The sequence below is a fragment of the Leopardus geoffroyi genome, chromosome D2, assembly GCF_018350155.1.
Source record: "Leopardus geoffroyi isolate Oge1 chromosome D2, O.geoffroyi_Oge1_pat1.0, whole genome shotgun sequence".
Taxonomy (NCBI): domain Eukaryota; kingdom Metazoa; phylum Chordata; class Mammalia; order Carnivora; family Felidae; genus Leopardus; species Leopardus geoffroyi.
In genome coordinates this window covers 1980382-2268739 of record NC_059334.1, presented here as the reverse complement: position 1 = coordinate 2268739, position 288358 = coordinate 1980382, and the positions used below count along the sequence as shown (strand labels likewise).

General features: G+C 41.1%; 1 pseudogene; it reads right to left on the bottom strand.

Moving 5' to 3' along the window:
• Positions 1-101999: 101999 nt before the first annotated feature.
• Positions 102000-102461, bottom strand: LOC123577472 (annotated as a pseudogene).
• Between the last annotated feature and the right edge of the window lie 185897 nt (positions 102462-288358).

The following is a 288358-nucleotide window of genomic DNA, read 5'->3' as shown; positions in this document are numbered from 1 at the left end:
AGAGAGAGAGAGAGAGAGAGAGACAAACCAGAAGAGACTCTTAATGATAGAGAACAAACTGAGGGTTGATGGAGGGAGGTGAGTGGGGGATGGGCTGGATGGTGATAGGCATTGAGGACTGTACTTGTTGGGATGAGCACTGGGTGTTCCATGGAAGTGATGAGTCACTGGGTTCTACTCCTGAAACCAATATTGCGCTGATGTTAACTGACTGGAATTTAAATAAAAATGTGAAAAGGAAAAAGAATTATTATTGGCAAAAAGAATAGTAAGGAGCAAGTCTTAACAGTAGAGCATATGTCAAGACATGATTGATACTGTTATTTGTGGAAACTTAGAGAAGCCGACAATCTACCTCCCGTAAAAATGTCCTAAGAAACAAATGAAACAAATACATAAGAAAGGGCTAATTTTGCTACAGCTAGTCTCTAACTCAGTGACGTCACTATATGCAGACTGTGCTTCTGTTTTATTTGTGACATGAAAACCTGACCCTCGAACTTGATTCTGTGAACAAAAAGTTAAACTTCTCTGCTTAAAACGTGACCTTGCTCATCCATCCAGTGTCCTCTTGAAACGTGACCTTGGTCATCCATCCAGCGTCCTCTAGTGTTGCTCATGCCTTGTTTTGCTTATACAACTTGGCTTTGCATGAAAGCTCATTGTTAGAATACCAGATCAAAGATAATTTAAAAAAATACAATAAACAAGTATCAGGAGTTTTGGGGAATAAACACACACAATTACATCCCAATTTATAAAAAGGAAAGACCGTTGGGGAAAAGCAAATGAGTTGTTTAATATTGGATCTTTGCATCTGATGGGATTTAATGGTGATAAGCATTCTCTATTACTGAATATATTAGAACAATTTAGAGATGCAGGAAGGGTAATAGTTATAAATCTTGGTATTTTTGACATCTCTATAGCAATATGCTTTTCGTATTTGCTCAAGCAGAGAAGACATTTAGACACTAATTATTACTCTATCTTGGTCCAAGACATGACTATTTTTGAGAATGCTTTATGTATAGGGATTCCCACTGAGAAGCTATCTTTTGAAGCCTACTCCCCATCTTCTACCCCAAATCCATTTTTTAAAAAGTGTGCCAAACATTGAAATATTTTCAAGTTCTCATCTCCGATGTAAAATTTTATCTTATATCCATTAAACCAAGGATTCTTAAAGGGCTGGTCTGGAGAGCGTTGGCATTCCTTGCCATCCTTTGGAGGGGACTTCAAGGGCAAAATAATTCCATACTATTAATAAGATGATATTTATTTTTCCCACATCCATTTGTTAAAGAGTATAGGGTGACACTTTCCTAAAGATCCACGATGTGTGATCATTTTGTGTAATGAAATATTTCAGTAAATGAAAGAACTCAGTGACTAATATTTTCCAAATGACTGATGCATGATGTTACAAGATCATGCAGGATAAAAAAATCCAATCAGATTACAAGATTGGCAACTGCATTTTAACAAAGTGCAACGTAAAATGTTTTTTGTTTGTTTGTTTTAATATGGTTACATATTTTCCATTGCAGTTACGTTTAAGAAACTGCCACTTGATAAATTTTGGTGCAGTATGTAAAAATAATATTCTCTATTACCCAGAAAGGCTACTAAATATCCCTTTGTCTTCCAATGGCAATCTATGGGTGGCAAAATTTAGCTCATGTATTTCCAGAAAAAGAACATATTGTAAAAGACTGCAGAAGCAGACATGATAATCTGGCTAAAGTAATAATATCTTACTGAACTATTTTACTTATATTAATAAATAACAGGTTTAGTATTATTATATTTAAGTTAATTATCAAACTATTGTAAAGTGTCACAATTAACATTTTTAATCTAGTTATCAATATGTTTAGCCCACATAAATAAAAGTTCCACGGGAGTCCCAATAACTTTTAGGAATGAAAAAGAGGTCCTGAGGCTGAAAAGTTTAAGCTACTACTTAAAAGAAACATAACTGTTATGAGAATCAAAGAATTTCACATGTATATATCAGCCTCATTATGTGGCTATTTCTCTTTTACTTAAAAGAGAATTGCCCAAAAGTTTGTGAATTAGTATTTTTTATGTGTTTGGGTCTGTCTCTCAAAAAGATCTTCAAAAATATACCTATATTCCTTATTTGCTTATATTGTAGAAATTCAGATTTGTAAACTATTAAGCCACATTCAATTTCAATTTTTTTTTTTGAGAGAGAGAGAGAGAATGCGCTGGGGAGGGGCAGAGGGGGAGAGAGAGGGACAGAGAGGAAGACAAAGAGAGAGAATCCCAAGCAGGCTCTGCACTCAGCACAGAGCCTGACACAGGGCTCGATCACAGGATCCTAGGATCATGACCTGAGCCAAAATCAAGAGTTGGGTGCTTAACAAACGGAGCCATCCAGGTGTCCCTCAATTTCAAATTTCACACAGATTTTTATCTCCCTGAGAAGTATGCTTTTTGCCCTTATACATCTGGATAATTATTTACTCTCCATACTAACTGGTTTCTGCAGGCCTCACTCTATGCACATTTCTTCAAACCCTCACCAGTCAAGACCTAAAGAACACGGTGGCAGGTCAAAAAAGTCAGAAACACAACCCACACGTCTGCAAATCATAGAGTTGTTAACTTTTTTACCACTCATTTCTTCTCTATAAATTTTAGAACCTACTAGAGAGAAGCAGCATCAGAGGTAGTAAGTTCTTTTATAGGAATATTTGACAAAATGTCTAGGGATTCATATTTGATATTTAGTGCTTTGTGACTGCAATTTAAGCCAAAATTTAATATAATCTGCTAGATCACCATTTAGGAGAATAATGACTTTAGATTGTGTGTGTGTGTGTGTGTGTGTGTGTGTGTGTGTGTGTGTGTGAATTTGATCACATGGACTGTGTATTTCGATAATGGCCCCCTTGTAATCTTAGGTCAGGTAATGGAGGCCTTATAGAAATTGCTACCAACTATAAATACTCAAGTTTAAAGCGACACTAAAAAGTTGATTGTTGTTCAATGAATATAGATGCACAAATCCGGTGAAGGCAAATTAAACTTCTAAAGAAATATTACACGAATAAAAGCTAAATTAACTAGCTAAGGAACTACTGAGAGTTCTTGAAGGATACAAAGGATATAAATAAAAAGGATGAATAAAAGTAGCTTAACATGATTTTAGAGGGAAGAAAGAGGTGAAAAATTCATGAAAATTGGACAAATTTAATAGCCAGAAGCAAGCTCCTTCAAGTAATATTACACTTGTGAATTGGTCAGATGCAAACCTTATAATTGTGGCTTGTTTTATCTCCAGGAGAAGCCGGGATACAAGTTAACAAAATGTTAAAGTTTGGAGCATTGACTCTTACTAGTATTCATTATCTTAGGATCCAAAACACTTGTGCTATATTTGACTGGGAGACTACCAGATACCTGAGAAAACTCAGATTTGGACCCCAAATTTCAGTGTCAGCCATTGAATGAGACTCTGTTAAGTCTCCTTAAAATTATGCCCACCTAGGAAAACTTTTATTAAGTGAGAAATAGATTGGTGGGAGAAATGAACGACCAAAAAAGGGCCAAATAAACAGAACAGAAATGATCGTTATGTGAGAGCGATCATGATGATTTTTTTAAGCCAAAGTTTCATGGTTCTGTACCAAACTGACAGAGATTTATTTGTGGAATTGATTTACCCACAAAACCTCTGCTTTACTATTATCAGTACTACAATACATAATAAATTTAATAAATCTTTGAAGATTTCCTAAATATCCTTTTGTGTAAATATGGTGTATCCAGAAAGATATCTCAAAAATCAACGGTAAAGATCAAAGTGAGCCAAAACCACAAGCAGGTGTTTCACCAGGAAGGATACATACGTGAGAAGAGGTCAATGCTGCTGGCCATTAGGGAAGGAAGAGTCACCGCCCATCTACTAGAGGTGTCACTGCCCATCCACTAGAAGGGCTGCAAGTAATGGAATAACAGCGACCCCTGCAAAGCCGAGGAGGCAGAGGAACATGTCCCTCACACACTGCCCGCGGCTGTGTCCCTCTGGAAAACACACCGGCAACATCTACCAAAGGAGACGTGTAACCTCCATGTCACCCAGGAACTGTGCTCTCCCGCAATCTCTCCCATACAGTGAAGACTTGCGTTCACACAAACACCTGCACACAGGTGTTCACGGAAGCTTTCCCCGCAACATTCAAAACGGATCACCACCCGGGTGCCCTCCCACAGGCAAATGGTTACATGAGCCGGGGCGAAGCCACACCGTGGAGTCTATCCCACAACAGAGAAGAACAGACCACTGATACCGGGAAAGACACCCCCCTTGACCGAACTGTAGACCCCCAAATTGTTTTCGCAATCTGTCTTCCACCACATCTATTTATCCCAAAGTTACTTTCTAAGCTTATTATATCTTATGTATATTTTATTTACTCTTTGATAGAGAGAAGTAAGATCTGCTCTCAGACCTGGAAGAGTGTATACATTTATACTATTTTCAATAGAAGGTGCTACTGTTAAGAAAGATAATTTAACAAAAGTCTTCTTGGAATTGTACATTTGACTCTACTGTAAAATGCTTATTCCTAAATATTTTATTCTTTTTGATGCTATCATAGATGAGACTGTGCCCCTAATTTCCATTTCCAATTGTTCGTTGTTGGTGTATAGAAATGCAACTGATTTGTGTATGTTGACTTGTATTCTGTATCTTGACTGAATTTATGTGTCTTCTAACCGGTTTTTTTTTTGGGAGGGGGTTCTAGAATTTTCTACATATAGGATATGCCATCTGCTAAGAGGTCATTTTACTCTCTTCCTGATTTGGATTCATTTTATCCCTGTTTTCTTGCCTCATTGTTCTGGCAAGGCCGTCCGGTACTACACTGACCAGAGGTAATGAGAGGGGTTATCCTCGTCTTGTTCTTCATACTAGAGGAAAAAGTTAAAGTGTTTACCATCAAATAGAATGGTAATTGTGGGCTTGTCACAAACAGCCTTTATTATTTTGCAGTACATTCCTTCTATACCCAGTTTGTAGACCGTTCTTCTCTCCTAAGTCAAATGCCTTTCCTACATCTATTGAGATGATCATGCGAAGTTGATCCTTTACGCTGTTTACTGTGGTCCATCACACTGATTTGTAATGTTAAAATGTCCTTGCATCCCAGGGACAACTTTCAGTCAGTTGTGGTGTTAGGATCCCGTCAACGTACTGTTAAATTCAGTTTGTTAATATTTTATTGAGGATTTTTGCATCTACGTTCATCAGGAATGTTGGAGTGTACTTTTCTTCTCTTGAAGTATTTTTCTAGTTTGGCATCAGGACAATGCTGGTCACGTAACATGAGTTTGGAAGTGCTCCTTTCTTTTCAATTCTTGGAAGTGTTTATTGAAAAACTGGATATCCATATGCAAAAAAAAAAAAAAAAAAAGGAAGAAAGAAATTGGGCACTTGCCTTACAACATGCACAAAAATCAACGCAAAATGGATTAAGGTCTTAAATATGACTCCAAACCATAAAACTCCTGGACGAAAACATAGGGGGGAATTTCTTGATATCGATCTTGGCAACTATTTCTTGGTTATGACACCAAAAGCATAGGCAACAAAAGCAATAGACAGGTGGGATTACATCGAACTGTAAAGTTTCTGCCCAGCAGAGGAAGCAGTCAACAGAATGAAAAATCAACCTATGAAATGGAGGAAAATATATGCAAATCATATCCCTGATGAGGGGTTAATTTCCAAAACATATAAAAAATTCCTACAACTCAACAGTAAAACAAACAAACAAAACAACACAAATAACTTCATTACAAAAATGTGCAAAAGACTTAGACATTTCTACAAATAAAATATACAAGTGGCCAACAGGTATATTAAAAGACACTCAACATCAGTAATTATCAGGGAAATGTAAATCAAAAACCACAATGAGATAACACCTCACACCTGTTAGGATGACTATTATATATTAAAAAAAAATGTGTTAATGAGGATAGGGAGGGGAGAAGTTGGAACCATTGTACATTGTTACTGGGAATGCAAAATGGTATAGTGGTTATTGAAAAGAGTATGGAGGTTCTCCAAAAATTAAAAATAGAAATGGTATATGATTCATTAATTCCACCTTTGGGAATATATGCAAAATAATGAAAATCAGGATCTTGAAGAGATATCTGTTCCCATGTTCACTGCAGCAATGTTTGCAATTGCCAAGACGTATAAACTTATATATAGTGATCATCTGTTACACTTTTAATACTTTGGATATTGGAATTATACGTATAAACAATTTCCACCTTATTGTAGGGTGGTGAGCTGCATGCGTATCTTCTAATACCTCACCAATCAATGGAGCTGTTGGAGTCACTGACCATGGCTTAACTATTATTCCTAAAGCAGCCGTATGCCTGGCTTATAGTGGAGACTCTGGAAAGGCTGGTGGAGTAGTTTCTCATTAACATCACTTTTAATATAACAAAATAAATGTAAACACCCATTAAAGCCAGGAGTTGAGTTCCACTGAACAACTTTTGTCATACCTTTGAGACGGTATCTTTAAACAAATTAAACTCAAAATTCATATTTAATTACAGATCTCCTTTAAGTATTTATGAAATGCCTCCACCTTTGCTGGATCGTGCACATTAACTCCTGCCGCCACATGGTTTTAATATATTTTAAATGTTGGGTCTAGATTTGGAGTAGCTGGCACCCAAGAGAAGAATAACGTAATGCAGGACTCTGAAAAGTATAGTAGATTGATTTTGGAGAAATATTTAGAATGAAATGGAAAGACAGAGGCAACAGTAAGACACATTTGATTTTGGTATTGTGAGTTTAAACAACAGAAACAAAATTAGAACGCGGATGGATATTGTACACATCTCAGAATTCTGATAGACAAATCACTTGTACGGAAACATTTGAATTAGAAACCTTGCAACCAATTACCGTAGCTACTAACACTATGTAAAGGTGTGTTTCCCTTCCTAGATATCTTACTATCATTCTAATTTTCATATCAGAAAAAAGTCACTGGGTAGATAAATGACAGTACATGTATTGAAGGGAAGCTTACATATATTAAAATGAAATTTCTCACTTCTTGTATTAAAACCATGTTATCAAAATACACATTGTAATATCACTCAAGTTAAATGTTTTGATTCATAAAACGCTGCCTTTAGTTTCTATACACTTCCTTTTCTAAGTTGTCTTTTTATTTACGGGGGTTATTAGGCAATGTCAAAACCTATCCAAGTTTCCGAAACCCCCCAACACACAAACTTTGCGATCTGGTGATTAATATAATTTTTATTGAAATGAAATACATTCAGAAACATAGCAGGTTCTTTTAAAGGACTTTCATAGGATGGGATCCAAGTAACTCCTAAATCTGTCTTTATAATTTCACTATTCGTCACCGCGGAAATAAGGTGGAATCAATACCGCGTGGCAGCGAGCAGCACAGGGAACCAGGCAAGAAAACAGGAGCTGAGACCTTCGCACTCGTGTGACTGACAGCGTCCTGCACAGCAGCTAATCATCCTGACAAGACTCCACTTCGTGAAAATGAGTCGTTAGATTGACAGCTGTCAGGACCGATAAATGTGCATTTTAAATATGCAGTCAACCTAATTTCGTGTGCAATTCGTTTAAAATTATTTCCTGCATTTTTATGTACTCAGTGTCCTTCAGTACTACCGGGTGATAATAAATGCTTCTGAGCTGGAATATGTTTGTGCTACTCATAGGCAAGACTATGGCTGTTCTCTAACAAATTAGCTGCTTCATCTTCCTACGCATTGACTTCTAAAAGATAATATAATTATAATCTAGTCATTTAGTGCTCTCAAAATCAGCATTATTAGGAAATTTAAGACACATTTATCTGTGTGTTTCCAATGTCTAGGAAACAGGATGTGCTCAATAAATCTTTGTGGATTTCATGGATGACAAACCTCAAAATAATCACTAGCGCCTTTAACCAAATACTTCCGCAGCCGTTTATCTCCACCTGGTATATACAGTGTGACTGGCCTTGGAATATGATAATTAACATTTACCTTTGCTTCCTTAATACCCGGCAAGGTACCCTGTCAATATTTTCTCCTTAGCATGGCACCTTATTGTGGGGCTCTCTCTAAAATACAAAATCGCTCTTACACAGAAGTGCTCTCCATTTAGCAGTGTTTTTCCATCTTGTCCTGAAACCTATCTTTCCACCACTCTGTTAATATTGATTCAGGGTCTTTGACAGACCAACACACTCAACCAACATAATCACGTTTGTAATCTATACTCCCTCCTGATTGTGTCATTAAGACCTGTCACTAGAGCGTTTCAAACTTACAATTTTCTAATTAAAGAGATTCATATAGTATACTCGTAGAATTAAAAACAAAGGACTATGAACTTCTCAAATTAGGTGTTAGGCGACAGAAGTCATCTAATTCAAAGGCACTGGGTATTGCTAAAAATCTTCAGTAGTGATTCCTAGGCTGTATTTCCATTGGCAGTGTCAGGGGGTAGGTAGCAGGACACATTTTTCACAATCGTCTGTACATTATCTCTCTAGTTTTATTTTATACAAAAAAGAAGGCTATCCCCTCACCCACAAGCACCATTTATATTACTATATGTATTTTCATATGTATATATGGTTTGGTCTTGATTTATTTTCACTTTGGTGGCGTCAAAGTGTGGTTGAGCTAGACAGCAACTTTTTTGAAGTTACAAATTGCAGCATCAGGCAATCGGAGACGGGATGGATGGATTTTAAAGATGGCACCGGTGTGTGGTGTACAGGTGTATGAGCTTTCTAGGGCTGAAATCACAAAGCGCACAGACAGGGTGGTTGAAGACCCACCTGGCTTCCCTACAGCTCTGGGGTCTAGAGTCCGCGATCAGATGTTGGGGCTGGCTCCTTCTGAGATCTGTGGTGGACTAGCTTCCGGTGCCCTGCTGACAGTCTTTGGCGTTCCTTGTCTCGTAGATGAGGCACCACACAGATCTCTGCCTTGACCTACACATGGCATTTTCCCGTGTATGGGTCTGGTTCCCCTTTGTGTGAGAACACCAGGCATTTGAGTCAGGAGCCTTGCCCACACCAGGAAGACCTCATCTGAACCAACTGCATCTGCAACAATCCTATTTCCAAATAAGGTCTGAGGTACTGGGGATCAGGGTGAATATGAATTTTTGAAGGATATGATTCATTCGTTAACAACATAAAATTCTGGACATATCTGCATGTGGTCTGCTTTATTTATTTAAATCCAATTAATTAGGAGAAAGAGGGGACGACAGCAGAAAAATCTGGCTTTGACATATGACTTGAATTCAGTGCTTTGTCACTCTAACAATCCTGTCTTCAAGTACTGTGAATGTATTTTTTAAATTGCAGCCTTCCATGGGGGAAAAAAACAAATAGAACGTTTGATATTCGAATAATAGATGTTTTTCTCTTCTGACAAGGAGATAGACAATTTTCTCTTTAGGCAAGCAAAACACTCTTCTGAGTGCTTAACACACAGGAGTTAATAGCATATTTTTGAGGATGGAGGAGAGAGAAAACATTGACACTGGTCTCAATGGGCAGCTCACTGGAGTGCTTCAGCTATTTTATTAAATGACAATTTACTCACAAATCCAGGTAAGAGATGTAGTGACAAATTTTACCTCGATAGATGCATTTGGGTTTTATCCTTTCTTTTTAGGATCACATCTGCTGAGAGTGATCTTGCAAGGTCTGCTGTTCTGCAGTGACTGACATATGTGACTAAGGGCTCCTCACTAGCAAGGTTCATCTTATCCACCTGTAACCCCTAGGCTTTTTTTTAATAATCACAGACCCTAAAAGAGTGCTGGGAGTACAGTATTCGTAAGTAAAGGGATCTGGGTTTTTGTTCATTGATGGACGTTAATGTCTCTTGTGGATTTATTTATATGACTGGTAAGTGTGAATGATTCAACTCTAAAACTGTCAAAAAGTATTATTGAGTATTTCAAAGCATGTCTTCCTTTTAAAGCAGGTTCCTCGACACAGTCACCATGAAGATTAAAAAGCAGCCAACTGGTCACTTCCCTGTAACCTCAAGGGACTCTGAGCAGGTGAAGTCACCTTTATTAAAATTTATTAAAATGAGCATGTCCCAGGATTTTTCAACTCTTTCAATCCAAGCCACCTTGCTCCCTTATGTGTTTGTGATGTATAATGAGACTGTATCTGTCTGTTTTATAACAAAGAGTGTGGCTCCATGTTTCTGATGCTTGATTGTCAGCATCGTTTCAACCTAAGCCTTCTTCACCTTCTGCCCCAGAGCTGGGGAAGTGGATAAAAGGCCCCCTGATTCGGCCCTGGCAGAAGTGGAGACCATGTGCCACGAAACCAGCCCTATTCTCCCAGCCAGCCCACGGACACAGAAATATGACAACAAAACAAAACCCAAGCAGCTTTCTTTCCTGGTTCTTTTAAGCTACTGCCGGCCATTCTGGACCAGACTGAGAGTCCTGCTATACTCTGCCGTGTGTGTGTGTGTGTGTGTGTGTGTGTGTGTGTGTCCATCACTAATGACGTCAGAACCAAATACTGAGTGGGAATCCACCTTGCCTTTGCAGCTATTAACAGTTTTGCTTTGTAGGGCTATGTTCTCTACATGATCAGACATCTACAGATGAATAACTATGCATTTTTGTCTTTGCCTTAAATCATGATACTCTAATAAAAAATAATCAACACAGGGTTTTGAATCAATACAGCAAAATGTTGGAAGGAAGGATACTTTTCCCTACGATGAATGAGATATTGTGTGTTTCCTTTGGTTTAATTTTCAGCTTTGTGGTGGCCTGAATCTCATCCAAATTTCCTTTGTAGTTGATCTTTGGAAAATTAATCACTTTAAGCTAGCCAAATATATTTAATTCAATTCCAGGCAAGGAAGAAGTAAACAGCATGTTTCTTTGCCCTGACAATTTTCCATTATGAGTAGTATGCTGGGGCTGTGGGGTCGTACCATCCCCAACAGTCTGTACACAGCTTTGCCCAACTACATGTTCATTGATGTCATGTGGGAGGTAGCTAGTTTTCAGCCGTACCGGAGCATTTGCATCATGAAATCAAATTCTCCAAAGCAGGGCATTTTTCCCTTTTAAAAGGGGAAATAAAGGCGGATGATTTGGTACTGGGTCTCAATAGCAGTGTGTGTCTAACAGCCAGTAGTTGAACAGCATCAGCCATTTTTAACCTACTAAGTTAAAATTCTGTCACAAATCTAGGTAAGATAAGAAACACATGGATGCGTTTACTTTCAATGTATGCATTTGGTTTTTATCCTCATGGTGTTAGCATTAAACTCCACTGATGCACAAGTAGAAAAAAAACAGAACAGGCAGGAGATACATTAGAACCAAATGTTATCTTCCTTACCTCAAATCGGCTTACTTGAGGTTATTGGCCGGGGAACAGTTTTTTTGGTCTTGTTTTGTTTTCTGGGTTTTTTTTGAAACATGTCATCTTTCTAAAAAAGATGAGCAGGTTGAGAGCTACGTAGCAATTACTCATGGCTACTCAATAGCCCAAAACTATTTACCAATGTGTGGGGCCCATGTCGGAAACATAAATCCTAATATCTGGGAATAGAGCCCGAAGAGATTCTATACTAGAAATGAATTCTGAACTCAAAAGATTTGTTTTTCCTATTAGCAGTATGACTAACCTTCATTTCTTACAACTCAACTCAAATTTTTAAATATCTCTCATTAAGAATATCCTCCTCTGGTGATCCCAGTCAAAATAACATCAGCATTCTTCACAGACCTAAAACAAACAAACTTAAAATCTGTATGGAACCAGAAGAGACCCCCAATACCCAAAACAATCCTGAGAAAGAAAACCAAAGCTAGAGGCATCACAATCCCAGACTTCAAGCTATATTACAAAGCTGTCAGCATCAAGACAGTATGGTACTGGCACAAAAACAAACACATATATCTGTGGAACAGAACAGAGAAACCAGAAATGGACCCACAAACATATGACCAACTAATCTTCAAAAAACAGGAAAGAATATCCAATGGAATAAAGACAGTCTCTTCAGCAATCAGTGTTGGGAAAACTGGACAGCGACATGCAGAAGAATGAACCTGGACCACTTTTTTACAACCGACACAAAAATAAACTAAAAATGGATGAAAGACCTAAAGTTGAGACAGGAAACCATCGGAATCTTAGAGAACATAGGCAACAATTTTTTTTTTTTTTACCTCGGCCACAGCAACTTCTTACTTGACACGTCTCTGGAGGCAAGGGAAACAAAAGCAAAAAATGAACTACTGGGACCTCGTCAAGATAAAAGCTTGTGCACAGTGAAGGAAACAATCAGCAAAACTAAAAGGCAACCAACGGAATGGGAGAAGATATTTGCAAACGACATATCAGATAAAGGGTTAGTATCCAAAATCTACAAAGAACTTGTCAAACTCAACACCCAAAAAACAAATAATCCAGTGAAGACATGGCCAAAAGACATGAATAGACACTTCTCCAAAGAAGACATCCAGATGGCAAACAGACACATGAAAAGATACTCAGCATCACGCATCATCAGGGAAATACAAATCAAAACCATGATGAAATACCACCTGACACCTGTCAAATGACTAAAATTAACAACTCAGGCAACAACAGAGGCTGGTGAGAACGCAGAGCTAAGGGAACCCTTTTGCACTGCTGGTGGGAATGCAAACTAGTGCAACTGCTCTGGAAAACAGTATGGAGGTTCCTCAAAAAATTAAAAATAGAACTACCCTACGACCCAGTAATTGCACTACTAGGTATTTTTCCAAAGGATACAGGAGTGCTGTTTTGAAGGGGCACATGCACCCCAATGTTAGCACTATCAACAACAGCCAAAGTATGGAAAGAGCCCAGATATCCATTGACTGATGAATGGATAAATAAGATGTGGCTTATATATGCAATGGAATACTATTCAGTGATCAAAAAGAATGAAATCTTGCTATTCGTAACAACATGGATGGAACTAGAAGGTATTATGCTAAGTGAAATAAGTCAGTCAGAGAAAGACAAACATCATATGACTTCACTCCTATGTGGAATTTAAGATATAAAACAGAGGAACATAGGGGAAGGGAGGCAAAAACAAAATAAAAACAGAGAGGGAGACAAGCCAGAAGAGACTCTTAAATACAGAGAACAAACTGAGGATTGCTGGAGGGGAGGTGGTGGGGGGATGGGTTACATGAGTGAGGGGCATTAGGAGGGCACCTTTGGGATGAGCCCTGGATGTTATATGTAAGTGATGAATCACTACATTCTATTCCTGAAATCATTATTACACTATATGTTAATAACCTGGATTTAAATTTAAAGAAATAAAAATAAAATAATTAAAATGAAAGTAGGATAAAAAAAGAAGATTGTCCTCTGGGGGAACCTGGGTGGCTCAGTTGGTTATGCATCTGTCAGTTGAGTTTGGCTCAGGTCATGATCTCAGGGTTTGTGGGATCAAGACCCGTGTTGGGCTCTGTGCTGACAATGCAGAACCTGCTTGGGACTCTCAATTTCCCTCTCTCTCTGCCCCTCCCCAGCTCATGATCTCCCTCTCTCTCTCTCTCAAAAAAATACATATTTATATTTTTATGTATTTATTACATATATTATATATTTTTATATATGTGCATAAATATAAAATATATATTTAGTTTATATTTTATATATTTGTGTGTGTGTGTGTGTATATATATATATACATATATATATATATATATATATATATATAAACTTAAAAAAAGATCCTCCTTGGGGTGCCTGGGTGGCGCAGTCGGTTAAGCGTCCGACTTCAGCCAGGTCACGATCTCGCGGTCCGTGAGTTTGAGCCCCGCGTCGGGCTCTGGGCTGATGGCTCAGAGCCTGGAGCCTGTTTCCAATTCTGTGTCTCCCTCTCTCTCTGCCCCTCCCCCGTTCATGCTCTGTCTCTCTCTGTCCCAAAAATAAATAAACGTTGAAAAAAAAAATTAAAAAAAAAAAAAGATCCTCCTCTGGTAAGAAAGGACAGACACACCTATGGTAGTGATTAACGTCACTGAAATCTATAGAATTATTCTGGCCAGTAATTGAGTAACAGATGTTATACCCAGATTGCCAGATCATTCTCACATCCATGTACATGAGAAACTACTAACACAAAGCATTATTTTGTAAAATATGACATCACCTGATTGATCTTATGTACGTTAATTAATAGAGTAAGTGATAGCAGTTCATAAAATGTTTATAATGAGCTCTGTGTAATAGACCCCTTAAAATGATGAGCATCATGACAGAAAGAAATGGTTACCTCTGACAGGAAAATCATTGGAGATAGTGAATATTAAGAAGTCAATAAGCACATACTATTTTTGATAAAATTAAAGACCTACACTATTGCAGTTGGAACTTTAGCAAGGGTATATAATAAAATTTAATGAATGATAAAATATCTAGAAGAGCGCGAATAACAGTTGTGGGTAGCTATTTATAATTTTCAAGTTTATCCTACAGCAGTTTGATGAAGGGAGAACTCACAGAGCGGCTACTATACGATTCAAGGACTGTGAGACACATAGCACACCTCAACCGGACACGGCAGCTCTTCCAGTCGCTGTGATCAGGAAACAGTCTTAGACGGGTTACCGCGGCTGCTCATGTTGACCCAGCCAGGGAAAGGCAGAACTGGATTTGAACTGAAATCTACCAACGGCAAAATCTCTGGCACTTTTTCTGCAGCTGAGTCCTCGATGAAATTAGCGCGCGGCCCCTGCCCCGCTCGGTGATTAGGGGCGGCCGCGCTCAGAGGCCCCATCAGGTCCAACTTCCTGCAGAACGTTCACTTGTGCGTTCCGTCACCAAGTATTCTCTGAGCGACTTCTGTAATCGATGCTGCCGGTTCAAAGCCGAACAAAACACAAGAGTTGCTCTCTTCATTGAAGTAGGACATCACTATTTTAGTGAAGCTAGTTTCCTAGTATCTTAAGGCAAAATTCAAAAAAAGAGTTCCGACCTTAAAAGTTGCAGCCCATGTGGGTTTGCTGAGGCGGCTTCATGTGTCCATCGATGCCTCCCCCTCTGTTGGGCCGCTCTGCTGGGGAAGAGAACAGCCGGATGCTGTCGCTCATGACGGGTCGACACAAAAATGAAGGAGGCGTAGGTGGGACTGGAGAATTCCAGGAATCTGCCAGCAGGTGAAGCGTCCCTGATGTAAACGCCCTCCCGGCACCCATCACCGCTGCTGTCCCCGTTAGCAGAATTCCAGTTCACATGTCCCTGTCATTACTCAACTTGTTTGCTCATGATTAATCTCCCGAGGCTTCAGGAAAATGGAACTAACCACCATCTTGGAAAGTTGACATTTCTTTATGGTTTCTCGGGACATTAATTTATCAATTCCTAAGCCTCTCCTTTCTCTGTCACGAGCCAAATGAATCCCGATCAAGGTAGATTTCCAAAAACTAAAAACACAATTCCCACTTACATGTAGAAAACACAAATGTCACATATTTATGATGACATTAATGACAGAAACAGGAAGATGGTAAAGACCTGTCTAATCACATTTGAGGAACTCAGTATTTATAGGCATTTGAAATATATATATTAGAGTAAGATCCCCAGGTTACAAACAGAACTGGATAGTGAACTATAGGGAGCCCAAATCATAACCTTCGGGATCAACTTTTCTACCAGAGGGAGATCTCCAAGCTAACATCTAACGTTATAATTTCTAGGGCATGATCATTTAGCAGAAAACAAAGTGAAAGCCAATAAATTACCCCAAAGAATTAAATAATATTTAGGTAGGCCTATTAAAATATGCCCCAAGGGGACAATGAAAGAACATGTACTTTCTTTGGTCTTATTTCCAAAATTTAGACAATTTTCCTTAATACTTCACATCAAGGTAGTGTCTATCCCTGATTTATTCAGGAACACCCCCCAATATTATGAACTGTCATCTTTAAAAGCAGTGACGTTAAAACTCCCCAGACCACCCACTGTTTATCAGGTGGATTGTGCTGAAGAGTCTCAGTGCATAAATCAGATATTTGGAATTACAACATTGTCCTTCGATTTGCAACATTATGCCCTCCTATAGCGTTAGATAAATGGAAAACACCTGAATTCATCTACATGTTCTAGGTGTAAAAAATGTATGCTAAAAATAGCTACACCCCATTTCAATTGATTGCTCTTTATCACCAATCTTTCCTGAGGCTTTTAAGATGCCTGATGGGTGCATTTATTTCATGAATTTTGAACTTTAAAACATCAAAATATGAAACTGATGAATGCTCTTTATACTCTAATTTCCTAACAGAGTTGTATTCCTGTATCATATAAATGAAATTTCACACACTTTCCTTTCACATGATTGCCAGTATATTTGCTGAGACACAACACATTATTCAAATTTTGCCAATGCCATTAAACACTTTCAATGTGCTTAATCGGTACTGCTGTTGTTCAAAGGACCCTTTCAAAAATACTTTGGAAGTATTTCTGTCTTTAGTTTTGGAGAAGCTCCTGATTTCCTCCACTTAAAAAACCAGAGGAGAAAATATGCAAATACCAGCATCATTTGCATATCTACTCTTTCCTGCATTTTCCTGACCAATGAGCAACTCCTCCCATCCACATAGGCTGCAGGCTCACAAGCATGTGAAAGAAACACCCCTCTTCCTTCCTTCCTCTTTTGCCTGGAGAGAAGAAGTGGCGAGGGAAGCTGATATTGGCAACCCCACATGTGTATATTTTAATGCTTTCTCTTACCTAAGCTTCGGGTTTGAGTCTCTAACTTTGTAGTCGAAATGCCATTTCTCACTCTTACAGTAGCTAAAGTCAACTCACCCAACACAAGATACGTCAGCTTTTCTCCGTAGTATTTTCCTTTACTGAAACTACAGTTTTAACATAACATCGCCTCTATCCCCCAACTACTCATCAGCACAGAGTCTAAATTAATTCTTTCTTCACGACATGAGCCATTGTTGACAATGTCTTCCCTCATTGTCATAAACTGGGCATTCTAAACTCACAGCTATTTTATTTGCTCATAAAACGTGATTTGTTTTGTTTTGTTTCCTCTGCTCTTCTATGAGCTGCTTACTATTCTTGTCACCTGACCCCAAACTCTCAGATGTTTCCCTTTGGGTGGTTCAGAATCTGCACCGTATTTTAAGTGAGGTCAACACAGACTAGGACTGCTTGTTAAAATGAATACCTGTGTCTGCTGTGAAGCCAGATGGAAAGATAGAACTAAAAACAAGAAGGACAGGAATATATCCCAAGGCATGTCAGATGCAAACAGAAATCCCTAATGTGTATTCACATTAAGAGAAATAACTGTGGGGGGATGATTTTATGATTAATCCTGCAGTTGTCATTCTGTGGTTGTCTTGCTTGAAGCGTGTGCACAATCATCTCTTTACTGCACGCTACCCCGTATCGGCCCACAGTGAGCACCTGCCATTTCTGACCACTAGGTGTTTCCGCTCTTATTAGCATCTCTCCTGACCCTGTAAGAAAATGATATAAAAATATGTCTTTCAGAGTTCCTATTCCTCTGGTATCAAAGCCCTGCACAGACCTGAACCCCCTACATTCATGTTTTCTATTTGCTCCTCCTTGAAAAGATAGGATTCTAGCCTTTTAAAAATTCTGATTTATTTATTTTAACTGAAGTACAGTTAAAATACATTGTGTGTCAGCTGTACATTATTTTCAGGTGCACAACACAGTGATTTGGCAAGTCTGTATGCCATATCAGCACAAGGGTATATCTTGTCATATCTATCAGACGAGGATCTAGTCTCAAATGCATGCTAAAACTATGTGATTTTGAGAAAATGACAAAATCACACTCGAATCAACTACCGCAATTGATTTTAAAATTAGAAACGCTAACCTGAGAGGCGCCTGGGTGGCTCAGTCGGTAAGCGTCCGACTTCAGCTCAGGTCATGATCTCGCAGTTGGTGAGTTCGAGCCCTGCGTCGGGCTCTGTGCTGACTGCTGGGAGCCTAGAGTCTGCTTCGGATTCCGTGTCTGCCTCTCTCTCTGCTCCTCCCCCACTCACATTCCGTCTCTCAAAAATAAATAAGTGTTGGAAAAAAAAGAAAGAAAGAAAGAAAGGAAAGAAAGGAAAGAAAGAAAGAAAGAAAGAAAGAAAGAAAGAAAGAAAGAAAGAAAGAAAAGAAAGAAAGAAAGAAAGAAAGAAAGAAAGAAAGAAAGAAAGAAAGAAAGAAAGAAAGAAAAGAAAGAAAGAAAGAAAAGAAAGAAAGAAAGAAAGAAAGAAAGAAAGAAAGGAAAGAAAGAAAGAAAGAAAGAAAGAAAGAAAGAAAGGAAAGAAAGAAAGGAAAGAAAGAAAGAAAGAAAGGAAAGAAAGAAAGCAAGAAAGAAAGAAAGGAAAGAAAGAAAGCAAGAAAGAAAGAAAGAAAGAAAGAAAGCAAGAAAGCAAGAAAGAAAGAAAGAAAGAAAGAAAGAAAGAAAGCAAGAAAGAAAGAAAGAAAGCAAGAAAGAAAGAAAGAAAGAAAGAAAGAAAGGAAAGAAAGAAAGAAAGAAAGAAAGAAAGCAAGAAAGAAAGAAAGAAAGAAAGCAAGAAAGAAAGAAAGAAAGAAAGGAAAGAAAGCAAGAAAGAAAGAAAGAAAGCAAGAAAGAAAGAAAGAAAGCAAGAAAGAAAGAAAGAAAGAAAGCAAGAAAGAAAGAAAGAAAGAAAGAAAGGAAAGAAAGAAAGAAAGCAAGAAAGAAAGAAAGAAAGAAAGAAAGAAAGAAAGAAAAGAAAGAAAGAAAGAAAGAAAGAGAGAAAGAGAGAAAGAAAGAAAGAAAGAAAGAGAGAAAGAGAGAAAGAAAGAAAGAAAGAAAGAAAAGAAAGAAAGAAAGAAAGAAAGAAAGAGAGAAAGAAAGAAAGAAAGAAAGCAAGAAAGAAAGAAAGAAAGAAAGAAAGAAAGGAAAGAAAGAAAGAAAGAAAGAAAGCAAGAAAGAAAGAAAGAAAGCAAGAAAGCAAGAAAGAAAGAAAGAAAGAAAGAAAGCAAGAAAGAAAGAAAGAAAGAAAGGAAAGAAAGAAAGAAAGAAAGAAAGAAAGAAAGAAAAGAAAGAAAGAAAGAAAGAAAGAAAGAAAGAGAGAAAGAAAGAAAGAAAGAAAGAAAGAAAGAAAGAGAGAAAGAGAGAAAGAAAGAAAGAAAGAAAGAAAGAAAGAAAGAAAGAAAAGAAAGAAAGAAAGAAAGAAAGAAAGGAAAGAAAGAAAGAAAGGAAAGAAAGAAAGAAAGAAAGAAAGAAAGAAAGAAAGAAAGAAAAGAAAGAAAGAAAGAAAGAAAGAAAGAAAGAAAGAAAGAAAGGAAAGAAAGAAAGAAAGAAAGAAAGAAAGAAAGAAAGGAAAGAAAGAAAGAAAGAAAGAAAGAAAGAAAGAAAGAAAGAAAGAAAGAAAAGAAAAGAAAAGAAAGAAAGAAAGAAAGAAAGAAAGAAAGAAAGAAAGAAAGAAAGAAAGAAAGAAAGAAAGAAAGAAAGAAAAGAAAAGAAAAGAAAAGAAAGAAAGAAAGAAAGGGTAACCTGAGAAATGCCTGATATCCGGGCTCGGTCTCATGCTCCCAGCTGGTGCACAATCCGTGCCCTGGGACCGGTCCACAGGACCACAGCTGGCCTCTGCCCCGCCTTCCAGCTCAGGAGGCAACTCACTGTCTAAACCTTCCAGGTCAATGCATTTCCCAGATTTATTTGAACACTTCATGGTGGAACTATTGTGCTTAAACAGTAAGTATCATTATGTATGTACAGATCTAACTAAATCACCCCATCCTCATCCAGGCCACAGAAAGCTTTTGTCTTCCCTCTTTCCTCCCTTTCTTCCTTCTTTTGATAAGATACTGTTTCCCTGCCTATTCATTTTGATATGTTTCCTTCAAAAACTATCCCACCATGTGGGGCGCCTGGGTGGCGCAGTCGGTTAAGCGTCCGACTTCAGCCAGGTCACGATCTCACGGTCCATGAGTTCGAGCCCCGCGTCAGGCTCTGGGCTGATGGCTCAGAGCCTGGAGCCTGTTTCCGATTCTGTGTCTCCCTCTCTCTCTGCTCCTCCCCCCGTTCATGCTCTGTCTCTCTCTGTCCCCCAAAAAATAAATAAACGTTGAAAAAAAAAAACTATCCCACCATGAACATTAACCAAAGGGTTTTGAAGAAATCACTAGATAGCTTTAATCAGAGCCACCCACAGTCACTCAACTAGAAACATGAGGAATCCTTTACTTCTTCTTAAGGTAAGTGGAAATAATAACGATGTTTGCATCCATATCATCATTATCATCATCACCATCATCTACATCACTTCTTGAACTTCTACGAAGTAATTATTTCAAGAGTACTGTATGCCCTAATATTTTTGTCTGAAGTATTAAGTTGATTAAATATTTCAAAAGCATACATAAACCACCTTTAGGCAGCACCTAGAAGAAATGATTTAATAAGATGCCTCCAAAAAAACCTGAAATTTTTCTGTTGTAATACCATACATCTAGAAGTATTATTTGCAAGTTCGTGTTCAATAATGTTTCTGGATAGCAACTGCTAAATAATATTCTATTTTCCAAAAGCTCATTTTCGTCTCTCTCAATTTTCAGAAGTTATCTCCCTTTCAAAAACTGAAGTTATTTAGAGCTCCCGTACTATACAACTTAACTTTTTTCTTCAACCCTATCTCCAGTAACTGAAGATGTTTTATTTCATATGTTGCCCCGTAAGAGCAAACACATACCGAGTGCCAAAATGGCCCAGGTACCGTGGCAGATGCTTCACAGATACTAACTTATTAAATCCTTACAACTCTGTGTTACGTACTAACATTTTACAGAACAGGAAACTGAGGCATGGAAAGGTTAACCACCCACCCAAGATTACACAACTAGGAAGTAGTACCTCTAGGATTCACACCCCACAGATGAACTGTACAACTGACCTTCTTAACCGAGCTGCTAAATGAGCATAGATTACAGTACGAAGAGATGGTGAGCTGAGGCAGCTTTTAGATCATAATCGAATTTAATTCTTTAATGCAGGGCCAGTCTGTGAGTTGGGGTAGATCACCTTCTCTGAGCTTCACTTTTTAAAAAATAAAGGCATATGCATTTTTAATTTTTAGGCTAACTTTTAACGGACTGAATTTCGATGACTCTAAAAATATAATGCAATGAGTCTATTAAAAGTTTCAAGAAGCAAGCTGCAGAGTGAATAGATTGGATTCCTGCTTCATAAAATACGATGCCTCTGTCTTTTCCCATCATTAAAATGAGATGGGCCTGAAGCAAATGGAGGAACCGAATGAAAACTGATGGGCTGAGAGAAGCCAGGGCTGGGCTGGCAATAGACAATGGCAAGGAGAAGGGAAGGATAGCATCCTTGTATCTCATAATATCCAGGGGCCATGTTCCGTGAGGAAGTGATTCGCTACGGGCTCTCAGGAGGCACGGGCCCAGACTGAGAACAAATATATTCAAATATCCAAGAGAAATAATTCTAGATTTATTCAAAACAGTACAAATGCAACCATCAAAGTCTTCTAAGAAAACATGATAGAGTATTTTTACAGGACAGGCTTTCCTGCATCACCTCGACCTGCAATTTTATCTCATAGATGAAAATCTAATGCTGCCCCAAATATTACTGAATGAGACAGCGTGTTATTTGAATGAAATTGTCTGATTACTGCAACTCATGAAATGGCATATATCATGCTTGCAACCGGTAGAGAAGTCGAAGAAGTCAGCAGTAAGCTGCACGTTCTTACGACGACACAGTGTCGTATTGTATTTAAGGTACTAAACACATCGTCTATGAAACTGCTGATGTTGTTACATAAAGCTTCTCTTTAAACTTTTCTGTGATCACATGTTAACGTCCAACTGTCTATATTAGAGCAAAAAACCTCATTAATTAAAAGGAATTTCTCTTACTTATTAATTTTTGTGTATATTTCCCTAGGATGTGGCATAGGACCTTACCCAGAACGGGTGTCTGGTAAATATCTGTTCATTAATAGGCAGTGAAAAGTTTAGAAATAGGTAACGTTGTAGCAACAAGATAAGAGGAATACATATTCATTATTTTGTTTTTGAAACAAATGTTTCAAGCAATCTAAATGTAGAATATGATTTATACTAATAAACTTTCAAACATTCTTCATGGGAACCCCTGCTGTTCTAATCAAGAAACCCAGCAGCATTAAGAAAGAAAAAAAAATACTTAAAGTTCTAGTGTAAACTTTACACTAGATGTAAAGTTTGTCCATGGTGTAAACTTTATCCCTGAGGATTTCTTCTGTCATTGAATCTAATTATACCCAGTAGTCTTAGGATCCTATTAAAAGTTTGACTAATGAAGAGAGGACAGTAATCTACATCCTCAAACTATTTTCCAAGCAAAAAACAGGGAGATGAAAAGAGATTAAGCTGAGCTAGGCTACTGGATACTAAGATATCTGATGAAGGGGTTCATCATTTTCATTTAACTCCCCTCTAATCACTGCATGTATCTGCCTATATGTCCTGTAGGTTTTCATTTCATTTCCATTTTTCTATATAAAAATATCTGATGTACCGAGAAAATTACCAAGCCACAGCTTTACTTTGAATCAATGTTGTTTTATTTTACAGTTTCTAAAGCTATTAAAAACCATCCACAGGCTTTTCAATAAAGCAAGACTGAAATAAAATGTTAAGACAGCAAAATTCCCCATTTATTTCGTATGCATGTATTTATTCATTCATTTTAACTGTATTTTCCTTTTCACCAAAAGATGTCCCAAGGAGACTTCAAGCATCTCAGAAAAAGTGTAGTGCCACAATCTACACTCGTGTTACAGTGACCTCCCTCAGAAGCTAGAATTAAAGAAAGTATTTGTCTGAACCACTGACAGGAAAAGCTGTAAGATCTTAAACGTCCTAAATGGATTAATCTATTGCTACTCTGCCACAATAGATAAGTGACATGAAAACAATATATAAATCTGAGGTGGTAAAATGGGACAAGCTTTGGAAAGGGACTCCAAGATTACCTCCAGGTCAATCTAGCAGGAAGAAGAGATATCTCTACCTTCCAACGACAGTTAGAATGCGAGGCATGAAATGTTCTGTCAGGTGCAAAACAAAAAATCTGTGCCACCTATGATCACAGATAAATCAGTGCATACATGTGAAGGTCATAGCTGTCCATAAAAAAGGGAAAAAGAAGGAATATGTAATGAGCTGAGCCACTTATTATGCTAAGACTGCTACCAGGACATAATTGTTAATGGCACTCTGGAAAAATAGTCAGGATATTTCATAGATAACAATGTTGGAGTTTGGAGAGATTAAATCACGCAGCTGATAAAGATATGGAATTTAAATTCAGGTCTATTTCACAAGTCTGCTTTTTCCTCTAAGCTAGCGGGCACCAGGATGTTGAGAATTCACACACGACTGAAATTGGGTCGGATACTATTCCCCAAAACAACATGGCCAATGTAAGACAGTGATAAGTTTTTTCCAAAAAAAAAAAAAAAAAAAAATAGGAATTAGCGATAATAAATACATGAGCTACCATCAAATATCATTGTATTTTAAGGTCTTTGTCCTTAAAATATATGTTGCCTTTTTCCTTCTTGCAATACTGAAGCTTCTGTTTTCCTTCTTACATTTGTTTTTGATACATTTCTCAAAAATACACCATTTACACACAAGAATTTGGAAATCCCTCTCATAACATAAATATATGAGAACTTTGCTCAAAAGAAAAGTAGTTCAGTACTTACAGGGATGACTTAATCAACCTTTCATTAAGCCATTTATCATAGAACCAGGTAAGATTGAGATAAGGTGAGTTCTAAAACTTTCCTCTAATTTTCTTCCAAATATCCGTGTGTGTGTGTATGTGTGTGTGTGTACTATACATAAACCCATACATGATAAGTGTGAACATGTAATTACATTAACTGTAAGCCATAACTCACTCTCTCTCTCTCTCTCTCTCTCTCTCTCACACACACATTATATATAAACATAATAAAGGAGAAAATGATTAAGACCCAAAAAATCTGCAAAACTACTGTTCAGTATTGGCTGGATGGACTACTCGTATCGCTTCTGTAAATATTTAAAAATAAAGGTAGCTGTAATACAAACCCTGAAAGACCCATACACCCAGTGAGACGAAGAATAGTTCCTGTGACATCCTACCTTCATCCGTTCAGTCCTTCCTGTAAACCCACCATCAAGCTCGGGGCCTTTACTCAACAAAGTCGTTAAGTGTTGTTATGTTTCCACGTGACATTCTCACACCAGCATGAACATCTCTGACCAGTTCGTCGGCTGCCTGTGGTTACAGCTACACCAGAATTCTAATAGCACTTGTTCTTTCCGTACCGCAAAGAAGTTTTGTAAATAAATCTTAACGTTGTAAAATATATATGCGAAATTACGCTTAGGCTTACTGTAGCTGGGTAAACATTTAAAGTTATCACACTTAATTTTTCCCAAATAACTTTAAATCATCTGAGACAAAACTGTTAGGCCATTTAATGACAGATGAAATATTAGATTTCTTTACAAACCGTATTTATGTTAAATGTGTGACAGTGGAAGAAATACAAAAGTAAAACACCTGATGCATGGTTTTCACTTAAAATTAAACTATTCATAATTTTTTACAATTTTTAACATTCATTTATTTTTGAGAGACAGAGAGAAACAGAGTGAGAGTGGGGGAGGGGCAGAGAGAGAGGGAGACCCAGAATCGGAAGCAGGCTCCAGGCTCAGAGCGGCCAGCACAGAGCCCGACGCGGGGCTTGATCTCATTAGCAGCGAGATCATGACCTGAGCCGCAGTCATGACCAACCGAGCCACCCAGGCGCCCCATGAACTATTCATATTTTTGAACAGACCTTCCTCTAAAATTTCCCCTAACATGAAATCAAACTAAGGACAGGATGATTATTGTTTTACCTGCCGCATTTAGAAATATTAAATTCTCTGAGTTTGCCTTACTCTTACAAAGAGTAAGTCATTGCCTTACTCTTAGGAGAAAGTCTTTCTTGGTAGTCATAAATGTCTTCCTCCTCTTCTTAAGCCTTCACATTCAATCCCAACGTACCCACAGGACACAGAAAACTCTCATAAATCCTGTGCAGAGAGCATCACAGATGTTGAACTTCTTATCTGGTTCTTTTTTTGTCATTCACACACACACGCGCTATGACTAACCTGCATAAAGCAGAGTGGACAGTACGAATACCACAGGTGAGGCCACCAGAGGCCACTTCCTGGCAGGGACAGATCACATATCCCCCATGTAGGAAGCAGATGACACTCGGGTGGCACAGGGCTGAGTCAAACCACAAAACTTACAGGGGAAGAGAGAAAATTCTACCTGAAACCCTATCAACGTACTACAGTCAGGAGGAAAGAAATATTATTTTCAAAGAAATGCCAGGGAGCTATCTCTAAATAGGTCCTACTCCAACTATTTTTCACCATTTCCACAAGAATTGTTCCATAGAAGTGTATTGTCATTTTTTCATGTTGGTCAAATTCATTTGGCAATTTTCTCTTAAGAATTCTAGACACCGATCACAAGCTGATAACACAAATACTTTTAGATATTTCAAAAACCACAGAGATTGCGTGGCAAAACTAAACGAAAATTAAAATGGTAGAAGAAATACAAGAGGAGGAAGAAAAAAACTAAAGACAATACGATGGTTGAAATAGGAATGCAGTATTTAGTATTTTAAACCGCTGAGCGTCAACCCTATTGACAACACAAATTGCATGCAATTATTTTTGTTTTCTCAAAATACATTTAATTTACTATTATTTATTTTTTTTTTAATTTTTAATGTTTGTTTATTTTTGAGACAGAAAGACAGAGTGAGTGGGGAGGGGCAGAGAGAGAGGGAGACACAGGATCCGAAGCAGGCTCCAGGCTCTGAGCTGCCAGCACAGAGCCCGATACGGGGCTCGAACTCACGGACCGCGAGATCATGACCTGAGCCGAAGTCGTACGCTTAACCGACTGAGCCACCCAGGCGCCCCATAACTGCCCTCCCTTTGAAGACAGACTCCCCTTCTGATTCCCTTGACCAAGAGAATGCAGCTGACGTGACGGCCGGGACGCTTGGGGTTAGGTCCCAAAGATCCCTGCAGATCTCCAGTCCTCCTGACATGTGCACTCGGGGGAGCCAGCACCTTGTGGGCGACCGGCCACCCTGGTATCCCCGTGCAACGAGGAAGCAGAGGCCACCAGGTGAGGCGACCCGGCCCCAGCCGTCCAGCCGTCCAGCCGTGTGTGTGGATGTGTCAGCTGGGAAGCCATCTGGTCATCCCAGCCCTAGGGTCATGACATGAGTGAGAAAGGGAAATCCAGACAAAAGCCAGACGGAGAACACAGCCTCACGCAAACCATTCCAGAGATTCCCAGCTGTCTCCGGCACCTTCCCTGAGACTCCAGTCGTCCCTGAGCAGAAACGGAACAAACCGTCCCTGCGAAGCCCTGCCCAATTCCTGACAAGGACAACTGTGGGTTTAATAAAGTGGATGTTATTTTATGCCACAAGCTCTGGGGTGGTTTGTGACACAGCAATTGGTAGCTGAAGCAGAGCTGGTCTGCGAGACGGCCGGGGGTCACAGTGTCATGGCCTCGTTCCCACCACCCTCCCCACCCCCCCACCGCCCAGGTGTCTGAGCTCATTCTCAGAGCAATGGGGGATTGAAAAGGAGCTCAGTCTTGAGAGGGAAAGAATGCAGGAGGCTGTCCACTGGACAGAGGCAGTGAGCTGGTGCCAGAGTGCACAATGCACATCAGCCGTACAAGTTTCCACCTTCGAAAGCTGACCCTTTGGGGATGACCCAGAGCGTCCTTCCTGCAGGGATGGGGGATGGGGAAGTTATAAGGGCTTTGAAAGCTGACCCTTTGGGGATGACCCAGAGCGTCCTTCCTGCAGGGATGGGGGATGGGGAAGTTATAAGGGCTTTGAAAGCTGACCTTTTGGGGATGACCCAGAGAGCCCTTCCTGCAGGGACAGGGGGCAGTGTAAGGGCTTCGAAAGCTGACCCTTTGGGGATGACCCAGAGAGTCCTTCCTGCAGGGATGGGGGGGCAGATATAAGGGCTTCGAAAGCTGACCCTTTGGGGATGACCAAGGAGTCCCCCCTGCAGGGACAGGGGGCGGTGTAAGGGCTTTGAAAGTTGACCCTTTGGGGATGACCAGAGAGTTCTCCCTGCAGGGATGGGGGGGGGGGGAGTCTTCCCTGCAGGGACGGTGGGAGGGGGAGGTGTAAAGGCAGATCCCAGCACAGGGAAGTGAGGGGAAGGAGGGAGAGGGGGACGGGGATGTCTTTGGAGGAGGCGGAATTTGTGAAGTCTGGCTCGGAGAGGGTGGGGGGGTGGCAGCAGGAGTTACAGACGGTAACAACAGAAGGAAGGATGCGTGAACGTGGGGGTGAACCGGTGAGATGAACGACACCTTTGGGAGACTCATGGTTAGAACACAAACCATTGCTGTCAGACATCTAACCTGTTGGGCACATTGATTAGAAAAGGATGAGAACCAGAAAAGCTGAAAGCATGAAACAAAATCAAATGACAGTAAAACACCACGGGGCCACACTCATTTCACCCACCCCACATCACGTGGAAGCCTCAATGACTACAGCTACAACCCGCCTGCTGAGGAAGCAATATCTCATCAGGGCAGGGCAGTACTGTTTTCTTCAGCACACGTCCAGATTACCCATACTACCGATTTCTGTCGTCTGAACTACTAACCAAAACATATTCTCTAATAAGACTGGCAAGAAACAGAAGTCTAATGTGTTCACAGATAGCAAGCAGTTTAAGTCAACTTTGTTTATGTCCATTTAAAAATACTTTAGGGGCGCCCGGGTGGCTCAGTCGGTTGAGCATCCGACTTCGTCTCAGGTCACGATCTCACAGTTCGTGAGTTCGAGCCCCAGGTCGGGCTCTGTGCTGACAGCTGGAGCCTGAAGCCTGCTTCAGATTCTGTGTCTCTCTCTCTCTGCCCCTCCCCAGTCATTCATTCATTCTCTCTCTCTCTGTCTCTCAAAAAGAAATAAACATTATTTTTTTTAATACTTTAAAATTGGGGCCGCTGGGTGGCTCAGTTGGTTAGGTGTTTGACTTTTGATTTGGCTAAGGTCAGTATCTCACGGGCGTGACCCCCACACGGGGCTCTGTGCTGACAGCGCAGAGCCTGCTTGGGGTCTCTCTCTCTCTCTCTCTCTCTCTCACTCTCTCACTCTCTCTCCCTCTCTCTCTCCCCGCTCCTCCCTCTCCTCTCAAAATAAATAAACATTTCAAAAATACTTTAAAATTATATGACAAAAACCATAAAATTTTGGCTTTAAGAAAATCAATATAGGGCACTTGGATGGCTCAGTAGGTTAAGCGTCCGACTTCCGCTCAGGTCATGATCTCACGATTTGTAGGTTCAAGCCCCACATCTGAAGCCTGCTTCCGATTCTGTGTCTCCCTCTCTCTCTGCCCCTCCCATGCTCATGCTCTGTCTCTCTGTGTCTCTCAATAATAAACATTAAAAAATTAAAAAAAAAAGAAAATCAATACAACATAACTAAAAATTAAAAATCAAGTATTTCTGAGATCAACTAAACATCATAGCACATTTTCCTTCTAATTGCTGTAGTTCTGGCTCTGTGTAAGAGACGTGTGCTTAGAAGAGAAGGAGTCTGTCTGAAGTAGTAGAAGCTGGATGTCAGGAACTACACCGGAGGGACAGTGAGGGGTGGGAGGGAAAGAGAAGTCCCTTTTCCCTTCCCTTCTCTCTTTTCTTTTCTTTTCTCTTTTCTTTGCTCTTTTCCTGCTTTCTTTTCTCTTTTCTTTTCCTCTCCTCTCTTCTCTTTATTTGCTTTGCTTTTCTTTCCTTTTCTCTGTTTTACTTTGCCTTTTAATTTAGCCAAGATGTCTGTCTGTCCCAGTCTGGATGCATTCACTGTCTTGGTGGAGTTTCCTTAGGATCTGAAACGATGTTGTTTCCGGCCTGAATAGGTGGACTAAGGGGTCTGGGTGCAAAATAACCACCTCTTTGATTATTAATGCTGCCATCGAGGGGACAAAGGGAAGACTTGGTTTAGAAGGGTCAGTTATTGGGTTGTCCTCATTGTCGATTGGTACAGTAGCGACAGAAGAGCATAGACAGCAGTTGATCAAGACTCTATTATTTGTGTCATTACTGGGGAAGGGGGGTCCGGAGGGAAAGGGACTGTATTATTTTAAGGGGTTCTGTACCTCCCTCAAAACCTCAATCATCTTGTTCTATTTGCCCTATGGTCTCTTTGAGTCCTGGCCCATTACATTGCTACATACAAATTTGTATCTATTTTCCCTTTCTTGTTTTATATATGTATCAAAACTTTTCTCAATTTCAATGCCTAGGGCAATTTCTGGAACGTATGAGAGAGAGAAAGAGAGAGGACGACCGAAGGAAGGAGTGAACTCCTAACATAGTCTCCCTACCATCATGTCGTATTTCTATCTTCCATTTTTGGGTTGTGAAAATGATGTGAGGTGCAGCTCAATTTGTCACTCCTCATCCAAGGATATGCTAGTGATACGTTTATAAAAAGCTAGGAGAATTGTTTTCTATGCATAAAATTTCTCACCATTGTAATTTGTGGCTGTGGATGTGTGGTTTCATTAGGAAGGCGCCACCTTCTGGGGGTGACAGTAAGCCCCCAGTCCTGTCAGCACAAAGGTCCTGGGCACAAAGGTCCCCGCCCCATTCTTGGAATGCTCCTGCAAGTAGTGATTATGTTGCCAAGTGTCTACATATAAGCATGTAAATTTTATACAGAATTACGATTATTTAACATTTTTAAACACGTCTTTGGCCCTGCTGTCTTTTAAACTGTTTCACTAAATCTGTTCTCAGTAAAAGAAGAAATGCATATCTAGTGTATACTCACATGGAGGAAAAAAAAAAGCTAAACAAAACAAACTAAAAAGAAAACAAAAATAACGTTTTCTTCAATTCCATGGAAATTCTTACTGTCTATATCACCTTATCTTCTTTTGTTTTCCATGTTTCAAGAATGAATGCCTCTCCTAAGATATACGCCTTGACATACAGGTTTGTAAATATAATAAAAAATGACATATGATCTTCCCTCCAATATTTGAGACAAAAGGTTTTATAATGAATCCTGTGTTCTCTGGAGGCCCAGTTACATTATAATGTCTTGGCACATTTTAAGACAAGGAAAATCCTGGCACAAATCTCATTTATAAAAGAGCCACAAAATAACAGACACCTGATTAATATTTGAGACACAACGGCTCACAACCTGCCAGTGGCTGTCAGCGTGCACAAACAACAGCGTCCCAGTCCCCTTCATGGTGCCATACTTCAAAACACCGAAATTCCTTTTTGCCTTTTATAGCCATTATGAAAATAGAAGCTATTTATAGCAAATTACTAGGACACTAGGTTTAGCCACAGACTCTTTCATCTGTAGGAATGAATCCCATTGCTAAATTCAATTCAGCTGCCCATTCCTTACTCTTTCGATTACTGTTGGCAACATCAATTTTGTGGTTCCCTGACGCTCCTTACAATCACGGGCATTATACGCTTTTTGCAAAGCCTCTACAGAATCCATCGTAATATTTCATGAAATGTGTAACTCGTCTTTGGGTCTCATGACAGATTAATTAATTCCACAAATGCTAATTTTACAATTTAAGAGAAAACACTACAGCCTTTACCATCACCTTGTAAAAAAGTATTTAGTGCGATGTTCTCAGAAAAAGTTAGCATTATTGAAAGTGAGACACTCAGATTATAACAGTATACTTTCCATCTGGGGAGATCATGAAAAGATATATGAATAAAAAAAAAGACTGGAAAATTAACCACCACCAACGTGGATTTCAAATGTTCAGTTTTCCGTGTTTTCTAATTTTCTATAACGAGGATGTGTTCCCTGTGAAATCAAAGAGAAACACTGCTATCCTTAAAAGATATTTACGAATGCTGACTTTTGGTTTTTCACATTAAATAACTTTATACCTGAAGCTCTCCTTAAAAACTCATGTAAAGGAAAAAAAAAGTAGTTACCCATATGTGTAAACACTAGATTTTAGAGCAAACACATTAAAAAAAAATACTTATTCTGTTTACCCCAAACTTCTTCAGAAGAGACTTAACTACTTTAGAGCAGCAAATAATTCTTTCTTAAGTTAACAGAGAAGATTTGGTAGATTTCAATCCTGAAATATATACATAAACAAGGAAAATGTTTACATACCCATTTTTAGGGGAAACCTAGTTTCAATTTTTTTCTAAAAACAGAACCTTAATCACTTAAATATCTGAAAAGTACAGCCAAAATTTGCATAATAATATTTTATGCACTTGGGGGTAAAAATAAAGCTGTGTTATTAGTATAAGCTCCACTATGTGGGGTTAAAAAGAGCTGATTATAAATATGAATATTTATTGTAATTGTGGGCTTAATTTCTTTGTGCTCCTAATCAAAGGCTAAGAACTGCTTAATTACATAAGCAGTAATTAGTACTTTATAACTTAAAAAAGGCATTTAACATGATTGTTACAGCCAACATTGTGTTGGTGGAAAGAAAGGTTACTGTGACTGATTGGATTATTTAAGAATTAGTCGGTGATGGGGCGCCTGGGTGGCGCAGTCGGTTAAGCGTCCGACTTCAGCCAGGTCACGATCTCGCGGTCCGTGAGTTCGAGCCCCGCGTCAGGCTCTGGGCTGGTGGCTCAGAGCCTGGAGCCTGTTTCCGATTCTGTGTCTCCCTCTCTCTCTGCCCCTCCCCCGTTCATTCTCTGTCTCTCTCTGTCCCAAAAATAAATAAAGCGTTGAAAAAAAAAAAAAAAAAAAAAAAAAGAATTAGTCGGTGAATCCCAATTCCAAATATCTTTGAAAATACAATGCCTGATGTACATAAGGAATATAATACAATAACCTTTATTTTAAACCATTATAAATTTAGAAACTCAAAGAGAAAAAACAACCAAATCTTTTTTTACACCTAAAAGGGATTTTTTTTTGGGAGGGGGGATTTTTTTTTTTAATTAAGAGAATGCTGAATAATGTTTATATCCTTACGAATGTTTTAAAATTAAATTTGCTGGGGTGCCTGGGTGGCTCAGTCGGTTGGGTGTCCGACTTCAGCTCAGGTCATGATCTCATGGTTTGTGGATTCGAGCCCCATGTCGGGCTCTGTGCTGACAGCTCAGAGCCCGGAGCCTGTTTCGGATTCTGTGTCTCCCTTTCTCTCTGACCCTCCCCCGTTCACGATCTGTCTCTCTCTGTCTCAGAAATAAAAATAAACACTAAAAAAAATTTTTTTAAATAAACATTAAAAAAATAATAGAAAACAAATTTGCTAGTGTGATCTCGTGAAGAATTATACCAATAACTTCAGTTTTTTTAATTATAAGAAAATCAATTATGGAAAGAAATGGACAAAAAATATAAATAACAGAAGGGTACTTTTTTTTTTAATTTATACACAGTGCATAAAAAAAGCTATAAAGTTCTGAATTATATGAACATGTCCCTAAAACTCCCTTAAATTGTCTCATAATTAAAGTAGGGACAATCCTTGATTACAATATAAGTTAGGGATTAGATTCCTAGCTTAGCTCTTTTCTACCACTAGGGTAATAATAAAACATCAATTCCAAAGTCATAGTGATTTGTGTGTTCATCCCTGGATATCTGATCCTAGAGCAATACCCAGCACATAAAAGATATTTCATAAATAGTTGTTGAATTATTAAATAAATGTAACCCCTAAAGTTTTGTAAAGCAAAAGTTTACACATAATCCACTAATTTAAATATACATTTTTCGGTTTATTTATTTTGAGAGAGAGAAAGAGGGAAACCAGGGGCGGGACAGAGAGAGAAAGAGAGATACAGAATCCCAAGCAGGCTCCACGCTGTCAGCTCAGAGCCCGATGCGGGGCTCGAGCCCACAAACTGTGAGATCATGACCTGAGCCGAAATCAAGAGTCAGTCGCTTAACTGACTGTGCCCCCCAGGTCCCTTATAATCCACGAATTTAAATAAATCATTACCACACACTGAAGGCTCGGAAGAAGTTGAACATGCCGCATAATTTTTTAAAGAAAGTGCTTTCGTTATAAAAATATTAAAATTCTATATTTGAATGAACATTGGCTGTCATTTGGGTGTGTTTCCTTCCAGTTTTGTCCCCTGGGCAGCCCATGGACACTAGGTCCTAGCATACGCCCAACGAGGCTCTCACCTTGGTGTCCTGGGCCTGCAGTGTGGTCCGGTCACCTGTTAGCTGTGAGAACAAGGGTAAGCGACCTCGAATGTCTTCATCTCCATCACAGAGATGAAACTCATCTACATCACAGGATCACTGTAAGACTAAGTGGGTTAATGCTTGTAATATGTGCAGTTGAGGGCCTAGTGAACACCAAGTCTTCAAGAAGGCTGCGGGCTCCACACACGGGAGATGGCGTGGGTCCACACCACCTCAATCCCACCCAAAGGCCTTTCTGAACACTCGGTGCACAGCCAGGGATCTGATGGGCAGGACGCAATCCTCACGAAGGCAGGTCTATCCTGCAGGGTCAACTCGGCAGTAACGGACTCTTTCTCTCGTCGCAATTCTCCAATCTTTCATTTGGGCATGGCTGCATTTCTTACGATTCTCTGCAAGTATGAAAGAATCCTCTAGGAACTTACTTTTCTATTAACTACTAGAATGTATTTGAGGAATGGTTTAGGTTCACAGAAACGCTGAGCAGACGGCACAGAGTTCCCATGCAATCCTCTGGCAGGCTTTCTATTATCAGCACCTCTCACCTTAGTGTGGTACCTGGGTTAGTGTGAACCGATATTGATACCTTATGACTAACCGAAGTCCGCAGTTAACTCAAATTTCCTTAGTTTTTACCCCATGTCCTTTTTCTGTTCTCAGATCCCATCCAGGATCCCACCTCACATTTAGTTCTACAGTCTGTAAAACACACATTACGTTTTGTCCCCTAAGTGACTCATGCTTGTGATAGTTTCCCAGATTATGTTTTTGGTGACCTTGACAGCCTTGAGGAGGACTGATGATGTACATCGTGTGCTGGCCCTCAACAGAATTTTTTGTTTGTTTGTTTGCTTTTTCATGACAAGACTGGAGTTATGGATTTGGTGGTCTCAAAAGCTTTTTAATTAACTCTTTCCTCAATACATCGACTACTCCTTCCCTGCTATTTTTAGGGAATCAGAATTTCCACGATTTATAAAGTAGTTTTAAAACTGTACATTTGGGGCGCCTGGGTGGCGCAGTCGGTTAAGCGTCCGACTTCAGCCAGGTCACGATCTCGCGGTCCGTGAGTTCGAGCCCCGCGTCGGGCTCTGGGCTGATGGCTCAGAGCCTGGAGCCTGTTTCCGATTCTGTGTCTCCCTCTCTCTCTGCCCCTCCCCCGTTCATGCTTTGTCTCTCTCTGTCCCAAAAATAAATAAACGTTGAAAAAAAAAATTAAAAAAAAAAAACTGTACATTAAAGCTACCTTTTGAGATGCAAAGGTATTTCTAAACTGATCTAAAATCAATACTAATTGCTACTAATTTTTAAAAATTGCTACATGCTGAAGTTTTTTCTAATATGTCGAATCCACAGTGACCAAAAGGTAGACCGGGTTATCTTTATTCTCAAAAACATGAAAATGGGTTCTGCAATTAAGTGATTTTCCCTGGTCACGCAGCCCATGAGCGGCACAACTGGGCCATAAACTTGCTTGGTTCCGTTTCCAAGCACTATATTGCACACCACTTTCCGTATAAGCGAGCATGTTTTTTTCTTTGAAATTTCTTCTGCTTCTCCAATATTTAAAGCTGATTCAACACTGAATTTAGAAACAGACAATGGTGATATGGTGTAGTTTCCCCCAAATAGCTGTTTTACTACTCCCTAGAGAATACCCCTTCCCGGTTTTTGACTTAAAGGAAGAAAAACAAGTAATTGAAGACCATTCATTTGACACACACTACACCCGAAATTAAATATTAAGGGGACACGGGGGCACTGAAATAGGAAATATCCTGCCTTCCAGTTTCTGCAAAATGTCTGAATGACAGGTTGGAAGTAATGAGCATGTCTGACAGTTCTTTTCCCGATTTGGATGATTTTAAAGAATGGGGTCTAACTACTGTGGATGTACATAAAAGGTATAAAAATTTAAAGAGTGCCGGAGTACCCACCATATAGCTGAAGAATAGAATTAATTTTGAAAATTATTACAGTCAGCAGCTCTCCTTAGTCCCAGTGTCGCCCTGCCCTACAGGTCACCTCCACCCGCGGTGATCAGTCCCCTCATTTTTAGCTGTCAGTCAGATCACTTTCTTAATTTGGGTTTGTACGTAGGCATCTAAGGCATTTATTTTTATACATTTTAGCTTTCTAGAACTTTAAACTTCTGTAAACATTCTTCTACATCTCTCTCTCTCTCTGTCTCTGTCTCTGTCTCTCTCTCTCTCCTCCCTCTGTGTAGCTGGTTCCTAGGTCTTCATTTATTTTATGATCATGTCACAATATATCCATGGTCTCACTGGATAGTTAGGTTTTTCCAGATTTTTGATATGACAAATGTGTCACAGTGAAAAGTATTGCACGTGTCATCTTGTTATCATATTGTCTAGCCATTTGGCAGGTGGGAGTTATCTTTACCTGAAGAAATTTTAGTTCTGGGTACATTCTGGACAAGAAATCACTGCACTTGCGTTATGTGCAAATCCCTTTCCACAATTTTCCTTTTTTTTTTTTTTTTAATTTTAGTGAAAGAGAAGGAGAGAGAGAGAGGGAGAAAGGGAGAGAGAGAGGGAGAAAGGGAGAGAGAGAATCCCAAGCAGGATCCACACTCAGTGTGCAGCCCAACACGGGACTTGATCTCATGACCCTGGGATCATGATCTGAGGCCAAAATCAAGAGTTGGACACTCAACCAAATGAGCCACCCGGGCACAACGTTCTTAAATCAGTTTTTTTTTTTTTTTTTTAAGTTTATTTATTTATTTTGAGAAAGAGAGAAAGTATAGTTCAGGGAAGAGCAGAGAGAGAGGGAGAGACAGACAGAATCCCAAGCAGGCTCCACGCTGTCAGCACAGAGCCCCATGCGGGGCTTGACACTATGAACTGTGAGATCATGACCGGAGCCGAAGTCAGATGCTTAACCGACTGAGCCACCCAGGGACCCCTTCTTAAATTGGTTTTAATAGAGCCAAATTCACCCATCTTTTTATGATTTATGCTCCCATTCTCCAACATTTGATACTAAGATAAAATCTGGCTATGATATGTTTTTATTAATACACCTTGAATTTAAGTTGCTAGATTGTCAACGTACTGAATCAAAATCCATTAAGTACATTAATCTGTAATTCTCCTGTGTTAGTATATTAATATAATGAGACAAGGTAGACTTACAAAATGAGTTTTAGAGTATTTACTAATTTTTGCTTTTCTGGCAAGTTTTCTGCCATCAGGCCCACGATCAGATCTGACCGTCAGCAGCAGGGTCTGGTCAGAGTCGGCGTGTCCCAGGAGGGCTGACCAAACAGGAACATGTGACACGTGGGAGGTGGGGCGCTGGGCACCAGGCGGAAGCCAGGGGCACAGATACGATGTCAGAAAGTGCAGAAGACTGGAGGTGGGAGGGCTGGGCACAAGTCGCCCTGATGAACTTAGAAAAGGAAGAATGTTTTGGGTGCAGGGCACAGCACACTGTCACAGATGACTACAGTTGTGTAAGGCACACGCTGGTGAAGAACTGGCATGTGGACACTCCTGCAGAAGCCCCCCCACGTCCCCCGCTGTGCCCACTCCCCACCCCTCACGCCCCCTGCCCTGCCCACTCCCCATCCATCTGAGACCAGAGAGTGCTGGAAGCATCCAGTGCAAGAGCTGCAGTTCGTCCTTGACAATGACCCCGTTCCCCCACACCACCCGTTACACAGCATGCCACAAGGCACATCACACATCTTCTAGAAGGACAAACACCTTGATGGAACTGAATCTAGGCCAAGGTCCCTCATGGCCCGTAACTATTCTCAGTTACTGATAAATATTTTCCTATCTTTATTCAAACATCACACTGAAAATTGAGTTTTAGGGGCGCCTGGGTGGCTCAGTCAGTTAAGTGTCCGACTTCAGCTCAGGTCATGATCTCACGTTCTGTGAGTTCGAGCCTCACGTTGGGCTCTGTGCTGACAGCTCAGAGCCTGAAGCTTGCTTCTGATTCTGTGTCTCCCTCCCTCTCTCTCTGCCCCTCCCCTGCTTGCTCTCTCTCTCTCTCTCTCTCTCTCTCTGTCAAAAATAAATAAACATTATGGGGCGCCTGGGTGGCTCAGTCGGTTAAGCGTCCGACTTCAGCTCAGGTCATGATCTCGTGGTCCATGAGTTTGAGCCCCGCATCGGGCTCTGTGCTGACAGCTCAGAGCCCGAAGCATGTTTCTGATTCTGTGTCTCCCTCTCTCTCTGCCCCTCTCTGGCTCACACTCTGTCTTTCTCAAAACATAAACATTAAAAAAAATTAAAAAAAAAAGAAAACTGAGTTTAAAATTTTACATTTAATTAATTTTAATTTAATTTTAATTGAGTTTTAACATTTTGTAAGGGAATGTTACATTAAAATGTTTTTACAATTACATAATGATGGGGGCGCCTGGGTGGCTCAGTCAGTTGAGCGGCCGACTTCGGCTCAGGTCATGATCTCGTGGTCCGTGAGTTCGAGCCCCGCGTCGGGCTCCATGCTGACAGCTCAGAGCCTGGAGCCCGTTTCAGATTCTGTGTCTCCCTCTCTCTCTGACCCTCCCCTGCTCATGCTCTGCCTGTGTCTCAAAAATAAATAAACGTTAAAAAAAAAATTTTAAAAATTACATAATGATGGTGCAAAGTGGTAGATTTCTAAAGAAGAAGGAAGAACTATGATAAGCTATTTTCAACAGCAAAATCATACACAGCCATTAGGAATGACAGGTGCCAGAAGGCTACATGCAGAATGCCATTATTTCCTAGACGAGACACGCACAAAAGCATGTGTTCTGGGAATAGTATCAGAATATTATGTGCTTTATCACAACAAGTAAAGGTAGCTAATAGACTTGTTTTTACTAGTTTTAAGGTAAACTACTGACATTAAAATTCAAAAATTGTACTGAATGTTAGCACAATACAATAGAATTCTCTGGGGTAAGAAGAAATTAGAGCTGGAATCCAGATATATGAATATGAAAATATGAAAGTGTGTACCTCCCCCCACACGTTTCTTCAGCAACTGTGTAATCTTCCCTGATAAGGAAAAATGTTTTCCAATATTTGTGCAGTTCTGTTTACATAATATTTTACACTCAGTGAATCTTGACGTGAACACACTACAGCTCTCAACGATCACTGAGGATGCTTCCATGTGGGACCACAAATGACCTATAAAAAAGCCCTAATTCTATCCCCAGACTCATAAAGTACTGCATACCATCAAGGTCAAACCATTCTCCAATGCACTGAAGAGGGAAATCCACAGACAGTCGGTGAACCTCCCACTCTCACCCTTCGAGTGCTTACACAGTAACACACACCACCATCGTTCAGACGGCCTGACGCTTTCCGAAACGTTAATTACGCTTCTATAATAATTTAGGCTATTTTGATAGATTCTTAAATATGGGCAAATTTCCCTAGTGCTTTTTTCCTCTCAGCCGTTAGAGAGAAACAAATGAAGGTTAAAAAAAACAAAAAACAAAACAAAAAAACAAGCAAACAAACAACGGAGAAGTGGCCAGAATACAGAGAAACGCAAGATATGCATGGGTTTTACAATCTAGTAATCCTCAGGCCAGCAGCCCTGATGTTTTCCCATCATTATCCCCTGATTTATCATGCAGAACAGCACTGGTAAGCGTGAGCATCTGAGGATTCATTCTTTTCTCCGTCTTGGTTGGCTGAGTGTCGGTGTCTTAACTAGTCGCGAAGTATAAGTAGTTGCGGGTCTTTTAAAAATATCCCCTTGAGGCGCCTGGGTGGCGCAGTCGGTTAAGCGTCCGACTTCAGCCAGGTCACGATCTCGTGGTCCTTGAGTTTGAGCCCCGTGTCGGGCTCTGGGCTGATGGCTCGGAGCCTGGAGCCTGTTTCCAATTCTGTGTCTCCCTCTCTCTCTGCCCCTCCCCCGTTCATGCTCTGTCTCTCTCTGTCCCCCAAAAAATAAATAAACGTTGAAAAAAAAATTTTTTTAAATATCCCCTTGAGAAATAACTCAGGAGTTTTGATCCACTGATCTCGGCTGGAGCTTGGGACCTCCCAGGTGATCAGGATTCGGTCTATTCTGGTGGAGGCATTTCGGGAGCACTAATCCCTCATCACTTAACAAAACGCGGTGATGAGGCAACTGTAAATCACTGCTGTGGTGAAAAAAATCATGTTACCAGACAATAGCAGTGGTCCTCAGGTTTTCCCTTTTTTGACAGCGTTTGTTGCTTGATTTCCCACTCTACGGCCTGGGACGTGTCTACCAATTGTAACACAAGGTCACATGCCTGTTCTGCCCAACAGGAACTCGAGGAGCCAGCAACTGCACTGATGAGGACAGGTTCAGGGAGCCACAAATGGCTGAGCTACAAATAAGAACATTTCTTATTTATTTCAACGTTTTTTTATTTTTTTTTTATTTTTTTTTTTTGGGGACAGAGAGAGACAGAGCATGAACGGGGGAGGGGCAGAGAGAGAGGGAGACACAGAATCGGAAACAGGCTCCAGGCCCTGAGCCATCAGCCCAGAGCCCGACACGGGGCTCGAACTCCCGGACCGTGAGATCGTGACCTGGCTGAAGTCGGACGCTTAACCGACTGCGCCACCCAGGCGCCCCAAGAATATTTCTTATTTATAGAAGATAAAGATAATTAAATGTGATACTAGCTTTTCTTCCCCACAAAAAATTTTTAAAACCTAAGTTCAACTTTCCTCATATTTTAAATAATAAGAAATCCATTTTTGTTGGTAAAACTTGCTAGTTTTTTTTAAAAAAAGTTCGACAGTTTTTTTGTTCTTGTTGTTGTTGTTGTTCAAGATACTCCAGATAGGTCATTTAGAAACAGTCTGAAAACAGGAGAGAATATGTATCTGAGAAAGAGCTCAGATCACTTAAGGAACAAGTTGAAGTTTGAGTAGAATACTTTCACAGAACAAAAGCTGAGAAATTAATCTTTAAGAAGGAAGCAAGGTAAAGGCTGAAATGACCTTTGAAAACTGTGAAGTTAACAATTCTCCACATCATTAAACATTTTATATAAAATTTATTTTACAGCCAAGTCAGGACGTACATGCTACACTTTAACAAAACCAGATTAATACGAAGCCCTTGGATTTTTAGAACCGGACTCGTTTTTTCCTTCATGACACCAACCAAATGTCACCCCCACACCTGCTTGACAATAACATGGAATCGCTAGAATATGTTTACGCGAAGCGGTCTGTATCTACACTTTTCAGCAGGACAAAACGACAGTCAGGTCCACGATGGGTAGTTCTGCGCTTCGTCTGTCCCCACATGTACCAAGTACCACCCTCTGAAAGACCACCTTCTGGAACAACGTGACATGAGGGCCGTAGATAGGACACTCCTGTCCCCAAACGTCCCCCTGAAGCTACTTACGATGTTGAGAAATCAAACGGCCTGAGCATCACTTGACTGCCACCTCACCGGAAAGATTCAGATCACTGGCCCCGTGGGAACACGAGGGGAAACCCACAGAAAGAGGGAGAGGCGGGGATGCCAACAGCTGCCACCTGTCTGTCTTCTTGCATCTAGGAGTCAGCTTGGGAGGACAAGAAAAAGGGAAGCGGGTAGTGGAGTCCATGAAACGAGAAATGACCTCCACTCTTGTTACAATCATCACATTTGCTAGTTACAGAGAGTGCCCTCGTTTATACTTAACTTTTCAATTAAGACACTAAATGTCATCTGTGATTGGTAATCAGGGGCGCATCTCAGAATACTTAGAATTAACCTTTTATTAAGTCATTAATGGACCGAACTTTTACCTTTGTGCTTTGTATTTAACAGTATAACACGTTTCCCCCACAGACTCCTTTGATTTTCTGTCATATTCTCACTGCTCTGGCCCTCCACACTTACAGCGTCAAGGTTAGTAACATCGGCGATGTCACTTAACAATACATCACTGCTTCGGCATTTTAGGGTTTGCTCTTCCAAGGAGGTATTATAACAAAACACCTAAGAACACAGAAATTTGACTCAGATGAAAATTTATATAACTAATGCCACTGTCACCCCTAATTTACTGGTTTATACACAGCTCATTAACAAAATGGAAATAATATTATCTATACAGTTGCTCTAAGGATTAAATCAAATATTTCTTTAAATAATGGAAATACATATGGTAGAAAAAAGTGTGAAAGAATGAGATGACCACGTGCATGTTAGTATAGTGACACGGAAAACTTGCTGGGACAAATTAGCAAAAAGCACACAAAAATCGTGCAGGCCTTGTAATTCTACAGGCTATCCTATAACCTTCCAATAAATTCCTTTTCCTCTTAAAAAAGGAAAAAAAAGATTTTACATGGTTTATGGGTCATGAAGAGAAGACCATCCTCTACGCAGTAAGAGGCTTTGATACCTTCAAAATTCCCATACAAGATGTGAGTTCTTCTACTGAAGATGGAAATGTCATGAGACAAGCCTGTGGCTCCCACATCAGAGGTGATGGTCCCCGTAAGCCAGCGACGCGTGCAGTCAGGCTCACCCACACTCTCACCAAGGCAGACAGCTGCCCAATTCTTCACTGGTGAAATTTAAGTTCTTTTTTTTAAAGCAAACAAACAAAAATTTCCAAGTTGTATGAAAGGCTTTTAAATTCATTTATCTTTGAATTTTCTTACAATTTTATCAGACACAAGTGTAACAGACACAGTGTCTTCGAATGAAACACTGCCGTGAGAATACCTCCAGATCATGTAACTCGGTTCCTGAGGACATATGGGCAAATTATCAAGTTCACTGCCAAAATCAGTCCTATTTCCCTCAAAATAATCTATTTTCAGAAATAAGAAAATACACACTTCAGAAAAGCACAGTAATAAAACTGTACACCCATCTGGAATAATCTACCAAGCATGAACCTATTTCTGTCAATGTCTATGAATGATCACCCTAATACTTACAAATGTTTTTTAAACTAAATATGACTCTTTTGAGGTAGGAGAGATGATGAGGATAATTATTCAGGGGAAAAAAAAGTTTACAAGCTGACACTGACATTGTTTACAATTAAAAATGCTATTTTTTTTTCCCTACAGAAAGAAAAGCTCAGAATAAAGCAAAGCAGATGTATGTGTTTTAAACTGGGAAAAATGGTTCTTTGCTCTCAAATATGAGATAATAAGAAGAAAATTTCTCATCAGAAATTTTGCAGATTGTTAACTGGTTATGGAAATGTTGCATTTATGAATCGTTTCTCTTGTTTCTTAAAAGTACTGGAATTTTCTTAAAAGTATTGGTACATGCATTTCTTTGAGAGCTTTTTCTGTAATCCCTACGTCTAGACTGAACAAACAGAGCCACTATGAAATAAACTAACACTAAAAGAGTTCTTAAGCAACTTTTAAGAATGAAGTAATTTTATGCGAGCTAAGGCCACTTTCTCCACAGTCTGAAACCAGTCTGCACAGGTTTCCAATTCTTTTTTTTTTTTTAATGAAATTTATTGTCAAATTGGTTTCCATACAACACCCAGTGCTCATCCCAACAGGTGCCCTCCTCAATGCCCATCACCCACTTTCCCCTCCCTCCCATCCCCCATCAACTCTCAGTTTGTTCTCAGTTTTTAAGAGTCTCTTATGATTTGCCTCCTTCCCTCTCTGTAACTTTTCCCCCCCCTTCCCTTCCATCCTGGTCTTCTGTTAAGTTTCTCAGAATCCACATATAAGGGAAAACATATGGTATCTGTCTTTCTCTGCCTGACTTATTTCACATAGCATAACACTCCAGTTCCATCCACGTTGCTACAAATGGCCAGATTTCATTCTTCCTCATTGCCACGTAGTATTCCATTGTGTATATAAACCACATCTTCTTTATCCATTCATCAGTTGACGGACATTTAGGCTCCTTCCATAATTTGTCTATGGTTGAAAGTGCTGCTGTAAACATTGGGGGTACGAGTGCCCCTATGCATCAGCACTTCTGTATCCCTTGGGTAAATTCCTAGCAGTGCTATTGCTGGGTCATAGGGTAGATCTATTTTTAATTTTTTCAGGAACCTCCACACTGTCTTCCAGAGCGGCTGCACCAGTTTGCATTCTCACCAATAGTGCAAGAGGGTTCCCATTTCTCCACATCCTCTCCAGCATCTATAGTCTCATGATTTGTTCATTTTAGCCACTCTGACCAGCATGAGGTAGTATCTCAGTGAGGTTTTGATTTGTATTTCCCTGATGAGGAGTGACGTTGAGCATCTTTTCCTATGCCTGTTGGCCACCTGGATGCCTTCTTTAGAAAAGTATCTATTCATGTTCAGATTACGCCAATTCTTTACGAGAGTGTAGGTGTGGTATCTGACCTAAATCGCACTGTATGTATTTTATTACAAAAATATTAATTTACTTTAAAATTTAAGATTGTAAGAGGTTTGATGAATTCTAACATGACATTTTAGGAGGCTCAGGGCCAATATTTTCTTCAGGAGCACATCTCTGAAATTACATTGTCAGTCACTGGGAAAATATGGCTTGATAGTCGAGAGCATAAAACCTGATTTATATATGACTTTTAAGAAAGCCTCTTTTGTATAAAGTAATATATATTTACTTATGCTGGGAATATAGTGAGTTATACTAGAGGGTGTAATTTACGATTATATATGTATGTATATACACATATATATGTATGTATGTACATATGTATGTATATGTATGTATTATATATGTACACATATATATGTATATATATACATACAATATGTGTGTGCATGCACGCACACACATACGCACACTAATAAACATGTGGGTGGAGCCAATGTCTTCCAATGCTATGGGTTTCCATTCAGACTTAACACAAAGCTTGACTTTCTAAAAACGTATTTAATTTTTGTCACCACTTCCTTATTATCTGATCTAAATTATTTATTTCAAAATGTCAGTATCTGTTCCCCTTGGCATTAACAAAGGCGATAATGATTAATTACAGCTGTTTCTTATCATTAAAAAAGTCTTGCGAAGGGCATTATTACAAAAGCAATACCCAACACAAAATCCTCTAAATGGTTTTCATTCAAATAAATGTGAATGGATTTGTACATTCCTAGTTTTCATAGAAGTACTACGTAGAGACCTTCAATATAAAAACAGGTAATGAGTAAATACCATGGCAGTACCACGTGACACTTTAGGAACTATGCAGGCAAGTATTTCCGCATAACCCAGCCCAGCGAATACGCCACAGAAGCCACTCACAAGATCCCAGATACAGCAATTGTCTTCACATTGGTTCCTGACCTCTCAAAGTAATTTATAAGGTAAACAATAACTATTTTCTGAGTACCCCCACGGCCTTTGTTTTAGGCTGAATTCACAGTACAGATGGGACGGCCGCACAGCCTGGAACAGAGTATGGACAGGACGCGGCACTGACTCATCAATGCGAGGACGATGAGGAAGACAGTCAGGAGCTGGACACAGGTACCCCGTCCCACGAGCCTGAGCTGAACCACCTGTGCCAACCTGCCCTACGGTCTTAGAATGCTTACTTTGTCATCATATGAACTCTAGTTCTGCAAAGCGAGAGAACTGACGGTAGAAAACCGAGTGTGGCACATGCCCACCGCCATATTCCACACCTGCTGCTTCCCTTGCTGTAAACCCCCTCCGAGAGGTTCATTCAAAATATCAGTTTTTTCAACATTGTATGAAGTTGCTGAAGAGTTTCAAGGAATGAATCGTAGAGGGTGGATGAGGAGAGATAAATAATAGACAAGCAAATATGGAATATGCCAGGGAGGGATTTCTGCTGCGATAAAACATAAAGCAGGTAAGGAACAAAGAGTGACGCGGGTGGCAAAAGGAGTATTTCAGATACTGTGAGCAGGTGATTCTCGCTGTGAAGGTGCCCTTTTAGCAGAGGGCTGAGTGAAGAAGGGAGAAAGCGTGCTATTAGGCAAAAGAGTGTTCACACAAGCGGCGGCGATGAAATTTAAAAGTTCCAGAAGGGCGGGTGTTCACCATCCTCGAAGAACAGGACATCGGTGTGGCTGAGCCAAGGAGCAACAAAGAGGAAATGACATCAGAGAGGGAGCTGGGGCGAGTGCACCGACCTTTCGTGTGCAGTACCTTGTCTCTGAAAATTTTGCTAATTATTAAATCGTGTTTTCTTTAGAATACAACGTGAGAAGAGGAATGCATCACTGACAGAGGCCGAAGAGGAAAATTCCTGTTCAGGGACAGGTGGCAGTACGACTTAGCACCAGGGGACGCACTTTGAAAGCATTAGTCTGCAGCTGTGGAGGTAATGATTTTCTCTATTATTGCCTCTCCATAAGTGAGGAAGAGCTGAGTAAAACGTAGGTGATAAAAATTCAAAAATTTTAAAGAAACAAACACAAAAGTAATGAAACGCCGGGAGGATTCAGCTGCCAGCCGGCGGTGTGGCTGAACTTGAAACGAATCGGGACGGCATCTATGAATTGCAGTCCCTTGCTTCCCAGCGGTGGCTGCATACTAAATGCTCGGGTGAAAATACAACAAGACACCTGGGTCTGGTTTCCAGATAAAAATTCTCAAACCCTCCGCTCTCCACACCATTCACTCAGACAGACCTTCCTCGGGCCCTTTGCCGTTTCCACGGAATTTTTTTTTTTTCTTTTTTCAACGTTTTTTTTGTTTTGTTTTGTTATTTTGGGGACAGAGAGAGACAGAGCACGAACGGGGGAGGGGCAGAGAGAGAGGGAGACACAGAATCGGAAACAGGCGCCAGGCTCTGAGCCATCAGCCCAGAGCCTGACGCGGGGCTCGAACTCCCGGACCGCGAGATCGTGACCTGGCTGAAGTCGGACGCTTAACCGACTGCGCCACCCAGGCGCCCCTCCACGGAATTTTATAACCTCACCAGAAAGCTGGGATATCTGAAAATAATGAAATGTAATGGTTTCTTTCAATGTTGTTAATGTTTTAACCACTTATACAAAATAAAACCACAATTAACAACATTTTTCCTGGGAAGCATCAAATTACGTGTTCACTGGAGAGGCACAGTTTTCAACACTAATGGTCAAAAGCTATGCTTACTCATTTGATAGGCTTTTATTTGATGCTATATCCTGATTGACCCATGATCTGTGCAAAGCAATACAGGTTCTGTGATGTTTCCTTTTCTTATCTGAAATCAATGATTTGAAATATTGTTTTAACTATTGTATATCGAGAAAACGTAATACATTTATTTAAATATATTAACATCATGAAATGAAAAACATGTTAGCATAGCACGGTATCCTTATCGATGTGACCTAACATTGCAGTGACATTTGAGATTTTTTTCCTTGGTGTTGTTGTTACGTACAAAAAAAAGTAAATTTTCTCCACTACAGAGGTAAAGAGACACAGGCAGATCTTGTTCCGAAACCTGACCTTTCCCCCTTACAGTCAGAATCCCGTGGTCACACTGGAAATGTGTTAAAATTCCAAAATGTGGAATCAAGCCACAGCGTGATTTTCATTGTGCTATTTATTACCGGTTGTAAGGCTCTATGGCTGTAGTGAGGAAAGAAAGAAAAATAAAACACAGTCATAATGGTTTTCCCAGCACCAGCGATCGCATGGGAAGTAAGAGGTTTATGTCCCAGGGTCAAATGCAGTGGCGGTGAGAGTACCGTGCACGCTCTCCTCTGGAGGCTCTAGGAGGTAGGCACCACGTGAACTTGGAGACCCGGGGGCGCCCCCTTGGTAGCACCCCCAGAAGAGCAAGCTGTTAGTAACATCTATCCACAAAATGACTGAACCTTGAAAATGTGTGGTAATTTACCAAGTAATTATTTTCTATCTATTTTTCCAATAAGAAGCTATGTAATGATAAAAGACAATTCCTCCAAGTTATACTCGACTCGGAGTTCTCGGCTCCTCCCGTGCTCTGCCCCTCACCCCGGCTGTCTGGACTGCGGTGGGAGAAACTCACCACCATTTATAAGGATGTGAACTAGTCCAGTAACACAGCGGATTCCCAGAGCAGCACAGCCCAGTGGTTTACAGGACAGTTGGAAACCTGCTGCTACTTGATTCCGCCAAAGCAAATGCTTTCAAATAGTTCACGATTAATACACTGAACTTCTAACTCTACAAGGACTTATAACCTATCCTTACCGCTGGAGGTAAAAGAAGACTGATGCGATTTTCATTTAAAAAAAAAAAAAATGCAGGCTCAGTCAGTGTTTTTTATTTATTTTTGGGACAGAGAGAGACAGAGCTTGAACGGGGGAGGGGCAGAGAGAGAGGGAGACACAGAATCGGAAACAGGCTCCAGGCTCTGAGCCATCAGCCCAGAGCCCGATGCGGGGCTCGAACTCACGGACCGCGAGATCGTGACCTGGCTGAAGTCGGAAGCTTAACCGACTGCGCCACCCAGGCGTCCCTCAATGCAGGCTCAGTCAGAAACTTCCCCAGGTAGAATCAGTTGTCAAAGTAAAGTGGAAATATGGGGTGAAAAAAACCTCTTATTTTGCATCATCTGAGGTGGTGGTGGCCAGGTGAGGCCATGAATTTCCTCCCAATGTGGAAGACAACACGAATCTCCAGGGAAAAATCACATCCATGGTCTGAAGTACAGCACCTATAAGAGTATTCTTTGGAAGGAGTTCTTTTCTAATCGCAGAGCTGAAACATCAATAAACGTTCACATTTTCGAAGCTAGAATTGCCATTTTCTGTTTGCTTGTCAAGTGCGCACTAACAGTACATTTCTCTTCAAGATTTTGTTTTTCCTTCCTGAAAGTATCAAAAACATATTGCACTTTAAAAGTGTCAGATGCTTGAAGAATCACATGTGACCAACTCCCTTTGTACCAGCAATAAAATATGATACTTGAATATCAGCCTTACTTCTTCAAGGAACTTAGAAAAGGTCGTACCTTCAGAAAGAACAGAACAAAATAGAACAGGTACCCTCTGAAGAGAGACTTTCTCTGCAAGGCTTACCATGTCTTCACCATTCAACACGCTTGAGAACGGGCACTCGCTCGTGGGTAGTGTGGCTCGGAGTGAACTGTCCACATTTACTCTGCTCGCCACCTACTGAGTCCTCTTGGTTTATCTGAATTGATTACCCTACACTTTGCGATAAGGATAATGTGTGTGTGCATGTTTGATGTCACACGCACATGAAGACTTCAAACTGTGTTTCACACTTAAACGCAGGAATGGTACAATTCTCTGTCATATTTATAATCATAACAACAAGTTCCATTCATCCACAAGAAGGTATTTTCATTTTCAAATCAATATAAACCATTTTTTTTTAAGACGATGAAATGATCTATGGCTGTGATGGACTGTTTGGGTTCTCTCAAAATCCCTATGGTGAAATCCCAGCCCCCAAGGTGATAGTGTTAGCAGGCGGGACCATGAGGGGTCCTGGGGGTGGAGCCCCCACACTGGGGTTAGTGCCCTCGAGAGGAGGGCCTCCCGAGCTAACCCTCCCACTCTGCTCTCTTCCGTTTGAGGACACAGAACATAATTGTGTGCTTCACACCAGACCCCACCATGTTCCACTCTGATCCTGGATTTCTAAGCCTCCAGAACTGTAGGAAATTATTTGGGATATTAATTTTTATTGCTTACATCACCTCGTCAATGATATCTTATTACAGCTCTGACCTAACCAGGGTAAAATGGATTTTGTCCCAGTCTATCATTTCTATACCAAAAACAAAATAACAGAAGCTTTAGAAAATGAATGTTTAAAAATGAAAATACAGAAACACAAAACAAAATTGGACAAAAAAAATTAGAAGAATTATCTGTTATCTGCTTTTATTAAAACTCTCTTAAAGTATGCCTCATTCTCATCACATCTCCAAGGAATCAGAATTTTTCAAATCTGTCATAAAGCAAATCTATTATTTACACACACACTCATACACATGTGTGTATTCAAACAGTTCTAGGTATATTTCAGACCAAAAATTTTAAAATTGTCTTGAAAATATTTGGAATAGTGTATTTAAACTTGGCTAAAATTTATTCTCCAGGTTTGATTTCCATATATACACATATATGAACATCTAGAAATATTTTTAGACCCTTAAATTTATGCAGTCAGTATATATTTAACATCAACTTAAATACTATATTATGCTAAATTCTATGCAGATACCTGAAAAAAAAAAGAATTATAATAAGTCAATCTTTACAGTATACCCTACAACTATTTATTGTAGCTGTACTCATAAGAACTTGTTATCTACTTAATACCATGTAAATTATTATTGTCTGTGTAGTAACTATTCTGAAGACTTTCTAACACATTGTTTTACATGTAGAAAAAACACCATTCTTCTGCGGAACCACCAAACTCACAGTGAAAGGCAAAACAGAATGGAATCTGATAATCAGGTTAGATGAGTCAATTATCAGGGGTTTAGATAAAAATTTATTTTTTAGGGGCGCCTGGGTGGCGCAGTCGGTTAAGCGTCCGACTTCAGCCAGGTCACGATCTCGCGGTCCGGGAGTTCGAGCCCCGCGTCAGGCTCTGGGCTGATGGCTCAGTGCCTGGAGCCTGTTTCCGATTCTGTGTCTCCCTCTCTCTCTGCACCTCCCCCGTTCATGCTCTGTCTCTCTCTGTCCCAAAAATAAATAAACGTTGAAAAAAAAAAATTAAAAAAAAAATTTATTTTTTAGGTAAGGATTAATGTTAAATTCACCTAGAAGATCAATCCACATAACCTCTGTCTAGCAATATTTTAAAATATGAATTGGCTTGTTAACTTGCTGATACTTTGTGCACGAAATTAAATCCAATGGAAGAGCCCTTTTCACGGCAATTCAGTAACTGTTCGATTTCTAAGCCCCTGAGAAAAAAGAAATGCTAGCCTTTTTTAAAAAGTCAATCTTATAATTAAAGCAGGGTTAAAAAATCTACGTGGGAGAGACTATGTGTCATTTTCTCCAGTCCCTAGCATTAAACCATAATGAGTTAGAAGTGAAAAGCCATCAAAATACGTTTAATAGTATAAATCTAAACAGGTAAGATTAGTATCCCCCATGATTTCAATAGATATGACAAGAAATTCAGGGTCTTTAAATTCCCCAAATTTATGGAATAAAGCAGCATTAAAAGCTCGAGGGACCTTGCACACAACATTCTCTAAGTGACAATTCCCAATGAGTCAATCATTACATGTGGTTCAAGTATGCCAACGGTGTTTTCACTGCTGCTGATTTTCACGTTTATCCACGTGAAAATAGAAAATGCGCTTTTTTCAAATTTCAGATTGTAACTCTAAAATATGTTCATTTTTCCAAGCTTTTGTGTTTTGGTAGCAAAAGAGAATCATCAATACTTTTTAATTAATTAATTTTCTTATATAGCAGGTGTCGACTATGAAGAGGTTTGCTTGTTTATTTATTCGTATCCAGTTACTAAATTTGGAATTTCGATACAGAGAATTACATAAACATTATTTTATTGCATTAGTATCATAAATATCTTTTTTGCATTTCACTGTTACTATGGAAACAATAATCATAAAACGCAACTATACACGGACTTCAGATTAATCAGTAGGCAGGTGGCATCATCACCACAAAAATACTTAAGATTTTAAATTACTGCAGAAGGGATCAAGAGTGAGACAGCAGCCCTGACCTCCTCCGGGAAGTCACTCTGGATTTGCCTCACACTCCCCTTGGGTCTTGCGGCCGTGGTCCTCGGTGCCCCTGTTCACCTCATCTCCACAACTGCCCTGAGCCTATGTTCCCATTTGACCCCTCAGGTGACTCTCTGATTCCCCAAGATTCTGAACAGATTCTCTGTCTTCTGCCTCTTTATCAGCAACTGTCAAAGGTGCCGTACAAACTGGCACAAAACAGGCTTTCAGTGACTGCTTCGAAAAGGGCATGAACATCTGTGTGGCTAAAACCAGCAAATGATTAACATGCCAAAAGTATCAATGATGAGGGCAGAGTCTATGAAGACTCTGTAATCAATGTGTGTGTGTGTGTGTGTGTGTGTGTGTGTGTGTGTGTGTGTTTTACTTTATTTTGTGTTACTGATCTTTGCACCCATCACGGGGCTCTAACTCAAGACCCCGAGTCAGGAGTCACATGTTCTTCCAGCTGAGCCAGCCAGGTGCCCCAATTATCAGTTAAGTTCTCAATCAATGTCCCTTTGTTTTTCTCTCCTACTCCTATTTCCTCTCCACTCACAGACCACGGTTCTTTAATATCAAATTTGTCTCTTTTTGTTTCTAGGTATTGTTGCAAAATATGTATTGTGGTTTCACAGGCACACATATTCCCCTTTATAAATTATGACTCCAGAAATGGTCTTTCCTGTGCAGGGGCTGGCGGGGCTGGCGTGGGTCCCCAGCGGATCCAGGGCCCCTGCACAGGCTACCAACTGGCATCCTCCCCTAGGCACTGCTCCCTCCAACTAGCCAGTGCCCCACAGGGCTCACTGCCCCGAGAACCTCACTGAGCCCCGGTGACAGTGGTTCCAAAGGTCTCGCCTTTGCTCTCTCGAATCCTAAGAGGGCTGGAAGAGAAGGCTTAGAGCCCCCCATCTGCCCTCCTGAGCACCCCACCCCAGTCGTCTTCTCACCATGGAAATGCTTTCTCCCTCAATTTACAAAAGAGGTTATCCTGCACATCCCCTGAGGCAACCAGACTCAGTTTTTAGTTTAAAAGAGTGAAGAGGAACCCAGTGTATCATGTGCCTTAATGAGGAGAGCCAAAAAAAAAAAAAAAAAAAAAAAAAATAGGGATTTATTTACACCAAAATGTAGGGATATATTTATACTAAAAAATATATGAATGTTTTATCTGAAATTAAATTTACTGGGCATCCTGTATTTTTAAAGGTAAATATGATAAAGCTAGCGTTAACAGTATCTGAGCCACAGGTCAACAAGGTAAAAATACACTTATTAAATGTTCCCTTATCGCTTGAAAATGAGGATTTGAAGAGTTAATATATTAAGAGGCAGCAGCTGTCCAGAATGGTGATTCCGATAATGTGATGTAAGAAGAAAGTCATTGATGGATGTTTCACTAATGGCTTAAAATCATATTTAAAATTGAATGCAGATTTAGATTTTGATAGTTTAAATATAATTGGCATTAATATATCCATGAAATATTATTAGGCATTTAAAATTATTTCTAATGAGTATCATGAGCAACCGACATAAATTAAGTCGATGGATAGCAAATTCTTTCTCCATAAATTTTACCATCAATGTTCATAATATCAAAATGTATTTACATTTTTCCTATAAATAATCAATATTCACTTTATTATGAAAAGAGGTACATTTCTAATAAAAATTATGAATCTCCGTGAATGATTAAAATGGAATTACAAAGAATTAACATTCATTCACTCTATTTTGCACATTAATCACACTGCAAATATAATGAGTGTAACAAACATTAAAACCAATCATATGCTTAGAGTAAAGTAGAAAGATTGAGACCAACGATTAAAGTTTTCACAGGAGAAATTATGCAAATGTAATGGGTTTGCATCTTTAACATATTCCACTAATCTAAATGGCTCTGATAGAATTCGTTCTGACCCCAAATGCTTCTCACCAACTCCTCGTTCCCCCAGTTAGTGTAGCCAATGTTCTGACTGAACATAACTCTACGTCATGACAGAGACAATCCCGTATCACCAGTTTCATAAACCCAATCTTCTTACCATTTTCAGAAAAAATTACCATAACAAAATTCGGAAATTATTTTATGAGCATCTTCTGAAAAGCAATGATATGTATGTCTATATATGTTTTCTTAATATAAACGCATCTTTTATTATTTTTAGAGGATGGAAATTATTTGATTTCCCAAGTTCTAGAGATCTTAAATGTCCGACCTCATCAAATGAACAGGAGAAAATCGTATTAAGGAAGACAATATAAATACCGTAAAAAGTGCCAAGTTGGAATTTTACTTCAGGCACTTTCCTTAGAAAAATCAATTAAAATTCCAAGACTTTAGCTTTCTAATCTGTAAAATAGGTGGAGAGATGCAGAAACAATGAAGATGTAAATACAGATACAAATGCCTGGTAATTGTCAGGATTTTGTTGAAGATGAGAGCTGCATGTATTTCAAATTTTATAAAATGTCAGCCTGCAAATATATGGGTGATTATTACATTAGCACATAATTATACATAAATAAATTATATTAGGTACTTGAAAATAATGTTTTGATTCATAAGCAGCGTTATTACGACCCCCGAAAAGTTCGTTTTCACACCCTTAATTTGTTAAAAGCTTATTGCTTAGCAAGATAAATCTGATCACAGTATATGCAGAGGACAGGAAGTACAAATTATCCACACCACCGGGACTATCTGTAAAGTAACCTCTGTGATCTGTTCCTACGGAACTTTCTCTTCCTTCCTAAGGCCAGCCAACCAGCAACTTGAGCAACGCTCTGGGAGAAACTGAGAAGTGGTCACCTTAACTACTGTTCTGTTTGTCAACTCCTGATCTTAGTCTGCTACTCCCACCCTCTGGGGTCTTTCTGTAGCACAGATCTCTGCATTTCGGTTTGCCTGAAAAGTATCCTATGCGCCTGACCTCCACCTCATCTGTCTGGTCACCGCCATCATCATCATCATCGTCGCCACCATCGTCAAAATAACAACACTCAACTTTACCAAATGCTTGCTGTATTCCGAGTCTTTAGAGAAGGTCATTTGATTCAGCATGTATATAAATCCCATGAGAGTAACTCACTCAAGAAGACATAACTAGTAAGGGACAGGGCTCGTCTTTGAACTCGTTTGGACTGCAGACCCCTGCATTTTAAAAGATTCGATCAAAACCCATACAGGTTTTTTTTGTTTGTTTGTTTTTTGCTTTCTTCTGTGATGAGTGCAGTCTACCAGCTCCTGGCACCACAGAGGGCCAGTCTTCCCACTGAAACCCCGTGGACTCAAAATCTATTCCAAGTACTTAACTTTCTTCTGCAAATTCCCTCATCTATAAAATTGAGAATAATGATAATTGCGGACATGCCAGGGAAATTTATAATCATTAATGAGCTAAGCCTTTTGAAAATATAAAGCAGCATTAAATGTTAATATTACTAATCTTCTTAATTAGAGGAAGTGGCAAATGTATCCAAAAAGTCTGTAACTAACTTCATTACTCTTTCATTTATGTGGCTAAGTTTAAGTCCTCCAAAATGTGTTTTATGTTGATTAAACATATGGCTGGCTGCATTTGTAAATGTCTATTACTAATATGCTGTACTATGGGAACCATATTTTTGCTGTTATGACTAGAGAGTGATGAACTTTGGTAAAAAATTTCACATCCCCATAATTATATGTTCCTCCTCTATTTTCATTTTATTTGCAATAAAGATGTATTTATTCATACATTAATATTCTTCTTGAGTTCAGGATATGAAGAAACTTACACTGGGAATACAGGCATCTAAAAAACACAGAAACTAAACTAAAGTTTAAGGCTCTAAACTGAAGTATGGTTAAAATCAGACAGAAATACAATGATAAAGCCTGGGGCACCTGGGTGGCTCAATCGGTTAAGCATTTGGCTCCTGATTTTGTCTCAGGTGGTGATCACAGGGTCCTGGGATCCATCCCTGAGTCAGGGTTTGCACTGACAGCATGGAACCTGTTTAACATTCTCTCTCTCTCTCTCTCTCTCTCTCTCCCTCTGCCCCTCCGCTACTTATGTGCACATGCACACACACGCGCTTTCTCTCTCTCTCAAAAATAAAATAAAATGAAGTAAAATAAAATAAAATAAAATAAAATAAAATAAAATAAAATAACAATGATAACAAAGGCCAATGCTTGGCCAGTATTAAAACCAGAATTTGTATCTAAGCTTTCTGGCTGTGCAAAGATAAAGTGTTAGGCACCTGCCCCTTTGTTGTACTGTTAACAGGGAGGAAACACAGTAAAACGAAAAGTGTCTCACACATTATACATTTCATGTTAAGAAAAAGATTATACAGTGAAGATAAGCATTTTTATAATCACAATTCTTCACTATAAATATTGTCACTTAGTAAAGACATAGGTTGTATAATTTATCAAGCAGACTCTTCAATTACTTATTTTTGTGTTCCCTTTCAAATTGGCAAAGTAATGAAGGGCTCGTGGGTGGCTCCTCGGGTGGCTCAGGTCATGATCTCAGGGTAGGGAGTTCAAGCCAGGCATCAGGCTCCCTGCCGTCAGCACAGAGCCTGCTTTGGATCCTCTGTCCCCCTCTTTGTGCCCCTCCCCCACTTGTGCTCTCATTAATGGGAACAATATTCTTATTTAAGGCCCTTAATTATTTAAATGAGTTCAAATTCACCACATTCAGTGTTGACAATGAGCAGCATGTTTTATTTTAAATACAAATTGATTTTGTCTTTTGATATGCATTACACAGTGAGAAGGCGTCTAAGTTGTGCTAGGCACTGTCAATCATATACGTATGTATGTAGAAATATACATACATATATCTCCTGAGCTGAAATCAAGAACTGGAGGCTTAACCGACTGAGCCACCCAGGTGCCCCAACAGCCACTTCCTTCTTAATTACTAAAACCTGACAGCAACTAGGATTCCCTCGTTAGGGGAGCAGGTAAATAAACTGTGGCACAACCAGACAATGGAATATGAGTGCGAAGAAGGAATGAGCTGTGAAGCCATGAAGAGTCACCACTAAGTAAAAGAAGCCAATATTGAACCATTAACGTACTGTAACTGTTCCTATCTATAGTTGGAATCTATAGGACACTCTGGAAAAAGCAAAAGTAGGGACCCAGTGAAAAGATCAGGGGGTGGGGGAGGGATAGACAGGCAGAGCACAGAGGGCTCTCATGGCAGTGAGACTATCCTGTAAGATACCATAACGATGGATACGCATCCTTACGAACATGTCTAAGCCCATAGAACGTGCAACAGAGGGAAGTCCTAACGTAAACTATGGACTCCGGTGATAATGGTGGGTCAACATAGGTTCACCAGCTGTAAATAATGTGCCACACTGGTGGGGATGTGGACAGTGGAGGGGGGGGGGGCTGTTGGGGGGCAGGGGTGTATAGGAACTCTCCATACCTCTCAGTTCTGTTGTGTACCCAAAACTGCTCTAAGTGTCATTTTTAGAAGTCTGTATGTACGATCCAGAGTACATCTTGCTCAGGTATCAAGGTTATATCTTAACAGTATGAACTTGTAAATATTAAACTATGTTTGGCCTAAAAATGGTGATTTCCAGTATGTTCACCACTGTGCAGTTTTGACAGTGGGGGGAATAACCCAGATGCCAGTCATGAGGGGAACAGTTTGGTAAAATGTAGTCGATAATACCTTGGTTTGAGAGCATAATTTGGTTTGAGAGCATAATTTGTTCCGGAAACATGTTTGTAATTCAAAGCACTTGTATACCAAAGTGAATCTCCCCAGAAGAAATAATGGAAGCTCAGATGATTCGTTCCACAACCCAAAAATATTCATATAAAAATGATTTCAATACTGTAATATAATACAAAATAATAAAGAAAATACAAAATATAAGAAAAAAAACAAATTAACCCACACTTACCTTTGAAAACCTTCATGACTGATATGAGGGAGACAAGAGAGAGGAGGGTTACTTTCACTACCCACTAACGGATGTTGACTCAGTATAGTATTAATAAACTCTTGTCATGTACTGTATTTCATGTAACCGGCAATAGGGCAGCAGAGGAACGGGTCTCTATCTGCAGGCAGCCTGACCAAGAATGAAGCAAAGCCTTCCTAAGCTCACTCTTGTCTGGAAAAGCAAAGGACCGTCCACAGGTGCTTTGAAGGGACAAAAATACACCAGTGCCAGTTGTGGGCACCTTCCAACATCCTGAAAAATCACTGATTTCTGCCAAACACCACAGCCTCAGACTGAGCATCTGAGCATGGGAGAAGATCACCTACAATCCCAGAGAGAGAGAGAGAGGGAGGGAGAGAGATTGTCTCAGTTGTGATCATGTGACAGTTGGGGTCACATACTATTCATATTGTAGACATTGCTCATTCATCAGGTTAAAATTTATTAGAAATGTTTGCTCATCTTGCAGAAAACTCACAGAACAAGTTACTTGCAATCCAAGGCTTTACTGTATATATACACATATACATATACATTTTTATTTATTTTCTGTTTTTATTTATTATCTGGGTTTTTTTGAGCAGTTGACACACAGTGTTGCGTTACTCTCAGGTGTACAACACAGTGAAACAACATCTTTGCGTGTCTGCGATGCTCCCAGCAAGTATAGTGTCTGCACCTGTCCACACACAACACAATCACAGTATCACTAACAGTATTCCTTTGCTGTGCCTTTCAGCCCCGTGACTTTGTCCTTCCACAACTGCAAGCCTGTACCTCCCTCCCCCACCACCCATTTTTCTCACCCTCTCATCCCCTTCCCCTCTGGCAGTCATCAGTCTGTTCTCTGTATCTGTGGGTCTGAATCTACCTGGTGGAAATGTACATTGATGCAGCCACTGTGGATAACAGTATGGAAGTTCCTTAAAAAAATCAAAAATTGAAATACCAGTATCATCCAATAATTTCACTGCTGGGTATTTACCCAAAGAAAACAAAATCACTAATTTGAAAAGATGCATGTATCCCTAGGTTTATTGCAGCGTGACTTACAGCAGCCAGGAGAAGGAACCAATCCAAGTGTCCATTGAGGATGAATAAAGAGAATGTGGTGTGTGTGTATACACACACACGCGTGTGCGTGCACAGTGTGGAATATTACACAGCCATATAAAGTATGAGACCTCGCCATTTGCAACAAGAGTGCACTTCAAGGGAATTATGCCAGGTGAAACAAATCAGACACAGAAAGACAAATACCATAAGGTTTCACTCACATGTGGAATGTAAAATACAAAACATATAAATAAATGATAGATTTCAATATCGTATTTGAGATCTGCTTATATATATTTTTTATATTTAAAAAATATACATTTTTAAATTAATGTATTATTTAAATCATGTATTTTTTAAATTAATGTTTGCAACCACACTGAGAGCTGAATGATCCATTATGTTATGTACCTACTGTGTGAAAGAATTGTCTGTGAAGTCACCTCCAATTACATTGATTTCAACGGTGGTCAAGGCTGTGGAATCTACGACCTGACCTGTATACGTCCAGAGTCTGGCTCTGCTACTGCGTGATCTGGACCAAGCTGCTGAAACTGTTGCTCAGCAACCTTGTTTCCAAAATGGGAATCATCAAGGCACTTACCTCAAAGGGTGCTAAGTGAATTGAATAAGGGGTACTGAAGGGGAAGTTGAAGGGACTCCATTTTACTTATTTTTTTAAGTTGATTTATTTATCTTGAGAGAGAGAGAGCACAAGTGAGGAAGGAGCAGAGAGAGAAAGAGAGAGAGAGAATTCCAGACTCCACACTATCACCGCAGAGCCCAACTGGGGCCTGGACTTACAAACCCTGAGATCGTGACCTGAGCCGAAGCTGGCCACTTACCCGACTGAGCAGGTGCCCCGAAGGAGCCACGTTAGTAAGAGTCCATCTCTGTTGTTTTTCTGGGTCCCATTTACCACGTTTCATATGTTGCCTCTGAAGAAGCCAAAGAAGCTATGTTCCCACTTCAAGGGGAAACAAGAAAGTTAAACATTCTTTGACTTTCGTCCCAGACCCCAAACACCTGAAAACACCTAAGAAGAGCCAGATCCCAAACATGTTTCAGGACATCGGCTTCAAACAAACCTCGACTGACATGGGCAACCATAGCCCCACCTTTGACGAGTTACAGAATAACACCCTCTGTTCACCTGACACTTGCCTTTGACTGGACCCTACCCTGGACTCCTGGATGAACATGTACCCCACGTGTCTTTCCACTATAAACCTCTAACCCCAGCAACGGCTAGACTCATTCTTCTCTCCTTCCCAAGTCTCTCAGACACTCCGTCTGCTATTCTCTTTCTGTCACTCACGCTATTCAAGAAACTTTGTTCTCATCACTTTCACCGGCTCACGTGTGATTTCTATCTTACGTGAAGCCAAGGACCCTCCTGGCTGGTCCTGTGGGAACTTTCCCTGGGTTCCCGGATCCAGCCTGCCTGCCCCATTACTACCTATGGCTGCACTGCACAGTGCCTGGCATGGATTAAATGTTAAATAAATGATGACTATTAGCATTCGTAGTAACTGGCCCTGGTGGTGGAGACACAATAACCAGGGCTTCCAGGAGAGGCTGTGGTTCCACAGATACACATGCCTGGCCACCGGCCACTGCTCCCGTGGTCCCACAGCCACCCGTGCCTGGCCACTGTCCACTGCTCCTAGTGTCCATAATATTTCATTAGTTATCACTCAGAAACAATCCTGGTTGTCCAATAACCAATACATCAAAATCTTCTAGAACTGACAAAAGAAAAAACATTTATGAAGATCGCACGTAAAAGGAGAGTTCTCAGTTTTAATAACTTTAAAGAAAAGATATTTCACTGTGGTGGTTTGGAGAAAATGACCAGTTAGAGCCACGTGCCTTGGAAAAAGCTTACTGAGATGTAAAGATTTATACGCTATTTGAAATGTTTTCCTCAAGATTTTATTTTTGGTTAGGGGGTCACTCGGTAGCTTTCGAGTTCCTTGAGGCCCGGATCTGCACGGCACTGACGCTCAGGTCACGTGTGCAGCCTACGCTGTCTGAACCGAACGGAAATTATCTGAGTCACGGCCAAAGAAGGTTAAAGAAAAGGTAAAGAAAAAAGGCAGAGCAGAAGACAGCTGCACTGCCGATGCTCGCACAAGTTCTGCATCCACAGTCTACGGCCAAGGCCTAAGCAATCATGTGAGAGGGAGCGAGAGATTAACCCGGGCTGACCTTTCCTCAGGGACAGAGCGAATGGGCCCTTGATACCCAAGCACTTCCTACTTCTGGTATAGGAGGTACTGTGCTGGTGGTGCCTTGCCTCAGGCCTCTGGCACCTTATTAGCAAAATGCAAGATTGCTTTTTTTTTTTTTACTTTCTGTGAAATATGTATGGCAAAGACAGCAAAAAGTTAGAATTTCATAACAAAAGTTGCTGACCTCTAAGACTGTTTTATTATCTAAATGATACAAAACACAAAAACTCCCGTATCTGTAAACTGCCTGTTTCTAATGATTTCCACTATAGAAAGGCCGTATTAATTTACAATAACTCTGTATTATGGCGGGCCCACCTAGCAACTCAATAGACGATGCTTTGTATTAAAATTAATTAATTAACTAGAAGAAGAAAGCCTACCCAAATGCCAGAAGCCCACGAGAATATGTGTCTTAGTTCTGATATTACAATAACAATTTAGTCAAATACCAACGTCCGGCTTCATTAGAATGAGAGTCATAATGATTATTGCCGTGTGAGAACATTTGAGGATCTCGGTGAAAGAAAGAAGAAAAGACCCCTAATGTTACCAGATATTTGCATTTAACACTTTCTAAAAAAATTGTGTAGAGTTAGGAGAAATTGGGATATTTTAAAAGGAAAAAAAATGGGGGAAGTGAACATTTGTTCTAATAGAATTATGAAATATTGTTAGTAACAAAAAGATAAAGTAACAAAACCTCACAAAGAGATTCCTTTTCCTCAGTTTACCCACTTAAATAATAACACCTAATTTCCCATTAAACATACAGAAGACAGTTTTCTTTTTAGAGACTGGTTTCTTTGGCATTCTACCCACGCTACTATGTAAAATCTTTAAAGTCATTATAGGTATTTCCATCATCGACATTTTATTTAGGAAAGGAAAAAGCAAGGGGACAACAATAAAACTTTAACCAATAGGTAAAACTTAACATTATTGATTAAAATGAAATAAAAGATTTTAAAAAATAACTTATTTTTAACCAGGAGCTCTTTGCTCTTTGAAAAGATCAACAAAATTGATACACATATAGCCATGCACAAAAAAAAAAAGACTCGAATAAATAAAATCAGAAAATAAATAGAAGAAACAACAACCAATACCAGAGAAATTCAAAGGACTGTAAGAGAATATTATGAAATATTATACGCCAACAAATTGGACAACCTAGAAGAAATGGACAGATTCCTAGAAACATATAACCTCCCAAAACTGGATCAGTAAGGAGCAGAGAATTTGAACACACCATTTACTAGCAACGAAATCGAATCAGTAATCAAAAAACTCCCAGCAAACAAAGTCCAGGACCAGATGGCTTCCCAGGTGAATTCTACCAAATAATTTATTTTTTTTTTATTATTTTTTTTTAATTTTTTTTTCAACGTTTATTTATTTTTGGGACAGAGAGAGACAGAGCATGAACGGGGGAGGGGCAGAGAGAGAGGGAGACACAGAATCGGAAACAGGCTCCAGGCTCCGAGCCATCAGCCCAGAGCCCGACACGGGGCTCAAACTCACGGACCGCGAGATCGTGACCTGGCTGAAGTCGGACGCTTAACCGACTGCGCCACCCAGGCGCCCCTCTACCAAATAATTTAAAGAAGAGTTAATACCTATTCTTCTCAAACTATTCCAAAAAAAAAAATAAAAAATAGAAGACAAAAGAAAACTTCCAAATTCATTCTCTGAGGCCAGCATTACTCTGATACCAAAATTAGATAAACAAAGACACTAAATAAAAGAGAACTACAGGCCAATATCTCTGATGAACACAGATGCAAAACTTCTCAACAAAATATTAGCAAACCGAATCCAAAAATGCATTAAAAATATCATTCACCACAATCAAATGGATTTATTCCTGGAACACGAGGCATGATTCAATATTTGCAAACCAATCAAATTGATACATCACATCAATAAGAGAAAGGGAAAAAATATGATCATTTCAACAGATGCAGAAAAAGTATAACATTCATTCATGATAAAAACCCTCAACAAAATACACCTCAACATAATAACGGCCAGCAATGAAAAACCCCCAGCTAGCATCCAACTCAATGGGGAATAAACTGAGAGCTTTTGCCACAGGATAAGGAACAAGACAAGGACGTCTGCTCTCACCCCTTTTTTTCAACATAGTCCTAGAAGTCCTAGCCACAGAAATCAGAAAATAAAACGAAATAAAAGGCATCCAAATTGGCAAGACAGAAATAAAAATTTCAGTAATTGAAGATGACATGATTCTATATATAAATAACCCTTCAGACTTCACCAAAAAACTACTCGAGCTGACAAATGAGCTCAGCGAAGTTGGACGATACTACATCAATATGCAGAAATATGTTGCATTTCTTTGTACTAATAATAAAGTAGCCAAAAGCAACTAAACATAATCTAATTTACAATTATACCAAAAAGAATACAAACTCCTAGAAATAAACTTAAGGAGGTGAGAGAGCATACTCTGAAAGACCAGACGATAAAAAATTGATAAAAGAAAATAAGATGACAAAAACAAATGGGAAGATATTCCATGCTCATCAATTGAGAGAACAAACATTGTTAAAATGTACATACTATCAAAAGTGATCTATAGATTCAGTGCAATCCCTATCAAAAAACGAATAGCATTTTTCAAAGAACTAGAACAAATAGTCCTAAAATGTGTATGGAAACACAAAAGACCCCTTACAAAAAGAAGAAAGGACAAATCTGGAGGTATCACAATTCCAGATTTCAAGATATACTACAAAGCTCTAGTAATCAAACAGTATAGTACGTGTACAAAAATAGACACACAGATCAAATAACTGAAAAGAGAGCCCAGAAATAAATGCATGATTATATGATCAATTAATCTTCAACAAAGGAAAAAAGAATATGCAATAGGGAAAAAAAAACAGTCTTTTAAATAAATGATTCTGGGAAAACTGGACAACTACATGGAAAATAATGAAACTGGACTATTTTCTTAACACCACACACAAAAATAAACTCAAAATAAAGATCTCACGTGAGACCCGAAACCATAACAATCCTAGAAGAGGCCACAGGTAGTAATTTCTTTGACATCAGCCATAGCAACATCTTTCTGGATATGTCTCCTGAGGCAAAGGAAACAAAAGCAGAAATAAACTATTGGGACTACATCAAAATAAAAACCTTCCGCACACACAAAAAAAGCAAACAAATAAACACCAAAAACAAATAAACAATCAAATAAATAACAAAAATCAACAGTACAAAAAGATAACCTATTGCATGGGAGAGGTGATTTGCATATCCAGTAAGGGGTTAGTATCAAAAATACGTAAAGAACTTACACAACTCAACACCAAGAAAACAATGCAATTAAAACTGAGCAGAAGACGTGAATAGACGTTTCTCCAAGGAAGACATACACGGCCGACAGGCATGTGAAAAGATGCTCAACATCACTCACCATCAGAGAAATCCAAGTCCAAATCACAGTGAGCTCACCTCACACCTGTCAGAATGGCTAACATCAAAAACACAAGCAACAACAAGTGTTGGCAAGGATGTGGAGAGACAGGTACACTCGTCCACTCCTGGTGGGAATGCAAACTGGTGCAGCCACTGTGGAAAACAGTGTGGAGGTTCCTCAAAAAACTAAAAATAGAACTACGGTATGAGCCAGTGATTGCACCACTGGGTATTTACACAAAGAATACAAAAACATTAACTCAAAAAGATATATGAACCCCTATGTTTACTGCAGCATTATTTACAACAGCCCAATTTTGGAAGCAGCCCACATGGCCATCAATAGACAAATGGATAAACAAGATACGGTACACACACAATGGATTATTACTCAGCTGTAAAAAGGAATGAAATCTTGGGCGCCTGGGTGGCTCAGTCGGTTAAGCGTCCGACTTCGGCCCAGGTCATGATCTCACGGTTCGTGAGTTCGAGCGCTGCATCGGGCTCTGTGCTGACAGCTTGGAGCCTGCTTCCGATTCTGTGTCTCCCTCTCTCTCTCGCTGCACCTCCCCAGCTCATGCTTGCACTCTGTCTCTGTCAAAAATAAATAAACTTAAAAAATTAAAAAAAAAAAAAAAGGGAATGAAATCTTGCCATTTGCAACAACATGGGTGGATCTAGAGGGTATTATGCTAAGTGAAGTAAGTCAGACAGAGAAAGACAAACACTGTATGATTTCACTCATGTGGAATTTAAGCAACAAATCAAATAGAAAAGAAAAATGACATAAAAAAGCAGTCTCTTAACTACAGAGAACAAGTTGATAGTTAGCAGAGGGGAGGTGAGTGAGGGGATGAGGGAAATAGGGATGGGGGTTAAGAGTGCACTTCTCACTATGAGTGTGGAGTAACGTATACAAATGTTGAATCACTGTGTTATACACATGAAGCTAATGTGACCCTGTATGCGAACTGTACTAAAAATGAGTGAATGAACCTATTTTTACCAACTTTGGCTTTCCTTTTCTGAAAAATTTCACCTGAAAATAACGTATGAGTTTGTGGGAAGGCACAAAGATGAATAGGTAGGTAGAGCTAGTAATTTATCTTGTTTTATGTATAAATATAATAATCTATTAGGGTATGGTGTTTAGTCTTCATCACCTAACAGAAATGGCCATCAAACCAAACTGTCTTTTTCTATTACAAAGAGTAACATAATACATAATACAGAATAACAAAAGTATTATGTGTCTATCCTTGGTTTATATATTGGTGTGGTATATTATCTAGGTTATAAAAATATCGAGAGCATACAATATATTAGCTACATAACACAAATATATTAATGTTAAACTCTTTTTATTATTAGTATTGAGTTCTACCTATGCAGATTCAAGTGATTAAGATTTTCATGATCTCACTACAATAACAGCTATGAGAGTGAACATTATATACAAATATATGTAAAGTATTTCAAGTAGGAACTTGAGCTTTCTTATCAGTCTAGAAGCAGTCATGAGAAAAGGAAAAAAAAAAAAAGGAAGAAAATATCTTCTGACAATTCTTACAGCACAAGACATGTCTCGGGTCTCCCAACCCCATTACTGCTTCCTTCGCACTCACTCAGGATCAGGAGGTTGAACACAGAGCAGATCACTTCTTGGGCTCCTCTGCTGGGTGACTTGGGTTCGGCACTAGCAGAAGGCTGAATGGAGAGAGGAGGACCCATGTGGCTTTCCTATAGGATGCCCATGTCCTTATATGTAATAAACATAGAGCTTCTCAAATTCCACATCTTATCATATCAACAGTTTTCCACTGGGAATCTGAATACGCAACTCCAGTATTTGTAAATTTAAATACTTTGTTTTCTGTACCTTTTAAAAAAAACTATACAAGGAACTGACTTGATAAAGGTTTACCATAGTATTTTTTTTAAAATATCCGTAAAACTGTATCCATCTGTTATGTAGTAGGTGTCATAGCTGTTGTTTTATCCACTTGTATTTGCATTTCTGGTTTATGGCATGCATATCAAGATATACTTGATGCAACTTGTAACAGAAGACACACAGGAAATTGATGTATTAAAGGAACAGACATTTTCTAAAGGGCATTTTAAAAGTGTAGGTCAAGTGCCTTAGTGTTTTAATACCCGTTCAAGAAGTAAAACCACTTCTGAAAATGTATTCTAAAGAAAGATTACTGGGTGTGTTATTGGATTTAGCTACCACAGGATATTCAATACAACCAGTCTTTAGAAGTGAATAATTAAAATCAATCCAAAGGTCCAACTTTATCACTGCTAGCTATGGAATACCAAGGAATAAAACCTATGCTTTTAAAATAAGTCTTAGTGCCCGCAAATATATGTTCAAAATACACAAAAAGGAAACAAAAGTATGTTCTTAAAGGAGATGGGATTTTTTTTTTTGAAAATGTATGTTAATATGAAAGTCATGACATTTAGGGAAAGTAAAAAACATTATTAGGTAATATTTTCATTAAAATTAAATTCTTCTTTCCTGCAATTATAAGGGGGGTTTTACTTTCGGGTAGAGGGAGGGGTTTTGTTTTTTGTTTTTGTTTCTTAACTTTTCCTACTGTTCACCTATACTATATACACTGAACATGTATAATTTATATATCAAGATAAGATCAGTAAGTTCAACTCTTAAAATCAAAATGAAAAGCCACATAATAGAGGAAAGGAGATAAAGATGAGTTTTGCTTTTCTCCTTATCTGATGAAACAGAATGCATGGTTTATAAAGAGAAACAATTTTCCCTCTGGTTTCAGCTCTAAGCTATAAAAGGAATTTATTCTGTAGATCTGGAAATAAGAGGTACTGAATACCTAACACGCATTAAGATAAATCACTGTGTTACTTTTTTTTGACAGGATAGAAGTATTGTGTTATCACTTACTGTATCAACCACTGGTAAAGAAAATTTCAAAAGAGAAAGCGAAGAGTTCTGTGATTTTTCACCAAATCACTGAAAACTATTATCTAAGATGAAGGAAACGGCTTTCTAGGGACCTTTGTATGGCGCCTACATCCACCTCATATGATGCGGTTAGGACAATCTAGAAGATCCAGATGGCCGGATTGCCCTTTGGGGACTGTCATCATCATGCAGCTCAATTGACGACAATTTTTGTTCACGTATTTAGTACCCACTGGAAGAAATACAAACACGTGAGATGTCAGATATGAAGATGATATGAAAATGGTCAGAGGGCCGCTGTCCTAGTCTGCAAGACATGTGTTCGGAGACTGGAAATTCACATCGCTTTTCTCTATTCTTGCCAAGTTCACGGTGTTATAGCTACCTCCTCAACTTGTACAATATAAATACAGATATTAATGAAAAAAATTTGAAACTATGCTTCCAGCTCATAAGTAACACCAAACACTCTTTTTAAAAAAAGATTGTGCGTGTGTGCGTGCGTGGCAATGTAAACCTCCTGACTGCTGCAATCATTAAGAGTCAATTCAGATTTGTTAACATTTTTCCTGACAGCATGCTAATAATGCATGTTCTGCTTAGAGTTGTTTAGTAGCAAATTAGTAAGAACCAATTCCATTTTTTTTAATTGAAGTTACATTCCAAAAACGATGAATGGAAAAATGAAGCCAGAAAATAAAATATAAATTAAAATATTTCACCGGAGGAAAAAGTTAAGCTATCTCAGACAATGTTGAAGGGGGGAGGGGTTGTATAATTATAATAGAAAAGCTGCTAATTCTCATAAATGGTAAATCAGAGACATAAATATTATACAGGTGTGACTGCAAGAAGCTGGAATTAATCAAAGCATAAGGCATTTTGCGTGCTGAAAAAATTACAACTGTAAACACTTTTTTCCATTCAGTCAAATGTTATGTGAATAGTAAATGATTCTGAATAAATGCTACTGTATCAAAACAGAGCTTTTACTCTGGCTCATGACTGCTGCCGAGGCCAGTAAGTAGTTCCCCTGTGGTGTGCCCTACCCCACTGGGCAGGTGACGTGAAAAGAAAGGTCTTCTGCTGGACTGAAAGGCCATGACACGGGGGTTACACACAGACCCCACGCATACCAACACTGCCTTTTGGAGTCCTTCTTCAGATGGTGGCAGTGACTTCCTGCTCTACTGGGAACTGGTTCTTTCACTTAATAAAACAGTCCTGGCAATGCAAAACTATATATATCATCCACGCGTTATTGATTTTTAGTCATTAAAATTGACTGAAATATGTTGGACATGAAAATTATGCAAATATAATTTTGCTTCACTAGAGTATTATTCATATCCTTCAGAATTTCATTTGAACCATCAACCAAGATCGTATAAGACTGAAAAGGTAGGGCACTTAACCATAGGTTCGATAATCTGAAAGGTTTATTTTTTCTTTACAATTATCTTAAAATGATCTTTCTTCTATAAAGTAATAGTATATCTGATAAGTGAGGGCCTATTTCTTTTAAAGCTATATCTGCATTAACCAGCTTTATGTGACCAAAACATCTCTCAAATGTAAAACAGTGCACATGGAGACCCTATGTTTACACCTGGTCTCATTATAAAAGACTGAATGTGTTCACACATTTAGCTTCACATTGGAATGAACTGGAAAACTTTTAATATTCTGATGAATGGGCAATATCTGAGACTAATTCACACTGAATCTTTGGTCCCACAACCCAAGCATCAGTGTTTTTTTAAAAATTCTAAAAATTTTTAATTTTTTAATTAATTTTCAAAAAATTCTAAAAGTTCAGGTATAGCCAAGGTTGAGAACCACTGCACAAAATAATAAATGCAACTTACGTGTAAGTGAGATAAAAAAAAAAACTCATTGAGTTGATATCAATGTTTGTACATCATAGTAACTAGAGGCCATGGCGATTCAATCACATGTCAAGAATGCACCTTGTAGCTGAGATTATAAAAGACCTGGAAACTGAGGTGTTTGTATCTACTTTTCCCCGTAATTATCAGTGAATGGTGATATCCATCTTTATTTTGATTCTAATATAAAATTTTTATATCTCATTCAAAAATTCTAAAATTATTTTAAACCTATAATTCTATTCTTTTAGCTCCTATTTATAAAACAGGTTTTCTGTTTTGAAGTCAGTAACTTCAATCAGGATTTAGAGTCTAGTGTCAGTATGAAATTCTCATAAAAATGCTTAATTGCTTACTACGAGGTTGAAAACATGTATGGTTATTGATCCTAACTGCATAATCAATAGCCTTCTAGAGAGGAAGGTGTCAGTATAGACCCCAGAACTGAGGAGTTTCAAGAACTGTTAAATTTAACTCCTGGTCAAAACTTACTCGAAAACCATGTTGGATGACTGTGATGAGGACATGTGTGGTTTTTGTCGATTACACCATCACACAGAAATACCAAAACTAACAGATTTAGAAATCATGGAAAGAAAGTGATGTGGCACTTTATGGCTATAGGGAATTTTTTTGAGAGCCTAAACCTACCAAAACATTCTGTCTTGCCTAATTTCATCCTGTTTGTGTGTTTGTTTTAACAACAACAACAAAAAGGAACCAATATGAACCAATACCTTGAGAAGTGTCCCAGGAAAGTTGAACACTGCACTCAGTCCCTTGGCCTCACTACACTTTAGAAAAAACGTGATGCACTGCAAATAATCAGTAAAGTTTTAGTTCTATGGTGCTGTGGCTCAGTAACACAGAGAAAATCATTTAATATATCATCATCACTTTCAGCCCACTTAAAACGAGGAACATCAAATCTACTTGCCCTATTCCCTAAGATTATTAGAAACTTTAATGAGAGATTTAAAAAAATCACCTCACAAAGTTCACAGTGTTGTCTGAAAAGTAAGGTATGATCACATTTGAATTTTTTATTGTAATGTTTATTTTTGAGAGAGAGACAGAGCGTGAGCAGGGGAGGAGCAGAGACAGGAGACACAGAATCTGAGGCAGGCTCCAGGCTCTGAGCTCTCAGCACAGAGCCCGATGCAGGGCTCGAACTCGGGAACAGCGAGATCGTGACCTAGGCCGAAGCCGGACACTTAACCAACTGAGCCCCCCAGGCGCCCCTGATTACATCTGATAGTAAAGGTACCTTGTAATTCATCAATGAATGTAGTTCATAAGCTCCTATAAGCCATGGCATGTTGTACTCACTTACCAATTCATGCCAGGAGAAAAGGCACAATTAAATTTAGGAACTTGAAAAAGTATTTTATCGAAGATATCAACTTGAAGCAAATTCCCATGCAAGATGACACAAATTTGCATTTTAAACAATTTACCCTTTTTTCTAAATGCATTGGGAAACTTGAATTAAATCTTTCTAACAGCCCTTAAATGCCATCGTGAAAACATTTACCATCTATCTCCTTCATTTGTAGGCGGCGATAGAGAAAGACAATGGAAGTCACTTGGCTAGTGGGTGATTCCGTGGAATCAGAGCCCAGGTCTCATGCATTCCCAGCTATTATGCTTCCAGGAAGGTACTGCCCTTATCCATTACTCTCAGCCCTAACTAGAGAGAGACTCATCCTGGGAGCTGTGATAAATTGAGGCCAGCACACTTTTATTTATATTCATGGCACCTTCCCACCTCTCCTGAGGTCTGTGAGTTATGAAAGTACAGAATTAGCTTCTTTTACCTTTTCCAGGACCCCTTATTGTTTCAGTAAACTCCGGAGGGGAACTTATAATGCCTTATGCTGGGCTGTGTGCAAGGACTTCACAGAAGAATCACACACTGTTCCTCCCCACAGACAGCTCTCAGTTAATGATGAGGGGGACCAAGTGGGCAAAGAGAATGTCAATAAAGTGCAGAAGGGCTGTGAGAAAGTTGTGAAGGGAATGATGTGACAACATATATACAGCATGCTGAATTCCACCTAGTGACGAGGAGAGAATTCCCATTAGACAAGCCAGGTGGATTGGACGTTTCGGGAAGACAAATTTGATAAGAGAATGAGGAGAGGATTCTATGGAAATGGGGTGAATAAAGTCACCTTCACGCATGTGATTTTGGGGGAAAGCCCCTGGTAGAAGGAGAGGCCACAGATGGAAATACTGAGAGAGATCTGAGCTGGGAGAAGTAGGTTGGGACTGGATTAGGCAGATTTATGCATAATACTAGGATTTCGACACAACGTGATGCTAAGAATGAGAAGCCAACGTTGTTAATCAAGTGGGCTGGAACAGTAATGATGGAAAGAGTAAATGAGTATCTAGATGACTGACTGACAGAATACGGCAACGACGTGGAGAATGAAGGGTTAACATGAGTGAGACAGGAGAGCAGGCCACACCAGCTGTCTTCTCCCCAGAAAACATCTAGACGCTTGTCTGGGACTGGAAGTCGCTCTGGGAAAGCTCGGTATTCTGACCAGGAAGATCCCACCCTGGGGTGGAACACAGCATGGAGACTTACTTACCTCCCGTACAAGACTGTCTAGTGTGTCAGCTTAGCTGAGGTGTCTGGGGGTGGCCGGGAGCAAAGGAGCAGGACAGGGGCTCTCAATGTCCGCCAGCGGCAGACGCCACTGCCCCAGTGGCCCACACTGCAGGACCCTCCAGCTCCTATGACACCACAGACGACCTACAGCTCTCACAGCGGAGGACCCCATAGTGTTGGCTGGCACGGACCCAGGAGGCCTGCTCTGTAGAGGACGTGGCAGCTTTAGCAACTGAGGGGGCCAACGCCATCGCCGCCCCTCATGCCCTAGGGAGAGAGATGCTACCACACCCTCCAAGAAGGAGCTGCCGCCCTGAGCCACACACACGTCCTGGACCCCCACCTGCACCTCCTCCGTGTGCACCAGGCTTCAGAGCCATGCCCCGTGGCCACGCTGCCATACTTTTGCGTCAAAACCCGGCCCCACGGGTGCTCCACGTACTCATGTCTCAGGCACTGGACCCACCATGGCCACGAGCTAAGTAAGCCCAGAGCCGCTGTCACTCCACGAGCACTCACCCTCTAGAGCCCATGGCTGCCCCATCGACATGCACACACCAGACATCAGTGTCATCTGTGAGGGTTCCCTGTGAGCCAACCTGGGGCCAAGGAGGACCCTCTTGCCGTGACATACCTCCTAGTCGAAAAAGAGATCAGCAGGGGCGCGTGGGTGGCTCAGTCGATTAAGCGGCCGACTTCGGCTCAGGTCATGATCTCGCGGTCCGTGAGTTCGAGCCCTGCATCGGGCTCTGTGCTGACAGCTCAGAGCCTGGAGCCTGTTTCAGATGCTGTGTCTCCCTCTCTCTGACCCTCCCCCATTCATGCTCTGTCTCTCTCTGTCTCAAAAATAAATAAACGTTAAAAAAAAAAAAAAGAAAAAAGAAAAAGAGATCAGCAGCCATCACCACTGAAAACCTCAACAGCCCCTGACACAGCTGTGGGCACACATAACCTTGGCACTGAGGATCCCCGCAAGCTTCACAGACTCTGACCTCAGCTGACCGAAACACTGCTGGTCCTTTCCTGGAGCAGCAGTCGTCACACTCTACCTAGCTGGCACCCTCACTCCCACCCACAGGTGAACGTCTTTCCCCATGAAACCAGTCTATAAAGTCAGCCAGAGGGGACCACTCCTTCAAATACGCAGACATCAATACAAGGCTGTAAGAAACATGAAAAATCAAGGAAATACGTCACCACCAAAGGAACCCAATAGTATTGCACTACCCAGACACAAAGAAATGGAGATCTACAAATTACTGGACAAAGAAATAATTCAAAACGATTGTTTTAAGGGAGCTCAGCAACCTACAACTAAACAAAATCAGGTAAACAGTACATGAAAAGTGGAGATACCTAAGAGAGATAGTGAAATGGTAAAAATAAATCAGCAGAAATTCTAGAGCTGGAATACAATCAATGAAATGAAACAAAATGCAATAAAAAGCATCAGTAACAGATTTGATCAGTCAAAAGAAAGTATCTGTGAACTTCAATACAAGTCACTTGAAATTATCCAAAGGGAAAAAAGATCACACACACACACACACACACACACACACACACAACAAAAAGAGAAAAGCAAGCAGAAAGGATCCGAGAATTATGGAACATCATCAGGTATAACAATATTGACATTGTGGGAGTCCCATGACAAGTAGAAGGGAGAGACAGAAAGCATATTTAAAGAAATAATTGCTGAAAACTACCCAAATCTGGGAGAGATATGGATATCCAGGTACTCAAAACTCATAGGTCCCCATACACTTCAACTAAAAGAGAACTTCATCTAGACACATTATTAAAGTAAAATAAATAAATAAATAAACCTGCCAAAAATCAAAGACAAAGAGAGAATTTTGAAAGCAAAAACAAAACAAATGAAGCAAAACAAAACAAAACAAAACCAACAACAACTCATCTCTTACAATGATATCCCCATAAGGCTATCAGCAGGTTTCTTAACAAAAAGCTTGCAATCAGGAGAGAACGGGATGGGATATTCAAAGCGTTGAAAGAAAAAAACTGCCAACCAACCATATTTTACTTGGCACAGCTCTCCTTCAGAAATGGAGAAGAACACATTTTCTCACATAAGTAAAAGCTGAGGGAGTTCATCATCACTAGAACTGCCTTATAAAAAAATGATAAAATGAGTTCTTTAAAAGGAAATTAAAGGTTGCTAACTAGTAACATGATAACATATGAAAGTGTAAAACTCTCTGGTAAAGCTAGGTATAGATTCAAATTCAGAATATTCTAGCCCTGTAATGCGAGTGTGTAAATCAGATCACTCTAGTATAAAGGTTAAATAACTGAAATATTAAAACTGTACAGACAATATTTTTAATGGATATACATGATAAAAAGATGTAAACTGTGACATCAAAAACATAGAGTGTGGAGGAATGAGTAAAATGATAGCTTTTGGATATGATCAAAGTTGTAAGCTTAAAAAAGTTAATATAAAATGTTTATATAAGCCTCATGGTAACCACAAAGCAAAAACCTATAGTAGATATACAAAAGAAAAAGAATAAATCAAAGCATACCACCATGGAAAATCATCAAATCAGAAAGACAGCAAGAGAGGAACAAAAGAATAAAAGAACTACAAAGTAGCCAAAAAATAATTAACAAGGTGGCAGTAGTAAGTCTTTCCTTATCAGTAATTAAATGAAAATGAACTAATGTCTCTAATTAAAAGACACAGAATGCATGGATGGACTGCAAAAAACAGCACCCAACCCTATGCTGCACATAGAGAATCACTTCAGCTTTAAAGACAAAGACACACATAGGCTGAAAGGATATGGATAAGATATTCCGTGCAAACCAAAAGCAAAACCAAAAGAGAGCAGGGGTAGCTATATTTGTACCAGACAACATACACTTTAAGTAAAAAACTGTTCCTGGGGTGCCCGGGTGGCTCAGTCGGTTGAGCGTCTGACTTTGGCTCAGGTCATGATCTCTCAGTTTGTGAGTTTGAGCCCCTCGTCGGGCTCTGTGCTGACAGCTCAGAGCCTGGAGCCTGCTTCTGATTCTGTGTCTCCCTCTCTCTCTGCCCCTCCCCTGCTCATGCTCTCTCTGTCAAAAACAAATAAACATTTAAAAAAAATTAAAAAAAACTGCTCCTAAAGACAAAAAAGTCATCATACCATGATAAAGGAGTCAATTCATACAGAGAATAAAATAACTGTAAATATATCTGCGCCCAACATCAGAGGCCCTAAATATATTAAGCATATATTAACAGATTTGAAGGCAGAAAGAGACAGCAATGCATTAACAGCACTGAACTTCAATATCCCACTTTCAACAAGGGATAGACCATCCAAACAGAAAATGTATACGGAAATATTGGATCTAAACTACATTTTAGACTAAATGGACCAAACAGACATATCCAGAACATCCCATCCTAAAGTAGCAGAACCCACTTTCTTCTCAAGTGCATACCAGGCATTCTCTAGTATATACCATATGTTAGGTCACAAAAAAAGTCTTAACAAATTTAAGAAGAATAAAATCCCATCAAGTGGCTTTTCCAACCTCAAGGGTATGAAATCGGAACTAAGTAACATGAGAAAATCTGGGAAATTAGCAAATGTGTGTAAATTAAATAACACTCCTGAATAATCAAAGAGGAAATTGAAAAATATGTTGAAACAAATGAGAACAAAAACAACACATGGAAACATACGAGATGAAGGAAAAGCAGTTCTAAAAGGGAAATTCATAGCAATGAATGTTTAAAGACAAAGGAAAGATCTCAAACAGCCTAACTTTTCACTTCAAAGAACTAGAAAAAGAACAAACCAAGTCCAAGATTATCACAAGAAGACAATAACAAAGAGCAGAGCAGAAAAATTAAATGAAATAGACTAGAAAAATAGAAAAGATCAATGTAACTAAGAACTTCTTCTCAAAAAGATCACAAGATTGATAAACCTTTAGTTAAGCTAAGAAAAAAGAGAAGACTGAAATAAAGGCAAATTAAACCAGGAGACATGTAGCTGGTATCTCAGAAACATAAAGGATTTTAAGAGACTATTAATGAATAATTTATACACCAACAAACTGGATAACATAGAAGAGATGGATAAATTTCCAGAAATATACAACCTACTAAGATTGAATCATGAAGAAATAAAAAAACTGAATATACCTACAACCAGTATGAATCAGTAATCAGAAGTCACCCCACAAAAAAGGCTCAGGACCAGATGGCTTCACGGGTGAATTCCACCAAGCATTTTAACAAAAACCGGTGTCAGTCCTTCTCAAACACGGAAGAGAAGGGAACATCCCCAAACTAAAGTGAACATGGGGATATGGATATCATTGTGAGATCCTGACTCCTGGGAGTCGAGAGACGAGAGACGGTTCTGTTCCCACCAACGCATTTCCAGTCTTTCACTGGCTAGTTAATATCAGATCCTTTCTAACATGAGCATATTTCAAACTTCGGATATTCATAACTAATTGATACATTACATATAATATATACATATACACATACATGTTACCCAGATGTTTTGTACATAGTTGTATATAATATTGTAATGCGCACAATATTTGGGTGACTTTCTTTTATGAACTTATGTTCATTTTCCAAATGCTTCATAATGGGCTATTCCCAAAGGTAAAAATTAAATCTTACCTGATTATAAACAGGGGCAATGCTCATATATGCAAAACAGGTGAGGGACATTTTGTACTTTTTCAGATGACCTTAACCAACCCAACTTTACTGCACTGTCACTGTATGAAAAGGACACTACACCGTTTGTCAAGAGATGTGCCGTGCAATGGCCGCTTTGAGATCACTGTGAACATGCATCTGCGCTAGGCTTTCGACCTTGGTCTTTCTGTCTGTAAGGAGGCGTCAACACACCTGCCCTAACATCCTCACGGCTCTCACAGTGATCGTGTGGGTGATGTAGGGAAAAGAGATTTATCGACTGTAAACTTCCGCTACGGAAAGTTGTACCCACTGTTCAGACATTTACATCTCCCCATATACCCAACCAATGGAATCTAAATCAAAAGCGTCTTCCTTTACGTACGTAAAGATATTGTATATTATCATCACATATTTAAGCCAGATGTTCAGTGTCCATAACATGATGTACACAAGATGAGTATGTATGAAATTCTTTAGACATTTAATCATGCTATCTCTAACAGTATGACAGTATGCTTATGCCCAAGCCTATGTGTGATATTGTAAACAATTCATGAAATAAACTAACATTTTGCACTGTAAATAATCTTGCTGTTCGGCACAGAGGCTTCTTGTGCAGGACCGCTCTGAGAAATCACGGCTCTGTAAAACTAAGACCTGCGAAATAAACGTCGATCATACTTTGTTAACTGATACAGAAGCAAGTTGGAATGCCTCTGTAAACAATATTTAACCTGTCCTAATGAGGTGCAAAAAAAGCTCAAACTAACTTTTTTTTTATTTTTTAAATGTTTTTTTATTCATTTTTGAGACAGAGAGAGGCAGAGCATGAACAGGGGAAGGGCAGATAGAGAGAGAGAGGGAGACACAGAATCCGAAGCAGGCTCCAGGCTCTGAGTCGTCAGCACAGAGCCTGACGGGGGCTCGAACTCACAGACCGTGAGGTCACGACCTGAGCCGAAGTCGGACTCTTAACCGATTGAGCCACCGAGACGCCCCTCAAACTATCTTTAAATAATAGGCCAAACAGAATAGACTCTTCAAGCATTGTGCACTTTATACTGAAAACCTCCAGAGGTATCTCTCAGGTGACCATAAACACCAAAAACAAACGAGCAAAATCCTTAGTCTGAACTTCTCACTTGGAGATGCCACGGCGAACTCTACATCAGAAGGGAGTTGCGAGCTCTAAACATAAACCCTGCAAGGGCACACGGTCAATTTCAGGGGCTCCCCAAAAGTGAAGGAAAAGCAGTGCAAGTGTGTTTAACAAACCCACGTTTTCCAGACAACTTTAAGGTATTCAAAAGAGGTCCATTACACTTGTTCTGTTTAAAAGGAAACTTCTTAATTGGAACCAAGTCATTCATTATTCACTGTGATACAGGTTTATACCCTTAGGGTCTATGTGATCATTCACATGTTCGGCTGACAGAAGGGGAAAAAGCTATTCTAATGGCTGCGCTTGGCTCTGACTCACTGGTTTTTATCTCCCTTAACTTCCAATCTCAGTTACAGACGGTGTTAAAGCTGGGGGAACAGCATTTTGGGAGATGGGTAGGGAGAAGTACAAGTCATTCTGAGTTGCTGAGGCTCTCATTAAATATGGCAAGCCACTTCCAATCCGAGAGCTACTGAAATGAAGGGCTGAGGCTTTTCTGTTGTATTTCCTTAAAAGCATAAAAGGCCCTGCTCAGAATCCAGCAGTCAACCTCCTGAATGGTGTGATTAGACATTTCTTTTGACAGTGCTCAATGACGACTCAATCATGCCCCCAGAGTGAGCCTTGCACATCATCAAAGTGTCTAATGATCTGAATGTTTTGGGGTAACAACAGCCCACATGCTAAATAGCTTGCCAGAATTCCATCATTACGACATCTAAATGGAGCACTTGGGTGTTTGTCTGACGTACACAAATCTACTATGGAGAAAGAAGTGAAATTATTCCTAAGAACTTCATGCAAGTTACCAGAAGAGAAGATATTCATGAATAATAAAATGCACATTTGTAGAATCAAGGAATGCCAGTGGTGGAGGAAATATTTTAGGTCATTTAAATGTCTTTGCATTTTTTGAATTTGCAACTGAAAGTTGGAAATTGTAAAAGGCTAATGCAAGATTAGACAGATAATAGAAGACGCGGCTGAGCATGAGTACAAACATCTTAATTCAGATTTTTAAAAAGTTTCTATCATGCCAAAGCGATTCCTGGAAATTAGAATTAAATACAGGATGTCCAAAAGAATGCATTCCCCAAAACGAGAATTTGAGGGTACGAATGCATGTAACGTTATATTGTTTAATCAGTTGTGTATGATACTATTAGAAGAAAATCAGATATTCCAAAAACGGTTCTCATCACCCCCTGGGATACTGAACCTCTGTGCTAACCTAAAACTTTCAAAACACGGAGTTTGACTTAAGGCGAATGACATACACAAAGGATTTTGTTGCGTTTCTGAAAATCTATCAAACCAGCCAAACATAAGTATGTGTCTCAGCTTCTAGTACAGTATACAAAATGGCAGATTTGTGCCAATGGCAAAATATTAAAATCAAAGTCAGAAATCTTGGTGTCTCATCCGAGTTCTGCCAGTCCATGTCTCTATAACCTACAGTAATTCACCTTAACTCTTTGAGCATCGCTTTTAATAAATCTGCATGGTTCCCATATGATTTCACGGAATTCAAGTATTCACACTTTACACTTTAAAACCACCACCTAAGTTGCATTTTTAAACAAGCTATGGGACGATGCCCTCATGCTATCGCATCACAGTAGTTTCTCTCTGAAGGGAAAGCCGACATTCTCCCACACTGACTACATTCCCCAGAATTTTCGTGGCTCCCCCACACAGGTCTTGTTTAAGCCGTGACAAGTTCTGCCTCATGTGGCCCAGCTGCCTTCCCCTTCCCCTCTAACCTGAGCTGCGGGTGAAGACAATTCAGGGCTCAATGGTCTGCATCCTCTGAAGGGAGTCGGTGGCCTCCAGCCTTTCTCTGGCCGCCACCGTTACCACCCAGGGTTCCCGTGAACCTTCTCACCAGATTTTGTGGGCACCACAGAGGCAGCACCAACAAAAAGCAGACTGGGATATACACTACTTCTATGCTTTGGATATGTGCCCCATCTTATAATGTGCGAGCCAACAGTTCAACCTCCAAACAGGTATGCTCTCTGCCAAACAAGCCCATCCCACCCGTTTGCCCACAGGATTTGGCGGAAAGCACACTGTAGCGCACGGCGAGCACAGAAGATGATCATTTGTGATAACTCTGACAAGGATCTCTCGTTCTCCTTCTGCTCTCCTGAACGTGCAGGTTCTCCAGACTACGTGTCGAAGAGTCTGCAAAACTTCTTCTTCTTAGTCCCTAAAATTATATTCTTCTTCCCGATCCTCTAGAAAGTCCTACTCAAGTAGCTCCAAGCTGAATGGGAAAGACACGCGTTACTCAAAAGACAAATGTTAACGCAGGTTTCAATCATTAAATGTATTTCCCGCCCGTTACTGACATAAGCGGTAAGTAACCAAGTCATGCTACGTATTTCTATTCCAATAGGAAAATAGAACAGAAAGAAAAAAGAAAAGTAATTTTAAAACTTTTTTTACCACTGAAGTTTTATTTTAATTTGAAATGCCGAAGGTGTATTATTTAACAGTCAAGAAGTGTATAGTAAACTTATCTCTGGGTAGATATTACCTAAAACAGGGATGTATGATTTCCTAAACTCATCTTGGAAAAGAGACCAGCAGACAGAAGGAGCCCATCTTTGCAGGGATCGTAATGAATTCAAACACACTCATTAATTTTATAGCAGTTCATTCGGTTTCACGGAGAAACATAAAAAGGTCTATCTTACGGGAAAGAACACCCAGGAGCTACCTGGATGCTTGAGGAGAAGGAATTTGTCCCAGTGTTTGAAACGCATGGGTGATAAGGCAAGGCGTGGAGATATTTTTGTTAGACAGTTCCGTTCTCATACATCTTCTGTAACAGAAATGACCTACAGTAAAGTAACTCACAATACCCTCTCTTCTGAAGGTGATTTCCACATAAAATTTGAACACAACTTTAAATAGCCACTACTAGGATATGAATTTGAATGACCTTTAAAGGAATAATATTTTCTGCTGATGTTAAAAGTTTGCTAATATCTATGTTGCTGAAAGTGGTTTGGTCACTGTTCCTGTGTGATCAACCCCAAACCATCACGTTTACATGAGCCAAAGTGCTTAATTTGTTTGTAATGATCATCCCTAGGGAATTCTATAGCTTTTCGTCAAGTTTGACTTAATAAGCAGCACTATATGAGTCATACCAAGAGACTGTGACAGCCAGGGCTTTCTTGGCAGGATGACATAATGTCCAATTAACAACATCTGATTACAACACACAAGATGTCTTATACAAATAAAAGCAGAGTATGCCTTTTTTTTTTTACATTTATTTATTTTTGAGAGACAGAGAAAGAGCACAAGTAGGGCAGGGGCAGAGAGATAAAGAGGCACAGAACGGGAAGCAGGCTCCAGGCTCTGAGCTGTCGGCACAGAGCCCGGTGTGGAGCTCGAACCCACAAACCACGAGATCGTGACCTGAGCTAAAGTCAAACGTTCAACCAACTGGGCCACCCAGGTGTGCCTTTTTTTAAATAAGTTTTTTACAGGGTATGCCTTTTAAAACAACATGAAATAATTTCCCTTTTATGGGAAGCCTTCACATTTAAAATGGAGCATAATATAATTTGAACTGTTCGACAGTCATTAGCTAATTGGTCAATTATTTGGAAAATTATTCAAAGATCATATATCTATAAATATCTTATATTACGATTAACTCAGGCTATAATGCAACATAAAACAAAACTTAAAAATAAAAGACATAGGGGCGCCTGGGTGGCGCAGTCGGTTAAGCGTCCGACTTCAGCCAGGTCACGATCTCACGGTCCGGGAGTTCGAGCCCCGCGTCGGGCTCTGGGCTGATGGCTCGGAGCCTGGAGCCTGTTTCCGATTCCGTGTCTCCCTCTCTCTCTGCCCCTCCCCCGTTCATGCTCTGTCTCTCTCTGTCCCAAAAATAAATAAACGTTGAAAAAAAAATTAAAATAAAATAAAATAAAATAAAAGACATAAATGTGAACATTCAAATACTTAAAAGAGTAAAAAAGCTCTTTAGGCAAATCATGAAAAGGCAAAAGTAATGGAAATACTGATAGATCAGACATAAAACTCTAAACAATAAATGCATTCAAATATACTATCAAAAGTTAAAGGTGTAAAATTGTGAAAAAGAACAATAAGCAATAACAAATCAATCATTAGGAAAACTTCAAAACTGCATGAAATCATTTCAAAAATAGAGGTATATAAATTAAAAATTGTCATATATTTGTTTTTTAATCTTTTAGCGTTTACTTTTGAGAGAGTGAGAGAGATGGAGGGCGAGTGAGGGCGGGGAAGAGAGAGACAGAGACACAGAATTCAAAACAGGCTCCAGGCTCTGAGCGCAAACCCAGGAACCAGTGAGATCATGACCTGAGCTGAAGTCGGATGCTTAACCCACTGACCCCCCCCCCCGCGGCCCCCTAATTATCATATTTTTAAAGTCAATCTCCCCACTAAAATGACAATGTAAAACAGCAAAAAAATCTGGAAAATATGTTCCTGAGTGAAAGCGCAAACTGCTTCCCTTCTTCGTATATCCTTTAAGCCAATACTTTTCTACCCCTGGAATTACAGAAGAACATATTTGAGGATATGCACAGAGACATGTGAGATTGTTCTAGAAGCAATCTTTATAGTGCTACGAAATGAACGCCCGTGAAGGGGATTAGTGAGGACGAAGGTGGGTGGTGACAGATGTAACATGGAGCCACCATGCGACAAGGGAGGGCTTCCCTCCCTGCAGCAAAGGCGTCCTACTCTTTCTGAATCTCCCATCCTTTCAAAAGAAGAAAATTCCAAAAATCCTCAACGTGCAAGCATTGACAGTAAAGTCAACTTTTAAAAAGCTGTGAACAGTAACAATAAACCACATCACCGGGTCTAACTCAGCCTGATTCTGGGTTGTGACCCTGGATGACGGAACCACACAATGTTGGTAAAACCACCGTGTGACAGGAAACTGTTGCCATAAAAATGTTCAGAGTAAACGTACAAATGACAAAAGCAGTCTATTCTATTTAAAGGAAAAATGAGGCTGACAAGGAACCCCAGGCCACTGGAAATTAGCAAGGACATCCTTCGGTGGTAGAATTGATGACGTCTTTTCCCTTCTGTAGTTTTCGAGATTTCATTATCGGGATGTACTATTCTGCAATTCGGGAGCGGGCGGAGAGAAAAGAGCATTCTGAGGGATACAGAAGTTTTCACTGAGGAGCCGAGGGTGTCCCAGTGAAACCCCACCTCGGCGTCAGCCGGTGAGCGGCAAGAAAGTGGTTGCTGGAGCCTGGGAAGGCGCCCCAGGAGCCCCGGCAGTGAGTCGCTGAGGACACAGCGGACTGAGGCAGCCCAGGACATAGAGCCCCACCTGGTAAAGGTCTCCTGCCAGAAAGCACAGGTGAGAATGCAGAACAGCAGTACCCTACGACAGCTGATGCCCGCACTGGGGAGGGGTGACAAGGAACAGGTGACCTTGGGAATGAGCCCCAGTCTGCAAGCAGCAGTGAGATGAAATACGTCCACAGAGATCACTGTCTGAGATGCACTCTCATTCTCTTCCCTCCCAAACAGGGGTGTTTCTTATCTTTACGTATTTGTCCCCGTGTCCTATCATACACTGAATGTGACGGAGAGCGGACAGACTTTAGCTGCAAGTTCTAGATCGAGAGGAGACCCCCATGCAGAGACTTAGACTAAGAAGACTCGCGTTACTAATACTTCTCCAGTCAAAAGGTGTAATCACTCCAATTGCCGGAAGCAATGAAAGACTCTAATGTAACAGGCAATGTGTTCACGAGAGCCCAACAACGTGCCCAGACTTTTGCTGTTGAGAAATCCAAAAAAAGCAAACTGCTATTCGGTAGATCAAGGAGTGTCAGCAGAATCACATCATCACACGCCTCGCCGGCACAATCAGAGGGTTCCAGGCAGGCAACCCCCCGCACTCACCATCCCTTTCCGACAATGACTGCGCGAACGTTCACAGAAATCGTACTGATCCCATATTGTTTTAGAGTGAAATTGTCCAAGAACTTCTCTGGTGCTCTCTTTTAATTCTTATCCTCCTAGTTATCTGATAACGACCATTTAAATTGGGAAAGCACCAACCGCATTACACCCTTCCGTTCGGAGTGAAGTGAGCAGGACACTTTGGCCACAGATCTAAGGCCAAAGACTTCACCTGAGACACAACTCTCTCTCTCTCTCTGAGTAATCAGCTTTTAGAACTGAACACAATTCTAAGACGTTGCTTTCCTTCTAAACTTTTAAGTTAATTCTATTCTAACTTTTAATCGATGCTACTGAGTAGTAAAGAAAGCCTGAAGGCCACGGTTTTGTTCTGAAAAACAAATGAAGAAAGAAAGGCGGGTAACCCTAATGAAATCAGGATAGAATGTAGAGTCTGAACAAAAAAAAATACAATGATTTCTAATAACTGTGCTTTCATTTCAGATCATTTTCAACAAGTGTAATAATACAGAATAAATACAATTCCAGGAGAAAGCCAGGTTGCTTTTTTAATTGAATTGCTTTTTATTTATTTATTTTTAATTGTAGGTGCTGAAAGAGATGTTGAATGCCCACAAACCTGCTGTTAATCTGTTTTGTTTTGTCCTGTCATTTAAAACCGAATTAGTCATTCACTATGAAAATTCTCTTAGGTAAAACTTTTTCAGGGACCTTTCACAAGAATTAGGTCAGGTGTTATTTGTAGCTTTTTGTCTGGGAATCTATTCTCCTAGAGCTGGAAAATGTAATTTTCCTAAGAGTGTCCAAATAGCAAAAACAAGTGAACAACTGTGACTGTATTTTCACTCAAGTATATAAAAAATACATGTTTTCCCTTTCGGGATCATGACAATCACTTTTATTCTAGAAGACAGTATCTGTATACACATAGACTATATATATATGTATATACATATATATATGTATATATACACTGATACATATCTGATATACTTTTTGATAAAGTGTATATATATCTGATAAACTATATATATATGTATATACATATACATATATATATATATATATATATATATATACTGATACATATCTGATATCCTTTCCTACTGTTTCCTCGCAAACACTAGTTGTACATGTTTGCCTTTCAGCAGCCCGAGCTGTGTGTCAAGCATGGCCATAAACGTGTTTCTTGAATCATCTCTTTAAAGCCTTGCAATACTCATGAGGTCCTAGCACTGAGGAAACTGGCATAAAAGCTTTAAGAAAAAATGTCCAGTTTCAAGAGCAACTAAACATCAGAGCCCAGGAGCCCAACCAACCTTCTACCATTAACCACTGTTGTTTGTACTGACGGAGAAAAAGTCCAGGGGAGATGATGCCCCCGGGGACCCCTGGTGTGCTGAACGATGTTCGCCCTCCAGTAGCCCCAGCTGGATGAACTCACATAAAAAGAACATGATTAACGTGATGACTGCAGAATCGGGAAAAAGACCTTGGAGTGCACTTCGTAAAACAGGAGCTCAACAGAGTTTGGAATTAAGGTAAAAATTAAATACGGTAGGGGCGCCTGGGTGGCGCAGTCGGTTAAGCGTCCGACTTCAGCCAGGTCACGATCTCGCGGTCCGTGAGTTCGAGCCCAGCGTCGGGCTCTGGGCTGATGGCTCGGAGCCTGGAGCCTGTTTCCGATTCTGTGTCTCCCTCTCTCTCTGCCCCTCCCCCGTTCATGCTCTGTCTCTCTCTGTCCCCAATAAATAAATAAATAAATAAATAAATAAACGTTGAAAAAGAAAATTAAATACGGGAAAACAATAAAGGATCGTAAACATACTCTGTTAACACGATGCAGGTAAAACTTTCTTTTTGGAAAAAGCTGTTTCTACCTTTCAAACAAGGCGCCCACATATGGTGATATTGAACCCAACATCCCATGTTCCTTAAATGCTGAAAATAAGAATATCCTTCATAAAGCACATGAAGGAAAAAAAAAAAAAGTAGTCATGCAATGTTAACTTCGAAAAACACAAAACACAGACTTGTAAGGAAGGGCAGCATTTTCTCGCTTGTTAACATAAGAAGTGTAAAAATGTATCCAAACAGAAAATTTTCAAAGGAAAACTGCTGCTGCCAATGAGCAGTCACAATCTGCTAGATGCGAACTTAGCAAAGTCCACCAGAAGCAGTAAAACTGTGGCTGGCCGTGTGTGGGAAAGCGTCAAGAGCCCTCAGAGCGCAGGATTCAAGAACATAGAACCTGGGGTCTTGATTCAAATTCTCTCTCTTCTTGGGTGTCTTTGGTCAAAGGTCTTCACTTTCCTGAGCATGCATTTTCTCATTGATAAATTGGGAAAACAATAAGATTATGAAGTCAGAAGCCTTAAAGGAGTTAGTAAATGTAAAGTTCTTGAAATAACAACAGGCACAAAATAAACTGCTACATAATTCATTGTTATTTTTGCTAATCTGTATTATTTATTTTTTTTAGTCTAAGCATGGTTATCTTATGAAGATAAAGATATTACATATTTTTTTAATTTCTAAAATGCTTTTTTGACTACTCATCATGCAGAAAAATATAGCTTTCTAGAAGAATAGTATTTAATGTAGAAGTTATACATAATATTTATTTTACAAATACTGGAATGCCATAATTTTTAATCAGTTTAAAGCTCCTAAGTCCTCATTGGCCAACTTTTTATTAATTTGTTAAATGTCTGCCTAGCGCAATTATTCTTTCATCGGACGTATTCCTAAGCATAGAGTCATTTTTTCCCCACTAGAAAGATGAGTCAAAGTGTTACTGCTCTCCTCCCCTCCACCATTTTTGCTAATTAATATGCTCCTTCCTAAGAATATGTTCACAATTAATGCAGACTCACTGCGCTTTTACCAAATTTAATCTGCTATTTTTGGAAACAGAATGTTTACAAGTGAATTTGTAATTCCTTCACACATGCCAAATATCATCAGGATGTCGTGGCCAGATGGGTTCTAAATGCCAACAGAAAACCAATTTCTCGAGCTAAGTACACACGATATGTTTTAGATTGTGAGTAACTGGGAAGTTTGGTGACTGTGGGCACTCTTTAGAAATTGTGTGTGTGTGTGTGTGTGTGTGTGTGTGTGTGTGTGTGTGTGTGTTGTACATATCTGCACAGGGTATTATTTTTATACCTCCAGATACTAAAATATAGAATCAAATTATATTCCCTCACATTGTCACACAGTGATCAAGAAGAATATAATTACTTGTGCCCTAAGAGTTTACCATAATATGCTCAAGGAGCCAGCATAATATTTCTTAGACGAAACAGTATAACACCTGAAAAAAATGGAGTATTACATCTCAGGTTTATTGTAAGTCACAGCTAATATATAAGTTAGTCATAGTATGATAATAAGTTATTTTTTCAATTGTATTAATTTTTCAGGATTCAGCATCTATAGCACTTTAAACTGTATAAAATATAATGCAAATAATGATATCAACTCAACTTTATAACACTTTCACATCTAAAAGACCCTTTTAGGGTCGCCTGGGTGGCTCAGTTGATTGAGAGGCCGACTCTTGGTTTCAGCCCAGGTCATGATCTCAAGGTTTCATGAGTTCAAGCCCCACGTCAGGCTCTGAGATGACAGCACGGAACCTGCTTGGGATTCTCTCTCTCTCTCTCTGCCCTTCCCCACTTGTGCTGTCTCTTTCAAAATAAATAAACTTAAAAAATATTTTAAAGACCTTTTTAATAATTTTAAATTTTGTTTAACATTTACAAACCCATGTGAAGGAACACAAACTGTTATGCAGATCTCAATGTAATACATATTGCATTACCTAAAAATTGTTCTGAATAATATATACTTTGTTAATATTACAAAATTATTTTTAAAATAGTAATACCGTTTCAAGCAGTAAAGAACTGTTTTAAAATACAGTAATTAGATTGCATTGTTCCATCAAGGGATTAAATCACAATACTGGTGAACACAAATAATCTTTACTCTTCTAAATATATTTAAAACTATCAGAAGGCACAGTACAAATAATAATTGAATAGATTTGGCCTCTGTGCATCAGCTGAGAGGGAAAATACGAACCAGGACCTTATGGACTTTTAACTTATACCTATCTAATTGTTAATTATCCTTTTAAAAATACTCTTAAAAAGGAATCTTGAATCAAACCATTAAATTAATTAATAATCAATTATTTCATTTCTCAGAAAAGTCTGTCCTTGGTAGTGGAGAAAGGACTTCAACGTGAAAAGGGAAAAATATGGCAATTGGAATGAAAAGTTCAATAGAAAAATTTTAATATGTATATATTCTGATATATACTATATATGTATTTCTTTTTTTATAGCTTTTTAACATTTATTTTTTTTTAATTTTTTTTTTAATGTTTTTTTTATTTTTGAGACAGGGAGAGACAGAACATGAACAGGGGAGGGTCAGAGAGAGGGAGACACAGAATCGGAAGCAGGCTCCAGGCTCCGAGCTGTCAGCACAGAGCCCGACGCGGGGCTCGAACTCACAGACCGCGAGATCATGACCTGAGCCGAAGTCGGCCACTTAACCGACTGAGCCACCCAGGCGCCCCTAACATTTATTTATTTTTGAGAGAGAGAGAGAGACAGAGAGAGATCGAGCATGAGCGGGGGTGGGGCAGAGAGAGAGGGAGACACAGAATCTGAAGCAGGCTCCAGGCTCTGAGCTGTCAGCACAGAGCCCGATGCAGGGCTTGAACCCATGAGCCGTGAGGTCGTGACCTGAGCCCAAGTCGAGTGCTTAACCGGCTGAGCCACCCAGGTGCCCCTATGCATGTATTTCTGAAACACATTACATATATAGGATTTGTTTATTGGTATCTGAAACATGTAAGAAGAAAAACAATACAAGAAAATAACTCTGAGAGCTTTTTTTTACATGATTCTTAGTTAATTATCTTAAGTCAAAACTGACAGTTTTAATTCCTTTCTCTTCCTACTCATGGAAAGAATTCAGCACTGAAAAGAGGTGGGGATTTAAGGACTAATTCACAAATAAAAACAGTAGGAAAGTTAGAAAACATCTAAGGTCACATAAATCATTTCTAATGTTTTATTCATCTTTAAAACGGAAGCCAGTTTTTCTGTTTCACCCTAGGATGCAGTCCAGAAAAACCTCACTGTTCTTACATAAGTTGTATGACATTTTAAAGAGTGTTGCTGACCAACCACAGCCATTTTGCTCTATACAGAACCAAGGAAATGTAATTCTTAGAAGACAATATGTTATGGTTTTAAGAATTAAAGAAAGAAATAAAGAATTTCTTTTCACCAGGAATCAAACGTTTAGTTGTCATCCTCTGAAACAATTTCTCAAATGTCTTGCAAAAGAAGAAATGCACGACATAGGCAAACGTCCTCCCTCTCCTTCCAAAGACCATATGACTGGGCCCCGGGCACTGGGACCTCTCTTGCGCCTTGGACTTGTTTTTTCTTCCACAGCTGTGTCTTCAGTTGTGACCCCTCTCACACACCTGGCCGATGGCAAACCAAGAAAGACAGGCACTGGTGTGCAGTCTACCTTTCTAACGTGCCCCTGATCCCGGGATTCAATCTCCTGTTCCCTGGAGTTATGAGTATAACATTTTATTCCCCTGTCCAGATCTCAGTCATGTACTGAGTACTCAGTCATGCACTCAGTCACATGCTCAGTCTTCCATGGGCCCTGGCACTCCAGACGTGAGATCACCGATACCCGCAGACCCCAACCAGGTGGCAGAGCTGGCCTCCTATACCCACGAATGCGGTTGGCAAAGCTGTAACTGGTGGGATTTTTTGTCTAAAGACCTGAAAACTCCCCCTGCAAACATGTGCTAGGATTTGGCTTCTTCTAGTGGTCCTCTATTAAAATGCAAGTGACTTGTTAAGGAGTCCATTACATCACTGACTGTGAATGGATTTTTTTCACATTAGCAGAGATGAATTTAAGGTAAACAGAGGTGGTATGTGTAGAAGACAAGCCATTCTCATTTTAGGAATGTAAAACAGAGATGAGAATATATAGAACATCGTAGTTGATGAAAAAATATATAGTATCTGTGAAATCACTTCAAGAGATAATATCTTCCATTATAGATAGATATGAAGTCATTTATACAAGAACACAGAGGACAGTGGAGAAAATATAGGAGTCATGGCTTCTAGGTTTTCTTGGAAACAGACTGAGAAATCTTTTTCTAAAAGGCTGTCCTTGGCGACAACGGGCACTAAGACCTAATAAATTGCATATTACTAGGAAAACAGTGTCAGAAAATTTATCGCTAGAGAAAAGTCCAATGTTTCCATTGGTACCTAAAGACGGTTCCAGGGTAGAATTAGGTAAAATATTATTCATCACAATAGCACCACCATGTGGGCAATTCTCTCTCTCACCCCATGGGGAGAGGGGCTATGTAATAGAAAAAGAAGCTTCCAGAACTTCTAAGTCAAATCCTACATTTTTTTTTTTTTAACGTAGAAATCAACTGTCTTTGCTCTCAGTGATGCCATTATTTTACAAAAATCTTTAACACGTGGCTGGAATCCTGGAACATGTGGAACTGCATTTCTACCAACCTCTACCAATCATAACATCTGTGATTTGGGGCTCATATGAAGCAACACATACCTCTCTTATGTTAAGGTTGTCTTGCTAAGATTAAACTAATTTTGTGATCTCCTTCCCAGGTTTCCCACTTCTTACGGTGTCATCAACCAAATATCTAAAGAGGCTGTTGGAGTTTCAACAAAAAACAAAAATATAACTCAACTCAAAAATTAACATGTAATTCAAATTAATCTGTGCCGTAAATCACTCGAGAGGACGTGTTTTATTAAACATGCAAGCCGTATTTTTAAAAACTTTCAACAGGCACATAATTTAAAGTAGTCGACAACCAACATACATACACAATTGAATGAAAGTGATTTTTTAAGGAAAATAAGCAAATACAATATCCTCTTCCTTTATCAATATGTGATGCTGTGCTTTTACGGTGCAAACTGTTCATAGAGAGAGCGCTAAATGCTCATTAATGGGAAAACATGTTCTGCACGGGCAACATTGTATAGAAAACACAATAAAAAAAAAGAAAAATAAATAAATAAAAACTGAGAATAAACTGAGGGTTGATGGGGGGTGGGAGGGAGGGGGGGTAGGTGAGGGGCATTGAGGAGGGCACCTGTTGGGATGAGCACTGGGTGTTGTATGGAAGCCAATTTGACAATAAATTTGATATTTAAAAAAAATTTTTTTAAGGAAAAAAAAAAAACCACAATAAAACACAGGAATGGGAACCTTGATACCAAAACACCAACGAACACCACACACATTGAAGACCATGCCAAAGAACGACCAGCTTGCTTTGTTTGGGAAGAGTGGGAAAAATGAAGAATTTCATGGAAATGCCACTTGCAAAAAAGATCTGAAAGAAATGGCCAATCTTTTCATGGGTTCAGTAGTTCACCAAACCTTTCCTTTGCTGTTACATCACCTTCGTGAGGTTTTATTAATGGAGATGGAGAGAGGAGACAAAACTGGCTGTAGGGATTTTTAAGTTTACTTTCTCTTTTTCTAATTTCATGTAAGCTACCTGAATTACTTTGCCCTATTAGCAAAAACATATCTGTAAATATATGAAATAAAAAGATTAACATTTTAATACGTGTCCTCCCTCCACCTCCAGTGACCAAGAGATAAAGTTTACTGAGCCAAACGATCAGCACACTGAGTTTTTTAAAACCATAAAATCTCAATAATCCTGAAGCATTTCTATCACCTCAGTGGTTTGAATCTCCAAGGGCCACCATCCATAATTTCAAATCTACAAATGACAGAAGTTTGGTCTTTGAGAATAGCCATCTCATCACAGGACAGACGTGACAATAATGGCATTGATCATGGAAAATAAGGAAACTTCAAGAAGATGACAAATACTAGGAAAAATTTTCAGTTTACCAGGCAGGTATGGTACCCTCCCTAAAAGCAAGTTCATGAACACTAAGCCTGTATATTTCACAAACTAATTCTTGAACTAGGAGAACTGGAATCACCCATGGTGTTAAACATGCAATTAACTGGATCCTCTTGAACAACTTTCTCATGTGTTTGGGGTCATAAATCTCCATTTTCATGCATTTAGGCACTAAAATTAGAGAAAAACTGTTTTAGACCCTGAGAGTGAAGAGTTTATTTGGAAGCCAGTAACCACAGTGGAGAGCTGTTTACGTTCTCGGGATTCCCAATTCTCTTTAAAGAATTTATCAAGTATCAAGCAAGGAGTCTGACCTTTGACATAAACCTGCTCGTGCAGATCTACAATAAGGCTGATTTGCTGATAACCCATCCTCTAATCACACACACACACACACACACACACACACACACACACACACACCTACCTCAGATTTAGCTTTATTCCTTCCCCTCTGCACTGCCCCATTCTACTCAAGTACAGCCCCTGTCCCCAGCTCAGTATTACCATCTCCCCACTGCCACCGTATTCTCCCCTACACACCTGGCTCAGCACAGAGGCTTGCTGAGTAACGAGTAACCAACACCTGCACAACATTTACTGCTAGGCATGAACATTCCGATTCAGCGCAACCCCAACTCAGCACCACCCTGTGAGAAAGAACACAGGAGTGACAGCCTAATGCACGGAGGAGGGTTAGGTTCCCATCGGAAGCTACAAGTGTACAGGAGCAGGAGAAAAAGGCCCTACCGGGAACAGCTTATAGCAGGGATAACTTGTAGGTGGGAGATGGCAGTGTGGACTGAGGCTGGACCCCGGACCCTGTAGATGGGAGATGGCGGTGTGGACTGAGGCTGGACCCCGGACCCTGTAGATGGGAGATGGCGGTGTGGACTGAGGCTGGACCCCGGACCCTGTAGATGGGAGATGGCGATGTGGACTGAGGCTGGACCCCGGACCTCGTAGATGGGAGATGGCGATGTGGACTGAGGCTGGACCCCGGACCTCGTAGATGGGAGATGGTGTGGACTGAGGCTGGACCCCGGACCCTGTAGATGGGAGATGGCGGTGTGGACTGAGGCTGGACCCTGGACCCTGTAGACGGGAGATGGCGGTGTGGACTGAGACTGGACCCCGGACCCTGTAGACGGGAGATGGCGGTGTGGACTGAGGCTGGACCCCGGACCCTGCAGATGGGAGATGGCGGTGTGGACTGAGGCTGGACCCCGGACCCTGCAGATGGGAGATGGCGGTGTGGACTGAGGCTGGACCCCGGACCCTGTAGATGGGAGATGGCGGTGTGGACTGAGGCTGGACCCTGGACCCTGTAGATGGGAGATGGCAGTGTGGACTGAGGCTGGACCCTGGACCTTGCCTCTTTCTGATTTACAGGGCATCCTGGAATATACAGCATCCATGTGTGAGGAAGTAAATATACCCACCCCACACCATTCTGTTCCCACAAACGAGATCAGAAAGGAAAGGCAACAACAGTCTTTCTACAGATGAGTATTGCAAGCTGGGAATACTGTTTCATTTATTTCACCGATTACCGTACGTCTACATGAAATCCCAGGCACTGATTTTCAATAAACCACCGTCTTAAAGTTAACTTACCTCTCTGGTTTCATCTGTGCATCCGAATTCTTGATGCACAAATTTTAATACAGACTTTTAAATTTCCCCACGGTCCAAAAATATTGTTTGCCAAAACATCAAGGGCTCTTTGTATCGTCTCGTGCAATCTCTATCATTAGTTAACATGCAACTGTAGGGATCGATTACACACACTATACACAAAATCGCACCACGCTGATTTGCACCCAAGATACTACTTCAGTCTTACCCCAAAATTACCTCTTTTAAGTAAAACAGATCAGTTCTTATTTAAATAAGAACTTCAGGCAAGGTTGGAAACAGCGTAATATTTCATCATTCCTGCGGATTGTAAAAGTGTTCTATTCTCTCTACACTCACAGGGCTTTGTTACATGGGCAGCATAGGGAAAGGGATGAAGGAAGGAAGGAAGGGAGGGAGGAAGGAAGGAAGGAAAAGGAAAGGAAACTACAATGTCCTTGACATCTTGCACTTTGAAAGCAGGAGAGCCCCCTTCCCAGTTTTTACATAATAACGCCAGCCTAGTCTCCATGCACTACATCTGGACATTAAGAAAACTTGCATGGGGAAAACTTTTGGGGGGAGGGGGGTATGAAGGTAATTTCTGAGCTGGATTGCAGTTGTCTATAACACTGACATTCATTTCCCATAATTCTTGCCCACAGGAAACACATCCTTTAAGAAGCTGAATAAAATCAAGTTGGACCTTTTCAAGATCTGCAAGCTACCAACTTCCCAGGGAGGCTCCCATACCCCCAGCATCAAAAGGAGGCAGCGAGGCATTCAAGCGAGGAGCCCCGGAAGGCACTGCACCTTGAGGGTGCCGTGACTCTGGTGGCTCCTGAGCCCGAATCCGAACCGGGGAGGGCGCGGTGGGAAAGGAGGGAGAGGGGGAAGCCTCGGCTGCATGAAGCCCGACACCCTCTCGAAACCCGGCTGAGCGCTGGAACCCGGATCCCACCCCCTCGCCTACCTCCGGGCTCCCGGGGCATCCGCCGGCTCCCTCGCCTCTGCTCCCTCCGCAGCAGCGGGCACCGGATCCCGAGCCGCCGGGAGCTCGGGTCCCGCAGAGCTCCCGTGCCAAGCGCTTCTCTCAATGAGTTTCCGCGGGAGAGGAGGAGATTAAATCCAGCGTTCAGGCAGCAGCGTCCCGGAAGGTTCCAGCTCCTCCGGAGCGCGCCCGACCAGCTCTGTGGCCCGGCCGAGGGTTCCCGAGCGCCGGCAGCAGCTCCGTGTCGCCGGCTCCGCCGCCGCCACACTGGGCGCCCCGCTCTTAGCTCACCGCGAGACGAGGAGGCCTGGCCGCGACCGCGCGGGGGCGGCGGAGGGGCTGGACCCACAGATTTTGTCGGGTACGGAACCGAAAACTTTGATGTTGGAACCGCACACGCAGGACTGCGAGGAAACCAAAACAAGTTGCAGGTGCCGGGCGGGGAGGACGTCTTCAGCAGCTCTGAGAAAACACCCCCGCCCTCTCCAAAATCTGGGCGAGGGCGCTCCCGGCTCCCAGAGCGATCCCCGCGCGCACCCAGCGAGCGGCGGTCTCGCAGTCCACCGGAAAAGCTCCGGGCTGGGGGAGCGCCGCCGCTTCCCTCCCCGAGCGCGAATCCCAAAGGCGCCTCCCGCTGGAGAGGCTGCCGCGCGCCGGGCGCAAAGAGCACGGAAAGCAGCGCAGATCCCGGCGGCGTGCGCGGGGCCGGGCCACCGACTCGACTGCCTCCAGGCAAAGTAACTGCTACAAAGTGCGTCCCCTCCGGCGCGCGGACGGACACACGGAAGGGCCGGGGCGGGCGTCAGCACCCGGCGAGCTCCGGGGAGAGCGGTGCTGCGCGCGGGGGGCGGCCGTCTCCGGGGCGGGGAGCGCGCCGGCGGCGCTGCGGGGCGTCCGGCCCCCGCGCCCCGCGTCAGAGCCCGCGCTCCGCCGGCCCGATCGAGCCGAGCCGGGGCTGCGCCGGGAGCTCCTGGCCGCTCTGCGCGCGCGCGCGCCCAGCGCTGGGTCACCGAGGCGCTCCGAACCCGGGCTTCAGCGAAACCACTCTCCTCTCGCTCCGGTCTGAGTCATCCTCCCGATTCATTTCGCAAAGTTCGTCGAAATCCACCGAGACGCCTGTTAGGTGAACGGGATTAGATTTCCCATCTCGAAACTGCAACCGCGACCATCTCAAATCTCCCCTTAACCCTACGTGCCGACTCCCTGATCCAGAGTCCAACCGGGTAGAACTGTTCCGTGCGTCCCAACTCTCCTCGCTCTTTCCGAGGTGATTTCTGGGCTTACACACCCACTAGGAGCCTCTGCACAAGGAGGCAGATGTAGAGCGATGCGCTACTCCAAGTGGCAGTTTCTAAGGTTTGGGTAACTATTTCCAGGTTGGTGGTCAAGAATTAAATGCAAACTCAGACATATCACGGGCGGGGGCGGGTGGGGGGGAAAGGAGTCTATAGCCTCATCCCGTGTTAAATAACTGATTCTGTCCCCAACTTAGTTTTCCATTTTTTGCCAGAACGATGATACATCAAGCATATTTTTCAGAGTATAGAGGAAGATTAAGCGGAGGTGGACAGAACATTCCGAACACGGGAAGCGGGTCTCGGCGGCCCCTTCCTAGACTGCCCTTCAGGAAGAGGAGAAATGAGCCGCTGCGCACACGGGCTGCCGGGCTCCGTCCCGGGCACCTGGGCACCTGGGCACCTGCAGGGTGCCGCGCACCAAAGAAGGGGGGACAGCAACAGGGGACCCGAGCCCAGAGAACCGCGGGCCGGAAGGGCCAGGAAGGCCCGCGCCCTCCGCCGCTCGTGCACTGCCAGCCTCACCGGGGCGGCTTCCCCTGAAAGCCGTGTGTGGAAGACGCACACCCCACCGGAGAGCAGCTCCATGGTGGCTCCATCTCGCGCGCCGGCCCGGCGGCCCTCCCTCTAGCGGCCGCGCCCGGGAAACACGCGGGGCGCGGGGGCGCGGGTGTGCGTGCTGCGCGCGCGCGTGCGTGTGTGTGCGTGCTGCGCGCGCGCGCGCCCGCGTGCGTGCAGTGGGGCCGGTCCGCGGGGGCGCTGGGAGACCCCAGCGGCTCCCCGACGCCGCCTCCTACCGGCCGGGAGCGCCCGGCGGGACACCTGCGGGGCCGCCGCGCGAGCCTCTTCCCCCGCGTCCGGCTGCGCCCCGAGCGCCCCGAGAGTCCGAGCGGACCGCGCGGAAAGACCTCTCCACAGAGGGATAGAAACTTTGGCAACTAACAACAGTGGCTGTGTGTGTGTTCTTTGTAGTGAATGAACCCGTTAAGATCGGGAAAGATCACGTCGGGAGGGGGGAGGGCAGCCGAGTGGGAAAGGGCTTTAGGAAAGCGTCGGTAACCGAGCGCCACTCGTGTTTTGTAAATAAACAGGCTTGCGGTGAAAATTCCCAAGAAGTCAGCGGCACAGTCATTTGTTTTGTTGCCACCTGCATCCTGCATTCCCCTTTGGTTCCGTGTCTTCCAAACTTAGCGCTCCCCCCAAATGCTTTGGGGGCCAGAGGAGGGCTTCATCCCCGAACGGGGAAGGCCGACGGTCCCATGGACCCGTCCATGATTTGGGTGGCTTTCCGAGCGGCCAGAGACTCGAGGAATCACCACTTGTGGCCAGGACAGGCTATCGGAGCCAGAGTCTCCCGGTCGCATCCCTGCTGCACAGTCGGAACGAGGGGAGGACAGGGACCCAGCGGGGGATGCCGACGCGCCCAGGCCTCTGGCTGGGCCCGAGGGGCCGGGGAAGACGCTGGGACCCCGCTTCCTGCGCGGAGGCTCGGGGTGCCCGGTGGGCTCTGACAAGGGAGGCGAGACCCGGGCCCTTTGGGAACCCGATCGTCGCAGGCCCCACGGCCGGACCCGGCGCCGCCCTCTACGAGGCGGGCGGAGAAGGGCGCCCTTGGCGGAGCGGAACCCCGTGCCCGACCCGCACGACCGGCCTCCGGAAACCAAACGCTGGCCACGCGGAGCCCGGCGTCCGCCGCTGCGAGCGAGGGGAGCCGAGCGCCCAAGGCCTCTGCGCGCCGGGTGCCCGCGGCGGCCTCCACGCGGTCTGCGGGGCAGAGACGAGAGAGGCCGGAGGCTGGGGCACAGGGGCTGTGGCCTGGGCGAGCGGGGTCCCCCCACGGGGGGGCGCATCCAGGGGCACCGAGGAAGCGGGCTCCTTCCAGGGGGGCGCATCCCGCGGCTCCGGGTGAGCAGAGATCCTCCCTGGCTGGGGGGGGGGGGGGGGGCTGGGGGGGTGCGCCTGCCGCGGCACCGGGGAAGCCGAGTCCTCCCAGGGGGCGCCTAGCGAGCGCAGCGGGCGGACGCCACCGGCAGCGGAAGGCGAGCGGGGTTGGCCCTTGGGGGCACGTGTCCAGCGTGCGCAGCTGGAGGGCTGCCACACCCGGGCGGAGGGCGCCTACCGCGGCGCCGGGCGAGGGGACAACTGCGGCCGGGGCGCCCCACCCACCGCGCGGGAGATCCTAAGGTCCCCAGCGGCCGGCGCGGAGGAAGAGTGCCAGGTGACCGCAGGAGGCTCGCAATTCCCTTCGGGGGAGACCGACTCCGTATCCCAATGAGCTTCCTGGCTCCTGCTCCTTCATTTGAATCTGACCCGGATTCACCTGCGCCCCCACTCTGGATAACGGGGAGACCTTAGAGAGGGTGGCACAGAAGGGCCGGCACTAATTTGTCAACGCAATTTCCAAAATCTCAAGGAAACAGACTTCCTGTTGCATATGCCCCCAAAGATCTCCGTTCTCCGAATGTGCCTGTCTTCAGAACAGCACTTCACTAACAGAAGCATGCGCTCACTGCCTTTTCCCCTCCTGCTTCCCCAAGTCAAAAGAAACATCTGTACAACTAGAGAGAGTAACAATTGTTTTCGCTTCTATAAGATTAATACATTTTATTTACTTTATCTCCTAAAAGAGTGAAAACATCTTGGTGTGATACATAGAAGCGTTACATACTAATAGTACTTAATTAGATTAAATTGGCCTGATTAAGTAAACGATATTGAATTTCCATTTATTACAACCTTTTGTTAAAATTTAAAAACAAAAATTTTAACTTAAAAATTTCCTTACATCTAGGAAAATCTCACTTATAACATTAAAATAGAAATGCTATTTAAAAATCATTCATTTAAAAATACATTTTGTATTAATATTCTTACAGATTATATAACTTAGTGATCCAGATAAAAATGCTAAAAATAAATCTCAAAAAGATTATCGGAAAAATGGCAAGGAATTTAGATGAAAACATTTGGGGAAATATTATGTAACTGAATATTTGCTTTGATTACTTATAGATATTTTTACTTAATACTTTATACAATTATCGTTTTTTTAATTTTTAATTATGGCATAGAACACATTGCATAAAAGTTATCATCTTAACCATTTCTAAGTGTATTGTTGATTCGCACTAAATTTATGTACATTATCGTGCAGCAGCTCTCCAGAACTTTTTCATCTTGCAAAACCATGTCTATACCCATTAAACAGCTTGCCCTCCCCAGTCTCTTTCTATCTCTTTGCACCAACACAGAAGAAAAGCCATTTAAGGATGTAGCAAGAAGGTAATCATCTGCAAGTCAGCTGGCCCCCCGATCTTGGGTTTCTGAGCCTCCAGATTTGTGTGAAAGATTTCTGTTAAGCTACCCAGTCTGTGGCATTTTGTTATGGCAGGTTGAACAGACCAATAAATATGCTAATTCTATTTTTAATTTTTTTAGCAACCTTCACACTGTTTTCCACAGCGGTTGCACAATTTTACATTCCCACCAACAGTGCATGAGTGTTCCAATTTCTCCACATCCTTGCCAATACTTATTATTTTCTATTTTACTGGTAATAGCCTTTCTATTGGGTCTGAGGTGACATCTCATTGTGGTTTTGATTTCTGTTTCCCTGATGATTAAGGACATTGAGCATCTTTTCATAAATCTATTGGCCATTTGTATATGAGCGTTGGATATATGTCTGTTCAAGTCGTTTGCTCATTTTTAAATTGGGTTACTTCTTTTTTGTTGATAGTGAGTTGAAGGAGTTCTCTATATTTTCTAGAGTCACCCCTTAGCAGATATGTGGTTTGCAAAACTTTTCTTCCATTATATAGGTTTCCTTTTAATTCTGTTGTGTCTTTTGAGTATAGTAATTTTTAAGTTTGACATGTGTGTGTCTTTGTATTAAACTGTATCTTGTCTCAATGATAGCTGTCATATCTTGGGAAATTAACATGTAACTTTGAAACCTCCTTAATGTATGATTTTTGCTGATAATTCAGGAGATCCTCTCTACTCCATATTAATCTGAAAATTACCCTCTTGATTAACTTGCTCTGTATTTCAAAATATTTGGTTGTGGCTTATTTTACTTATTATTGATTGTAATGATCTCATACTTGGTAAAATTTTTTGAAGGTTTAATGAACTTCACATATTAGGGCAAAGTGATATGTTGTATAATTAGACATCTAACTTTTTTTAAAGTTACCATAAATTATTCTGCATATAAAGTGAAATATTTGTATTCATTTTTACTGTAATGAAAATTTCAAGCAATCCAAACTTTTTTTAAAAAAAAGGAATGGGAAATTTAATAAAAAATAAAAATAATAATTACTATTTATGTGTGTTGAATTATATTATACCTCCAATAGAGCATCCTTTTACATACATATTTGTGCTGCATTCATATATAAGGTTCATATTTTAACCCTTCCAAATCCAAGTAGAACTAAGATATTCTTGACAGGACAATCTTGTGCTCTCTCTAAAGTAATTCTTTTAATCACTAATTTTATATTTTGTTTCAAAACTAGATAATCTGAATATATAAATGATTATATAAGACTTGAGGGCTCTAATTAATGGGTAAGCATATTTTCATATACTTTTATGTCTTTTATAATTCAATTGTGTCACATATATGTACATAATTCTAGGAGGAGGAAAAAGTGGAAGAATACATTTATCCATTCATATTAAATATGGAACAATTTGCTATTTTCTTTTTTTAATTTTTTTAACATATATTTATTTTTGAGAGACAGAGAGAGACAGAGTACAAGTGGGGGAGGGGCAGAGAGAGAAGGAGACACAGAATCCAAAGCGGGCACCAGGCTCTGAGTTGTCAGCACAGAGCCTGATGCGGGGCTCGAACTCACAAACTGTGAGATCGTGACCTGAGCCAAAGTCAGACACTTAACCGACTGAGCCACCCAGGTACCCCAATTTACTATTTTCTAAGTAAGAGTTCCAGCTGAGTTTTGATCGAAGTATTAAACTGTACTTATAGGTTTATATTTTTAAAATCAGTTTGGATTACATTTGTTTCAGACTTTGCATTGCAAATTTAAAAGAAAAAGAAAGAAAGAAAGAAAAAAGAGCTTTGCCTGCATGTTAATCTATGTGTTTAGTCTCCGAATTAATGTCATGTTTTTCAGGGACATCTTTAGACTGAACAGCACAGTCTGACTCTTCTGGTAAGAAGTGAAATGGGAAGATAGATCTGTGAGCAACCACAGGTTGCTGGAGGAAATTTAAAAAGTCTTCCACAGGAATTTACTTACATGTTATCTTTCTTTTTTCCCTGCTTAGAGATGTAAGCTATTTTCTGTTTGGGTAGCCATCATGGATTTACTATCTCCAGAGAAGCCCAGACTATTCTTAGAGAAACCAAAATGTTATGCAAACTGATGTAGATGCCATTACCAGAGCTAAATATAATCAAGAGGAATCATTCTTGCAAATCATATTGACAGCAATAGCCATCTTAAAGATGATTAAAAGGATATTGAATCAAACACGAGATGTAGAGACTGTTTTCAGTATGTATAATGTGCAGACAGAACGTTACAAGAAAGTTACCTTCTGGCATACACTGCATATTTAGGAGAGCTGGTTCAGTAGCGATGAGCTCCATCAAATTAAAAGGAAAATAATTGATTTTTCAACAAATGCCTCACAACAAAATCTGCTATACCCTCTTCATAGCTATTGTATAAAATTATGTTTAACTCAATTAAAAAGTTCTTACTCCATATGCAGCCATTTTCTTATCTGTTATTGTCATAATGCCCCAACATTAAAGGTGTCCTATGGTTATTTTTACATATAGAATAGCTGGATGGGGTGAAATTAAAAAAAAAAATTACTATTGCAGTCTAGCTTGTACCCAGGACTGATAAAAATCACTTAGGGAGAACCCCTGGGAAAATCAAACTTAGGGTTTTCTCAGATGCTTGAGAAGCAAACTATCTTTGATTTGACTTAAAAATTCCTAAAATCAACCAAAAACAAAAAAAAAAGGTGGTGGCCGGGGGGCTGGCTGGGTGGCTCAGTCAGTTAAGCATCTGACTTTTGATCTCAGCTCAGGTTGTGATGTCACGGTTCGTGGGTTCGGGCCCCGTGTCAGGCTCTGCGTTGATGGCGCAGAGCCTGCTTGGGATTCTCTCTCTCCTTCTCTCTCTGCCCCTCCCCCCACTTGTGCGCCCTCTCTCTAAATAAATAAATAAATAAATAAATAAAATAAAAATATTAACAAAAAAAAATTCCTATGGGGTTGGAGCTAAGTTACCAAGGCCATTAGGAAAAAAAAATTAACTTTAAAAATGAAAGGTACAATATTATTCTATGTAAACATATCTTACAGAAACTGATTTGCAAATACACAATAAATGGTAAATTTGGTCAATAACTCTAACGTGCGTTTTAAAGTGAAAGAACTATCATTTCCTTTCCCTTTTCCTTTTGCTCAAAAATACTGTCTTTTAGAATTCACTGAGAGCAAGTGATTACACAGGAGACGCAATATATGTATTCACAGGTAAATTCAGAAAAAGAACATATTTCTTGGTTGCTTAAAACTTGTGTTTCCTATAAATCTCCTCTCTTACAATAGTTTTTAAACAGCGGACTGACAAGCCAAATACGGTTTTGAATGTTTGAGCGGGCCTGTGTGAACTTTTTTTCTCTGACATCTTCAGGGACTGTCACAGGAAACAGATGCCACCGTGGCGTTGGCATCCTTGAAATGTCCACAGGGTCTGTCCGGACAGTGATTAGCATTCCATGGGCCCATCCACGCTGTTGAGCTATGCGGTAATAGAAATATCGCTAAATGCCCCAGTGTTTTTATCATTATCCATTTTATCTACGGGACTAAACTGCAAAACACATGCTCATCACATACCCCTCAAAATTACATTCAAGCATTCCCCAGATACCTTTACCCTATTTGTAGCTAATTAGAAAATTACAAAAATTTAAGAGAGATAGCTAAAAACGTGTATATCCTTAAGGATATTTTTCTTTTTCTTTTCTTTTCTTTTCTCTTCTCTTTTCTTTTCTTTGCTTTGCTTTTCTCTTCTCGTTTTTTTTTTTTTTTTTCTCTTCTATTCCCTTCCCTTCTCTTTTCCTTTTTTTTTCTTTTTTTTTTTTTTTTTTTTTTTTTTTTGGTATTTTTAATGATCAAAACAAGAGTCTAAAACCGCAGCTTCTGGAACCATCTGTCCTTGATGGTCTCGCATCTGTCCTTGAACTTGACCTTGGCCTCTCCTCACGCCGTGTGTTTAAGAACAGAGTCTCTGTTCTGTCCAACGGGATATACACAGAGCACCTTGTGGGCATGAAGTGACTGTAGTTATAAAATGTCACAAAAGACTTGATCTTTGACCTCTTGGCCATTTTCTTCTGGCCCAGGGCAGCTGTCACCTTTCAGGGAGAGTGGTTAATTCCAGCCACCAGAGCATGGCTGTAGGGACGGTCTGAGGTGCCATTATCAATGTTCATCATGATGTTTTTTGCAGCCGGAGTGGCATCTGGCCAGGACCAGGACCGCCTTCTTAGGCTTCCTGAACTTGCCCATCTCAACTGCAGAAAGTTAGGGATGCTTTTCTTGTATCTTCATCCTCTAGTTGTGTTTATTATCAATAACAGTGTGACGAATATTCATTGACTATCTTGCATGTTAAGTTCTACACTAAACACTTCACTTATATTACCCCATTACTTTCTGACAACAAATAAGCAAAGCTAGGGTGGTTATCCCCACATTAAAAGTAAGGAAACTGACGCTTTAAAAGGTATAATCCTTGGGACAAATTCTAAGAGCTGGAGCCAGGATGCTGATCCTAGTCTGAAGTCAGGATGTGACTGCAGCGGGTACAATAATCACCCCGCAAAGATGTCTACATCCTAAGATCTGGAACCTACGTATGGGAGATGGCATGGCAACGGGAATGGTCAGTGGAATTAAGGTTGGCAATCAGCTGACCTTAAAATAGGGAGATCATCCCGGACTACCAGAGTGATCCCGAAAAGGTATATTCAGAACAGGAAGTCAGAGTGACACTCTGTGGGAAGAACCCAACCTTCCCCTGTGGGCTGTGGAGGTGGGGGATGAGGGCGTACACCAGGGAGAGGTGTGGCCTCTAGAAGATGGAAAAGGCAAGGCAACAGCGTCTCCCTGAGATCCTCCAGAAATCAATGCACCCCGCCAAACTTCATTTCAGCCCAATGAGACCCATGTCACTGTTCCGGTCTACAGGATGTAAGATTTTTTAAAAAATGTGTTAAGCCACTAAGTTTGTGGTAATTTGCCACAGCGGCAACAGGAAAGCACTCTACGGACCCAGGTGCTTGTTCATCAGAACCCTCACTGTGAACATCCACACGTTTCTGTCAGTGACCATCTCCCTGGTGAGAAGAGGGTTATCTGTAAAGACCAAATAAGTTCTTGAGAGAGAAAGGAAAAGGATGGAGGGGAGCTTTGACACTGAATCCACTTCTCCTAAGCTAATGAATGTGCATTCATTTTACAGAGGATACAAGTCATTTCTACACGTCCTTTGTGGTCACCTCACACACGAAAAATCTCTTTATATAAAATCAAATGGGTTATTCAGCCATTGATCTAGTCAATTAGTTATAAAACTGTCTTGTTCCAAAAACAATACATATTTAAGCACAAAACCCAGCAAGGAAAACAAACTTACAAAGCCAGGGAGAGATCAAGGGGAACTAAGAATTCAAAATTAAGGAGTCCGTGGTGAAGTTAGTATGTAAAGTGCATAAATCATTAAAAAGAAAAACAATCACAAATCTTAAAAGGGGAAGAACTCCTTACGTTTCTTGTAAGAATTGCACCTTATATATAGGGACAATAAAAGGCTAAAAATAAACAAATAAATTATACTTCAGTCAGGACACAGAAAATCTCAAGAGACCACTGCACCACACCAACAAAGGGGGAAAGCTAGACAGCCTGCAAATTCATAATTTTGGGGACCCCATCAGAAGTGTGACGATGCAATGGATGTGAAAAAAACTAAATTTCAAAAAAGGATGGGCACTTCTTTTTATTTATTTATTTATGTATTTATGTATTTATGTATTTATTTATTTTTTCAATATATGAAGTTTATTGTCAAATTGGTTTCCACACAACACCCAGTGCTCATCCCAAAAGGTGCCCTCCTCAATACCCATCACCCACCCTCTCCTCCCTCCCACCCCCCATCAACCCTCAGTTTGTTCTCAGTTTTTAACAGTCTCTTAAGCTTTGGCTCTCTCTCCCACTCTAACTCTTTTTTTTTTTCCCTTCCCCTCCCCCATGGGATTCTGTTAAGATTCTCAGGATCCACATAAGAGTGAAAACATATGGCATCTGTCTTTCTCTGTATGGCTTATTTCACTTAGCATCACACTCTCCAGTTAAGGATGGGCACTTCTTGAGAGAAGCGAGTTCCACATGGGATGGCACAAGATTAGGAAAGGCAAATACACGATGGGGGCTGGGTGAGAAGAAATGCCTTCCGCTGTAGCAAGGTTTTAATGTGACATGAGTGAGCCTGGAGGATGAAAATCCAGAGAAGCCAAACATCTGATTTGAATGCACTTGCTAATTCCTTCTCAAAAGCCACTTATCCATGCACACAAGTGATGTGATGAAAGCTGGGGAAGAGCAAAAGGCCTGAGAAAGATATGCGCACAAGATGGAGGGTCGTCTTTGTTCTTTTGAGCCGCTATGACAAATGCCACACACTGAGTGGCTTATAAATGACAGAAATGCATTCCTCACAGTTGTGGAGGCCAGAAGTAGAAGCTCAATGTGCTGGCGTGGATGAAGGAGGTCACAGACTTTCCAAAGGAGATGGGATCTCACTGGGGTCTCTTTTACGGTGATGGTAGCCTCATCAGTGAGGGCTCAGCCCTCAGGACCTCATCTCATACCAAAGTCCCCACGAGCACGGGACCACTGGACCATCTCGCTGATGTCACTCCTTTCCACGTGCGCGTGACAGCGCGTGCCGGCCTCTCAGAGTGTGGCAGGAACCAGCACCCGTGTCTTCCAAGTGGAAAGTCAATTTCTGATGTAATCCCTAAAGCACTTAAACGGTATCTCACCTCAGCCCTGGGGGCTTATTTTGGTACTTCTTGGTCTCATAATTCTGTGTGTCAGCGTTTAACATATTAGACAGCTACACGCCTCAAACAATACTAATTTATTTGCTCACTCATTGAGTTGCTCTTAAAATATTTATCGATATCTTCGGTATCCCTGCCCTCATCCATCCCCCAAGCTTGGTGCCGCAAAGGGAAGGCGCTTCTGAACCACTTGGGCAGGCAAAGTCATGGAAGAGGAGCAAACAAGGAACGCCATTTGCCTAGTGCAGTGAGCTGTCCCGCAATATTATAACATACTCAGTATTTAACGACCTGCAACTCAAAACGAGTAAGATAAATACAAGTGCTATGATTTAAGTGCAAATTAAGCTCTCAGAAGTGTTAAAATACAGGCTTTGTATGTAATTAATGAAGCAGCGAGAGTGTAAATATTATGTAGTAATTAGATTCGTCAGTGGTAAAACTGAGGTAACCCGTGATTTATGTTCCTGCATCAGGAACAAATTTTAAAACAAATATAATAAACGGCGATTACCGTTTTGTGATTGTAAATAAAGTCATATATTTAAGACTTGAAGCCTCACTTACCATGTTCCTAAAAAACCATTACAAACCTTGAATCTCTCAGGAGTACTTCAGTCTGAATTATTAGAACTTTCCAGGGTAAGAACATCCCCCACTTACTCAGGTTTAATTGTCCCGGGACCTACTTTCTGCTTTATGTACAACTTACATGGGGACACACTATTGACTCATTGATAAGCTTATAAAATATAATTTTGACAAAAACAGGGCATATTATGATTATATGATTTTAAAAAGGTCAATTCCTTTTAAAATTATAATAAAGCAATCGATAAACTGAACATCAAAATCTGTAAAGAGTAGTTTCTGTTGGGGCGCCTGGGTGGCGCAGTCGGTTGAGCGTCCGACTTCAGCCAGGTCACCATCTCGCGGTCCGTGAGTTCGAGCCCCGCGTTGGGCTCTGGGCTGATGGCTCAGAGCCTGGAGCCTGCTTCCCATTCTGTGTCTCCCTCTCTCTCTGCCCCTCCCCGTTCATGCTCTGTCTCTCTCTGTCCCAAGGGTGAATAAACGTTGGAAAAAAAAAAAAAAAAAGAGTAGTTTCTGTGCTCTTTCGAGTGAATGGCCCATTCCTCACTAAAAGAAGTAGGAGGAGTGTTATTTTCAATTAGAAGTTCGGGATTCCCTGCTTTTCTTCTGGTTGTATTAGGAACCGGATAGGAGCAGATGTACGTGAATAAACACGGCAGAGCTTCGATCTGTTCCGTCCACATGTCATTTACAGCCTCTCCCTGGGCGCACGGGGTCCCCAGGTCACCCTGAGTCCGGGGTCTCTAGCACGTTCCCCATCACTTGCTCTCGAGGCTCTCTCCGCTGAAACAGCCCCCGCCCCTTCCTTCTTGGGTTTGCTGGTCTACCTTCTCCTCACCCTCCGGCCTCACCTAGGATGATGCCCTCCCCAGGGAGTGCGCACCTGCTGTCCTCGGGGCTCCCCCTGCATCTGTGCACAGTGGGTGCTACAGTCAGAATCAGGATGGACGGGGTCAGCGTAGCAGCTGGAGTCAGGGTTTGGTCTGCGCTACCAGGTGGTCTCAATTATCTGGCCCTGGCACATACTGGGCACCCAATGTACGCTGATGGGACATCTGGATAACTGAACCTACGGTCACCTTCCCACTACGGACCTTTGGTTTGCTTCTTAAAAGTCAGCTGCCCCGTCTTGTGCCACAGTTCTCCAGAGACCTTATGAAACATCCCTTGCTCTCATTTGTTAGTTTTTCTGGGGCTTTCTTAGGTCCTTAATATTTGAGAGACTCTAAAGGGATCCATTAACCTGATTATTAGAAAATGTCCATACCCAATATTTGCAGACTTTTTTTTTGCAAAATGAGGTTCTGTCCTTAATCATTATTTGTAGGTAACAGCGTAAGTCCTTGTATTACCAGTTATTCACCTTCAAAGGATCACTGATATTGCTGAAATAAATAGAATTTAAAGCTTGAAATGAGAATACGATGGCAGTAAAGAATTGATAGGGAACACTGAAGGCCATAATCAGCACTTGGTGATACAATTACATAATAGCCTGAAATGTGGTTACAAAATTGTAACATTCAAAAGAGAATCCGTTAGTCAGTTGCAAAAGAGGTCCTTCCTGGTGATGTTGGTGAAAACGGAGCTCTCTGCCATGGCCTGGGCCCACGCTTTCTGTTACATGTTCACTAAAATACTAAATGAAATGATAAGTCTGAAAAGTAGCTGTCTTCGTTATCTGTTGCTGTACACCCCCAAACGGAGTGGCTTAAAAACAACCACGGGGGACTCTGTCCGCCTTACCGCCTCGAGGGAGACTAAGCTGCCCTCACTCCGGGGAGGGAGGATCAGCCCCTCGGTGCTTCACCAGCCGCCACTGACTGTTGGGACCTGAATATGCATACCGTATTTCTAAGAGTATAGAGTATACTTCAATAAGTTTATTTGTATAGTAAGTTTGGCTTATATCACTGCACTTCAGTATTTTCATAAACTGCAAACTCTTTTCAGTGAAAATAAATACTTTCATTAAGAATACAAAGGAACAATGACTCCTGTATGACTTACATGTTTTGCATTTCTTCTGAGGCTCAGGGTTAGAGACACCTGGAGGAAGAAACCACAACAACAAAGCGAACTTTCGGCCTTTCGGGCTTTTCACGCCAGGCACTACCTCAGATCATGTCTAGAAAGGTAGCCTGGTCAGTCTCTGTTGCAATTAAAAGGCTGCATTTGGGATGCAAATGAAAGGCAAAGGTGAAACTGTAATAAATAGTTTGAGAAGAGATCGTAGAGAAAGCATGTGGATTATACTAAACAAGAAGAAAGGACCGTCCCGGAGAAGGAACCATCAGCGATGGTCTCTTGAGAGATGAAAATAAATAATATCTATGGTTGGGTTTAGAGCCTAAAACATGAAGTGGGGAGTTAGAAGTCTGAAATACATTCTTCAATCTTCTAGAAGGCATGTGGTCAGTTATAGGAAATAAGCAGGCTAGCCCTTGATACTTCCCAGTAATTGACATTTGGTCAAATAGTAGTGAAGAAACTTGGTAGAGTATGTGAAAAATAAAGATTACTTTATCAAATTGCTGTCCCCTAGATTTATAGGTTCAAGTGCTTTGCAAGACACACAAAGAATGGAGACTAGTCACCAAACCTGAAGCAGAGGGTCCAACGTGGTCAGACAAGGATCTCAGTGGAGGACACGAGTGATTGCCGCCTCTTACCTGCTCCTTCCGATTTTTCACAGTGCACTTTCTAGGTCACACATGGAAGAAGGCCCTGCTGTCTCTCTTCTGGGGACGGGGGTAGAGCCAGAGTTCTTTCATCTCCAAAGAATCCCTCTTTCCAGTGCCTACCTCAAAACCTCACTGAGGGGTGCCTGGAGGGCTCAGGCGGTTGAGCGTCTGACTTCGGCTCAGGTCATGATTTAGGGTTCACAAGTTCAAGCCCCGCGTCAGGCTCTGCACTGACAGCTCAAGAGTCTGGAGCCTGCATCAGAATCTGTGTCTCCCTCTCTCTCTGCCCCATCCTGCTCGTTTTCTCTCTCCCAAATAAATAAGCATTAAAAAAAATTAAAAAAAAAAAACTCACTGAAAGTTTACCTAATTGCTTCAATATACATTTGAAGGGGTTCAGAAGAAGCCTCCCCCAAATATGCCACTTTGGTATGTGGATTATTCTGAGCCAAAGACAATCATGGCCCAGCAGACTCAGGAAGAGCTTTTTATTCTCCTCTGTCTTAAATGCCTGAAAAAATATAGACAAGGGGGCCTGTACCAGAAAGACAGCTAAACCAGAGAGAGATTTTTATATCAGAGAGACTTCTGGCACAGCAAATATATATATACATATATGTGTGTGTGTGTATAATTTATACTTATGGATACATAGATATGTTTACTTAACATGCGCTCTCTTCATCTTTCTGAGACTTGTCTTTGCCTCTCTGAGCTCCGCCCCTTTTCCTTAGCTCAGGACCACCCATAAGCCTCAACTGCCTGACTGCCTTTGAGCATCTTGTCCCTCTGGGGCATTCTTCTGTGAGTAATTGGATTTGTTTTTCTCCTGTTAATCTGTCTTGTGTCATTTCAGTTATTAGGTCAGCCGCAGAACCTACAAGGGAAGAAGAGAAAAAATTTCCACCTGACACATTTATAACCACGTATTATAAGTTTCCTTAGCACTGGTTTGAAGTCACAAATAGAATATTCAGAGGTAAGAACGCTGTTCTGTTTTCAAGTATTCGTTTAAACAACTAACATTATTTGATGCTAAGGTTTATTCTCTCAAATACGAATTCTCATGAGCAATCAGGTAATGGATCATTCAGTCAGAGGAAGAGTTGATTCGTGAGTGGTTTGCAATATAACTAGATAGCCCTGAAGAGATACGAACTTGTATAGACAAATAACATTTCTCAAACATCTACTATGCACCTAACATTGTGTTTGATGTCGAGGTTGCTAAATAAATGGGTAGATAATCACTTTGTGAAGATTTCCAAGTCTCTTGTTAGAGAGGTGAGTAACAATATCTCAAATAATTTAAACAATTTTACAAAATATAATTTTATACTATGTTGTTATGGCAGTTTAGAAACAGAAACTGAATGACAATTACTCTTTCTTTATATGCCATGAATCTTGAGCATCAACAGAAAAAAGATATTACATATTATAACTGAAACCACACACATCACTGGTAATCTGCATGTTTCACTCTCAGGTACATCTCAGGTAAGCAGCCAGCCGCAATGCAATACCACATTATTTTTTACTACTGTTCATACTTTGATGTTTTTCCAAGTCTAAAGCCTTTATTGGGTCCAAATCTAATATTCTAAGTCAGTACATTTGGAAATTTCTGCCCTAAGACCTCTGAGAAAGCACGCACTTCTCCTCATAACATAAAAATAAATGCTTCAGGGGCACCTGGGTGGCTCAGTCGGTTAAGCATCCGACTTCAGCTCAGGTCTGATCTCACCGTTTGTGGGTTCGAGCCCCGTGTTGGGCTCTGTGCTGACAGCTCAGAGCCTGGAGCCTGCTTCGGATTCTGTGGCTCCCTTTCTCTCTGACTATCCACCACTCACAATCTGTCTCTCCCTCTCTCTCAAAAATAAATAAACATTAAACAAATTTTTAAAAATGCTTCAAATGTCTAAAGGTTCCACATATGCATATATGTGGCCATGGTGACCACACTGTATAAGTACCTTATTAAGATGCTTTATTTGTCAGATTTCTGTAATGTTTACAGTAAGAAAATTAAAAACTATTAGGGAAAAAGTAATGATTACATTACATAAAGTCCCAAGTCACAGGCAGAATTTGTGACCAAATGGAAATAATCAATATTGGAACGTCAAGATCAAACTGTGTGTTGTTTTTTTTTTTTTTTTTTGCCAAAACTTTGAGACTTTATTTTTTTTCTTTTGCCTCTAAAACATCAATATGTCAAGGGATCAATGAAAGGAAAATTCTGTGGGAGGAAGAGTCAGCTCAAAAATATAAAGTTTAGGTGCACCTCGCCAGGAAAGTTCTCATGATCACCCAGGAAAGACTCTTCTCACACACCAAACACTTGCATCCAGGTAACCACAGCTCATGTCCCACAGATAAATTAAAACGAACATACAAACAAAACTTGAGGTCAGCAAAACTGACATCCCTTGATCAAAGGTCATTTATGTAGTTCGATGAGTCCTGTCTTCTCAAAGATTACTGCGAATCAGTCCCTAAGAACTTTCTGAAAACCGCTAATGTCAAGATTTTACCTTCTCTGATTTAATGAAATATAAGAAGATAGGAAGAAGAGATGAAATGTTTTCATAGTATGCAGTCTCTCCACACGACATTAAATATAATTTTATGATTTTTTGTTATAAGAATATACAAATAAAAGTTTTCAAGGTATTTCATTGAATTATTGATTAAATGTGAGTTTTATGTGTATTCTTATTTAAAAAGAAAACATGAGAACTAAAGAAACGCAAAAGAAAAAGGGGGGCATTTTTATATACCTACAAGTATGTTCAAAATGAAACAAAAGGAAAATACTAGTATTAAAGGTTGACAGCTGTAGGGAACTGCCAGAACACTCAGATACTAATGATGTGAATGGGAATTGATTCGGCTACTTTCGAAAACCATTGAGTCCTATCAACTATCGCTGAACGTACAGACTCTCCAGACCAAACATTTCTTCCACCTCGGGATGTATACAGTCCACAGACATGCACGCATGTGTTCAACAGCAACAACAAACCGAACTGGAATATTTATAACAATCATATCTGTAATATCTCATAATGGGACACTACCTAAATACTCATCAAGAGCATAAATAAATTGTATTATATTCATACCACAGAACACTATCTAGTCATGGAGAATACTAAAGTCATAATTAGACACAAAGTATAAAGAAATTTCACAAACAATGTTGAGCAAACGAATTCAGACAACATGATTCCATTTGTAGAACTTCAAAAAAAGACAATTGGTACGGCAGTAACAGAAGTCTGACGGGGGGTTATCTTTGCTGGGAGGCGGCTGGGGACAGGAAGGGAAGACGAGGGTGGCCTCTTACGTGTAGAGCATTATCTGTCCCTTCGACGGGATCCACAGATTTTGAAAAATTTATTGAGAAATTATATACATTGTGCCCATATCTGTTTTAATGTAATTTTTCTACAAAAAGCTGAACATTACGAGTCAGATTTTCAATGATATTTGTTAGAGGAATATCAGGTTTGAAATGTGTCACTTCAAATAAAACACATTTTTAGCCTGAATGTGAACAGCTAAGTCAGTCAATTGATTTGTATATTAATTGTAGATGCCATATCCAACCTCAATCTCTGTATTTGATCAATCAAGCCTACATAGGTTACCTTGAAGATGTGGTAAGTCTGTATAAGTTCTACAAAATGTTTTGCATACCTTTTCTCCAAAAGGCAAACCTGGAAAAGAACCCCACTCGGAGTGAGACTGTGCTCTGATATCAACCTTCACCTCTGGTCTCTGTCGCCAAGACCCCAACTCAAGAGCAGATCCACAAGAAGATGCACCAACAGAAACCCTATGCCCCACACCAGGCATATGTATGCATATATTTTCGGTTTCTGTGTAAAGAATTTATCTGCATTAATAGAGATAAATTTCAACCTAAATTGGCTTTTCCTTGCCTTTAATTCTTTTGCTATACCTTTCTGAAGAGTAATAAAAAGTTATTTTTCAAAATGCTAAAGGACTCAACAGTTTTATGCCTCTTTCATAAATTTAATCTATTAACTAGACAAGAATATTGCAATTCTGTGTTTATGATTGCAATTTTTAGTGTGTGTGTGTGTGTGTGTGTGTGTGTGTGTGTGTAGTTTACTGGAGCTATAGCATCACATTTCAAAATAAAAATCCAACATTCCTTCGTATTAAATGTAAAACATCTCCAAAATTATGAATTCTCTGATGTGTTTGACTTTACTTGACTAGTGTAGCTTTTTGTTACTGGGAGAGGCCAACCTGGTCCGCCCTGGAGCCAGCAGAGCAGTGGACATGTCCTTCTCTCAGTCTTACTCCGTCTTCTGGGAGAATCTTAGCTTCACTTCTTTCCTTCCTTTCATAAACATTTTGTCCCACCAGGACATCTAAGATTGTCTTTACAGTGGATATTTTTTTGCTTTTTTGTTTGTTTGCTTGGTTGGTCAGTTGGTTGGTTTGGTTTGAAAACAGAACAGGGCTCTTCATTCTGCCCATATTTTCAGTCCAGAAAAATACGCTCTTAATCAGGGAAGAGCAAACAGATCTGGTTCAACAGATCTGGCAATGGCAAGGGTGTGGGGAATATAAGAAAGTTTATATCCATTCACATTTTAATCAGTTACATAGAAAAAGGTGGCTTTTATACACTTGGGGCATTCACAGTCATGAGCAACTTTGTGATTCAGGATTAGTGTTATCAGGAAATGAGAACATATGTTTCGATAAGTAAAAATAATTCAAAATATATTATCAATATCTTTAGATGCCTGGTGAGCTCTCTGATGTCAGGTACCCAGAATGCCTTCTTCTGCATTACCCTCAGCATTTGGCAATATATTCTTGATTTTTTTTATTTACACACACACACACACACACACACACACAAATGTACCTTGGAAAATACTGAATGGCCACTCTCTAGGTACCACTCAGAGGGTTCAGCCTGAAGCAAGTTGATTAGCTATGGGATTTAAAAATTCATTTGTTATGCTATTATACAAATGCATCCTAATGTAGGGATTCACGGAAATAAATACTTATCAGAGTTTTGGCTTGAAGACTAATTTTGTTTTTTCTCTCTTCTGATTCATATTTTTAGAATAATAGGTTAGGTATTTTTTTCTCATGTTATATTTATTCACATATTTTTTCTTTGCTTGGTTTTATGTATTAAAAGTAATTGAAACATTCAGGCTGACTAAACATAAGCAAGTTGACTCATGTTAATAATTATACTTTTTACTTTGAGATAATTGTAGATTCACAAGCAGTTGTGAGAAATAATGCTGAGAGATCCCTTGTACCCTTTATGGTTTCCCCCAGTAACACCAGGAGAACAGTCACGTTTCGGGAAATTTCCATCTCCACAAGGATGTCATGCGTTGTCCTTCCTCCCACTCCTGACAACTACTAACCTGTTCTGCATTTCTATAATTTTGTCATTTCAAGATTGTTATAGAAACAGAACCAGGCTGTCCCATGCGTCAATGGTTTGTTCCCTGTTAAACTGCAGATTATTTAGCCTTTCTCCCCTGGGCTGTTTCCAGTTTGGTGCTATTATGAATAAAGCTGTTATAACCATTTATGCACAAGTCTTTGCATAAACATTAATTTTCATGTTTCAGTGATAGAAGATCAAGAGTGCTGGATTGTATGGCAGTTCCACATTTACTTCTTTATTTTATTTTATGTTTTAAGTTTATTTATTTTGAGAGAGAGAGAGACAGAGAGAGCAAGCGGGGGAGGGGCAGACAGAGAGGGAAAGAGAGAGAATTCCAGGCAGGTTCTGAGCTGTCAGCACAGAGCCCGACGTGGGGGCTCAAACACACAAACCATGAGTTCATGACCTGACTCAAAACCAAGAGTTGGTTGCTTAACCGACTGAGCCACCCAGGTGCCCCCACATTTACTTCTTTAAGGAAACTTCCCAACTGTTTTCTAGAGTGGTTGCAACATTTCATTTTCCCACCCTGGATGTAAGCGTGTGCTAGTCTCTTTGCGTCCTTACCAACATTTGGTGTTGTCACGGATTTTCAGCTCAGCCATCCTGAGAGGTGCGTAATGATATTTCACTGTGTTTAATCTGCATTTCCCTGATGGCTAACATTGTTGAACATCTTTTTATCGGCTGGTGTGCCGTCTGTATATCCTCTTTGGTGAAATATCTGATCATGTCTTTTGACCATAACTGGATAATTAGGTTTTTGCTACTGAGTGTTTGGAAATTTTATATATTCTAAGATATCAATTCTTCATCGCATATGCTGTTTGCAAATTTTCCTCCCATCTCTTTTCAGAATTTCATATTCTTAGCAGAAGCATTTGCAAAACACATTTAATTTTGATGAAGTCGAAACGGTCTTGTTTTCCTCACAGGGGTCCTCACAGGGGTCCTCAATGTGACAGGAAGCATGGGTTGCTGAGCTCTAAAACCCGAAGACATCATCTTATATTTTTTTCTAAAAGGCTTATATTATTACATTTCACATTTAAGTTCTTGTTTCATTGTGAGTTAATTTTTGTACAAGGTGAGAGACTTAATGTCTGTCCCTCTGGTAATGCCACACGCTCTTGGTGACGGTAGCTATGTGAGAAGTCTTAACAACAAGCAGACTGATCACCCTTATTTTGTCTATTTCAGGATGTTTTTGGCTATCCTAGACCCTTTCTCATAAAATGCTTTACCTTTAAAAGTTTTAATTCTAGTTCCTTTGCCTTTCTCCTTCTGTATCTGCAACATATCTCACTGGGATTTAGATAGGAAATGCATTAAACATGTATTAGTAAGGGAGAACTGAGATACTTACTATTTGAGAACTGTAATCTATACACCCTTTTGTCTTTCCAAATTCTTAACATTTAAAATCTCTGATTTCTTTCCTGAGAGTTTTGCAGCTTCCAGCAAACTGGTCCCACATATATTTTATAAAATTCCAACCTAAGTATTTTGTTTATTTTAATGACTGTAAATGGAATCATATTTTTTAAGTTTATTTATTTTGAGAGAGAGAAAGAGAAGAGAGAGAAAGCAGGGGAGGGACAGAGAGGGAGGGAGAGAGACAATCTCAAGCAGGCTCATCAGCACAGAACGAGATGTGGGGCTCGACTTCATGAACAATGAGATCATGACCTGAGCCAAAATCGAGTAAGTCGCTTAACCGACTGAGCCACCCAGGTGCCCCAATGTAATATTTTTAAGTTCGGTGCCCATATATTAATTGCTGGGATACAGAAATACAATAGACTTTTATATGTTTATTTTGTATTCTTGGCCCTGCTGAACTCATTTATTAGTTCTAGGAATTTTTTGTAGATTCCTTGGGACTTCCTATGGAGACAATCATGTTATCTCCTAATAGAAAGTTTTATTTCTTTCTGTTTCATGTGTATACATTTTATTTCCTGCCAATCTCTAGTGCTAGGTTGGATAAAGGTACTGACGCTGTATAGCCTTACCGTACTCCAAACCTTAGGAGCAAGCATTATATCTTTCATCATTAAGTATAATGTTGACTGTATTTTTTAATGTTTATTTTTGAGAGAGCGAGCAAGGGAGGGGCAGAGAGAGAGAGAATGTGTGTGTGTGAGTAAGGGAGGGGCAGAGAGAGAGAGAGAGAGAGAGAGAGAGAGAGAGAGAGAATCCGAAGCAGGCTCTAGGGTCTGAGCTGTCAGCACAGAGCCCAATGCAGGGCTCGAACTCATGAACAATGAGAACATGACCTGAGCCAAAGTCAGATGCTTAACTGACAGAGCCACCCAGGCACTCCTGTAGGGTTTTTTTTAGATGCTATTTACTAAGTTGAGAAAGTTCCTCACTATTCCTATTATTTCTGAGAGCTTAAATCACAATGAAAAGTTGTCACAATTTCTATAATGTGAGGTGAATTATACCTCAGTAAAAATAAATAATTAAATAATTTCAAAAAGAATTTTCACAATTGTATGCTCAGTTGGTACAATCATATGGCCTTTCTTATTTAAGTATTTTGATATGGTAGATTACATTGATCAATTTTAGATCAATATAATTGATCTAACCTTGCATCACGGTCACGGTCCGTGGAATATTTATGTTCATATGTTACAAAAGTATTTTTCCCAATGTGATCTTAAGGTTTTTTGTGTCTATAATCATGAGGATTACTGGTCTGTAATTTTTAATTTGTGTTTTTTTTTTTTTTTTTTTTTTTTTTTTTTTTGTCTTTGTCTGGCTTTGATACCAGAGTAATACGAGCTTCAAAAAATGATTGGGAAATGTATCTTCGTCTTCTATTTTCTGGAAGAAATTGTATCGAATGGATGTTAGTTTTCTTTAAGTATTTCATAAAACTCACCAATGAAATTATTAGGTCCCAGAAATTTCTTTTGGATAAACCTCTAATTAGAAATTCAATTTTCTTTAGTTGTTATGCTATTCGGGTGAGAAATAACCTGTTACTTCCCCCTCACGTTTGCGTCACAGGAGTCCTCTTTGGGGTCACCTATGGTGTCCCATGTCCAGCTGTGCTGTACAGAATTTCTACCTCACATCCTCATCAGCCCCTTGCAGTGGTCCTGTGCACCAGAACTCATGTTACTTCTCGATGGAGGACTTTTACAATTCTCCTTGTTTTCTACCTCTCACCCATCAAGTGATCATATCTTTTTAGACTCATGGTCACTTTTTCCCCTTCAGGATGTTATGTTCTTATAGCCCCTTCTTTTATCTTCTCTGTGCACCTTTTAAGACTTTTTGGACCTTAGACATTTTTCTGGGAAAAGCCCTCAAGACATGAAGGCAACTTATGTTTATTGCTCTCCCACTGCCTCCTGTCAGTTAATGCATTAGAGATAAGCACACACAATTAAGTGTGGGGGGGGGGGGCAGATGGGGAGTTAAATATTATTAATAAACATACATATTTTAAATCTTCATTTTTTCATCATCAGCCCATTAGATTTTATGGATAATATGGAAAGAAAATGAAGGCAAAAATTATTTGATGCGAAAAAAATAAAACAGCTTTCTAATGTTTTATATTCAATTGTGCAGGCACCTTTTGGTAGCTTCTGCTCAATTTCCTGAGGACTGGGGTGAAGGGACTGGATGAGAGAGAGATAAGGTATTTCTTATTTTTAATTCCTATTATTCTAAATAATAAAAGCTTTTGTATTTTATGTATCATTAAAGCTCTCCAAATCCACAACATTCTAGCAGACTCAATTCCCTTACTTCTTCTGAGAGTATATATGTTGGTGTTATGACATGTCAGCAGCTAAAGGAGGAGTAGAGATTGTTTGAGCTAGCCTCATTTTGTGGAAGAGAACACTGAGCTCCAGAAGAGATAAACGACAAAAGTGAGCCAAGTATCAATCCTCCTGGTACACCTTTTCACACGCTGACTCCTGTTTGAATCAAAGTGAAGTGTGTCAGAACAATATTAATTACATGTGACTTAGCCTTACAAGAATTAATTCTGAATCCTGGATGCATCAGAGCTGAAACAATGCAATTCTCAAATACTTGAACCTTCTGACAGAGTAGAATTCTATCCGTTTTCATCAGTTAAGTAAGACAAAAAGTAGACTATTAAATACTTTGTTATCTTGGTTTAATATTATATTCCTAAAATTATGTTTCCTAACATTTTTTTTTTCAACGTTTATTTTTGGGACAGAGAGAGACAGAGCATGAACGGGGGAGGGGCAGAGAGAGAGGGAGACACAGAATCGGAAACAGGCTCCAGGCTCTGAGCCATCAGCCCAGAGCCCGACGCGGGGCTCGAACTCACGGACCGCGAGATCGTGACCTGGCTGAAGTCGGACGCTTAACCGACTGCGCCACCCAGGCGCCCCAGTTTCCTAACATTTTAACAAGATGAGAAACCAAAAGAAATATTATATCTTCCTATTTTATGTCTAAGTTATCAAACATGTTAGGCAACCACATTATAAATAAGCAAGTTTATAACTAGCTTCCCTTTAGACACATATGCAAATGATATGGTTGATAATCAAATCAGACTCCATCCTTTATTTCTTGTTGCATTGCAATTTAAACTGAAGCATAATTTTATTTTATATACCAACAAAATTGTCATTCTGGGAAATAGCCTCATAATATACACTAAGACCATATAAAATGAATTATTATTATACCTAACGTGTGCACTCTGACATGACTCAGTAGAGCACTAGTTTGCATGTCGTATTCTTGTCCTGCTTAACAATTACAGGAAAACAGAAATGACGGGTTCTAAAGAACGGTGTAGAATTAGAAGTAGAAATTACTGTACATCACACTGCCATTTGATATAATGCACTTCAGCGTGCTGAGAGTAATCTTAATGAGGACTACACTAGAGATATCAAAAATATGTGTTGTCATCTATTAACAGTCATGGACTCAAAGGTATTTATCTTGCGTCTACATTTGCAGGCTACTTTTAAAAGGCTCTTATTTTAATTAACCGAATGTTGAAATCCCATTTGAAAAGAAATTTGAATGCTAAATTAAACCATTAATAAAATTCAACAGAGACAACATAATGAGGAAATGCAGAAAATTTGAATGGTATTGAAATTTTGATTGCGAAGGACAAATTAGATTCAACCGGGAAGATGTATCATCAGATGATACTGACATTCAGAAAATTATGCAAGATTTGGCCACTGGCTCCCCAGGTGGATAACATGCCTTGTGTACGTCTACTCCCACAGGGTGAGCAGGATGTATGGTTCTATTGAAATCCTCAAACAATCATATAATTAGTGGTCTATATTTGCTGCATTGTCAATGAAGAATCTAAATGTGTCTTTCATTATTTTAGATCCTGTCAGTTAAACATATCAAGGATCCTGATGTAAATAATATAAGACTTAGGTTGGGGTGAAATTTATTGACTAAATATATCCAAAAAGTTGAATAAGTCAACATAAAGTCAGGGAAGAAACTGGACCAAAAATGCATTTGGATCTCAAACAGTCACTGGTTCACCTAATTTGTTTTTCTCTATTTCTGTTAGTATATTATTTCTTCACATTTTCTCCCTACGTGATATAAATTTGGCAAACACCACCTTCCAAGTTTCCACTTTATACCTTAAGCTTTTACTGATTTCAAATTTCTCAAGCCTTGGTAAAATTTCTAGTTTTCCCAGCTTGAGTTTGGTTCCTATACATGACCAGGGTTTCATTGAATAATGGAAAAATGAAGAAGTTTTATTGTGGGCGAAACTGTTTGGAGTAGCACAAAGTTTTTGGAAAGGGTTGTTGTTCTCAGAAGAAGAAATAGTAACCAACCAAATAATTCTTGCCTGGTGCACATTCTTGGAGTTGCATATAAAATATACGCATACAGAGAAACTATGCTTAGATCTCCATTTAGGTTCACTAATTCACCCAAAATCAGTTCATGGTATGGTGCTTTCTGTGTGTTAGAAGCCATGCAAGGCACCTGGGATTCCACAGGAAAGAACGCTGACAGCTTCTTTGCCCTCAAATAATGCACATTTCAATGTGGAGACCACTAGACCGCAGGCTAACGAGCAAATACAAAACCATGTGCTAAATAAACAAGAACTGAGATGAAGAGTGCTGGGGGTGGCTATATAACGCGGCCGGTGAAGAACATTCCGAGCACCACCCTAGTCAGTGAAGAAGGGACACCAGCATGTACAAGAGTCTGGGTTGGGAAAGATGGTGATCTGTTCAAACAAACTCGTGGTCTATCCCTCGTGAAGTGTGCAGGAGTCTGAGTGAGGGTGGGAGAAATGGTCCGATCATGCAGGACCTCAAAGGCCTGGAGTCTGAAGCTTATTCTCAAAGCCATGTGAAGCTTGGGAGCAACATGATCTCATTTATAGTTTAAAAATATCACTCTTGCTGTTGTGTGGAGAATGGCTGGGGGTGATGGATGAGAGAATTATTTGTTGGTACATTGCATATGGAAGTTGTGAAAAATTAATAACCTGAATAACTCATTGTTTTGGGGATTGAGTAGCTAGATAGATGGTGCCCCCTGGCATTAAGACAGAGAAGACCTGTGTCTGCACAAACAGCTGTTCCATGTTGAAATGGAGACTTTGTTGTAGTGCGTGATGGTAATGTGACAGACAGACAGAAATGGGGAAAAAACAAATAAAACCAGGGAGTAGATACTGGGTCTACAAGGTAAATCAGGGAAGGAGCTGCTTTTAGAATGACCTGTCATCTCTCACACTGATTCCATGACTTTGGTTTAGAATCACAGGGGTTGAAATTGTGATTTTTTTCAACATCTTGCCTAGCCAAAATTCCTACATGGAATGTTTTCCTACCAATGCTATCCATATAACATTAGAGATTAGAGGGTCTATTGGGTCCTAATGGGTCCAAATGGCAACAGTGGCTGGAGTTGCTGCAAAAAAAAAAAAAAATCTGCTCTATACCTAACTTAAAACAACTAAGTTACTTAAGTAAATTATTGCAATGCTTTTGTGGGAGGAATAGAAAATATCTACTAAATACACTTGTAAATATACTTGCCATGAATTCTCATGTCCTTCCAAATAGGAATATGGGCTCTCTTTCAGTATGCTTTCGTGGTCTACAAAATGACTCAGGTTCAGTAACTGACCATGTACAGTGACGTCATGGGGGGCGATTTTACTTGGTCTCCTGAAAATCCACTGATAATTTGCTTCAGTATAGAGGTTAAACAATACTTTTGTTGACTGTCTATGTATCTTCCCTCTAAAAACAATGCAATCAGTCGTCTCCATGACCCTCTGAAAATGGGCCCCTTCAAGTGCCACTCTGATGTTGCTTTTCAATTGCATCCATCGTGCCTGCCTGGCTTTTTAAGTGCCATCACATGACCTCTCAGGGAACCAAGTCCTTCACAGCATCACCCACTACAAGCCCTGTCTACAATGGGGAGCTGCCACTCAAAGACAGTGATCTCCCCCAGCCTCCCCCATCACCAGCACATTCCTATCACTCTGGCAAATGGAGGGACTATCCTCCAGACTTTGCACAGAACGTTGTTGGCCAGGGGAATTCATACCTTGATGTTGTATATTTACTTTATAGTCCCCAAGTCTCTAACCCTATGATTCTCTCCTTCACATCCTTCCAACACCTTACATGGTGTTGGAATTTCTATTTCATTAAAATGAGTCATTACTTTCTCCAAGCTTAAAAGAGAAACCCTAACAGCATGGTAGCATCATCTACTGGGATTATCGTCAGGGTGTTAAATGGTGCATCATTAGAGGGCTCTCCCGTATCAAAACCCCTCCTCTTTTCAATTTTATGTTCTCCCTGCTCTGTCAAACACCCTCAAGGTCCAGTCACAGCTCATGAAAATACCTATTAACCAGATCCTGAAACATTTTGTTCGTATTGCTCCTCCTCCTTTGAAATCCCAGCTTCTGTTCAGTCAGGCCATGTTAGGTTTGAGTTTCATTACTGATCTAGTTGCCCACAAGGGACTTGAGAGTGAATCTTGAGGCAGAAAATCTTTGCTTTGTTGGGTACCTTCATGATCTCCAAATAAGGAAGGAAGAAACTATCTCCCAACAGGGGTGATGTGCCACCTTCGTAGGCTCAGTTAGTTCAGAGGAATCTGCGAGTAGAAAGTTCTCAATTGTCCCTAAGCTGCTATCTCCATACCATTTTCCATTAGATTTTCTATTAGAGCCCTGTTATTTTTAGTAAAATCATAACACTAAATATTTGCTGAAAGAAAAAGCCTTTCTAAAGCAAAAAGATTACATGTATAAACTCATTTTAAAATATAAAGATGACTAATTCGCCAAATGTGTTTCATTTCAAAATAAAAGGAAAGAAAAAAATGAAATTACCCTACTAAAGAGTTTTTTTCAGAATGACAATAATCTTTTCATCCTGCGCAGATTCTTACAACTCAGAAAACAATGACTTGCATATAATATATTCAAATATTCAAATTAAATCACATATAAAAATGATCTTGTATGGCTTTATAATAATGAAAATAGATACAGGAGGAATGTTTGTCTAATGTGTGGTTAATTTGTAACATTTTGGTGACATTAGGACAGTTATTTTCATTCTCTGATACGTGGTTATTCATCTGAAAGTTGCCAATAAAAAGAACATGACTGGGGCGCCTGGGTGGCTCAGTCGGTTGAGCGTCCGGCTTCGGCTCAGGTAATGATCTCACAGTCTGTGAGTTCGAGCCCCACGTCGTGCTCTGGGCTGACAGCTCAGAGCCTGGAGCCTGCTTCTGATTCTGTGTCTCCCTCTCTCTCTGCCCCTCCCCTGCTCATGCTGTGCCTCTCTCTGTCTCAAAAATAAATAAAAACATTAAAAAAAATTAAAAAAATAAAGAACATGACTAGAGCACCTGGGTGGCTCAGTCAGTTAAGTGTCTAACTCTTGGTTTCAGCTCAGGTCATGATCTCATGGTTCTTGGGGTCAAGCCCCACATCAGGCTCTGCCCTGATGGCATGGACCCTGCTTGAGATTCTCTCTCTCCCTCTCTCTGCCCCTCCCCCACTCATGCTGTCTCTGTCTCAAATAAATAAACAATCTTAAAAAAAGAGGCACACAACTACATAATGGTTGACTGTGAATATTAGATATAATATATGTAAGGTTCTCAATATATGGTACATGGTAGGAACTTATTTAAACTATTCAATTCAAAATAACAATTAAGTTTATGATAATTATGAATGGCATTGTGTCTGTGTCTGAGAGAATTCTCAGAAAAATATCTTTATTATACTGGAGGAAAAAAAAAGACAACCCTTTTATGTTACTGTCTTAAACCTCTATTCCTAGCAGGTCTAAAGTTGCCAAGATTTGTAATATATTCTGAGTAAAAAGAGTTCATGGCTTCAGACCTTAAGGCACTGAAAATTCAATTGACATATTTTTTTGAATTCCATGATGAAAAATGTCTCTACAAAGAAAAATGGAGGTTAAAACATAGATTTAAAATATTTTATTTATTTAACCAATTTATGAAATCCCTTGCATATTAATGAACCTTTCTTTCCTCTGCAATAACATAGGTGTTACATGTTGTTTTGATGATGCTTTTATTCTCCCCAAACATTGAGAATCCCTCTTTGTATTCTAACTTTAGAACTAATATATGAGAATACACAACACACACGCACACACACACACACACATGCACACAAACACACACACACACGTGCATTACATAATTTTATAATCAACATTTCTTAATAAAAATGTGATTATCCAAGTTAGTCATCCACCCACTGTATTTACTCATAGACACCATACATATTTGACGAGATACATATTTGACAAGATTAAGTAGGCTCAAGCAAATGTGTTATAAAACGTGAAGGCAAAGCTACAAAAGAGAACTCTAAAGCTTGTTTTGGCAAAGGTGCCTTAACTTAATAAATATGTGACCCAGCAAGGCAAAATCTTGAAAGTCATACTGGTCCTGTTCACACAAAATTCAGTATATTTTAGGTTAGTTTATTCAAATGTACTATATACTCTTTGGATATCTACCATCTCATTAATTTCCACTTAGGGTAAGGAGAACTTATGCTACATATTATTTTAATATGGTATTTTGGTGATCATTGGTTTCTTGATGGATATTAATATGCTTCTGACTACAGCACGGATTTTGAACAATAAATTAAATTAATATGGTATATATTTTAGTGCTCAGTAGCACACAAAAATTGCCGATGTAAATTTTAAAAACATCACACGTAACAGTGTCCATGTAGAAGAGAGAAATTCTGTCTCAGGTATTAAAACAAAACCACCTCAAAACATCAAATTGTATTATACACATTCAAATTCTATCAGTTCAGTAATTTTGAATTAACAAACGTACCAAGTAAAAAGGCCTCCTCTTATCACTTTAGAAAGAAAGCGAGTTTCCTGAAGTGTAAGACTGAAAATCAACTCAAGGGATATCGGGAAACAACCTTAAGGAGCCTATAAAACCAATTAACTCAGCACTATTCTAAGTTAACTTTTAAACTTTTGTACATGAAACAAGTTTTGTAGGTATGAGACACTGAGGACAAAATGCCCAGTTACCCACAATCTACTAAGGAATAGTACATAATAATGATTTTGAAAGCCTAGAGATGCCTCACCTAAATATATTCCTATCTCTTCACCTCAGAAGTAATATGTTTTGTTTTAATTATTGCCATGATTTTCAAAGTTCATAGACTTCATCTTTACAACAGTATTCTCTTTGGAGAACAAGTGAGCAGGAAGTTGAATACTCCTCCCTATCCATCCCTCTAAAGTGTCACCTATTACTAACCTCCTGCATTGTGTGACTTATTTATTACAGTTGACGAGTCAACATTGATATATTATTCTCAACTACAGTCCTCACCTCATTGGGGTTCACTTTTCATCTAAGTGTTATGACAAATTCATATGTTCTATAGCCAAGATTACAGTATCATACAGAATAGTTTCTCTGCTCTGAGTATCACCTCTTCTCCAGCTACTCATTCTGTTTCCAACTTAACATCCCCATTCCCTCCAACAGGAACTCCTTGGTAACCATTGACTTTTTATTTTCTATGGTTTGTTGTATATATACATACATATATATGTATATATATATGTATATATATATGTATATATATATATATATATATATGTATGTATGTATGTATTTGGAATATATGTATGTATTTGGAATCAGACAGTATGTAGGCTTTCCCAACTAGCTTCCTGGACTCAACAATATGTATTTACAATTATTCCCATGTCCTTTAGTGAACTCATTTCTTTTTATCATTGAATAATACTCTATTTTATAGATCTACCACACTTTGGTTATCTATTTCCCTATTGAAGGGCATCGTGGTTAAGTCCAACTTTTGACAATTATGAATAAAACTTCTGTAAACATTTGTCTGCAGGTCTTTATATGTACATAAGTTTTCCACTTATTTGCATAACACAATTGCTGGGACATAATCGAAGAGTATGTTTACTTATGTAAGAAAATGTAAAATTGTCTTCCAAAGCAGCTGCTTCACTTTGCATTCCAACCAGCAGTGAATGAGTTTCCTTGTCCCACATATTCAGAAGCATTTGGTATTGTCAGTGTTTTGGATTTTAGCCATTCTGTTAAGTATATAGTGGTATCTCACTGTTATCTGCAATTTCCCAATGACATATGATGTTGAGCATCTTTTCATATGTCTACTTGCCATCCGGGTGTCTCCTTTGGAGAGGTATCTGTTCAGATATTTTACCTACTTTTTAATTGGATCTTTTGTCTTCCTATTGTTGAATTTTAAGTGTTATTTGCATCGATTTGATAAAAGTCCTTTATTAGAAATGTGTTTTGCAAAAATACCGTCCCAGTATGTGGCCAGTCTTTTCATTATCTTAACAGAGCAGGAGTTTTAATTTTAATGAAGTCCAACATACCAACTTCTCTTTCATGGATCACGCCTCTGGTGTTGTATCTAAAACTCATTGCCAAACTAAGGTCACCTAGATTTTCTCCTATGTTATCTTCTCGGAGTTTCACAGTTTTGCATTTTACATTTAGGTCTATAATCCATTATGACTTAAGCTCTGTGCAAGATGCGAGATGTGTGTCTGGATTCATTTTTTTTTGCATGTGCATGTCTTGCTGTTCTAGCACCATTTTTTGGAAAAGACCACTCTTTCTCCATTGAGTTGTCTTTGTTCCTTTGTCAAAGGTAAGCATACCATATTTGTGTGTGGTCTGTTTCTGGCTGTCTGTTCTGTTCCAATGATCTGTTTGCCTCCTCTTTCTCCAATACCATGCTGTCTTTATTGCACACCTATATGATAAGTCTTTTTTTTTAAAAAAAAAATTTTTTTTCAACGTTTATTTATTTTTGGGACAGAGAGAGAGAGAGCATGAACGGGGGAGGGGCAGAGAGAGAGGGAGACACAGAATCGGAAACAGGCTCCAGGCTCTGAGCCATCAGCCCAGAGCCCGATGCGGGGCTCGAACTCACGGACCGCGAGATCGTGACCTGGCTGAAGTCGGACACTTAACCGACTGCGCCACCCAGGCGCCCCAAGTCTTAAAGTTGAGTAGTGTCAGAACTCCAACACTGTTCTTCAATACCGTGTTGGCTATTTTGGATCTTTTACCTTTACACTTAAAATTTAGAATCAATATGTAACTATCCACAAAGCAACTTGCTAGGATTTTGAGTGAAATTGCACTGAACTGATCAAGTTGAGAACTGACATCTTAATAATATTGAGTCTCCATGAACATGAGCACAAAATATGCCTCCATTTATTTAATTCTTCTTTGTTTTTGTCCATTAGAGTATTATAATTTTCCTCATATAGCTATTGCACTTATTTTGTAAGATTTATACCTTATTGGTTCATGTTGGGGGGGCATTAATGTAAATGGTATTGTGCTTTTGATTTCAAATTCCATTTGTTCACTGCTGGTATGTAGGAGGCAACTTACTTTTATATATTAAACCTATATGCTACAAACTTACTATAATTAGTTATTAATTCCAAGAATTTTTTTCTTCTTTGCAATTTTCTTCACAGATGATCATCTTATCTGAAAACAAAGACAATTTTATTCCTTCTTTCCTGATCTATATAATTTTTATTTCCTTTTTCTTGTCTTACTGCATTAGCTAGGACTTCCAGTACCATATTGAATAGGAGTGGTAAGAGGGAATGCCCTTGCCTTGTTCTTGATTACAGGAAAAAGTTTCTAGTTTCTCATAGTTAATAATGTTTGCTGTAGGTTTTTGTAAATGTTTCTATCATGTTAAGGACATTACCTTTTTTTCCCAACTTTGTTGAGAACTTTTATCATTAAGAGGTCTTGGATTTTGTCAAATGATTATCCTGCATTTACTGATATGATCAGATGTTTACCTTTTTGATGTGATGGACAACTTTAATTTGTTTTTGATGTTGAACCAGCCTTGCACACTTGTCATTATGAATAAATTAGGCAGTGTTCCCTGTGCTTCTGTTTTCTAAAATATATTGTAGGGGTAAATGGGTGGTTCAGTAGGTTAATGATCTAACTCTTGATTTCAGCTCAGGTCATGATCTCACAGTTCATAAGATCAAGCCCTGTGTCAGGCTCCATGCTGTTAGTAGATTGTCTCTCTCTCCCTCTCCCTCTCTTTCTGCCCCTCCCCTGCTTGTTCTCGTTCTCTCTCTCTCTCTCTCTCTCTCTCTATTAAATAAATAAACATTTAAAAAATAAAATATAGTGTAGTACCATTTCTTATTTAATTTCTGTCTACTGGATCTGTTCATTTCTGATAGAGGAGTGTTAAGGTTTTGAAATATAATAATGTATTTGTCTATTACCTTTTGCAGTTCTGTCAGTTTTTGTTTCATGTACTTTGATACTCTACCGTGTCAACCTTAAAAGTAAAACAGCCCATTATTTTACCAGCAAATGGATTTATTCATGGATAGCAGAGGAACTGCAATTTAGGACACACAAGTTATAGCAAAGCCACAGACAGTCAGCGAATCAAAGGAGGGGATCCTTACTTTCTAGAGAAAAGAAGAAAGTGGGGAGCAGGGAACCTGACCTGGATGGAAGTCCACTGGAGGGAAGCAAGAGTCCATGGTGGCTTTTCTCATTGCCTAGCTTGTTGCTGGGCAAGGACCAAATCTTCCTTCTTCCTCTTGCTGCGAACGTAACTGAGGACAAGTGGTCTGTGGGAGAGCTCCCCTGCTGATCCCCCAGCTCCATTTGTAAAGAGGGTTCCTTTATCCAATCTCATACCTTTCAGGGGCATACCCATTAAGCACTGTTAAGTGTTCATGATGTATTAATAACTTTATCATGTAATAATTGTCTTCATCCCTGAGAACTTCTCTCATTCTGAAGTCTGCTATGTCAGAGGTTAATATAGCTACTCCTGATTTCTTCTGATTGGTGCTAGCATGGTATAGCCTTCTTCTTCATCCCTCTACTTTTATCCTCTTTGTATCTTTATATTTAAAGTGGGCTTATTGTAGACAACTAGTAATTGTGTCTTGTGGGTTTTTTTTTTATTCACTCTGACAGTCTCTCACTTCAAGTTGGTATGTTTAGTCCATTTGTATTTCATTTGATTATTTATATGGAATGATATTGACCATATTTATAACTTTCCTATTTGTTGTTCTCATTATTTGCTTTTTTTCCTATTCACTTTTTATGCCTTTTCTCATTTTAATTGGGCATTTAATGGAACCTCAATTTCTTTCTTCTATTAGCATTTACTTATATTTCTGCTAATTTTTAGGGGTTGCCCCTAAGTTTGCAAAATATATTTACCACTGACCTTGTTCCACTTTCAACAGCACTCCACCATTTCATGGGTATTTCAAGTAACTTGAATTTATTCCCAATTCCTCTCTCCCATCCTCATTCATGTCATTCATTTATTGTATCCATAAGTTGTATTCACCCAACACATTGTCGCTATTAATAATCGAACATATTCTGTTAAATTAAGAATAAGAAAAATAAAGGACGTTACTGCTTTCATTTATCCCTAGAAAAATGCTCTTCGTTTATGTAGGTAACCGTCTCCCCCATATTATTTTACTTCTCCCTGAAAAAAGTTCTTTTAGCACTCTTTCACATTAGTTCTGAAGGCAACAAATTCCTGAAATTTTTGTTTGTCTGAGAAAGTTTATCTCCTCTTCACTTTCATAGGTTAATTTCACTGGATACAGAATTCTGGGTTGTTGTGTTTTTTTTTTTCTTTCAATATTTATATATTTCAATCTACTGCAGCTGTTTTGCTTGAATTTCTGACTTCCCACTCTTGTGGCAGGTACTGGCCTTGGGTTTGAAAAAGAAGAACTTAAACATAACAAGGAAAAGATAACCTTATACTTCCTAAGTGACAAATACCAGCTATTCCCAAATCCCATTCCTGAATCTGTGGCTGCCATCATCTCCTTCTTTTGGAAAGTTTTCTGAACACAGCATTGGTGTATTTTCCTGAAGTTCGAGGCACCATACCCAATTCAAGTTCTTCTTATAAAGCAAACAGTTATTATTATTATTTTTTTTGAGATTCATCTTATTTGGTACAATTTGCTACTTTCTCCAGTCAGATTGCACACAATCCTACACATACACACAGAAACACTCCAGTGATCAGTCGGCCATTCCCAGTATCCTTTCCCTCAACTGAAGCATTGCAATATAAGGCATCCTTACCAAATACTTTCCAGTTTAAGTTAATCCAGTATTCAATTAGAAAACAGAATTAGCTGGGGCGCCTGGGTGGCGCAGTCGGTTAAGCGTCCGACTTCAGCCAGGTCACGATCTCGCGGTCCGTGAGTTCGAGCCCCGCGTCAGGCTCTGGGCTGATGGCTCAGAGCCTGGAGCCTGTTTCCGATTCTGTGTCTCCCTCTCTCTCTGCCCCTCCCCTGTTCATGCTCTGTCTCTCTCTGTCCCAAAAATAAATAAACATTGGAAAAAAAAAAAAAGAAAAAAAAAGAAAACAGAATTAGCTTAGAAAACTTCTGATAATGTTTGTTTCTATAACATATGAACTCTCATTCTACTGTTTATGTAGGTTGAAACCTGAAGAGATTAAAACACTCTTCTTTCTCTTCTTGAGTTATGATTTGGTATATTTTTTTATTTCTAATTAATATAATTAGGGACTATGACTTGGGGTGTATAACCAAGGAGACTTTCTAAGACTTAACATCCAAGTTGAACTTACTACTCACTCTCAAAGAAAACAACTGTAGGGGAACAAAGGGAACTACTTACATACTCTCAAAGGGACCTAGGAGAGGTGCAGTCACCTAATATAGGATTTTGAAGACACAGTCATTTCAAAAAAGAGAAAAGGAAGTTGATTCACACATTCTCATACTTTCTTCCCAAATCTATAATGAGATACATCAGTACATGAAGGATGAAAAGGGTATCTCACATTCTTATTTCCCTCTAGAAAGTAGAGAGAGAAGTTTTCATCTGTCATGGAGATTTGAAGTAAACTTTGTCACTTAACAGGAAGTGTCTGACAGCTACTGGTATCTGGTCTGTGATTACTCTGTCAACTTCTCTTCAAGCTTAAGGGGAGTATTTAAAGTGCTGCAGCTCTCTGCAGTATGCAGTAGTAATGAGTCCACACCTCCAGGGAAATTTGAAGAGCAGCTAATATTATTATGAATATTCCTAACATTTGGGAGGAACTTTTGATGTTCAGCATGATTCGCTAATTTTCCCCTGTGCTAGTGATTTATTTTAGGGATCAATGCAAACACTTCCTCTTCTAGAATATTCCAGAAAAAAATTAAATACCAGAAAAATAATTTATGTACTCGACTGAAAATAGAACCAAATAATAATTAACAAAAAGTACCATGAGGTTTTCTTGTATGGAAACTGTTACTTTCCAAGATGTTCTCAATAAAACAGTAAGTTTACCTTGGATTAATTAAAACCATGTTTTGAATGAATATATGATGGGATGGGGAAATTGTTGTGATGTAATGTTATTTTTTTAATGTCTATTTTGTCAATATTAAGCCAACTCATGAAAACACGCATTCACATGCTCATTACATTTTTTTTTAAGGAGAAGGAAATATCTTCACATTAAAAAAATGATCTGCTTCATGGTGAAATATAGGTAAATTTTAGTTTTCTGTCATATCTCTCTAGATTCTCCAATTTTTCTCCATGTTTCTGACTTAACTGGGGGAATCTGAGGGGACTCTCTACAATTAGAGTGCTTCTCCTAAAAGCACAAGGACACTAATTTTGTTTCAAGATAAAATTTCCATGCTTCCCAGGTAAGCAATTATAGAAGAAAACTTTACTTATTTAAGGGAGAGCTTTAATTTTATTCTATTTTTTTTTATTCAAGTTCAAAGAAAATATTCCCTTCAGCATAGCTGGAGATGAAGTATAATATTTTCAGCATAATTGTGAACTCATCTGTCACAACAAAAGCCGTATGAGGAGAAGTTAAGAGTGCCGTTCAGTGGGCAGAAAGATCAGGTCAGAACCCTGTTATTGTAGGCTCTGGGTACATGGCTTTGGGCAAATTGCTAACCCCACATAGTGTTGGTGAACATTAACTGAGCCAGTGTATTCAGACCAAGTTTTTAGTCTCATTGTAATCACATTAAAGAAAATTAAGCTTAACTGAGAAATAGTGAAGAATTTCTTTAATAATATCAGTGTCCATTATGTAACATTTCCTCATTTATGTAAAAACATTACTTCTCCGAAGGAGTATACATTTTATAATATTGTTTTCCAGGTAGCTTGTTTTATTCTGATATACTAAAATGTTACTTCCCAAATTTAGAGGCTTCCCAGTAAACGCTTAAAGAGAAAGTTGTTTGCAGTATAGATTTTCATTTCTCCATTATCTCATTGTGCAAATGTTATAATTGGCTGACTACCAACTTTTCAGGTTGAATGCATCAATACTCTACTGTAAGTATTGTCTGCAAAACTTTGGATTTTCACACTATACATATATTATACTCCAACATTTTAGGAATGCCTTTGCAAAACAAAATGTAGAAAAAAGTTCACGCTGCTGCAAATGTTTAATTTTTTTTTCAAACACAGGCCTTACTTATATATGTTGATAAATCCAAATATATAATTGACTTAAGGGGCACCTGGGTGGCTCAGTCGGTTAAGTGTCCAACTCTTGATTTTGGCTCAGGTCATGATCTCACGGTTCGTGAGACTGAGCCCCACGTCGGGCTCTACGCTGACAGCAGGGAGCCTGATTAAGATCCTCTCTCTGCCCCTCCACTGCTCATGCTTTTTCTCCCCCCCCACCCATCCCAAACAAATGAATAAATTTTAAAACTACATGTTATAATTGACTTAAACACGTAAAGTATATATCTGAATGTCAGAGAAGTAAATAAATTTTAAGAACCTTATTTAGAAATCAACTAAAAGTATACAATGTTTTGAAGATCCAGGGATAGGAAAAAAATGCTATGCATTTTTTAGTCTTAATTCTAGTATAGTTAACATACAGTGTAATATTAGTTTCACATGTACGATATAGCAATTCACCACTTCCGTACAATACCAAGTGCTCATCACTAGTGCCCTCCTTAATCCCCATAACCTATTCCCCCTCTGCACCTCCCCTCTGGGGGCCATCAGTGTGTTCTCTATAGTTAAGAGTCTGTTTCTTGGTTTGTCTTTCTCTCTCTTTTGTCCTCTTTGCTCATTTGTTTTATTTTGTAAATTCAACATATGAGTGAAGTCATGCGGCATTTGTCTTTCTCTGCCTTATTTTGCTTAGCATAATATTCTTCAGCTCCATCTATGTTGATGCAAATGGAAAGATCTCTTTCTTTTTTATGGCTGAGTAATATTCCATGTCTATATTTACCATGTTTTCTGTATCCATTCATCAGTTGATGGACGCTTCTATTACTTCCTTATTTTGGCTATTCTAAATAAAGCTGCAATAAATATAGGGGTGCATGCATTTTTTCAAATTTGCATTTTCATATTCTTTGGGTAAATGCCAAGTTGTGGGATTGCTGGATCATAGGGTAGTTCTATTTGTAACTTTTTGAGGAACTTCCATACTGTTTTCCAAGTGGCTGTATCAGTTTGTATTCCCACCAACAGTGCAAGAGGGTTCCTTTTTCTTTGCGTCCTTGTTACCATTTGCTTCTTGTGTTTTTGATTTTAGCCATTCTGGCAGGTGTGAGCTGATATCTCCTTGCAGTTTTGATTTGCATTTCCCTGATGCTGAGGGATGTTGAGCATTTTTCAACATGTCTCTGGCCATCTGGATGTCTCCTTTGAAGAAATGTCTTCTGCCCATTTTTAATTCTATTATTTGGGTTGTTTTTTTTTTTTTGGTGTTGAGTTTTATGAATTCTTTATATATTTTGGATATTAATTCTTTATCAGATATGTCATCTGCAAATATCTTCTCCCATTCAGTTAGTTCTCTTTTAGTTTTGTTTGTTGCTTCCTTTGTTATGCAGAAGCTTTTTATTGTGACGTGGTCCCAAAAGTTTATTTTTGCTTTTGTTTCCCTTGCCTCAGTAGACCTGTCTACAAAAATGTTCCTATGACTGATGTCATAGAAATTACTGCCTGTGTCCTTTTCTAGGATTTTTATGGTTTCAGATAAGGTTTAGAACATGGATGCTAGTAAAGTTTTATCCTGCTGTATTAAAAAATTATTCAGGCTAAATTTACCATCCCGTTGCCATGACAATGTGCATTTTACCTAATGGAAACATTTGGAAAAGGAAAAAGAAAAAAAAAAAAAACCTAAGTTCTAGATAATGTGTTGCTCTATAATATGTGGCTGATACTTTACAATGTTTTAATCAATTTTAAGTTAAATATTACTTACTCTCATCATAGTTGACTAACTCACAGAAAAGCAGGATTGATTCTAAGTTCTCCACAGCATTAAAATTATTTCTTAGTTTTATATACTATACGAAAATGTGTATTTTTCTAATGAAATCACTAAATATTTCCAGAAGTCAGTTTCTCCTAATTAAACACTTAAGTTAGTTAGAACTGTCCTACAAACATGTAGAGATGTAGAGAAAAAATAAATTTTGTCATTAATACCTCTTTAGATCACAACTGAAATTGAGTATTTATGAAATTCGTTTTGTAAAAGACAAATTTCTTTTACAACATCTTACTTTACCACAAAGAAGGACATCATTTGGGCCTAAGTCTTCTTGTTAATGTAACATCTCTATATTTAATTAAATAATGAAAATATTCAATTGCTAATTTTCTTTTCTGTTGGAGTCACTGTGCCACAAAACTGTTTTTTATTTTTGCTTAATTATTTTTATTTTTCCCATGAAAATGGGTGAAATTTGGCTCTGTTTGACTTTTTTTTATTTCTCCCTTTGAATGAGTGTGAGGTGTATTTTCACAGATGGCTGGTGTGGCCTGTGGAAGGCAGGTATAAGCTTATCATCATTTAAATGATTTCCAGGTCATGTCTTATTAGCGACAGGAGTGAACGGTACTCAGTACATTATAAAGCCTGCATTCCTTAACCATTTTCATTAAGTTCCTGATCCAGTCCAAATGACTGACGAGAGGAGGAAGGGAAAAAGCAACAACCCACACCGCCCCCCCCCAAATTGGTTTTTCAGAAAGAACCTCACACAGGGATCATGTGCTTCTCATCTCCAGTGTGGAGAACTCAAATGTATAAATATTTCAGATGGGGCTCCACTCTGGGAATAAATCCATGCTTGTTAACTCATAGTAGGAAGATTTAATACACAGAAAACGAGTTTCCACTTTATAACGGAATTGTGCAAAGTTGAAGCATTCGTGTAGATTTTAACCACTGGGGACAAGATTCAGTAAAACTTGGAGTCTGACTTTTGCAGCTAAAAATTGATCAGCAGAAAGAACTCCTTGGAGCTAATGTGTTAGAAAATGAGATTTTAACCAAAGTGGTTCTAAGCCTCAAAACACAAGATAATCTGTTAGGCCACATTTTCTCTCTTCAAAACAAGAGTAGGAGGCGTTAGGTTATAGGTCCAGCTGCTGCCAAGACAGTTGGGCATTCCAGACTTTCCTGGGGCCCTGAGAGGACACCGGACCCACTGGGAAGAAAGCTTTCAAACGGAAGAGGATAATCACGTCCGGTAGAGAGAATCTCTCCTTTAAAGAATGCTGGCTGGACAGTGTTACAGACCTCTCTTCAATTTCCAAGACCTATTTTTCCAGATTCCTCAACACTCACTTCACTACTACATCTTGTCCGTATATTTTACTCCCTAAAAGTATATGATTTGTTCTCATTAGGGATACCTGACTTTGTGTTTTGGTGGGGGACCCACTCGTGTCTCATTGCCAGCCCTCTGCACACACTCCTGCCTTCTCAGATGGGCAGTCCTGTCCCTGAAATGCACCGCAGGGGCCTCGGGATTCAGCATCTCTAGGGACGCGTTCCAGGGCCAGCCCGCGGCCGCCGCGCAGCAGCCCAAACCAAGGTCTCCACACAATTTTACTCCAAACGCTCATCGCCATTCTCCTGTCCTGCCAGAGGTTCAGAAGTGCTTTGCGAGTGCCCCACGGACAGCCTCACCCAGCACGCTGCCAGAGCCTCCCATGCAAGCTTCCCAAACTCAATTTCTCTTCTGCCCTCACCGGTCGCCCCCAGCTTTCCACTTCCTTTCCGGGTGCAACCTCATTGCGCCATGGAAGAGCTATCCAAGGTCATTCCAGCTCTTCCTTTCATCTCTTGTTTTCAACTGGGTGTTTCCTGTTCATGCACTTCTACTCCTTTCACTCTCCTTTTTAATCAAGATGTAATCACCACGTTTCAGAATCTCATTTGCATTCTGGAATGCCAGAGTGAGGTCCAGGCACTGGATCGCCCTGGATGGAAGTGCTCCTGCAGCAGAACCGGTGGCCCGCGGGGAGCGCCCGGGGCAAGGCCGCTCCCGCACTGGTGATGCCCAATTGTGACGCTCTGTGCAACATTTCCAGGTGCTCGCACTCTACCCCTCCACACTAGGGAGCTGAGTTTCCCCCCCTAAACTTATGTGGCATCATCATCTTCAAACAGTGAATGACGGTCAGTCCAGACTATTTTCAGTGTTTGAAAGGTCCACTCCACAGTTACTGGCCTCTGTGACTGCTGACAGTTTGCTTCCCTCTCATCATCTCCATTTCACCACGCCATGAAGAAACCCCTAATGTCCTCAAAGATTCAGCTCAAGGGATTTATTTTCTCCTGAAATTGTTTTTCTTTAAAGCGATCTCTCTTCTGAAGTCCCCATGGATTCTCCATCTCTCTTATGCATTTACTACGTTCTATTGGACGCATTAACATCATCTTCCCTAATTCTGTCCCCTTCCTAATCATTCATGACCTGAGCAACTTCCCATATGTCTTCTAGATACTGCCATATGCCTTCTATAAAGCTTTTAATGTTCAACACATGATTGTTGAATAAGTAAAATCATTATGCTAGCAAAACATCGATATTTGTAAGATGGTAATATTCTTTATGTACTCTATCTTTAAGGCTTTATCCCTAACATATTTTTCGTATTAACTTTTTTTTTTTATGTCTCAACTGTTTCAGTCCTTTACTTTTCCTGGTCCTCCAATCATCAAATGAAGTGTTCTCTGGCTACACACCGTGCCGTGAGTTTACCCCCCACCAACGTCAGCGATTTCTGACAACTTACCTCAATGCGAAAAACATACCCATTTGGTCTGTAGTTCAAAATACTCTTAATAGGATGTTTTATTATAGAAATAGAGGAAAAAGCATGTCTAGGAAATGTGACAAAACAGGCAAACAATGAATTTGATGGATACTTGAAAACAAGCCTCTTTATCATTCAGAGGAAACTTAGACTGTCTGGGTGTAATTATGTCATCGGAAAGGTCCCTTTCTTGACATTTGCTCATCACTCTGTGTTACATCACAATTGTGACTTGACCAACACACATTTACTGTTCATCCAAAAAGTGTACAATTAATGTTGACAGCTTAGAATAGCCTCCCTTCCAGTTTGCACAGTAAACTCAGTACAATATGCACCGTTCTCTCCACACAAATGGCCTCTGTAAACTCAAAACAGCAATCTCCCATTTTAATGACAGCTGGGATGTCAAAATAATAAGCATTTAATATAAATTTTGAAGCAGCTGCCGGAACCCTATGATGAAGGATTACTACGACAGAATAACTGTTTGTAAAACTCAGGTAACAAGCACAATAGCATGGTGATCCAGCAAAGGAACGAAGAAAATTTTCAATTCTTTCCTTGAAAAAAGGGGGAAGGTAGGTAACTCTTGTGAAAAAACTATTTTCTGAACAATAAATCCAAGATTGCTAGTGATAATGACGGCTAAAAAATAAATAATTTAGTATTAAACTTGAAGCGTTAGATGTTAAAGGTGGGGGGAAAAAGAGAGGAGAGTAATACATAATTTATGACCATAACCATGTATCACATAGAAGCTGTGTGTGGAAGACAAAAATTTTTTTTTCAATATATGAAATTTATTGTCAAATTGGTTTCCATACAACACCCAGTGCTCATCCCAAAAGGTGCCCTCCCCAATACCCATCACCCACCCTCCCCTCACTCCTACCCCCCATCAACCCTCAGTTTGTTCGCAGTTTTTTTTTTAATTTTTATTTTATTTTATTATATGAAATTTATTGTCAAATTGGTTTCCATACAACACCCAGTGCTCATCCCAAAAGGTGCCCTCCTCAATACCCATCACCCACCCTCCCCTCCCTCCCACCCCCCATCAACCCTCAGTTTGTTCTCAGTTTTTAACAGTCTCTTATGCTTTGGCTCTCTCCCACTCTAACCTCTTTTTTTTTTTAATTTATTTTTTTTGGGGGGAAGACAAAATTGTAGCACAGAAAGAGCTAGTTTAAAATATTTGTGGCCATTTTTAAACCAAAACCTCAAATAAGTAACACTAATTTATCTTTGTTTTTCCTAATGCAGAAGGGGTCAAAACATCCACATCACCCTTTTCATAGGAATATAGTCACTTCCAACCCACAAAGCATGGAGAATGCGTTCAGGTTTATATGAATGTGAGATATTAGCCTTTGGTTCTCAGGTAAATAATACACTTATATGAACTCACTGCTGCACAGCAGCAATTTCAGGAAAAAATATCAAGAACTGTAAAGTTTATAAAGATTTTTTTTTTACTAAATTCTTTCAAGTAATCAGAAAAAAATTTAGTATAGCATTTTATTTTCCTAATAATTTACATTCATTGCAAATCTTCTGAGTAGTATTTGTGGTATTGTTATATATCATTTGTGTCCAAAATTATCATTTCCACTGGTGTGAGAGCTAACCATACAATATGCAAAACAAATTTAAAAGTTCTATATTTATGTGAGTAAACAAACATTATTCTCCCCCTTTCATTTAAAGTGTAGAGACTGACTGAGTACTGTCTTCATTAAAAAAAAAAAAAAAAAAATCAGGGGCGCCTGGGTGGCGCAGTCGGTTAAGCGTCCGACTTCAGCCAGGTCACGATCTCGCGGTCCGTGAGTTCAAGCCCCGCGTCAGGCTCTGGGCTGATGGCTCAGAGCCTGGAGCCTGTTTCCGATTCTGTGTCTCCCTCTCTCTCTGCCCCTCCCCCGTTCATGCTCTGTCTCTCTCTGTCCCAAAAATAAATAAACGTTGAAAAAAAAATTAAAAAAAAAAAATCAGAGTTTTCTGCTTCTGTCCATAGCAGAGTAACCGTTATAATGGACTAGGGTTTCGGCCACAGAGAAGTATGAAACTGGGTGGGGTGTTTTCAGAAGCTGGACAGCAGCCTTGCAGGCCAAGACATTCAGACAAGGGAAAGTCGCAAGGGGAGCCCCAGGATAATGCAAACTTCCTGACTGCAGGTTCTTGTTGACTTCATCTAAAGGAAATGGCCCCAGACAGCACACTGATCTTGCTGGGCTCAAGAATAAAAAGGTGAAGTTCTGGGGCGACTGTTGGTTTTGGTGCAGGTAATGATCTCACAGTTTGTGAATTTGAGCCCTGTGTTGGTCTCTGTACTCACAGTGTGGAGCCTGCTTGGGTTTCTCTCTCTCTTTCTCTCTGCCCCTCTCCTTACTCACACACATGCTCAGTCTGTCTGTCTCTCTCCCTCTCTCTCTCTCTCTCTGAAAATAAATAAATAAACTTAAAAAAAACCTACAATAGCAACAACCAAACAAAACAAAACAACAACAACAACTTGGAGTTCTGAGTTGCTGACATAGCTGAGATTTCAGGCAGGGTACCCTGAAACAGCAGAACGCACTGCAGAAATCTGCTTGAGGCCCCTTAATCACCATCCAAATTACAGTCGTCCTTGCACAAATCAGGACCACACAAGCAGGCAGGGAATGGTTTCCACAGTGTTGCTGATGGAACAGAGAATTGGAGAACTGGATGTTATAAAAAGCATAGAGTCAGGGGCCCTGCCCAACCTTAGTGGGGAAATCAAAACAAAATGAAACAGAAAACTTAGCATGTGTAGACTGAAAATCTGAACAATAACCAGGAGAAAAATCATCAATAGTATCAACAGATACATTGAAATTAGCAAAAATATGCTTTAAAACAGCTGTTATTTACTTTTTATGAACAAAGATTTAAAATCAACAAAAATATAATGAAGAAGGAGATGGTGATTATAATAAAGAACAGGAAACAAACAGCTGAGCCCCATGTTTCATGAATGGAAGAGTTCAATGGGTGGGGCTAAGAACAGACTGGTATATAGTAGATGAAACCTATTAAACTATCCAAATTGAACTGCAGAGGAAAACAGTTTGAGCAAAAATGAACAGAGGTCCAGTGTCTTGTGGGACGATATCAAGTAGCCTAATGTCCACGTAACAGAAGCCCTGGAAGACGGGCAGATGGCATAAAGTAAGAGAGGAAACAGAGCAGGAAGGGTTTCTGCCCCTGGCCCCAGATTCGGCTGAACGGTGCCAAAAGGACTGAGCACAACATAAGAGGCACGAGGCAGCTGCCCTCAGCACCGCAGGAAAGGTGAGGCAAGACTGTGATGCAAGCAAAGGGACACTTACGATGTCACCCCCAGCTCCAACTTCATGTTTGTAAGAAACCCACTTTCAATATAAAGACACATCTAGATTAAAGAAAGGGCATTGAGGAAGATACGCTGGTCAAAAAAAAAAAAAAAAATGTACGTGCTTCTGATTGTAATTTGGACTGAAATCCACTGGATCTTCCTTGCAGTGTCTGATGGCTGGTGCTACTCGTTCCGCAGCCTCCTTCACACAGCCAACTGCTACCTGATGATCCGAGGCTTCACTGTCATGTTGGATTAGATTAGCCAGGGCCACCGGCCAGACCTCTCGGTGGAAGCACGTCCAGAGGGTCCTAGACTACATGTGTTCATGAAGCCTCCTCTGCTTCAGAAAACTGATGGAAAATGTGGAAAAGCACTCTATCGTGTGCTACAGAATATCAGTCACCATTCCCAAGGTTGGGACAGAGCTCTGTTATATATTCACTAAAGAGAATGGAACAATGTTTTCCCAGATGTTAAAACTTCAATTTTTCCTATGTTTACAGTGACCAAGAGAGCCATCTCTCACACACAGAGACTCACAGAAAATGCATAAGAAAAATTAAGTGTTTAAATAAATAGGTGGATTAACACATACTAGATTGTTTTTAAGTCGGATGAACTTTGAAGGAAAGATGGGAAGGAAAAGCCAAGTACGAAATAATGTATATGACGCATTGTATGTATCATATGTTATAGAATATATGATTATATGTAATATGACACATGTAATTAATATATAATTATATATTATGTACATTGTTCATGTAAATATGCCGATAAAATATTTAAGCCTGTACTTTTTAAATTAAAGGTAGACCATGATCTTAAAGGGCTTATGGAAGTAATGAAAATATGCTATTGTATACATATAATACATCCGATAGTCAAATAAGCGTTGTATTAGTATAATTACAGCAGTAACATCATCCCCTAGAAGTCAGTGAGAGAGCACAGTTTTAGTTAAGGAAAAATACATTCTAGAGAAGATATCCAAGGCCCTTAGACTGGTTATCAATTTGTCTCAGGAGCTTATCTTCAGTACAAGGATGGGAGACTTTGGAGCTTCTGGGGACTAACCACAATGGAAAGGATGATAAACAGGTGGGAAGAGAATAGGAAAAAAGAGCCAAGGTAAAACTTGGGAACACTGTATGCTCCATAGAATCTTTCTTCTGTGGCCCATAATTATTCATTACATTTACTAGGGCAACTGCCATTGAAAAATAGTACATTTGAGACATCTATACACTTTAAACCTGAAAACTTACCCTGACTCATATCCTCAGGGTATGTGGTTTAACTCAATGTGGAGATATCACACAACAAAATTTTATTTTGTAGCAAGCCTGCAAAAATAGTGTAGACATTTGAATTTTGTTGATGGATTCATAAAGACTTGGCATTATATACACAAGACTTTATGAAACTATCCTCATTTAGATTTTTTGATAATTTTCTCAGCTTTAAACTTTAGAAATGTAGGACTTTCTCTTGTGAAAATGTAGTATTAGAACTTAGTAAGTTTGTTGTTTCAGCATGAACTTTCATCAAATCAAGTGCGTATAATGGTAGATGCCAAACGGGATACACAATTATCTATAGAATAACTTTTAGTGGAGCTCTAAGTTCACTTTAACTTTTAGTCCTTCTATGCAATCACTAGTTAAATATTCTTAGACTAGTACGCTAAGGAAATCTGAAGATAGGCAAAATCTGTTTGATCTATTCTAGGTGACCATTCTTAGCATTTTCATTGCCTACGAATACATTCAAGTCTTAGAGGTATTAATGATCCATATCTCTAGTCAACTGTGATCTTTCATTATTGTAATTCAAAGGAAAAATATTTCCATTTTATGAATTCAGATATGACATTAACATTTGTTGCTTGTAGATGAAGTCTTCCCATAAATAACTGCTCAACAAACCTGCCTTGACTTTCTTTTAAAGACCTTGAATTTTTATCAAAAGTCTTGTAAATAATCAAATGGAGCATAATTGTCAGGTAAATAAATTAGCATACTTTTTAAGTTTATTTATTTAGAGAGAGAAAAGAGAGAGAACGAGATAGGGAGGGGCAGAGAGAGAGGGACAGAGAATCCAAAGTGCTGTTAGCACAGAGCCCGACGCAGGGCTTGAACCCACAAACCACAACATCATGACCTGAACCGAAGTTGGATGGATACTCAACCGACGGAGCCACCCAGCGCCCCTAGAGTAGGATACATTATAGAGTAGATGTTTTGCCATGTGAACAAGATAACATACCATAATCAGTTGACAAAGAATAAAAAGTCAAAACACACTTTAGAATTTCTAAGTCTCATCTATCTTTATAAAACATTCGCTTGCTATGGGATTCTGAAGGGAACGTCTAAGCAATAACCCTATGGGATTATTCCTGCTTCCCTCTTTGAGTTCCCACCGAGTGAAGTCCGTGTAGAAGACTATACGGCATGTGGATTCATTTGGGCTCGAGATTTCCATTTCCATCCCCCTGAACATGTATGAATCCATATTCCATAAAGGTAGCGAAGTAGTTAATTTTAATTATACTCCCGATAAAGTCATGATTTCTAATTGAAAGCTTAGTTCCTACTGAGTTAATAATCACTGGTCTCAAAAATCAAAACTGCCATATTGATGTATTTATTTCCTCATATTTCTGAGTGTACATGGTGACCTAGCCATCAAGAGCCTACTTCTTTCGGTTCAGGTCTGACTAGGGGGCTGGGCCAACTGTAATACTGTAATGCTGCTTTGATGTGCATTTATATTTGTGTATTCTCAAACTGGGTATAAATTAACGTATGCTGATGTGACATTTAAAAAGAAAATCTCATTTTGAGGAGACACACACACACACAGACTACGAAAGTTAGACATCTTCTTTCACTCGATCCCAAACAGAATCTACAATGAACTAAGGGAAATTTCATTAAAATCAAAAATCCTTCCCAGTATAACCCCATCTCTGCCTCTGGCTTCTCAGGCTCTTAAGAAATTTGGTGTCAAAATGTCTCGTCAGGCACTTACCTCTCTTATCTTATCCACATAAGTTATCTGACTGTTTGCAATTTACTCAGAAAGAATGGAGAATAGTCTCTTAAAGCAAACTTAATCTTCAAATTTTATGAGCTCTTAGTTCCACAGTCCTTAAAAAATTCTTATGAGACACTATTTGCTACAACATCTTATTTAATAAGACCTCACTTTCACCCGTGGAGAACATCAAGTATGATGTCTAAACCATGCAGATGTTAATAAAGAAGATTTTGCTTTTCCAAAAGTAAAACTGTTTGTGAACTGAAGTTTTACATACAGCACTTACTTTAGATGAGTCCTGACAAGCTGAATATAAACCTGGCTTATGACACCCCAGAAGTCAATATTTTAAACATAAATATATTATTTGCCTTGAGTTATAATTGTTACCTAGTGCCACCATCTGTAAGCCTATTCCAACTTGAATGAGTTGGCACAAAAGTCCCAAATTTAAAGGCACTCGGAAGTTTGCGATCTGTAGTATTTCTACTACCATCTTTTCTTCTCAGAAATCCAGGGGGAAAATACCAAATGTCAAATGTATAAATAATTAAAAAGGCACTCTGTGTACATGGTCAAACGGTCCCTATCCGTTCTAATTAAAAAAAAAAAAAACCTATGGAAAAATTAATATTTACCAAAGGAATATTTGCTTGGAAAAGAATGAATATCATTTTTCAGACAAAAGTAAAAAAAAAAGATAAAACTTTTTTTTTTTTTTCGTTTTTGCTTGTTATTCAGAGGAAGGGACCTGAAGAATTATAGCACTCTGTGACCATGCACTCAACTGCTCAGGTCCCAGAATTCACTGTCATAGTGAGTGTCACCCACGCTGATCCTGATTTTCTTTTTTTTTTTAATCTTTTTTTTTAATTTTAATTTTTTTAATATGAAATTTATTGTCAAGTTGGTTTCCATACAACACCCAGTGCTCATCCCAACAGGTGCCCATCACCCACCCTCCCCTCCCTCCCACCCCCTATCAACCCTCAGTTTGGTCTCAGTTTTTAAGAGTCTCTTATATTTCGGCTCCCTCCCTCTCTAACCTCTTTTTTTCCCCTTCCTCTCCCCCATGGTCTTCTTTTAAGTTTCTCAGGATCCACATAAGAGTGAAGACATATGGTATCTGTCTTTCTCTGTATGACTTATTTCACTTAGCATAACACTCTCCAGTTCCATCCTGATTTTCTATAGAAATTGCTCCTAAGGCATTCGGATTCCTCTGGGAGAAGGAATTATAAAAACTAGATCTGATAATGTGGGAAACCTGCTATCAAAGTAGACAAGGCAAGGAGGCCCTTAGCTCTTTTATTTACATGTGATTTCAGAGATGCTGAATTGCTTTTGTAGATTTAGGATATGCAGGGAAATCATAGATCATGTATCTTGATCTACTTTTGAATTTCACTCTTGGCCTCCCTGAGACAAATCTATATTATGCTTTAAAACTTCCTTCAGTGCATATCAGTATACGCCTCACAAGAGGACCTAATTCCTCAGAAAGTCACGACGGTATTGTCTGTCCCTCACTTTGACACGGACTCAAGCTGAAACGCACCACTGATGTGAAAACCCTGCTTAATATGTGTTAGGTTTCTAATGAAATTTTGCCTTGCTTATTTTAAATATACCTATCTTCACACATTGCAGTCCGCATTTGCCATACTCTTTAATTTTTTTTTTTTTTTTTTTTAAGGTTGAAGCACTAATTTACATTGCAAGGAAAGGGAAAGCAAGTAAGCTTACCTATATCAAACTCTGGTTACTTTGTTCAGAAGATTACACTGACCAGTATGAAATTTAAAACTTAAAAATAAAGAAGAGAAACATATTTGTCTTCTGGGAATTTCCACTGGCTTTGTTAACTTATTGTAGAAAAAGAAAAGAAAAAAAAAAAGTCATTCTGACCACACGGGATTGTTTTGGAGTAAAAGGTGGGCTAGAATGTATTGAGATCTAAACTTTCTGGTGTTAGAATCCCTATCTCCGCTCCTGAAGGAAACAAATATATGTTTTCCCACCTTCTTGGAAAATGAGAATGGTTTTATGATTTTTACATTTGCATTTTTAAAGTATTATATTTGTATCATATATAGAAATACATTTCTGTTTATGTTTTATATTTGCAGTTTTCCTACCCAATCATCATTTCTCATTGCAATCACGTGACTGGGGAAGGAAACAGCTCCGTAACAGCAAGCCAGGCCCTGAGAGGGAAGCCATGGTTTTCTCTCGTTGCCCGTAAACAATTTCAAAGATCACCACCGTCAGCCACGGTCCCTCCAAACCACAATGGACATGGACCCAAACAAGAGCAGGCCTATTAATCACATGTGAGCATAGACAACAAGTAAGAAGTCTGTCCAAACCCCCAAATGAGCAAGTTTTCCTCTTTGCATTACAATGTGACTTACTGTTGCTTCTCTACCAATTGTTGCTTTAGGCCTGATCCATTTCCCCACCATCTACCACAAACATTGTTGAGATGCGGGATCACAGGACGACCTTGCTGTCCCACGGCACTCAAGGCAAAGCTGAACCCTCTCCCAAATCACCCAGCGGCCGCTCAGACCTTTTAACACCCTGTCCCCGAGGAGGCCCTATTTCTCACGGTCCCCGTAAGGACCTGATAAACTCTCCTCATTTCCTACATAGATGTCCCTGACGATCTCCAGCTAAAGGTCAACACGTGACTGCCAGCTGTGATTTTGCACACACAGGAACCTGTACATACGTGAGCCTGTGTAAACATATATCATTTCTTCACATTTCCAGGACTTACCTGTACGGATGACCTCTCTTTCCCCTTACGTGTGTGTACGCGACACTATCAGGATATAAGCTTAAGCCTTGATTTGTCCTTAATTAACCTGTTTTAAATGTAATATATTTAAAATGTAATACATTTAAAACTTACATGTGAGCCTGTAAACGTATTCGACATCTGTCTTTCATTTTTTTAACTACTGAAGTATAATTGACTTACAGTGTTTATTCGTTTCGGGTGTACAATGTACTGATGGAACAGTTCTATACGTCACTCAGGGCTCACCGAAAGCGTGGTCACCGTCCATCACCACACAAGGTTATTACACTACTACTGACCACGTGCCCTGTGCTGAACTCTCCACCTCCGTGACTCACTTATTTTATAACTGAAAGTTCCTGCCCCTTAATCTCCTGTATCTGTTTTGCCAATCCCCCACTCCCTCACCTCTGGCAACCACTAGTTTGTCCCCTGCATTTGTGAGTCCATTTCTTTGTTTTGTGTTTTAGGTTCCACAGGTAAGAGAAATCACTTGGTATTTGTCTTCCTCTGTCTGACTTATTTCACTTAGCATCATACCCTCTAGGTCCATCCATGTTGCCACACATGGCAAGATTTCATTCTTTTTTACAGCTGAGTCATATTCCATTGTAAATATATCTCCTCTTCTTTTCCATTCACCTGTTTGTGACACTCGGGTTGCTTCTGTACCTTTGCTGTTGTCATGCTGAAATAAACACAGGGGTGCATGTGTCTTCCCGAATTAGTATCTTCATCTTCTTGGGGTAAATACTGGAATTACTGGATGATAGGGTAGTTCTATTTCAAATTTCTTAAGGAACCTCCATACTGCTTTCCACAGTGGCTGCACCGGTTTGTAGTCCCACCAACAGGGCACGAGGGTTCCTTTTCCTCCATATCCGCACCAACACTTTTTGTTTCTTGTGTCGTTGATTTTAGCCGTTATGACAGGTGTGAAGCCATATCTCCTTGTGGTTTTGATTTGCATTTCCCTGATGATGAGTGATGCTGACTGAACATGTTTCAGCATGCTGTTGGCCATCTGTAGGTTTTCTGCCCATTTTTAATTGGGTTATTTGTTTTAGGGCATTGAGTTTCATAAGTCCTTTACATATTTTGGATATTCATCTTCTTTTGGATATGTCATTTGCAGTATCTTTTCCCATTCTGCAGGTTGCCTTTTTATTTTGTTGTTTCCTTCACTGTGCAGAAGCTTTTTGTTTTGATGCAGTCCCAATAGTTTGCTTTTGCTTTTATTTCCCTTGCCTGATGAGACATATCCACAAATACGGTGTTAGGGCTGATGTCCAAGAGATTACTGCCTCTGTTCTCTTTCAAGAGGTTTATGATTTCAGGCCTCATATTTAGGTCCTTAATCCATTTTTAGTTTACTTTTTGTGTGTGGTATAAGAAAATTAGTTCAGTGTCATGCTTTTGCATGTGGCCATCTAGGTTTCCCCACATCATTTATTGGAGTGACTGTCTTTTCCCCAATAATTGTCTGAGTGTCTACTATTTGGACAGTCTTCTGTGTGCTTGGCAGCACTTGAAAAAAATAATGCAAACAATATGCTTGCTCTCTAGTTAAGGAGCTACTATGTGCCAAATCCTGGTGTCTATTGACTCATTTTTAATACACATGTAACGTTAATATTGCCAAATTACAGGATATCGTGCAAACGGAAGTATTTAAATAATTGTGGAGTAGAGGGAGAATGCTAGCATGAGTGGGGGAATGTGAGAACAGTTTTCTATTTGTTAAAAGGTCTCGCTCTCTAGCCGATGTTCTCTTTAGTCTGGTTTTGAAAGGCGACCCGTTTCTGCCTGAGTTCACTTCTCTTCGGTTGTGCCTTGCGGGAGGCAGTCACTAGCGTCGAAACCACACAGACATGCTTGTTCTTTCCTACGCTGTCCTGGGCCACCTGCCTCACGGGCCCGCGCCCTGACTTCCAGGTGCCTGCAGATGACATTTCACTGACTAGTTGGCACTTTAGAATGCGGATCTCTGGCCTTCAGGCCTGCTACCTCACTGCCACAGGCCCAGTTCCTAAGCAACGTCTAACACTGTCTGGCTTCTCATGGCGGCGCCCTACTCTAAAAAACTCATCTCTCTATCAGCTGAGTTATCACCTGCTGCTGGAAATATGCCTCGACTTACCAACAGCTTCGGGAAGTGACAGCTTGTTAGTCATTCATGTCGCAGCCAGCGCAGGCATTCTGGTCGAGCGGCCTTGCGTCTGCCTCTGAAGGGACTCGCACTCCTCCCTCATGAGGCCTATGTTCTCCGGCTCCTCAGCGTCCTCCCCGTCATCCCAGAAGGTAAGGAGACACCCCCATATCCAGCACCGGGCCTGACACAGACAGAGATAGCCATTTGCACATTCTTTTGGCTGGGACACTGGAAATTGCCTCATTTCGGTGCAAAGGAAATGATAAAATATGGCCTCACAGAGTGTGTGGTGGGGAAATGAACTAGGTTTTGGTGGACACGTCACTGTCCGTCACAGGAACTTAAAGCACATTTAAACATTTTCACACTGATCTCGTCGTTACTGATCACTTTCCAAATCCATGGCAGCACGCGACTAGATTCTTCTTTCCAATTTCAGTGAAAGAATCGTCATTTGTTACATGACTCATAAAGATTAGAGAGAACGGCTCTTGTGCCTCAACACGTATGCAAGTTCTCATATAAAATGGTCTCTTGTTAATACCAACCAGATACTCATTGAGAGTATTTATTCACAGGCAGTAACGCATTGTGCAGCTTTTGAGAAGTTACAGGGAAAAGCGAGTTTGTTGGTGTCTCTACCACATTCAACCATTTCTCTAACGCACTGGGAAGGACATGACTTACATTCATCTAGTTTCCAATCCCTGGGGTTGAGGATGGTCCCTTAGATTCCACGTCTGAGTGCGATGACAGTCTGGACGGCAAAAACTTGGGCACAAGATAATGCACGCTCTTCTCATTTGTCAAATAACTTCAGATTCATTTGTGAGACGAGGAAACAAAAATGTTTACCTGATGGTAACTTGCTATTTTGAATACCTGGATTTGGTTTTTTAACTGGCGTATAAAATTGATGCTCCAGGAAGAAGTTTTCGAGACTATTTTGTCACAATACAAGAAATAGGATACCTTCGAAATATGTGGGGGTTTTGTCTCCTAATTGACTTGAAGGATATCAAAAATACTACACGTTTAAAAGGTAGAGAGTCCTCAATGAGAAGTCTACTTGAGAATTTTTCTTTAGGCTCTTATGTGGTCAGTCTTTACTCTTACTATCTTTCAAAATTGTTTCCCGTGTTTACACTGCATGGCATGAAATAGTTTGATCCTCGGTTTTTACAAGACACTGGAGGAAGTTGGTTGGTAGTTGGAGAAACTGGATAAAAAATAAAATTAATTCATTGACTCATTAATTTTTGCTGTAGTTGCTTTATGTAAGTTAGCAGATGTCATTCTCCCTCCATCACTGACACCATGGGTGTTACTGGTCACAAAATGCCAACAGTGGGCAATTCTCAACCAGGGGCCCTGGCTAAGGGTTTCCCCATGTTGAAGAACATCAAAATTTGTTATTGAAAATTATTTTTTTTCCGTTCTTATAGAAGAAGAAACTTCTCAAGTGCTAAGAAGACAATTCAGATTTAAGCACACAAACACTAAATTCTATGGGGATAAATAAGGCCATTTTCAGTGTCAGTAAGCAAAAGCTACATGAGTGGGAGTAAGAGAATAATCTTTCCAATAATTTGGCATTCAGGGGCGCCTGGGTGGCGCAGTAGGTTAAGCGTCCGACTTCAGCCAGGTCACGATCTCGCGGTCAGTGAGTTCGAGCCCCACGTCAGGCTCTGGGCTGATGGCTCAGAGCCTGGAGCCTGTTTCCGATTCTGTGTCTCCCTCTCTCTCTGCCCCTCCCCCGTTCATGCTCTGTCTCTCTCTGTCCCAAAAATAAATAAACGTTGAAAAAAAAAATTTTGGCATTCAGGTCCTAATTTGGACACTGTTCTTGACTTTAGAAAATTTTATTTAAGGACAAAAGAAGAAATACAAATGAGAAATTGCAGAGTAGAAAGCAAATTGAAGGATTGGGAATATAATACATAAAAATATAGAAATTGGGCAAACATTTGAAAATAATTGGAATGACATTATTTTTACATATTCAGTCTGACTTGAGAAAAATATTTCTGAAAGATTGAATGGAAAATTGGTTACATTAAAAAAAAATGTAGGACATCAATTAAGTGACATTTTACTTATAAAGTACTCAGACTACCAAACTCAACTTTTAAAAACATAGATTAATTATAAAAGTAAGTCAATAGAAAATGTCTGAATATTGGGTTAAATTCCTATGTATTTTAATCCATTTGCAAGGGGAATGGACTCTAAAAACTTTGGTCTGGACACCCCAGATCTCATGCCATCTGTTAAATTGCATTTAATTTAATTATTAAAAGGCCTTATTTTTCCTTTTGCTATTCTGGTATTCTGTTTAGCTCTGGATCTCATCACAAGGTAGTTTAGAAGCAGGAAGTGAGTGGTTGTCTTCAAATAAGCCACATGATAGAAACAAGAAGGTTCCATCAATGTTGAAGGAAGAATTATTCAGTAATTCCTGGAAATTCAAACATTAGTCCATTTGGTGTAATTCAAAAACTCAACACCCGTGACTATATCCTTGTGTCCCTGGAACATTATATATGATTTAATGGTGATCCAGAGAAATCAAGAGGCATTAATTGCAGACCAATATAAAGTTTAATAAAGAAGAGCCCTATTTTCATCCAAATGAGCTGCAAGTTTTAAAGCTCTCACCACACATGAAAAGATCACTATTCATAAAAGATCATTGCTCAGTGATGTTCTCTCCCAAAGAGGTGGTTCATGATTTCATTTCAAAAAAAAATTTTTTTTAATGTGACCAATCTTGTAGCATTATAGGACAAAAACAGCTCAGGAAATCTGTTCTTTTTTTTTTCTCTGTTTAAGTCATAATTTGTAGTGTGAATTTAGCACTCTTTACAGTAGGTGTATAAAACTACTTATGAGTTAGGTTATATTCAAAATTAATTTTTTTAGAATTTTACACTCATCTTGCTGCTCAGTACCACAACATGTGTCCCAAAGGGACACCATGTTTTACAACAGAGAAGTAACTTCATCAGTTGAATTCACTAACATATTTATTTTAATTTTCAGTGGTTACTGGAGATAGATATCAGTCTCTCTGATTTATCACATAGACAAGGTCTCATTCCCTGATCATTTTTCTTGTTTTCTCTTGCTTCAAGATGTACTCAGGTGTCTTTTTTTCTACGTTGGTGAATCACACTTTCTTAATGTGTTTTTCACCACAGGATTTTGAAAGTATGTTGAAAGAGAGTTGATAGAACAGTAAACTCATGTTATTCCTGTAGCCGGTGCACCATTTGAAATATTGATTTTTCTAAGTTTCCTTTGCTCCCCATGGGCTACAAATTGCTTCCATTTTTCTCTTAACTCATTCCATTTTGTCCTTCTCCCTTTGTTTAGTTCTTTCTTTTGTACTTACCTGGCTGTTTTACAACATTATGTATATTTACCTCCCCCCAAAAAAAGTTTTTTTGAATTTGTCCATGTGGTAAATCACATTCAGAAGTATGTTTCTGAAAATTCCCAGATAATTCTAGCAACTCCTCTTCTTCATCGAAACTAGGAGTACCTGACCCCTGTAATATTGTGTTCAAAAACGAGACAATGGTTTGGTGCTGTAATATGCAACATTTTCTTTGCTCTAAGGGATGATTTATACACCATAAAATTCATTCATTTTGTTTGAAATTCAATGATTTTTTTTTTGGTAAAAATCCAGAGTTGTACAAGCATCACTACAAATTTTAAAACATTTTTATGACCCCACAAAGAGTACTCTTGCCCATTTGTAATCACTCCCAAGCTGTAGACAACCACGAATCTACATTCCATCTGTACAGATTTGCTTTTTATGGATATTTCATATACATGGAAGCACATAATTTGTAGTGTTTGTCTCTGGGTCCTTTCATTTAGTTTGGAATTCATCCACATTAAAACATACATCAGTATTCTTTTTTTTTTCTTCCAAATAGTTTTCCATTGTATGGATATACCACAATTTGTTTTTCCATTCAGAAGTTGATGGGCTTGTGGGCTACCTCTGCTTTTTGCTATTATAAATAATTCTGCTACAAGCATCCTGTATATGTGTGTGAGTGTGCATGTGTGCGTGTATATATATGTGTGTGTGTATATATATGTATATATACGTGTATATGTATATATATTTACGTATACATGTGTTTTCATTTATCCTGGACATCTTGGAGTAAAAATTCGTCATATGGTAAATTAGAAAATTATTTTTAAAATTTAAAAACTGCTAAACTTCTTTCCAGAGTGGTTGCACCATTGTACGATCTAACCAGCAACGTATGAAGCTGGATTGTAGTTGAAGTTATTTGAAAGAATAAAATCCACTGTGATACACTTTAAATATATTCTGGAAATCAAATGTGTGTGTTACACACATGGGTACTGTATATTAAAACTCTGAAAATGTTTTTAGCATATTCATAAAAGGATCGATACTGAGTGCATTATATAACATTTTATAATAATAAACATTTTAATGCAGGGTTATAATAATAAACATTTTAAATGTTTTGTGAAGCTATTACATATCAGCATCATTCTTTCAACATTAATATATTAAGTGTTCCATCCTCTGTACTGGGGGCATGGCGTTGAACAGGCAGGCATAGTGACTCTCCACATACATATATACTGCACCATAGAGGACAAGATATCAAACGTAGTCACTACGTACCTATTATTTTGGTTACTTTCTTGCTGCATAACACATTACCCCCAAACTTGGCGTAAGCGTTTTATCTTGTGGGTCATGGTTCTAGGGAGAGTGAACGAGCAGTTCTTTCTTGGGGTCTCATATGCAGTTATGGTCAGGTGTTGGCCTGGGCTGCAGTCATCCATGGTTTTTTCGGGCTGGACCTCCAAGATGACGCAGCCCCATGGCTTGCAGCAGGGAACTCAGCCCAGCTGTTGACTAGAGTTCCTACAGGTGGCCTCTGTAAGCAGGACTTTCTCAAAACAGACTTTGTACATGGTGCTTGGCTTTTCCCAGAGCTAACATCCATGTAGAGTCAGATGGTGTCTGCATTATCATCTAGGGCTTTTCTGTCTTCAAAGTAAACCTTGCATCACATCAGATCCGTTCTATTGCTTACAAGTGAATCCCTAGCATTGACCTGAATTCAAGGGAAGGGAACGGACAACCACCTTCTCAACAGGAGGAGTGCCAAAGATTTTGGAAACATTTTAAAACTGCCTTATACGCACTAATTTAAAATGTGATAAGCGCTTTGGAGGACAGGTAAAAGGTGTAGTGAATTAGGATAACAGTGAGACCTAGTTTAGACTTCTCATTTCAGTGAAGGCGCTCTATTAAAAGTCCTGAATGATGAGCAGGAGTTAGAACAGAGTTGGAAAATAGTTGTCCAATAATGTGTAAATCTAAAATAGTTGTCCAATAATGTGCAAAATCTAAAACAGCAAAGGGGCGCCTGGGTGACTCAGTTGGTAAAGCAACTGACTCTTGACTTTGGCTCCGGTCATGACCCCAGGGTCATGGGATCGAACCCCGTGCTGGGCTCTGCACAGAATGTGGAACCTGCTTACGAATCTCTCTCATTCTCCCTCTGGCCCTCTCCCCTGCTTGCTTGGTACCATTTCTTACTTAAAAATTTGGAAGAATTCAGTTGTAAAACCATCCAGACCGTGTTTCCTTTTAGAAGGCTGTTAATAACAGATTACATTTAAAAAATAAATATAGGGCTATTCAGGTTATCTGTTTCTCCTTGTGTGAGTTTTAGTAGTTTGTGTCTTTCAAGAAAATTTTCCATTTCATTGAAGTTGTCAAATTTGTAGTATAGAGTTGTTGCTATTATTCTTTCATTATTCTTTTTGTTGTCCTTGGAGTTGGCAGTGATGACTCCTGTTAGATTTCTGATGTTGGAAATGTGTGTCTTCTCTCTCTCTTTCTCTCACTAGTCCAGCTGGATGTTTACCAATTTTACTGATATTTCCAAATGATTAGCTTTTATTTCACTGATTCTATTTTTTCCTGCTTTCAAGTTCATTGCTTTCTGATTTAATTTTTATTATTTCTCTTCTTCTTGCTTATTAGGCTTAATGCACTCTTCTTCCCCTAGCTCCCTAGTGTGGAGGCTTCGATTGTTAATTTTATCTTTTACAATATATGCTGCTTCTGCTGCATACCACAAGTTCTGCCAAGTTCTATTTTTACTTTAATTAAGAGAAATAAGAAAATATTTTAAAATATTTTCAGCAACATCTTCTTTGACCTTCATGTTATCTAGAAGGGTGCTTTTAAATCTCCAAAAACTTGGGAGTATTTTCCTGCTATCTTTCTGTTACTGATTTCTATTTTAATCTCATTATGGTCTGAAGACATACTTTGTATGATTTCTAGTCTCTTAAATTCCTCGTTATGTTTCATTGCCCAAAATGTGGTTTACATTGGAAAATGTTCCATGAACTGGAGAAGAATATGTGTTTTCTAAAAAGGCTGATTATATTGAGTTGATTGGTAGTGCTATTTAGTTTGGCACATCTTCTTTCCTACTTTTTTGTCCCATCACTTATTGGAAGGAGGGTGGACTCTTTTTTTTATTATTATTCTCATTAACTTTTAGTTTGGGTAGTTTCTATTGGTATATTTTCCATGTCACTAATTATTTCCTCAGTTATTTCTGATCTAGTGATGATGAGCCCATCAAAGACATACTCCATTTCTTTCTTTTTTCTTTCTTTCTTTTTTTTTTTAAGTTTATTGATTTATTTTGAGAGGGAGGGCGCCAGGGAGTGAGAAAGAGCACAAGCAGGGGAGGGGCAGAGAGAGAGAATGCCAAGCAGGCTCCATGCTGTCAGTGCAGAGTCCAATGGGAGGCTTGAACCTATGAACTGTGAGATCATGACCTGAGCTGAAATTAAAGTCAGACGCTTAACCCACTGACCCACCCAGGCGCCCCAGGCCCACTCCATTTCTGTTACACTGGTTTATATTTCTAACATTTTATTCTGATTCTATCGTAGTATCCATTTCTCTTTATGTGATACACCTTTTTTTCCACGGTGTCTACTTTTTCCACTAAAACGATAGAGGAGTCTGGCTCTGGTGCCTCCTTTATCTCTTCAGGCTGTTTTTCTTCCTTTTGTCATACTTCGACTCTTTTCGTTGCTATCGTTAAAACCCAGGCATGGCGTACTGAGCAAAGGAACTTGGGGTTAAGGGTGTGAGGTTGGGGTTCATCCAGCTGTGAGTTTTGTTTGTGTTTGCTGTAGGGGTAGCCTTCAGAGACTTGGGTTTCTCCTTTGTTTTTGTTTTGTCTCTGTTGCTGTTGGGATTCCCTGAAGCCCTCTTCCTCACATGACGTCTGTACTTCGCAGGTCTTTCAGCTGAGATGAACGGTGTTTGTTCTGACGTCCTGTTTGTGGGTGGCAAAGTGAGGTGGAGTGGGAGCATTCCATGACCATAGGACCCAGTTCTGGTCATTGCCTCAGCTGCTGTCCATGGGCTACAAAATTCACAAGTGTTTCTAAACTCTCCTCTTTCCCCTGGAGGATAAAGCCTCTCCCTCGGAGAATATGCCTTTGTCCTGGAAAACACTCTGGGAGTGTGTGTAAATTGGCAATCTTCCCTCCCCTGCTGAAGCCCTGAAGGACTTTTCTTGACTTTTCCCCTTGACACCATCCAGGGGTCCCTGGAGGAAAAGCCCAGGAAAGTGTGGTCCCTAATGCTGGGCTCCCAGGAATTCCCCATTCTCTCCGTAGTCCACACACACCTCCAGCAACTCCTCACATTTATGACCTGTTGCCCGCTTCCCGTTATGGCGCCTGTGGCTTCTGCTCCCAGCGGGCAGACGTCTGCTCCATCACCCGTTACAGCACAGTCGTTTGCCCTGCAACCTTATCTCTCTAACGGGTCCCAGAAAAGGCATTGATTTTAAAATCTCTCAGCTTCTTTCTGGTGGTAAGGGTAGGACTGACAACCTCTAGGCCCTTTACATGTTGGAGCTAACACTGGACGTCTCAAATGAATAATTTTTAAGCAAAATAATCAGCGTGGCCTACACTATGTATATCTCCCCAATCTTACTTAAACTGTTTGATGGTTACGTGTTTTGATAGATAGAGAGAGAGAGACACAAATTATCAAAAGTTCTGTATAAATTGCCCTAACTGTGCCACCTCACCTCACACCATCTCTCTTACCTCCAGGAATGTGGCCACTTGGATCTCCTGCTTCCTCATCCACGCCAGGCTTCCATGACTCAGGACTTTTGCAAGACCTAGTTCCTCACCTTCCTGGAATGCTACTCCTCCATCTCTCTCCCCCCTACACACACACACAGACACAAACACACACACACACACACACACACACACACACACACACACACCACGGTTGACTATATTTTCATATCATTTCCAGCCCCAAGCAAAGAGCTTGGCACAGGAACCTATTTACGGCACACAGGGTTTATAGCAGCACAGGGATGTGAGATGCTCAGTGGCAAAAATCATGCCTTTTTTCCCCCTTTTGAAATTTGAGATAGTTATCAGTACGATGCCCTAGTAAGTTTTCAAAGCATATTTGTTGAATACATTATCGTATTTTCTATTGTATCTCAAATCTTTATGGATTGCCTACTCTGAGCCAAGCATTATAGTAGGGACGTCACCTTCATCAACTCATTTAGTGCTCATGCAATATAAACAGATATTAACTACAATTCACAGATAATAACACTGGGTTCAAGAGGTTGAATAAATTGTCCATGGCAACAGTGCTGGCCAAACAGCATTGGAACCTGTGTTTAATAATAATTTTTGGTACATTTTATTTAGTACTGGCCATTTTGCATTATAGTAAGTCTTGGGTATCCAATCTACCCCATTACATGTGAAAACTGTCAGGTTAGAAACTAGGCCTGATGCGTATTTGGATCTTTACTTCCCCTCTAAAAAGTATAATTCAATAGTTTTATTCTCGGACATGTGACATAAATATTTCCAAGTTTTGTTACAGTTTATCCATTCTACTGATATTTACTGAGCCCCTACTGTGTGTTAGACACTTTATCCAGCACTAGGAAAATAGCAATCACTAAAATGGTTATTTTACTTTCCCTAATAATTAGGGAGGGGCGAAACCAAAATTCTGATTAAATCAACTTTACAAAATCTATCTTTATGATACAAAAATAATTTTAAAGTATAAAAATAGAACGATCCATTAAAAATGAAAACATCAATACAATTATCCAATGTGTGTTTATTTTTAGCTTTAACTTTGTTCATTTTCATGAATCTAAAAGGATGCTCTCAATAGAACAACTAAACTATGGCAGGAGCCGAGCTCAGTGGTGCTGGAGATTTTTGAGATATTTCTGAAATACACCAGTCAGCAATGGAATGGACAGCGAAATCCCGCGAGGCTTTGAAAGCCACAGATGTCTGAGACAGACACAAGACCTACCCTTACCACTTCAAGGGTGAGATAAGAGGCGACTTTGTGTATTTGCATGTTTGTAAAACCTGCAATGAGAATGTAGAAGCAAGAATAACTGTTCACTTACTAACGGTCTGAGATCCTTTACCCCAAAAGCCAAGTGTCCAAGAGAAACCTAGAAAATAAAGGGTAAAGACAAAACAGGCTTATAGCCATTTGAGAAATTCTTTGATATTCCTGATGTCAGAAGAGTTCACATGGAGAGCAATTTGACCTGTCAAACTTATTTCAAAATAGCACATTTGGCATAAATGTGTGTGAAACAAAAAACCACTTCTCCCCAAGGTATAACAGGAAGTAGGGATTTAAGTGGATCTTTTCTGGACTCCTGCAATCTATATGAAATTCTTGTGAAGATTTCAGTTGCCCAAGCTTTAACAAGCGAGGTGCGGCAGGAAACTAAATCCCTGTGAGATTAATAAGTGGCTGGAGGAGAGAGGCAGGCAGGGGCATCAGCGATCATAGCCTGAAGGACAACCAGTCAGCAAATGAGGTAAATGGAGAATCAAACGCACATGTGGGGCCCACTCAACCACTGCATTCCAGACTCTACAGTAAACTGAGACTGGGAAGAAACACGATGAATTAGGAAACACAACCTGTTTGCCTAATTACTTTGTTCACTTATTACATGGAATTTCTATAGCTTTATCATGTGGTAACAACTACCATGAACAACTCATGCAGCTATTGTCATTTGGCTATTATATAATTCCTGGTCACTCGTATCATTTCTCTTCTGGGAATGAATCTACCATAACACTGAGAGAATCTGTCCATCTGCCCAGCTGTTTTGCTGTTCTCAATGCTGCACGGTTCCAGTCAAGCTACATGAGCATGCTCAGAACAGGTGTGCAGGAGAGCACTGGCACCTCCCTCTTACTCCTTCTGTCTACCCGCCCTTCTTGTTTCCTCCCACATTCATTTCTCCAAACTGAAGGTAATCCTGCTGGTAATCGCTCTAGAGGGATGCGTGGGAAATTAACATTCGGGAGACACAGTGGTTCCCTGGAGATTTCCTATCTAATTTTCAAGAGTACTTTCCACACATCAGATTAAGAGAGCATTATTCAATAAGATACTACCTTAGGTCATCCATTAGTTCATTTACTCACTTACACAGTTGGTCATTCAACGATCATTTATTATCTACCATGTTCCAAGAACTCTACCAGGTAGAAGGACGATGTTTCTTTCACTAATTGCATGAGTAGTGATCAGTCACTCATAAAATCATTAAATATATTTACCCAACATTTCCTTTTTTTAAAGGTTTATTTATTCTTGAGAGAGAGAAAGAGAGACAGAGTGAGAGCAGGGAGGGGACAGAGAGAGGTAGACCTAGAACCCAAAGCAAGCTCCAGGCTCCAAGCTGTCAACACAGAGCCCGATGTGGGGCTCAAACTTACAAACCTTGAGATCATGACCTGAGTTGAAGTCAGACCCTTAACCAACTGAGCCACGCAGATGCCCCATATTTACCCCAAATTTCTAATAATGTCCTTAGTAGTTCCTAAAGCATTACATTAGTTTTCGTCATGAAATTCACCCTGATATTTGGTAATCCTAATATTTTGGGAGATAACTCTAAGCAGAAGGGACTGATGTAACTTAATGCAGAGAAAATTATATTTGTGTTAATAAAGCCAGACCTATTATTGATCATTTGCTCAATCATACTATATTCCTATGTTCTGCGTAGAATTTCCTGTATTTCTGTGAATTATTCTTCACTTTCTTTACACTAAATCTTTTCCGCATTCTGATCTCAAAGAATATGCGGTATCCAAGGCGTCCTGCAGTTTGGTGGGAAAGGAACTGAGTTTCATTCAGGTATCAGGTCCTGATTCAAACCAACCCCCGTCTGTTACCTCAGCTTCCTGGCAGGTTCCACCAGGGGCAAAGTCTACGACACTCCCCAGAGCTCCTTTCAGACCCAAACCTCCCTGGTTTTAAGGACATCTAGTGAAAGAGCGAGTTACTGTCCCCTGTCATTATGGATTCACAAGGAGTTTGGCAAAGTTAATCTTGAGTAATCTTCCATGTTAGCCTCCGAAATAAAAGCAATTATAGTGGCAAATGTGTAATAATTGAAGCTTTTAAGGTTCACTTGCAGCTTACAGAAACAGTCATCCTTTTCTTTAATCCGCAAACTTGGCTAACAGGCTCCAACGCCATACGCAAATGCAAAGAAAATAAAACCCATTTCAATTAATACTTCGATAAGTACTGGATAAACACTCAACAATCCTATGCTCAAAGGCAGTGTTGGAGAGTCAAAAGCTGGAGAAGAAGAGGAAGATTCCGGAAAACGGGAATACTACTTCAGAAGCCCTTTACACGGTGTTTTAATCAAGTGTGCCCTCGTTTTCTGGAACCAGACCGCATGATTATATGTGACATTTATAAAGTATGCAGAGGTTCTCAAGTACTTTTCTTCACATAATCTTTATTTGTGTTTCATGATTCAAAGTGGTGAAAAGTCACAATAACCTACATATATTTCTCAAGGAGTTAAAATGTTTTAGGTACTGATCATGCTGCTTTCATAGAATAGTCACAAAACTTCTGGGGAGGGGAGCGATACTACAGGTACTTCACTGATGAGGAAATAGAGATGCTGAAGGCTTAATCCCTTGTTCGAAGTGACGTGATTAGCAGGCGTCCTCGCAGCCAAGAATCAAACCCATCTCTGCCATATGCTCAACAACCACATGACCTTGCCCGCAGGATGGCCGTGATTTGCATGAAATGACACAGGTCAGTGTGAGTCGTGCGTTAGCACAGAATTTGAAGCATTATTTACAGTTGAGGCAATGGAGACTTGAATACTGAGGGTCATGTGACCATTTCCGTTGGGGTTAGGATTGGTTTCTATACCTTTCGGTCCTAAGCTCATTGTTATTTTTAGTGTACCATATCTGCCTTTATCACAGATAAAAAAAAAATAAAATAAAAATGTAGAGATCTCAGATCCACTTAAATAATCTTCTGCCTAACTTACTGGCTGATGCGCCTCACAAACTGAGTATCTCCATCTAGAAACTTCTCAAGTACGCCCACCTCCCTCTATTCCCTTAACCAAACCAGCGTCCAAGCCAAGTTTTGTCAGGGACTAGAGTTTCTACGTTAGGAATAAATAAATAAGTTCTTGCAGTTTCAAACTCAGCAAACAATGTATTTTAATTAAAATGTCTATCTTCCCATTCTTGCACTTAGGACACCACAGAGGGACTAGAATATCAAGTTGGCCCATTGAGAAAGACGCCAAAACGCCTTTTGTGATGTGCGCTTGGAAATCACGGTCGCTCACCGGAGAGCTCGCGTCCGTGCTCGCTCTGACCCCGTGAGTGAGGACCGGTGGTGTCAGAAGCCCGATTTCCCATGTGAAGGTGAGTCCCACAAAACCTGTTGGTCTTATTCGCCGCTGGATCACCAATCACCAGTGCCTACCACAGGGCTTGCTCGGTGGCAATGAATGAACGGGTGAACGAATGAATGACTGAATGCAAGTCTGTTGAACTGCCTGCGCTGCCATCATCCATTTCTCCATCATAAGGAAAGCAGTAGCAACCCCCAAATGGGCCGCATTAACGTGCCACGTTGAGACCTCTGTTACAGGTCCTCCGACTGCCTGTAACAAAAGATTAAGAGTGAGATGTCCAGCTGGGTCCGCACTTGATTGCACTGGCTTTTCAGCTTCGGAAGGAAATAGAGCTGCTCGATGCAGAAAAGGGCTCTGGTAGGTTCCTACAGCTTCAAGACGCTCTTCTCTCTGACTTCCACACTGAGGATGTAAGAAAACCTGGCTGGACCATGGGTTTTGCTAGTTACTATATTGATGAGATTTGCTGTGATTTCAGAATAGAGTAAAAGATTGTTTCCCACGGTATGCTAGCAAGTCCTATTCCTGATCAGTTTTACGTGGTCTTGGAGGAAACAGATGATTCAGGTAACCCGGGATACAAAAACGATTCACAGAAAAGCAGAAGCATGGTTTGATTTCCATCTCTTAAAAACTTTTTAATCTTTAATTGCTTTTCAAGAGACAGAGCGTGAGCAGGGGAGGGGCGGAGAGAGAGGAGACGCAGGACCCGAAGCAGGCTCCAGGCTCGGAGCTGTCAGCACAGAGCCCCACGTGGGGCTCTAACTCACAAACCGAGAGATCATGACCTGAGCTGAAGTCAGACATTCAACTGGCTGAGCCACCCAGGCGCCCCTTAATTTTCATTTCATGTGAGTTTGCTTAATTTTACGATGTCTCCTATAAAAAAGATAAGTAAAACAAAGAAAAGGAGAAAAAAAGAAAATTTCTCTTGTGACTGTTTCTTCTCTTTAACTCCTAAGTGCTTCTGACCTTTTATTTTCAGATGGGATACAAAAAAGGCAGCCCACCTTCCTCATACTGGACAAAGCAACATGGGCTGTTTCTAAAAGCCAAGTCCTAAATGTCTCAAAATAGAGAGAGATGTTTATGTTTTGCTCACATGAAGTCCAAAAATAGATATTGTTCCTGCTCTGCTGGAAGCCCTTCTCCTCTTCTTGAGGATTCAGAGACACGGCTTATTTTACCTTAACATGTCCCCAGCGGCCGCCGCCTGCATCAACACCAATCAGGAGGTCAACACCAATGTCTCCCGAGAGGAAGAGAGAGAGAGAGAGGGAGAGAGAGAGGGAGAGCGAGCAAGACGCATAGGACTCCAGGCGAGGGTGTGTCAAGGAGTCTGGACTTCCCTTCGGATGAGGTGACTACTGCAACCAACATCCTGTTGGTACAGGTTAGACACACGGCCCCAAGTGACATCACAGAATCCTGGAAAATGTGGTCTTGATGGATTTCCCAGAAGAATAACAAATGATTTTGCGAAACACTTAACTATTCTCATTCAAATATATAAAGAATGCTTATTTTGTAACACGTGATTCTGATATTTTGTACTTTCCCCAGAATTTTGCCTGCTTTCTCGTCTTCTAAACGTCCCTCCCCACTCCCTGGCTCTCTGGCTTTCTTCCTTTCCTCATTGAGACAATTAATAAATATCTTGCCACCAAAGTTCTGCTGAATCAGTGCAGCCCCACCATGCCTTCATGGGAGGGAGAGGCGTGTCAGTTTAGTTGGAAGAGAGACCCGGAGATTTTCCAGAAGTCTCAAATATTTTATTTACCCAATGACATTTGTTAGAGTGTACTTTTGTCTGAAGTGGCCTGGAGGACTTAGGGAAATAATGACAGTCTGGGAGGTAGGAGCTGCGCCCTTTTCTCATGCGTTTCCCGGGGAGACATAGGCGTGAAAGAGGGCGTCCACCCCATGTGGCTGTGCTGGTTCCCAGTCACCGGCTAGGGAGAGGTTCTCTTCATCCTGGGATCATTGAGCCCCACTGCTCTTCAAGACTGTCAGCATTTGGCACATATTTAAAAACTACAGTGTGAAATATGAAATAAATTGACCCGTCCTTCGTTTCTAAGTGCTTATCACATGCAGCAAAGCATATGCATTTTATGTGGGAGAAGATGCCAGGTTATTTCCCAAGCTTCTGAGTAAGCGTTTATTTCAGTAAGGTTTGTCTAAAAGGAGAAAATTCTACCTTTATTTTTAATGTGTTCATAAAAACATAAATAAAGTTAGCTATGATTTTGACTGCCATTCAGAGAGATGTCTGGTAAAAAAAAAAAAAGTTCATTACTAATTACGATGATATTCTAAAAATCAGAAAAGGCATTTAATACTGGCATACCTATCACATGTCCACAAATCAAGTGTATCACCTCTCTTTGGTGAGTACTAGTGGCTTATAAGGCTACAGTGACAAATGGTTATAATTCAATATAGAAGAATAATTATTTCCCTGAGTACTACATCAAATACGAACTTCCTTCTTTGGGACACATAATTAGAAACTACTATGTCATGAATGAATGAATGGTATTATTTTAATACACCATTTCTTTTGACACTAGGTCAAATACGGAGAAATAGGTTATTCTAAGAGCCAAATTCATCTAATGGTTTGTCCAAAGAACGTGGATGTATCAGTGGATTTGCAATGATCAGAAGAGTCTTTAAACAAAAATAAACAAACCAATCTTGACGGAGTCTTTTTTTTAAGTTTATTTATTTTTGAGAGAGACAGAGAGAAAGAGAGCACACACCTACAAGTGGGGGAGGCGTATAGAGAGAGAGAGCAAGAGAGAATCCCAAGCAGACCCTGCACTGTCAGCACAGAGCCTGATGCGGGGCTCTATGCCATGAACTATGCGATCGTGACCTGAGCCGAAACGAAGAGTCGGAGATTTGGCCGACTGAGCCACCCGGGAGCCCCAATCTCAACTGAGTCTTAAAGAATAACTAGGACATCAAGGTGGCCTCTCTAGACAAAGGGAACTGACAGGATTTGTATACAGGAAAAGACTTATTGTAATGAATGGGCTCCTGTGACTGTGGAGGCACACAAGCCCTGAGATCGGCTGTGTGTGAGCTGCAGGCCAGGAGGGCTCGTGGCCTGAGAGCCAGGAACAGCCCGGGCAGGCCAGACTGATGTCTCCGCTCAAGTGGCCGGCAAAACAGGGCGAACCTCGCCTTCCTCTGCTTCCTCCAAGGAGTGGAGGGTGCCTACCCACATCCGGAGGACAACCCGCTTTACTGAGCCAGCACCATCCGGAAACACTGGGGCGCATGCACCCAGAAGCACCGTGTCTCCTGGGCGCCCCAGACTCACCAACACACACATCGCGTCCAGCCATCGGTCTGGCAGAGTGAACGAATGAGCGGATCCCGGACGACAGGGAAAACCTGAGTATAAAGGCAGCTCTCTGAAGGCTCCAGGTAAGTTTGGAGGATGTGTTATTGCAGATTGTTTTAGCTACAAGTGACAAACGACACACTTAGATTAATAGAAGCAAAGCAGAAAACTATCACATAATTAAGAATTCTGAGGCACCAGGGATTCCATTACCATCGAAGATCTGTCCCAATTTCAGCCTCTGGGCTCTGATTCTTCCTACATCTGGACTCAATTCTCAGAAAGACTCTCAACAGCAGAGTGGGCTTCAGTCTCAGGTCCGGCTTTCCCAGTTTGGCTCCAGTATATAATACGGAGAAAAGACCAAGGCTCCCTTCCAGAGAGCACAGGCACCCCCCGCCCCAGGATGTCTTTCCTATGCCACCAGGGGAGTGACATTCTTATCCTCAAGGACAGGAGGAGAAATGGAGAGAATTCTAGAGGAGAACAGATCTTGGTTGGTTGGTTTTGTTGGCTTTAAAATCCTCATCATCCTTTAGCCTCCCCATGTAGTTCAGTTAGTCGTCCACCATCGCTTCTCCTTGTTCAACCCAATATACAAGCGTTTAGGTTTGGCCACTTCTCAGGGTCTTGGTTTCCTCAGGAGGGGCTCTGCCTGTCATGTGAAACTTGGAGGAAATCAATTTGTCGGCTCCTTAAAAAAAAAATACTGCATTGCCGCACATTTCATGGCGTGAAATGACGGCGTCCAACCCCTCGCTACGCATTGCCCCACATTTCGTGGCGTGGAGGAGTAAGCATCCGCTTTGTCCAGTTCTCGGGCGTCAGGAATCCGGGAGCGCACCGGAGACAGGACTCTCATCGGGCTGCGATCAAAGATGGAAGTCATCTCCAGGCTGAGTTACAGGGGAGGAACTCGTGGGGCTCCAGCCACAGGCCTTGTCAGGGCCTCAGTGAGAGACATCGGTGCCCTGCCAGGGTGTCTGTCCATGGGACCCCTCACCCGAGTGCTTTCTCCAGAGCAGGTGGGGCGGGACAGACACAGAGGCAGAAGCCTTTTCTAACCGAAGCCTGGAAGCCACACACCGCCCTTCTCCAGCATTCTAGCCACGATGAGGCAGAGGATGACACAGGGTGTGGACGTGGGGAGGCGGGACAGGGTCCTTTGAGAAGTGATAGGTTTCCCAGCATCTGAGAAGCTCGGAGGCACAGGTAGGCCGGGCGGGCAGGACGTGACGGCAGGGGTTTGGGTGGCCGGACCCTGCAGGACCCCCGACCCACACAGAGAGTGCGGGCAGCGACGGCACCTGCGGTATCTGTCCGGAGAGGCTGGTGACGGACGAAGCGTGGCCAGGCTTTGGGGCTCATGGTAGGAATCCAGTGCTTGCTCAAAGATGTCACGAGAAGCACTGACGCAGTTCAGGGTGTGATGCCCAGGAAGAGCCCCCGGCCCCACAGTGACGTACATATCGCCATTTCCGCCAAGTGGAGGACGGCCGGGCTCACAAAGAGAATGAGCTAACACACCTCGTGTGACTTGTGTCTACCCCAGTGACAAGAGGGCAGTGCACACCTGCTTTTGCCAAGGCGGGGGGAGCACTGGGGCTGAGGTAAAGAAGAGGACTGAAAACGTACTCCAGGAGAGACACAGAATGTGCTCCGGGGGTCCGGAGTGGAGATGGTGGGAGCTGTCAGAGCGAAGGACTCGTGCACGAACGGACGCGCCAGGTAATGACAGGAGCACATCATGGCCTATTATGTGAACGTCACAGCTTATTACGTGGACACCACAATGTATTATGTGGACATCGCGGCATATTATGTGGACACAATGGCGTAATTTGTGGACACAATGGCGTGTTATGTGGACATCGCGGCATATAATGTACGAGCTGACCCCGTGACAGCCAATACCATCAATGTAGGAAGACGTTAGAAAAATTCACCTGTTACCCCAGAAAGATGTCAAACTTCCCGTTCTGGAGATCGCAGGTTAAATGAAAGGAGAACAAAAGCCCAGGAGACTCAAAATGAAGGCCTACATTTAGAGTGGTCCTGGGCTTCAATGTTTAAACGATGTTTGTGGTTCAAGAATACATAAACTTAGAAATTTAAAAATGATCCAGACCGGCGACACCCCAGAGCGCGCAACAGAAGCAAGCAGACAGCTTCACTGTGGCGTGGGCCGTCTGCCCATGACTGTCCTCCAGGGGGGAAGAGGCCCCGCTGCGGGCGGGCGCAGAGGGGAGCACAGGCTGACAAACCAATGGAGAAGCCCCTGCCTACCATCGGCGAGCATGTGCCCTGCACAGACCAGTTTCCGGCACCTGCCCCCACGGGCTTCACGGACGCGGGGTCGCTGCTGCCTGCACAGCAGACGCTGCCCGTGTCCTGCAAAGTCAACATCTCGGGGGGACTTCTGATACAGAGAAACTCTGGTCACGACGCTCTTGCCCCACGACGTGGACATGCGCCTTAATGGGTCCCGAATCCCAGGAACACCTCGGATATAAATACGATTCTATGCTTGTAAATATGCTACCCTACCGATCCCGATCCATCGTCCTTGAAAGTAAACTTGGCAACTTTCATCTTTTTCCCTCTGAAGACATCTCTCCCCGGAGGTTCTGTGACCTTCAGGCAGGTACACTCCTAATGAGCGTGTCCCAGCACCACACACATCTGGACACGCTGACATTTCCAGGGGAGAGCAGGCTACACTCGCAGGGTTCTCCCGCCGCAGTTACACCCACACCCTCTGCCGTGTGGAGCTGTTCTACAGTTCACGTGGGTACAATGCGTGAAAGCATTTTAAAGACCGTGAGCCATGAGTACCATGAGGGATTAATTACTATTTCGTTGAGCCATTTTCGGTGCTTTCCCAAGCGAACTCCTGTCTCTCATACGAGACGTTTGGGTGCTGGAAAGGGCTGGGCGCTGTGGGCCCCACAAGCTGTTGGCCAAGGTGGAGAAAGAGAATCAGGGTTTCGAACTTCAGTTACTTAATGGCCACAGTTCCCAAGCCGCCTGAGGCTCTCCCTTCCGCGACCCATGACACACAAGGTCAAGGAAGAGCGTGTGCCCCACCGCCCTCCCACAGAGCAGGAATAAGGTGAGCGCAGGTGCCGTGACGAGCCTCTACCCGGGCCAAAAGAGCACCACACGGTTCTGTATAACACACTTTGAACTGAGTCATCTGGCGCCGTCCCCGTCCCCGAAGTTCTGTCCTTAGGCACGTGTCCCAGGGTGCGTGGGCCCTGCGGGTGCGGCTCCCCTCACCGTGCAGTGACTTGGCGGCAGGGGGCAGCGTGGCGGGAGCCCCGCTTCTCCAGCGCGACCCTGCACACGGGGGCCTTCGTGAGTGGCAATCACAAGTCGCTCAGAAAGGGCACCACGGAACCAGCCTTCCGATTTCCATCACTGAGGTCAGTCTGACATTTCGAGACGGTGGGCTCGTTGACGTTGTGTCTGCATGCATTTGCATGATTTTCGATGCTAAATAAGTCGCTAAGCAGACAGAAAATAAAAGCCGAGCAGAAATAAAATTTTCTGCTTGACTGAAAGGGATGATGAAGACTTACACTTTCATTATTCCAGATATTATTTATTTTATCTCATTTTAAATGTTTATTTATTTTTGAGAGGGAGAGAGAGCAAGAGCGAGACAGAGAGAGAGAGAGAGCGAGCACGAATGGGGGAGGGGCAGAGAGAGAGAGGGAGACACAGAATCCAAAGCAGGCTCCAGGCTCTAGGCTGTCTGCACAGAGCCCGACACGGGGCTGGAACTCAGGAAACCGGGAGATCGTGACCTGGGCCAAAGTGAATGATGCTTAACTAACAGAGCTACCCAGCCGCCCCTACTCTACATAGTATTTAAAGATTTGCTTTCAGTAAGAGAAGGTAAAGGGGGGACCAAAATAACAACACTCATTTCAGCACCACGAAAGCAGAGGAGATTCGAGGTCATCCTGTGTTTCATTTCTAATGAATGCCCTCAGTTCAGGAAGCCCTCTCTGGGTTGTGTCTTCACAGCTGGGGCCTTAAGAGAAACGTTTGAGTGAGACCTGTCCCCTCAGCCATCCCCCACCCCGCCTCTGTCCGGCCACCTCCCTCTGGGACTCCAGGCCTCAAAGGTTTGCGGTGCTGACACGTCCCGTGAACCCGGCTCCTTGCATCCCTCCCTGGGGTGGGGAGCCCCCACCCCATGGTGGGGCTGACCGTCCGGCCCCCTCCCTCCACATGGCCAGGACCCACCAGTCCGGCCAATCACCAGTGATGCAGCATTAGCTCCGTTTGGTGCTTGGGTCCACCTGGAAAACTGATCTACGAAACTGAGTTCTAATACTCAGTTGTATAGAATAAAGGACCACGCCCTTAACAAAACAGCTCCACCATATTTTAAATCGGTTTGTCGTGTTGCGCGTGCACACACACACACACACAGACACACACACACACAAATGCAATTAAGATCATGGGCTGAGTCTACAACCCAGCTAAGATGGTCTCAAGAGATCACCATTGACGCTTCCTACACATTCCCCTCCCGGTCCTGCCCCCGCCCAGAGACCGGAGCCAAATCCCAAACCCACCTGCGGGGTACCCAAGCTCTACTGTGCTGCTGTTTGCTTATTTGCCTTTAATAAAGTAGCGGGTACGAAAGCTCCACGCTCACACGCTTCCCTAGGCCACTGAGGAAGAGCACACACCAAGTGGGGGACAAGGGTCCTCCCTACGGCCGAGCTGACCCGCGATGTGTGTGACAAGGCCGCTGTGCGAGTCTGCACTTAACCGACCGTTTGCCCTGAACGACTAGTTCAAATATTTGGATTCCATTTCTTTCTGCTACTAAATAGCTTGGGAAAAGCCACTCAACCCCTCCGGCAACAGACACAACATGCACAGTTAATCTGTAAATGGGAGGCTGACGTGAGTAAATTCCAAATTGTGTGCAGCTCCACAAAATAACTGTTCAAGAGTTATTTTTTAAATAACTTTTAAAAAGCACATATTTTATTTTAAAAAAAAATTCAATATTTGTTTTTGAGAGAGAGAGATGGGGAGACACAGAATCCGAAGGAGGCTCCAGGCTCCGAGCTGTCATCACAGAGCCCGACGTGGGGCTCAAACCCACGAACCGCGAGATCATGACCTGAGCCGAAGTCAGCCGCTTAACCGACTGAGCCACCCAGGTGCCCCTAAAAAGCACATATTTTCAAAATGATTATTGCAACTTATATTAATTAAGAGTATTTTCCTTTGACAAATACTTTGAAAGACAAAAATTATCAAATTAATCATCTTTCTCATTATTTTAAGTGTTTAGCCTAATTGTGATGGTGTAAAATCATTGGCCTTTTTTTTTTTTTTTTTCTGTTACAAAACCAAATAGAATTTATCCAATTAAAATTAAGATCTCTCAGCCTCTCTTCAGGATGGCAAAGCAGAGGACCGGTGCAGACATGCTTTCCATGGAAGACGTATGACTAGTGTCCTGTCTGTTCAAGCTACTCTAACAAAATACCATAAATCGTGTAGCTTACGAACCACAGAAATTTGCTTCCTTATGAAGACTGGAGTTCCAAAATGAAGACACCAGCGTGGTTACATTCCGGTGAGGTCTTCTGGGCTCATAACCCTGTCCTTCTCATGCGCCCTTATGTGGAGGGGTGAGGGAGCCCTGCGGGGTCTCTTGTAAAAGGACACTAATCCCATTAATGAGGGTTCCCCCTTCACAGCCTAATCACCTCCCAGAAGCCCCACCCCTGATACCTTTACATAGGGCATGGAGATTGCAACATGTGAATTTTTAGGGGATACGAACATTCAGACCGTCGCAACTGGTGGAAAAAAAAGAAGAACGAACACACAACATTTCATGAAATGGTCTTAAAAATACACTGCAGGGGCGCCTGGGTGGCGCAGTCGGTTAAGCATCCGACTTCAGCCAGGTCACGATCTCGCAGTCCGTGAGTTCGAGCCCCGCGTCAGGCTCTGGGCTGATGGCTCAGAGCCTGGAGCCTGTTTCCGATTCTGTGTCTCCCTCTCTCTCTGCCCCTCCCCCGTTCATGCTCTGTCTCTCTCTGTCCCAAAAATAAATAAACGTTGACAAAAAAATTAAAAAAAAAATACACTGCAAATGGGGAAACATTTATTCAGGAAAACCTACTAGTACTGAGGAAGAGGACGAGTCTGTGGCATTCAAACCATGAACTCCCACCTCTCTCCCGCCCGCGCACCCCGGAGCCCAGGACCAGGATGATGGGGATTCACGTAGATGGATGTAGCCCGAAGCTGGACTCCCTCTCCTCCTTCCAGGGGAAGGGCACAGCACCTCCTGGGTGGGGGGGTGGGGTAGGACGTCCACATTTCTCACTTCCCCCACCGGTGCTCCGACTCCCTCTCAGAGCAGAGGCTCCCTTCTCCTCTGCGTACAGAGGCAGGGAAACCTGAAGACCAGAGACTGCCACCCTTCCCCAGAGCCCTGCTTCCGAGGCAGCAGTGTCACCCCAAAACGGGCCACCGTCCCCAGTACCGGCTTCAGATCAACAGCCCGGGGGAGGGACAGGCTGCAGAAGCGCTCCCCAGCTTGAAACAGAGTGTGAGAAACTTCCATCCTAAGGATACTCTCCAAAAGAATGGTTTTGGTGAGAAGGAATGAAGAGGGGACCCGCAGCTTTACTAGAGATCTGGGCTAAGCCACAGGAGAGGAAGTTTTCCAGACAGAAACAGGGAAGAGGTGACCCAGGAAGTCCTTGTGGCAACAGAACAGACTTCAGACTGGGGCTTCAGAAACAACCCCTCTGCTGAAGCCAGAATGTAACTGGATCAGTTCCTGAAATGACGTCTGCTGCCGGCTCTTGTGGGAGACGGCGGAGCAGGACCCGTCAGCTAGCGGAGCTGAGAGGCTGGGGTGGTCAGGAAGGAGACACGGAGCCCTGCTAAAGCCAGCGGCGTCCCCCGGTGACGGTGCGCACGCCGCCGCGCCCTCTAGGAACAACACAGCCTTCGCGGTGCTCAGAAGCTAGGCTTCACCGAAATGGTCCAGCCAGCCACGGATACGCACGTGAACGACCATAACAAGTCCCGGGGGAGGGTAGGAAAGTATATGCAGAGTTGCTACATTATCAGAAACATCCAAATTTCAACACGAAAACAGAAAAACTAGGAGGTACACAGAGACAGGAAAATGTGACCCATACACAGAAACAAAACACAATTAGCCAGGCCACAGAAACTGTCTTTGAGAGGACGAGATTTTAGATTTTAAAAAACTTCAAAGCAGCTAGTATAAATATGTTGAAAGGATTATAGGACATCATCCTAAAAGAAGTAAAGGAAGGTATGATTACATACGTCTTCAGACATACAATACGAAGAAGCACAGAGAAATCATATTTAAAAAAATTTTTTTTTCAACGTTTATTTATTTTTGGGACAGAGAGAGACAGAGCATGAACGGGGGAGGGGCAGAAAGAGAGGGAGACACAGAATCGGAAACAGGCTCCAGGCTCTGAGCCATCAGCCCAGAGCCCGACGTGGAGCTCGAACTCCCGGACCGCGAGATCGTGACCTGGCTGAAGTCGGACGCTTAACCGACTGCGCCACCCAGGCGCCCCGAGAAATCATATTTTAAAAAAGGACCAAATAAAAATGACGGAACTGAAAAGTACAAGAACATTTATGAAAAATTCAGTGGAGGGGCTCAATAGCAGACTTGACTTGAAGAAGAAAGGATTAGGCAAGGAAAAAATAATGTGGAGAGTAAACAACACGTTTCTAAATAGCCAAAGGCGAAATCACCAGAAAATTAGGAAACACCTTCAAGTGAACAAATATGAAGACAAAATATACCAAAACCTCTTGGATCTAGCTAAAGCAGGGCTTACAGGGGATTTTTAGTTGCCTATGCATGAATTTTTTGACAGGAGGATATCAAATCAGTAACCCACCCTCCCACCACAAGACACAAGGCACTAAATTAGGAAGAGCAAACAGAACCTGAACCAAGCAGAAGAAATGGAATAGAGAGAGATGCGTGTGCAAATTAACAAAACAGAGAATACACAGTAGAAAACTTGGTACTCTTAAAAGATCAACAAAATGAAGAGGAACAAGAAGAAGGCATGGATGTCCATGCCTCCACTCCCGCCATATGGAGGCTCCAGCCAGGAAGGGACAAAATACGAGGCAAGCAGCCTAGACAGGAAAGTCGGGAAGGTCACCTCCATTTGCACGTGATATGACCTTGTATACAGAAAGCCCCAAGGAATCCAGTAAAAAATTAGATCTGACAAATATGTTCAGCAAGATACAAAATCACAAATTCATTGTTATATACCTGCAATGAACTATCTGAAATGATATTAAGAACGCAGTTCCATGTAGAGAAGCATAAAAAAGAATGAAAACCTAAGGGATAAACTGATCCAAAGAAGTGCAAACCTTATACTCTAAAAACTACAAAGGTTGTTGGAAGATTTAAAGTGTGAAGAAGTGGAAATACGGCACGTGTTCGCGGATCCGGAGACTTCAGTCGACAAGATGTCAGTACACTCTGCAGTGAGCTGAATGCTGGCCCCCAGAGACAAGTGTTCAAGTCCCACTCTCTGGAATCTGTGAAAGTGCCTTATTTGTAAAAAGAGCTCTTCCAGATGTAATTAAGTTAAAGACCTGGGGATGAGATGACAGCAGCAGATGTGGGGGGGGGGGGCCTAAGTGTTGACAAGTGTCCTGACATGAGAACCGCGGAAGAGGGCTACATGGGAGGGAGGGGACACTGAGGATGGAGGACGGATGGAGAGGGGCGGTGAGCAGCCACAGGCAAGGAAAGTGGCTGCCACCAGACGCAGGAAGGACAAGGGATGGGGTACCCCTGGGCCTCAGGAAAGCAGCCCTACACACACATGGGCTTTGACTTCTGACCCCCAGAGCCATAAGAGAATACATTTCTGTCATGTGAAGTCATCAAGTTTGAGGCACTTTTTGTGGAAGCTCACGTAAACAAATACAGATCTTCATACCTGGAATCTGGTGCTGCAGTAAAAATAATTCAAAACATGGAAGTGGCTTTTGGATTTGGGTAACGGGTGGAGGCTGGGAGAATCTGAGACGCCACATAAACCAGGCCTGGAGACTTGCGAGGGCCCCGAGTGCAGTCAGGAGCATGACAGAGAAGACTTCGGTTGTCTTGGAGAACACACGAATTGTCACGGACCAGCATGTTGGCAGAGATAAAGGTTGAAGTCGCTTCTGGTGAGGCCTCAGAAGGAAGTGAAGACCACGCTAACAGAAATGGGGGGCAGGTGAGTCTATAGTGGAGGAAACTCGGTGAGGCCGTGTCCCCACAGTTATGAGGAATGCAGAATGTGTAGATAATGAACTTGCATATTTAGTTGAGGAGTCCCAAGCAAAGCAGTGAAGGTGCAGGTGTCTCCTGGCTGCTTGAAATAACACAAGAGAGCAAGGAGATGAACCGAATGAGGAATCGTTAAGAAAAAGGAACAAGAACTCGGTGATCTGGAATGTTCTTGTTCCATCCGGATTGCAAAGGACACTAAAATTAGAAAATCCACTCTGGAGAGTGGGCCAACAGCTTAGCCAGACACTTTGCTACAGCCGTGAGTAGTGTATTTCCTCCATCTTGACTGGGGTAAAATTGACAAATAAAAATCCTATATACTTATGGTGTACAACATGATATTTTGATATACATACACACTGGGAAATTGTTACAAGAATCAAGCTAATGAACACATCCATCATTTCACATAGTTGTGTGTGTGTGTGTGTGTGCGTGCGTGTGTGTGTGTAGTGAGAATGTTAATGATTTACTATCTCAGCAAACGTAGAGCACTCAGTACAGCATTATTAACTATAGACACCACGTGGCACATTAGATCTCCAGAGATTATTCATCCTGCATAACTGAAACGTTACACGGTGACACCAACATCTTCCTGTTTCCTCCACCTGCCGACCCCTAGCGACCAACATTCTACTCTCTGTTTCTATGACTTCAACTCATTTAGATTCTCTGCATAGTGAGATGATGAAATATTTGCTTTTTTCTGTGCCTGACTCATTATTTTACATGGAATAATGTCATCCACATTCACGTATGCTGAAGAAATGACAGGACTTCCTTCCTTTTTTAAGGCTAAATAATATCCATCCACAGACACTCAGGGGGATTCTTACCTTGGATACTGTGAATGATATTGCAACAAACATAGGGGTACTGTCACCCCTTCAAGATATTGATTCCATCTTCTGGATGTATACCCAGAAGTAAATCTATGCGTAAGTGAGGTTTGCTGGATCACATGGTAGTATAGGCAATGAATGCAAGAACACACAGTGGGGTTGCATCAGATACGGCAAAGGAAATAATCAACAGAATGAAGAGACAACCCGTGTAATGGGACAGAATAGTTGCAAACACATCTCATAAGGAGGAAATATCCAAAGTATGCCAGGAACTCAAAAAGCTCAGTAGTAAGAAAACAACCTGATTTAAAAACAAGAAAAGGACCTGAATAGATATTTTTCAGAAGAAGCATATGAAGTTAACCAGTACAGGAAAAAATGTTCAACATCACGATTCATCAGAGACAAGCAAACCAAAGCCACAACGAGATACCTCACACGTTGAAATGGCTGTTATGAAAAAGACAGCAAATACTGTTGGTGATGTGGAGAAAGGAAACGGTTATACATGGTTGGTAGGAATGTGAACTGGCACAGCCATTAGGCAGAAGAGTACTAATGGAAGTTCCTAAAAAAGTTAACAATAGAAGTAACATATGATCCAGGTTAGGGTATTTTGAGGAAATATCTGTGGAAGACCATCTCGTCTCATGGTGTGTCCCCATGACCTAAACAGGAGACTCAAAGTATTTGGAAATGCTGTGTCAGCTAAGACCCCGCCATCTTGGACTAAGGGAGTGGAGACTAAGGGTTGAGATGAGGAATGCATTTGGACTTGCCACACCTGATAGGTAGAAAACGGACTGACAGAACTTTTGCTGGCAAACCTGGGCTACCCTTGCAGAAAGGGAAGAATGGCTCCATATGGGTAGAGCTATGGGTGGCACCGAAGCGGGTAGGGTGCCCGTGGCCAGTGCAGAAGTTGGTGCTCCCACTCTGGAAATTCAAAATGGTGCTCCCACTCTGGAAAATGGCTTGGTAGCTCTTCACAATTTCAAACACAGTGTTACTATTTGACCCAGATATCCCACTACTAGGTACATGTCCATGAGAAATGAAAGCATATATCCACACACAAAAGCATGTATATGAATGTTCTTTACAGTATTATTCATGATAGTTAAAGTGGAAGCAACCCAAATGTCCATCAACAGATGGATGGATAAATAAAATATGATATATTCATAGAACAGAGTATTAGTTAACCACATCACAACATGGATGAGCCTTAAAACACGCTAAATGAAATAAATGAGACACTAAAGACCACCTATTGTATGATTCTGTTTATATAAAAGACAAATCTGTGGACACAGAAGTGATTGGCCAGGGCTGCGAATGATAAGGTGATCGGGGCTGGGGGTTATAGCTAAAAGGCACAGAGTTTATTCTGGGGATGACAGAGACATTTTAAGGTTGACTGCAGTGGAAGTTTCACAATTCCATGAATATACTAGGAATCACTGAATTGTACACTTTCAATGAGCGAAGTACACAGTATGTAATAAGCACCCAAGAAAACTAGTATAAAAAATTACATTTCTAGCAAAAATACTACTCCACAAGTCAAGGCATTTTGATATGACATTTTGTATACCGTTTGGAGTTTCATTTAATTTATGTAATTCCATCTTAGCTTTTATCTGAAAAAAAACAGTCATAGCATCAAGTTGCATTGTTTTAAGAAAAGTATAATTTGTTAGTAAACTTTAAAAGTTTAAGTGTTGGGCCCTGTATTCACTGAATATTTGATTTAAAACCTTCAGCCAACTTTTTGAACATGGAAATATAATTAGAAATATAATAGAAATGTAACTGGGAAATTGAAGAAGACACAAAGAAATGGATAAACATTCCATGCTCCTGGATTAAAAGAACAAATATTGTTAAAATGTCAATACTACCCAAAGCAATCTACACATCCAATGCAATCCCAATCAAAATCGCACTGGCATTTTTCTCCAAGCTAGAACAAACAATCCTAAAATTTGTATGGAACCACAAAAGACCCTGAATAGCCAAAGTTATGTTGAAAAAGAAAACCAAAGCAGGAGGCATCACAATCCCGGATTTTAGCCTGTACTACAAGGCTCTAATCATAAATACAGTATGGTACTGGCACACAAACAGACACACAGACCAATGGAATAGAACACAGAACCCAGAATTGGACCCACAAATGTATGGCCAACTCATCTTTGACAAAGCAGGAAAGAGTACCCAATGGAAAAAAGATAGTCTCTTTAGCAAATGATGCTGGGAGAACTAGACAACAATATGCAGAAGAATGAAACTAGACCACTTTCTTACACCATTCACAAAAATAAACTCAAAATGGATGAAAGACCTAAATGTGAGACAGGAAACCATCAAAACCCTGGAGGAGAAAACAGGCAACAACCTCTTTGACCTCAATCTCAGAAATTTCTTGCTTGACACATCTCCAAAAACAAGGAAAATAAAAGCAAAAATGAACTATTGGGACCTCATCAAGATAAAAAACTTCTTCATTGCAAAGGAAACAATCAATAAAACTAAAATGCAACTGACAGAATGGGAACAGATATTTTCAAATGACATGTCTGATGAAGGGTGAGCATCCAAAATCTATAAAGAACTTACCAAACTCAACACCTGAAAACAATCCAGTGAAGAAATGGGCAGAAGACATGAATAGACACTTCTCCAAAGTAGATATCCAGATGGCCAACCGACACATGAAAAGATGCTCAACATCACTCACCATCATGGAAGTACAAATCAAAACCACATTGAAATACCACCTCACACCGGTCAGGGTGGCTAAAATGAACAAATCAGAAGACTATAGATGCTGGAGAGGATGTGGAGAAATGGGAACCCTCTTGCACTGTTGGTGGGAACGCAAACTGGTGCAGCCGCTCTGGAAAACAGTGTGGAGGTTCCACAAAATATTAAAAATAGAACTACCCTATGACCCAGCAATAGCACTATTAGGAATTTATCCAAAGGATACAGGAGTGCTAACTCATAGGGGCACATGTACCCCAATGTTTATAGCAGCACTTTCAACAATAGCCGAATCTTGGAAAGAGCCCAAATGTCCATCAACAGATGAATGGATAAAGAAGATGTGGTTTAAATATACAATGGAATACTACTTGACAACGTGAAAGAATGATATCCTGCCATTAGCAACAACGTAGATGGAACTGGAGAGTATTATGCTAAGTGAAATAAGTTAGTCAGAGAAGGGCAGATATCATGTTTTCACTCATATGTGGATCTTGAGAAACTTAACAGAAGAACATGGGGGAAGGGAAGGAGAAAAAATCGTTATAAACAGAAAGGGAGGGAGGCAAACCATAAGAGACTGTTAAATACAGAGAACAACCTGAGGGTTGATGGGGGGCAGGGGAGAGGGGGAAATGGGTGATGGGCATTGAGGAGGGCACTTGTTGGGATGAGCACTGGGTGTTGTATATAAGTGACTATTCACGGGAATCTACCCCTAAAACCAAGAGCACACTGTATACACTGTATGTTAGTTAACTTGACAATAAATGACATATATTAAAAAAAAAAAAAAGAAACGTAACTAGAAATACAATATTTGTTTACCAAAAAAGTTGACCATCGTCATAGCGCAGTTATGTTGAATTTGCAAAGCAGCTCTTCAGAGGTTAAAAGGATGGTGAGGTGAGGTGGGAGGGCAAGGACGACCAGCGGAGCTGACATTTGCACGCCTCCACAATCCTTGTGCCACACTACCGCAGGGTTATTATCAGACGGTGTAGTAAAATGAACGCCTGTATATTGAAGATGTTTGTAACTCACACTGTAACTTCTATTTGGTTTACATCGTAGCTTGACATCATTCTGTGCCTCCACGGTGAATTCCAAGCACATTTGCGATCCTACATGCCTTAATGCCCTATGAACATTTTTAACCACACTGTTGCATTCTACCCCTAACTGAATTTGTCACAAAACTATTTACCCCCATATACTGAACTTGTAAATGAGCTTACAAGAGCACCCATAATTATGCCCGGTGTTTTACCTTTCTTGGAATCCACTTCTAAACGTCACTTTGGTTTGTATTACACAATAGAACCTTAACTGAAGGCAACATATTCAAAACACCTATTGACACTGGTATAAACCCAGCATAATTTAAATTGTTAGACAGTTCTGCCAATGGTTCTAGCACATCGAAAGCTATCATTCCACTTGTATTTGTGCACAAGAACTGTCTTTTTTTTTTTTTTTTAATGAAGTCAGGCTTCTCAGAATGATGGGTAAACCTAAATTTTGCAGCTGAATCTGCTTCTATTGTTCTCAAGTGTCATCTTCTAAGTTATTATTGACTTTTGGGGTGGATGTAAATGCTTCATCCACAGGGTTATGTCTTCTTATTTTCCTGTTTTCTGTGATACCACTATTATCACGCTAGTCCCAGGGGAGGTATTTAATGTCAATAAATAGTGTGTGAAAATTTTATTTTTTGAAAGTTCTATTTTAATCTCTGCCCCTTTAGTATTTAAGATGTAAATACTGTACTGTAATGAGACCTAAAATCTCATTTTAAACTTTATTTCTAAAGGAGTTGGTTGCAGAATATGTCTTCCTAAAAACTAAACTAGCAGGAATGCTCGCAGTACTTTCTAGAAGCTCCATAACACCAGTGTCCAGCAATGCTCTCAGCATGTTTCACATTCACCTAACGTACCACTTCCCAGTTCCCCTTTACCCAACCTCCCTGTGGCCCAGGAAGGTAGGACGCGTTGGAGGCAGAACTCATGAGAGCATCGCCAGGCAGGTAGCGACCGTGCATCGGGCTCCAGGGCATGCGGTTCGTCCCGGCTTGTCCTTCTGCGCTCGCCCTGCACGATGATGATTGCAAGAAAGGAGGTGGTGAGGCCGCATGTGGCAGCTGAGGGGCAGGGAGCCGAGCTCTTAGCCGTCTTTCCGATTTTAGCACACCGCAGGACAACCATCTTCTTGGTGAATGTTTGATGAGACCCAGTTAGGGGCAGGAGCACAAACTCGTTGCAGGTTATTTTCATACATTTTAAGCAATAATACGTTGTCAAGAAATAGGACCCCGGGAGATGCTGATGCCGAGCTGAAGGAGGGCAGGGCACAGGCCCACGTGACCCCCTAGCACGCGGGGGCAGCTGGCCAGCAGAGCTGTGTCTGGGGTGGGGGGTGTCTGCGTCCAGAAGGCGCACCTACAGACGGCTCTTCCCCAGTCTGCCTAGTAACTGGTGACACAGCTCGTCTGCTCTTCCCCAGTCTGCCCAGTAACTGGTGACACAGCTCGTCTGCTCTTCCCCAGTCTGCCCAGTAACTGGTGACACAGCTCATCCGCTCTTCCCCAGTCTGACCAGCGACTGGTGACGAGGCTAGTCTGGTACCCAGTCGACTAACTTGTTAAGTTCTTACACTTTATCCTGCACAACAAAGGAGACTCTGAGGACCTTTATGAGGAAATCCAACCAGATTTACATGTCAGAAAGCTGACTGCCTGTAGAAATGTCCTCAGAGGGCCCCTGGTCCTCCTTAAAGCCCCAAGGGAAGAAAAGGTAAACTCTCCTTTTGGTTTCTCCTGCTTCACCCACAGCGGGCCCCCAAGGCGGTGGTGCTCCTGCCGGTAGGGTACGTCCCAAACCCACGGGTTCAGCACTCCTTCCAAGTCAATGTCACAGGCACGAAAAACCCTTTCAATTGTCCTTGTGTTTCTCATTCTGCTCCACGCACTCAAATTCGTGTGAAACAACATCCTATGTGAATAGAATTCTGGTTACTCCATATGGCCAGGGGAATGCACCCCAGGGGACAAACCCAGATGTTCTGAGTGGAAACTTCCAGTAAAGAAAGGTCATACAACTTTGAGCAAATGTTTTTCATTACTTTGAATATAAGTATTATCCAAATGCAGGGGAAATGGTTTCATATGTACAAATATTAAATTTTAAAGGTCCAGCTATGAGGGGTTAATTTCTGTACTGGATGAAATATTTCCTTTTGAACGTGTATTCCAGTGAACTGTGTATTCACTGTTTCTCATCATCATAGGCCATGTAGGGCTATGTGCCGAAGTCTCCTCTGTGGCTCAGCGCTGTCTGGCTCTCTGATGCTTCTCTAGAACCCACTGGAATGCACATTTCTTAACTCTTGTCCTCAAGAATCTGATTCAGTGATTTGGTCTTACAATACCGATGCAAGTATTACACAGACAAATACACCGTCAAATACTGACAGGTTAGAAATGCCTCACATCCCAGCCGCTGTGTCCCATTCTCCCTGTTCTGCCCAATCACACGTTCACCTTTATTTGCACCTCCAACCCACGGGAGCCTGCCCGGTAGGGGTGTTCCTACCTGTGGTGTCCAATCTTGCCCGCCCCTGTACCGGGTACAATGGCAAGAACCTTGTGCAGATCCCCATCCTTCTGGCCTCCTACAAACCCACCCGGCGCTCTGCACTTGGCCTGCCTCCGCCCTTGTCTCAGGCTCACTCATCTTTACTAAAATACAGGCGTGGGTTCCAGGCAAGTCTGCCTCATGCACCCCTCCTTCTCATCCACCCCTCACAACACACATGTAGTCCACTGTTCAAAATGAAAACTGAAGCTCTCCTTCCCATCCTCAAAGACACCCATGTACTAATCCCTGGAATTTGTGAATGTGTCACCTTATATGGCAAAAAGAAATCAGGACTGCAGTGGAATCAGGGTTGCTAGTGAACTAATTTTAAGATAAGAGGATTACCCTGAGCTAGCTTGTTGGTTCAATCTAAATTTATGAGTCCTCAAGAGTGAAGAAGAAAAGACAGAAGGGTGAGCCAGAGAGAAGGGACTCGCCACCTTGGCCGGGGAATGTCACCTCTGTAGCTGGGGAGGGCTCCCAGCCAGTGAGGAAACGGGGACTCACTCTCACAACCAGGAGAGCCCAACTCTGCCAATAATCCCAAAGAGCGAGGAGATGCACTCTTCCCCAGAGCCTCCAGGAAGGAGGACACCTGCCCTAATCGTGACTTTTAGCCCCGTGACAACCATGCGGGACTTCCCACCCACAGGACTATGGGAAAACGCTGGGCGTGTTTTAGGACCCCAAGTCGGTGGAAAATGTCACAGCAGCAATAGAAAACTAATACACGTGTGCAAACTTTCGCCCACGATGGCCTTTGCCTGGAATCTGTTCTCCCTCATCCTCCCTCACCTGACTCCTTTTAGTCAGATTTCGACTCCAAAAGTTCCACTCAGCTTCCACTTCTTGCTGAAAATTCCTCTCCTGGTTGGAGGAAATCCCTCCTGTGTCTGAATAATTTGGACAACACTGTCCATTTATATTTCTGCATAGAAGTAAATACCCTAGATTTACTTTCTGAAGTACGTTGCAAACTCCTGGAGAGCCAGACCTGTCATAGGTCCTCTGAATGTTTCCTTTCCAGCAGCGGTTTTCAGTCTTACTTACTCTTTTTGGAACCCCTGGGACTCTCTTTTCAAAGAGAACCAGCTAAAAGAAGAATGTTCTAGAAAGAGGCATTATGTAGAGGAAGACCCGGCCAGCTCACCCCAGAAGTCTTCACCATGTGAGTCACTGTGAGGGAGATGCATCTCTAGACCCACACTCACCCCTACTCCACCCCCATGTCCCCTTTTCCTAAGCCCCACTGAGCCAGTGCTGGGTAATCCTGCTGGTTTATCTCCCCCTCTGTGCTGGGGTCTGTGTGAATGTTGACTCAAGACACAAATCCACACCTTTTCCCCTCCCCCATGAGAACATCCTAGGAGTTCTTTGTATCCAGCTTTTCTAAATGTGATTCTTCAAGACTCCAATTGATAGGTCAGGCCCTTTGCCCCTGTCCAGGGTCCTGCCTCCAGTTGCTTTCGGTAACTTCCTTGCCTCCTCCAGACCTGTTCAAACTCAGGGCTAAACATGTCACTTCCTACTACTGTGCCCGCCCTATGTGATGACCATGCTGACCCCCACGGGCAGTTCTAGACATACCTGTGCTAAGTCTCATGGCAGCACTGTCCCTTCTGAGGCCACATATGTGCCGGGACTGTGACCTAGACTCCTCGCAGTTCATGACATGACTCAGATCTCCTACGACGACTTCATCTACCGCACATACTATCCCAGTAGGAATCTGTCAGATTCCGTGGGCCACTGAACAAGGCCGCTCACCTCACAGCCTCAACATTCCGCAGTGGCTTCACTTTCTCCGGTCCCTACGCCAAACTGACATTCCTCTATGTGTGCCAGTGGCATGACCATTCCCAAATGTGACATACGTTTACAACCTAAAAAGTGGTGCCTCGGGCTTTGTCTGTGCTCAGCAGACTGGATACACGGAATACAGTCAACTGTCCATTGTTTGGAAGGGATGTCCTTACACAGTTCAGACCACAGGGCCCACAAAACCTTCGGTAATGAGGCTTGCCCTGAATATCTGTAGGGTGTCACCCAGAATCTGGCACATGTGTCTCATCAGGGATCCTTTTCATTGGATTTTCCAATGAACATTAATCGATTCTCATCATCCCACCTGATGGGGATTAAAAGCAACATATGATCTAGATACTTTAACACAATGTCCAGAAGCTGTGTTGAGTCTTTGTACCATTAACAGCGCACCCAGCAGATTTCTGTGACTCCCGGTGAGGGTCACTATGGTTCACTGCCACGTGCTGGTATCCATCTGTAGTTTGGGGAGACGGAGGCTGAGTGAAGCAGAGATACGTACGTGCACTCGTGTGGCCCACCTGGTCTTCATGTGTGACAAGAACCCCTCTCACCCCATCCGGGGTGACGTGTGAATCCTGCTTCCCCGCCTTGGCCACAGAGGGGACTGCTCAGTGGCTTCCGCGTGGTTGTTCCTTGTAGTGTCCCTGTTTGTGCATCAGCACGAGGATTCTGCCAGCTGCTAATTACACTGCTGCTGATTTTGCACTCGGGGACCAGGGAGAGGACAGGGCATGGATTCGTCTCTGTGCTGGCCCACTCTCGCGGAGCTGTGACGGCACGGGCGTCAGAACCCACACGCGATGGGCCCTGTAGAAGCCCAGTATCCCCTTTCCTCCAGCGAGCGGTACTCTGGTAAGCGGTTGAAGCTTCTTCTATAACGGGAGGAGCAGACATGCTGTATATATCCTTGCTGCCTCATCGCTGGGGCTTTCGTTCCACAGATACGCCCTGTCTCAGATCCGGCTCAAGTCTGGAAAGGTGGTACGTTTTGATCTTCTAGAATGATGGCTGTCATGGGCCTACTGTTCACCTGCTCTTAAGGACTTTCACATATTTCTAACTTGGGCAATGCCCTCCTTCGCCTGCATCTGTTTCACCCACAGGGCGCTACAGGGTTATCAGACGACACCCCACACCCTGTGGGTTCGATCTTCTGGCCTTGCTGCTCATTAATGTCATTATGTCACTTTGCCTCTGTGAACTGAGTATAGATACCTCCTTACGCTGTTCTGGAACGCTGCCGTGGCCTCTGACAACGGGGGCGTCCCTGAGAGAGGCCAGATCCACAGGGGAGATGGCCGCCATCCATACAACGTTGCCCCCCACTTAGCACACCGTTTACTGCTTTGGTGAAGAGTGTGTGCCCTTTGACCCTTCCTGGAGAACTGTGTTAGGGGGTGTGTTCCCAGGTATATTAATAACATGTTCATCGTTCTGAGCTTTCTGACAATCTCTCTAACACCCCAACGAAGTAGTTCTAGCATTTCCACCCAGTTTGGGGTGATCGTGATTTTATCCAAGCTCCAAGGAGCCACCTCAGCAGGGGACTGGGCCCAGCTCCCGTGTCCCACGAGAAGGACATCCAGCCTGAAGGCACAGACAAGAAGCCCCCCGAGGTCCTCCTAGTCTCACATCACTTAACCCGGATTCCAGCATCCTCAAGATCAAAGTTCAAGCGCATTCTCGAGCCTTGTGACTTGTTTGATAGAAAACAGCTACGTCTTCCTGTCTCAAGTCTGTTATGGTAGCTTCTGATGGTAACACGCTGACATTTGAGCCTAGCAGTGATGAGGGGTGGAAGCAAGCTGCCAGAGACCAAAGGTCACTTAACTCTGCTTTTATCCTAGTTTTGGAGTTAACAGTCGGCTAACTCGAGCTGACACTTCACAGACGGGAACCCACTAACATGTCCCAGTCCTTTGAATGATCACTGCCTCCACGTCCCTGCAGTTACAGGGACACTCGGTCACCCAATGCACCCTTGTCCACCTGGGTCACAGGTCAGCATAATTCAAATGTCGTGCCACACCTGGAAGGGTCGGTGCCTTTCCCCAAGCCACCGACAGTGGGGTCAATGCCAGGGCTCCATTAGGACTGTCTGGAGGCACCTGTGTCATTCGGGCTCCCTCAGCACACAGACCCTGACACAAGAATGAGAGCGCAGAGAGTGTGTTTTGTAACTGAGCCCGGGGGGAGGAGCCCAGAGAGCGACTTCTGAGCGTGTGTACAACTTGACCCCATGCGGAAAGCCCAGAAGCCGGTGCACCCAAGTCACTCCGTCATCCTGTGGGTGGCAGAGCTGTGGAGCTCACACAGCAGTCACAGGGGCCCAGGCTGTGCGCTGGGGGCTTAGATCCCTGGCAGCTCCCTGTTGCTTCTGGCCTGAAGCATAAGAAGTAGGTGACCCCGATGCCCATGGAGCCTCAGGCTGAGAAATACCAGTGCAGCTCCAGAGCTGTGGGCCTGCGGCCGGGCTGGGGTCAGGGGCTGGGGGGTCAGGGGTGGGGCAGCGGCAGGTGCAGCACTAACCTGCTCCCTGGTCCACCCTCAGAGATGGGGTTTCCCGACCCTCTTCCTCCCTATCCACAGAGATAAGAGTCTGCCTCTAAAATGTATTTCTGAAGACTTTGTTGTGGACAGTGGGTGAATAACACGTAACATTGAAAAGATACAGAAGAAAAACACAAACTGAAAAAGGCCTTTCTTCCATTTAGCCTTCTGCTAAATCTAAACTCTTTGGTAAGCCTGACTCACATCTCCTGGCTTCCCGCCACACCAGGGGCAGATTCCCACGGTGTTCCTCAGATTTTGCTCTGGAAAACCGTGGCTGGGCATCCGGCCAGAGTTGGCGGGCTTTCGGTTCTGCTGGTTTCCACTTCTTAGAAGATGTCCCTGCAGGTACAGCTCTAATATTTTCTCTGGGGCCCTGATTTATGATGCTTTAGTGCCAGTTACTCACTTCCTCTATGCTGAGACCCTGCTGCTCACACACGGGGTCTGAATCTAGAAGGGGCAGGGCCAGAGCGAGTCAGTTCTGGGGGATGTGTCCCAAGACATTCACAGTTGAAAGGAAGCTGCACTGTCCTATTTCTTTGGTAATATGGTAAAACCCTGGATTGCAAGCAACTGTCCGTGAGTGTCCCACAAGACGAGCAAACCTTTCTAACAAATTTTAACTTGATAAACGAGCGATGTCTTGCAATACGAGTAGCACATGGAAGGTCGCATGATCACACTGAGCCAATGGTTCGTCTGTCTGTCTCTGTCTCCGTCTCTGTCTCTCTCTTTTTGGCTGCGGGATTGGGGGTGATCTTCTCCCATTCTCAGATGCTCAGTCTCAGGCTGTGGTGTTTGGCAGAAATCAGTGATTTTTCAGGATGTTGGAAGGTGCCCACAACTGGCACTGGTGTATTTTTGTCCCTTCAAAGCACCTGTGGACGGTCCTTTGCTTTTCCAGACAAGAGTGAGCTTAGGAAGGCTTTGCTTCATTCTTGGTCAGGCTGCCCGCAGATAGAGACCCGTTCCTCTGCTGCCCTATTGCCGGTTACATGAAATACAGTACATGACAAGAGTTTATTAACTGCACTGTAGTCAGCACCCATGCGAGCATATACAATGCCCCCTATGCAGAAAAAGATTCCATTGAGCCAATAGACAGCAGTGGTTCTGTCAGTGATAGTGAAAGTTGTCCTACACAGTAACCCTCCTCTCTCCTGTCTCCCCCACACCAGCCACAAAGGTTTTCAAAGGGAAATACAGGTTAACTTGTTTGTTTTTCTTTACATTTTGTATTTTCTTTATTATTATTTTGAATTATATTATAGTATTGTAATCATTTTTATATTAATATTTTTGGGTTGTGGAATCATCATCTGGGGTTCCATTATTTCTTGCGGGGAGATTCACTTTGATACACGTGTACTTTGTTTTTTTTTTTTTTTAATGTTTATTTATTTTTGAGAGAGAGAGAGAGGGAGAGAGAGAGACAGAATCCGAAGCAGGGTACAGGCTCCAAGTTGTCAGCACAGACCCCGACGTGAGGCTTGAACCCACAAATCACGAGATCATGACCTGAGCCAAAGTTGGACGCTTAACTGACTGAGCCACCCAGGCTCCCCACTATAAAAGTTCTTCGGATTACGATCATGTTTCCAGAGTGAATCATGCTCACAAACCAAGGTTTTACTGTATTTAAAATAATTAGAAGTGATGTGCCACGTCCCCAGGAATCCCTCCCCTGCAACAATGGTCAAACCTGCAGCTTTGTCTAGGTATACACAAAATTAAGTATTTCAAAAGCTATGACTTTCCTCTACTCCAAGGACTTTTCCCTCACGTTAACCCATATTCCTATTAACCTACTTTACCTTCAGTGTCTCCTGATAGCCATTCAAAATTGAATGAAGCGTCTCCTGAAAGCCATTCAAAGTTGAATGAATTACTAGAATTTTATCACTTCAGGTATTCCACCTGAAATGAAATTAGGGGTGCCTGGATGGCTCAGTTGGTTAAGCATCCAACTTTGGCTCAGGTCATGAACTCGGTTTCGTGGGTTTGAGCTCCGGGTCGGGTTCTGTGCTGACAGCTCAGAGCCTGGAGCCTGCGTCAGATTCTGTCTCTCCCTCTCTCTGACCCTCCCCCTCTCATACACTGTCTCTCTCGGTCTCTCAAAAATAAATGACATTAAAATTTTTTTATAACTAAAATAGAAATTTTCTGTCATCACTATGAGAAACCATGTTTTCTTACTAAGAGTACCACATAGCTTTCTACCAATAATTCTTTGAACTTATAATTAGATTCAGAACTTAATTTGACTAGTAATATGAGCTTCTTATGTACATCTTATTTGTTGATTAAAAGACTGTATTCCGCTTTGCACTTCTGTAATCATTGAATCATTTTGCAAGATGTGCTTTATGTTTTGATTATCAGGTCAGAATAATAAGGCTTATTAACCTTCATAAAGCATCAGAAATGTATCCCATTTTGGCCATCAGCTTTATGCTATTTAATGAGTCTAGACTGCTCATCTAAAACCCAAGCCTTTCTTACTTATTAGGTAGCAGGAGTCAATGCCCTTCAAAGAGAATTCATAAATATTTTTGACTGAAATATTGAAATATAGCTCAGAAGAAGCGCATGTTAAAAGAATAATTGATTTATTTATAGCTAGCTGTATTTTTCAAGACAGCTTCTATTCATGAATATTTTTTTTCCAGAAATGCAAATGGTTTCTCACTCTACCTACGCATTGCTCTATTTCCACAAAAGCAGCTTCATCGCCAGGAGTGGACAGAACAAAGTCCAGACCGGGAAATTACACTGAGGGTAGATGTGTTGACCACAGGCTACTCAAAACCCTCCAGGGATCTCATAGGCCATCCTCTCATGGTCCACACCATAACCAGCCCGTGGATTTAGCAATTGGCATATGCTCCCTGATGTCATTGGGGCGCTTCTCTGGTCTGTCTCTACCTGGAGTGTGGGCGGTGCATAAGAACTGTCCTGGGCTTTGTAATTTGGAGGAACCAAATATGCATTTAGCTGGATAGCCGGTTGATTGGTCTGAACTTTGAAACACTACTCAAGTTTTTACTCTATAGCATAAAAAATTATCTGAATTTGTTTGATGGTTGTGACAAACATAGCTGAGTAGAATCACTGGTTTGTAGTCAGCAATTTAATGGTAACTGTATGAGTTCTATATCACTGCCCAAGAGATTACTGCAAACTTAGCATCCCGCTACAGTCCCATTTATCTCAGAATTACTGGGGGTCAGGACTTCAGGTTTGGCATAACGGGATCCCCTGCTTAGGTCTCCCAAGGCTGCAATCATGCTGTCAGCCTGGGTGTGTCCTCATCTGGAGATGTGACATGACAAGAATACATTTACAACTTATTATTAAAAGTTTAAACATCCAGGACATAGATGAAAAAAGTACAATAAAATACAGGAGAAAATAGACTAATAAAGTAGCATGTGTTTTTCATCTATTTAAAAATATTATCAGCGCTGAAATGTTGACATGACCCATTTTATTTCATTTCTACCTATCCTCACACACACTGTCACTTATTGGATTATTTTAAAGAAAATCCAAAACATTTTAAATAGTGTCATCCATAAATACCTTGCTGTGTACAAATCAGAGACGTAATAGGAGCCTTAATAACCACAACGGAACATAGGTATTGCAGACGTTGGCCAAGCAGGAGGACCCTAAACTTGCCTCATCCCACAGATGAACTAGTTAACACGTGCACCGCAGCAAACAACCAGAAAAGGACCCAACAAACTCCACAACTCGATGTAGGGAAGTGGCTACATGGAAGACGGTAGGAAGGGTGAGGACCCTGCAGGAACTGGGGTCTGAACACTGGAGGGGGGGAGGGATGGGCACCAAGAGGGGCAAGAAACAGACTAGCACATCGAGCCCATGAGAGGTGGAGAAATTCCCACGGCACTTGGCTTTAAAACTGAGAAGAGCCAGTGAGCCTGGGTGGCTCAGTCAGTTAAGCACCTGACTTTTGATTTTGGCTCAGGTCATGATCTCACGACTGTGAGTTGAGCCCCTAATTGGGCTCTGCACTGAGCATGAAGCCTGCTTGAGGTTCTCTCTCTCTCTGCCTCTCTCTCTGTCTCTCTCTTTCTCTCAAAATAAATAAATAAACATTAAAAAATGAGAGGAGCCAGATTTTGTGAGTGCATTCAAGCAGCAAGAATTAAAGCCTAGAACTTTAAAAATCAGCAGGCTTGGTTCTCGGAGAGACCCGAGGGTGGCAGGAAGCTGAGTCCCCACTAGCATAGCAAACAGCTCTTGGAGATACAGCTTGGGAACAGCAGCGTGAAAGGCACCTGGGGCCTCACGAAGGGACAAGTAGTCACTGAACTCAGAATTCTTGAGGGATTCCTGCAGGAACAGAGAGCCAGGGGGCACCATGGCCACACCACACCCTCCAGCATAAACACACTCTGTGTGAAGCCAGCCGTGAAAACCAGCACGATGCGGGCCTTCACTACCTAACATGTTTACACCAGGCCCCAGCCCTGCATCCAGGCTTGCCTCAAGTCCCAGGGCTATGGGATTCCCCCGCCCAGCTTCAGAGCTGAGGGATCCCCCAACCCACCCCGGCGTCAGAGCTGTAGGCCCCTCGACAGAAAGACTTCTTCAAACCCCACCACTGCCTCTCCTGGCCTTCTGCAGAGGATCAGTGCACCTTGCTAAAACTGCACCCTCATGGGTGTATAGCAGAGCAGCACCGGCGGGGGGCCTGCCTCCATGGTGGCTGTGCACGCGGCTGGTAGCACGGGGGACCTAAGGGAGGACTTTGCTGAGCACCTCAGCTGGCCCGCATCTCCTCAGTGGCTGTGCATCCCCTGTGGAGTCAGAGAAGGGTGCCAGCCTGCCACTATGCACCCTTCCCCAGCTGGGCACCCCATGTGGAAGGGGCCTAATTAAAAGCACATACCCCTCTCACTATTTCCAAAAGCAAGAGACATAGCCTAATTTCTTAACACACAGAAACAGATACAGTGAGTTAGACAAAATGAAAACAGAGAATAATTTGTCCCAAATGAATGAACAGGAAAAACCACAGCAAGAGACCTAAGTGAAATGGATATAAGTAACGTGTTTGATAGAGAATTTAAAATAATGATCATAAATATACTCACTGGACTTGAGAAAAGAGTGGAAGACATCAGTGAGACCCTTAAAACAAAGATAAAAAGAAGCAATTAGAGATGAAGAACACAATAAATGAAATTAAAAATACACCTGATGAACTAAATAGCAGGCTGGAATAAGCAGAGGAATGAATTAGTGACCTGGAAGACAGGGTAATGGAATGTAAACAAGCTGAACAAATGAGGGAAAAAAGAATTCTGGAAAATGAGAATAGACTTAGGAGAAGACAGTGGCTCCATCAAGTGTAAAAACATTCATATTACAGGCATCTCAGAAAAAGAGCAAAATATTTTTGAAGAAATAATAGATAAAAAAATCCCTAATCTGGGGAAGGAAACAGATATCAAGATCCAGGAGGCACAGATTCCCCAACAAAATCAACCAAAGGAGGTCCATCCACACCAAGACATATAGATAGCAAAATGGCAAAATGTAGTGATAAAGAGAACATTTTATAAGCAGCAAGTGAAGAGAGTTGCACACAAAGGAAATCCCATAAGGATATCAGCTGATTTTCCAGCAGAAATTTTGCAGGCCAAAAGGGAGTGGCAGGATATATTCAAAGTGATGAAAGGAATAAATCTGCAGCCAATAATACTCTATCCAGAAAGGCTATCATTCAGAACACAAAGAGAGATAAGGAGTTTCCCAGATCAACAAAAAATAAAGGGGTTCATGACCACTAAACCAGCCCTGCAAGAAATATTAAAGGGGATTGTTTGAGTGGGAAGGTAAGACTTTAAGTCAGGGTATGAAAAGCAGTAAACACAAAAGCAGTAAAAACTAGTGTTCTGTAAAAAGTCAGTCAAGGAATTCACAAAATAAAAAGATGGTAAGTATGACACCACATACCTAAAACATGATGGGGAGAGGAGTAACAAATGGATTCGAACTTAGGAGGCCATGAACCCATTCTGCTATATTCAGAAGGTGTCATATACAAAACTAATGGCAAACACAAATCAAAAACCACTAATAGATATGCAAAGAATAAGGAGAAAGGAACCCAAATATGTCACTAAAGAAAACTGGGAAACCATGAAAAAGAGCCAGAGAGGAAAGGATCAGAGAATAGCTATAAAACAACCAGAAAACAATTAAGAAAGTGGTAATAAATACATATCTATCAACAATTACTTTGAATATAAATGGACTATACACACCAAACAAAAGACACAGGTGGACAGAGATTTAAAAAAAAAAAAAAAAAAAAAAAACAAGACCCATCTATCTGCTGCCCACAAGAAACTCATTATATACCTAAAGAAACCTGAAGATTGAAAATGAGGGGAGAAAGATTTGTCATGAGAATGGATGTCAAAAGAAAGCTGAAGTAGCAATACTTTTATCAGACAAAATAGACTGTAAAACAAAGACTGTAACAAGAGACAAAGAAGGACACTATATAATAAAGGAGACAATCTAACAAGAAGATGAAACAATTGTAAATATTTATGCACCCAATACAGAAGCACCCAAAAACATGAAACGGTTAATAACAAACATGTAGGAACCAACTGATAATAACATAACAATAGTATGAGACCCTAACATCCCACTTATATTGATGGACCCAATCATCCAAACAGAAAATCGACAAGGAAACAGTGGCTTTGAATGGCACACTATATGGACTTAACAGATATATTCAGAACATTCCATCCTAAAACAGAAAATGCATTCTTTTCAAGTGCACATGGAACATCCTCCAGAACAGGTCACATATTAGGCCACAAGACACATTCAAGGAGACTGAAGTCATACCATGTACGTTTTCTGACCACAGCACTATGAAACTAGAAATCAACCACAACAAAAAATCTGGAAAGACCACAAATACATGGAGGTTAAACAACATGCTACTAAACAATGAGTTGGGGAACCTAGAAGTCAAAGAAGAAATTAAAAAAACATATACATGGAAGCAAATAAAAATGAAAACACAATGGTCCAAAACCTTTGCACTGCAGCAAAAGCAATTCTCAGAGGGCCATTTATAGACATAGAGGCCTACCTGAAAAAGCAAGAAAAATCTCAAATTAACAACTTAACCTTACACATAATGGAGCTAGAAAAAGGACAACAAACAAAACCCAAAACTAGAAGAAGGAAGGAAATAATAAAGATCTGAGCAGAAATAAATGATATAGAGACTAAAAAACAATAGAACAGATCAATGAAACCAGGAGCTGATTCTTGGAAAAGATGAACAAAATTGATATACTTCTACAGAGACTTACCGAGAGAGAGTCAGAGTGAGTGAGACAGAGAGAGAAGGGATTCAAATAAACAAAATCACAAATGAAAGAGGAAAAATAACAACCAACAACAAAGAAATACAAATATATGTAAGAGAGTATTATGAAAAACTATATGCCAACAAATTGGATAACCTAGAAGAAGTGGATAAATTCCTAGAAGCATATAACCTATCAAGCTGAAGCAGGAAGAAATAGAAAATTTGAACATTTCGATTCTCAGTAAAGAGATTGAATCAGTAATGAAAAAAAAAAAATCCCAACAAAGTCCATAACCAGACAACTTCACAGGCAAGTTCAACCAACCATTTGTAGAAGTGTTAATACCTATTCTTCTCAAACTATTCCAAAAAATAGAAAAGGAAGGAAAACTTCCAAATTCATTCTATGAGGTCAGACTTACCCTGATACCCAAACCAGATGAAGACAACACTAAAAAAGAGAACTACAGGCCTCTATCTCTGATGAACATATATGCAAAAATTTGCAACAAAATACTAGCAAACTGAATCCAACAATACATCAAAAAAAATTCACCATGATCAATTGGGATTATTCTTGGTATGCAGGAGTGGTTCAATATTTGCAAATCAATCAACGTGATACACCACATCAAAAAGAGGAAGGATAACAACCATATCATGAAGCATTTGATAAAGTACAACATCCATTCATGATAAAAGCCTCAACAAAGCAGGTTTAGAGGGAACATATCTCAATCTGATAAAGGTCATGTATGAAAAACCCACAGCAAACATCAAACTCAATGGGGAAAAACTGAAAGCATTTCCCTAAGGTCGGGAACAAGAGAGGGATGTCCATTCTCATCATTTTTACTCAACATAGTGCTAGAAGTCCTAGACACAGAAATTAGAAAACAAAAAGAAATAAAAGGCATCCAAATTGGTAAGGAAGAAGGAAAACTTTCACTATTTGCAGATGACATGATACTATATATAGAAAACCCAAAAGACTCCACCAAAAAACTACTAGAACTCTTAAATGAATTCAGTAAAATCAAAGGATAAAAAATCAATGTGCAGAAATTTGTTGCATTTATATACACTAATAATGAAGCAGCAGAAATAGAAATTAAGGGGCTCAGTTGGTTGGGCATCTGATGTTGGTTCAGGTCATGATCTCACAGTTTGTGAGTTCGAGCCTCGCTTTGGGTTCCATGCTGACAGCTCAGAGTCTGGAGCCTGCTTTGGATTCTGTGTCTCCCTCTCTCTCTATCCCTCCCTCGCTGATGCTCCATCTCTCTCTCAAAAATAAATAAACATAAAAAAGAAACAGAAATTAAGAAAAAAATTCTATTTATAATTGCACCAAAAATAATAAAATATAGGAATAAACCTAACCAAAGAAGTGAAAGACCTGTATAAAAACCATCAAACACTGATGAAAGAAGTTGAAGATGACACAAACAAATGGGAAAGACATTCCATGTGCATGGATTGGAAGAATAAACATTGTTAAAATACCTACAGTATCAAAAGCTATAGTACCCAAAGCAATCTAGACATTAAATGCAATCTCTATCAAAATACCAATTCAATTTTCACAGAACTACAACAAACAATCTTAAAATTTGTAAGGAACCACCAAAGACCCCAAATAGCCAAAGTAAGTTTGAAAAGGAAAAACAAACCTGGAAGCATCACAATTCTGGACTTCAAGTTATACTACAAAGCTGTAGTGATCAAAACAGAGATCAGAACAGAATAGAAAATCCAGAAGTAAACCACAACTACATGGTCAATTAATCTTTAACAAAGGAGGAAAGAATATGCAATGGGAACAAGACAGTCTCTTCAACAAATGGTTTTGGGAAAACTGGACAGCAACATGCAACAGAATGAAACTGGACCACTTTCTTACCGCATACACAAAAATAAACTCAAAATGAATGAAAGACCTAAATGTGAGACTTAAAACAACAAAAATCCTATAGGAGAGAACAGGCAGTAATTTACCTGACATCAACTGTAGTAAAATTTTTCTAAGTATGTCTGCTGAGACAAGGGAAATAAAAGCAAATGTAGACAATTGGACTACATCAAGATAAAAAGCTTCTGCACAGCAAAGGAAACAATAAACAAAACTAAAAGGCAACCAATGGAATGGGAGAAGATATTTGTAAATGACATTTCCAATAAAGGATTAGTATCCAAGATATATAAAGAACTTATACAACTCAACGCCCAAAAAACAAATAATCCTATTTAAAAATGGGCAGAAGACATGAGCAGACATTTCTCCAAAAGAAGACATCCAGATGGCCAAGATGCTCAACATCCAAATGTGCTCAATATCATTCAAGATCAGGGAAATGGAAATCAAAACCACAATCAGATATCGCCTCACACCTGTCAGAATGGCTAAAATCAACAACACAAGAAACAACAGGTGTCAGTAAGGATGTGGAGAGGAAGGAACCCTCATGCACTGTTGGTGGGAATGCACAATGGTGTAGCTACTGTGAAAATCAGTATGGAGGTTCCTCAAAAAATTAAAGATAGAGTACCGTAGGATCCAGTAACTGAACTACTATGTATTTATCCAAAAAATACAGAAACAGGATACATTCACCCCTATGTTTATAGAAGAATTGTTTACCAATAGCCAAACTATGGAAACAGCCCAAGTGCCCATCGGCTGAAGAATGGATAAAGAAGATGTGATGTGTGCGTACACACACACACAGACACACACACACACACACACACACACACACACACACACAATGGAATATTACTCTGTGATTAAAAAGCTTGCCATCTGCAACACTGTGGATGTAACTAGAGAGCAATAATGCTAAGCAAAATGAGTCAGTCAGAGAAAGACAAATACCATAAGATTTCACTCATATGTGAATTTAAGAAACAAACCCAATGACTAAATGGGAAAAAAAGAGAGAGGGAGGGAGGCAAATCAAAAAACAGACTCTTAAATATAGAGAACAAACTGATGGTCACCAGAGGGAGGGTGAAATAGGTGATGGGAATTAAAGAGGGCACTTGTTGTGATGAATACCTGGTGATGTATGGAAGTGTTAAATCATTATACTGTGGGGGCGCCTGGGTGGCGCAGTCGGTTAAGCGTCCGACTTCAGCCAGGTCACGATCTCGAGGTCCGGGAGTTCGAGCCCCGCGTCAGGCTCTGGGCTGATGGCTCAGAGCCTGGAGCCTGTTTCCAATTCTGTGTCTCCCTCTCTCTCTGCCCCTCCCCCATTCATGCTCTGTCTCTCTCTGTCCCAAAAATAAATAAACATTTAAATCATTATACTGTGAACCTGAAACTAACATTACACTGTGTGTTAACTATACCAGAGTTAAAATAAAGAATAAAAATTAAAAAATAACATAAAACATAAAAGATGAAAAACATAACCACAAGGCATTATCATGGCATAAATAACAATAATTCCTAGTATTATTTATTAAATAAGTCAGTGTTTAAATTTCCCTAATCGTCCTACAAATTTTATTTTGCTGGTACTTTTGTGTGAATCAGCATACTAGTTCCACACGTTGCATTTTGTTGATATTCTCTTAGGAGTTATTCTTTTATGATTTATGCAAGTTTACATTGAAAAATAAATTAAGGAGAAGTACAACAATTAAAATCATACAGTTTGATGGGTCTGAACCCAGCCAACCACGGTCCCTCTGCCAAAGGGCAGACATGAGCTTGACTCTGAGCCCAGAGAGCAGTTGCGCCTGCTTTTCAAGTGTACATAAATGTGTGTATGTATCGTTAAGAAAACAACAACAATGAAGCCATTAAAAAAATGTAACAATTACCCCTATTATAGAAAAATTGTTTAAGGTCATTACCTAAATATGAAAGAAGAAATAGTAGTGTTTTTATAAGAAAACATAGAAGAATATCTTCATGACCTCATGGTAGTCAAAACTTCTTAATCAGGACACAGAAAGCACGGTCCATCAAAAATAACAATAAACTGGAAATTATTAAATGAATATATCAAGTTAATCAAAAGACAGCTTATGGGCGCCTGGATGGCTCAGTCGGTTAAATATCTGACTTTGGCTCAGGTCATGATCTTGTGATTTATGGGTTCGAGCCCTGAGTTGGGCTCTGTGCTGACAGCTCAGAGCCTGGAGCCTGCTTCAGATTCTGTGTCTCCCTGTCTCTCTGCCCCTCCCCTGCTCACGCTCTATCTCTCTCTGCCTATCAAAAATAAATAAACATTTTTAAAAAGTTAAAAAAAAAAAAAGGACAGCTTAGAAGAAGGTATAAAAGATGTATATAAATGGCCATAGGAGTACAGGCATGCTTCAGAGACACGCAGTTCAGTCCTAAACCATCTGGGGCAGCGAATGCCACCATCAAGTGAAAGAAAGGAGATGTTCCCAGTGCATACGAAAGTCATCTTTACACACTGTGGTACCTTATTAAGTCTGCAAAAGCATTATGTCTTAAAAAAAAATGTACGTACAATATTTGAAAAGCATTATATTATAAAAAGCACTAGAATACTGTTAAAATGATTCAAATGTCTACAAGCAAATGGAAAGCCCGTGTTCAGGAAATTGGAAGCATTCGAGGGAAGCTGAACAGCGATGAGGGTTGAGGACAGTGTGAGGGTGGCTGGATGTGTATGTACATACACTGTGACTTCACCTGGGGCCTTTATGTCATGGAGGCGGCTTCCCTCCTTAAAGGTCACGATCCAACCTCTGCTCGCTTCAAACTTCTCCTCTGTGGTCTCCTCACCTCTCAGCCTGCACAGAAGTGAAGGGCCTTGCTCTGGGTTAGGCTTTGCCTGAAGGAACGTCGGGGCCGGTTAAATATAAGTCCAGACCACACAACCTTTCTCCGTATCAGCAGTAGGCTGTGTGGCTTTCTTGCCATTCGTGCACTCACTGGAGAAGCACCTGTCCTTTGCTTCAGGAGCTTGTCCTCTGGGTCCTCCACTCGGCAGATGTTTGGTGCATCCCTTGGCCTCGCTCTCAGCCTGTCTCAGCTTTGGACACACCTTCCTCTCTGAGCTGACTCCTTCCTAGTTTGTGATTCGTGACAGACCCGTGACTCTTTCTTTCGCCCAAGCACTTAGAGGCCATTGTAGGTGTATTAATTGGCCTAATTTCCATATTGTTGTGTCTCAGTGAATGGGGAGCCCTGACAAAATGGAGAGAAACAGGGGAATGGCCAGGTGCTGGGGCAGTCAGAACCCACATGTTTATCAGTTAAGCTCGCTGTCTCCCATGGGCACTGTCCATGGCACCCCAGAACAATTACAACAGGGACACCAAAGATCAGTGGCCAGGGATAACCATACCAAATATGATAGCCATGAAAAAGTGTGAATATGGCAAGAAATATCAAAGGTGACACACAGACTCAAAGGGAGCAAATACTGTTGGGAAATATGGCACTAAGAGACCTGCCTGACACAGGGTTGACACAAACTTCCAGCCTGTACAAAATGCAAATCTGAGAAACACAACGAAGCTAAACGCAATACAAGGAGGTGTCCTCTATTTACAGCAATCTGCACTGTGGGCTCAGGAGTGTCTTCACACGTGTAATGTGCTTCTGTTGTCCATTGAAGAGCAACGCTGTTCCCACACTTTACAGTTTATATATTACACTTCAATAAAAATTACAGACAGATGGACAGACCTGCTTCTTGGGATACGAGAGTGTGGGGTGAGCTTGCAGGAGGAGCCCAGGACCGGGTCCATAAGCTTTCTTTTCTTCTTTCTTTCTTTACAGGTTTTTTTTTTTTTTTTTTTTTTTTTTGAGAGACAGAGAGAGAGCATACGCGGGGGAGGGGCAGAGAGAGAAGGAGACACAGAATCCAAAGCAGGCACCAGGCTCTGAGCTGTCAGCACAGAGCCTGAATCAGGGCTCAAACCCACGAGCCATGAGATCATGACCTGAGCTGAAGTTGGACACTTAACTACCCAGGCGCCCCGCTACTGTTGTCTCTTAAATAACCTTTTATTGGGGCGCCTGGGTGGCGCAGTCGGTTGAGCGTCCGACTTCAGCCCGGGTCACGATCTCGCGGTCCGTGAGTTCGAGCCCCGCGTCGGGCTCTGGGCTGATGGCTCAGAGCCTGGAGCCTGTTTCCGATTCTGTGTCTCCCTGTCTCTCTGCCCCTCCCCCGTTCATGCTCTGTCTCTCTCTGTCCCAAAAATAAATAAACGTTGAAAAAAAAAATAACCTTTTATTCTGAACTTCTGTTTCTAAATCTTAAACTATGTGAATTATGAAGTCCTCTATTATTCTAAGAGTCTATGAACTAGGGAGTAGTGAAAGATACTAACAAGCCTTCTAAGAATTCTACTACTGATACTATTCACAAAAAAAGGTATACATTTGGAAATTTTGCAAATACTAAATTTTACTAAACTTTATATTTTACTGATGTGCAATGGAAAATCAATACTCCCTTACCCCATCTCATTCCACTCAGAAAAAAAAAAAATTTAGGAAGAGATCCACATTCTTCCAGCCGGCACTGGCTTTTCAAGCAGAATATAAACCTAGTTCACTTATATCATGCTAAGTGTGTATCATTAAATTTTAAAACAAAAACATCATCAACTTCATAGAAGTCTGACCAATTTTCAGAATTTCATGGATTCCATTATTTTACCAAGTAAAGAGACCTCAGACATGTCTCTTTGATGTTGATACTTTTTAACCAATTAAAGCAATTAAAGTCTATTAAAATTAGGTCATGTCTTTTTTTAAGAAAGAACATACTCATCCACGCACTCTAATGTTTTATGTATAAAACAAGTATTCTAAATTTGGAGTCCATATATGCTCAACTCCCATATATTTACTTCTCAACCATTAAAATATAGTCCCTAATTAATTATTTAATGACATTTGGTTCTATCAATTGACTGTGTCTTACTTGGTCAATATATGAGCAAATTTCAGACCTCCTACTTCACTATTTTGTTGCACTGACAGTTGTCAAAGTGTGGCTTCAAATTCTTTTTTTGCTCTAAGCCACACAAAATTATTTTGCACAAGTATGTACTTCCTTGCCTGATTTTAAATCAAGTTTTATTTAAATATATATTTTAGTTATTTGCAAAAATATTTCAATTAATATAACTAATATTAGTATAATATAATTGAAATATTAAATACTGCAATTTAAAGAAAAAACGCTGCATTTTTCATAAGGATTTATGGAATCTAAAAGCTGTAATGATTGAATACCTGCCATTATCAATTTAAAAAATTTGAATTTGCTTTATTTTCAGTATCCAGAAATTTTGTGCTTTCTCTTTCTTGCTGTATTCACATATTCTTTTCACCTCCCCTACAGAATTGTATTATTATGTGATCTATTTATTTGCTTGGAAATATTTTATTGATCAGCCTATCATACCTCTTGTCAGAAAATTAAGTACATGCATTGAAACGTAATTTTCTACAGGGAATGTTAACTCTTAAATATTAGAAAAGGTCTTATGATTAAATATGAGTTATCACTGATATTACAGTTAACATGCAACTCAATAATATGAATAAAGTACTATATTTTATAAATAATTATGCAATGCCAACACTAAAATATTAATGGGAGTTTATCAATAATATTGATTAGTGAAGAACTATTATTCAATTATTTCAAATAATTAAATTGTTGAATAACCAAAGTTCTGACTAACACTGGTTTTACTAGTCTACTTTTAGTCATGAAAACTGTCAAGCGGCTGTGATTATCACTTCTGCCAGTAAATTCTAAAATTCTCTGTCATTGGAACCCCTTTTAGACTCAGGTCATAGGATCTTCTAATATAGTTATCATTACGATGAATGACTGCCACCGTTCCTCTCTACTAGACACAAGCAATTTGGAGAATATTTGCTATTTCAAAATATCTAAAATAAAAATACCATTCTTGATTGCTTAAAATCTATGAAGTACTTTGATCTATACTTCGTGTTATACTAATTTGTTTCTTCCGTTATAACTTTATCAGATAAGAGATTATTATGCCAACATGACATATAAAGAAACTGAGGATTAGAAGATCAGAGAGGTCAAATGGACTTTTGAAAATGTTACACTTATTTTATAGAGTGGAGAACTGGAATTTAAAACTCAGAATTGTCAAAGTTCAAATCTCTCAATTATTGTTGTAACTTTTCCCCAAGAGGAGTCTCAATATGAGCAGAACTTGTCAGTTTATAACTATATTTATGAGACACTCAATTCACTGTATTTTTGCGCTTCACTGGAAAACGTAGTAACAAGTATAATTTAATATGCATAATACACTCTCCCATGAGTCATTTCTCTGATGATATATACTAAAAAGTAAAAATAAGAATAACTCATAGTTTTTCCTTTTTAATATAACATGTTCAGTTAGATAGTTTTAGAAGAAACTCAAATCTCTAGTTACAATTCACTCCCTTTTATACTGTCATTCTTTGTACTGCTAGTTGAAATACAGTTGAACAATTTAACTGTATGTCAATGATTAAATTCACATGGTGGCATTTCACACAAAGCAAAAGAACCCACATGTTTTATGCCCTATCATCCTGAAAGTCAAGACAATATACATATATGAATTTTAATAAAATATACTGGGGTTGCAGAGTGTTTTAATGTCTTAACTTTGCCTAAATAATTCCTAAATGCATTGCACTATTGTTCATGCTTGTGCAAACTTTTTTTGAATGCATTATTTGTGAGAGGCAATATACTAGACTGTTGGAACATAGAGAAAAAAACAATCACGATTTTTGCCTTCATCATGAGTTCAATCTAAGTTCAGGAAATGTGATGTATATGGGTAAACAAAGCAGGTGAGAATATATGCAAAGTGGAAAAGATTCCTTCTAGGGACAGACTCAGACCACAGAAATACAGAGGAGGGGCAGGTGCAAGGAGGTCATGCGAGAAAGAGCCTTTATACAAAGGAACAGAGAGACAGCATTCCAGAAGGTGCAAGCAATTTTATGCAAGTTTTCTGAACAGAAGAGTGGTGTGCCAGCAGCTGAGTGCTAATATTAATCTGACAATCACTGCATAGAGCAGTTTGGAAAGGAAAATCTAAAGCCAGGGACGCTGGTAAGAACTGGTAATATCAGCCCTGGCTTGTGATGGTAAGAGTGTGCGGATATGCACATCTTCTCGAATGAGAGTTGAACAGATTTATTAATTTCCTGTGTTATCTTAGATTGCTACATCCGGGAGTCCAAAAACTTCACTGAAAGGAGATATTCATGGAATAAATTCTAAATAGGTAAACAGTAATACATATTATAATTAGGGATCCCTAATAATTTTGCGGTTTTAAGTGTCACTCCCCAAATGGTTAGCCAACCACAAGAAAACACCTTGGTGCCCTTCCTTTGCAGCGTCTGGTCTCCCCCTGATTGGAGATCATCACCGTTCATCTTTGCACTCCCTCTGCCTAGCACAACACCTACATTAAAGAGAAAGAAGGATATCACCCTTCAAGATAATATAGAAATGTAGACATGTTAGATGCAATTATGTACAACAAAGTACAAGGAATCATGCTGGAAATGAAACAGAAGGGGAGATGGTTGTGTGGGATTCCAGACTACTCCACGGGTTTGATGCATTTTCTGGGGGTGGGGGGAGGGCTGTCTCCAAAGATGAGTGAGACAGAGAGAAGGGAGAGAGTACGGGCAGGGTCTCTGGGCGCGCGCGTTAGAAAAGATAGTCTGCGGGGATGCGGACCACATGTGAATACATCAGAATAGATTACAACCATTTTCTCAATGCATTAAATGTTTATAGTTCATTTCAGATTTCTGTCATTGCTCCTTACTTGGCAAACACAGTGGTGGAAAACAGCACCGCCTGATATTTTGCTGTGATGGAAGAAACGTTGTGTGTTTTTGGTTGTGAGTTGCAAACGGGAAATATCCCGGAGGTCAAAGTTAGTAAAAGTTGCAGAAGGAACAAGAGAAGATCAACTAGCATCGTCTTAGTGTTGCTGAGATACGTCTGTGACTCACCAGTCATGCTGTTGCTAACGTACGTCTATGACGTACCAGGAATCAGCCACAGGTGTTTACCAGCACCTACCTCTTGTCCAATCAGATGCAGAACTGACCTTGCCCCCTCGATACCCGCTCTGTGACGAACATCTGGGGCTTTCCCCTCATAAGCCCCACGCCTTTGCTCTCTGCTCCTGGTTGTCCCTTCCTTCCTCTCCTTCCGCGGGGAAGCTGCCTCTTTCACAGCCCACGTGTTACCAACGGGCACAAGCACAAGCGTGCCTATTTGTCTGGAAGCGTCGATCCTGAAGCATGTCAATAAGGATGAAAGCGTTCGGAGTTCAATCACCAATTTGCAGGAGCTTAGAGACAGTGCCTTTATTTCTGTACCTGAGGGAGATTCTGGAAGGAAGTGAGGGAGATCCTAACTTTTAGAAAAAGCTTATCTTCAGCGGGGAGAGAATTAGCTTAAATGTTTAGGGAAATGAGAGATGGAGAAATGAAGAGTTTGGGAAATGGGGTGTGTGCACGTGCGTGTGTGAGTGTGTGTGTGTTATTTTAGCATTTGAACACCTGAATATTAGCATTCAAACTAGTATTATCTATGAACTTAACAGTGATAGGAATCACTGAAATCCCTCTGTTTAACTGTTTTAAGCTGTGTTTCTGGCTTTTAATAACTAAAGGGCTCTGCTTAACACATACGCATGCAATGGCTTCTCAGCATGGTATATGTTATAAAGAAAAATTGTAGCCTGCGTGACAGGATATTAGTAAGAGAGATGTATTAGGGCAGCAGGAAAGACATCCATGAGGAAGTAAATTTATTCTTAGACTCAATTTATGTTAAGCAATTATCAAATTTGTGTGAGAGAAACAAACCATATCCCAAAAAGTCTATGTGAAAATACACAAGAGAAAGAAAAAGAAATTAATCTGGTAACACAGTTCCGCCCTTTGGCCATCAATCCGACTAAAGTAATGGTCCAAAGTGTAGCTCAGCCTTACATTTTTCTCTGGTAGGAACAAGAAAGGCGATGACTGAGGGAAGGATGTGAACTGGAGGACTGGTATAATCTATCACAGTGTTTAGGCCAATAGATCACCAGAGGCAATCTCTGATACTGAATGGATTGACTAGTCAGATGAAACTAACTACTTGAAAATCCCACCTTCCAGTATATTTACTCTATAAACAAATAGCCTAAACTTGAGGAACCAGAGAGTATAACTAAAATTTCACCACCACCAACAACAAATCCCCAGAAGCTACACTAGCAGTCATTGACCTCAACACCGAGGCGAGAGGAACCCAAGGGCATCTTTGGTACGACTTTGCGTCAGGAAGTAGAGGCCCGGATATTAGCCACTGCCCTTTCTCTCGTCTTCTGCGGGGACTCCTCTCTCTGTGTCCTCCCTGTCTCCTCCTCAGTGTCCCTGTCCCCACTATCAACCTTGCCAAAGAGACGTGGTGTGGATTTTGTTCTCATTCTAATAGTTCTGGAAATTATTCAAGCGTATACTAAGTCAGGGGTGAGATAAATTATGTATGTTTAATTCATCAAGTGGCAACTTTTGCCTTTCTTTTGTTCTATTTGGACCATTTTTCACCTCGAACGTTAGTGTTCTCAGAATAAAATAGCTTACGAAGTTGAAAGCTGGCTTATAACCAGAACACCCTGTATTTTTGACAATTCTTAGTTGAGAAATATTACTTTTACAGATCAATGTCAGATGAGACTAAGCTCATAAGTGTTGTTTCCTAAAGCTTAAAAAAATCAATACTTGTATCCCTCTGGGATCCTTAAGTGAGGCCAGTGACAGCTAAGGTAGTAGAAAGCAAGTGGTGATAAATTGCAAGCAAGCATTTACAGCCATCAAGGTCTCACTATAAATAATCCCCAATATAAATAACCAACAATTGAGCTGACCTCGTATGGGGACCAGGAGTAAAGCAACAGCCTGCCTTCCCGTTGAACCAATTAGAAAAACAAAATCAGTATGTCAAACTGACTTTTTAACATGAAATCTGGCTTACTTTACATTAAAAAATAAAGATTTGTCTTTGTCTGAATGCATGCAACCCACGTTTTGGTCCATGGAAGAAGTGCCAAGAACTCAGTGCATTTGCGCAATTCCTAAATTCCACATCGATTGTTCATCAAGACATCCTTTATCAGCAGTAAAACCGTGTTCATGTACACATATGTCCTCCAACCAGATCCCGGCCCAGACACGTGGTGGTGTTAGAGGGAAATCAACTGAGCTGCATAGGTCTGTTAAAAGCACAGATCATATTGATTCCAACCTTTCACCTACTGACGGCAACTGCAGCAGAAAACACAACAAAACGAGTGGAATCAGACGTCACATCACCCGTCAGAGGAAACCAAAGCGGGCTCCCTCTTCCCAGGAAAATTACCCAATGAGCTCGCTCCATCCAGGAGACTAAACTCTCTCTGTAACGTGCATCTGAAAGAAGGCCTGGCAGTCACAGTCACCAGACTTCCTGCTCCTCCAGAGCATCTCAGTGACACAAGCAGTCGTGTACCAGAAAGACAAGTTCTGTGTGGGTGAAAACCCTCCTGGCTTGTGGCACAGAACTCATACTCACAGTGTTGCTTCTGTCTCTGGGCTCTGGGGTTCAATGGAAAGTTTCCCCTTAATCTGGGGAACTTTACCTACAGCCTTCAAGAGATCCGGGGAGGCCAGGATGCCATTAATAAGTCTTTGTGACTGTGACAAAGTGACAGTCTTTATAGTTTCCATGCCGATATAGAACCTAAAGAAATTGAGCCTAACTTTTAAGCTTTCTCCTCTATGGGGCATCTACATGATGACACTGAACACCCTAAGGGCATTTCTGCGCCCTTAATCTAGTTGTAGTTTAATCTACTCAACTGGACACGTTTTATCCCACTTATGCCGAAAAGTTTGTCTTAATTAGGTACCCGTTGCCTTTCAGCTAACTTATGCTCTGTAGGGATACCTAGTCACAAGAAAGGAATGGAATCATCCAGAATATCTTCCGTGCTTTATTTGTGACTTCTGCTTGACCTTGGACCAGAAAATACTCTTTTAATAATAAGAATAATAATGCTTAACTGTCAGTAACCATAGTCATATTAAATAACGTACCCAAGGTGACAACTATTAATATTAATAATATTAAGATATTATTAATCTTAATATTTTGAGATTAAACCCTTAACACAGTATTAGCTCAATCTCGACACCTTTGGGTTTGTGGAAAGGATCCCCAAAGGTGATATAAAATGTAGTTCCAGTTTTGAATAGGAATTAAGGCTTTTTCTTTTTTTGCATACATGATTAAAAATATGATTGCATTTCATGCGTTTCTTATAAGCATTGTTGCGTTATGTGCGGGAAGGACTCGTCTTCCCCAGAGGAGAACAGAAACAGGTTACCTGTTCTTATGTTTAGGGGGGTCTGGCCAGGCCAGGGATGCTGGCGTGTCATATAAGAACTGAACGTGTGCACAGCCTGGTTCCCCCTTGGGCATCGCTCCAAGTTTCACAACACTTATTTATGGAGTGGGGACAATAATAATACTGCCTTCCACACAGAGTTTACCTTAATGACTATATATATATACACGTATATATATGTATATATATTCACGTAGATTAAAAAAAAAGTTCACGAGGTATCCGGCACAAAATAAATTCTCCCTAACAGCTCTCACATATCGCAATGCAATGAAACTTGACAGCATTTACATAAACTTCAGGAAAATCACATATTTGTGCTTGTATTGATGACTGGAAAAACACTTAATTCAAAATAGTCAAATAACATATATGTAAATTAGTCCCTTAGGAATGTATTGTTTCTCTTTCCTATTTGGACAATAGGCTGTTCTGACAGAGCGCAAGGAAACATTCAAAGTTGGATGCCTAATGTTTTTTGTGACAAATAGATACTGTTCTTACAATTTATGCCAAGACAGGAAGAAGGCTTTTTATTGCCGTTTTTTTTTTTTTAACACTTTTATCTATTTTTACTTGAAAACTGATGGTTATAAGGAAACTAAAGTACCAACTACACTCCTCGGGCTGTTTCTTGAGCTGAGGGGAAGAGAAGGAGTGAATCTCTTGAGAGACTGCCCAGGACCCAGACTCCGGGATCGGCATCTTAGCGCCGTGGCGAGAGGTGGGGGCGCGGTCATCTGGGGACAGGGCGTCAGCGTGGGGCCGGGCAGCGCCATGGGCGAGTGGGGCTGGGTAAGCTGCAGGAGGCCTGGGCAGCAGCTTGCAAAGATGACTCAAGAGGACACCCGCAGGACTCCAGCAGCTGGCCGCTCGGGGAGATGGCACAGGGCTGAGGTACACACACATGCGCACGCGCACACACACACACGAACAAACGTGCACGCATGACACACATGCAGACATGCACACACACATAAACACGTGTGCAGAAACACGCACACGTGCACACACACAAACACACATGCAGACATGCCTGCACACACAGGAACACACACACATGCATGCACGCACACGAATGTACACACATGCACTCCCACACCTCATGCACACAAATGCACATGCTCACACATATGCACGCACGCACACGAATGCACATGCCACATACACTCACAGACACGCATGCACACAGTTTGTAAGCAATATGAGATGAGCCCTCAAGACGCCCCCAAACCATCAGAAGCCTCAAAGGAAAGCACCTTAGAGAAGGGCAGGATGTTTCCAAGACCCGGCTTGTGTGACATCTGCCTACGTCTTTGTTCAGCAGTTGTTCCCTTGACAAGGGAGGCTGCAAATGGGAAGGGAAATTTTACGAAGTCTGACAGGGGCCAACGGCACTTTCTCCTGCTGCTGCTACCGTGACTCACTGATCATTTTTCTTGACCAGGAGTCTCCAGTGATAATGCTCGTTTTGCCCATTGACGGTCTTAAGTCATGTGTTAGCTATCTGCTCCTTAAATTCCAGACGCCCACAAAACGATAACTATTCTTTACTAACATACATTATCAATGTATAGATAAAAATTATATCGGCCTTTTAAAACATACAAACAGACAGACACTTTTACTAACATGCTATCACAGTATTCATATTTCTAAGCAATTTCTTTTCTCACTTTCTTCTGGGGAAGGACTTAGGAATTAAAATTCTTTTTTAACAGGTGCATAACGCTTTGTGGTGCAGCCAGGGTACAGGCGTTAAGGGCTCCTTCTTGTGGATGATTCAGTTTCTCTCATTTTGTCACTACAAGCGCTGATGACGTAACCACCCTCCTGTTACCTGTTCATAAACTGACCTCCGCCTCAAGTGCCTTCTCAGAAAAAAAGTTATCAGGGACCAAATAAGACGTACATCTTAAATGTTAATAAATCTCCCCAGACGTTTTTTCTCTACTGTGCCATTTGGTTCTTTCTCATACATTTGTAGGAGTGCTTTGCTTACTACGGTTGTTTTGGTCTTTGGAATTCTTAGCTACAAGCAACACGAGGTGGGTCAATCTGAGTTAAGCAAAAACATAATTAATTAGAGGATAGCAGATAACCTCATTGGGAGGGTAAGCATCCAGGAAAAGCGTGCCCCAACTCACTTCACAGAATTTTAACTAGTAAGGAAGTTACTGAAAATGCATCGATGAATGAATGATGAATGAAGCTAGTTACCTGTCCCTGCTGGAAAATTGAGTTTGGATGTGTCAGGCTGAAGAGCCTGGGTCACAAGTCTTGCCACAGCAGCAAGAAAGGTTGGAAAGCAAGTCCAGAGCACTTTCCGCTCCAACAGCCCCTGTAATGGGTGTGCACCATGTACACAGCTGGGAAAGAACTTTTCAGGCAGAAGCAAGACCAGCGCAGAGATCTGGAGGAAGAGCCCGCCTACGGGTGTGTGACAGAGCGAGCTGCCGTGGGCAAGGGCAGAGGAATGGAGGGGAGTCAGGTCAAACGGGGCTTCACAGGTTTCGGCAGGTGCTCTGGATGTCCAAAGCTCGGGTGTCGGCGCATGTAATTTTGAAACGTGCATTGAGTATTCAAGTGGGAATGCAAATAGGAATTGGGGGAAGTGGCCTGAGAAAGAGATAAGCATGTGTGAGCCGCTACCCCACGGGTGTTTAGAGCCACGGGGATGAACGAGGTCGTCAGAACGTGGGATCAGGGGCGCCTGGGTGGCGCAGTCGGTTAAGCGTCCGACTTCAGCCAGGTCACGATCTCGTGGCCCGTGAGTTCGAGCCCCGCGTCGGGCTCTGGGCTGATGGCTCGGAGCCTGGAGCCTGCTTCCGATTCTGTGTCTCCCTCTCTCTCTGCCCCTCCCCCGTTCATGCTCTGTCTCTCTCTGTCTCAAAAATAAATAAAACATTAAAAAAATAAATAAATAAAAATTAAAAAAAAAAAAAAAAAGAACGTGGGATCAGAAGAGAAGGCCAAACCCATACATGTGGAAGATCCCAGCACAAGCTCGTTGTGGGGAGCAATGAGCCGCCAAAGGAGAATGAGAAGGAAGGACCCGGAAAGCAGAAGGAAAACCAAAGGGGCCTGGCAACCAGCTCCGGGAAGCACGGAAGGCAATTCTGAGCAAACCACACCCACGTCCTTTCCTCATGGCACCAGTGCCCTCTGCTGGAAAAGGTTTCCAAGAAGCATGTCACCCTGCCACGGGGCCCCAGGTGACCACCCTCCGAGCCCGAGCCCAGCTGCAGGTGGGGGAGAACCTGGGTCCAGGGGCAGGAGGTCAGATGCTCCAATGGGTTAGGGCTTATCGGGACCGAGAATGGACTCATGCCCTCAACAACCGGGAAGATGTGGAGACCTTAACAGAAGCAGGTGCTGCAGTCGTGGAAATAAACATCTAATCACCGTGGTTTAGAGGAAGAGAGGAAAGGCCCCTGGAAAGGGACGACAGATGGTTCTATGAAGGCACCACCTGCAAGGGAAGGCACAGGAGGGGGCAGGTGGCTGGGACAGGGGTCTCCAGGGAGCAGGGTGGAGTACGATCGGTGATGAAGGACAGGGAAAACCCCAGAAATACTCTGCGGGAGAGGAGAGAGCAGGAGCTGGCTTCAGGAAGAGGGAAGTGGGATTTGTGTGTGGAACAGGTGAGAAGCAGAGTGTTCAGCGGAGTCAGGAGAGGGTGCGCCCACGTGGTGACTGCAGCCCACACACACTCCCCTCTGCACACAGCAGGTGCAAAGTCGGCAGGCAGGAGAGGACTGGACGGGTGGAGGGGACAGGACAGGACAGGATGGGGTGGAGAGGGCAGGACAGGACAGGATGGGGTGGAGGGGGCAGGACAGGACAGGATGGGGTGGAGGGGGCAGGACAGGACAGGACCCCACGAGCATCCTGTGTGCCCGCGGCTCGCTCTTCTGCTCAGCGCACGGGGACTAGAGCCCACCCCGGTCTGCAAATGCCCAGGAGCACCTGCCCGGGCTTAGAGAATGCGTGGGCTCAAGGACCACAGTCCTCCCTCCCCAGCCCGGGCAGTGGGCGGTGCACATGTTCCCAACCTGGCACCTGCGAGAGGGAATCAGGATGGCCAGCTCTCTGTACTCTGCCGGTGGGGCAGGTGGTGGTGCATCCCCGCACTTGGAGAGACATGCAATGTCACTGGGGCCTCACTGGGGCCTCACGGGGGCCTCACTAAGGCATCACTACAGTGTCAGCGTCCCCAGCATCCACACAGCCCCCTCTCCTCCCAGGTACCGCTCAGGGGCTGCAGACCCCCCGAAGCCATCTGCTTCTGCACCCCTCACACCTTCCCCCACCTCCACACTCGTGCCCCACACTTGGTTCCCACCAGCCACCTGCCTCTGCTTTGCGTGACAACATCGGCACGGAGAATCATTACGTTGTTGCTCCGAATGGACAGTTTACATCTCTAAGTTTTCCAACTAATTTGTGTGGTTCCCACTAACTCAAGGCCTCAAAGCAGCTTTTTCTTTTTCCTTCAGTTACAAAGTTGAACCAGTATGACTGAAACCGAACCGTTACAACCCTCCTTCATCACCTGTGGGCACATGGTCACCAGTGAAGTATGGATCCGTATCTGTGCGTGGTTATGGAAGCAAGTATTTTTATTCCTTTTATCCTCCAATTCTTGCCTCTGTCGATCCTACCTGATGTTAAAGTCTCTTCTACCCCAGGGGATATGAGTTGATTTTTGTTATTGTTGAGTTTTTTTTCAGACTATTAATTTTTTAATGTTTATTTAATTGAGAGAGAGAGAGAGAGCACACAGGGGAGGAGCACAGAGAGAGGAAGACAGAGCATCTGAAGTGGGCTCTACACTGACAGCATGGAGCCCAGTGTGGGGCTCGAACTCACGCACTGTGAGTCAAAGTCAACTGCTGAACTGACTGAGCCACCGAGGTGCCCCTAGACTAGTATAGTTTTCATCCTTATTTCCCCACGTGATCCATTGAATTGTTCCATCTTTCTCTTGATCATTTTCAGTATTTCAGTATGTATTCTACTCTTTACCCATTTCTTCTACATTATCCAATGTGTTGCTGTATAAATGTTCATAGTACTTTCTTAGGATCCTTAGTATTTCTGTGGCATCACTTGTGGTGTTAGTCTCCTCTCTCTCTCATTTCTAATCCAAGTCTTCTTCCCCCCACCACCCCCACTAGCCTAGCTAAAAGTTGCTCAATCTGTATATCTTTTCAAAAAAAAAACCGTTCTTACTTGCTCTGATTGTCTACTATCATTCTGGTCTCTATTTCCTCTCTGATCTTTGTTATTTCCTTCCTTCTACTAACTTTTGGCTTAATTTTTTCTCCTTTTTCTAGTCCCTTGAGGTGAAGTTATATTGCTTACTTGAGATCTTTTCTTTTTTTTTAACATATGCATTCATTTCTATGAATATCCCTCTTAAAACTGCTTTCACTGTGTCCCATAAGTTTTGGTGTGCTGTGTTTCCATTGTAATTTTTGTGAAGATATTTCATGATTTATCTTTTGATTTCTTCTTTGCCCACAGGTTTTTTAGGAGTATGTTGTTTAATCTCCACATATTTGTGAATTTCCGAAGTTTCCTCTTGTGATTGCTTTCTGGCTTCATACCATTGTGGTTGGAAAAGATGCTTGCTATGACTTCAATCTTCTTTTTTTTTTTTTTTTTTCCACGTTTTTATTTATTTTTGGGACAGAGAGAGACAGAGCATGAACAGGGGAGGGGCAGAGAGAGAGGGAGACACAGAATCGGAAACAGGCTCCAGGCTCTGAACCATCAGCCCAGAGCCCGACGCGGGGCTCGAACTCACGGACCGCGAGATCGTGACCTGGCTGAAGTCGGACGCTTAACCGACTGCGCCACCCAGGCGCCCCAACTTCAATCTTCTTAAATTCATTAGAGCTTGTTTTGTGACTAACCTGAGACCTGTCCTGGGAAATGTTACACGTGTGCTGTTGGACAGAATGTTCTACGCGTGCCTGTGAGGTCCACCTGCTCTAATGGGTGGTTCAGGCCCAATGTGTCCTCAACGATTACTCACTGGGGTAAGCTCTCCATTGTGGAGAGTGGGGTGCTGTGGTGTCCTACCACATTGCATTGCTGTCTATTCCTTTCTTCAGATCTGTTCATATTCGCTTTATAAATTTGGGTGTTTCAGTGTCGGGTGCATGAAACAAAGTGTTTTATCCTCTTAATGAGGCGACCTCTTTCTTATTACATGGTTATATAAACTGAAATCATTTTCTCATAGTTTTTACTTTATTTTTATTTTTCTCAGTTGAAAAATCTTTTATTTTTATAAAATTAAACTGACATGGTGTTTTCCTTTTGCCTTTTATTTAGGGGAGCTTATTTAAGAAAATTTTCTATACTAAATGTTATATATAACAGTCCTGCATATTCTTATGAAAACATTATCCCTTTCACTTAGGTCATGAAACCAGAATGAATTTATTTTTAAATGGTGTCTATTAGAGGATCTCATTTAATTTTACTAATTTGTGTAGTCAATTTTCCTAAAACCATTTGTTAAATAGACTAAGCTTTCCCTTATGAAATGTGATACCATGTCAATCATATTCCACAATCATGGACATGTATGGATCCTTAGCCCACAGTTCTCCTGTGCTCATGCCAAGGGTTTTAATCACTGAGCCTTTCCAATATGTCCTAATATCTGCTGAAGTATATTGCAGTCCCCGTTTCCTTTCCAAAACTGCTTTGGTCCACGTGAATATGTATTCTAACATGTACATTATAAGGTGACCTTTTCCCTGAAAACTACTACTGATAATTAATCATGTTGATTATAGATTTACTGGAGAAGAGTTGATATCTTTATAATGGTAAGGCCCCAAAACATGCGTAAATATCTTCCCGTTTAGTCAGATGACCTTTCACACACTAAACATTATTGAAAAATTATTTGTAAATATATTTCCACTTACAGGTAAGTTGAATTATATGTATTTCATATTTCATTGCCATAGAGGATGCTTTTTTATTTTTTTTAATTTTTTTAATGTTTATTTATTTTTGAGACAGAGAGAGACAGAGCATGAACAGGGGAGGGTCAGAGAGAGGGGGAGACACAGAATCTGAAACAGGCTCCAGGCTCTGAGTGGTCAGCACAGAGCCCGACACGGGGCTCGAACTCACGGACCGCGAGATCATGACCTGAGCCGAAGTCGGAAGCTTAACCGACTGAGCCACCCAGGCGCCCCAGAGAATGCTTTTAAAAATTATTTTTGTTGGGGCGCCTGGGTGGCGCAGTCGGTTAAGCGTCCGACTTCAGCCAGGTCACGATCTCGCGGTCCGTGGGTTCGAGCCCCGCGTCGGGTTCTGGGCTGATGGCTCAGAGCCTGGAGCCTGTTTCCGATTCTGTGTCTCCTTCTCTCTCTCTGCCCCTCCCCCGTTCATGCTCTGTCTCTCTCTGTCCCAAAAATAAATAAACGTTGAAAAAAAAAACATTTAAAAAAAAATTATTTTTGTTATTATTTGTTGATGGTAGAAACAAAGAGATTTGAATATGCTAATTTTGTATTTAACTACTTTGCTCAGTTTTCTTATCAGTGCCTTATCTTATTGGCCTTTTAATTATCTCAGATTTTTATGTAAATTAAAGTCACACACCCATAAAACAACACCATTATGTCTTTCTTCCACACAGTAAGCCACTTTTTTGGGGGGAGTTTCTTCTTTTCTCCTTATGTTGGCCGCAGTTTTAGCAATCTATCACACAGCATATTGATAGTGGGGTCCCCTGTCTTTTCCCTACCTTTAAACATGACCCATTAGTGGTTACAGGTTAAGGATGTTACCTTAATATTTTAGTGTTCTATGTGTTTTATCAAAACTAAGTATTGAACTTTGGACATCACCTTTTAAAAACTCTCTTACCTTGGTTTTATGTGTTTCCGTTAGTCAATTAATGTGGGGCATTTCAATAATAGATTTGATAATGTATAGGCCTCTTTACATTCCTGAAATAAACTGGCCATTGTCATGTTATAATTTTACTAATAATACTCCAGGTTTTGGCTAGTGGTTTATTAGCAGTACATTCTGCTCCAGAGAAACAGAACCTGGTAGGATCTATACCTACATCTACACCTACACCTACATCCGCATCATCTATGGAGATTTACTAGAGGGACAGAGACTGAGAAGCTACACAGTCTTCCTCAGAGTCGATGTTGCCCGTGTGTCCCAGGAGAGGCCAGTCTAACTTCCTGAGCCCGCCAGTTCAAATGCTGATCTCTTCTGGAAACACCCTCACGGACATACCCAAAAATAATGTTTAACCTGGGCACCCGTGGCTAGTCAAGGTGACACATAAAATTAACCATCGCAGCCCAATGCTATTTATTCAGTGAGGTATTAGTAAAACTGACCTACAGTATGTCTCTCTTCTATTTGTTTAATCATGTTATGAAATTATGCTAACCTCCTAAAACGTGATAAAATATTTCATTACCATCAAACTGTTGGAGAATTTTTTCACTCATTGATTTAAACATGTTTGGACCGTCTGTAAGGCTAGTCCGGAGAGTCAGCCTAGCTCTTTATTTAGGGCATAATTATGTCTACGAGAGAGGATGCGTCTACTTCAAAGGATGAAACATAAACACTGAGCTAGAGATACACTTCTGTTCCAGAATGTAGTGGAAGCTCTAGGCTGCCCAAGAAAATGTTTTATGTTTAATATGTTACAAATCTGGTCAATTCAATTAAATTCATTGTGAGCATCTATAATAGACTCTGAGTAAAATAAATAAAGAGCTTAAGAAAATATGGCACTATTCCCCTCCATTTGCATTCAAATTAGAATAAAAAATTGTTCCAGGGGGAAGATCAAGTCACCAACAGAGCTGATAATTATTAACAAAGAGAGTTGTTGGCCAGAATAATTACAATGTTCAACTGGGAACACAATCAGAGACATGGTAAACATGTAGTGGGGTGGAACTTGGCCAATGGCACCTTCTGATAGCAACCAGCCTAGTTACAGGGCTAGAATGAAAATCATGATAGAAATGGTATTAGAAATTTAAGTCAAGGGGCGCCTGGATGGCTCAGTCGGTTGAGCATCTGACTCTTGATTTCAGCTCAGGTCATGATTCCAGGGTCGTGGGGTCAAGCCCCACACTGGGCTCTGCACTGACAGCATGGAACCTGCTTGGGATTCTCTGTCTCCCTCTCTCTATGTTCCTCCCCTGCTCACTTGCTCTCTCTCAAAATAAATAAATAAACAACAACAACAAACAACAACAACAACAACAAAATTAAGTCAAGAGACCAAAGGATAAATATGAAGGGCTCTAGAGACAATCCAGAAGAAGTAATTCAAAGATCTGTGCTACAATAATATCAGGAAGCGAAACTAGTAGAAATGTAAAAACACAGAGTGAAGAAGGACACACATCTGAATCACAATGTTATACGTCTGAGGCCAGGGACTGAAAAATGGGATCGTACAATATGGTAGATGTGCTGCACAATGAGCTTCGAGGAGTCCCTTAATGTAGGAGAGTCATTAAGAGGCACTTCAAGGTGTTTAGCAGGATATGTTCCATTTTAGCTATAAACTTTGGTTTTGCCCTCACTTTGAAAACAGTTCCCTTTTTAACTTTGTGGGGGAAAATGCACATATCAAATGGCTTGTGATACAGAGTCTCCCAATTAGCCAACGGCAATGATGCACAGAAGCCATGGTGGCATCAGGGGCAGCATTTTAGCAGAAAGAGTCAGAGCAGTATGTTCTATTTCTAATTATGCAAGCCTTTCTCAAAATTCTGTCCACTGATTTTTCAGGAATAATAATAATAACAATAATAATAATAATAATAATAATAATAGGTAGCATGGGCACTCCTAGGGCACAGATAGATATTAAATAACAAATCTTTCTCTAAATTGATATTTGACCACTTATTTGTCATTTTAATATATGGAGACTTCTATCCTCATTTGATATACTTAATTTTGGATTTATATATATAATTATTCCTTAGGCTCAAAAACAGTGTATTAAGTCCATGTTAGAAACTGGAAAAGAAAGGGAAAAAACGTGTAACTGAGTTTTCAGCTTTAGTGGTTTTATGAACCACTAGACCACTTAACTGTTTATTGAAGATAATCTTAAAAATATTGGTTTTCATCCTGTTATAATGGATTCAAACTATGTCTGATAATCTTTTGGAAAAGTGAGATAATCTCAAAGGACTCCATAAATTTACAAAACATATGGAGAATCAACATAGTAAGAGTTTAAATGAGATGCCCCAGTTGTTTTCAATTAAATTATACAACAGCTATAAGACTGAAGCTGAAAGCTGTTATCACACATTTCTGAATTACAGAGGATAGAAGAACATAAAATAACATGCAGGAGCATAAAACTGACCACCTCTCATCACCCTCTCTCAGGGGAAATGGCAATATGTGCCTGTCACAATATTTAATGACTAATGCTGAACTGCCATAATCCAGCCTCTTTCATGAGGCTGTTTATCCTACTGTGAACCCAGATTCTAGTTGATCAACCACTGGTCTCACGGTGAGGGAATGTCTTGTGTGTATTAACTGAAGCTTAACGTGAGAGATTTAGCCTGCCTATTAGCCAATATTACAAGAAACTCCAACTGCAAGTAATATAGACTTTGAAGAAAAATCTACAAAGAAAATCTAATCATATCAAAAGCCTGGCATAAGAAAAATATTTTAAGTTCTAAAGAAGTCAAATATCTGTGGGGCGCCTGGGTGGCTCTGTCGGTTGAGCGTCTGACTTCGGCTCAGGTCATGATCTCATGGTCTGTGAGTTCGAACCCCACGTCAGGCTCTGTGCTGACAGCTCAGAACCTGGAACCTGTTTCGGATTCTGTGTCTCCCTCTCTCTCTACCCGCCCCCCCCCCCCCCCCCCCCCGCCTGGCTCATGATCTGTGTCTCTCTCCGTCAAAAATAAAACGTTAAAAAAATTTTTAAAAAAAGAAGTCAAATATCTGATTTCTGTTGCCTCTTTCTCCCTCTCTCTCTTATTTATTAAAAATTAATGAGTCTTCAAGATGCCTGGGTGGTTCGGTCAGTTAAGCTTCTGACTCTTGGTTTTCGCTCAGGTCCTCATCTCAATGTTCATGCGTTTAAGCCCTGTGTCGGGATCTGCACTGACAGTGCAGATCCTGATTGGGATTCTCTCTCTCCCTCTCTCTCTGTCCCTCCCCTGCTCTCTCTCTCTCTCTCTCTCAAAATAAATAAACTTAACTTTTTAAAAAAAAATCAATGAACCTCCACTGTGGACCATTATACTGACAGAAACCATTACAATAGTTGGGTGGCTGTGAACAACACATTACAAGACACCCTGAGCTGAGCTCAGACCCCTTTTGCTTTAACTGGGCTGATCGGCACGCCTGAACCAACTTCTGGGGGCGGGGGATGGAAGGTGAATGTCAGACAAAGCTATGTACTCGCTAAGTAAATACCATGGTTACTATTTTGTCTTTATAATTTTAACCTTAAAACTTTCCACTTTGCTCCTGAAAATGTGTGTTGACACTAGATAAAATGCACATGTTAACAGGAAGTAGGAATAGTGATATCATTTTATCAGTGTAAATACTAAGTACAAGACGGTATCATGCTGAGGTACAAGCCCGTCTTCGAAGGAACAAACAAGCCTCCGTGACTTTGCCTCTAGCAACTCTGTTTGAAGTGCTCTCCTTCAGAGCCAAGCTTCTTGAAAGTAGTGTTGACTCCCAGTTTCTAATTCTTCACTTAGAATTCACGGCGGTCATAACACATCATTGGGAGCCGGTCCACGGTCCTAACTGTACGCGTCTCTCCCAGGCACTTGACATTCACCTGCCCAGGACTAAGCTATTAAGATGTCGGTTATTGAACAAATTTCATTCAGTGCACACCTTCAGCCTAGTTTTCCGGGACTGTGCCAGCGGATGTCCTCTGCTTATCCGACGGCTCTGCCCCAGCTTCCTGCTGGTCATGCGCAACAAGTGAAATTCCTGTGTGGGGACTGGAAGCCATCCTTTTGCCACAAAATGTATGGACTAAAAGGATCAGGTGTTTCAGCTCACAGGCAAGAATTATCCTGATGAATATTTTAAGCACGTAATGATAATGTGTGACCGCTATAAACCTGAGAAAAGTGTAAAGGACAGTATGCCAGACACACGTGCTGCCGGGCCATTCTATGGTTGACAAATCAGACCAAATCTCACCAGGCGTGTTTTGCAAATCACTGAAACTGTCAGCAGAAATGCTTGAAAACACTAAGCGCCTGGAAAGGACACAGATTTTCTGTGTTATTAATTGCCTGTCTGCTTCTAGGGAGAAGATATCTCTCTCTACGGGTGGACACGTTTAGAGTAACATTTGTAGAACCTCAACCACTCCTGGCCCTTCCCTGGCCATGTCAGATGGAAATAGCACAGCTTCTGCAGCTATGGCTTGGCAGTAGCTTTCCAGAATTTATTCAGCCGGCCAGTAAGGTCTGAGTTACTCAGCAGTGCTTCTGGGTCAATCGCTTGTAAGATCCCCACACACTCAACAATCTAACAACAGAATGGATGTTCGTGTGCCACCTGCATACTCAGTCCTCAGTTCCGTTCCATGTTGAGATCTAGAAGGCACCTCCTTCTGTGAGGCCCTGATCAACATATCAGTGAGGGGAGCCCCGCATCAGTGAAACATTCTGTGCTTGCTTCCACCTGCGACAACAGAGGATGTCACCATTGAGATATGGTCATAGATTTCAAGAAGGATGATGTGATCCCGGTGGATCAGCTGCCCGGATGCAGCCCTGAACCACCAGAGAGAATGTGGGCATACCATGGCCCCAAGTGGCAGGTTTGACAGGCAATCAGAATGCCTTGGTTATAAGTCAATTATACTTCATACACAAAAAGTGCCTTGGTAGTGGCTAATTGCTTGTGGCTTCCCTAAGAGCAAACTAGATGGAGAGCCATTAGTAGTGTTTAACCTCTGTAAGTGTTTAATTTATGTGACAAGAAAATCGCCATGTCAGGGAGCCAAAAACCTGATTCGTGCTGCTGCTGTGCAGACACAGCTTCTCACCTGGGTTCCAGATCTGTGCTAATTCCGAGTAGGGACCCCTTGACAGAGGAAGACCTGGGCACACCCTGCACCATTGCCTAAGTCCCTCCTCCCAGTTACAGCCCCTTGACTTCCCACATCACCAGTTCATTTTGCCTGGTTTTGAACGCAGCACGAATATATCACACAGTGTCACCTAGATTTTCTCCTAGCTCATCTTCCAAATTTTGAGAGAGTGAGCAGGGGAGAGGTAGAGAGAGAGAGAGAGAGGGAGAGAGAGAATCCCAAGCAGGCTCCACAGTGTCATAGTGGAGCCCAATGTGGGGCTCAAACTCATGAACATAAGATCATGACCTATACCGAAACCAAGAGTTGAAGGCGCGACTGAGCCACCCAGGTGCCCCAAGACATTCCTTTTTAGTGCTGAGTTACAAGGTCACTTTATAGTTACGTAATATTTGGTTTATCCATTCATCTGTTGATAAACCTTTGGGATGTTTCTAGTCTGGGGCATTTACAAATAAGGCCGCCATGACCACATGTGTTTCAGTTTTTGTAAGGAGATACGCTGTAATTTCTACTGGGTGAATATCTAGGTATAGAGCAGGTGGGTGCAATGGCGGTGTATATCTAAATTTGGAAACTGCTCAATTTTCCCAAAGTGGCCATACGATTTTATGTTCCCACTACCAGTATAAGGGAGTTTCCATTTTTCTACCTGTTGCCAACATATGGGATTACCGATCTTTTTAATTGTATTGTTCTAACAGACATGAAGTGGTATAGTACCTCTCTTGTGTACTTATCTGACATTTCTGTATGTTCTCTGGTAGAAGTGAGTGTTCCCAAACCTCTTTTTTTGATTGTTTTTTTTTTATTAGGTTGTATTTTTCCTTATTATTGAATTTATAAATTCTGGGTACATATCTTGTATCAGACATATGGTTTGCAATTGTTCTCTCCCAGTGTGGCCTATAGGGTAGAAGTGTTGAATTTCTTATTTTATGGCGTCTAATTTTTCACTCTTTTGTTGTTGTCTGGGATGTTCTTTTGGAGCATATCTAAATAATCTTAAGTCAAAAGCCACAAACAATTTTTGTTGTATCTGTAAGGTTTATAGTTTAAGTTTATGTTTAGGACACTGATCTAATTTGACTAGATTGTTCTCTATGACACGACATTTGGATTGAAAGGTAATTAGTAAGTATTAAGAAGTTTTAATTTGCTTTAAGGAGCCAAATCTTACAATCCATATATAATAAAGAAAATCTCCTATATTCCTCCTTCTCTTACTTCACATTAATGCAATTTGTACTCAGGCATTTGGTTTCTCAGAACAAACCCTACGGTCGCCCAATCCAATGTGAGGGGCTGGGGGTGGGATGAATAAATGAAATACTTCAGCGATGTGAGGCCATTCTGTGTGAAACTGTAATGGAGGCTACACAACATGGTGCACTTGTCTAGACCCACAGAATGTATGACACCAAGAGCGGACCCTAATGTAAACTATGTATGACAGTTAATAATCATGTAACAATATTATGGTCATTAAGATTACAATATCAATATTATCAATGTATATCAATAATATTGTTGATAATGTACTGACACTGTGTGCAATGATCTGTCAATCACAACAAATGTACTACACTGTAGCAAGATGTTCATAATAGGGGAAAATGTGGGGAAGGAAAAGAGGGGGTACGTGGGAACTCTCCCTAATGGCTTGATTTTTTCTGTAAACCTGAACCTGCTCCAAAGTCTATTAATTTAAAAAAGAAAAAAAAAAACCACTAATGAACTATTGTTCCATGTATCATCATGTGTGGATCTCAAAGTAGTTATATGGAGTGAAAAAGACAAGAATGACCACACTTCGTGTGACTCTATTTACATGAAATTCTACCACATGCAAACTGTTCTATACTATCAGAAATACAGAGTAGCTGCTTGGAGATTGGTAGAGGAGGAGAGAGATGGATCATAAAGGGCGCAGAGAAACTTTTGTGGGAGATGCATATTTCCATTCCCTTGATTACGATGGCATTTTCTCAGGTGCCAGTATGTCAAAACTTTTGAAGTAATAAACACTGGCAACTCACTTTACACCAATTATGTCAATTTCCATGAAAAAAATTTAAATAAATTATCTTGCTTTTATATTTATAAGGAGAGAATATATTTTTCTATGTCTGCCATAAATGCTTCTGGACATGGTGTAGAGCTATATAAACATAGTATTGTAATATTCTTATTTATATGCAAAGTATAGTTTGCATTAAATTTTCAGTCTTATTCTATTTTTATTCTAGGCATTAACTTTGAAAACTGTATATAAAACTATACTTAAAATTGGATCATTTCTAGTATAATGTGGAAGTTCCACAATGTATAATGACATAATATATAAGTGAAGTTGCTTGATATTGACTCATTTTGCTTATTAAAACATTTTCATTGCACGAAGCACTTATTTGAAAGTGTTAACACACATGCATACACCTACTGCACCACGTACAGCAAAATCATAAGATGAAGATCACACTAATACTCACTAAATTATAAGTTAAAATGTACTGAACAATAACAGTATTTAGTTTGTAAAAGTAGTCCATGCTTGCTCCATATTAATTAATAATTCATATATTCTTTTTTAAAATTTTTTTAAAGGAAACTCTATGCCCAACACCGGCTTGAACTCACGACTCCGAGATCAAGAGTCACATGGCCTTCCAATTGAGCCAGCTGGGCGCCTCTATTCCTTTTTTTCACCTCTCCTTTTTGGTGACGTTTATGTTGTATAGCTTTATGCTGAGTTTTATTGTAAATAGAATAAGCATATCATACTACATCTGGGATACACATATTGTATTTGTCCCCAGGTTATTTCTGTAATGTTCAAATGTTTCAACATCTTTTACAATCCTGGGAAATGGGGGAGGGATATAGCAATGTTCTCTAGGTTAGCTGTTTTAGCTGGGTTTATATCCTTATCTACATTTCCCTATTCTTTGTCTCTATTTTTCCCAATGGTATCTATAATTAGTCTTTATATTGTCTTTCTTTTTTTTTTAATATTTTTTAACGTTTATTTATTTTTTTTGAAACAGAGAGAGACAGAGCATGAACGGGGGAGGGTCAGAGAGAGAGGGAGACACAGAATCTGAAACAGGCTCCAGGCTCTGAGCTGTCAGCACAAAGCCTGATGCGGGGCTTGAACTCACGGACCGTGAGATCATGACCTGAGCCTAAGTCGGACGCTTAACCTGACTGAGCCACCCAGGCGCCCCTTTATATTGTCTTTCATTAAAATTCTATAGCATCTTATTTATTACCTTCAAAAAAGTCTTATTTCACTTTAAGTATGTTTTACACCTAAAAACAAACAAACAAAAAAAAAACACCTTTTTTCTTTTCTCTAATGGGAGGTAGTTGAGTACGTACACTGTTGCATTCACCTAAAAACATATTAGAAAGTGCTTTATTTATAATAAAAATAAAATAAGGCAGTGCTGTGTTGGCCATCTGTAATAGGAAATGTATGTGTCTCCCTGGGCAAACTTGAGTTCCAGGTATATTGAATTCAGTAACCCTGAGTAATTAAGGCTTTACTTCTAACCTTCACATTAGAGAATTCTACTCAATAAGTTAAATCATTTTCCAAGTGTTTGTTAATCTATCAAAAGGATTTAGACATTTCACGGAGGGGATTCAAGCTAAGCTACAGTTTTACAAAAATCACCAACACCTTACAGAAGAAATTTTAAACTTATTCTTCCAAACCTAACTCTTTCATGAAATAAATAAAGCTCAATACACAAAACAAGTGAACATGGAAATTTACCAGCTAACGTGAAATGAGAGTTCTGGAGCTCACCCGTCCACAGCACCCCATGATCCATGCCACCCCGATTTACTGCCATGATTCCCTTTCAGATCCATGGAGCTCTTTGAACACCACTACTTTACTACACAGTTATGGTTTTTAAGGTAACCTGTCCATGCAAAGACCTCTTCTCTGAGCTCTAAGCCACACACCCTATTTGGGGGTCTGTGTGTATGTGTCATTCAAGTCCACACAGCCCCATGGGTTGTCTGTGGATGGACAACGGATTTTAGTGAAAGCTATCCATCTAATGGTCAGAAATCAGTAAGCCTTCTTCACTGGAGAACCCTAATTGGGATGGGAATATAATAGTAACACAGACTGGACACAGCAAACCAATATAGCTTCAGGGATATGAAGGGATATGAACCCAATGTTATTGGGTCACCTGTGAGCAGTGGGTGCTGGTTGGAAAACTGGAGATACAAAGAATCAAAGAGGAGAGGAGAGGAAAGAAACACTGCCCTGGAAGGACAGAGATTGGTAAAAGCCACTGCCTTGACGTTGGACAGCTCCCCAGTTCTGTATCCAGCTTTCCCTTGCTGTCCTGGATTCTACACCATCCATTTCCAAGCTACACACAAGACATTTACATAATTAACTGTAGTGAAGTTTATTAACCAAAGAACTCTGACTAAAGCAAAAGCAAAAGTGCTATTGGTATGTCATTTATTAAATATTTGGGGCGAAATAAAGTGAAACCCACTGAGAGCTTTTCAGAGTAGGTTATGAGGTACATATTAAATGAGATAAAAACTTTTACTAAAAAGCTCTGCAGCTTTGAAAATTAAGTGGCCACATTTCTAAACCGACTGAAAATTTCTAACGAGTTATTCCACTACAGTTCACCATGTCCCAAATATTCCATCTCGTGCAGTTAAGTGATTCCTCTTTGACAAGTATTCAATTTGAAAGTTTGTTTTTGAAGTTTTCCCCTTGAAGAGGAAACAAACTTCACATGTGATTCTAAAATTACCCAAGCTCTCCTCTTTTCTGTGTTAAGCTCAATATTCTTCAACGCATGAGTTAAAGCATCTCAAAGTTTCCTTCCGGGCAACCTATATGTGTGCCCCAGGAGTTCAACTTGTTCTCATCTCCGAGGGTCACGCCCTGGAAAATGGATGGAAGAGAATGTGGAATGAAGATTCCTCCTCCTGCACCGTCAGGTGGGGGTTCGTGTTCAATTCAGCGGCAGCTGTATGACCCAACTTGGAATTAATTGTGAACTTTCTAGATATGTAAAGAAAAGTGGAATGAAATTACTGTATAAATCTAGTTATGGCCGTGAAAATAAATAACACGGCCATAAAAATAATTTAATGCTAAAACATTTATAGAGTCATAAATCAGATACTTTGTTCAACAAAGTATGATTTTTTTATTATAAGAACTATAAATTAATATTTAGGGTAATATTTCCTTGATAATAAACAATTGGTGACAGAAATAGTTGAAAAATAAGATGAAATAGAATGGTTCACATTCTATACATTAAACATTACAATTACGTTATTATAAGTTAGAAACTAAGCATTAAAAATTAACAAATCACCTTTGGAAGTTACTTTTAAAAATATCCCAGGAATCCTAGAAAATTATTTTTTTTTGATCTACAAAATCATTATTATGTGACATTTTTATTCCAAATGCATTTTCAAGAGTAACATCCTTTTAATAGCCATAGCACTATTTAAGTATTAAGCATAGAAGGCTTTTTGAAAATATATTTGAATACAAAACATATACTAAAGATATTGTTTTTCTGAATTTAAATTTCTGTATACATAATTTATGTATTTTTAAGATGTTCGACTAACTTGTGGCAATACTGGGACACCTACACTTGGTATATTAGGACTATCCATTTATTTCAATTATTTACTGAGGTAATCTTTTCCTTTTGTGAGTAAACTGTAAATCTATTATATATATAAGTATATATATATGTATATATGTGTGTATGTATATGTATGTATATATATGTATATATGTATGTATATATCTATAAAGTACATGTATTTAATATATATGTATTTTTATACTCATATAATAATATATGTGTAAAAAATTTGTTCACTAATAAAATAAAATGATATATACGTATGTATATGTGTGTATATGTATATATATATGTATATGTATGTGAGTGTGTGTGTGTGTGTGTGTGTGTGTATATAGATAGATAGATATGTTAGACAACCAGCAGTAATAAGATTTTATCCAAATGACATATCTGATTTCAGAGAAGTAATGTTGATGTCCTTATGACCTGATAAGGGAGGAAACAAGTCTACCACAAAGAACTAGAGGGTCCGAGACAGTATGCATAGGTGTGTAATCTGAGGGTGCTGAGGAATGATAGGACACAGATTTGGATAAGAGTTTGTAGGAACTGGGGCACTCTCAACTTCACTATTGATCCAGTGCCAACGCACGTTAGCATGGCTCCTAGAACAGAGAAAAGGTGATAGCTTTCATTAGCCATCAACTGAGATTGAAGGGTCTCCTTGGCCTCAGAAGATGGCAGAAAAAGGGCACGTTGGAGAGGAATGTAATTCCAGGAAAGCCCATCAGATGATTAAGTTCTGGAGTGGCCAAAGGAGGCACTGTTTACAGTGGAATGAGGGATATGCTGGGGCACACACTCTTCAGTCATGCGCTATATCTTATCTGTGAATTGGCTCTCTCAGGTTGGAGATGCCGTGCAAGAACTAGACTAATCGGTACCCACGGGGATGATAAAATCCTCACACAACTGAGGCCATGTAACAGGACTTAAACTTCAGGAGCTGGGTGGGTACAAGTATCATAATGTATGGCAAAGTTAGAGCGGTGTCCAAAGGACCCTGACTGGAAGAGACTCACAGAAACCACTGAGAGGAGTTGGCAACTCTAGTGACCAAATAGATAGGCAATCAGCAAGATTACAGCTTGATCTCCAAAATCAAAGTCAGTTGGGCATGGATACTCAGGAGGGACAGAGGAATTTCCCCAATGTAAAAAGAAAGCAATCACACTCTTTCCCAGTTTCCAGACCTGAGCCAGTTTCCAGAACTGAGTTCCTTTTTAAGGAACACTGTGAAGCATACATGAGAATGGCTCCCTAGCCCTTCATCAAACAGGCTGTTCATTTACTCAGATGAATATTTAATAAAGGACACAAACACACATTTTCAAACTGTTGGACTAATGCTCCGAGATGACAATGACACTAGAACCCAAAGACTTATGGTGGCAGATAACAAATTGAGCCCTGACCCAGATCTGGTCCCTGTGGGTCCAATGAGCCCAGATCCCTGAATGTGTGATTGTAACAGACACACTTGGCAGTTGCCATGACCCTCATTAGCCACTCAGCCTACTAAGAGTTGTCACAGTGGAGAAGGGTGGGCAGGAACCTTCCCCTCACCTGCACCAGACCAGCAAATATAAGGACCAGTACACCCAGGGGTAACAGCAGGAATCGGCATCACATGGAAAGATCTATCAGATGTAGGAGTGGTAGTTCCCCACAGAATCTCCAGTTACCCCCTTTTTATCTCCTTGGAACCTGCAACTACTAGGTAGAATCTGGAACCTGAGCGTGAGCTTGAAGAGGCAGAAGTTCTGATTGCAGTCACTTTGCCTGATCCACTCTATTTGCAAGAGCAGATTACGTTGGCCACAGGTGTGTGGTGCCTGGCAATTAACCTCATAAATGAGTTCTTTTCACCCTTAGAATGGAAAATCAGAAAGAATTTGCTTTCTCTTAGAAGGAACAATGATAAATATTCACAAGCTTGGCCCAGAGAACTATCACCTCTCCCGCTCTGATGACATAACAAAAGTCTGAAGAATCTGGACCAGCTGGACATCTTGCAGGATGTATCGTTGATTCACAGTATTGATGCCATTGTGCTAACCAGATCTAATGTCTACCGCATTGGAGACCTTGGAGGGACACATGTGTTCTAGAAGGTGAGAGATAATCACTATGAAGATTGAGGGACCACAGCGTCAGTTCAGTTTGAGGAATCTAGTGTTCTAAAGTATAAATGACTGACTTTTTCATCTCCAGGCTCAAAAAAAGGAGTGCAAACAAGGTTTGGTTGGCTTCCTCAGATTCTGGAAGATGAATATTTCTCTCTGGAGAATACTGCTCTGACCCACATATTGGGAAGCATGAGAAGCTGTCAGCTCCGAGTGAGGCTCAGAATTGGACAGTTTATAGGAGCTCATTCAGGGTACAATACAAACAGCCCCACCACGAAGGTCAGATGACACATTAGATCCTCTGATATTCGAGATTACTAGTGGTATCAGTGTGGGCAAATGACACCACGCGGAGCTTGTCGTAAGTCCAATAGATGAATCACAACACAGACCCCCAGGGGTCTGGAACCAAGACAATTAAACTTCAAGGGGAAATTCTGCATTTTTTTTTGAAAAATAGTTTCTGTCCTGCTAATGAGCCACAGTCGATAGGAAGCACATGGGGCACCAAGTGACCCTCAGACACAAAGTCACCTCAGGACCAGAACTGCCCATTAGGAGCCGGATTTTCTCTGACTCCCCAAACCACAAATACAAAGAAATAATGAAACATACGGATCACTTTTCTGGAGGCAAGAAGGCAATAGAACATCTTCAAAGTGCTAAAGAAAAACGCTGTCAGAGTAGAATTCTATACTCAGTGGAAATATACTTCAAAACTGAAGGTGAAATAAAGTGAAATAAAGGTTGGGGGACTTCATCCCCATAGACCCACATACAAGAAAAGGGATGCACGTTTGTTCACACTGACCAGAGGGGCGCGGGTCACAGCACATCATCAGGTGGACACCCACAGAGCACTCACCCACACCGGCCAGGGAGGCGGCCAAGTGCACGCGTCACACACCATCATTGCACTAACACCTCCCCTCACCTGCCACCTAGAATCCCATGTGGCAACCCGTGCAGCAGGCTGAACTAAAATAGGGAAGCCGACCGTGGCTCATGTATGAGTCTCATGTTGCCGCCATAGCAAATTAAACCAAACTTAGCGACTTTCATTTCTGGAGGTCAGAAGCCTGAAATCGGTCTCAGTGGGATAAAGTCAAGATGCCAGCAGGGCGATATTCACTTCCAGGGGCCCTAGGGTAGAACCCATCTCCTTTCTTTTCCTCGTGTCTGGAGTCTGGCCACTTTCTCAGCTCATCGCTTCCTCCCCCCCATCTTCCAAGCCATCAGCGGGGTCCACGTCCTCTCACTGCCATCTCTCTGGTGCTCCCCCTCTGCCTCCCTCTCCCACTTCTAAGGATGCTTGCAATTATATTCGGGAACTGCACATGCAAGATTATCTTCCTGTTTTGAGGCAAGTAGCAACCCTAATTCCACATTCCCATGTAACATCCTCACCAGGCGTGGGGATCAGGGAGTAGCCAACGCTGGGGGCGGGCATTATTCTGCTGACCACATTTCACAAGTAACCAGACTCGGAATGTGCTTGCAAGCTGAAAATATACAGCAGCTACACTAGAGCCCCTTCCAAAAGTGGTTCCAGAAGACCCCGGTGAAATCTAACCAAGCAAGTGTGAGCCTCAATGGCACCAAAACCATTCAATCAAGAAGACGAGGAGGAGATCCACCCATGTGCTGAGTAGCAGAGAGCTTTACTGGCTTGTTGAGGGGTTAAAGGAGAGAGCTTCCAAGACGGGAAGTAAGGACGTATGGGGTATATTTATAAGCAGACTGATGTACTACATGGGCCCTAAAGAAGAATTCAGGGGAGGGAGAGAGAGAGAGAATAACCCAAGCAGGCTCTGTGCTGTCAGTGCAGAGCCCCGTGTGGGGCTGGAACCCATGAACCATGAGATCATGACCTGAGCTGACATCAAGAGTTGGATGTTTAACCTCATGAGCTACCCAAGCGCCCCTCCCATAATACCATTTTATTTATTTATTTATTTTATTTATTTATTTTTTCAACGTTTATTTATTTTTGGGACAGAGAGAGACAGAGCATGAACGGGGGAGGGGCAGAGAGAGAGGGAGACACAGAATCGGAAACAGGCTCCAGGCTCTGAGCCATCAGCCCAGAGCCCGACGTGGGGCTCGAACTCACGGACCGCGAGATCGTGACCTGGCTGAAGTTGGACGCTTAACCGACTGCGCCACCCAGGCGCCCCCATAATACCATTTTAGACCAAGGTATCCATTTTGCAGCAAAAGAGTGTGGAAGTGTGTACCTGACTCTGTAAGTTGAATGGCCTCCCGAATGGCAAACTGGGGGTGATGATTTTCTTGCATTTTAAAGCATATACATTCAGATGATGTTCCCAAGTAGGAAGAATATGCCACCAGTCTGGAAACCATAAAATGGAAACACGATTAGGGCTGCTTATCAAAGTCCCATGACTGACTATCGGAGCTCATGCTCGCCTCCTCCCATCTCCAGGCTCTGTGGGCTTAGAGACTCAAACTTCCAAATGGGGTCAAGACTTCCCTTTAAGACACAATGAAAGTTCCAACAAACCACAGGCTTTGGTAGCTGCGAGGGCACTGCGGTCTCCCCCACCAAGACCCTGACCATGAGCAAGTGGGGAGGAATATCTATGGCACTCAGTCTCCTCCATTTAGGTACCTCATGGTTATACTTTTGCTTATTTTTGATGGTCAACAAGAAAATGATGCCATAGTAAATGTCCTTCATGACCTATTCCCCCTCAAAGCGAGCTTCTCAAAAAGATCTTAACTATGAGTACCTGTCTGTCTATCCATCTGTCCATCTGTCTTCTTTCTTTCTTCCTATCTGTCTACTATTTATTGTTTACTATCTATCTATCTATCTATCTATCTATCTATCTATCTATCTATCTATCGTCTATCAATCATGATAAGTAGTTAATATTATGCTTCTTAATAGAATGAACGGATAATTTAACCACACACCAAGTTTAGTAATTACCTCATAAATAACAGAACTCAGAATGGAATGAATATTTAAGAATATCTTGACAATGACATTTAAAAGAAATTGCAGTAAGACATTCCTTGAGAACATGCAAGAAAAGCACACTAGTCAGAAACAAAATGGAACTTAAGGCACTGCTGCCTTACTTAGCAAGATGAATCATTCTTCGTACTTCCTAGGGACATTTCTAACATACTCTATTCTCCTGACTGAATGATCTTGGAGCCACAGAGTGCCATGCTTATTGGTCTCAACGCCTTTTCTTTTCTGTGAAGGTCATCATAGGAAATTGCCTTAAATATAGCACGTACAAAATTTAACTCCTTGGATAATTTTGCAACATCTTCCTAGATTTTTAATCCTCATCACAATATATTACTCAGCAAAAGTGAGTAGGCCAATGAATATGAGCAAAATACATGAACACATGTCCTTCCCTCTTTTTATATACTATCCAGGCACTTCTCAAACTATAGAGAATTAACTTGTAAGCTGTCTCCAATCACGCCTTCCAGTCCCCAGCTTCCACCCTCCACAAACAAAACTTTGTTCTTCTTCTACAGTTGTGCCTGAGTAAATGGCAATACTGTTTTCTCAGCTGTTCAACAAAAAGCTCAGACATTACAGTAATATCTCTGAGTGATTGTGTGAGGGATACCATCACGTTCCTTCTCAAATTTCTACAGTGGATTTCCTTATCACTTGGGGTCACACTCAGACTTCTCGCCATGGCTGAAAGGTCCCACATAACCTGCCCATGGCTGCCTCTTCATCCTCACCTCTTACCGTCTTCCAAGTCATCGACCGAGCAGTAACCACACACACACACACACACACATACACACACACCCCACCCCAGCTGCTCCTTGGACACACGGAGCATCTTTCCATCGTGGACCTTTGGGTTTGCCTTGCTCTCTGCCTGGAACACTCTTCCCCCCGGTCATCTGTCATTACATTCTACATCTGTGTGTGTGTGTTCATTTGGTTACTGTCTCCCTTTCATTAAAGTGTATGCTCCACGCAGACCAGGACTTAGTTTTCTACACAACCGTGTTCCCTTTGACCACTGAGTATCCAGCAGGCACCAAATAAACATTTGACGAATGAAGCAAAGCCATCAAAATGGAGGTGCTTTGGCCTCCTTTCCTTCCATTTGCGACATTTCGTCACTTACCTCCGCTCCACAGGCCACGCTCACTGCTCACACTGCTGAAATGATCTCCCATCTGGCCGCTCCACTTCACCTTTGCCCCCAGCAATCCATACTTCACACTAATGTCAGTGCCATGATCTGCAAACATAATTATGGCTGTGTCATGACCCTTTGCTTTTAAAGCTTCTCCATTACTTTCTACTGATCCTAATTCCAAATTTAATAGAAATCCACAAAACTTGGCTTCCTCTCTAGCCTCTTCTTAGCCTATTTATCTCTGTCTCCAGCCATATCCCTTTGTCTTCTGTACCTTTAAATATTTCATCACTGTTCTTTTTCAACCTATGTATATTTCTGTTTATAAACATTGCTTCCCTAGGGGTATCTTTCGTGATTCTACCCCCTCCAAATCAAGTTAGCTTCCTTTGTTAGATGCACCAGATCATCTTTCATTTGTCTTTCTAATTTATCAGAATTATTTGTGGCTTTCCTGTGCATGAGAGAGGTGCACTTGCAAATGAACAGGGTGGCTCACCCATTCCCCTCCTGGTAGGGAGCCACGCAGGGCCAGGCCTGTCCAGAGTCAGCTGTGCCCTTCCCAAGGATTTTGCATCAGGCAGCGGCTCCCTACACAGATGCCACTGGGCAAGAAAGAGTGAATGTCTACTGCTTCCCAGGAAAAGGAGGACCTCGTAATGTCTCGCGTGGAATTGGGCAGCACTTTGTGAAACAAATCGCGTAGCTCTTACCAGTGCTACATGAGCTTGTCTTAAGACCAAGAGCTGTTACATTGGATCTGGAATGAGTACATGACTAGAAAGGTATTAGAAAACAAAACAGATTTTTAAAAGGTGCTTTTCTTTCATCTTTTTCTAAGGCTACCAGATAAACTTCCAAAAGAGTCCAAGGCATGACCCCAGGCAGCCAACTTCAAGCCCTGCAACGTGTATGAATAGAAATCACCAGTCCTGGGGAACTGTGCATGGGGAAAATCTGCTTGCTGGATGGCGCCCCTTTCCTCATCAAGCAGTTGCACAAACCCTTTTACAGATGTGCCGTCATTAGCTTTCCAAGTAAGTGTGCTCTTCAATTGACACACAACCTGCAAATAACCTTCAGTGCAGACTCTCCAGTAACACACAGTTGATGGTGTGCAAAGCACCTAGTGAGAATTAGAAATGGTAACTCCGGATGATCCCTGCCTACCAGGACTACCAAAAAGAAACGACAGTATTTAAGGATGGAATTCAGGAACCCTATTCTACCCTGCAATTTCCAGCAAAGTGGTGGTTTACTAAAGGTAAAAGGTGAGCAAACATCAACACTATCAGGTGCATTTAAACAAGTACCAGAGAATAGTTGCAGGGGAGAGCATGGGGAAACAGAGGAATATTCCTGCATTCAAGATTCACCCATGATGGGGTGCCTGGGTGGCGCAGTCGGTTAAGCGTCCGACTTCAGCCAGGTCACGATCTCGCGGTCCGTGAGTTCGAGCCCCGCGTCAGGCTCTGGGCTGATGGCTCAGAGCCTGGAGCCTGTTTCCGATTCTGTGTTTCCCTCTCTCTCTGCCCCTCCCCCGTTCATGCTCTGTCTCTCTCTGTCCTGAAAATAAATAAACGTTGAAAAAAAAAAAAAAAGATTCACCCATGATGATAGGCATCCAAGATGTTTTCACATTATAGGTAATATTGAGAAAATTTAAGCTCAGCTTTTAGTAACATCCCTCAGATATTGATAACTTTATCAAATCCCATTATGTACTCAGTGGAGAAATGTCTGCCTTTCCGGAGCATCCGGAAAGAAGTGATTTTCAAAGTCAACCGGAGAAGCTGTAATTTTGCATATTCCAATTGTTATAGTAAAAGTTAATGAGAAGATCTGAACACTTACAATGCATCAGAGAAAATGACTGCTTGATTTCTTTTGAAATAACTTCTGCTACTGGCACGTCATCATATCAGGAAATTTTGGAGTAGTATCCCGACCTGCATGAACTGACCCCTACATTCAAGAGCCATGGACATGCACAATTTTGCCCCTGTCTTCATTTCAGCGCGAAGAGTTATCTACACCCTCTTTGCTGTGTTGTGCATGACCATATGAACTCAGCTTCTTTCATCATATTCAGGACATCTTATGTTACACCAAGGAAGATTCTGGCTTTAAAACTGAAAAAAATATATATCCAATGAAATTTATTATTCATATTGTCACAATTCTAATTTTTCTGTTTTACTCTGTCTTTGAATCCTTTTTTTCTCTCTCTCTCTCTTTCCCATGGACCCACCTCTCTCTCTTATCCAATCCAATTTTGTCGCTTCCTGAGGCGCTCCACAGATCTGTGGCCGGAGCCTGAGGGCAGTGTCACTTATTGTGAGATGCTGGCCATGTGACCCTGATGCCTCCTCCACTCTTGTCCTTGTCTCAAAGACATTAGATTGCACCTGTCAGAGTCAGGGCCTACACACAGTTTCCTCATAAAGTTTTCCAAGGATTCCCAAACAGATCCATCCAATGTGTTGACAGGTGAAATGGAATGACAGTAGCCAGTGGTCTGTGTTTGACAAAAGTAAATGTGATGATGTAGTTTAAGAGGCTTAGCACGGTGCATGGTACAAAATGTTCTATCTCAACAATGTCCGGGTCCTTCAAATACTTTAAGACAGCAACATTTATCAAGACTTTAAAAATTATAATCAACATAAAATAATGTGACTTAAAAAGAATAAAGGATATTTATTGAAAGGAAACTCGCAAACTGAAGGAAGTGTTGGAAAAGTGAGGCCAAAAATTAGCATGGCCCTGGGTCTCTTACGCAGGGTGAACTCAAAGAAAATCACTTGGCGCATCTCAGGTTCATAACGGGATCATCCGGGCATCTTTAAGAGTATGAATGCCTGGATCCCATCCCCAGACGCTGATGTATGTTTTCCCGCTCTAGTCCCAATGTCTATGCTCCAGAATCAATTTCCAGGAAGAGAGAACGGGACTGGTTTCTGTTCGGTCCAGCTGTGTCCTTTCTGAGTTCCTGCCTGCTGGGTCTGTCCATTTCTGATTGAGGAGTGTGGGGTCTTCAGCTACAGTAGTGGATTCATGTGCTTCTATCACTTTTAACCTCATGAATTTGGATGATCTGTTGTTAGACGGATATACATTAAGGGTTGTTAAGTCTTCTTGAAGAATTAAACCCTTTATTATTATATAATCCTTCTCGTACCTGATAATTTTCTGTGCTGCGAAACTGGATCTTTATGAAATTAATATATTTATATAAACTTTCTTTTAACTGGATCACCATGATGTGTCTTGCTGTAAGCTGAATCTGAAGCTTGTCTACCTGGTGCCCCCCGCGACTCACTGATTCCAGCTCAGGAGCTCTTCCCTGGCGCTGATGCAGGGTATGGGCTCCAGTGGACTCTGGCTCTTCACACGCCCCCATCTCTCATACTCTGGGGACAGCAGTTTGCTCGGTGACTTCTGTTCTCTTATGGATCCAAGAGGAGTTCGTGAGAGTTCACAGAGCTTTCTCACATTGTGAGGGCGGGAGTGCCGACCTCCCTCCTCACACGTCTGGTCGGATCACTGACCTGCCTGGGATCACACAACCACCCTCGTGTTGCAGAGAAATGCTATAGCTTGTGGTCCGGCCACAACTGCAAATGTTAGGAAAAGGTAATTTCCCACAGGAAAGGGAGTTGCTATTATGAAAAACACAGGGTGAAGAACGATGGCTGGTTTCAAAATAAGCAGAGAAACTCAAGAGACTGAACACCACAGAGATCCAAAATGAAAACAGAAGGCCGAAAGAAGGGCATAGGACTGGGGATGTGTGTCTAAGGAGGTCTTTGAGTATGAACTTGACTGAGATGCCATCATAAGAACCTGTCTGGCAAGCGGGGAAAATGATGAATTTCCTGTTCAAATACACACTTTTATTGTATTTCATCCACTGGATATATTGTGAAGAAATATATTTGGAAAATCCATTTTCCTCACTGCATATTTTATTATACAAATTATTACTGGAGAAAAATGAGCGCAGATTATAAACTCCACTGTAGTGGATCCATGCATGAACTGATTGGTACTAACTGGCTACTTCCTTAACAATAATGCTATGCCATAAAAAGTAATATTGGGGGGAAAAAGGGTTTTACATAGTCATAAATAATTTTACAAAATTCAGTATGATTTTTGGCCACAAGAAAGTAAGAAATGAAGCTGTATATTTGTTGGGAAAAAGGACTCTCCCTTACTTGTAACCCTCTGCTTAAATGAGAGTAGAGACACACAGTTGCTCTGTATACAGCGTGGACTGCAAAATGCACATGGGGCCTGGAATTTCACAAGAATCACAGAATGGGCCGGCAGAAGGAACACTGCCAGCCGTGGAGGCCGCAGAGCGTGTTCCTGGTCTGAAAACCACAGAGGGCCAGGGCGTGGACGGTGTGAGGGTCACTTGCCATGGGCACAAGAAGTAACCGGGGAAAATTTTTAGTGTTATTGTCAAGATTAAAATGACCGCAGTAAGTCCATTTGAATCAACTATTAGCCTTTCATTTGGGGACAGGATCGGTGTGAATAGGGTACGAACTACTGCTGCCTCAGCCGAATCATCGCAGTGAAACCTCCAAGCAGTTTGCCCACATCCTTCCCTCCGGTGAGATCAAACACTGCAGAAACCACAAGCTTTTCAGAACGTAAATCTCACAACGTCACCGTCTCTCCTAAACCTCTTCGATGTCCTGTAGTGTTTTGTTTGCACCTTTTCTTGGGAGAGACTGAGAGTTCCTGGAGATGACGAAGCGTCTCCTGGCGCTCTGCATCCAGCCACTCTCAGACAGCTGCAGTTTCCAGAGCCCGCTCACTGTGCCCTTTCCAGCCTGTCTCCCAGCCAGGAAGGCACCTCATCCGCTATGGCACCCCTATGTCCTCCTGGTGTTCCGACGGAAGCCCGAGTTCCACCTCCTGAAGAAGTGTCCCCCGGGACAGTTTACGCAGAACCACCTGCTCCATCGCCTTTCCTTCCCAGCTCACAGCCAGACTACAACGTCCAGGAGAACAGGCAGAACCTGACATGTTGCCACTGGGTCCCACCACTGTCCACCCGAGTCTAACACACAGCCTGGCGCATAGGACACTCTCAGTACAAGTTCGTGTAATGAACTAATAAATCTAAGTAAAACAACAGATGTTCTAAGAACTGTCTAAGACTCTCTTAAAATCCTGTTAAATATAGTTAAAATGCCGTTAAAAAAAAAAAAACATGTGAAAATCAACTTCGTATGCATGCTAATGCTACTGTTGTTTTTAAAAACCTAACAGAATGACTTACAAGATCCTTTCAATAATTCAACTGGGGTTTATAAGATTTGAATGAAGAAAAATCTATCACAGCAATCTGTGAATGCTTTGTTAGAAATAAAAGGCAATCTTAGGAATTAGCAGAAATAAAGTAACATTGACAACGTCAATTTGCAGAAAGATCAAAAGTGATTTTTTCCCTAGATAAAAGGAGGATTATTAATAGCTGGCATGGGAAATCAAAAAGTAGTTCAAGCCTATTTCAGACTGGAGTGAGTGTCAAATATTATTGACATTAATATAAAAAAGAAAACAAAGCTTTTTGCAAATGAGTTGCCACCCTTGATGTGAGTCTTTCAAGCTTTCCCATAGTCCAACCAGTTATTAATAAATCAAAGGCAGAAAAGATCGAATCCATCACTTTGTCTTAACTCCCTGCCCCTCCTGTAGCTGCCTGACAGAGTGTGATTTATGATACAGATGTTGTGCTATGGGGCTTGACATGGCTAGCACGGTTGCATTTAATATTTCCTTGCAATCAGCTTAGATCTCCTCCTTGACAAGCATTTCATCCGCAGGATGGAAAAGGGGTAACTAAATAAGCAAATGTTATATCCTAAGATACACTTGCATTCCCTATGTATTTACAATTAAATCTTTTTTATAACTGTTCAAACATTTGTATTTACAACAAAATCTAACCATTGTCTGCTTTAATCTCTTTAGACACCAAAAATGTTTAGTCCTCATAGATGATGCCTACTCTCCTGGGTGTCGCCCAAACATAGAAATAAAATTTCATCAGAGTTTAGAGTGCCCCCAACTGACATAGCAAAAATATTTTAATTTTTGTTTTACTGATTTGTTCAATCAATTTATCAATCAATCGGTCAGATAGGCTCACAAACCAAACCTTTATGATTCGCTATTAGTGATTTCTATTTATGCTTCAGTTTTCTCTTGCTCAAAGTAATACAATTAATAAAAAGCTAGAACATTTTATATATCAGGAATTCAATCATTATTCGTCATTTCTTAACGCTATGATGTATTTCTTCCTTTTTCTAATTTAAAGGTTAATTTAATCAGTATTTTAAGGTGGCCTAATCCTTGTGTAGGTCAAAGGATTGACTTAAAATAAATCCCTGACAATGAACAAAACCCTTTAAACATTGCCATTCGTATAAAATACGATGTTGGTCACAAGGAAACAATAATATGAAGAAAACAGCAAAATATATGATAAATAGTAAATCCAGTTCAAACCTTACTCCCTGATTATGTCAGAATTATAGTTACATATGTGGATATGTGGTTCATTTAATATTTATCCATTAATAGATTTAACAAATGTATTATTTGGGAGGCATTGTACAAGTGCAACGGTGAAAAGATAAAAGTCTTCTCAAGACATTTTCACTTTATACCACCTTATCCTGAAAAGATTTAGGCTGACTTATAAATCATATACAGAGAAAGATGCTACTAATTAAGCCGATGGTTAAGAAAGAAGAATGTGTGGAGACAGAATATAAAGAAACATGAAATTTTCAGCACTCCGTAGACACCATCATTTACCAAAGAGCCGGTTCTCTGCTGCCATGAGCCAGACAGCCCGGGTCCACCAGGGAAGGGGGAACATGAAACCCAGAGGCTGGCACTGGCCCCAGTGACACAAATACACAGAAGCGCTTTCGTTACAGTTGGCAGAATTTCCAAGATGGCTCCTGATTCTCCATCTTCTCTCTTATCTTGCCAGAATGACCAGGGAACACCTGGTAATTAATGGAGTCACAGAGCAAAAGCGACCTAGAACAATGGGCTCCATATGTAGTCACATCAGAGGGTTTTCTGACCCACAGAACAGACTCTGTGGCAGCAACAATAAACGTTTCTCTGTGTTCCACAACCGAAAATTTAGGGTTGTTCGTGATTGCTAAATAACCTAGTGTATCTTGAATAATACAAATATGTTTATGAGAAGATCCTTAACTTGACCCTAATGAGCAGTGGAGCTGGTCCCTTATGTAACCCACAGGCTGTAAGATAAAAAAAGACGCAGCTCTCTGGAGATAAATGTCTATACATGGTCCTAAGGACAGTAGAAATTCTGAAGTTCATTAAAAAAGTACATCATGTAACGCGTTGAATGAAAATATTAATAGTTACTAATATTTACAGCCTATTATATTCCACAAACCGTGCGAAGCATTTTCTTTTGAAGATTATTTTATTTAATTCACATAACAGCCCCATGAGGAATATACTATAATTATCATCCTCAGTTCATAGTTATTGAAAATAAGACACAGAGAGGTTAAGGATTTTGCCCAAGGTCAGGCAGTGAGCAAGGGCCACGAAATTAAGAAAACAAAAATGCTTTTTCTCAGAAGAACAAATATCTAGGTTCCCTTTTTAATCAGGGGGAGTATAAAACCCAAAATGTGGGTCTGTCTTAAAGCAGGAAATCAACTTAAATTAAGTTGGAACAACGCAGGACATTTTGGTGTTCAGACTTCATATTATGAATCACTTCTCTGCTGATGGCAAAAGCTAAGAACAGAGAATATTTATAACCCAGGTTTCAATAATGAATCTACCTTCTGAGTAATCAGGGTAGACGAGGAAGTGAAACAAAAACATAATTCTTCTTGCTCACATATATATGTGGATTATTTTAGGGTTTAATCACCAATTTCAACATGCATGAGGGGCTCACCCCCCACAACTGACTATACTCTGACACCAGCTGGGTGTCCTACAACTTACCTCAAACACAAGACTGCCCTCCACACTCACCCCAGGTCCTGTGCTTCTAGCCAGCTGGCCATAAACCAGAGGCTCCCCAGGACCCTCTCCCAGCCTTAATTAATTTGCTAGAGTGGCCCAGAGAACTCAGAGAAACATTTTACTTCCTAGATCACTGGTTTATTATAAAAGGATATAACTTAGGAATATAGCCAGATGGAGGTGATCCACAGGATGAGGCGTAGGGAAGGGACACAGAACTTTGAAGTGTTCCCTCACCCTGGAGCTCTCCAAACCCCATCCTTCTGGGTTTTCACAGAGGCTTCATTACACAGGTTTGCTTGATTACATCACTGGCCACCGGTGACTGATTCTGCCTCCACCCCCTCGCCCCTCCCTGGAGGGGGTAGGACTGAGAGTGGCTGGACGGAGCCCCCATCTTTAGGGTACCTAGGGGCTTTCCAAAAGCCACTTAATTAACACAACAAAAGACACCTTCACCATTTTCTTCTCTTAGTAAATTCCAAGAATTTTAGGAGCTCTGTGCCAGAAAAGGGGAGGAAGATCAAATACATATTTCTTATTATAAATCGCAATATCACAGGAGTATAGACTTATTAATTGTTATAGTTTTACTAAGATTGATAGTTACAGCTGCAAGATAACATTTTAAATCAAAGCTTAAGTAAAGTACCTGGCATGAGATGTTTTCATGGGAAATAGTGCCAGTTCATATTCTCTTAATGTAGCACAAATGACATCATAATGTATCATTTCTTTATTTCATTTTCCTTCATAAAGTTGCAAAAGTGTTTTAACTTTTCTTCTGTTGATAATTATGACTTATTTGACAGCTATTATCTTTTTGGGGTAAGGTTCTTTTAGACAGATTAATTGATTTAGAAAATTATGAAAAAACTAAAGTATTGGCAGAAGTTTCTAAAATAAGAGATAATGAAATCGTTGTGTATATGTTACAACAGTCAACAGGAATGTGAACACAGATCTTTTAGTTCTCAGAACACACGTTCTTAATAAGTATTAAGTATTACCTGTATGTCAATGTATTACTTAGAATTCCCTGGGAGAAAACACATAAGAATAGCAAAATTAATAAAAAAGCTTAAGTTATATAGTATTTGTCCTGGCCATCAAGGCAATCTCCAACAGATTCAAAAGAATGTCTCCAAATGTTTTGCTAAACATAGTTTTCTGCTAAACACTGTCTGCACGCTGTTGGGGAGGAAGAATTTTCTATCCCTTTCAAGGTCCTTCTGGCTGGAGTAAGAGTCAAATTGAGGTGAGACAAAGTAACAAGAGAAAATAAAATTTAATAGCGTAGGCATGGGGAATCCACACAGACACGGAAATTCCAAAGACAGTGAGGCAACATGATGCTTATATGAGCTAACGAGAGGGATAAGGTCTGGGAGGGGAGATAGACCACTAGCAGGAAGGTGGGAGGAGAAGGTGCCCAGCAAAGGTACCTACCACATAGGCAAGCTTCTTACATAAAGAAGAATCTCTCTTTGTGGTGTAAGTGGCAGCTGACAAGGAGGTAAAGAGACTTCTTCTGAATCTTCTGGATTTTGATTGATTTTAACACAAAATAATGTTTATGCTGAAGTGGCCCATCTTGGGGCGCCCTGCCCTTGACCCCTACAAGACTCAGGTGTAGGCTTACTGACTGATATTACTTTGTGCCTCCTTGTGGTCAGTGGGAGGCATTTATGAAAGAGTGACAAAGTCTAGGGGCTGAGTCGTATCCGGCTGTGGAACTCACTTTCTCTACAAGAATCAAACTAACATTAGCACAGAGATTTAATAGGTTCCCTTGGCCTTACTAACAGAATACTAATTCCACATGACTTTTCAACCTATCTGAACATTTTCCTGTTTAGCGCTTGCTGTTTAGTGACTCAAAAACATACCTTTGCTTTACAGATCAAATTAGGACCCTTTTAGATCTTTTAAATCCTCTATTAAACATGAGTTACAGATCATGTGAAATTGCCTTAGCGGTAGGAAATCCTACTGATTTGCCCTTCTTACCTCCCCACCAAAAATACTTGCTGCAAAAGTCCTTTTATGGTAGAATTTGATTCTCAGGGATGGGAAAGGAAATCAAAAGGTCAAACATAATGCTTTGTCAAAACCTAAATCCAATACTAGCACAAGGACCTAGAAGTACCAATTTTGAAAGGACCATTTAACAGGAAATGAGTATCATTTGTCTTAAGCTGCTTTTATAAATTTTTTCAGCTTTTGTCATCAGCTAGACCCTAAGACTGAACCTTTACTGACCACCTGCATTTACTCACTGAACTTTGCCCCACATTTTCCTTAAGCTCATCTTTCCAGATCATCTCTTAACTCAGACAACAGACCCCACAAGCACAGCATAATGTGATGGGAACCGCAACTCCCCCTCAGGCAATAGCTCTGGCCCCCAGACCACCCAGACCAGTTTGAGCTCAACTCTGATCCATGCCTGCATAGATGGACCATGGAGTGACCCACAATTATCTCTCCTCATTATAACACTAAAATATCCACCCAAGGAGGGGCACAAGCCTCATTATGAAACATACAATGTACTTATAGGAAGGTTTCCTTAAGGCGCCTGCATGACCTCATGCCTTCTCTACAGATGATGACGAGGCTCCCCTATCTAAACATTCATCCTAAGCCTAAATGAAAGGAACCACCCACCCTTGCTGGAGGCGTCTCGGCTTTGGAAGTCATTCCCTGTGATCTCCTTGTTTGTTGTAAATAAAGTTTCCTTTGATTGACAATCCCCCTGGTGTAGTTACTGACTCACTGAGGAGACAACTCACGGTGGTTCAGTTACACGTCTACCCTACAGTTAGTCAAGTGCAACTGCCATTTGCCATATTGTACACACCAACATCTTGAGCAGTAGTCCTTAATTATAATTTAAGTGGGTTAAAATTTCAGAAGAAGGGATTGTTTTTTTTTTTTTTTTTTGCTTGTCTCCTTGGGTAAAATTATTGTTCAGCAAAATGTAAGTTGCAAAAGAAAAGAGTACATTAAAAATAAAAATTGTAGGGCACCTTAGTGGCTCAGTTGGTTAAGTGTCCAACTTTGGCTCAGGTCATAGTCTCGTGTTTCGTGGGTTCAAGCCCTGCATTGGGCTCTGTGCGGACAGCCTGCTTCAGATTCTGTGTCTCTCTCTGTCTCTGCCCCTCACCCACTCACACTCTGTCTCTCCCTCTCTCTCTCTCTCTAAAATGAACATTAAAAAAAAATTGTGGAGCACCTAGGTGGCTCAGTCGGTTAATTGTCAGACTCTTGCTTTTGGCTCAGGTCATGATCTCACAGTTCGTGAGTTCGAGCCCCACATTGGGCTCTGTGCTGACAGTACAGAGCCTGCTTGGGATTCTCTCTCTCCCTCTCTCTCTGCCCCTCCCCGGCGTGCGCTCACTCTCTGTCTCTCTCAAAATTAAACATTTACAATGCATATTATTATGTTGATTTGTAGGTTTTACTCTGTACAAATCTTGTTGGGATATGCCACCTGTGAGTACCATTCCCTTGACTCTAGGCCTGACTGAATATTTGTGGCTCCAGAAAATTCATATGCTAAAATGCTAACCCAAAATGTGATTCTATTTGGAGGTGGGTCTATGGGAGGCATTAGGTCCCATGAGGTCATGAAGGTGGGCTCCCATGATGTGACTATCCTAATAACAAGAGACTAAAAAATGTGACTGTTGGCATAAAAAGAGGTACAGAACAGGTGACTACACTCTCTGTCCTATGAAGACACAAGATGGCTGTCACCAGGGTCTGAATCTACAGGAAACCTCGTCGTCGACTTTCCAGGCTCCAGAACCGTGAGCAGTAGACATTTCTGGCTGCAGCCACCCGGTCTATATTACTTTGTTACAGCGGCCAGAGCTGACTAGTACAAGTTTGAACAAAGCGGGGAGACTGGTGTAAAATGAAGTTCTGGGAAACCGTTTCACGTTCCAAGAATCTCATGCAAAGTCGTTTAAATATTACCACCCACTCCATTTACACTATCAAATTAAGGAAATTTGTGTTTTAATTAAGTCTTTTGGAATGAGCACACTCTCCTTACAGAAACAATTAATAATCCATGAATGTTAATTATGTTTGCCGGGTTAATTTTCATCCTGTATTGCGTTGCAGGAGAGTCTGAAATTGATGAATCTTCTTCCCTGTGCGGTGTCACAGAGCTCAGAGCCAGCCGTACAAATCCCAGGGACGTAGGGTTGTCAAGGCTGGGAGTTCCATCTTGTAAAAGATCTCAGTCTTGAGAATTGAATCGGTAATCAGTCAAACGACAGTGAAACTTCTACAGAGTGAGCTCCTTCCTGCTCAATTTTATCCAGTCTTTAAAGATAATGACTTTTATTCTCTTGATCTCCTATCCATGAACTTTATGAAATCATGTCTATAATGGCCACCGCTCGCAATTTTAAACTTTGATCAAAAATATTCACCTGTGCAGCCACATTGTATCGGTTTTGAAGGACGGAGAGCATGATAGAGAAAGCATTTCCTCAAACTGATTCCGCTGGCATGTAGGGAGCCACTGACAACAGTACCTTCTTCTGCACCACTGGTAGTCCATGGAAGAAAAGTCTAGAGTGACCTTTCCTGCTTCTGGGGAAGGGTGTGAGTCTCCTCTCCCACTCACTGAACAAGGGTGTTACCTAAGTATCCACGTAATGCTATCAACCAGGTTACACCACGAGGGAAACCGACTTTAGCCTGAAAGCAATGCTGAGTGAAACACCGCAGAGAGGCCGACCAAACCCGAGGTCACTGATGGAGTCCTTGAATTTCTGGCCCAATCAATTCTGAGATTTCCAGCTCCTCTTTCCAGGTGTAATAATCCACTTCTTTTTTAACCATTTAAGTCACACCAAGCTGAAGGTCCTCTTAATGAAAGCTCACAGTGTTCTAATTCTTCAAGCTAGGTGCATTTGTTTCAGATAAAATACTTTAATTTACTTTCTTTATTGTGGTAAAATATACATAAAATTTACCACTTGATCATTTTTAATTTTATGATTCAGTAATACTGAATACATTCATAATGTTGTATAACCATCACAACTATTTCCATAAGATCTTCAAAACCCCAAACAGATACACGGTACGCATTAAGAAAGAACTGTCTATTCCCCTCTCCCCATCCTCAGCCCCTGGTAAATTGCAATCTACATTTTCCTTCTATGGGTTTGACTCTTTGGGATATTCCACATAAGCTGAATCACATACCATTTATCCTTTTGTCTTTGACTCATTTCACTTAGCACGATGCTTTCCTACTTATCCATGTTGTCGCAAGTATCAGAAATCCATACCCTTTCTATGGCTGGATAAGATTCCATTGTATGCATATACCATATTTTGTCTATTCACCTTTTGAAGGATACTTGGGTGTTTCCCCTTTTTGGCTGCTGTGACTAAGAATTGGATGTTGGTGTCAGGCTTGGGCTCACAGCCACCTTCTTATCAAAGATAAGCAGCCCTCTGCATCAAGCAGTCCTCTGACTGTTACAGGCGTCTATCAGGATCAAGAGGGCCAACATATTTAACTCACAATTTTTCCCCAGCTTAATGGCTGTTTTATTAACATATGTATATATAATATACATGTATATATATATATATACACTTTATTTTTAGAGAGAGAGCATGAGAGTGGGAGAGAGCTGAGAGGGAAAGAGGGAGAGAGAGAAAGAGAGAGAGAATGAGAATATCTCAAGTAGGCTCCATACTCAGTGTGGAGCCCAACTCATGGCTCTGTCTCATGACCCTGGGATTGCGACCTGAGCCAAAATCAAGAATCAGATGCTCAACCTACTGAGTCACTCAGACACCTCGCTTAATGGCTATTTTGAAGGAGGGACCGACCCAGAATTTTCTATTCTGACCTTTTAAAATTCATTTTCAGATAATGGCTTAACTTGGGTGCTGGGCTGACTTCCTAAAATGCTGTCCTAAAAGAGACAACAACCTTTGGATATTAGGTGTTATATTATTTGGTATACCATGAAAAACTTTCCTAGAGATAAAAACTTTGTATCTCATATTTAGCACAGTATTAAGACTACAACAAGGAGGTCATCAGTTGGCTTTTGGTTTGATGTAAAATATATCTGTGTGATGATTTCAGAAAAGTCAAGGGCAAAATCTTCTCATAGAATATAAACTAATGAGGAATTCATATTTCAAAATAGGTTTGACTGTCATGAGAAGGTAATTAATCTTATGAAATGTGCCATACAGATTTTTTTCCAGGGACTTTACGATGTTGTTGGTGGGAATAAAAATAAAGAGGCTCCAAGGCACCAGTCAGTCAAGCCTCCCACTTCAGTTCAGGTCATGATCTCCTGGTTCATGAGTTTGAGCCCCACGTTGGGCTCTGTGCTGACAGTGAGGAGTCTGCTTGGGTTTCTCTCTCTCTCTCTCTCTCTCTCTCTCTTTCTCTCTCTCCCTCTCAAAAGAAATAAACTTAAAAAACTAAAGATGCTCTTAACCTACAACAAATGGGAGAAAACCTATATAAACTTAAACATATATACTACTAGTAACTGAAGGATCACTTGCTCTTATAAAAAAAAATTGAAAAGAAAAAAAAAAAAAAAAAAACTACTTGTCCAGCAACAGAGAAACGGTTATGTACCTTGTAAGTCTGTATGAAGGAGGATATGTACCAGATGTATACAACAAGTATATACCATACTGACACTAAGACGGATCAGCTCTGACCCTGTTTTTATATAGTCTGTTCTAATTAGCGACAAAAAGAAAGAGAGAGGAAAATAAAAATAAAAACAAAAACAAAAGAGAAGAGGAGAGGAGAAAAAAAAGCTAAAAAGAAATGCTAAGTGAGAATGCAGAAGTTTATTCCTGGAACACTAAAAAGACTTTTCTCTAGAAAGATTTCGGGTCTCTGAAATCATCTCCACGCATCCGAACTGACAGAAGCAAGGACATGGCTGATTTTGCAGCTGAACAAAACCAGTCTTGAGATTGTAAGCCAAAACCAAAGGTTGGACTTACTTTCCCAAACGCTGCTACTTCCAGGGAGTATATCCCAAAAGACTGCAGATGGAAAATGCAGAAAACAATGAGGTAAACTTAAAGAGGCACAAAGTCACAGTCGTCCCTTCGTACTGAATGCCTCGCGGGTAGCACGTTCTGTTTCAGGCCCTCAGACGCAGCGGACAACAAAGAGACAAGAACCGTGGCCCTCCGCCAGCTTACATTCTTGCGGTAGGTGACGTGTGGCCACATACCAAAATACGTGGTCTGTTCAGTAGTGATAAGTGCCCTGGAGACAGTGAAGCAGGAGAAGCCAAGGGAGTATGTCAGGGGCAGGATTCAGTGTTTACGAGGAAATCCAGGGAGGTGTGGGGGAGAAGGTGTGGGTAGAAAAGTGGCTGGGACACGGACAGTAGCTGCCCACCGTGATGAGCAGACAGGGTCTGATGGTGTCCTGGGGGTGGGGACAGGAGGCCAGGGCACAGGTGGGGGGGGGGAGTTACAGACGGTGATGAGCAGAGGACATGACCTGATAGTGTCCTGGGGGGGACACAGGCCAGGGGACAGCTGAGGAGAGGTTCTGATGGTGATGAGCAGAGGACAGGGTCTGATGGTGTCCTGGGGGTGGGGACAGGAGGCCAGGGCACAGGTGGGGGGGAGTTACAGACGGTGATGAGCAGAGGACATGACCCGATGGCGTCCTGGGTTGGGGAGGCCAGGGCGCAGGTTGGGGAGGCTCAGATGAGGCAGGTGGTGGGGCTGCACTGGGTGGAGGTGACCAGTAGTGAGGTCTGTGCAGATGTTGGAGAACAGTGCTCCCAATAAATGGGAGTGGGGGGGACACACGGGAAACTGGCTAGAAGCTCACAGGCTTAGAGCTAATGTGGGACATCTGGAGTAAACCAGGAGGAGGCTCATCAGTTAGCTCATGGGTGTTCGTACTGAGGAGTGCTGACAGGGTCCGGGCTGAGATGGGGACACACGGGGTGAGGGAGCAAGGTGGCCGGGCACTGAACGGGAGCCGGCCCACCGTCTGGGCAGACAGGGAACTGTGGGAACACGTGGTATGACCGTGGCAGAACCACAAGCCATCCCAGGAAGTCAGCACGCTGGTCAGCGGGCTGTGGGGACAAGAGGGGTCAGCGGGCTGTGCGGTAAGAGGGGGCAGCTGACAAGGATGGAAGAGGGCAGGAGGCTGCGGGCTGGAAACCAGAAGGCCCTGGAGGACCACCTCTGGAGGCAGTTCGGGGCTGGGGAGGGAGATAACGTGGGAGTGTCGGGACGGCATCAGAGCAGGGAGACCGTCAGGCCTCCAGGGACTGGGGGTGTGAGGACAGGACACGCCAGCGTCCCCTTCTGCCAACAGGGAGCTGGGCCACCGCGTCCACAGGGGCATCAGAGGGCGGAACTACATTCACCCTCCAGTGCACACGAGCACATCAGTTTCTCAGTGTGCAGACAATGTATGAACTAATTCATTAAATAACTATTTCAAAGACTATTTTATTTTTTTAAATATAATTTATTGTCAAATTGGCTTCCATACAACAGCCAGTGCTCATCCCAACAGTGCCCTCCTCAATGCCCATCACCCATTTTCCCCTCTCCCCCACCCACCCCCCCCAATCAACCCTCAGTTTGTCCTCTTTATCCAAGAGTCTCATGGTTTGCCTCCCTCCCTCTCTGTTTGTAACTATTTTCCCCCTTCCCCTCCCCCATGGTCTTCTGTTAAGTTTCTCAGGATCCACATAAGATTGAAAACACATGGTATCTGTCTTTCTGTGACTGATTTATTTCACTCAGCTTAATACCTTCCGGTTCCATCCACATTGTTGCAAATGGCGGGATTTCATTCTTTCTCATTGCCAGGTAGTATTCCATTGTATATACAAACCACATCTTCTTTATCCATTTGTCAGTTGATGGACATTTAGGCTCTTTCCATAATTTGTCTATGGTTGAAAGTGCTGCTATAAACATTGGGGTGCAAGTGCCCCTATGCATCAGCACTCCTGGATCCCTTGGGTAAACTCCTAGCAGTGCTATGGCTGCGTGGTAGGTTAGTTCTATTTTTAATTCAAAGGCTATTTTAAAGTTCTCAAGTGGAAGAAGGCGCAGACCCGGATTGGAGTCCCTAGGACACCACCTTTGTGGCTTCAGGCAACCTTGTAAAATCTCTGTCCAGCTTTAATTTAAAGTGCAGGCGATACCACCTAAATTACAGATCGTGACCGAGATTTACCTGTGATGTTATTACTCAATTATAAATCACTTACTCAATTATAAATGTATGATACATGTTAGATGGAAAACTGAATCTGAAACCACAAGGTCATCGTTTAGAAAAATATGCAAATGTAAGAAAACATCACTCATATTTTGAAAAACATGAACAGAAGTAGGAAATAATTTACAGCCTTAACGAGAGACTTTGGGAGCAATCACTCAGACTAAGTTTACATGTAGTAAAATGCACGAATTGCAAGCGAGCACCCTGATGCATCCTACACGGGAATACGCTCCGAGAGCTCTCTGGCTCTGTCCCAGCCCGCCGAGGGCCACGACTGTGCTAGCGACCCTCTCCGTGGTTTCTTCTCACCTTTGTGCTGAACTTCATTCGTTTGGAGTCACGCAGTATTTAGTCTTTTGCATCTGGGTTATTTTATTCAGTGTCATGTTTTCAGGATTTATCCATGCTGTTGTACATACGAGCACCCCATTTTCTATTGCTGCATCTTATTACCTTATAGGTCAATATCATAACTTTAAAATACTTTCTCTTCTGGACAGATTTGTCCAGGTTTGTCTAATATGAAAACAGCTATGGATGTTACTACCCTCGTCTTTCCAGGGTGATTATGTATACTCATTTATTTTCGGTATATGCCCGGAAATGCAATCGCTGTGTCACTGGACATGTGTGCAGTCCAACGTTACAAGAAGTTGCTAAACTTCCTTAAAATATAGTTGTGCAGTGTTGCACTCCCATCGCAAATGCTGGGACTTCCTTGAGTGCCCTCCTTAGCAGGCAGCGGCAGCTTGTCGAAGCTTCTCTCCTTGTTTTCCTGATGATCCCCTGGGTTCGGTACATTTTCTTACTCTCATTACCCACCTGGCTCTCTTCTTTCGTGAATGGAAAGTACAGATCTTTAACCGAACCTTTAATCTGCTGGTTATCTTTTCTATACAGGGGTGTAGGATTTCTTTATTCTGGATGAAATCATTTTGTTAGATAGACATCATGGGAAATGTGTTCTCTCACTCTGACATGCCTATTCGCTCTGGTTTTATTGTGGTGGCAACACTTGAGATCAACCTTTTTTTTTTTTTTTAACGTTTATTTATTTTTGAGACAGAGAGAGACAGAGCATGAACGGGGGAGGGTCAGAGAGAGAGGGAGACACAGAATCTGAAATAGGCTCCAGGCTCTGAGCTGTCAGCACAGAGCCCGACGCGGGGCTCGAACTCACGGACCGTGAGATCATGACCTGAGCCGAAGTCGGACGCTTAACTGACTGAACCACCCAGGCGCCCCTGAAATGAACCTCCTTAACAGAAGTTGTAGGTGCACAAGCCTCTCATGCTGACAGCCTGCCTGACTTGCACACCTGCCCAACTGGCGGCCCCCAGGTCCCTCCCAGAGCCCCTGGCGACCACTGTTCTGCCCGCGGTCTCTGTAAGCCTGCTATTTTAGATTCCTCGCGCAAGTGGATTTGGGTAGTAGTTGTCCCTCTGCAACTGGCTCATCTCACTCAGAATCATGTCTTGGATGTAGTTGCAAACGGCACGATTTCCTCCTTACTCACGACTCTACTGACTCCAACAGACATTGTATTATTATACTGTACCTGCTTTACACTTGGGGAAAATTATAGGCTATTAATTTTTTCCTACTTTATTTTCTTAGAAAACTCACAGTGGAGTAAATGTTCTTCAAGGCCACATTTCACTACATTGCATTTCTTGGGAAAAAAACCACAACAACCCTAATTGCTAAGTATTTGATGATTGAAAACACAGTTTCCTGTTATTTAATTAGAGAAAGTAGATGCATGCAGACTGAGAAGTAGAAATTTTAGCACTATCCTAGATACTTTCCCCAAATAATGTCAGGCGCGAAAGCAAGTGGTGTTTACATATCTATTTGTAATAGGCCGTATTTTAAATGCAGAAGTCTATGAAGTGTTTTCTGAAGGAGGCTGTTTTAGCATTGTACGAGCCTCCTGGGGTGTCTCCATCATCTGCTTGGTTCTCCCCATACCCAGACATTAGCCAGCTTCTGTAAGGGACCCTGTGGCTTCTGCTCACCTGACCCCACCTGTGTCCATTACGTCTTTGTTTTTATTGTTCCATATCTGCCTCCCCTGTCAAGTGAGATTTTAAGCCTCAGAGTAAGGATTATGTCTCAGCTGTTTTGTAAACTCCACAATTTATAGCATAGGGTCAGACACGAGAAAAATAAAACATTTATGACTGAGGTACTTACTTCCATCCTGTGGGAAAGTCCTTTCATGCTGTAAGACATCAGAGGAGAATCTGACAAATGCACTAAAAAAAAATATGGCTGAATAAATGTCAAGATTTGATCAATTACACTGGCTGCCCTCTTCATCTGAAGTAGAGAGAGACTGGAGATGTGTTCCAACTCCCCCTCCCCACTCAGTGCCCTGCAGTGGCCCCTGTGTCCCCAGCAGAAAGATGATGGGTAGGAAGACGGCATCTTGCTTATGACCATCACTTAATGGTTCCAAAGGAACTTGGAAGCCAAGGCAATGCCAAGGAGATTTTTCCTCTATTTACTTACAATGGCTTTATTGAGTTTTCTAAAATCACACCACATCCCTGTGCATCAAATATGCGGTTGCACAGAGACATGCTGGTCAATGTACATGCTTTTCTCCTTCCAAATTTTATGCAGCGCTAGCATCCTCATTATTCAAATCTTAGAATAGATACTTATGTACAATGTAAGTCTTCAGAGAACCCCTTTTTAATGTATTTTTAAAAGATCCCATATTAAAATAATTGTATATGTAACTAACAAATATTAACGAGTATTTATATCTGAGGCTCATCAGGGAAAGATATATGCTAATATGATGAATGCTAACATATAACAGCAATGCTATTAACCGTATAGACCTATTTGCGGAGAAATACCGGCATAACAAACCGAAGCTTCCAATCCATGAACATGGAATGACTTTCCATCGACGTAGATCTTACTTTCTAGTGATGTGCCTTAGTTTCCAGCATACACATCTTACACTTATTTTGCTCCATTTGTTTTTAAGTTTTTTCGCTTTATAGGTTTGCGAACAGAATTATTTTCTTAATTTCATTTTTGGATTTTTCCCTAGCACATATAAATACAACTGGCTTTTGTATATTAAGCTCACGTTTTGAAAATTTACTAATATTTTGTGTGGACTCCTTTGGGTTTTCTACATAGATAACAATATCATCTATGAATAAAGACAGTTTTACTTCTTGCTTCTCAGCCTTTATGCTTCTATGATCGTTCTTTCTCATTGCACTTACTGGAACCACCAGGACAATGCTGAATATAATCAACAAAAACAAGGCACATCCTTGGCCTGTTACCTATGGGGGGAAGGTGGATATTCAGTCTTTCACCACTAGATATATCATCAGATGTAGAGTTTTTGTTAATGACCCTTATTAGTTTAAGCTCTACTCTATTTCTTGTTTTTTGAGTTTTCTTTTTTTTCATAGCGAATGGATTTTAGAACACTTTTTCTGCAACTATTGAGATGAGTGTGTGGTTTTAGTTCTTTATCTACAACATGGTATATATTACATTATTTTTTGAACACTAAAATAATATTGTATCCCTGGGAAAATTTCCACTTCCCCATGTGTATCATCATTCTCACATGTTGTAGAATTTAGTGTGCTAACATTCTATTGAGAATTTTGTGTCTATATTCCTGAAATATATTGTCCACAGAGTATCTTACTTTTCTTTCTTTTCTTTTTCCTTTTTTTTTTTTTTTTTTTTTTTTTTGAGATTTAATTGTTTGGCTTTTGTATCAGGAAAATACAGGCCTCATAAATAAGTTGGAAAGTTTCTCTATTTAAAAATTCATGAAGGATTGGTATCATACTTCAATTTAATATCTGAAATAATTTACCAATGAAGCCATGTGGTCCTGACGATTCCTTTAAAAAAGATTCTTAATCACTACAAGCAAAGCTCATTTCATTGTGCTTCACTGTATCGTGTTCTTCAGATAAACTGCATTTTTTACAAACTGAAGGTCTGTACAAGTAAGTCTATTGGTGCCATTTTCCAACAGCATTTGCTCACTTTGTGACTCTGTCACAGTTTAGTTATTCTCCCATTATTTCAAACTTTTTAATTATTATTATATTTTCTATAGTGATCTATGATCTATGCTCTTTGATGTTACTATTGTAATTGCCACGAATAGTGCCCATGTAGGATGGGGAACTTACCTGATAAGTGTGTGTGGGTTCTGACTTCCCCGCTGACCAGCCGTTCCCCCGCCTCCCTCTCCTCAGGCCTCTTGATTCCCTGAGACACAACAATACTGAAATCAGGACAGTTAATGCTCCTACAGTAATAACCCCTTGGTGTTCAAGTGACAAGAAGAGTCACGGGTCTGTCACGAATCACAAACTAGGAAGGAGTCAGCTCAGAGAGGAAGGTGTGTCCAAAGCTGAGACAGGCTGAGAGCGAGGCCAAGGGATGCGCCAAACATCAGCCAAGTGGAGGACCCAGAGGACAAGCTCCTGAAGCAAAGGACAGGTGCTTCTCCAGTGAGCGCACGAATGGCAAGAAAGCCACACAGCCTACTGCTGATACGGAGAAAGGTTGTGTGGTATGGACTTATATCGAACCGGCCCCGACGTTCCTTCAGGCAAAGCCTAACCCGGAGCAAGGCCCTGCCTCTTCACTTCTGTGCAGGCTGAGAGGTGAGGAGACCGCAGAGGAGAAGTCTGAAGCGAGCAGAGGTTGGATCGTGACCTTTAAGGAGGGAAGCCGCCTCCATGACATAAAGGCCCCAGGCAAAGCCGCGGGTGCTGATGTAGAAGCTGTAGGAAGTCATCCAGAAGATCCAGCTGAGAGAGTGAGTGAAGGTGGCCACACTGAACAAGACTTTCAGTGTAGATGAAACAGCCTCCTGTTGGGAGAAGATGCCATCCAGGACTGTCATAGCTGGAGAGGAGAAGTCTGTGCCTGGCTTCAAGGCTTCAAGGGACAGGCTGATGCTCTCATTAGGGGCCGATGCAGCTGGCGATGTGAAGTTGAAGCCAGTGCTCATGTACCAGTCCAGAAATCCTAGAGCCCCTAAGGATCCTGCTAAATCCCCTGTGCCTGGGCTCTATCGACGGAGCAGCAAAGCCTGGATGACAGCACATCTGTTCACAACATGGTTGACTGAGTGTTCAGAGCCCTCTGTTGAGACCTGATGCTCAGTTCAAATACAGCTGCTCACTGACAATGCACCTGATCACCTACAAGCTCTGATGAGAATGTACAATGAATTTTTTTTCAAGCCTGCTAACAAAGTGTCCCTTCTGCAGCCCATGGATCAAGGGGTCATTTCAATGTTCAAGTCCTATTATTTCAGAAGTACATTTCATAAAGCTACAGCCACCATTGATAGTGATTCCTCTGGGGATCTGGGTAAAGAAAATGCAAAACCTTCTGGAAAGGATTCAGGATTCCAGATGCCATTAAGAACACCCATGATTCATGGGAAGAGGCCAACATATCAATACTGACAGGGATTTGGAAGAAGTTGTTTCCAACCCTCGTGCAGGACTGTGAGGGTATCAGGACATGGGTGAGGAAGTAACCACAGATGTGGTGGAACGGCAAGAGAACTGGACTCAGAAGCGGGAGCCTGAAGATGGGACTGAATAGCCACATCTTATGATAAAACTTTAACGGAATGAGGAGTTGCTTTCATCTACTCCTAGTGAAGATGCCACGAAGACTGTTGAAATGACAACACGGGATTGGGAATATCACATAAACTCAGTTGATAAAGCAGCAGCAGAGTTTAAGAGGATGGACTCTAATTTTTAAAGAAGTCCCACTGTGGGTAAAATTCTGTCAAATAGCATCACATGCTACAGAGAAATAAAAGTCAATAGATGCAGCAAACTTCACTGTTTTCTTATTTTAAGAACTTGCCACAGGCACGCCACCCCAGCAATCAGCAACCACCAACGTTGAGGCAGGACCATCCACCAGTAGATAGCTGAAAGCTCAGATGATGTTTAGCATTGTTTAGCAATAAAGTATTTTTAAATTAAAATATGTACATTACTTTTAGGCATAAAACACTTAATAGATTATGTTACAGTGCAAGCATAATTTTCACATTCAATGGGAAACCAAAAAATTCATTTGACTTACTTTACTGTGCTATTTGCTTTATTGTGATGGTCTGGAATGAATCCCACAAGATCTCTGAGGTATGCATGTACATGTACTCTTTCCTTTCATTAACCTTCCCATGAGTCTACAGTGCCCCCTCAGCAGGTCATACACAATTTTGTCCATCCATCCTGAGCAAAGCTATAGTTCATTCATTTTATTCAACGTAATAATTTATTGAAATAGTCACTGGGCTCCTGCCAATCTATGTAATCCTTAGAGCTCCAAGTAGTATTGCTTTATTATTTTCTCTCTACCTTTGTAAATGCTCTTGACTTTATGTCAATTTCCTTTCTCTGCTGCAACCTGTATACTCTTACTATTTTCTTCAAAGCATTCTTTCCTCAAGAAAGTCATTCCCAATTTGTCAGTATCAGAGTTAGATCTTTAAAGAAAGGTATTTTTTAATTTCATATTCTTCTATCAACTGAAGACTCTATTAACATTTTAACTACATAGAGAATACTCAATACTGGTGACTAAGTGATTTCTAGTAGAAATAGCTTAGCATCTTTATAAGTAAATGGCATCCACAAAGATTTTGTTCTTCTTAGTGATTGCAATTGCCTTTAGAAAATATTTCATTATTGATTAACAATCTTAAATGCTTTCCAATAGCTAACTGAAGAAACAGGCCATTGAACTTTGAGAAGTTCACACGATTATTCTTCTTTTAGGGGAGGTGAGTAGCCATGAAGAGACTATTTCTCATCTATCAGAGCAATCAGAGTTGATCTCAGAATTAACAGGGGGGGGATTTTGCTTTTCTAGATCTTAGTCTCATTCTTTATTACCTGTCAATTCACTCTTTGAAAATGACTTGGCATTAATTGCAATTGTGAGAAATAACAACAAATAAAATATGGCCTCAGTGACTTACATAGTATTCAATACCTTCTGTAGGTTGCTGACAATAAGATTTTATCTCAGGTACTGTTGTATAAACTACTGTTTTTGGTTCTTTGTTTATGTTTCCCAACTGATAGGTAATTCTCATAATTCATTTCCATTGTTAAAAGTAGGGAAGATCTCAGATCATTCACTGTTCTTGATAATAAGTAGTCAAGAAATTTGTATGTCTCAGGAGAATATATATGAATACAAGTACAGATTATTTTACATGTTCATATATTAATGGAAAATTTTCAAAACTCTCAAATCTTTAGAATATACTCTTCCTGATTCATCTCAGGCTTTATACAGAGCAAGGTAATCAATATCAAGACCATTTAACACAACTCTATTTTAAATATGTAAGTCTAAAAGGAAGGGCTGGTGACTTTTTGTTGATACATCATTTATAATTTATAATTAAGTAATCTCTACATAAAAAAAAAAATCACTTTACCGTTCCATCATTAAATGTTTCTGATGCAGCAGTGACCATTTTAGAGATAAGTGTGAGACATTGTAAGTAAGTGTGTTAAAACCCTTCTACTGTCACCTGAACACATAATGAAAAACTGAAATCATTTATAAAAGAGGCAGGAATACTGGATACAGGATGGTGGGCCTTTGAGGAATTTTAGTTACTATCTAGCTGCAGGTTTGTGCACTCCTATTTCCATGCAAGATGATCCAGTAGGGTGGACTGTCATTTCTATATCTCTTATCTCATTTAAAAGTATCTATGTTTGTATATTTTTATGTACAAAATATATCAGTACAGTTGCATATGTATAAATTTGGGAATAGACAAATACTCTCTTTGATCAAAAATTACATTACCAGTATGAATCAGTATGAATAAAAACACAATTTAGGAAACAAAATTCCTGAGTCTTCAAACTATTTCATAGTTCCTAATGTTAGTGATAATTATTTAAATTCCCTTTCACTGACTAGCATCATGCCAGCAGAGGAATGATGACCTCACATTCCAATAAGGCACTCACCAACTAGGGTCCAGATATTGTGCCATGAGCTCTGACGGACGGTTGGTCATGACAACAGGCCAATGAAGCACAGGATTGCAAGGCCAGTATTCGAGATAAGCAAGGTCCTGGGCATTATGGGGGTGTCCCCACAAGCAGCTGGGACAACGTTGAAGTGTAAGTCTTGGGGCACCTGGGTGGCTCAGTTGGCCGAGCGTCTGACTTCAGCTCAGGTCATGATCTCACAGCTCCTGAGTTCGAGCCCCGCGTTGGGCTCTGTGCTGGCACCTTGGAGCCTGGAGCTGCTTCAGATTCTGTGTCTCCCTCTCTCTCTGCCCCTAACCCACTCGCATTCTGTCTTTGTCTCTCTCCAAAATAAAGAAACATTAAAAAAATTTTAAAAAAGAAAAGAAAAGAAATGAAAGTCTTACACTGGCTTGAGCTCAAGACCTTAAACAGCTGGTTGCGTGGCCTTCATGCCAAAGCTCTATACTGGCCAAAAGTCATATAACAGACAGGAAATTCTTACATTTATTACTTTCTACCTTCCCTCCAGAAGGGCTGTTAATAGTCCTATGAGAAAAAGGTAAAAATCTTTTCTACTTGAGATAAGGCAAATATAGAGTGTGAAAGAAGGTATTTCACCAATATAAACAGATTTAGCTAGGAAACTGAGAAGGGTAATTATGTAAATAAGTCTATTAACCTTTGGTGAAAATGTAGGACTTTAAATGGGTTCCTGATAAGGACAGGAAAAAAGTAGATTTTGATTTTAAAAACTTCCTTGAGCAGAATACATTCTGATTCCATTGTAATATCAGGATTCTGTGCAGTTATAATTAACCCCATGTGGTTTTAGAAGTCTGAGCCATCAACACACATAAATAGCGTTTTGAATAATACATAAATCCCTAAATACCTGAAAATCGGAAATTCTACTCTTGTATTTTTCCAATATTGTCAAATCGTGCCCCTATCTTTTAATATGTTCCTCATTCTCAAAACACGCAGGCAGTAACTGGAAAAGAACCGCCTGGCTTACTACAGTTCTCAATGGCTTTCATCCCAAAGTGTTTGACCTCGCTCCTTGTACGCCATTTGCTGTCACCCGTCCCTGTTCTGCATTGTGTTTTGCCTCATACGTCATCTCCCTAACTTTGTTTCATCTAATCCCTGAGACCAGCATCAGCGTTCCTCTTTTCCGGGCCACGTACTGGACTCTCCCATTGAGTCTGCGGCCTGCAAAGTCTGTTTGCTTTGGACAGACTTCTGGCTCCTCCCACCTGCTGGAGGTCCTCTGAGCCAAGACTCCAACCAAAAAAAACATAAATGGCCCATTTGGCGTGGGAGGCTGTGAGAAACAGTAGAGAAAATCCAACGGACAGACGATCGTGTCACTTCTCTTCAACGCGTCAGCTCGTTCTTAGGCCCACTTACCATCACTTTCCTCTCCTCCCTGTAGGCTGACATTCGCACGCAGGAGGCAAATTCAAAATGACATATGTGTTTACACTCGAGAATTTAAAAAGGAAAGGAAAGGAAAGGAGATTGAAAGCAAAAAATGGCGATATGAGCTGGTGAGCTGGCACACAGAATCCTCATTGAGCCTGACACCTTTTTTAGTTGTTTTGTTTTTTATAATGAGAGCGGAGCAGAGGAGGCACGAGAGATGCCGGTAACTGATTCCACTGGGTGACTATGCGTGAGCCCTTGACCGCAGGCGGATGGCCGGTGGCTGGTGTTGCGGATGACACAGTCACTCCTTGCACAACCCTCAGGGCCCCGTCCCCCAAAATGTTCACCAGTTGCCACTTGAGTCTATTAAGGGCAGACCGTGTCGTGAACACTTCTCCCGGCTGCACACTCCAACTGCATGCCACAAGAAGGAGACGGATCTTGCTGGAGGATGTGGAACGGCTCCTGAATGACTGAGCGCTGGGCTCTGCCCCACCTCACCGCCTTCTGTTGTCATGGTCCCAAATTAGGCGCTTTCCGAATCAAAGCATCCACAACAATCTTTTATTCATTGTCATTTAACTGCAAATGTCACTGTGCACATCTCTGAGCCCTGTCCTTCATGATGGAAGAAAAAACTGAATATAAATGCTTGGAAAACACCACCTGCTCAGTACTTAATACACAGGAAAAACACAGCTGTACCGTTTGAAAAAAAAAAATCCATTCGCTGAAGCGCAGCATGTGACTTCTATCACCAACCATGAAACGTGTGAGCTACTGAGGGTGTGAAATAAAATACCGCATGGCCGATACCTGTCTTCGCTTTGGGAATTTCCAGCTAACGATGATGTGGCCACTGTCGACCTCTCTAGACCCAACACTTACTGTCTGCAGCATGGTAATAACAGTTGTTACAAGGGAAAATAATAAGTCATCAATACAGTACATCGGAGGGCCCAAAAGGTGGCCTGTCGAGCGCTCAGCTGTGGCTGACAGCAGCCCTGATGTAAAGAATGATGGAAAAGATGGTTTTCAGCAGGCTTTTATTGATGATTTTTCACTTATATAACTCTAGGAGCGGAAGGGAAGATCGCGGCCCCCACTGTCTCATGCCTGTGCTACTGAACGAACACAGTCGAGGGAGACGAAGAGGCAGCGGACGGCAAAGGGTCGGGAGAATCACTAGCGAAACGATGTTTTGCTCCTGTGTTCCCTATCATTTAGCATCCTGCCAGAAACATAAAGGGTTTCTCTTGCCAGAAATTTCTCACTTTCGGTCCATTTGTTCCATTCGCTAGGATTTTTTTTCTTCTAGTTGGAGAAGTGATATCTAGGAAGATCCCCTTTGTATGAATAACAATTTTTAGTTCAATTAGAACACGGGATAGAACATTTGACTTTCCCGTCAAAAATATTTATATGATGAACTTTGAGAGTACGTAGGTTCGGTATTTTAAGGGGACAGAATGCCAGATTCTATCAAGCCCTAAACCGCAAGTGAAACGGAATGGCGGTTCGCTTCCAGACGTTCGAATATTGTGCATCATGGTCCCCTCCTGCGTCTGTGGGAGCTGGGCTCCAAGAGCCGGGTCAGGGTAAATGTTCTAGGCACTAGTTTTAGGACGGAGGCGGTGTAACTACGTTCCCAGGAGCTGAGCCCGGCCCCAGAGGTGATGTAGAAAGCCCAGCCTGAAAATAACAGTGAGAGCGAGGACCAGAATGCAGGGAATACTTATTATACGTCAGACACCGCACGAAGCATCCCAGGCACCACATACTCGAAATCTCCGTAGCAATTTTGTACGGTGGACTGTTGGGCCATCACCACTTTGCAAACAGGAAGGCTGACTCAACGGGGGTTAAATACCTTGTTCAAATAAAGGCGGGCTGTGAACGCAGTGAGCTGTGCCCTGAGGACAAAAGCTGCCAGCACTGCACTGGACTAGACGAGGAGACCCTAGGAAAAAAGGGAATCCCTCACCCGGTATCTCGCCTCCCGCCTTCAGCCGTTTGCACCTCCCATCTGCTAAATGCCAAAGCAGATACTGCGACAGAAGATAACCGTCTGAGTAGCCTGGGCAGAAAAGTGCAAGCCGAGCAACAGGCAAGAGCATCCCATCTGAGATCACGGCTCTGGTCGTGCACAGGTGTAGAAGGGACGATAGGGAAGGTGCTGGAAGGTGGCGTCCCAGAGATCACATACCGCTCCAGTGGCCTTGCAGGAGTGCAGGGAGCTCACGGGAGGGACACCCGGAGCTTTCCCACAGTTGTGGACCAAACTGCTGATGATGGCTGGCATGCTAGACGGAAGAAACTGCTTAAAATATGTTTATTCCACTCAGGGGAAGAGAGGGGGAAGCGGAGCTCAGAAGAAGTTGGTGAAATAAAGTCAGTGAGGACAGAAACGCAGAGTGCTGTTGAGAACGCTCAGGGTATCTCTAGCGATTGTGCTGTTTCGGTCACTTCTTAGCAAATACAGTTTTCCGGAAAGTTAAAAGAAAAACTTAACATGACGGAGGCAGGACCTAATCAGAATCCTCAGATGTTTCCAGATACATAAAGATTACTTGCAGACACGGCTGGCTGGGGTAGGAGGCCCACGAGTAGTGTTCTACACTGTATTCTGGCCGCACAGCTCCGAGCACAGGCAAGATGGCCCCGGACGGTGAAGGAAGTCCACCCACATGTGTGAAATACTCATGACGTAAGCGGAGGAAACTCGGGAGCTCTGGGGGGACAGGAATGCGATGGCTCCAAAAGTACCAAGTTTCCTCCATGTTACTTTAAGAGACAGAACCAGGGCGCCTGGGTGGCTCAGTCAGTTAAGCTTCTGACTTCGGCTCAGGTCATGATCTCACAGTTCGTGGGTTCGAGCCCCGCATCGGGCTGTGCTGACAGCTCAGAACCTGGAGCCCGCTTTGGATTCTGTGTCTCCCTCTCTCTCTGCCCCTCCCCTGCTCATGCTCTGTCTCTCTCTCAAAATAAATAAACATTAAAAAATTAAAAAAAAAGAGATGGAACAAAGATTCATAATTTTGGTAGGCACAATAATTCTGTTTTTAGAGAATGTGGAAGCATTTGCCAAAGAAAGAATAATTCCATCCATATTTTTTTCCAGCATAAGCAATCACCTCTTTGTGGTGTTATAAAGAGAATTCAAGTATCAAACAGAAAGCTGAATTTGCACAGATGACCAACTGCTACTCTCTAGGCTGACAAGATATTTGCTTGCTACAAAGTCATCACTGCATTTTTAAATAATCGAATTAGTTACCAAAATTTAAAACTGGAGTATTTCACACACCATCTTATTTTCTGATATCCTTGAAAAATCAGAATATCTACTCATATCCTTCCTAGACAGCCATGAATTTTAGCAGCTGCTGCTGTGGTTAGATGGGACATTGTCTCCAACTATCTTCAATGCCCAGCATTTGATAGTGTCCATGATCGTGATGTGACATTTGTCATTTATTGTCATGTGTCACACACACGCGCGTCCACACACACACACACAACAAAACATCCTTTTTGACTCAGCTTTCTTCACCTTTCCTTCCTTCCTTCCCTCCTTCCTTCCTTCTGTCTTTCCCTCCCTCCCTTCCTCCCTCCCTCCTTCCTTTCTTACTTCCCTTCCCTTCCTCCTTCCCTTCCTCCCTCACTCCCCCCTTCCCTTCCTCTCTTTCTCTTTTTTTTTAACTCTTTCTCTCTGATTTGAGACTAGAACCCATGAAGCTCAAACAGTGCATTTAATTTCTATCACATCTAGGAAAACGATGCTACATTATTAAGGAAGAATGAAGCGAATATGAGTTTTGTCCCAAAACCCAGGGCTGAGTGACAGATTTGAAAATAAAATCCTTGACTCTTGACTCCTGGGTCTAGTGCTACTAAGAAGTGTAATTAATTAATCTGATTAATCTATGTTAATGATTTAAGTAAACTGCTCAAGGGTCAAATATTATGTATGTGACAGACCAAGTGCAGCTTTGATACGGGAAAGGAGAAATAAATGGAGTCACTTCTGTCAGGGGGTTTCCAACGGATGGCAGCACCACAGGAACCCCCACAACTCATGGCAGTCAAGGTCTGGCGTAGCAAAGCCTCAGGGGCCAGTCGTGCTCAGTCAAGACACTTTTCTGCCACCAACACCATCAAAACTGTTTGTAAGTATCTCACACCAGCACCCCCTTTTGTCCTTAACCCTCCTTGACTTTCGCTCCCTAGTGGGGTACAACCTGGGTGCCGCCCAAATCTGCCTTCCCTGAATCGTAATTCTTTGATCCCGAGGAAAGGCTTCTGCCTACTTACTGCCTCCTGACGATTTTAAGTTGACAGAAGTGTAATCAAATGATTCCACTTTTCAATTTCAAGTAACAAAGTGTTTTGATGGCAGGTGTTAGATCTTCTATGGGAGGAAGGTGCCCCGTAAATCTAAGTAAAACTTTGAACTGTAAAATAAGACAGACTAAACCATACATCTCTTTTGGTAGTTAAGTGTCATGAGTGTTTATAAAGTATAAATTAAAAACAGCTCTATCAGAGTATACCACTTACTTTTTGTAAAGGGAACAAGGAGGAAAGATTCAGTATGAATCGAGCCCTTACGACACCCTGATTATTGCTCTCGGAGTTTTAGTTTTATTTCAACATTGATGCTCATGGGTGCCCTACGAATAGTGTATTTTTTGGTGGATTAACTTTCTAAATTCTAAATCTTCTAAATAAACTTTCTAAAATCAAAGATTAGTAAGATGTAGGCACAGCCTTTCCAAATATATGAGTTCATTGCCAATAATATTATTCCTATACAACCATTTTTCTCAATTATTCTCAATGATTTCATGGGTGGAAGCAGTGGGATTACCCCTATTATGCCCATAGGCGTGTATTTGTGCGTATGCATGTGTTTGTGTTTGCATATTCCTGTGCACATATTATGCGTGAGTTTGCGTGTGCTCTATGTGTATTTGTCCATGTGTGGGTACGCACAGAAAAACCGTGCACATTTGTGTTTGTGTGTGTACACGCGTATACAGGCATGTGTTTGTGTGTCTGTGTTCAGGAGCACATGTGTTTGTGTCTGCACCTGTGCGCGTGTGCACATGTGTGTTTGTATGCATGTGTCTGTACATGTCCGTGTGTATGCGCACGTGTGCATGGTGGTGGAAGCGGAGGCGGCGATGTGGGAGGATGGGCTGAGAATCTGAATAACAGCGACAATAATGGTGACCTGAAAGTAGGGTAGGAGTGGGGACCCAGCAGCCCCGTCAGTGGGTACCCCAGTATGAGCCCTGCTTGGTGTCTCTACTCTTAACCTGGTCACCTGACTTAGACTTCTGACTCAGGTGAACTCAGTCAGAAATTAGAAAGTATGTGGTGTCCACTTTTCCCTAGAGATTTGAACGCTCCCTAGAAAGAAGAACTGAAATGGTACATATTCTGAATGGGAAAATCTTTCAGAGTGATACAAATCTTGTATCTGTGGTCCAAGTTACCAACTTGCTTTTCCTTCTTAAAATAAAAGTGTCAAACGTGGGAAACGATAAGCCATAAAAATCAAGTACAAATGAAAAATAGAGTTTTACAAAAGCCAGGCATGTGTGTGTGTGTGTGTGTGTGTGTGTGTGTGTGTGTGTAGTTGTGAGTCAATTTTAATGAACAAATTAACCAACTGAATAAAAAGGCCAGTGTGTGTTTGTATGTGTGTGTGCGTCTTTGTGTGCTGGGGATTGATATTCAGTTTTTAGGGAACTTTCAAATAGAAAATAAAACAGTGTCATTACCTACATTACATAAAGAACCAGAGGAAAGACACTTAACTAACCTTGACAGAAACGTGGAGAATTAATGCAAAGAATTGTATTTAGAGGAGAAAGCCCAAGTGCCTTACAGTCCTGCAAAAGTAATTAAGCGAAAGAAATTACCTTTCGAGCGGGGAAGGATTTAAAGTGTCACCATTAAAGTCGGAGATGATGCTTTGCTCCATTAGCAGAACACATCCGTAAGCACCGTTGTCCTGTGAGTCAGCGTCTACACTGTGTTTACACGGACATGAAGACTTCTGTACTGGACTTACTGCTGCTTACAAACGTCTCCGTTAATGATATTTCCCATCGTTCCTAGATGTCGATCCAAGTTGGACATGTAAGCAGCCTGAAGTAGAAATCTATCTTAAGAAGCAGATGGAGTCTTTTTGTCTTAGGTAATTATGTTTGCATGGTAGGATTCCTAAGTTAAAAAGAGTTTCTCTACATGCCAAATTACACTTTTGCTAATTTGATTGATTTTATTTTTATCTCCATATCTATCTATGCACCTATGTATCTCTGTCTCTCCCTCCATCCAACCATTTATTTATCTATTCACTCTTTTTATAATATCTTTATTTAGCGGGGTCACCTCGCTGGTTTGATTTATACTAACGTAGACTGATGGAAAATGAAACTTCAGACAAACTCCTGTCGGCATGAAGTCTTCTGAGGTCAGCAAAGAACGTACCGCAGACCCCATGTACTTAAATTGATAATTATACAAAATGTCAGTATCTAAAGAACACAATTCTTGGGAACAGACAGAATTTTTCATCTTGGATTCTGCCACTGACTGTGATTTGGGTCAAACAGAGTAGACTTGAGTTTCCTCATTTATAAAGTGGGAATAATAAAAAGCCTAACTTTATCATATATTAATTTATGTAAATTGCTTCAAGTACTCGGAGTAGAGAGTTGACTGTCTTTGGATTGGGTAACTCAAACGAAAGCTTCATTTTTCAGGACTAAAACAAGTTCAGCCATACTCACTTGACTATTGGAGACCAGCCCACTTGGCAGGTTTGCGAATGTGCCTGACAAGTCCCAGACATTTCCCACCATGTCAGCCACAGACAGAATGACACCCCGGTCAATGTCGACGTTACTTACATGCGGTCCCTCACACAATGTGATGTAAGCTCAGAAAAGAGACACTTCAGTTCCCCAAACAAAAAGATGTTTCCAAATGGGAAATGAACCCATCCATAATGTGAGCTCAGGAAGGAGTTCTGACCACCCTCAGTGTAGAATTACACGTATTCCAGTACAAACCAGAAAACAGACTCAACTACAGAGGAGAAGCTGAGGGTTGACGGGGAGGATGGGGGGTGGGGGGAAACAGGTGATGGGGTGTTAAGGAGAGCATGTGCTGTGAGAGCCCTGGGTGATGTACAGAAGTGCCGAATCACTAAATTACACACCTAAAACTATATTACCCTGAACGCTAACTGAAATTTAATAAAAACTTGAAAAAGAAAAAAAAAAAGAATTACATATATTCCACTTGTCAGGGTGACCAGCTGTGGCTTTATCAAGGAAGCCATGAGGCATCCACAGTGGCCATCTTTTACACTTACACATCCAAAAACTGCATCCATTTGCTTCATTTTAAATCATTCACTTTATGAAACATTATTTCAATGGATATTTTGCCATCCAATTAGGCTAGTTCTAACTATTTCCTTCCTTAGTTGTAAAAACAAAAGGAAAAAGAGAATACAAATTTCTCTGGTCTGGCAGTTATTTAGTTATTTTATATTTGTGATATTTATTTCTAGAAGTCACGAGAGGATTTTTCTCTTACAGAAATGATTATGAACCACATCTGATTTATAAAATTTTACCTTTCATTTTCCCCCAAATCAGCTCTGCTGTGGAAACAGAGGAATAGCATATATATTTGGTTGTAAATTTCTGATATTCAGAATCGTCACGACTTTAGCATTAATTTTTATAGGAACTGAATTTGAACAAATCAAACTCTATAATAATTTTGATATTAATACTCTTTGAAAAGACTCACTGATTGAATGAGTCATCTTTGCTCACTGATTAGGAAAAAAAAGATAAAACAAAAAACCAAAATTGTTGCACAATGTACTGCCGTTTGTCTAATTTTAAGATTTTGTTTACAAGTACTATTTCTGAGAAAAAGCATTTCTCTGGGATTCATCTGTGTACACACGGCGGTAGAAAATCACGTTTAGAATACCTTTGTCTCTTCCCACGGGAGTTGTATAGCTAAATGAGAGCAGAGATGGAAGAGATACAGAAATTGCTTTCTGTAGTCTCTGTCATCCCTCTGTCATCTTTCTATGTGTGTCTGACTCTAGACTGTGCATCCTCTGGTTCACCAGCACATTCTATGACAGATGACTGAACTCACATAAATTAGGTATGAACTCTTCACACACACTACCTCATCAACACCACAGGCTAGACAATTTGGAGACTGGAACCCACAGAGCACTGATGTCAAAGCCAATATATTCACTTTTTTACCTAAAACCACCTACACACTTTGATTCACGGGTGCTTGTTTGTCTTAAGAAGTAGGCTTCAGAAGAAGGGCTCCAGCACATCCTTTGAGATTTAGAAGAAAATAAATATCACTAGTTCATGACTAGAAAAATCTCTATGTGAACTTCTTCACCCTCACCTGGCCTCTCCCACTTGGCAGGGAAATTTGTGCCGTTTCCTAAATGCATAAGAGTAGGCAGAGGGAGCACGTCTGCTCCACCTCAGAGGAAAAAGAGAGGATATTGGGAGGCAGGCGCTGAACCGTCCGGGTGCAACTCGCGCCCAGGGAAGGGGATGGAACCAGGCCCACAGCCAGTCTACCACCCTCAGGGCCGCCCACCTGAACAAAGGGAGGAAGGAGAACAGATGTGAAGCAGAAAGTGACCGACAGCCCAACACGTGCAATGTATCTCTCGTGTGCGCACTGATACCTTACTCAGGGAGGGAACCTAGGGCTACGATAATACTGGAAGCCTGAGGCTTTGCCTTGTTAGGTCCACTGGCTGTACGACAAGGCCTGCTTGTGGTACAAAGCTATCTTTAAATAGGCTCGATGACTATTTAAAATAGAAGTTATCTTCCGGGAGAAACCATCTTTTACAAATCCATAATAGACTTGCATTGGGGAAATTACTTTTGATTTTGGTGAGTAAATAGAACGCTAAGGATCCCTGAGGTGGGCAGTGGTGATGGGAGGCAATCATAAAAACTAGCTGACACGTGTCAGGGATAATGACATCAGATATACAGATGCTAGTGTCGATGAGATCAATCGTGCCTGTTAACTCCAAACAAAGTCAACAACAGCGATAAACACTTTGATACAACCAGCAGCCATGAACCTGTGTTACCTATCTTATCTATCTACTTAACTATCTATCACCTATCTGTGTGTGTGTGTGTGTGCGCACGCACGTGTGTGCGCGTGCATGTGTTTCAGAGTGGAATGAGCACTAGAGATTACATTCTTTCCTGAACAGGTATTTGAAAATGGCCTGCGACGTGCCAGATATTAAGCAAAGGCGACTGAGAAAAACGGTATTCAAAAACTACTCACGCCTTGAGGAAAACAGTTTCTAACGAGGGACCTCAGACGAGTGGACAGTCACACTGTAGGTTTGGGGGTCAGGTAACAGGGTTAGGCACAGAACGGACCTGCAGGGGGCACACAGGAGTTAGGGGCCTCATTAAACTCAGAGGGGATTCCGGCACCCCGAGCAGTCACATGTGGCCCGCACCGTACTGAGGAAGAGACAACGCCTAACGCAGAGATTCTGTCATTGAAGAACGCGGAGCACACTCTGCCCTACATAGCAAGTTCACGATCACCAGGCTGTGAGTAGGACTGGGCGCCGCCATGGATTCAATGCTCCTCTCACCAGTTATGCTGCTTCTACTGAAATTTCTTTTTAGAGACAGTGGAGGTTAGCAGAAATGGAACATGTGTGATGTTAATTCTTCTCACTCATTTTTCCTTTTTGTATTTCTTTTTCTCAAAATTGCTAGGAGATATCTGTAATTAATAAAGACACAAAACAGAAAAGTAATCAAATTCACAGCTTACTATCAAAGAATAATGTCATAAAAATCCTTATGAAAGTCACTGATGATCTTAGGAGTGCCATCCACTGCAGTGAGAGCTATTTTGGGGATTCTTTGACAATTCGCTCTACCTTTGATAGGGATAAAGGAAATAATAGTATTTCTGAATGCGGTCCAACTAGCACGGAGTATTGCATTCACTTTGCTCAATTCTGTACCTTGACATGATGTAATACAATCTAAAATAATACACTCATTCTGCATATATCATCAGCGATTTCACAAACACCTTAACCTCCATTGATGCTACTATAAAAAGGAGGCTCATTAATATGATTAAATCTAACTGCAGGCTTGGGCTGCCCGGGTTAATAAAGAGCAGGAAAATGAATTGGCCACTGGAGAACTTGGTGTGCTCAGCCGGGGGGCAGTAATGACATCACAGGCTCAGTCAGGTTCTGACTGACACTCAGGATGATGTGTGAGCACGCAAGCTTGTCTGACACAAATCGGCATAGTCATACACCTAATATCCTCCACAGATTTACAAGTCAGGTGTAAACCCAATCCCTTTGTTAGAGAGAGGGATGTTTCTATGCAACTATCTGGGTGAGCTGAGGACAGCTTTGGCCCTGAGGCCAGCACACCTGGGGGCATCTCTAAGATTCACTGGCTTGCTGGGCTGGAGCAGTTCTGGAATATTCTGAATTTCAGCGTTTTTAACCATAAAACTGAAGTAAAATTTCCAGAAAGAGATGAAAAATATTTGGTGCATGCTAATTACTCAACAAATGTCGACTCAGTAAATTTGAAGGTGCAAATAAAGAAAAAAGGAGGCCGCCCAGGCGGTTCACTATTTGGGGTTTACTAATTCTGGCCTTCGACGGCCCATAGCTGAGGTCAGCAAACTTTTCTGCAACGTGCCAGACAGTAAATATTCTAGCTTTCTAGAATCTCTGGTCTTTGTTGCCACAATTCAATTAACTGTAGCATAAAAGCAGCCAGAGACGATATGTAAAAAAATGGGAATGGTGGTATTCCTATAAAACTTTATTTTTTAGTGCAGGTGGGGATTAGTGATGTCAGTAAAATGTTGGATCAGGCAGCTCCATGCTTCTCACCCTTCAAAGAAACATTAAAAACAAGCAGGAACTCTCAGAAAAAAAAAAAAAAACATTGCCAGAAATCTGGAAAACAGTCGAAGGTTTACAGCACAAAACCAATGTTAATCAAGAAAAAAACCAACTAAAAGTAACAAGAAAACTTTCACTCGCCCTTGTCCTGTGTCTCCCGAGCTGGGGAGCAGTTTTGAAGACAGCTCCTGTATTCCCAGCGTGGGGCCCTGGTCTGCCTCCCAGGGGGAGCACAGCCAGCCCTACTCAGAAGCACTGTGGGGGTTCTTCCACACGTTCCAGGACTAAAAAGTGGTGGGAGCCATTCCAGAACAGTGGAGAACTGGCACACTGACCTGCAGATGCCTGAGGCCAGGTGACAGCTCACAGACCCGCAGGCCTGGGGAGAAGAGCCATAGACACAGGTGGTGATATCGGGCGGTGGTTTTGTTTGGCAAATCTGGGTAATCAAAATCACTGTGAATTAGGAACGATTCAAAAAGTCTCACACCTGCCAAGGGCAAGGTGCACATCCAGATAAGACCTGAGAACACTTTACACTCTCACCAGAGGCTGATCTCTAACTCGGGCGCTGGCCTGGCTACAAGCGTGTGTGTGTTTGCAGACAGACTCGGCAAGAGTGGAACAGCAAGACAGGAAGAGGTGTGTGGTTGTTGTTTTAGCTCCTTGTATTCAATGAAAACTCTGTAAAAACAGTAGCTGAACGAAAGCTAAGTAGCAGAGACTTTGCTGAAACACATGATATTAAATACATTCTCCATGAAAATCGCTGGGAAAAGTCACTAGACAAACATCTTTCAAAAATTAAAACAAAAAACAAAAAACAGCAAATCCTAGGAAAGGGAAATTTAAAAAAAAAATCTAATTTCCACAGTAGCAACACTATGCTATATTTCCAGTACCAACAACAACAAATCATAAGGCATACAAAGAAAAAGAAATTAAGGCCCATTTTATAGAACAAAATAAACTGACAAATACCATCCATGAGGAAGGCCAGACACAGGATTTCCTAGAAAGACTTTAACAATGATCTGCAATTTACTTAAATGGCTAAAGAAAAATATGGACCAACAACTAAAGGAAATCAGGAAAATAAGGTATAAATAAAATGAAATATCAAGAAAGGATAAAAATTATAAAGGAACAACAAAAATTCTGAACCTGTAATGTACAAAAACTGACAAAAATATTCAACTGAGGAGTTCACAGAAAATTTGAGCAACCTGAAGACAGAAACAGCAAACTGAATATAGGACAACAGAAATTATTCAGCGTGGGGAGCAGAAAGAGAAAATGAACACAGAAATGGGAACCAATCACAAGGAACTTATGACACACCACCAAGCAGATCCACATACACATCATGGGAGTCCCAGGATGAAAGGAGGGAACAAGGGGTAGAAAGAATGTGTGAAAAAATAACGGCTGTAAACGCCACAAATTCGATGCAATATATGAATATACAAACTCAAGAAAGTCAACAAATCCAGACAGGATAAAGTCAGACCCACACTGAGACATTATTGTCAGATTCTTAGACAATCTTGAAAGCAGAACAGGAAACCAACTCATCAAGTACAAGCCTCCTAAATAAGATTAAGGACTGACTTCTCATCATAAACCACAGAGGTGGAGGCAGAAGAATGATATATTTAATACTGAAATAAAGAAAAAACACCTGTCCATCAAGAATTCTATATCTGGCAAAACTCTCTTTCACAAATGAGGGAGAAATTAATACATTTTCAGACACACAAAACCCGAAGGGGTCATAACTAGTACCCTCTCCCTGTGAGAAATGCTAGCAGAAGTCCTGCAGGGTCAAACAAGACATTTGACAGCAACGTGATGGCAAATGAAGAAATAAACAATTCCAGAAAGGGTAACTACAAAGGCAATTATAAAATTCACTATTATTATATTTTTGGTGTATAACTACACCTGTATTTCCTACAGGATTTAAAAGAAAAATGCTTTAAAATAATTAGGAATCTATATGATTTGACATAGGATGTATATGGATGTATTTTGTGAAACAATACAAACAGGAGAGCAAAACTGTATAAAACAATGTTTGATGCTATTGAAGTTATGTGACATTCATTAAAAGCGGTGGTTTTGGGGCGCCTGGGTGGCGCAGTCGGTTAGGCGTCCGACTTCAGCCAGGTCACGATATTGCGGTCCTTGAGTTCGAGCCCCGCGTCGGGCTCTGGGCTGATGGCTCAGAGCCTGGAGCCTGTTTCCGATTCTGTGTCTCCCTCTCTCTCTGCCCCTCCCCCGTTCATGCTCTGTCTCTCTCTGTCCCAAAAATAAATAAACATTGAAAAAAAAATTAAAAATAAAAAAATAAAAAAATAAAAGCGGTGGTTTTAAAGGTGTATTTGAAATATAATCCCCGAGGCAACATAAAGATAACATTTTTAAAATATACACACAAAGAAAAGAAAAAAACTAAAACACGTTGCTACAAAAAATATGAACTGAATACAAAAAAGAAGGCAGTAAGGAAACAAGTGACAGACAAAATATATGATACACACACAAAACAAATAGCAAAATGGCATAGGTCAGTCTTCCTTATCAGTAATCTATATAAATGAAAATGGATTAAACTTTCCAATAAAAAAGCAGAAATTGGTGTAATGGATTTTTAAAAATCCAACTATACTGTTCACAAAAGACTCACTGTAGGTCTAAGTCACAAATAAATTGAGAGATGGAAACAAAATCTAAAATAGTAGTGAAATAGTCACCAAAAGAGAGCAGGGGTGGCTCTACTAGTATCAGATAAACTGACCTTGTCAAAAACTATTACAAGAGACAAAGAAGTGCATTATATACTGATAAAAGGATCAGTTCATCCAGAATATATAACAATTACAGACATATACGCACCAAACAACAGAGCACACAGTGACAGAATTGAGGGGACAATCAGACAGCTCTACAGTAAGAGTTAGAGCCTGAGCTGTGCCACATTTTACAGTGGATAGAGCATCTGGATAAAGACTGATAAGGAAACAGTGGAATTAAACAACCCTATAAAGTAACTATATCCACCAGACCTGTATGGAACATTCCACCGAGCAACAGTAGAATGCGTATTCTGCAGGCCATATATTAAACCACAAAACTAGTCATGGCAAATTTTAAAAAATTAAAATCATCCAAAGTATCTTCTTCCACCACAAAGGAACTAAGTTTGAAATCAACAACAGAAAAAAAAAAAAAAAAGCTGGAAAATACACAAATAAGTGAAGACTAAACAACACATTCTTAACCAGTGGGTCAAAGAAGGGAAATAAGGAAATACCTTGAGACAAATAAAAACAACAACTACTAAACAATATACACAATTTGTAAGATGAAGCAAAAGCAGTGGTCAGAGACAAATTTATAGCTGTAAAGGGAAAAAGAGGAATATCTCCAGTCAATAACAACTTTAGGACTTTATGAACAATTAAAGACAAAGAAACTAATCTCAAAATTAGCAGAATTAAGTAATAAAGATTAGAAGGGGATAAAGGAAATAGAAAATAGAAAAAAGCAGAAATAATGAAAGCAAAAGCTGTGTCTATGAAAAGATCAACAAAATAGACAAAACTTTAGCCAGACTAACAAAGAAAAAAAAAAAAGAGAAAATAAGCAAAAAAACTACAATAGGAAAACAAAATTGGGGTAATTACTACTAACTTCACAGAAATTAAAATGATTATCGAAGAATAATATAAACAAAGGTATGACAAAAATTGACCACTAGATGAAATTGACAAACTTCCTAGAAACACACAAATTACCTAAACTGATTCAAGATGAAATTTTAAAAATTTCAATGTAGGAATAACAAGTAAGGAGATTAAAGCTATAGTAAAAAATCTTCCAAAGAAGAGAAAGTCCAAAACCAGATGGTTTCACTGGTGAATTCTACCAAACATTTAAAGAATAATTAATACTAACTCTTTTCAAACTCTTCCAAAAAGAGAAATGAAGAGAATACTTCTTAACTCATTCTATGAGGTTAGCATTACATTTATTACAAATGTAGATAAAGAGAGCACAAAAAATAAAGATATCGCAAAAAAAAATAAAGTTATGAACGTAGATGCAAACATATTCACCAAAATACTAACAAACCAAATCCCGTAAAAGGATTTTGCATCCTGACCAACAGGGATTTATCGCTGGAATGCGAAGACAATTCAACATAAGAAAACCAGTCAGCGTAATACAGCACATTAATCGAAGAAGCAGGAGGAGAAAGAGGAGAAGCAGAAGCAGACGATCAACTTTTGACACAGAAAAGACGTTTGACAAAATGCAACACCTTTTCACGATGAAAACACTCAGGGAACTAGATATAAAAGGAAATTTCTTCCACACTATGTAGGGCATTTATACAATATCCACAGCTACCATCACATGCAATGATACAAGGCTGAAAGCTGTCCCCTACCAGGAAAAGAAAAGAGTACTTGGTTTCATGACTGCTAGTCAACATTGCACTGGAAGTTCTTACAGAACAATTAGATAAGGAAAACAAACAAGAGGCATTCAGAGTGGAAAGGAAGAAGTAAAACTATCTCTCTTGGCAGATAACATGATCCACCATGGAGGAAAAAATGTGAAAGAATTCATCAGAAAGCTACTTGAGCTAATGGACAAATTCTGCAGAATTGCATGTTACAAGGTCATCAGACAAAAGTCAGTCGTGTTTCTACACACCAGCAATGAACAATCCAAAAAGGAAATTAAGAAAATAATTCCATTTACAGTAGTATCTAAAAGAACAAAAAAACTAGGAATAAATTTAATGAAGGATGTGAAAACTTACACGCTAGAAACAATAAAGTACTGCTGAAAGAAACTGAAGAAACTTAAATAAATGACAAGACATCCTGCTATTATGAATTGGAAAACTTAATGTTGTAATAAGGAAGCAACACCCAAAGCTAACAAAAGATTCAACACATTCTCTATCAAAATTCCAACAATCATTTGCAGGAATGGAAATGCAAATCCTCCAACTCGTAAAGAATCGCAAAGGGCTTCAAATAGCCAGAACATTCTTGAAGAAAAAGAACAATGTTGGAGTCCACACACTTCACTATTTCCAAGCTACTAAAAAGTGACAGTCATAACACTGTGGTATTGGCATTAAGAATAGATGTATTTATCAACTAAACAGAACTGGGTCCAGAGATAAACCTATCCATTTATGGCCAATTGTCTTCCAACATGACTACCAAACCCATTCAATGGAGAAAGACCAGTTTTCTACAAATTATTCTGGGACATCTGGATTTCTACGTGCAAAAGGATGAATTTGAAACCCTACTTCTCATTGTGTTAAAAAAAAATGACTCAAAAAATGACTCAATGACCCAAACATTTGAGAGCTAAAACTATGCACATCTTAGAAGAAAGATGGTTGAACTTCATTAACTGGGAGGTGGTAACTGAATCTTAGATAGGACATTGACAGAGTGGGCGACAAAGGAAAAAACAGGTAAGTGGGATTTCATCCTAATTTAAAACTTTTCGTTCAACACAGGATGTCATCAAGACAGTGAAAGACAACCTACAGGATGAAAGAAATGTCTTGTGAGTCATATATCTGATAAGGATTTAATATCCAATGTATATAAAGAACACCTACCACTCAGCAAAAAGACAAACAACCCAATTTAAAAGTGGGCAAAAGACCAGCATAGACAAGATATATACAGATGCGCAAGGTATACAAACATATCAGAGAAGATATACAGATGACCAAGAAGTGCATTTTAAAAAAATGGTTAATATCTAACATCATTAGCAACTCAGGAAACACAAATCCCCCAAAACCCCAATGAGATCCCGCTTCACATCTCTTACAAAGGCTAGGAAAGAAGAAAAAGGAACCGCCTAAGTGTTGGCTAAGATGTGGATAGGCGGGAGCACTCTCACATTGCTGGTGGGAATGTTCAATGGAGCAGCCACTGTGGAAACCGTCTGCCTCTTCTCAAAAAGCTAAACATAGAATTTATACTCAAATTCCAGCGACTCCACTCCCTGGCATTTACCTAAAAGAAGGGGGACAGCGAATAAAACAGATGGTTGTACGCCAACGTTCACACTGGCATTATTCACAAGAGTTCAAGGGGGGACAAACCCAGTGACCCTGACAGATGTCTGGAGGAAACAAACGCGGTATGTCAACAGAGAGAACTATTATTCAGCCATAAAAACAAAAGAAATTCTGATACGTGCTACCACAAGATAACCCTCCAGAACATTATGCCAAAATATGTCAGAGGTTCCCAAGGGCTACAGGGAGGAGTAAAGAGATGTTATTGCTTAATGAGTCTGGAAATGTTGCTTGGGGTAATGGAAGAATTTTGGAAATAGATGGTTGTAATAGTTACATGTTTTGAATAAGGTTATGTCACTGAATTGTACATTTGAAAATGTTTAGAATGACATTTTATATTATCGATACATATTTTTTCCCACAATAAAATTTAAAAGCAAGCTAGTAAGTGGGGGCAGAACCGGGCCGTGTGGGGTTATAAGCTGACCCCTGCCTATAGCAGTGGTTCTAATATTTCAGTAATTAAAGGATTCACCAGAGGGTTGGTTCAAACCCAGACAGGCTCTTCTCTAGAGTTCCTGATTCACTGTTGGTTCCAGGGTGAGACAAACGGATCTGCATTTCCAACCAGTTTGCATAAGACGCAGAGGCTGTTGGTGTGGGAACAGCACTTTGAGAACCATTGGACTATATCACGTGGAAATCTCCCCTCTGCTTCATCTACGTCATTGCTATTTCTTTTCTGGAAGGGAATGGGTCAAGCATTGCAATCTAATATCATGCTACCATAATTTGGCCCAGTCAGTCAAGAGCAGTAGAATATTTAAGTTCTTTATCCACCTGACAAGACACAGGGTTTAAAGATAAGCCAGCTATCTCATTGCCTGGGCTGGACTCACTTCCCTTTCTGCTCTGAAGCCCTAAAATAACGCGTCAGAAGTCCCTAAAGCCCAGTTTCCTCCCCCGTGGAGCACTGACAACAGAAAGCCCCTCACAGGGCACCCGAGGGTCCGGTGAAAGGCTGCTGCATGGCTGCGGGCACACCTGGGCACAGGCGGGTCCCGGTGGGGGGGTTGCAAACACAGACGGGAGGGGCGGGGAATCCGATTCTTGCCCTGTCAACCTGGAAATCGCCCGCGTGGGAAATTCTAGAATTCTTAGAACATTTTCATAAATTTGGTGTATTAAAAAACAAAGGACTGGCCTTCAGATCGGGGCCTTGGAACAGGTGACAATCTGCACACTTGGGCAGAGTCCTGGAGACAGTTACCGGTAAGGTTTAGCTTCCCAGGCGTGTGGAGTTCCTACCTGAGCTGGTGGCGCAGGCGAGCCTGGGAAGCATCCACTTCCCGGATCTCCGTGGGAAAGTGTGGAGCGCGCAGCCGCAGACACGGGCAGGTGTCTCTTCTTCCAGGTCAAGGCGCGCACGGCGGGTCTGCCCTCAGTCCTGGACGCGCGCTCGTGCCTTCATTTCTCCCGGAGACGGGACATACTCCCCTCCTTCCGAAGGTGGATTTTCACAGCGGTTCCGACCAGAAGAGCTCAACATCTATACAGTGGGCCGCAAACATGTCCCAGGTGCTCAAGGATTTGCAGGCAGAAACGCGCAGCCCAGTAGCCGCCTGGTGCGGGGGGGGGGGGGCTCCTGCCACCTGTAGGATCTCGGGGCTGATGTGGAGTGGGGGGTAGGCGCTGGACCTCCGCGGGGCGCAGTGTGCGGGCAGGAGAGGACCCGGGCCCGCCCACCAGCTCCATGACGCGCACAGAGCAACCCCTGCAGCACCAGGGCCTGGAAAATTCACCCAGCGTTCCCTGGACTCACAAATTCAACTTGTGCTGGAACCCAGCATTCTTGCCATTCCACCTGGGAAATTGCTCTTTACAAGGTCGCCGCACGGGTCAGCAGAGCGGCCTCTCCTCTCGGGTCTCATCTCCACTCTTTGCTCACTTGGAAAACTATGCGCCTCCCTCGGCTTTTCTGGCTCCGTCTTCCTTGGGTTTCTATTTTTGGACTGTGACCCCCCCCCCCAGCCTCCATTTTAGATTACTTTTTGTGGTCCACTTCTTAAATATTTGCAGAATTCAGACATCAGGAGAGGCTCTGCTGCTCCTGGGCAATTAAATAAAATGACCAAGAGTAAGCTCTCCACAGTTGCACAGGAAGTCAACTAACACCTTGAATTAACATCTGCAAGTTCTTGGGGTTTTACTTCTGGTCCCAATTCCAAGATGCTGCCGAAATTCAATTTCGTTTGCATCTCATTTAATGAGATTTTCTTCTTCTTTCTGTTCTTACTTGACCTACACATGCAAGTTCCTTCTCATATTTTTTTTTTTCAAGAAGAAAATAAAGAAGAGGCTCTTTCACGGAAGGCCGCTCCAAATGAGGCCGACCTGCTGGCCTGGGGGTCGCGGCTGGGCTGTCGCCGTAGCAGGTGGAGAAGGAGGCATTGGATGGGGCATGCCTGCTGGACCTGCCCCTCTTCTCCTGCACCTGCCCAGCCGCTCTGCACCTGCAGGGGCTTCCGTTTGAGAAGCCTTCCACAGTCTCCAAGTCACCGCCGCCGCTGGATTCTTCTCCCCGTGGCCCCTCCTTTTCCCACAGTCAGTTGGTCTCATTTTATGCCTTACAGAAATTTCTCTAAATCATTTGCACAACCTCAAATTTACAGAAAAGTTGCCAGACCAATTCAAGCGACTCTCATGTACTCCTCAACAATTTTGCTCCATTTTAATTCCCCCCATATTTATATAGAGAGACGCACATAGGTACATATGTACACATATTTATATGAAGTCACATCACATATATTACATCCACATATAGCATATATAATGTGTGTATGTATATGCTTTTTCTCAGTGTTTGAGCTGTCCTTTTATACTAATTACTTTTTTTTCATGTTTATTTTTGAGACAGAGAGGGACAGAGTGCTGGGGGGAAGGGGCAGAGAGAGAGGGAGACACAGAATCCGAAGCAGGCTCCAGGCTCCCAGCTATCAGCACAGAGCCCGACGCGGGGCTCAAACCCACAAACCTGGAGATCATGACCTGAGGGGAAGTCGGACACTTAACCGACTGAGCCACCCAGGTGCCCCTATCCTAATTACTTCTGAATGTATTTCCTGAGAACAAAGATAATCTCTGTGTAACCATCGATTATAGAAATTGGAAACTGAACACTAATATATGACTATTATCTAATTTCCAGTTTTGATCAAATCGTATCACATAAATACATCATTTATTGCCATTGTTTTTTTGGCTTTAGGATACTGCTCTGAATCATATGCTGAATTTATTTGTCACACACTACAGTCTTCTTTAATCTAGAACACATCATCGGTGTTTCTTTGGTTTCCTTGACCTGATATTTTGATGAGTTCCAGGTCAGTTATTTTGTAAAATGGTTCTCAGTTTGAGTTCCTCTGAGATCTCCTCCTGAAGTGAGGATGTGTTCCTGGTCAACCAGCTCCACCCCGATGGAGAAGCCAGAACGCCATGGCAAAGCAAAATAGAAGGAAATGGAATCTCAGGTAACCACATGGAAAGCAGACCCCTTGACAGTTCTGGGCAAATTAACTCTAGGTTGTACTGTGAGGGAAAATTAACATTATTTTATTTATGTCTCTAAGTTTGAAGGTCTTTATCCAAGTTTCATTCTGCTGCCTGAGTAATCACTCTCAATTGCAAATGTATTCATGAGATTATCAAGTGTCTACAATATACAAAAGCTGAGAACAGACAGGGCTTATTCATTTCTATCTCCCAAATACCTAACTGAGTGTGTACCTAAAGGCACTAAGCAAATGTTTGTGGAAAGTGTGAATCAGTATGACTTTCAACAGTAAGTATTTGTGCTGTGCTCTCTAGAGCCAACTCTGGGTCCCCTGTTGAGCATCTGATTCAGTTCACACATGGACCACCTCCCTCATCATGTCCTCATGTCCCAGGCTCCCTGGGACCCACCCTAATCACCCCAGGGGCCAGCCCCTGTGCCCCGGACTCACCAAATTCTTCAAAGTAGCCAATCCATACCACTTCCCCTTTAAAAAAATATTTTCCATAAGCATATGTGTTTCCAATTCTAGACTTCACAAATGTTACATATTTTCTCTCCAGTCTTTTTAGGTCACCACAAGGCTTGTGATATTTATCTGATTAATAAGTGCATGATGTTCTTAGAAATAACCTTGGGATTTATAAAAACCCTCTGGGCTCGTCTTCAATGCTGGACATTAAGAACACCAAGTCAAGTCCACTCTTGCCTACTAGATAGTAGCATCCAAGGCAGCGGCCGAGGCATGGGCTCCAGAGCCGGCTTAATCGGTCTGCTGGCTCCAGACCTAGGGCAATGTTTCCATGCCATGGTTTCACCTCTGTAAAATGGCAATGCTAATGCTTCCTATTTTAAAGATGTGCTATGAGGATTACGTTAGTTAATATACTGAAAGTGATGACAACAAACCTGACTGCATTCATAAGCACCGGGTAAGTGTGGGCTATTGCTACCGAGAATTGTCAATATGAATACACGTACATACACAACAAAGGACATAGTGTGAAAGCAACTGCTCAAGACAGAACTGCTCATGAAAGCCAGATTTATGAAAAAAAAAAAATAGACAAGTCAGAAATTAGTAAGGTATCGTTTATGAACAGAAAATGTTTCATCGGTTACCCCAAATTATAAAAACGTCAGCGCCTGTGCACACACACGCTTATTGTTTCCTCCACAGGTACAAAGACATTTAGTGATTACTCGAGATTAAGAAATTAGGAAGAGACATCCCGACTTTTCATTGTGTCACATTAAGTGCAATGTGTGTATGTACTATTTTTACTATTATTATTATTTGATTTACAAAATGTTACCTGGGAGGAAAATTGTATTTTCTTATGCACAGTTCACTTTATTCTACAAATAAGAGAATAAATATCCCATTTTTCAAATAATGAAAGGATGAAAGCGTTAAGCATAGTGAGAGGACTTTGCGAGAAGTAGTCGAAAGTGGGTAAGAAATGTTGACACGCTGGGACATAACTTAAGGCGATGTGCACATAAAGCACAGAGAGAGATACACACAGGACCTAACCAAACACGAAGCTGGATAATGAATGAACTATGGGGATTCTGTGCGGTGCTGCGAACATCGTGCTATTTAGTGGGTACCTTCGTGGTTGTTGCTATCAAAAGACACAGTTCAGTGTTTATACTGCTTCGGGAAGAAGGGGTGGGCAGGGCAGAGCAGTGGATATATTTACAGAAAATAAACCTTGTCTCTCCTCGGAGAAGAGTTCAAAGATGAGCTGGCCTTTCCAATGTCTCTGAAGGAAAGTCTGAAGCCAGATCGTGCCAGATAGACGCCTGCGTGGGTACCAACTGTCTTGTTTCAGGAGAGACGGTAGCTTTGCCTGTGACTTCCGCACAAAGATGTACCGTGACCTGCAGTCTATCATGACTGGATGCTGAACACTTTGAGAAAATACAGGACCGTAGAGCCCACAGGCCCCGTGGTCATTATAAATCCCCGTCTTCCCTGAGATATATACGTGGAGCCTACATAGACACGTGCACATGCTCTCGCACACGTGAAGGATTTGGAGGCAACACAGATGAAACGAAGCAGGAATTCAAAGTGGACCCTTCCCAAGGAAGTGGAGACAGAACCCTATTCGGGAATTAAGTCATTTTAGGAAGAAATGAGCCATACGAACAGCAGGTGTGTATGCTAATAGAATGGCTCTGTGTTTTAATTAAGCAGCATTTCCCTACAGAATAATTACCTATGTTGTTTACTCAACTATTTTTTTAAAAGCCATTAACACTTCTGTAATGTACTTTCTTCCCAGGCTACACGTTTAAAAGCTTTAAGAACATTTACTTTCATCATGAAAGAAATACATAATAGGTACTTTGCTTATTGCCGATATTTATTCCCTACAAATAGTTCATCCAGGAACTCAAACACTCCATAGCCTTACTTTCATAGCTTACTTGAAGTTTATAAAAATTTGTCTTGGCTTTATTGTAACGAATTATGCCTTGGATTCTACAGAAGTGCAAAAATGTTTTGAGGGAACATCAAATGCACATCCCTATTCCCATGGAAACTTCCACAGCTGTGATGCCTTCTCATGGCGGCCGTCCGGGGGAGACAGAAGTGTCACAGCGTGCAAAATCACAGAGTGCCGTCTCCTGAACTAAATACTCGTCCCCTGAATTCAAAGCTGCCACGTGAAACACCCAGAATGGAAGCTTCGGTGCTCCTTTTGGAAGAATTTCTTGGAAGTCATGACAGCACTGTCACGAGCACAAGGAATCCATACATTTTGAAGGCTTACAGAAGACCTGACCACATGGAGGGGGCACTCTGTTTCTTTACCTGAACTAGCACAAATCCACAGCATTTTGTTAAAGATTCAGTGGAGTAGCGTTGCTTATCAGAGAAAGTTAGCTAAGTGGATGATTTGAAAGACAAGGTTACCAGAAGCCGTGCAGAAAAAGCCTACGCCATCATCTTTGGAAGGCTGAACTTGGCTTCTAAGGATCCCATGTTACAGGGCCTCTGAGTCTGGTTCTCTCTGCTGGAACAGTGCAACTGCAGAAGCGGCCCCAATTGTTCGACTGGAATCTTACGGGAAGAAGACAAAGTGCTTGATGAGACTTAATTAGGGGACTGCAAAGTGATGTCTCCCATTTTCTTTTAATCGCTACCTAGCAATTTTATAAATTATTTTCAAAAATACTCACGGCTCTCACCGGACGACGATGTCTGGCAGCCAGCATAGTTGACAAAAAGGATGCTGGACAAATCACACCGATTCGTCTGGGAAGGCAAGGGGTGTGACTGCTGCGAGGAAAGGTCATGGTGGACTTTCTATTACAGAGTCGGCCCGCGAGCTGCTGAAGGGTAGATGTCCAAAGAACGCCGCTTCACACAACACACACAGACAGCGGTCCCAAGTGCATCGTAAATGTCTGTGCCGACGGTTAATAGTAAGTATTACGCGCACTTTTGTTGACACCATCCATGTTCTACTGACGGGAATTTAGAGCACGGTGCAAGAGGAAGATTTCGGCACAGACAGTGCAAGTGGGTAGATCTTTTTTTTTTTTTTAATTTTAACGTTTATTTATTTTTGAGACAGAGAGAGACAGAGCATGAACAGGAGAGGGGCAGAGAGAGAGGGAGACACGGAATCGGAAACAGGCTCCAGGCTCTGAGCGGTCAGCACAGAGCCCGACGCGGGGCTCAAATCCACGAGCTACGAGATCATGACCTGAGCCGAAGTCGGACACTTAACCGACCGAGCCACCCAGGCGCCCCTCAAGTGGGTAGATCTTCCAACAAAAGACCTTCCAACAAAAAACAAAAGGAGTGTTTTTCTTCAGTGACTGTGCCGTATGGAAGACTCACACTTCCTTTGTGATGAAGTTTGATAAAGTCTCTTCTTGGAATTTAAATTCGGTCCTCACTTCACGAAACCATCACATCCGACCGGATTTTGGGGTGGCTTTTTACAGTCCTCACCTTATAATTTCATGAAAGAAATGATAGGAAACAAGTTCGAAATGCTTTCCTCATGTAGATTAGCAATCGGAGCAATTGTGGCAGTAAGGGTTCAGGAGTGAAGAGGCCTTATGACATCGATGTTGCCGTGGTTTTAATGGTCTCTTTCAACAGGGCTTTAAAAGGTGAGCAAAAAGGAGCCAAAATAAAACTTTTGAGAAACTTGAGGCCTTAACCATTCATTATTGATAAATCGGTTTTTTCTTCATTTTTAAAGAACGACATAACGATGTGTTTGCACATCAACGTAACCCGTACCAGATTTCGACTTCTCCAGATCTCCTGAAACTCAAGGTGCACTGGATTATGAGATCTGGCAGCAGAGAGCTGCTGTCTTCTGGACAGAGCTGGGGGAGAGGCAGATTTGGAGGTTCCAGGTCAACCCAGTAATTATCTTTCAGCAGGTAAACAACACTTGTGTGTGCATCCCCACTTCCTGGAATTCTAAGGTCTTTCCAAATCTTGTAATTTTAAGATTTTCAAGTCTTTTTTTAATGTTTATTTGTTTTTGAGAGAGACAGACAGAAAGACAAGGTGCACGCATGGGAGTAGGGGAGGGGCAGAGAGAGAGGGAGAATCTGAAGCAGGCTCTCGGCCCCAAGCTGTCAGCACAGAGCCCAACGTGAGGCTTGAACTCACAAACCATGAGACCATGACCTGAACCGAAGTCAGATGCTTAGCTGACTGACCTCCCAGGTGCCCTTAAGATTTTCAAGTCTTATCAAGCAGTCCATCAACCCCAACCACAGAAAAGCCACGTAAAGTAATTCTCATCCTTTACTTGTGCATCATAGTCTTTATTTAATTTTCATGAACTCTGTATTAAAAGAACAAAGAGCAGTTACTCTAGGTCTTGACATCTATATTGCTAAAATAGCTTCCTTGAAAAGCATGAGGGCAATTTTGGCACCTTTATTTATGGAAGCTGTTTACTCAGCAACTTACTAGATGAAGGGTAGCGAACATGAATTAATGATTGTTGCCTGTTTGATTCTGACATAGTTGGTGGTCACTAAAGACTATCAAATTAATACAAAGACCATTGTAACAACAATACAGTGAATTACTTTTTCAATAGGACAAGACATAATTTCTTAATTTCACTGCCCACCTCAGTTCCTAGGACTATATAACCAGGTACCACAAACTGAGCGGCTAAACACAACGGAAAAGTGTCCCCTCATGGCTCTGGAGGCTGGAAGGGGTCATGCTCCCGCGAGAGCCTCTAGGAGGGGATCCCACCCCCCACCCCCGGGTCTTCAGCTTCTAGAGATTCCAGGTGTCCTTTGCTTTGGGCTGCATACCTCCAATCCCTTCTGTCTCCACGCGGTTGTATTTCCTTCTCGTCCCCGTGTCTGCGTCTCTTCTCAGGAGGACACCAGTCAGATTGGACTAAGGGCCAATACAGCTTCTGTATGACCTCACTTTAACTTCACCAATTACATCCACAATGACCCTATTCCAAAATTAGGTCCCATTCTGAAGAACGAGAGCCAGGGCTTCAACGTGTGTTTTCGAGGGGGATACAATTCAGCCCCTAACAATACCATTGGTTAAAAATACTGTAGGTGTGATTTAAATATGGTGACAGATGACATTAGGACTCTCCCATCATGGAAGGAAGAGCAGACATAAGGATGTGTTCTTGTAGAAAAGAGAAGTGAGAATGGAATAGTTATCTGGTAAATGAACGATGCAGACAGCCACTCTTGATAATGAGGCAGACGTCTATGCTTGATATTTGCCTTGACCTTCATAGTCACGTTACACTCACACCTCACAACATGTCAACATGCCGTGTGTAACAAATGCCAGAATCACAGTGTTGCCTTTCACATCCTGGACATTTAATACAATTGTGACATAAAACTGAAATCTTAGCATGAAAGCAAGTTTAGGTAATACTTCCAGGAGCGCACCTCTAACACACTAGGTACTATCACTATTTAGCCTAATCAGGTATATTCCTCCAGGACTCCCATTAGAAATCACTGGAAAAATGATGTAGTTTACATACGACCATATAACGTAACCCTTTATGCTTCCTTTTCTCATAACATTATTTTCCCTTGTGAGTTCAGCTCTGGGAGCCAAGCTGAAGTTTCTTAAGTAGAGCACTTAGTTAATCGGCTTGAGGCTTCTTGATTAGAATAGCGACTTCAGCTTCAACTTTTTAATCTAGACATTATCACAATAAAAGAAGAAAAGTGTCTATCAAGACACATTTCACTTAAAACCTACAATGAGGAAACAGAAGAGAAAATGCAATATGGATATCAAATTTGTAAGCAAGTGTTACTCCTCTGTTTTATGCTGAATAATGATTTTTTAATAAAGGCTCAGTGGGATATTTCAAGTAATTCCTCAAAAAAGCTGAAAGCCGGTGGCCATATTTACATTGTTCTGGCTTTATGAGTTTAATGCTGCCCTGGTTTTCATACCAGGACTGTTGACTACAGCCGTCACAGGCAGCCGCTGAGCACTTGGTATGGGGCTGGGTTGAATTTTTAATTTACAATACTTTCATAAAAATAAATTTAGGGGCGCCTGTCGATTAAGCGTCCGACTTCAGCTCAGGTCACGATCTCGCGGTCCGTGAGTTCGAGCCCCGCGTCGGGCTCTGGGCTGACGGCTCAGAGCCTGGAGCCTGCTTCCGATTCTGTGTCTCCCTCACTCTCTGCCCCTCCCCTGTACATGCTCTGTCTCTGTCTCAAAAATAAATAAACATTAAAAAAATTAAAAAAAATAAATTTAAAACCTGAAGCAGAGTAAAGCATTTTTCTGTTAAGTACCTTTTTATTGTCTTGGTAGGACTACACTTCATCAAAACCACTGAAAATACAGGATTCAAATTGAGATGTGCTGTGACCATCCGTGCCAGAATTTGAATAGTGAGAATAAAAAATTAATGTGAAATACCTCAGTCATAAGTCTGAACTGGATTAAATGTTGAGATACTATTTTGCACATATATTTCCCTTCTTTTTTATGTGAACACTATACATTTTAAAGTTATGTATATGGCTCAGTTTACATTTTTATTACACAGTGCTACTGCAGAGTAACCTAAGAAAAATAGAACTGTTATGCAGTTTCAGAAGATTTACAAACAATTCAGTCTTAGGGTGAAGCAGGGTGTTTTTGCTAGAAAAAGTAGTAAGAAAAGTAGCATTTCAACCTCAAGCCTGTGAGTAAAACCTATGTGCCAGCTATGTAACGTTTCATTAGGAAATTACACTTGTTTGAGTTCTCCATGACTTGTATGAGAAATTTTATTTTTTTTTTCTAATCAAACTTGGATTTACACACATATAACACCCTACCCCCAATTCCAAAATGCACACACACACACACACACACACACACGCACACACGTACACACATGCATACACACACACACACAGATACATAAACGCACATACCCACACAGGCTCAGATGCATTTTGAACCATATTCTGAGTGGTTTTCTAGCTTCATTCTGGAACTTTTACTAGTAAGGTGCATAAAATTGGAAGATTTGGTTTAAAAAAAAGAAATCCAAAAGGGATGGGTTTTCTGCCTCATCTTTTTGGAGAAGGAGGAATTGATATATCATTATATTTTTGTTGTTCGTTTCCTTATTTATTTTGAGATCGAGAGCATGTGAGAACAAGGGAGGGGCAGAGAGAAGGAGAGGGAGAATCCCAAGCAGACTCCTCAGTGTCAGGGCAGAGCCTGATACAAGGTTCTGTCTCATGAACTGTGAGATAATGACCTGAGATGAAACGGGCGCCTGGAGAATAATCTTACTCAGATTTTGTAACATCCTCACATTCTACAAGAACCCATTATTTTCTTCTGAAATCGATGATGGTAGCACTGAGATGGACTGGGTAGGTCCTGTGGCACAGTACTTCCTGTTAGTTAGTTAGTTAGTTAGTTAGTTAGTTAGTTATTATTTTTGAGAGGGGGGATGGGCAGAGAGAGATGGGGAGAGAATCCCAAGCAGGTTGCACTCTGTCAGCACAGAGCCCGAGCCATGATCCCTGACGTCATGACCTGAGCCAAAGACAAAACCAGACTCTTCTTAAGCGACTGAGCCACCCAGCTGCCCCTGTTGTTACTTTTAATTTATTTTACTTACTCTTTCTTGTGGTACTTGTTTTGCCCTAATGAGAGCAGACAAGTAAGGCAAAGATGACAATATTAAGTAAATAGTGAGGGAAACAGTACATAGTATGTGTATATTTATGCTTTTTATATCAATTACTTTACTGATACTTCATAATCACCTGGTTACGGTAGTGGAGCCCACACTATTTGTTTTACTAATAAGCAAACCATGTGTCTGCGTTTTGCCTGATGTCACTCTGCATCGACCTGCAGACCAAAATCTGGACGGTGTGCAGCCCGTCCCGCCCCACGATGGACAACACAGACAAAGAGGGTCTGGAGAACAATACGGGGGCAGGATATTTAAATCCTTGTTTATTTGTAACTTTTCGGCCATTCTTTTTTTTTTTTTTTTTTAGACCATTCTTAACAATAAGAACTAAGAAAGTAAAGATCATACGGCCCATTATGGGATTTAGTTTCAAGGGAAATCACTTGGGGAAGCCCACACACTAGTGAATTGCACCTTAACACTTGATGTCTCATTACATTCCTATCTGTTTTCACCTAAGAATTACATTCACCACCTTTGAGGAGCTCGGTCACTGGTGCTTTCCCAAGACATGTAAGAAAGAGTATCTGCTTTCAAGAAGAGGCCATACGCTTGGAGAGACACTGACCAAAAGCATACTGTGTGCAAGGCCCGGGTGAGGGCATCTCCTTCTTTCCTTTAGTCTCCCTTCCGAAAATAAAATACTGGCTTTGCCATTTGATTGATTAATGGGTGTTATTTTTTTCACAGGTGTAAAAATCACCACTTCTGGGTCCTACAGGTATCACCTGCCTACAGGCCTACATAAAACTAAACAAAGCACAAATAATTCAAACAAGTACCATCAGCAGTCCTCCTACTCAGGAAAATCATTGTTAATTTTTTGGTAACTTGTTTTCTGTTTTTTTTTTCTATATGTATAGAATACATGTAAATGCGTATATCATATACGCATTTTGAACCTTTACTTTCAGTTAACAGAATGCCACAAACACTTTCCACATTAAATACGTTAATATTTTTCAAAGATTATTCTTGACGATTGTATACCATTTTTTTGCTTAAATGCGAATTGCTCCCTTTAATTGTATATAGATTACTTTCACATTTATTATAAATAATGCTTTGGTGTTAATTATTGTAAAGTACATCTCTTTGTATATCTCTAATTAGTATGATTTCCCAAAAGGACAATTAATTACAGGATACAGGAGGCAATTAACTTAGAAAGCTTATGAAATACTACAGAAAAGAAGTTGTTGAGAAGATTGTACCAATTTATATTTATACCAGCACCTTACAAAAGCATTATTCACAAACTTTATGGGTACTGAACATTTTCCACTTTTTTGATTTAATATTCACATCACTTGTCAACTTCACACATAAAAATTATTCTCAATTTTACATTACATACCATATTTTCTACGTGTTTAGTCACTTTGATTAATTAATTTTTAAGTGTATTTACTTCTTTATTTGAGAGAGTGTGCATGCACATAAGAGGAGGAGGGGAAGAGAGAGAGAGAGAGAGAGAGAGAGAGAGAGAATCCCAAGCAGGCTCCATGCTGTCAGCACAGAGCCCGATGCAGGGCTTGATCCCACGACCCCGGGCATCATGACCTGAGCTGAAATCAACAGACGCTTAACCGACTAAGCCACCAGGCGCTTCTACTTTGATTAGTTTAAAGACTCATTTCCTTTTTTTTTTTTTAGTAA